Source organism: Dipodomys merriami, unplaced genomic scaffold (genome assembly GCF_024711535.1).
Source record: "Dipodomys merriami isolate MVZ:Mamm:240054 unplaced genomic scaffold, mDipMer1.0.p SCAF_28, whole genome shotgun sequence".
NCBI classification, from domain to species: domain Eukaryota; kingdom Metazoa; phylum Chordata; class Mammalia; order Rodentia; family Heteromyidae; genus Dipodomys; species Dipodomys merriami.
In genome coordinates this window covers 7174345-7445206 of record NW_027204270.1, presented here as the reverse complement: position 1 = coordinate 7445206, position 270862 = coordinate 7174345, and the positions used below count along the sequence as shown (strand labels likewise).

The 270862-nt window shown below is 50.2% G+C and overlaps 4 protein-coding genes across 4 annotated transcripts; 2 read left to right on the top strand and 2 right to left on the bottom strand.

Moving 5' to 3' along the window:
• Positions 1 to 108169: 108169 nt before the first annotated feature.
• Ubiad1 (UbiA prenyltransferase domain containing 1) lies at positions 108170 to 118552 on the bottom strand. Its single transcript, XM_070037356.1, has 2 exons — positions 117729 to 118552; positions 108170 to 111493 (listed from the first exon to the last, which is right to left on the bottom strand). The coding sequence occupies exons 1-2, from the start codon at positions 118255 to 118257 to the stop codon at positions 111006 to 111008; spliced, it is 1017 nt and encodes a 338-aa protein (XP_069893457.1). The 5' UTR covers positions 118258 to 118552; the 3' UTR covers positions 108170 to 111005.
• A 1727-nt stretch (positions 118553 to 120279) lies between these two features.
• Mtor (mechanistic target of rapamycin kinase) lies at positions 120280 to 244867 on the top strand. Its single transcript, XM_070037349.1, has 58 exons — positions 120280 to 120364; positions 123507 to 123674; positions 124475 to 124583; positions 125476 to 125708; positions 126495 to 126695; positions 126972 to 127106; positions 131350 to 131625; positions 131712 to 131820; positions 136360 to 136546; positions 137966 to 138094; positions 138720 to 138964; positions 140389 to 140604; positions 141197 to 141402; positions 143488 to 143610; positions 145401 to 145490; positions 145611 to 145703; positions 146555 to 146689; positions 146925 to 147054; positions 149099 to 149349; positions 152764 to 152850; positions 156157 to 156324; positions 157691 to 157803; positions 158069 to 158231; positions 159246 to 159338; positions 160004 to 160150; positions 166395 to 166537; positions 169648 to 169810; positions 169921 to 170066; positions 196924 to 196999; positions 199822 to 199961; positions 204883 to 204983; positions 207978 to 208093; positions 209181 to 209258; positions 209456 to 209563; positions 212685 to 212810; positions 212888 to 213019; positions 216038 to 216153; positions 216879 to 216996; positions 219485 to 219733; positions 220328 to 220428; positions 221006 to 221102; positions 221869 to 221967; positions 222259 to 222381; positions 222593 to 222775; positions 223379 to 223513; positions 224154 to 224328; positions 227729 to 227864; positions 228579 to 228726; positions 229633 to 229755; positions 232088 to 232170; positions 234820 to 234892; positions 235495 to 235569; positions 235897 to 236032; positions 237460 to 237525; positions 241594 to 241674; positions 242058 to 242138; positions 242776 to 242881; positions 244039 to 244867. The coding sequence occupies exons 2-58, from the start codon at positions 123513 to 123515 to the stop codon at positions 244052 to 244054; spliced, it is 7650 nt and encodes a 2549-aa protein (XP_069893450.1). The 5' UTR covers positions 120280 to 120364; positions 123507 to 123512; the 3' UTR covers positions 244055 to 244867.
• On the bottom strand, positions 175324 to 181443 carry Angptl7 (angiopoietin like 7). Its single transcript, XM_070036946.1, has 5 exons — positions 180682 to 181443; positions 178275 to 178375; positions 177616 to 177810; positions 176593 to 176791; positions 175324 to 176382 (listed from the first exon to the last, which is right to left on the bottom strand). The coding sequence occupies exons 1-5, from the start codon at positions 181049 to 181051 to the stop codon at positions 176213 to 176215; spliced, it is 1035 nt and encodes a 344-aa protein (XP_069893047.1). The 5' UTR covers positions 181052 to 181443; the 3' UTR covers positions 175324 to 176212.
• A 2153-nt stretch (positions 244868 to 247020) lies between the features above and the next one.
• Exosc10 (exosome component 10) lies at positions 247021 to 270565 on the top strand. Its single transcript, XM_070037347.1, has 25 exons — positions 247021 to 247146; positions 247886 to 248022; positions 249960 to 250083; positions 251254 to 251358; positions 251645 to 251810; positions 251964 to 252078; positions 252717 to 252792; positions 253012 to 253122; positions 253713 to 253856; positions 254245 to 254435; positions 255437 to 255593; positions 255853 to 256001; positions 256155 to 256205; positions 256998 to 257109; positions 260699 to 260749; positions 260861 to 260939; positions 261029 to 261126; positions 263946 to 264041; positions 264222 to 264296; positions 265968 to 266055; positions 266882 to 266955; positions 268836 to 269004; positions 269453 to 269514; positions 270030 to 270106; positions 270436 to 270565. Exons 1-25 carry the CDS (start codon positions 247036 to 247038, stop codon positions 270464 to 270466), a joined length of 2649 nt encoding a protein of 882 aa, XP_069893448.1. The 5' UTR covers positions 247021 to 247035; the 3' UTR covers positions 270467 to 270565.
• Positions 270566 to 270862: the final 297 nt, after the last annotated feature.

Here is a 270862-nt window from a genome sequence, read left to right as displayed (position 1 = left end):
GCGGGGTCCCTGGGCTCCGGGCCGCGCTGGGCTCCTCGCTGCCCATCTCCCCGCCTTGGCAGGCCACCAGCCTTCTGGACGCCCGCGGGCATCCCCGGAGCACTCCGGAGGGAGCCAAGCCCAGCCTCCTGGCGCCGTCCCTCCCTCCTCCACAGCCCGGCGCCCTGCCAGCCCCTGGGACCCGGCCTGCCTCCAGCCAGAGGACGCCATCTGCCCGACAGGCTGGCCCGAGGGCCCCGGGGAGAAGGCGCCCGGACGCCGAAGCCACTGGCCAGGCCGCTTTCCCTGCATCGGGGCGCAGGGGGCAGGCATCGCGTGCCACCCCAAGAGCCTCCAGCTCGGGGATGCAGAGCTGCTGCTGGTGGCGGCCAGAAGAGCCACTGCGGGGTGAGGCCAGCCAGGAGCTCCCACACCTGCTCAGAGTGTGTGCTGCCCCCAAACCCGGAGAGACCGGGGAGAGCCAATCCCTGCCTCCAGGAAGCTTCTGGTCATGGGGAGATAAGAACATGCCTTACCCCAGCTTCTCAGTCCGCTACAGCCCCCAGCAGCTGTGTGTATGTGTGTGTGTGTGTGTCCATACCAGGGTTTGAACCCAGGGCCCTCAAGCTCTCACGCGCCTTTTATGCTCACAGCTGGTGCTCTACCCTTTGAGCCACACCTCCAGTCTGGCTTTTTGTTGATTATCTTGTGTGCTTGGGCTGGCTTTGCACCAAGAGGTTCAGATCTCAGCCTCCTGAGTAGCTAGGATTGCAGCTGGGAGGTGCCAGTCTCCGGCACATCCTTGTTTTTGAAAGGAGAAAACCAAAGTGAGGGGTATGTTGTGTGTGGAGCTTTATCTCCTGTTCTGTCACTCTGGTGCACGCATTGTCCCTGCAAGCTGTACCCACGGACTGGCTGACAGGTGGATAACTTGGTGTTTATGACCCTTAGCGTCCTTTGAGCTCCTCTATGCAGGAGCAAGTAACCCAAGCCAGTATTCCTGCGTGGACATGCAGGCCTAAGGCTTAGGATCATCAGGGCCAAGTCTGGAAGCTACAGTGGTTCCGGACATGAAGCATGTCAACACAGAGAGAGAGAGAGAGAGAGAGAGAGAGACAGAGACAGAGAGAGAGAGAGACAGAGACAGAGAGAGAGAGAGAGACAGAGAGAGAGAGAGAGAGAGAGAGAGAGAGAGATTGCCCCAAGCAGAAGCTATGAATGCTACTGGTCCAGAACAGAGGCCAAAGCTTTTATAGCATTAGAGGAAACACAGACCAGCGGTCCCAATCACCCTGTGGGGAGGGGGGTCAGAAAAAGAGGTGCCACGGGGGAGGGGGGAGGAGGGAGAACAGGAACAGAATTGTTGTCCTCATTGTTGTTTTTTTTAAGGGAGCATTGGGAGACACAAAGAATGCTCCCAAGCCCAGCTGAGGAGCCATGGCTGTGCTCGGCTGGGGAAAGGCTTGTTCTTTGTGGTTTGCTGTGGTGACACCGCTTCCCTGAAAGTTCCCCAGGCCTCCCTTGTGGTTCCTTGCCCAAATCGCCAGAGCGCCCCATTTCTGGCCCCCTCCCCCCAGAGCTTTGCCACTCACCCACAACACCCACTTTCCTGGGAAGTGTTTCTAGAGGGTTCGATAAGGAGTCTGATGAGTCTCACCCTGGCTTCCTAGCTTCCATTGGCCACAGGCCCTTTGAAACCCTCCCAGGACTGCCAGAGGGGCCTCGCTGCGGAGCCTGGCTTGCTCTCCCTTCTTCAAAGGGAGAGTGCAGAGGCCAGGGCCCAGAGGTGGGAGCGGGAGGTGGGAAGGGAGGTACTCAGCGGCGCACTGGAAGGACGCGATTTTCCCAGGCCATCAGCTGGGTTTTAAAAATGCAAATGGAAGCAGGCTTTTGAAATATGTCTGCTGTAAAGTGGAGCCGGTGGTGGCGGTGGCGGCGGCCGTGGCAGCAGAGCGGGGAGCGGGTGTGGAAAGTCATGAGAACGGTCCTCTCCTCCTGGGACTCCTCCTCCAGCTCGCCAGCCCTCCCTGGCCATTCTGCCTGCAGGAAACCTGGGAATGCCTGACTCAACGAGCCCTGCCGGGACCCAAAGCACCTTCCCGCTGCCCTGCTCACCTCCATACTTGGGAGAGGACCCCGGGTCTCTGTCTGGTGGAAAGTGCTTCTTAAGTCTGATTTAAATGCCTCTTGGTGCCAATAAGCTGCGGCTGTCCTTCTCTGCCGTCACAGCTAATTGAAAAGCCTTTCTGTCGTCTCCCCTTTCTTTCTCCTTCTGTCCTCACTCCAACGATGGCAGAACAGGGCCTCGGAGCTTGTTGCTGATTCCTCCCAGGAAAGCCATCTTTCTGTCCCACTCCATGCCTGCGCGTGACCTTGGGGAGATCACCTGGCTTTGCTCAACCCCAGTTGTCTGATCTTCAAAATGGGGCTAGTGAAAGTACCTTTTTGAGCCGGGCGTGGTGGCTCACGCCTGTAATCCTAGCTATCCAGGAGGCTGAGATTTGAGGATCAGATCAAAGCCAGCTCGGGCAGGAAAGGCTGTGAAATTCTTCCGTCCAATAAACCACTCAGAAAACCGGAAGTGATGCTGTGGCTCAAGTGGTAGAGCACTCACCTTGGGCTGAAGAGCTGAGGGACAGTGCCCAGGCCCAGAGTTCAGGCCCCACAACCAACAATAAAATAAAATAAGGTTTCACATGTTTTGCCCAAGGTAGTCTCTGGACACTTCTCTTATTTACATTTCTTGCCATACCTGGGTTGAAAGATGTGAACCATCACGCTTTGCTATTGGTTGAGATGGGGTGGGGGGGAGGGGCTTGCTAACTTTTTAACTGGGCTAGCAATCTCTGCATCCTCACAAGCCAAGATTATAGCCATGAGCCACTGTGCTTGGTAATCGGTTAAGGAGGGGTCTTGCTAACTTTTGTGGGGACACCAGTACTGGGGGCCTCACACTTTCCAGCCAGGTGCTCTACTATTCAGCCATGCCTCCAGCCCTACTTTTCACCAAATTTTTTTTTGTCGGTTGTGGGGCTTGAACTCTGGGCCTGAGCTCTTCAGCTCAAGGTGAGCACTCTATCACTTGAGCCACAGTCCCACTTCCGGTTTTCTGAGTGGTTTATTGGAGAAAAGAGTCTCACGGTCTTTCCTGCCCAGGCTGGTTTTGAACCTCGATCCTCAGATCTCAGCCTCCTGAGTAGCTAGGATGACAGGCGTGAGCCACCGGCGCCCGGCACTGATTATTTTTGAGATAGGTTCTTACTTCCTACCCTGGTGCACCGGAACCTTGATCCACCTATTTTAGGAAGCCTCAAATAGTCGCACAGAGGTCAGGCATGTGCTGCACCACCCTGCTTCCCTCTGTTGAGATGGAGTCTGAAGAACTTTCCTGCCTAAGCCGGCTTAGAATCTCAGTCCAGCCCTTCTCAGGTTCCCACAGGGTCTGTGCCTACGAGCTCACTTCACTGAGCCTAGCTACTGGCTGACAAGGGGTCTTAAAAGCTCTTCTGCCCAGGCTGGCCTCAAACCAGGATCCCTCTATCATCATCAGCCTCTAAATGGTTAAGCTTATCAATGTAAGCCATTTGTGCTAAGGGTCTTGCTAACTTTTTGCCAAGGCTGGGCTTGGAACACAGCAATCCTCCCAATCTCTACCTCCTGAGTAGCTGGGATTACAGGTAGGAGCTACCAGGCTTGGCAAAAGAATCAATGTAATAGGTTGCACTTGCAAGGAGGTTATTAAATGAGATGGTCTGTGTGGGAAAAGTAGCATTTTAATACACCGCACAGCACACATGAAGCTTTGAATAGACACTAGCAATTTCTTTGTATCACCACCTGCTGGGCAGGCTCTGGCCATTCTACCTCTCTCTTCTTTGCCCCTCTGGTGAAAAGGGGGGGGGGATTGTGTGCAAACCAAGTTCTCCCACCAGATGGCTGAGCAGCTGAGGGCTGAGCATATGGGGAGGGTTGGAGTGTTTATCTTTAAAAATACGGTAGATGAAGACATTGTCCCAGCATTGTGGAATGGAGGAATGGAATAAATACATGTGTAAGTAGTTCCCTCCTCAATCTGCTGAAACTCTGTCTTTTAGGAGTCTGAGCTTGATGTGTGAGTGTGTGTGTGTGTGTGTGTGTGTGTGTGTGTGTGTGTGTGTGTGTGTGTTATTATCTGTATTATCTTGGGGGAGCCATTTTGGTCCCCTGAACCTCAGTTTCCTCTTGTAGAAGTTGCAGTTTGAAAACTAGGTCTATAAAGAGTTATAATTACATGTGGTCAGATATATGGGAAGATGGCAAATTCTGCGTCTGTGATTTTTTAGGATGCTTGCACTTCATGAGACATTAAGCGTGTAAAAGAGCTCAAGAAATATATACAAATTCATAGCGGATGCATTGCTAACTTGAAGCTGGGCACCACTGCCTCACTCCTGTAATCCTAGCTACTCAGGAGGCTGAGATCTGAGGATCATGATTCAAAGCCAGCCTGGGCAGGAAAGTCTGTGAGACTCTTAGCTCCAATGAATCACCTGAAAACCAGAAGTGGTGCTATAGCTCAAGTGGTAGAGCACTTGCCTTGAGCTGAAGAGCCAAGGGACAACGCCCAGGCCCAGAGTTCAAGCCCCATGACTGACAAAAAAGAAAGAGGAAGAGGAGGAGGAGGAGGAGGAGGAGGAGGAGGAGGAGGAGGAGGAGGAGGAGGGGGAGGAGGAGGAGGAGGAGGAGGAGAGTGTCTAGGAGAGGAGCAGAGTGAGAGGTGTCAGAGACGGCCGGGCTGGGGTACAGTGTTTCAGACAGGACCTGCAGGAGGCTTAGCAGATGGACAGCTCTCCCTCCCACCCTGCCTCCCCCAGAACTTCGCAAGCAGCCGTGCCTAGCACTCCTTTCCCAGCCTTGCCTGCCTCCTCCGAGGAAGCAGGCAGCCGGTGCCAGGGCGAATGTGATCCAAGTTATTAATTGCCTGCAACAATTAGCCCCAGCGCCTGGGCCTGCAGACGCCCAGGCTCGGAAAGTAGAAGCCAATTACAGTCTCATCAATATTCACGTGTCTGTATAATCTCCCAACAAGATGGCCCCTGGCCCCATCCATGTTTCTAGCAGCCTTTGTTCCCACCCTGACACCTGCGGAAGATCAAATCTCGCTGAGGTCTTCAGACCCAGGGGCCAGTTCACGGCCCTGGCCGGGGAGGCCAGGACAATGTGGCCTGGGCCAAGCAAGGGCTGTGCCTTGCGGGGCAGAGCTCATTGCCTCCAGCTGAGGATATACCAGGATTCCTGCAGGGTTCTGACTGCGATGACTGGCTTGAAAGGAGGGGTCAGAAACGACCCTAAAAGTTCTAGTTTTGGTTTGGTTTTTGGTCAGTTGTGGGGCTTGAACTCAGGGCCTGGGCATCGTCTCTGAGCTGCTTTTACTCAAGGCTTGCACTCTCCCATTCTGAGCCATAGCACCAGTTCCAGTTTTCTGGTGGTTCATTGGAGATAAGAGTCTCACAGATTTTTCTGCCCAAGCTGGCTTTGAACCGTGATCCTCAGATCTCAACCTCCGGAGTAGCTAGGATGACAGGCATGAGCCACTGGTGCCTGGCTCAAAGTTCTAGTTTTAATTCCAGCTTTGTGGTTCTGAGAAAATGGCATCTCTGGTCTCCTTTCTCTTTCTACTCTTTTCCTCTCCCCTTTCCTCCCCTTTCCTTTCCTCTCCTTTTTTCTTTCTCCTCCCCTCCCCTTCCCTTCCCTCCCCTTCCCTTCCCTTCCCTTCCCTTCCCTTCCCTTCCCTTCCCTTCCCTTCCCTTCCCTTCCCTTCCCTTCCCTTCCCTTCCCTTCCCTTCCCTTCCCTTCCCCTCCCCTCTCCTGCCCCTGATCTCTTGTCCCTTTCTTCTTGTTGGCAGGGGCTCTGCCACTTGAGATGAACTCCCAAACCTTTGCTTTTGCTTTTCCAGTAGTGTCTTATGTTTATGCGTCAATCCTCTTTGACTGGTCTCCTCCTCTTTATGTGTCCCACATAACTAGAATGGCAGGTGTAAACCATCATGCCTGGCTTGTTGGTTGCCACAGGGTTTAGATACACCTTTTGCCTGGGCTCACCTCAAGCCATGAACCTCCTGATCTAAACTTCCCAAGTAGCTGGGATTACAGGCGTGGACCACCAGGCCCAAATCTGGGCTTGTTTCTTTACCTGTAAACTTGGAACCACGCCCCCTCCCCCGGGAGGAGCATGCCAAGAGATGCAGCTGGTGATGTCCTTAGAACAAGAAGCCAGAACAACCCTGCTTGTGTTTTGTCCAGAGAACAAAAAAGAGATCTGAATGGCATCCATGCCTTTGAGAGAAGTGTGGGGCGATGGGGAAGGAGATGCAGTTAGATCTGGATGTTGGCCCTGGATTTGTTTTAACTTGCTCTGTGACCCTAGCGCCTTTCTCTCTCTGGCCTCTCCTTCCTATTTGTCATTTGAAGACAGCATAGATGGACTCAGAGCCCAGCGGCTGGGATTTCTCTGGAGACAGCGAGATGATGAGTTTAGAACGAGGCAGAGGCCACGGTGACTGCAAAGGAATACGTGGCAGAGGTGGCTGAAGGAACAGAGCACCACGGGACCGGCACAGAAGCAGTTAAGCCACAGCCATGCATCTGTTGGCTCTGCAGCAGAAAAAAGAAAGCGCATAGCTTTTCTCAAGACAGAAAAGAAATCATCTCCTGCTCCCAGCTCCTGGGAGAGGCTGGGAGAGTGCGGGCAGCTTCTGCTTCCCTCTGGATTCTTCAGGACCCTGGACAGCGGCCAGTGCTGGCTGTGGGTAGGCGAGGGCTGGGGCTAGGCCAGGGCTCCTAGGCTCCTTGGGGGTGGTGTGTGATATTGGGGCGAATGATACTGTGCAGGGACCATGTTCAGGAGCTGCAATTCTGTCAAGCACCAGGGGCTCACGCCTGTCATCCTATCCACACAGGAGGCTGAGATCTGAGGCTCCCGGTTCAAAGTCAGTCCAGACAGGAAAACCTGTGACACTCTTATCGCCAATGAACCAGCAAAAAGTTGGAAGTGGTGGTGTGGCTCAAGTGGTAGGGTGCTAGCCTTGAGTGAAAAAAAAAGCGTTTCTTGAAAAAAAAAAAAAAGGATCTGGTACAGTGCCCATCTCCTCTCCCCTTCCTCAGGGATCCCCAGGGAGCCTGACACATCATGTGTACAAACTCCCCCACCCCCAGTCCTGTCCCCCCCACCCCGCTCTGACCCTGCCTTGCCCTTTTGTTCCCTCTGGGCTCCGCTTCCTGGCACACGTCGGCCAGCGATCTCATAGCCGAGTCAGCCTGGCGGGCCTAGTGGCACCAGGAACCCAGCCTGCTTTAACCCTGACCCAGCCAGGCCCATCCTGGGCTTCTGCAGTGACAGCAAGCAAGAGCTTTCCTGGCATTTCCCCAATTAAGAATCTCTGGCTTGGATGGGCTGTGCGGTGCCGGCTCCGGCTCCTGAACCTCTTGTGTGGGCAGAGGGAGAGCGTCCCATGTCAAGCACAGCCAGGGCTCCTGAGCGGAACAGAGGCCTGGCGGGCAGATATTAGGGCTTTGGCACTTCAAATTCCTTTCAGGCAGCGAAGATGCTATGGACAATGCCTGCCACCATCGTTAATGGCTATCCAGAGTCAGGCCCGAGCTGACAGACCACCCCATTTCAACTCACAGCCTTCCATGAAGGGAGTTTCCTTCTCTTCCTCCTCCTCATTTCCAGAGGGGGAGATGAGGCTCAGAGAGTACCAAGTTGCTTCAGGTCACCCCACAGGCCAACCCAGGCCGTTTGATTCTACTGCCTATGTTCCGCATTGCATGTTCACCCCCATTTGACAGATGGCAGTCCTGGGTGAGAGAGCTTAGGAGTCATGGAGATTGCCGGTGACGGGGCGGATTTGAACCCAGGGCTGCCTGCTACTCGGCGAGCATGGTCCCCTTGCTGGGTGTCCCCTCCCAGGGCTCCTGACAGTGGTGGCACTCAGGGACCATCCAAAGTCATACCCACGATGACCTGAGTTCAGATTCGGGCTTGGAAGGACTACATCAATCATACCCTGCAGCTCGAGGTGTGGGGCCAGGGCAGCTCAGACATCCCACCGCAGGGACACGCCCCTGGTGCGTATTTCCACTCATTCCTCACCTCCCTTTTCACAGACAGTGAGGGATGGCGAGGCTCTGGGAAGGTGACTGGGTTGGTGCTCATCGGCCATTCTTCTCCTCCCACCCCCTCCACCAGCCTCATTCTGTATCTGGGCACGTCGGGGGACAGCTGCTCTTCCTGGCAAGCAAAGCCACATCTGGCAGATGTGCAGGCGGGATGCAGAGGAATGCGTGAGTGGTCTTAATGAAGGCATGGAGGAGCCGCCCAGGCCTGCAGGCCTGGCTTTGCTTTGGATGGCTGGGCTAGTGGTCCATCCTCTTCCTCCCCTTCTTCATCTTCATCTCTTTCCTCATCCACCTCATCCCACTTTCCCCCCTTTCTCCTCGTCTTCTCCCTCTTCCCTCTCCTCTTCCAACCCTCTTATTTTTTTTTTCTTTGTGCCAGCTTGAACTCAGGGCCTGGGCGCTGTCCCTGAGCTTCTTTTGCTCCAGGCTAGCACTCTACCACTTGAGCCACAGCACCACTTCTGGCCTTTTCTATTTATGGGGTACTGAGGAATTGAACCCAGAGCTTCATGCATGCTAGGCAAGCACTCTACCATCAAGCCACCTTCCCAGCCCCTCCTATAGTTTTCTTTACTCAAGGCTAGCATTCTACCGTGTGAGCCACAGCTCCACTTCAGGCTTTTTGATGGTTAACTGCAGCTAGGAGTCTCACAGACTCTCCTTCCCAGGCTGGCTTTGATCCCAGATCTTGGCCTCTTGAATAGCTAGGATTATAGGCAAGAGCCACCAGTGCCTGGCTTCCAACCCCCTTCTTGTTTTCTTTCTGCCTCTCTCTGACTCCTGAACTCCTTGATTCACTTCCTTTTCAGCTTTCTCTTCTCTCCATGATGAAGACCACAGTAAACATTTATTGAGCACTTACTATGAGATAAGCCTCATGCCAGACATTTTACATGTGTCATCTTCTTTAATTTTCACAACCACCCTTGGAGAATAATCCTGATTATTGTGACAGGCAGGGAAAACGAATGTCAGAGAGATCAGAGTGTGCAGTGCCTAGCAGCCTTGGAGCCCACCCTCACCATATGAGGTGAGCAAAGCCAGGGGTAGTGCCATCCATTCCCTTTGGTGTTGATACTAGGGCTCTAATTCAGGGCCTGAATACTGTCTCTTACCCTTGTTTTGCTCACGGCTTTATCACTTAAGCCACACCTCCAGCTTTTTGCTGGTTAATTGGAGATAGAGTCTCTCAAACCTTCCTGACTAGACTGGCTTTGAACTCGATCCTCTGATCTCAGCCTCCTTAGTAGCTAGGATTACAGGCGGGAGCCACTAACACCTGGCTCTACCAGCATTTTCAACCCACGAACCACTAAGGCGTGTGCAGGGCATGTGGTTAAGAGCGTGGGGCTTGGCGCAGGCAGCCTGAAGCAAATTTATGGCTATTGCTTCTTGACCGGGTGATGTTGGTCAGCCAAGTTGCTTGGCTGCCTCTGAGCCTGTGTCGCTCCCCTGCAAAGTGGAAAGCAGCTCTGCCTGAGGACATGGCTGCCGCTGGAGGCAGTGGCCAGTCCTGTAATCCCGACACTTGGAGGGCTGAGGCAGGAGGCTCGTGAGTTCAAAGACAGCCTGAGCCATATAATGAGAGCCTTGGTCTAAACAGATAAGAGGGGTTGTGAAGGCTGAATAAGAGCCTGTGTGGTGTAGCTGGGGTGTGACAGTGGTTTTAGTCACATTTGGGGGGTCCACCCTCTATTCCCAGGGGTGTTCATCCTCTCTAGTCATCTTGGGTAGGATTTACCCAGCAAGACAATAGCTGACATATTTTAATGGACCCATGTCTGACATATGACTTGCCCTTATAACTATGTATCAAGATGCGCTGTCAGAGACAATCCTGGCCTAGCCATGTGACCAGGAGAAAGCCACCCAAGTCTCCTCACAGCAGGTCCCTCATCTGTAAAATGGGTTCAGAGCAGCTGCTGCTTCCTGAGGCTGAGGCGTGGGGGGCGGTGTGCACGGAGAGAAGAGGGATGTCAGCTGTTACTCCACTTAGTCCCCCCAGGACCTCATAGAGAGGGCGCTGTGGCCCTTGTTTTCTAGGAGAGAGGACCGAGAGGTTAAGTCTCCAGTCCAAGGTCACACAGCCAATAAATAGCAGAGCCATTCGAACCCAGGATTTGAATCCAGCTCTGATGGATCCCAGACCTGTGTGTTTCCCACACAGGTAAGGTAGGAGGAGGGGAGGCGGGAGGAGGAAGGGGTTCCTGGGCCCCTCAGCGACTCAAGAGAGCCCATCTTTGCATCCTCTTGCTCTTGTCTGGACGCTCACCCTTTCCTGCTGTGCTGTTTGTTTCAGGAATCCTCTTTGCTGACCTCCAGGGGTCCCTGGGGGCTTCCAGGCCCACAGCTCACCACTCTGTGGGTCCCAGGGCACAGGGGCCTACAGAGGCCCTGAACCTAGGCACTGCCCCCCTCAATAGGCCTGGGACAGAGACTTGTGGGGGAGGGGAGATATCCAGGAGAGCTGCTAGGACAGCCCCCTCCCCCCACACCATCCTGTACCCAGGGAAGGGCCTGCTGCTCCAGGGGTGTCATGTGTTCAACCCCCCCCCCCCCGCAGCAGGACATGGCCCCACTACTTGGGACACAATACACACTCCCTCCCCCACCACCTCCCAACCCCCCACCCCTGCCCCAGCATCCCGCCTAAATCTCCGGCCTTGCACATGCCCACCCCCAGCCCTCCCCCCCCCCCCCAGCCTGGAGCACCTTCCCCTTCTGCTCCACAGCAGATAAGATCCCATCTTCTGTGGAGATTCCCCCATCCTGCACCCCAGCCTTCATTGCGCTCTCTCTCTCTCTCTCTCCTCCTGGCCCCTGACAATTTCACACATCTATTTCTGTGCCTGCCACAGCCTGGCTGGCGCTCTGCGTGGAGGCTGCGGTGTGAGCGTGAGTGAGTGTGAAGGCACGCCAGGGCTCCCCAGGGACCACTTCCCCGGCGAGGGTGCACATGCACGGCAGGGACTGACTGACAGACAGCCGGGATGCCTCGGCTGCCCCAGGCCTGAGGTCAAGGCCAGGCCTTGTTTTCTAGCAGCAGGACAATGGAAGCTGGTTGGTTGTTGTTCCCCGCCTGGGTTTGTGGGGCTTGAACTTGGTTAGAGTTTCCTGCCCCCCAGCTTCCTCCCCTCAGGGTGGCGCTCTACCATTTTCAGCCACGGCACCACTTCCAGTTTCTGAGTGGTTTATTGGAGATAAGAGTCTCATGGACTTTCCTGCCTGGGCTGGCTTTGAACCCCGATCCTCAGATCTCAGCCTCCTGAGTAGCTAGGATTACAGGTGTGAGCACTAGCACCCAAGTTACAATGGAAGATTTTTTTTTTTTTTTGGTGGTGGTGGTTCTGGGGCTTGAACTCAGGGTTTGGGTGCTGTCTGTGCATTCTTTTGCTCAAGGTTAGCACTCTACCACTTGTGCCACAGTGCCACTTCCGGTTTTCTGGTGGTTAATTGGAGATAAGAGTCTCATGGACTTTCCTGCCTGGGCTGGCTTTGAACCTCTATCCTCAGATCTCAGCCTTCTGAGTAGCTAGGATTACAGGTGTGAGCCACCAGTGCCCTGCTCATAATGGAAGTTTTTTAAGGAATAACTTTCACATGGTCACATGGTCCTTGAGGACACCGCAGGACCTGGGGTCCTGATCCCCACCCTGTGACACCCCAATGCCCCCGGTGAAGAGCTGGGAAGACACATATTGGAACCTCTTCCATCCATAGTGTCGGGCACCGACCCACTTCAAACCCTCCCTTCCCTCCGCTGTCCTCTCAGCACCCCGATTCCTTCCAGCCACGCCAGGCAGTGCCCGGCTCTACTCTCCACCATCCCCATCTGAAAGTTAGCCAGGGCTGGGTTCCAGAAATCAGAGCCGAGAAGAAAGGTGGGTGAAGCCTCTGCGTGAGGGGAACACTTCAGGGGGCGCGGCGTGTGGGCTGTGTGAGCGGGGAGGCTTGCCATCAGCCTCACTTGCTTCTAGTTGTGACAGTTGCCACAAGTCTGCACATTTGGGGGGTCTTCAGAGCTCAACAGTTCTCTGATTCAGAGAGAAGCACACGGGACTCAGCCTAAGCCAACCTGACTGTTTTCTTAGCTCCTTGGCTGCAGCAAGCAATAGGTTCAATGTTGGCCTCTTGGCAAATAGACGGCACTAATTCAGCCCTCCAGGTTTTGTCAAATTGCTGTGAGAGAGACCATTTTTCCTGCTGGACTTGACCTGAGCGGATGTAGGCTTTTTATGAGCAGCAAATCGACCATCAGGGTATAACATTAGTTTCCAGAATGAAATCACTGCGGACTGAGGAACAGAGCGAGACAGCAACCCATTGCTCCTGGATCTAGCTATGCCTGAAGGCTCAATTTACTTTTGAACTTTTCTATGGCAACGAGGCCAGGCAGAATACATTTTCTGTCACTCACAATAGAAAGGGTCCTAATTAAAGAAACTTAAAAAATCCTATGTGCCACCAGGAGCAACGGCAGTAAATAAGCTAGGCCACCCACACAAGGATGCCCTGAGGGAAAGGTGGGCAGTGAGTTTGCCCCTTGAAGGGCTGCACTGGGCTGGCTAGGAAAGGCTGGTCCAGACTAGACTCTGCCAAGCCAGGTACCTGGCCCAGCACGCCAGCCTGCAGGTTGGCATCAGTGCTGCTCTTGCTTGCTGACTTTTCAGAGCAGATATTCAGGATGGACAATGGAGGCTCACACCTCCTCTGGCTTCCCTACCTGCGGTCTTCAGAGGTGTCAGGCTGACCTGGCTCCCGAGCCACTTCTTCGTGCCAAAGCCGGGGCTGCCGCTGGCTCAGCTCCTTCTAAACTCCTGCCAGGCCTCCCCTTTCCCATCAGCCTTCACGTTGCTGCTGGCCTTACTGCTGTTTCTCAGAGGACAAATAATTCCAGTCCTGAATGGAAGCTCCCCGATGTAAGAGACCTGAGTCCCGCTGCCTCTCGGCCTACCTTGGCCTATCTTGGTCTCTGTTCATCTATTTAGAAACTGGAGGCTGGGTGTCAGTAGCTCACGCCTGTAATCCTAGTTACTCAGAAGGCTGAGATTTGAGGGTCAGTTTGAAGCCAGAGGAGGCAGAAAAGCCCATGGACTTATCTCCAAGGAACCACCGAAAAGCTGGAGGTGGAGCTAGAGGTCAAGTGGACTGCCAGCCTTGAGTGAAAAAGCTAAAAGATAAAAAGCACCAGCCCTGAGTTCAAGCCCCAGTACCAGCAACACACACATGCACACACCTTAAAAAATAAACTGGATATAGCTCTCTCTATATATACTGATATAGCTCTCTATCCGTCTTGAGACAGGCCTCTCCACCTCCATTCCATGGGTAAATAAACCAAGGCTCTGGGCAGTCAGAACTCTAGCCATCCTGCAGCCTCCTTTTAATCAACACCAGCGGAGAGCTTTTACCTCTTGCCAGGCACTGAGCTAGGCCGGGAGGACATTGGGGATTAAAACAAGGCCCGAGACTCCCAAGGTCACCCCCTTGCACACAGTAGGTACTCAATCAATGCATGGATTTCTCTTAGTAGAAATCATGGGCCAAAGGACGAGAGATTTCGAGGGAGACAACAGGAGAGAGGGAGGTGTCCGTTTCCAGTCTCCAGGCTGAGTTTGCAGACCAACAAGCAAACAAAAATATCTATCTTATGTGACGGTGTTTGCTAAAGACTAGAATGGAGATGAAGGGAATGAGCGCCAGGGCTGGTGTGCCTGGCTCCTGGAGCCTGCAGGGAGGGCGGTGAGTGGGCAGTGAGCTCCAGAGTGATCTCTGCATCCCCCAATCAGGGCCCAGAGCGGGCGGGACCTCCACCTTCAATACCGGGTACTGGGGCTGGGGACCAATTGTGAGTTCCCTGCATGGAGAACCAGTGCCAGTCGTGCCAGTGCCAATGGTGAGACAGCACCACCTTTTCTCTGGAGCTGGCTTCTCAAAGAGTGACGTGCGGCCCAGCAGCCTGGGCAGCACCCGGACATTTGCTTTTCAGTGCAGCCTTCTGGGCCCATTGAGGGTCTGTTGAGTATGAATCTGTATTTTTAGATAGATTTCTCCCCTCTCTCAACCCTGTTAGAATCAGCCAGGGAGGGTTAGAAAGCACAGGAAGGCGCCAGGCACGGGTACCTCACGCCTGTGATTCTAGCTATCTCCTGTGATCCTTGCATTTGTTGGCATTTCTTTTTTGTTGGCATTTGTTTTTTGTTTGTTTATTTTTGCCAGTCCTGAGGCTTGAACTCAGGGGCTGGGCACAGTCCCTGAGCTTCTTTTGCTCAAGGCTAGCACTCTACTACTTGAGCCACAGCACCACTTCTAGCTTTTTCTGTGTATGTGGTACTGAGGGATTGAACGAACCTAGGGCTTCTTTTCTTTTTGGTTGGTCATGGGCCTTGAACTCTGGGCCTGAGTGCTGTCCCTCAGCTCTTCAGCTCAAGGCGAGCGCTCTACCACTTGAGCTACAGCGCCACTTTCCGGTTTTCTAGGTGGTTTATTGGAGATAAGAGTTTCACGGACTTCCTTGCCAGGGCTGGTTTTGAACTGCGATCCTTAGATCTCAGCCTCCTGAGTAGCTAGGATTACAGGTGTGAGCCAGGGTGCCCAGCTCGGACCCCAGGGCTTCATGCATGCTAGGCAAGCACTCTACCACTAAGCCACCTTCCCAGCCCCGAGGAAATGGAGCTACAGCTCAAAATGATAGAGCTCTAGCCTTGAGAGAAAGAGCTCAGGAATAGAGGCTCTGAGTTCAAGCCCATGACCGACAAAACAAACGAACATTCAGATGCTTGATTTCCCCATGAGATTCTTTTGTAGTTCTACAGCTCCCTCTTACCGTGCAGTCCGGAGCCTTCTCTCTTCTCTTATCCTCTAAGGAGTGGGGAGAAGCTGATTCCACTCCAGAGAAATGTCAGGGGGCAGGTGGTTTCCCCCCCAAATCTCTGCACCGAACCCCCCCCCCTTGATGTGACCTTGTCCCTCCTCTAACGGGGTCATCAAAGCCAGCAGATGGGGATGCCCCAGGCACCTTGCGGGAGGGGCCACTTCCAGCCCGCCCCAGCGGTTGTCACAGGACACCCAGCCAGCCAGCGGGACTGTGATCCTGGGAACCAAGAATCATCCAGTCTCAAGCCGCAAGCTCTGAGCAAGGCAGATGTTCAAGACAAACGGACTAATCTGAATGATCAAATGAAGTGTGTGTCAAGTGGTGCCCCCGCTCCGCAGCCCAATGGCGCACTGGCTGGCTTCTCTCTTGTCTATCTGCCTTGAGAGCCTGGCCCCGGCCCTCGCATGGACTGAAAGCTGCCAGGGTGGCCTGCACGGCTTGTCCATCCTGGCCCCTTCCCAGGGAAGCGGTGCGGAGGCGATGGGGGCAGCTGCAGAGGGCAGCCGACCAGTGGCCACCAGCGCCCAGTAAACAAGCAGGTTAGAGAGGTGGTAATTGCGGTGGATGACTGATCCGCTCCCTGGGGCCAGGATTAGCGGTTTGCAGGCTGATAATTGTGTGCAGACATCAGATCAAGTTCAAGGGCAAGGAGAGGTAGCCTCTCCGAACTTGCCTGCTTGCTCCCTTTTGGTTTTGTTCAGCCCAGCAAGGGAGGAGGGCCGAGCTCCTTCCATCCGTATTGGCTATGCACCTACTGTGCGTGCACATGCACCTACTGTGTGCACAGCCTCAGGGGAGATGCAGGGAGACCCTGCAGATCCTGCTCTTGGGGGAAGGAAAGGGAGAGATGTACTGGGGTACACTGGACCCGGCTGTACACCACCAGGCCAGTGTTTGAGCCATGTGCCTGGTAGGTTGCATAGTGGGCTCCTGAAAGGGTTGAACAGGGATGGAATGCAGCGTGGTGAGCCTACCTGAGTGAGCCCTCCAGCTCACTCCTCCGGCAGCTCTAGCTTCAGCCTTTGCTTCCCTCTGGAGTCCCAGGGTCTCCTCCTCCAGCAAGTCCAGCCCCAGTGTGTCTAGCGATCATGTCCTATGCAGGTAAAGCCTTGCGTCCCACCCCCTCCCACTGACCCACACTGGCTGGCATTTCTGGGGACAGAAGAGCAATTGGAGGAGGGGGGGCTTCCACCATCCTCTGGGAATTCGCATGCACATTTACCCTTCAGATCTCCTTCCCACTTGGCAAAATAATGACCTAAACAGATTGCACGGGAAGGAGAGCTCCTGGATGATGGAGCCCTGATTCTAAATGGCTGTTTATCCGTGGTTTCTCTCCGTTCTTTTTTTTTTTTTTTTAAGTTTGGATTTCAATGAGTTCCATGCAAAGGAAGTGAACGGTGTGCACCTCCCGCTTGGAGGACAGCACCGAGCAGCGGGAGGGAGGAGGCCTCCGACTAGTCTTCCCTATCACATACAGGAGGAGGAATGAACTCAGAGAGCTCGAGTAAGCAGGCCAATGTCTCGCAGCTGATGGGTTGGCTGTCCATCCAAAGCCCCGTCCTCTGTGGAGTTCATCCTCTTGTACAACCTCCCTGGGAGCCTTGCTAAGTGGCTGTCCAAGAGACACTCTTCTCTCCAACTGACCACTAAAAAGCTGTAAGTGGAGCTGTGGCTCAAGTGGGAGAGCACCAGCCTCCCGCAAAAAACTAAGGGACAGCACATAGGCCCTGAGCTGAAACCCCAGTACTGAAAAAAAGAGTGACATAGGACCCGGAGAGAATGATGCCTTCAATATCACACAGCTGTAGACAGTAGATCCAGGGTTAGCGGCCACGCCTGGAGACACCAGACGCCGCCAGGCATTCAGGCACAAAGAAGCTCTGAGTAAAGGGAGGGGGCTGGGAAGGTGGCTGAGCGGTGGAATGCTTGCCTGGCATGTAGTGAAGCCCTGGGTTCCATTCCTTAGCACCACATACACAGAAAAAGTCAGAAGAGGTGCTGTGGTTCAAGTGGTAGAGTGCTAGCCTTGAGCACAGAGATGCTCAGGGACAGCACCCAGGCCCTGAGTTCAAGCCCCAAGATTGGTTAAAAAAAAAAGGAAGGAAGGAAGGAAGAAAGAGAGAGAGAGAGAGAGGGAGGGAGGGAGGGAGGGAGGGAGGGAAGAAGGAAGGAAGGAAGGAAGGAAGGAAGGAAGGAAGGAAGGAAGGAAGGAAGGAAGGAAGGAAGGAAGAAAGCTAGGAGTTGACTGCTGTCTGCTCCAAGGCTAGGGGCATGAGCCGGAAGGGTCTGGCCAGTGAGTTCTCGAAGGCTCCACATCACCCCGTGCTCAGGGCACCTCTGGGACCACCCTGCCACCTGCCTGGGACAGGCCACGCCACTTCCTGCCAGACCCTCCCTCCTGCCCCCACACCAGGCTCCAGCTTTGCTTCACAGCCAAGATATACAACTGGCCTTGGGCAGGTGACAGGTCTGGCTGATCCGGCATGAATCATGTTGATCACAAACAGGAAACAAAAAAGAAAAAAAAGAAAAGGAAGAGGGAACAAGGCCCAGGAAGAGGAGGTAGCCGGGGGTGGATGGGGGTGGGGGGGGCACCCAGGCAGTGCCCACTGAAAGACTATTAATTTCCTGATGCTTGCTCCAACACACAGCAGCCCGGCGCTCGGCGAGGTTTATCTACACGGCTCAGCTGGAAAGCAGGCTGTGTGCCAGCTGCTTGGGGGTGTCGGAGACTTGCCAACCCCAGGATGGGGGCAGAGGGGGTGCTCATAACAGCTTCCGGCCCATCCATTCCTCCAGCGAACGTCTGGCGTTCAGTGCTGTCCATGGGTGAAATTGGGTTCCATTCTGGCTTCCTGCCCAGGACACGTCACCCCTGTTCCTCCCCCCCCCCAGCCAAGGAGCTGGGGGCAGGGCAGATGATGGAAGCCCAGGTTGAGCTTTGTGAGCACTCCTGTATGGCCAGCACTGTGTTAGAGGTAACCTGTTCTCTAGAAGTGTCTCCGTTTCCTGAGGCTGCTACTGCCCGTTCACACCCGCCAAGACTTTATTCTATTACCTTCTGGAGGCTGCCATTCTCAAGTCAAGGTGTTGACAGGGTTGGTTCCTTCGGGAGGCTCGGGGTGGAATCTGCAGCTTCTGCCCGTGACGTCCTCCTTATCCCCTGGCTGGATCCTTTGTCTCACAGCACGCTCTCTGTGCGTCTGTGCTTCGACATTCCTCTCTTCTACGGCCTCCAGTTCACTGAATCAGGGCCATCCTACTGGGTAAGTCCGTCTTAATTTGATCACATCCACAAAGATCCGATTTGCAAACCCAGCCCTGTTCACAGGTCTGGGAGCGTGGCCTAGAACTCCCATGCATCTTTCTAGGGAGACGAAATTCAGCCCCCCCAATCAACAGTTCATTATGGCTGACCAACAGCCCAGTGATGCCCAGAACTCGGTTACATGCTGCGTGGAGCTCTCTGATTAGGTGTTCACGACCAATAGTCTCTGCTAGGTCCCCATTTGATTGAATTTACACAGACCTGTAGCTCAAATCCAGGCCCAGACTCAGGAAGACCTTCCACACGGTCAGCCTCACCGTGGGAGCGCTGGAGAGCATTCAGTGGGCACCTTGATGTAAAGGGAGAGATGGGGGGCTTCTTGGAGGTGCTGTAACAGGAGGAGAGGTGAGATCTGGAAGGCGACTGTGTAAGGAGAGACAGAAGCTCAGAGAAGAGCAGGGCCGAGGTTGCGGTGTTAAAGGCCGGTGTGTGTGAGCCAGCCCGGGCTCCCTAAAGTGACACTTAGAAAAATGAAGGACCAGAGCTGCAGGTGTTGCCCGGCCCCTCTTCCTCCCCCCAGCCCACCAAAAGTCCTGGATGTGGGGGTCACTCCAACCAGGATGGGGCTCGACTTTCACATTTCCTAGCTGTGCAGCCTCAGGCACTTTCTTCACCTCTCTGAGCCACTCATTGCCACTAAACAGGATCAGCTTAAGATGACCCAAGGCAAGATGGTTTGAAAGCTAGAAGACCCTTAGGAAATGCAACCACCCCTTCTATATAACAGGAGACGCCATCAAACCCGCCTTCCCCAATTCCCACCGCCCCCCTCGTGTCCCACCTTCTCCAGCCCAACCTAGCTGCACCAGCTGCAGTGCTTTTCTGAATGAGCCAAGTTCCTTTGCACCCCTGGGCCTTCCCAGCGCATGTGTAGAAGGGAGGAGCTTGGGGAGGAGAGCCAATCATCAGAGCTAACTTCAGAGCCAGGATCAGGGTCCCTGCCTCTCAAAAACACCAACCGTTTGACTTCCCAGGGGCATGTGGGGCCGCGGGACGCGGCCAGTCCTGTGTCCTGCTCCCCTCTGTCCTTGTGCCTCCAGCGGCGTGCTGGGGGTCTGCCAGCACCCACTCTCTAGGTCCCACTGTGGTCACCCCTCTTTTAGCAGGCGTTCTGACCTCTGTCCTTCCCTCTCCATGTCCTTCTTTTGTGATCAGCCTCTGGGCCTGAGCTCCTACAAGGCAGCAGAGGCCCTTTGTGTTTTAACCTGTGTTTTAACGCTGGGTCCCACCTGAGATCAAACATTTGTCAATGAGGCCAGGCCCGGAGTGAGCGAGTGGAGGGTGTGGAGCATCTCCAGCCACTCCTCAGGGCCGTGGGGCAGGCCTGGGGGACAGGGACGGAGGAGGGGGAGAAGGAGGCCCCATACCTGCGGTGTGGGGGGGGGCCAGCTCGGTCAGCTCAGAGCGCTACAATCCTACGGTCACTTCCCACCTCCTCTGGCAGCCAACATGGGGGGAGACAGACCGGCCATTGCTGGAAGGGGACCTGCGTGATCCTGGGGGGGCCTTACCAAGCGAAGGGGATTAGCAAGGCCCCCTGGTCTCCATCCCAGACACCCCCACTGGGCAGTCCTCCATCTTTCACTGTCTGATATTTAAGGAAATTAAGGTCAGGTCTGGCGGCTAAATATTTGTCTAAGCTGAACCGAAAATGGTGCCGAAGAAGAAGGAGGCCTTCAATTTTATGAGCAAATAACTCATCTGAGGGAGAGTGGGCGGGAGCGGAGGAGGAGGCTGGGGAGGGCTGGGGAGAGGGGGCGGAGTTGTTTAGAGGAGAAAATGCCTACCAAAGGCGGAGAGGGGGGTCCTACCCCCCCCTTAAAAATAAATCTTTTTGTTAGCATAAATTAACTGTACACAGGACGATATTTTCACGCACAGGACACATTGATTAAGTCCACCCCAACTATAAAATCCCCACCTTCCCCTTTCTGTCTGGTTATCTATCTATCTATCTATCTATCTATCTATCTATCTATCTATCTATCTATCTATCTATCTATCTATCTATCTATCCGTGGAGTCCTGGGGCTTGAATTCGGGGCCTAGGCGCTGTCCTTGAACTTTTTCACTCAAGGCTAGCTCTCTACCACTTGAGCCACAGCTCTACTTCCAGCTTTTTGCTAGCTCATGATCCTTAAATCTCACCTTCCTTAGAAGCTAGGATTACAGGCTGAGCCACTGGCTCACTCCCCTTCTCTTGCAGGTGTGGTCTCCGCCCCTTGCTCTAGAGGTGGAAGCTCAGGGCTGATCTCTGGTAACCTTCTGCCCTTCTCTCCTGGATTCTGAGCAGGCAGCTCACCTCAGGACCCCAGCCCCGCAGCTTGGCCGTTGCACTCAACTGGCCCCAAGTCTGTGTCTGGCGAAGGTGCATGCAGCTGTGTGGCTTTGGAGTCTCTGTTTTCTGGTCTGTATAATGGGTTGAGCTCTGCAGTGCTTTGCAGTGTAGTCCGCATGCATGGAGGTGTGTGTGGCCAGGGTGTCACAATCCCGCAGCAGAGGAATTGCTCCACAGACTGTGGTCCTCAACGCTGCCCACAGCTTAATTTCTGGAACCCGTGAACGGTGCTTGATGTGGTTAGGAGTGGAGTCAAGGTTGTGCCTGGAATTGAGGTGTTGGCCTTGAGTCGGGGAGGGGATCCAGGTGAGCCAATGTGTCCACAAGGGGCCAGGCTGTGAGGGAGGAGGCGTGGTGTCCAATGTGAGGTAGACTGGACCGGCACTGGTGGCTCTGAACGTGGAAGAGGCCACAAGCCAACGCCTGCAGGCAGCCTCTAGAAGTTGGGAAAGGCACAGAGATGGCTTTTCCCTAAGAGCAGCCAGGCGACATCACTGCTTGGCCCTTGATATTAGCCTAACCAGACAGACTTCAGACTTCTGAAGTCCAGAGCCCGCAAAGTAATCATTTGTTATTGCTATAACAGAGGAATCTAATACAGTACCCAGCAGACAATAGACACCATCCCCCTGTAGCTGTTACTCAAGAAGAATGCTGCCCAGCCCTGGTGGCTCATGCCTATAATCCTAGCTACTCAGGAAGCTGAGATCTGAGGATCACAGTTCAAAGCCAACCTGGGCAGGAAAGTCCGTGAGACTCTTATCTCCAATGAACCACCAGAAAACCAGAAGTGGTGCTGTGGCTCAAGTGGTTGAGCGCTGGCCTTGAGTTGGAGAGTTGAGGGACAGCACCCAGGTCCAGAGTTCCAGCCCCATGACCGACAAAAAAAAGAAAAGAAAAGAAGAATGCTGGCTGGAAATCTGGTGTTGTGGACTCCAGGTCTTCCCTGCCCCTGCCATCTGGGCCGTGCAGCCCCCTGCCCCCACCTTTTGACCACAGGCATCTGTACCTGTAATTGGAAGAGCAGGGGGTACAAATGATCTTCAGGTCTCCTGCCTCCTGCCTCTGGAAGTTTCCTTGCTCTCACTGTTCCCAGAAAGCTCCTCGAGCTTCCTCTAGCTCCCTCCCCCCCACACCCCCTTCTATCTGCAATCTGCTCTCTGCTCCTGGGCAGGATCCTGGCTGGGACTGGCAAAGCCTGGTCCCTGGAGGAGACAGTTAATAAAGGCGGGTGGAGGAGAATCAATGGGCGCGGGCACCGTGATGACAGATTGGCCAGGGCGACAGATTTAATATCCTGCCGTCTTCCTTCCCCAGCCTGGGGGCTGGAATTGATTAAATAAATTAAAGCTCTGGGTAAGGTCGCATGGTCCTCCGGCTGTCACTGTCCGGTCGCATGACTCACCCCATCCCGGGACTGCCCCACCCCCAGGCCTGAGATTCCGGTGGGGGATCCAATCCTTGAGCAGGAGGAGAGGGGGAAACAAGATAGGGTGGGATAGGATGGGCGTGGGGCTGGGCAGGGCGGAGCAGAGCCAAGATGGGCCAGGACCCTCCTGTGAGCCCAGGGAAGGGATGGTGGCTGGGATCCGGCCAGGGGTGGAGCCTGTTCTGTGCACAAGGCTGGGGGAAGGGGGAGGGGGAAGGCGAGGCGGGGAGGGGATCCTTGGTGGAGGCCCTGGACCAGAGAGGGCAGGACTAGCTCAAACAAGTAGGCCACACAGGAGCTGAGACCCACATTCCTGCCTCTCACCACACCGCGCCCCTCCTTGCACCCCAGGTCCGTGTGCACACGTTGATGACTCCCCCCGCCCGCTCTGGTCTGCTGTTCAGTCCTTGCCATGACCAGCTCCAGGAAGGCAGGTAAGTCAGAGGTTAAAGATGGCAGTGGGCTGGGTGTTGGTGGCTCACGCTTGTCATCCTAGCTACTCGGGAGGCTGAGATCTGAGGATCACAGTTTGAAGCCAGCCCAGTCACAGTTTGAAGTCCCCATGAGACTCAGATCCAGTTAGCCACTCAAAAACCAAAAGTGGGCGCTGTGGTGCAAAGTGGCAGAGCACTAGACTTGAGCAAAAGAGCTCAGGGACAGCGCCCAGGCCCTGAGTTCAAACCCCACAACTGACAAAAATAAAAATCAAAAATTAATAGAAAGAAGACTATAGGACCCATTTTCAGCCAAAGTGGTTGGCTCTCTGGGGGAGAGCCCAGGTGCAGGTTCCCCTCCATGAAAGGAGAAAGGGGGGGAGGGGGCGCAGAAACACTGCCTCCTCCTAACCAGCCTTGACTTTAACCTTCTCAGGCGGACTGAACTGCTCATTTTCCTTCCCAAGGGCCCAAGGTTATCATCCTATGTGAGGTGAAGGAAACTGAGGCAGAAAGTGGGCAGGGCTTGTGCCACACTGCAGTTCATCCTATGTGGGCTAGTAGCAAAGCTGCTGGGAGCTGGGGCAGGGCTGGGCCAGCCTGGCCGGGGCTCTGTGAGAGCTTGGAGCCTGGGCGGGCGGAGTCAGAGCCACGGACTTAGGGGACCCTCCCCTTCCCCCAGTTTCAGGACTGGGCCCTGCGATTGCCAACAGAGCCCCTTCTGGTGTCAGTTCAAGTTCAGCCTTCCCAGGACCTGGGATAAGCCATTAGCATCCCAATGCCTCCAGCCTGACATTTCCTCCTTCATCCCCCCCCACCCCCCCCCAGGGCATTTTCAAACCAGTAAACGGCGGCAAGGCTCTGCAGCCAGGTACCAGGCTCCAGATCTCGCCCCTTTGGCAGGAAGTTCTCTTGAAGTTACTTCTTCTGGAAGGCTCTTGGGGAGGAAAGCATGTTTCCCCCTCTTCTTCCTGCAGCGTGAGGCGTCTTTCCCGTCTTCTTACATGGCCCGTCCTAGCTGTCTGCTTCTCTGGAGGGAGTGCCGAGGTGCTGCGCTGGTCCTCTGGCCTCTCCCACCCCGCGCTGTGGAGCCGGACCACCGGGAACAAGTGGCTCGCCCTCAGAGCCCTCACATCCTCTCTGCTGGGGGGGAGGTGCAGGGCCCCCCACCGCAGTACCATGGCCACAGGAAGTGCCTGCTGCTCCCGCTTTCCTGTGTGTGTGGGGGGGGAGTGGGGGTGGGCAGGGGAGGAATGGCCCTGACCAGCCCTGAGAAGTGACCAGAGGGCTAAAAGTGACAGTGCCGACTTTGGAAAGCCGAACTTGCTTGCGGGGACAGGGGGGCCCTGGCAGGAGGGAAGGCCGGGCCCGCTTGCCGGAGGGAGTCCTGGTAGCGGCCGCAGCCACAGCTCAGGCCATTTCCTGCTCATCAGCGCAGCCGCTGGAGCCCCTGCCGACCCCAGATGGAGCTCACGCACTCCCCGCCCTGCCAGACTGCTGCCTGTTGGCCCAGGTCCTGGCCGAGCCCTGGCAGCCGCCAGCCAAGGTCAGGGAGTCAGAGAGTGAGGTGAGTGTGGGTGAGAGACACTGGACACTACCTCCTCTTGGTGCAGATTGGACTTTGAAGCTGAGGGGAGGGGGGCCATCAGAGACTCCCCAGATCTCCCTCAGATTACACAGCAAGTGTTTTGAGAGACAGGGACATCAGCCACGTGCCAGATCCACTCCTGGAACACCAGCATTCCAGAACCTTCTAACACACAGCCCAAGGAGGAGCAAGCTGAGGGTGGCCAGTGCGGGCAAAAGAGAGAAGAGGGGTCTCCAGGGTACAGCTGTTGTAAAAATACGTTCTGTAATACATGTGTAACTTAAGAGATTCCCTGTCCCCCCTGCCTTTCTATTGTGCCAAACTATGAGTTACCATTTTATCCTCGCTTTCTCTCTCCCTCTCCCCCAGTGCTGATGCTTCAAGTCAGGGCCTCTTGTCTGCTCAGCTGGTGTCCTACCACTTGAGCCACTCTCCTGGCCTAGCCTTTTGCTAGTTCACTGGAGGTGTGAGTCTTGAGGACTTTTCTTCCCTGATCTGCCTTTGAACCAAGATTCTCCAGCTCTCCACCTCCGGAGTAGCTAGGATGACAGGTGTGAGCCTCCAGCACCTGGCTATTTTAACTATTTCTAAGTATCCAGTGCAGCGACCGTAAGCAAATTCATGTTCCAAGGCCAGAACCACTGGATGGAACCCAGGACGTTCTCTTCTCCCTTGTTGGGTCTTCGTCCATCCCACAAAAGATGGACGGGGTCCGAGGAAAGGTAAGTGCGGCGCTTGCCCGTTCCCCAGCCTCCCTCAGCCCAGGAGACAATCAGACACAGCAGGGAGCCAAATCCAGCAGGTAGAAAAACTCTTTTATTAACAGAGAGCAGCCCCTTTTAAAGACAAAAAGGGTGGGTGGTATGGTAAGGGAGGAAGAAGAACCAATCACTGTCAAGGTCACACCCTATCATTCACCTGAGCCTTCACGGGCTGGTTAGGTACTGATCGGCAGGTCAATTAGGGTCTGCCCACTCTACTCTCTCCCAGAGCCATCTTGGCTGGCCATATGCTCTTCAGTAAATTAGGCTCTGCCCACTCAACCCCCTCCCAGCGCCATCTTTGCTGCCCATGTGCTCCACACTCCCTAGACGGAAAACACCAGCACCCCCTCCCTTCCCCCACTCCCACGACCACGGATCTGCCCTGTCCCCAAATCTGGTGCTGTGGGAGAAGACAGTGTCTGTTCCGCCACCGCTCAGGGTGCCCAGGCACAGTGTGTCTCTGTGCCTGCCCCACCATGGTGGAGGCTGCTTCCGGGGCAGGGAGATGACCTCAGAATGGAGTCAGCAGAAGGCCAGGGAACTGAGGCAGCATGGCTTTCCCCACGCCATGCGTTCACTCCTCCCAGGCTGAGCATGGGGGAGCAGCCTGCTGTCTCCCTGGAGACGCGCTCTTCCTCTCACACACCAGGCCGGCATGAAGCTCAGCCCTATGGCTGCAGCCCAGGGCCCGCGACGGCTGTGGAGCCTGAGTGATGCTCTATTTGTTCCTCTAGCGGATACGTCCAAGGTAGTTAGGTTCAGCCTTCCTTTCCCTGAGATAAATGGAGAAAATTCACAACCTGAAGCTCTCCTGCAGCAAGCTGGGGGCAGGAAGCACTGGGGAAGGGCCTGGGGAGGCAGTAAGGGCCTGGCCCTGGCCGGGCTGTGTGCTGTAGGGGGGGTGGGGTAGGGTGCAGGGCCCAGAGTGAGGGGCCCCAGTCCATTTGCTCTGCCTACGCCAAAGCACCCATGACCAGCTTGTGGGCCCCCAGGAAGCAGCAAAGGCAGCAACACAAGAATAGCTGCTGTTAGTCAGACACCAGTGGCTCACACCTATAATCCCAGCTACTCTGGAGGCTGGGATCTGAGAATCGAAGTTAGAAAGCAGGCTAGTAGGCAGGAAAGCCCATAAGACTCCTAATCCAACCAGCAAAAACAAAAGCAAACAAAAATCCCCACAAAAGTGGAGCCTGTGGCTCAAATGGTAGAAGGCCAGCTTTGACCAAGAAAGTCAAGTGCGTACATGAGGCCCTGAGTTCAAGCCCCAGGACCAGCATAAAATTTTTTAAAAAGCCAGCACTGGTGGCTCAAGCCTGTCTTCCTAGCTACTCAGGAGGCTGACATCTGAGGATCCTGGTTCAAAGCCAGCCTGGGCAGGAAAGTCTATGAGACTCTTATCTCCAATAAACCATTCAGAAAAACAGAAGTAGCCCTGTGGCTCAAGTGGTAGAGTGCTCACCTTGAGCTGAAGAGCTCAGGGACAGCGCCCAGGCCCAGAGTTCAAGGCCCACGACCGATCAAAAAAAAAACCCCAAAACAAAAACAGGTGCCATTGCTCATGAAACTCTCAAGTCACAGAGCTGATGAGGAAGTAGAAGTGGACTCAAACCCAGGGCACTCTGGCTGCAAGCTCCATCCCACGTGGAAGAGAGACCCCTTTCTCCAGTCTACACCCAGCTATTGATGCAGATGGAAGCTTCTAGACTGTTTCTGGCTGGTCTCCTTTGCTCAGCCCAGTCTCATGGCCATGAGCTGCAGTTTCACCTGCAAACCAGAACTGGTAAGCCTGGTACCACCCATCAAACCAGCAGAAGCTGGAGATCATAGAAGCTTCTAGAAATCAGTCTTTGGGAAGCCACTGTCAGCCTTCTCTGCCCACCATATAGCCGCTATACACATCTATTCTCTCCTTTTCAGACAAGCACAAAATAGACATTTTTCACTTGCAGTCTCTCCTAAGAGGGGTATGGGGAGGGGGCTCTCCTGTGAGCCTGGCCAAAGGTCAAAGGTCAGAGGCTGCTATGAACACCCCTAGGTCTCAAGTGGGCAGCATCCCTGGTTACAGGGATGGCTCCTTCAGACCTCTCCATGGCCTGCGTGCCCACGGGGCTGGACCGGGCTGGCCTTAGGCCTGCCTGTGTCCCCGCCCGGTACGCCTCCAGCTGCAGCCCTGGCCTAGCCCTTCCATCCTCCCGGATTCATTGCGGACGATAATTAGGTCTCACAAGGATGAAACTCAATGAGCCCAGAGCCTTCGGGGATGGCATTAGCACGCTGACGCTGTTTGTGGTTTAAATATTAATGTCAGGGTATAATTACGATCCCTCTGTCAAAGGCAGTGGTTTGGAAACAGTCTCAATCCAGCAACTGGGATCCATCCATTATGGATGGCAATGTTCAAGGGGAAAGAGCTGGCTTTCTGGAGAGTTCTGTAGCTTTTAGAACTCAGGCCATTTAGAGCAATGACTACAAATGGACCGTCTATGGGTCCGATCTGGCCTGCAAACCTGTTTTAAAATGTCGGCCTGTCACGTGTTGAAACACCAGGAATTTATCGGTCTGATAAAATCTACCATTTGTCTTAAGCAATGAGGAAGTATGGCCAAACTCAGAGTTGGAGAGTTTGTCACAGTCCTTACGGCTCGCTATTGGCCAAACCCAGCAGCCACTGCTGGTTTGCTTCACTTGTCCAGGCCCTGTATGGGGCAGCTAGAAAGGGGGAGGAGGGGAGAGGCGGGGCAGACAGAGAGGAAAGAAGAAGGTGGAGGAGGAAGAGGAGAAGAAGAGGAGGAGGAAGGAGGAGGAGAGGGAGAAGAGGAGGAGGAGGGAGGAAGAGGGGGAGAAGAGGAGGAGGAAGAAGAGGCAGAGGAGAAGAGGAGTTGAGAAGGAGAACAAGGAGGGACTAGAGACAAGATACAACTCCCAAGGACCCAGGGCCTTTACCCCGGTGGGACCCTCTGAGTCCCCATTGCCCCCAAGTCCATCCAATTAGGAATTCACAGAGGACGCTGCCCATGGGTGGGGTCAGAGTCCTCATGATCCCAGCATGTCCCAAAGCCCCTTCTCCCAGCCCTGCTGTCACAAGGACCAGGCCTTCGACCCCCCCCCAACCCCCGACCCCCCAACTACAGCAGCTGGTGAGTACAAGGTCGAGTTTTTTGAGATGAAATCTCACTGTGTTGCCTGGGCTGGCCTCGAACTCCTGGGCCAGTCCCTTCTCAGGCTTACAAGTCGCCAGGACTCCAAACACACACCACCATGCTCAGCACGGAGTCACAGATTTTAATGGAACAAAGAGAGAGGGAAGAAGGGAAGCAGAGCCTGAAAGGCCTGGGTGAAGGACCACGGAGCAGAGAGAGGGTAGGGAGGGCCCGGGGAGAACCAAGGAGGCTGGGGAGGAGAAGGAAGGGAGAGCTTGTAATTCATTTCACTTCATCTCTGTTCATTTTGGACAAATAGAGCAGAAACTGCAGGCCAAGGAGGGAGGAAACAGGGCATGAAATTGCACTGTGCCTTCTAATAGGTCTGCCAGCCTGGCGGTGGAGGCTAATAACCCACCGGCTTAGGCCTGGACCACCTCACCCCACTACCAAAGGGTGGGTGCCAATGGTGGCCCCCTAATTCCTGTCCAGGAAAACGTCCTTCAAGCTCGCCCACCTCCCATGACCCCAGCAGCCCAGGGCCAGGCTCCGGGAAGCGCTGGAAGGGATTTCCACTAGACAGCATCTCCGTCCCCACACCCTCCCCCCCCAAAAAAATCTCCTGGGAATTTAAGGGAATTGGTGAATTAACACAACCAAGATCCAGTGATCAAAGGCATGGAAGCCTCCAGAGGCTTCTGGCTGGACCTGGCAGCAAGGAAACCTTTCCCTCTCGCTGGTGAGATGAGAGAAGGCAAGAAAGAAAGGGGCAAGCTCACTACAGCTGTGCCCATTCTGGAAAGGGTATGGAGAATAAGACACATTCTCTGCCGAACACTGGGGCCCCGGCTCCCCTGAGCAGGATGGAGGAGTGATAGGAGGGGAAGACTCTGAGCACCTCTCTTTTCTCTGAGCACCTCACCTTTTCCTTTCTTTGCACCTAGGCCAATGGTCCACTGGGCCCCCAATCTGTCCCCTCTGATCCCATTTATGGGCTCTCAAGGCAGGTGAACCTGGTACTTAAGACCCCAGACACTGCCTGGGCAGCCCAATCCTTCCAAATAACTGCGTGCGACTACCACCCCTCACCCCAGAGACAGGACCTCTGAGTCAAACAGATGTGAAGATCTACACAGAGCTATGCGGTAGGAAGTAGGTGAGCCAGGAACAGAGCCTGGGTCACCTGCTACAGAGTGAATGCTCACAACCTGGGCTGTGGGCTGTGTGGGACTTGGAGAGCTGGCTTGGGTTAATGAGGTGAATGGGTGGGTGGGTGGATGAGTGGGTGGGTATATGAATAGATGGGTGTGGGGATGGATAGGTGGGTGGGTGGATGCATAGATAGGTTGGTGGACAGATGGATAGGTAGATTGGCCGATAGGTGGGTAGATGAAAGGGTAGGTGGGTGGATAGATGGATGAGTCAATGGGTGGGTAGATGAATGGACAGGTGGGTAGATGGATGGATAGATGAATAGGTAGATGGATGGATGGATAGATGAATAGGTAGATGGATGGATGGATAGATGGGTGGATAGATGGATAGTGGTGGGTGGGTGTATGAATGGATAAGTGGGTGGATGGATACAGAGGTGGATGGATGAATGATAGGTGTATGTATGGGTGGATGGATAAATGGATCAGTGGATGAATGGGTGGATGAATGGATACGGGGTTGTTGGCATGCTCCCCAGGTCCCCAGCCACTTCCACTACATTTCCAGGTATCTTGTAGCTCCTAGCTCCACCCAAACCTGATCTGCTCCCTGCCCCAGAGCTCCTGCCCCCCTAGCTGACCGGGTGTGTGGACTGGAGCTCAGTCTTGGGTTGTTGGACAGGATGGACAGGTGCTAGACTTAGGGCCTCTAGCCCACAGCACACATCTTACCACCTCCACATCTCCCCTTTGCCATTCAGAACTCACGCCTTTCCCTTTCCCTTCCCCTAGGACCCCCTCCAGGCCTGCCCCTCCCCTCTTTCCTCACTCCGGATTCTCCTCCATAAAGCATCTTTGGCCACGTGGCTCCAAGCTGCAGCACTGGCCGCTGCTGTGGTGGATTCCCTGGCTACCCAGACTGTTCAGATCAGCGCACAGCAGGGACACAGCCAGGGCAAGCCACCAGCAGACGAGGGGCTGCTCCAAGAACCACTGCTGGAGACCAGGGTGGCAGGCAGGGCGGACGGGTTCTAGGCCAGGGTCTGGCAGCTTTCCAGCACACTTCAGGTCACCCTTTCCAGGCCAGCCAAGCCGGCCTCCTCCCCTGCTGCTGTCCTCTCTTTCCTGCTGAGAGAGGCAGGGAGGCCGCCTGGGAGGAGAGCCGGCCTCCCCACCCCCACCCGGGGAAATCCCCCCCCCCTGCAGATTTGCACGGCAAATCCTGGCAAACAGGCATTGTGTGCTTGCTCTAAGGGTAATGATACTTGATGTTGTCACTTATTACAACCATAATCACCAGTTTCCTGCCTTCCAAGCTCCCAATCATGCTGCCACCCAAAATAACCCTGGGGGGGGGCAGCGAGGTCCCAAGCTGAGGAGGCTGAAAACATTCACCCCGTGATGATGCAAGTGCTCTCCTTCCTTCTCTTCCTTCCTTCCCCTTCTCCTAGCTCCCTATAGCCTTCCTCCCCTCCCCTCCCCGCCCCTCTCCTCTCCCCTCTCCTCCCCTCTCCTCTCTTCTCCTCTCTTCTCTCCCTTCCCCTCCCCTCCTCTTCCTTCCCTTCCCTCTCTCCCCTTCCTCTTCTCTTCTTTTCCCTCCTCTCCCCTTCCCTCTCCTCCCTTCTCCTCTCCTCCCCTCTCTTCCCCTCTCCTCTCCTTCCCCTTCTCTTCCCCTCTCCTCTCCTCCCACTCTTCTCCCCTGCTCTCCCCTCCTCTCTCTTCCCCTCTCCTCTCCTCCCCTGGATCATTCTCCCTCACACTCACCTCTGCTCCTGCAAGCTCTCACTTTGTAAAATCTTATTCTCAAGGGAAGCAGGACGACAGAGTTGGTTTCCATAGCAAAAAAAAAAGAAAAACAACTCCCGCAGTGGGGTAAACATCTAATTGGCCAGTGCTTGCTTCTGGGAGCCCACAGGGCTCCCTCACTGAAGAGATTTCAGAGGGATAATGTCTATGCAACCGTGTGCTGCGCTCACTTTGGACTCCACTCCAAGGAAAGCCAAGCGGGGCCCCAGGAAGCCAGACCTCCCTGCCTGGCTTTCAGACTCCAGCAGCACAGCCTGCGCGTGCTTCTCCAAGCGTGGAAGTTACGAACTGGCAGACATGTAGAATGTTTCTTGGAAGTCAGGGGAGATAGTTCGTGCCTCTCATCCCAGCACTGAGAGGTAGAAGCAGGAAGATGGAGAGTTTGAGGCCAGCTTGGGCTACGTAGAGAGATCTTGTGGGAGGGGGGAGGGAGGGAGAATGAGTTTGTTGTTTGTTTTATTTGCAGCCCAGGCCGGTCTCCACCTCTGGAGTGCTAGGATTATAGGTATATGCCACTACACCTGACTGAGAGGATTTTTTTTTTTGTTGGTTGTGGGGCTTGAACTCTGCGCCTGGCCCTGCCCCTCAGCTCTTCAGCTCATGGCGCTAGCTTTAGAGCTAGGAAAAGCTGGTAGAACACGCCCTACCACTTGAGCCATAATGCCACTTCCGGTTTCCTGGTGGTTTATTGGAGTTGAGTCTCATGGTTTTTCCTGCCCAGGCTGGCTTTGAACCGTGATCCTCAGATCTCAGCCTCCTGAATAGCTAGGATTACAGGCGTGAGCCACTGGCACCCGGTGAGAAGATGAATTTTCACAGTAACGTTAGGATCAGCATCATCTCCAAAAACTGAGGCAGAGAGAGGTTGGATACCCTGCCAGGGCTACTGGGTGGCACCCTCTCCCCATGTCAGGCCTGTCTGCTTGTTCCCAGAGTCACATTCTTCTGTGCCCATCAGTGTCCAGGAGTGACAGCGTGGGCCTCACCTGGCTTGTGTGGCTAGGATGGAGAACCCTCCCTCCACATCCCCCTCCCGACACTGGGTCTCCCCTGCAGTGCCCATTAGCTGCATGACCCGGGGTCAGACTGGGTGTGAATCCACGCTTGCCACTCTATACTGAGTGCCTCTGAGCAGCTACAAGGCCCCAGCCTGCCTCAGTTTACTCTTCCACGAAATGGTACCTTCTAGAGGTGGGGGGCAGCGCCTGCATGGGAAAGAGCTGGGGCGCTGCTGGCAGTGAAGGTGCTTCGGGGTGCTCTGTGCTCTGTGGCGGAGCCAGCGCTGGGCATCCCGTTGGTGGTGCTAGCAGGCCAGATGCTGGACCTGAGGTGCTGGCCCTGGGGCCAGCTGGCCAGCCGGCCCCTCATCACCCAGCCCGGACGAACCCCGGGGATTCCACTGTGATGATTCACCCCAAGTCCCCAAGGTGCACGGGCTTTGCTTCTGGTCACACGCTTTGTTATCATTCTGAAGCCAGACTGCACCCACTGGGGACCGGATGGATCCCAGAACACGTGTGGGCCAGGCAGTGCAAGGTGGGGTCCTGAGTCACTGAGTCAGGACTCCCCCCAAAGCTGAGGAGATGGAATCAGACCCAGCTGCCTCTTCCTTCCCATGGCCGGGCCTGTGTGCTCCCCTCGACCTGGAGATGTTCAGACAAGAGCCCATTCTTGGGGGGATGGAGAGAGCATGCGTGTGTGTGTGTGTGCGTGTGTGTATGTGTGTGCGTGTGTGTGTGCGTGCGTGTGTGTGTGCGTGCGTGCGTGTGTGTGTGTGCGTGTGTGTGTGTGTGTGTGCGTGCGTGTGTGTGTGCGTGCGTGTGTGTGTGCGTGCGTGCGTGTGTGCGTGTGTGTGTGTGTGCGTGCGTGTGTGTGTGCGCGTGTGCGTGTGTGTGTGCGAAGCACACTCAAGCTTCCACCCAAAGGATACTCCTGTCACTCGTCCCAGGGGACCTGATCAGTGGGACCTGATCACCGGGAGCTGATCCTCCCCTGGGTCCCGCCCACCCCAGGCGCTGCTCTGCTTGGGGTCCCCACCGACACGGCCTTGTGCCAGCTGGCACCCCTCCTCCACAGGAAGTCAATACCCGCATTAAAATTTTTTTTTTCTTTTTCTGGCTTCTAAGCGGCTAAGGAAGCCGGTCATTAAATACTCATGTAGTAATGCAACACATTACGGCCTTTGCAGCGGAGCAGACCGGGGCCACGCGCCCAGCCTAGCCGGTGCCGGAGAGATTCGTCCAGCTGCCTGACAAATCACCTTTAGCTTCGCAGGGGAGAAGGCGGGAACAGCCTTTGAAGGAGGGGCGGGGTGGGGAGGGGGGGCGGGGCAAGGGGAGGAGGTCAGTTCTGAACCAATGAATTAAACATTCACTGAGCTCTTTCCTGTAGCAGCTGCCTCTAAAAGGGAAATGCTTCAATGAATAAAGCACAGACAGGGAGAGATGGTTGTTTCCTGATGGGGGAGGGGCGCTCCCAGAACAAGCTAAACAGAGCTGTAGCCCCTCCCTCCTGCCCCCCCAACCTCTGCAGGCTAGGACCAGGAGGGGAGCACCCTCTTACGAAGTCTGGGTGAGGTGGCTACTCAGCTTCCCCCCAGTTTCAAGGAGGCGATGGGTGGTGATGGTCTTTCATGGCCTGAGCAAGGTGGCCTGTGTCATGGGGGCCCCAGTAATGTAGCAGAATAGCCCTAAGTGGGGAGCCAGGGGCTGGCGCTCTGCTCCACTGTTAATGGCTGTGTGACCTTGGGTGAGTCATGTCTCCTCTCTGAACCGTAGGTTCCCAGGAGCCACCAGCTTCCTTGTCAGCATCCCCTGATGCTTTTGGTAAAGGGTAAGCAGGTGGGGCCCTGGGCCCCCAAGCCCAGCTTCTTTGGCCAGAGCAGCGAGCTAAGCTTTCATCTGCAAATATGCCAGGCTTCAAGTAAGATGTCCTTTGAAGAAAGAACGCTGCGGGTTTTTCTGAAAAATTGAAACCCGTTGGCTTAGATGTTTTTCTCCGATCTCGTCAGGAGACTGGGCCTCAAAGTTGAGCCATCCTCGTTTGGTGGGTTCGTCCACCTCGGTCTGACTGAGCACCTAGCCTGCGCCAGCTGCCAGGGCCTCTACAAAGCATCAGAAGCCCCGATCTGATTTCCAAGGGGTTCCCAGTCCAATCCGGTGTGGCAGATCCAAGGCACACACACTGTGATTTCCACAGCATGATATGCCCACAGCAGACATTACTAATCGACCGTCTATCCTAGGGAGGTCATCTGTGCCCTCGTACCTTTCTGCACCTAGTGCTTCCCTAAGAAGCCATTACCAATCAGCCAGCCCTGAGTCACAGCATGAACGACCTCCCTGCCATTCCTGTGTGTGCTAACAAACAGAACTTTCCTGAGGTACAACGGGCTGTATGTATTACAGGAGAGCGATTTACCGAGCGGTTTTACTGAGGACCTGCTTCGTGCCAGGCTCTGAACATGGGATATTCTGATAGTAGTGAAAGAGAGAAATGATCAACAGCAGAGGTCTAGAGGATTGGCTGGCTCGGGCGGCTGGGGCAGGTCTCTTCCGGGCGGTGGCCTGGGGAGAGAGATCTGGGCTGTGCCCGTGTCCTGCTTCCTTGACCATCCAGCTGACTCCTCTGTGTGTGTGTCCGCAGAGGTGTGCTGCAAGAGGTTGGCCAATGGTCTGCCTGCCCCTGGTCATGCATGGGTGGACAGGGAGTTCTGAGAGAAACTTCAAGAACCACTTTAATCTGAGGAAGTGACTCTAGTCATGAGACAGGGAATTCGGACCCTGACACAGCAAGTCACAGCCAACATTGCAGGTGGCCCATTTAATATGTGGGGCATGCTGTGGTCCAAACCCACCCCTCCTGGAACACACATCTCTCCCTAGGACAAACAACCGATTAGTAATGTCTGCTGTGGGCATAGTCAGAAATAACAGTGTGTGTGTGCCTTGGGTCTACCACACTGGATTGGATTGGAAACCCCTGGAATAAGATGGGGGCTCTGATCCTCTTTGCAGAGCCCTAGCAGCTGGCAGAAGGCTGGGTGCTCAGTCGGCCTGAGGACAGCCGGCTGTTCTCAATCTAGCCACAGACCCCATGAGCTCTCCAGTAGATTCCGTGGGGCCCATGTGCTGAAGACTCAGTGGTGCCTTTTGCACCAGACTGTTTCTGAGAGTCTAAAGATGTTGTGCTGATTCACAAAAGACAAGTGTATGTGTATGAGGTGGCTGGATTCACACACAGTCCCTGCCGTCTAGGAACAAGAAAGCTCAGCTATGGCTGTGTGGGACCCTCGCAGACCAGCGAGGCCCCCAGGCGATGGTGCTGTGGGAGCCCAGGTTTGTAGATAGGGGAGGGGAAGGAATGGGAAACCACAGCATGCGGTGAAAGGCAGGCAGAACCTGGAGTCAGGAATGGGAAACCACAGCATGCGGTGAAAGGCAGGCAGAACCTGGAGTCTCTGTTCTTTGTTTTTGTCCCTTCTCTTGGCGTTCTCCCAGGAGCCTTATAACCTAGGTCAGGCACTATAAAAGAAGGGCTGGGGTGTGGCTCAGAAGAGGAGCACTTGCCCAACACTTGCAAGGTACTGGGTTCAATCCCCAGCACTGCAAGGAAACAAATTTCTATGAAAGGAGAGATGGGAAAGCTGGGAAAAGACAAGGGTCCAGCAGAGTGACCCATCTATCCATCTACCCATGCATCCACCCATCCACCCATCCATCCACCCACCCATCCATCCATCCATCCATCCATCCACCCATCCATCCACCCACCCACCCACCCATCCATCCATCTATCCATCCATCCATCCATCCATCCACCCATCCACCCATCCATCCATCCATCCATCCATCCATCCATCCATCCATCCATCCACCCATCCATCTTCCCTCGTGCTGGTGACCTTGGCCTTGGGGCCCCTGGCTCTGCATCTGGGTGGACGAGGACACACGTGGGGAAGGGTGGATGGGGGTGGGGGTGGGTTGGGAAGCTCTGGGTGGCACGATCGCTCAGAAGGTCGTCCTTAGAGGCAGCCAGGAGGACAGAGCCTTGAGCCCTTGGGGCTGTGAACAGCCAGCCTCCCTCCCTCTCCCTCCCCTCCCTCCCCATCTCTCCCCACTTTCCCACCTCTCACAGTGCAGAAACCTTGGCCATAAAGGCTTTCGCTCAGATGACAAGCAATTGCCTCTGTGTTCTTGTTCCAATGTGGAGAATGAAAATCTATATAAAACAGCTTCTTATCGGCAGCGCCGACTCTACCTTCAAGGCTCTTTATTTCACTCTGCAAGCGAGCTTCTCCTGAGAATGTCTGCCTGGGCTGAGCCTGCAGAGCCGGGGTGGGCAGGCAGCGCAGGTGGGGCTGGCAGGTGTCCCTCACGTGCTGCTCAGGAGCCTGGCCTCCTTCAGGGACTGGACCAGACCCTGGTGACTGGCGGTGTGTCCCAGCTAGCTGAGATTTGACTTTCTCTTCGCAGACACACCCTGGCCCCAGGGTATGTGAGGAGAGGAAGTTCTCTGGGCTCCCTGCCCTGGGTCTGTAGGAGTGGGTGTCCACTTGACTCTCAAATCCTGGGCCTGCCTCAGTTTCCTTGAGCTCCAGCAGCCTGCTGGCTTCCCCCAGAGGCCCTGGGAGCTGCTGGAGATGACTTGGGGAGCCGGGGTGACACTGCAGGTGTCCACACTCTGTGATCTGCGTGCTCCCGAGCGGAGGCTCCATCCGTGCGGCCTCCCATTTCCCATCCTGCACCTTGGGCAAGGGGCTCTCCAGGGACCCCGGGACCTCTTCACCCAGTCACACTGGGGTTACAGATCAAAGCCTTGCGGCCAGGTGAGGCTGGCTCACGCCTGTCATCCTAGCTACTCAGGAAGCTGAGCTCTGAGGATCCAGGTTCAAAGCCAGCCTGGGCAGAAAAGCCCAAGAGGCACATAGCCACTTAGCCAGCCACGTGTCTGCAGCCAGTTGTCACTTTATCCTGTGAGCCTTGGTGGCTTCACATGCACCCCGAAATGGGACCAAAGGATGGTTCCTAGTGATCTGTCTTTTACACCAGCTTCCAGCAGCTGCACTTGACTACATCTGTCGGGACGGAGGCGGGCTGCAGAGCGAAGGCTGGGTGGCTGGGCAGTCATCGCGTGTGGACCTGGGGGAGGAGGACGACAGAGGGGACGGGATGCCCCCGCTGGGGAGGGGGGAGGACTGGCCCCCACCCTCGCACCCTGCGATGGCCCTGCGGCCAGCGCCCACACCGTGTGATCGCCATCGTGTCTGACATTTCTGGAACTCTCACCCTGCTATATGCTTGATGCCTCTCTTAATGACCGAAGGTAGGCGCTGTTGTGCCCACGGTGTAGACAGAAAAAGCAAGGCTGGCTCGAGATCCTAGAGCTGGTGAGGACAGAGCTGGAATTGGAAGCAGCTCCATCTGAGGCTAAGGCTGAGACTAGGAAGAACGGAGGTCGGACCAAGGTCACCCAGACAATGGGAGGCCGAGCTCGGACTCGAACCCAGGACCTCCATGGTTTGTGAAGACTGGTATGTGCATGAAGTCCGTTGGCCCAGCAGGACAAACCAGAGGGGATTAGAAGGAAAGGAGTGGATGAAGGGTGGGCAGGGGCTGCCCTCCACTCACGTGGGGCTCGGCCAGACCTAGCTGACCCAGTGCCCATGCCCAGCCCCACCCGACCCTGCTAATGGATCCCCAGGGTCCCCAAGGCACCTCTGCCAGCACCAGGCCTGGGCCCCAGGGGTCTATGGATGGCTGCCAGTCATGCAGTCACTTGAATATGGGGTCAGAGATGCCCGGACAAGGACCAGCGTCAGCAGCAGAGCCATCCGGGCCTTGCTGATGCCCCTGGCCTCCCTCCCCTCCCCCTCCTCTGGGTTATGATCATCAAACAAACGCATTACGTACTGGTTCTTTATTTTTTTGTCGGTCGTAGGGTTTGAACTAGGGGCCTGGGCGTTGTCCATCAACTCTTCAGCTCAAGGCGAGTGCTCTACCACTTGAGCCACAGCGCCACTTCCGGCTTTTTCTGCTTATGTGGTGCTGAGGAATCGAACCCAGGGCCTCATGCATGCGAGGCAAGCACTCTACCACTGAGCCACCTTCCCAGCCCCGGTTCTTTATTTGTAATTGCTTCCAAACCCACATCCTCCTAGATGGGACATGATGGCAGGTTCGGGGGCTTGCCCGGGTGACAGGGGGAATGAGGGCTGACGCGTCCTCAGCAGCTGCGGGGGGCGGGGGGGGAGGTGGCCCACCTTCTCCCCCGTAATTTGTCTCTTCCTGTAGCTCTTCCTAATAACGACATGAGGCTGGAGAGTGGCGCCGAGCTGACGGCTCCGTAAAGCAATGGCGAGGGCTGAAGGGCCCTGGGGAAGCTGCTGACAGGGGAAGAGAAATAGGACGTGACGTGGGACTGGTGGCACACGGAGCACATGTGTGTGCCCGGCTGGCTGGTATGGAAGGGGTGTGGGGGTGGGGAGCTCCAGGAAGACGTGAGAGTCAGCAACCTCCAACACCCTCCGGCCCAGCTCACCCCCACGCACACATGTGCACACACCTGCACACACACATGTACACACAGGTGCTAATGCACATGTGATAACATGCACACTGCGACATGCCACACCTATACATGTTAGTGTGCACAAATGCACAGTGCAGCACACATCTGTGTGCACAAAAAATGTACACATATGCATATGCACGTGCAGAGGTGTGCAAGACACATTCACATGCACATGTATATTACCATGCATGTGGGAACAGTGCATGCACACACTCATGCACACACATGTTGACAGGCATACAATGTGTACACTCACATGCACATCCACATGCATGCACAAATGCATGCAGGCTCAACACACTTGCATGCCTGTATACATGGTTGCATGCATGAACACGTGTGTGCTCACGCATGCATGCATAATAGACACACTCACGCACATACACACAGATACATGTGCACACATGCATACGCCTAGTCTTATGTGCTTTTTCAGAGGAGCACCTCATTACATGAATAAATCAAATAGTATAAGTAAATATTTAACTTCTTTTTCCAAAGGGAAGGGGACGCCCAGAGCCCAGCCTTGCTGGGCAGGTGCGGAGTCCTCGGAGTTCTGGGCTGTCCTGGTCAGCTTCCCGTCGCTGGGTGGACAGTCTGGGAGCATGAAGCGCTCACAGAGGGAGGACTGGACGGGAGCGTCGCAGGGTTCAGCCCATCCTTGCATTGGGAAGGAGGAGCAGAGGGGCTGGCCTGATGGCGGCAGGAAGCAGAGACAGCCAGGATGGCAATGCCATGGGACTGTGAGTCCACTGGTGGGTTAATCCAAGTCGCTGGCAGAGCCTTGGGAGAGGGAGGTCAAAAGCCTCTGCATGAATAAACCACATGCATATTGTGTTAGTGGCAAATGCTCAGAGAAAGCTGGGGCACACAGATGGGGCAGCAGGAAAGGACGGGTGTTAGGAAGCCAGGGACTGAAGACAGCTACTGAGTAAAGATCCAAAGAAAGGGTGGGCGCTCCGTTGATGGAGATTTCTAGGGAAAGAGAACAGTAGGCAGGGAGAGCTGTGTGTGCAAAGGCCCTGGGGCAGAAGCATGCCTACAGCATCTGCCGAACATCCAGGCAGCAGGTAAGAGGAAAGTAGGAGATATGGCCAAGGATAATAGAGAAGCCAGTGTAAATGAAGCCTCACAGACCTGAGCACAACTTGCATGGGATGAGAGGGCATCTGAGGGTTTCTAGGGAAGAAATCACATGACTTATGATTGACAGGATCCCTCTGGCTAGCTGTCAGGCAGAGCCCAGTGACGGGGGGGAGGGAGTGGGGGGACAGAAGTGGAGGAGGCAGAAGGGAGCCATGGAGCCTGGGGGCCTTGGCTGGTGGATGCGCAGGTGGCTGTGACACCAGGTTTGCCGGGATGTGCTGGGGACGCGGCTGGGAAGGCAAGGGAGAAGTGGGGTCTGACCCTGAGACTCGTGGGGGCAAGCAGAGGGATGCAGCCCCCCGTCACTGGGCTGGGGATGAAGGCAGCGTGGTTGGAGAGGGTCGTCCTAGGCTGGGTTTGGAGTGTGGGATCTGAGACAGCTCAGAGCCAGAGTCAGGTCATGGACACCAGGGAGGAAAGGGCGGGTCGATTCTGCTTGGTTTCCCCAGCAGTAGGAGAACCTGGGGTCTTTGGAGCATCTGGTAGGCAGGTGCTCTACCAGCTGAAGCCACCTCAGCCCTTTGTGCTTGAGTTATTTTTCAGTCTCTAGGGTTTTGTTTTTTTTTTTGTCGGTCGTGGGGCTTGAACTCTGGGCTTGGGCGCTGTCCCTCAGCTCTTCAGCTCAAGGCGAGCACTCTACCACTTGAGCTACAGCGCCACTTCCGGTTTTCTGGTGGTTTATTGGAGATAGGAGTCTCACGGTCTCTCCTGCCCGGGCTGGCTTTGAACCGAGATCCTCAGATCTAAGCCTCCTGAGTAGCTAGGATTACAGGCGTGAGCCACCAGCGCCCGGCAGTCTCTAGGGTTTTGCCTACTTGTGCCTGAAAGGATACCACCACACTCAACCTATCCGCTGAGACGGGGTCTCATTGACTTTTTATCCATGCTGGCCTCGAATCTCGATCTTCTATATCTTTGCCTCCAAAGTCCTAGCATACAGGCATGAACTACCATGCTCAGCCAGCATAGTTCTGAGGAGGAAGGATAGGCCAGAAGTCATGGAACGGAGCAATGACGAGGTATCCACTGAATTTTGCGCGCACAGTTTTGATAGAGATATTGGAATCAGAGCCTGACCGGGTGGATTCAAGAAGAGGTGGGCAGGGTATCACACAGAAGGAGTGCAAGTTCCAGAGAGACACGGTTTCAAAAACCAAAGTGTGAGTGCAAGGGAATTGGAGACAAGCAGACAGCCACGCAAGTGGCCAGCTGTCCACCGAGAGCAACACCACGGTGCAGAGGAGAGACACCAGGTTGAGATTCCCCGCCCCCCCCCCCCAACAATGAGGAAACACTTGGATGAGCATGGGAACACAGGCCTGTAATCCCAGCTAATCAAGCCAAGAGATAGGAAGATCACGGTCTGAGTCTAGGCCTGGGGAAAAATTGCAAGACTCTAATAACCCCAATATAACAAAATAGAAAAGGGTGAGGGGTGTGGCTCAAGTGATAAGAGTGTCTGCCCAGCAAGTGGGAGACCCTGAGTTCAAATCTCAGTATTGAGAAAGGAAAACCAAAAGGAATCTGCTCAAGCAGCTCCGTATCCGCTGCACCATCCACCGCTCTGCTATCTTAGCAGCTGGATGACCAAAGTTTCTGTACATCTCTGAGCCTGGCTTTCTCTTCTCCGATCTCGGTACTGGGGGCTCTGAGGGGTTAACTCTCCTCATGATTAGCAGCTCAGAAATTGCCCCTGCCACGCTCACCCAGAGTTTAATGGAATCCGGGGTGACTCCAACTCGCTGGGCACTCCCTGCCATCACTCAGAATTTCCCTGGGCCGTTTATGACCCTCGGTCACCACGGAGATGAGACATCTCTGGAGACTGCCATTCCCAGACAGAGCCTCCCCCTCCCTCCCCAGGAGGGGCGGCAGGGGCCTTGTTAGAGACAGAACATTGAACCTGCTTCACTTGGCCTTTGTTGTTGTTGTTTTGTTTTTGTCGTTGCTGTTGGAGCAAATTGCTCACAAGGCCGGGTATATGGCCCACGGCTGAGGACCACCACGCTGGTCTTCTGTGATGCTACTTAAGAAAAGCCAAATAAACCAACCCAAATCCCAGCCTGAGCTGGGCAGCCCAGGAGGGTTTCCTGCCAGAGGCATCGCCTCCCCCTCCAAGTGTGACCGCTGGAAAGCTGTGGCCAGGCAGAGGGGAAGGCCACATGGCCTTAGGAAATAACTCTGAGAAGCCGGAGCTGGTGGCTCACACCGGTCATCTTAGCTACTCGGGAGGCGGAGACCTGAGGATCGCCGTTCAAAGCCAGCCTGGGCAGGAAAGTCTGTGAGACTCTTATCTCCAATTCGCCACCAAAAGACCAGAGGTGGAGCTGTAACTCAAGTGGTAGAGCACTAGCCTACCCAGCACCCAGGCCCTGAGTCCAAGCCCCAGGACTGGCACACACCTGCGTGCATGCATACACATACGCATACACGCACACACGCATGCACACACACTCACACCTTCTACTGTGTTTGAATGGCACAGGCCGCACGTTGGAAACCCTGTCAGCTTTCCATGGCCATGACCCAAAAGCCTGAGATAAACAACTTAAAGGTAGAAACCACGTACCTCGGCTGGGGGTTCACAGGCCTGGGCCCAGCCCTGCACTTTGGCCTGGGGTATGGCCCTGGTGGGAGCCCAGGGGGAGGCGGAACCGCCCACCTCCTGGTGGCCGGGAAGCAGAAGGGAAGAGCCCATGTCCTGATATACCCCCTCGAGGCCACGCCCCAAGTGACCTTGCCTCCTCCCACCAGGCCCCGCCTCTTAAAGGCACCCCTATCTCCCAGCAGGGCCCCTGGTGAAGCCCAAGCCTGCAACACTCAGGCCTTTCAAGGATAGCAAAGATGCACCCCTGGCACTATACCTCTCAGATCCTGCCAGCTTAATTAGACTGACCACTGATACTCAGTCCGTGTGACCATACAACATGCTACAAGCTGCCCCAAGTGGCAGGAAGGGCCACTCCTCTTTCCTAGGAACCAAAAACAGAGCCTGGCAGGTCTTGGGGAAAAACCAGGGGTGCCCGAGACGGGCAGCCTAGGGAAGGTACAAGCCTAAACCACACAGACAACCTGGGCTTTAATCCTGCCTCTATCTCCTCCTGGCTGTGTGACTTTGGGCCAGTTACTTAATCTCTCTGTGCCTCTGTAAACTGAGAGTAATATTATCGGTACTGACTTTGTATCTTTGGGAGAAGATCCTGGATGTAAAACACTGAGAAACACCTAATGAGTGCGGGTGGCTCACACCTGTAATCCTAGCTACTCAGAGGCTAAGACCTGAGAATCCCAGTTCAAAGCCAGCCTGAGCAGGAAGATAAGACTCTTATTTTCCGTGAACCAGAAGTGGAGCTATGGTTCAAGTGGTTCAAGGGGTGAAGCACTAGCCTTGAGCAGAAAAGGTAAAGGACCAAGCCCCAGGACCAGCACACCACACACACACACACACACACACACACACACACACACACACACACACACACACACACACACTCACACACTTTGGATATCACAGTGACCGGGACATGGGAAGACCAGAGACTGGAAGTGCCACCTGTGAGCTGGGCTGTGGGGCGCAGTGAGCGGCTGAGCCAGCTCATGCTGTGTGGGGCTATGGGAAGGGCGGAGGCCTCCCCCTCCCACTGCTGGGACAGGTCCTGGGGCATCAGGCAAGGGCTCTGGGGACAGTAGGACCGGTCTGAGGTGACACTGACCCATGATTCATCTGTAGCCAAGACCTGGGTTGTGCTGGACCTGGACCAGCCTGGTACTGAGGTCCCTGGGGGATGTGAAGGGCAGGCTTTTCTGAGTACACATCTGTCTGTCACTGGCAAGAGGTGGGGGGAAGCTGGGTGCTGGTGGTCATGCCTGTAATCCCAGCTACTCAGGAGGCTGAGATCTGAGGATCTCGGTTCAAAGCCAGCCTAGGCAGGAAAGTCCATGAGACTCTTTTATTTATTTATTTTTTTGGGGGGTCTGGTCGTGGGGCCTGAACTCTGGGCCTGGGCGCTGTCCCTCAGCTCTTCAGCTCAAGGCTAGCGCTCTACCACTTGAGCCACAACACCACTTCCGGTGTTTTTCTTTTTGCTATGTGGTGCTGAGGAATCGAACCCTCATGCATGCAGGGCAAATTCTCTACCACTGAGCCATCTTCCCAGCCATGAGACTCTTATCTCTAATGAACCACCAGAAAACTGGAAGTGGCACTGTGGCTCAACCGATAGAGCACTCACCTTGAGCTGAAGAACTGAGGGACAGTGCTCAGGCCCAGAGTTCAAGCCCCACAACCAACAAAAAACAAAAGAGATGGGGGAAGAGGGGCTGTGATGGGGTAGCTCACCATCCCAGCACTGGGGAGGGGGGTGCGTGGGGCCCAAAGAGGAGACATCGGAGGGCACCGTGGTGCCCACTAACTCCACTGAAGACCTTGAAGAAGCCCTGGATTTCAGGATCCCCACAGAGAAAGATAACATCATGGCTCTAGTGGCGAGCAGAATCATGCTCCCCAAAGCTGTCCAGTTCTTGTTCCTGGATCCTGGGGTTCCATTACCTGACCTGGGAAAGGGAGTGTCTGTAGGTGGGGTTGAGTTGAGGTGCTGGAGGCGGGGTCTTGCTGGTCTCCAATGGCCATCTTCCCAACTGGATCTCCCAAGTCGCTGGGATTACAGGCTGGCCTCCCAGCGCGCAGCTGCTGTGCAAGACTTCTGAGTGCCTGAACTACGGGACAATAGATCTGTGTCATGTTTAATCGCCAGGTTTATTTATGGCCCTATGTGATGGCAGCCTGGGCAAACAGACACTGGTTGTTCAGAGCTGTTAGCACAGGGCGGGGCTGGACCGGGCTCCAGGCACTTGGACCCTGGACCTGCATTGTCCACTAGAATTTTCTAAATGATGAAAATATCTCCATCTGCGTCATCCAATATGCAAGCTACGGCTGTGTGGAACTGTGGAGCACCTGAAATGGGCTCTTAAAGCTTTTTCTCAGCCACCTGAGGTGGCTGAGATCTGAGGATCACGGTTTGAAGCCAGCCCCAGGCAGGAAAGTCCTTGAGACTCTTATCTCCAATGAACCGCCAGAAAACCGGAAGTGGCGCTGTGGCTCAAGCGGTAGAGCGCTTGCCTTGAGCTGAAGAGCTGAGGGACAGCACCCAGGCCCAGAGTTCAAGCCCCACAGCTGACAGAAAAGAAAAGCCTTCTCTCTCTACATTCCTCTCCCCACCTCCCTGCCAGCAGGACCGGGGTCTCTGCCTGCTAGCAGGACTGACTGACCGGTGGCCCTGCTCTCCCCCATCCTGTGGCTCATCCCTGAGACGCCGAAGGCCAGACATCTGCTGTGCTTCTTGGGGAAGACAAGGCAGGGCAAGGAGGGACGCGCGCGTGCAAACAGACTCATCTCTAGAAAGGAATTATGCGAATTACAATTGATTTTCCACTGTTAATGAAGCATGAACCCGTGTGATTGCATCTTGAAAAGATTTATAATTATTCATTGAATCTGGGAAGATAATTAAACTTCATTAAACGCAGACATGACAAGCTTTCAGAGCACGCCGAGACCTCCATGTGGGGGCTCGTGTGGGGCTCCTGACCGAGTGAAAGACATCTCCATGTGGGGGCTCGTGTGGGGCTCCTCACTGAGTGAAGGAGAGGGAGGAGGAGGAGGAGGAGGAGGAGGAGGAGCTGGGGAACCTCACAGCCACTCCCAGCTCTGTTTATGTCTACCCTCTGGGAACTCCACCTCATCCCCTCCCCGTCTCACCTAACAGAGGAGGATGGGGGATGGGTGTCACCTGTGTCCCATCCAGAGACCCTAAAAGGGGTTCAGGGAGGGGAGACAGCCCCTCCTACAGACCTGTGTGGGTTAAAGCAAGGATAGTGGGGAGAGCCTCTCCCCTGACCCGTGGTGTGTGTGTGCACAGGTGTGCAAGTATATGTTATGCATGTGTACACGTGCAGTGCGTGCTTATATGTGCGTGAGTATGCGCACACGCACCTGGGCGGTGGAGATGTTTGCAGGTAGCGTGTGGTGCAGGTGATGGCCGACTCATTCATTTCAATAAATATTTCCTGATCAGAGGCACATAGGCATTGCGTCTCTGCGTTCTCTGGAAGGAGGTTCTTCTGAGGAGGGTGAGCAGGGCTGGAGGTTGGAAATGGGCTGGGGAGGGGGAGGGGAGGCTGGATGAGGGAGGGCTGTCTTCAATCAGGAAGGGAAGGTGGGAGCCGTCCCTCAGTGCACATCTCTATTCATGCACCTGGTACCCTGAAACCCTGAGGCCCAGGGCAAAAGACTCAGCCTCTCTGTGCCCCCCCTTCCTCCCCAGTGGGTTAATAAGACTGCTTCCTCAGGGGTTAGGGAGAATTGGTAATGAGAGCTTGGCACTGCAGAGCAACTCACTGACAGACAGTGGTTCTGTATTTGTAGAATCTGAGTTAATTTACCCTGCCACCTTTTGAGGACTTGGATCTTGCGGCAGCGCCCAGGAGCAGGGGTTGTGGCTTATGGATCTCCGACTCTATCAGCCCTACCCAGGAAGTAGCACCCAAGTGTGACCAAGGAATGAAGAATAAATAAAAAACTGGGTGCCAGTAATAAAACACTCACGCCTATAATCCTAGCTATTTAGGAGGCTGAGATCTGAGGATCATGTCTTGAGGCCAGCCCAGTCAGGAAAGTCTATGCGACTCTTATCTCCAATGCAGCAGAAAAAAACAGAAGTGGAGTCATAGCTCAAATGGCAGAGTGCCAGCCTTGAGCCCAAAAAATGTCTCAAGGAGAGTGCCCAAATCCAGAATTCAAGCTCTAGGACAGGTACACACCCACACCCACACCCCACCCCACACAGCTGAAATTGCTGGATGAACTATTTCCAATATTCCTAAATGTGTAGCCAGGCTGGAGGGAAAGTAAAGGAAATCATTGGAGGTCAAAAAATACAGGACAAAACCCACAATTCCTGAGCCAGAGATAAACTTACTCTAAAGCCAATGTTTCACTGAGACATCTGGTCAACCCACAACTACAGCTATAAAACACTGTTAGAAGTGGAAAGGAGCCAGGCGCTGGTGGCTCACTCCTGTAACCCTAGCTACTCAGGAGGTTGAGACTTGAAGATCGTGGTTCAAAGCCAGCCCAGGCAGACTGTAAGACTCTTTTTTTTTGGGGGGGGGGTGTCTGGTCGTGGGGCCTAAACTCTAGGCCTGGGCGCTGTCCCTCAGCTCTTCAGCTCAAGGCTAGCGCTCTACCACTTGAGCCACAGCGCCACTTCTGGCTTTTTTCTGCTTATGTGGTGCTGAGGAATCGAACTCAGGGCCTCATGCATGCAAGGCAAGCGCTCTACCACTGAGCCACCTTCCCAGCCCCTGTGAGACTCTTATCTCCAATTAACCACCAGAAAACCAGAAGTGGTGCTGTGGCTCAAAATGGTAAAGTGTTAGCCTTGAGTGAAAGAGCTCAGGGACAGCATCCAGGCCCTGAGTTCAAGTCCCACAACTAACAACAACAAAAAAATAAAGGAAAGGGACTGAGACTCAACAAGGCAGAGATTGAAATGGCCAGGCCTCTGCAAAGAGAGAGCTGCAAACCCGAGCTGGAGAAGCTTGCTGGGCTCAGGTAGGGGAGGGAAGACAACAGGAAAAGAAAATAAATCACCCAGCAAGAAAATCTTACCCACATGCTGTTGTTCAAGTGGGTCTCAGGTCAGAAAGTATTCTACTCTTGTGGCCCAAAAAACTACAAGCAGGAAATTGGCCCCTGACTGGTAGAGGTACCTGGGTGAAACCACACAAGTTTCCAAAGAGACACGCTCAAGTCCCACGCTGCAGATAATTCCTGCGGGAATGTACCGTGCATCTCAGGAACCCAGAAGAAAGGACTGTGGAAGGTCAAGGGGCAGGCAGGCGCTCTAATGGCTTGAGCTATGCCCAGACTTTTTTGGTTGTTTTTCCAATAGACTCTTGCTGCTTTCTCCAGGGCTAGCCTAGACTCTGGTCTTCTTATGCATGCATCTCACGTAGCAGGCATGTACAACCATGCTTATCTTTTTATTGCTTGAGATGAGGTGTCACTAACTTCTTGCCAAGGCTGGCCTCATACCACAATTCTCCTGATCGTAGCTTCCTCAGTTGCTAGGATTTTTGGTATAAGCTACCAAATCCAGATTCTAAGGGGTTGTGTTGTTATTAATGTTGGCCATGGAGCTTGAACTCAGAGCCCTGGCACTGCCCTGCTCAAGACTAGCACTCTACCATTTTGAGCCACAGTGCCACTTTCTTTCTTTCTTTTTTTTTCGTCAGTCATGGGGCTTGAACTCTGGGCCTGGGTGCTGTCCCTCTGTTCAAGGCAAGCACTCTACCACTTGAGCCACAGCACTACTTCCGGCTTTTTCTGTGTATGTGCAGCTGAGGAATTGAACCCAGGGCCTCATGCATGCGAGGCAAGCACTCTACCACTGAGCCACCTTCCCAGTCCCCATCCCCCCCTGCTTCTTTTTTTAAAGGAAGTGGTGACATTGTCCAAAAAATGAAATGTATTCATCACCTGACTTATGAAATGGTAATACCTCTGTACAACACCTTAATAATAACAATAAAATTATATTTAATAATATTTTTAAAAACTATGTCCTATAGGACATTTGCATTTCTATTGAGCAATGAATCTTAGAAGATCTATTAAAATACTTGAGAAATTGGAAAAAACAATAAAAGAGTCCCTTCAGAAAAGAACTTGTAAGAAACACGAGTGTGAGGCCCGGTGTGGCTGGGTCCTCCTACCGTTCCGGCACTCAGGAGCTGAGGCTGGAGTATTGAAATTTCAAAGCTAGCCTGGGCTAGAGCAAAGTCCTATCTCAAAAACAAACCTAGCACCTAGGTAATAAGGTATTCTGAGCAGGAGTTTTGACAGAAACAATAACTACAAACTGAACTGTGAAAGACAGCAAATGTTGGATTTTTTCAAATCTGGAATCTCAAATAAGTATGTAAATATTTTAAAATGTAAAGTATGACAGGAAAAAAAGGAGATGATGGTGAAAAAAGAAAAATACCAGGCTGATTGACAGGGCGGGGGAAGGGGTGGAGGGGGGGGGGAGGATCAAATGAAATATCTAGCAAGGAGAAATTAGAAATGTAATATTAACTAATTAGGATCAGACAGAAGAAGAGACACAGCTTCAGAGAGAATTAGTAAACTGGAAACAAAACACAGTGAAGAGAGGCAAAGCATGGGGATCGGAAGGTGGCTCAGTGGCAGAGCGCTTGCCTTGCATGCATGAGGCCCTGGGTTCGATTCCTCAGCACCACATAAGCAAAAAGAAAAAAGCCCAAAGTGGTGCTGTGGCTCAAGTGGTAGAGCGCTAGCCTTGAGCTGAAGACCCGAGGGACAGTGCCCAGGCCCAGAGTTCAGGCCCCACGACCGGACCCCCCCCCCCAAAAAAAGAGAGAGGCAAAGCAATGGGTTAACATACAAGAAGGATTAAGAAGCCGAGCGCTGGTGGCTCACACCTGTAACCCTAGCTACTCAAGAAGCTGAGATCTGAGGATCGAGGTTCAAAGCCAGCCTGGACAGGAAAGTCTGTGAGACTCTTATCTCCAATAAACCACTAGAAAACCGGAAGTGGCTCTGCGGCTCAAGCGGTAGAGCGCTGGCCTTGAGCTGAAGAGTGCAGGGACAGCGCCTAGGCCCAGAGTTCAAACCCCACAACCGACCAAAAAGAAAAAAGAAAAAAAAAAAAAAAAGAAGGATTAAGAGAGATCAGGGATACAATTCAGAGTTTGGGGGGAGGGGTGGGAGTTATAACAGTGGAGAGTCAGGTCCAAGAACAGAATTGCTCAGAATTCTCCAGAACTGCCTGAAAAACCTCCAACTTTGCAGCTCAGAAAACTCAATGAATCCTAAGCAAGATTTAAAAAAAAAAAAAAAAGTGATTTCTACCCAAACAAACTATGGTCAAACTACAGAGTATCATAGACAAAGAGAAAAATCTTAAAAGCAGTCAGAGATGAAAGAGAGCTCACCTAAAAAGAAATGTCAAAATGGCTGATAGACCAGTTCTCCGAGAAACTGGGGGCACCAGAAGACACCTCAATACCGTAACACTTCCCCAAAGCTGAGAGACAGTACCTGTCACCGGAGAATTCTATCACTGCTGAAATGAATTTTCAAGAATGAAAGCAAAATAAAGACGTTTTCAGACAAACAAAAACGGTCAGAGTTTACAACCAAGTCTCTCACTAAAGGAAGCCTTAAAAACAAATCAACTTCAGGGGGAAAGCAAAGAATATGAGTAGGAAGGTCTCAGACTGAGGGAAGGATATTAAAAGAAAGGAAAGAGTAACTATGTGGATAAATGTCAACACACATTGACTACTTTAAATGTTTAATTCATGGCTTGGAAACAAATGAATAAGAGAAATAACTGATGCCAGAAGCCAGTGGCTCACACCTGTCATCCTAGCTACTCAGGAGGCAGAGATCTGAGGATCACAGTTTGAAGCCAGTCCCAGAGCAGAAAAGTCTGAAAGAGACTAATCTCCAATTAACCACCAAAAAGCCAGAAGTGAAGCTGTGGCTCAAGTGGTCGAGTGCTAGCCTTAAGCAAAAGAGAGCTCAGGGACAGTGCCCAGGCCCTGAGTTCAAGCCCCAGTACAACACACACACACACACACACACACACACACACACACACACACACACACACACACACACACACACAGCAATATTTGCACATAAATTGGAAAGGATGTGAACGGGGAAAGTGAATTTTAAGGTCCTGGAATTGTGAGGGAGGAGAAGATGGTGAAAAATCACAGCTAACAACTATAACCTACATAGGCATGTCAAATTGTCTATGCTAAATATAGAATTGGAATAGTTTATACCGTTACTTTTACATTAATAGGAAAAATAAAATTAGAAAATAAAAAACAACCTGTCAAGCACGGCATTTAAAAGAAGGGGGGGTCTTGTATCTGCCCAGCACCCCCATGTACGACAACACAGGAGTCCTCACAGAAACCCTACAGAGCCGGTGACTGCCACCCGACCCTTTTGGAAACATGGTACCCCAGACACAGCAAGGACAAGAAAGCTCCTGAAGTCACCTGGCTGGGAAGAGTCAGTGCAGGGATTTGAGCCCAGGCAGCCTGGGCAGCCTGAGCCCAGCCCCTCGGCTGCAGCTCTCCAAGCCTCCCTGCCGCCCTGCTGTGGGCTGGATGCTGGGCTGAGCCCAGAACTGGCTCAGGAAGGAGGAAGGAGACGGTGTCCTGGAATGATTCTAATTAGAGCTCTGAAGACTGGGGATGGGGGAATTGGAATACGGACTGGATGTCAGATGATGTTATTGTTAACATCGCCCGTGCCTGCGTGCCATGCTGATATCGCAGTTATATAAGGCCGTGTCCTCAGGAGACTGGGCAGCTCAGGTTCTAAACTCTGGCTAGCTCTTTCCTCCCTTGGCCATCCCTTAAAGAACAGAGAGGCCGGACACCAGTGGCTCATGCTGTCATCCTAGCCACTCAGAAGGCTGAGATCTGAGGATCACAGTTTGAAGCCAACCTAGGCGGGAAAGTCTGTGAGACTCTTACCTCCAATGAACTACCAAAAAGCGAGAAGGGGAGCTGTGGTTCAAGGGCGTAGAGCCCCAACTGAGCAAAACAAGCTCAGGGACAGTACTTAGGTTCTGAGTTCAGACTCAGGATGAGAGGGGGGAAAAGAGGCTTTTGCTGGGCCCGGTGAATGAGCTCAACTTCAATCTGTGCTCTTTGATCTGAGCGATTCTCTGCTGCCTCCAGCCAACTCTGCCATGGCCGTGGGCTCCAGGAAAGACGGGGTCCACAGTGGGGTGCAGGCACACCGCGCACACACCGGCCATGCCTTCTTCTTGTCATCTTAATGCAAACGGCCAAAAACTCCAGCGACACCTTGCTCCTGTTCTGTTTCAGTTAAGAAAGTGAGAAGAAGCCGGGCACTGGTGCTCACGCCTGTAATACTAGCTACTCGGGAGGCTGAGATCTGAGGATTGCGGTTCAAAGCCAGCCTGGGCAGGAAAATCTGTGACTCTTATCTCCAATAAACCACTAGAAAACCAGAAGTGGCACTGTGGCGCAAGTGGTAGAGTGCTCACCTTGAGCTGATGAGCTGAGGGACGGTGCTCAGGCCCAGAGTTCAAGCCCCACGATTGACCAAAAAAAGAAAAAGAAAGTAAAAAGAATTCTCCAGTACGCCTCCAAGGACAAAGGCTGAGCTGAAGGTCACCCCAGCCTCCCCTGTGACCTGGGGCTGTTGTAACTCTGCAGACCTCCCTCCTCCTCTGCCCACCCCTCCCCCCTACTTCATTTCTCCCTGTTTAACCTAAGCCAGTGTCCTCACCCTGAACACAGCTCAAGATGGCCAGCTCCCCTGGCTGCCGTGGACTAAATAAATCTCCCCTCTCTGCCCTTCACCATGTTTCTTTATTCAATGGCGGGGGGCCAGTGGCTGGATCTAATTTGGGACTCCTGGACCCCCAGCCCCCTGGGGTCAGATCAGTGGCACTCTGGTCCCTTCCCGGTCGCCTTGGTCACCCTCCCCATGGCCCGGGGTGGGAGTGGGGTCCCCTCCCCACACCCAACTACAACCCATCTCCCAGCCTGGTGCTTTACCGCCATTGTCAAACATAACGATCCTTACCCTGGAGAGAAACTGGGTTCCATTTTATGTTTTATTGCCTGAAAAAGGACATTTTTTACCTTCCCACAGGCAGCAGGCGGCAGGAACAGGACGATAAATCTCAGCAAAGGCTTCCGCTGAGATAGATGGTCCAGCCAGGAGACCACGGTGCTCCAAGCCCGGAAGGAGAGGATAAACAAGCAGTCCATCGGCTCTGCCGGCCCTGACGGATGCCCGCCCGTCCCCACGCCACTGGCTCCGTGGTGGAGAGGGGCTGCTGCTCCAGGCCCCAAGGGAAGGAAGGGCAGCGGAAAGAGAAAACCCTGAGCCTCTGACTGGCCTCTCCTCCAGCCCTGCTTGTATGACCCCCCCCCGCCCGCCCCCCAGTAGAGCACACAGCTTGTCAGAGTACCTACTGTGATGCCCACGCCAGGCTTTCTTATGTCTATGTACTGGTTCTTGAATTCAGATCCTGGGCAAACAAAGCCGGTGGTGCTCTACCATTTGAGCCACAGCTCCACTTCCAGCTTTTTGGTGGTTACTTGGAGATAAGAACCTCAAAGACTTCCCTTCCTTGGGCTGGCTTTGAACTGAGATCCTTAGATCACAGCCTCCTGAGTAGCCTGGATTATAGGTGTGAGCCACAGCATCCTACCCAACCCAGGCATTTAGTTTTCCACAGCCCCATGATGCAGCTGTGTCCTCCTATTGTCCAGGTGAGCAAGGCTCATTATGGAGGTCGGCTGGGAAGGAGGGATCCGGAAAGGGAACGTGGAACTTTCTGGAACTCATCCCTGTTCCTGCCCTCCTCTCACTTGCTGAGGAGCTGGCTAAAGAGACTTTGGGGAAGATGGCAGTGGAAGTCTCGGGGCCATGCGGGGCTGGCCCTCGGCCTGAGCTCCTCCAGCAGCCACTCTGTGACCGGCGTCCACAGCAGCCCGAGAGCGCACTGCGGGTGTGCGCATCCAGGAAAAGACAGAAGCAGCAGGATCAGACATCCGAGCGGGTCATGACCCCCCCCACACACACCTTCCCAGATCTCACCCCAGCCCTAACAATCTTCTAGATATTTATGAGTGTTTGTTTCATTTGTATTGATTGACTGGTCTCATTTATGAAGCCCAGCTGGCCTCAAATTCAAATCCTCCTGTCTCAGCTTCCACATACAGCTAGGGTACAGCCATGCAGCAGCATATCTGGCTCTTTTTCTCCCTCCCTCCCTTCCTTCCTCCCTCCTTTCTTTCCTCTCTCCCTCCTTCCCTCCTCCCCCTTCCTTCCTTCCTTCCTTCTTTCCTTCCTTCCTTCCTTCCTTCCTTCCTTCCTTCCTTCTTTCCTTCCTTCCTTCCTTCCTTTCTTCCTTCCTTCCCTCCCTCCCCCCTCCCTCCCTTCCTCCCTCCCCCCTCCCTCCCTTCCTCCCTTCCTCCCTTTCTCCCTTCCTATTCTGGGGTTTGAACTCAGGACCTTCTGCTTTCTCAGCTTGCTCTTCTTGACTAGAGCTCCACCATTTGACCTATGCCTCTGGGTTTGCTGGTTATTTGGAGTCTTATACATACTCTTCTGCCCTGACTGGCCTCAAACCAAAATCCTCTGGACGTCAGCCTCCTGTGTCACTAGGATTACATATCATTCCGTGTGTGTGTGTGTGTGTGTGTGTGTGTGTGTGTGTGTGTGTCCATCCCAGGGTTTGAACTCAGGGTCTGGGCACTGTTGCTGAGCTTTTTTGCTCAAGGCCAATGCTACAACACTTGAGCCACACCTCCACTTTCGTCTTTTAGGAGGTTAATTGGAGATAAGAGTCCCACAGACTTTGCTGCCTGGGCTGGGGATCCTCAGCTCTCAGCCTCTTGAGGAACAGGGATTACCGTGTGAGCCACCGGAGCCCAGCTCGTATCATTCCATTTTAATACACTTGAAAATGTGCCTTTTCACCATTGGCTATTTAATAACAAGATCATGAAGTTGTAAAACGTAGCACCTGTGAAATAAACCAGGCACACAATACCACAGATTGTGTGATTTCCATATATATGAAATATCCAGACAGGAAAATCCACAGAGACACAAAGCAGATTAGAGGTTGCCTGAGGCAGGGGATGGAGGCCGGGAGGGATGGGGAGGGGGGGGGGGAGGGGGGGAGGGAAGGGGGGCACTGACTGCCGTGGGGGAGGGGAGTGAGCACATTCTCAAACTGGCTGTGCTGTTGGTTGCACAAGTCTGGGAAGGTACTAAAGTCAAGCTGCACACTTCAACATAATAGCCATTATACGCTATGGCTTCTCTCTTAGGAAAGCTGTTTGGTTTGGTTTGGTTTTGTGTTTAGGCGAGTGGGCTTTGAATTCATACCTCCCACTCTCCCACCGTGTGGCAGCCAGAGAGGGAATGGAGCCCTGAAGATCCCCATGGACGACGAGGCCCCTCTCTCCAGTGCGCCTCGCGATTCCATTTCACAGTGTTCTCTTCCTCCACCCTCCAAAAGGGCAGGCAGGCAGGGCTTCTGAAATGGGAGTCAAAAATCCCATCCTTGGGCTGGGAAGGTGGCTCAGTGGTAGAGCGCTTGCCTTGCATACCCAAGGCCTTGGGTTCGATTCCTCAGCACCACATAAGCAAAAAGAAAAAAGCCGGAAGTGGTGCTGTGGCTCAAGTGGTAGAGCGCTAGCCTTGAGCTGAAGAGCTGAGGGACAGCGCCCAGGCCCAGAGTTCAGGCCCCATGACTGGACCCAAAAAAAGTTCTGGATCTCAGGTGCAGCATCCCAAGAGTAGCTCTGTGTGTGTGTGTGAATGTGTGTGTGTGTGTGTGTGTGTGTGTGCGCGTGTGTGTGTGTGTGTGTGTGTGTGTGTGTGTGTGTGTGTAAGTGCGTGGACCGGCCTAGGTGCTATACCTGATCTTAAGCTCAAGGGTGGCACTTTACCACTTGAGCCACAGCTCCACTTCTGGCTTTGTGGTAATTTATTGGAGATAAGAGTCTCACAGAGTTTCCTGCCTGGCAGGCTTCAAACCATGAGCCTCAGATCTCAACCTCCTGAGTAGCTAGGATTTATAGGTATAAGCCACAGTGTCCAACAGTAACTCTTTATCTCTTTCCTCTCTGTCATATTTGAGCCTCTTTGCTCCTCCTAGGAAATGTCTTCCAGGCTCTCTGGACAGAACTAAGCTGTTCTTACAACCTGCCCAGCTGTCTCAGCGGCTGTGGGGAGCGCAGCCCGGGTTCTGACTTGATAACCAGAACTTTCTGGTGATGGAGGAGAGTTGAGCTTTGATTGTGTCTTCATTCCCTTCTCTCCCAGTGATCTATCTGTCCCTCCTGAAGGTCCCGTGAGGTTCTTCACTGGACATTACCCCTGGTCTTTGCTAGAATAAACCCCCTTCTAGAAACACATGAGAAGAACCAGGAGTGCTTGCCGTACACCAAGACGAGGTCAGAGAACTCACGTGCTTGCTCTGTGTCAACCCCGAGTTCCTTCTCTTATCTGAAGACCCAGGGGAGAAATAACACCTCTTCTAGAAAAAGAACCAAATCAGTGAGAAGGGAGAAGTTGTTCCCTGTTCCGGCCATCCAGAAGTACTACAGATATGAGCTGGGAAGAGCAGGTGAGCACTAACATTTCTAGACCTGCCAGATAGGGCTGGCCGTTGGGAATTAACACCCTGCTGGGTCCTAGCGTTCAGGTCCCTCCCTCTTCTTGAAGGCTAGCCAATGAGAATCACTCTAGAAATGGGTTTATGTGGCCAAGGGTAGAGCTGGGCCCTGCCATGCCGGCATTTGTTGTGGCTTTGGATATGAAGGCTCCCCGCCACCCACCTCCACTCCCGTCCCCCTCAACAAGAAGGTCGGGTCTGTGTGGAAGTTCTGGTCCCCAGACCACGGTGCCATCCAGAAAGAGCTGGAAATAAAGTCAGTGTTGGTCCATTGACTAGGGTAGGGGAAATCTGACCAGAGTGGACAGTGACAGATGCTTGCTGACTCCCTGGCGTAACCGCCGGCCGATGGGGCCGTCGCATAGTCCGTGCATCTGGAAGGTTCCCCAGGCGAACAAAGTGGGCAAAGAGATCTCTGCAAGGGGAAGGGTGGACCAGGACTGCGCATGCCCACACCCCCCAAAGGCCTTCTCCACCACCATAGACCAAGGGAGGGTGTATCAATCAAAGCCCACACCCCGAATGCTGCACCAGAAACTAACGGAACTAGGCAACATCCAGGATGAGGAAGGATGGGAGGAGGGAGGGGGAGGGACGTGCATGTTGGGGAATGAAGGGCCTGCTGTAACTTCTCAGGATGTGTCTGGCCATCAGCCTGCAAGACAGTCATGAAAGTATTAACCCTCAGTCCAATTCCTGTGAATGAGTTCCTGAAACACACAAGCGTTTATAACGTGCGCACAAAGCCCAGGTGTAGAAAATACATGGGGTCGTGAAGAACCCAGTCTCGTTGGGCACCGTAGCACACTCCTGTAACCCTAACTATTCAGGAGGCTGAGATCTGAGCATGGCAGTGTGAAGCCAGCCTGGGCAGAACAGTCCAGGAGCCTTATCTCCAATGAACTACCCAAAAGAGCTGGAAGTGAAGCTGTGGCTCAAGTGGTAGAGTGCTATCCTTGAGCTCAGAGATGGCACCCGGGTCCTGAGTTCAAGCCCCAGGATGGGCAGCACACACACAAAAAGAATCAAGTGTCTGTTTCTGCCATGCCATCCTCACAATCACCTCTTAGTACAAGATGGCTGCTGGTGTTCCGTCCATCATCACAACATTCTCGCCAGCAGGAAGAAGGAAGGGGAGCACAGCCAGAAGGGAAGGAACAGCCTCTCTCTTAGTAAAAGACTTCCTGGATGTTCACTATGTCACTTGCTTGCACGTCCTTGGCCGGCATTTAGACAAGACTCGGCCCTCGCTGGGGACTTGTGGTGACCGTTTTCCTTGAACACTTTGAGTGCACTGAGAGCACGGAACATCTGAACTCGAACATCTGACAGCAAATCCTGGGGCCTGGTAAAGGCCCAGCCCCTGCCCTCGGTGAGCCTTTCCCTGTGCTCCAAACACCCCTAGCTAGTAAGTGAAAGAAGCAAGCTTTGAAACCAGCCTGCTGGGCTTCATAGCTCACGCCACGCTGTGTTCCTTGAGTTCTTGGTTCTGGCTTCACCCTGGATGGTTTTGGCAAAGGCCTCTGAGCCTCCGTTCCTAGAGCCATAGGAGCAAATGTAGGAGCCCCCACCTCCCGTGGCTGGTTACGAAGATAAACAGACAGTCCAGATCGTGCATGGAGCAGATCAAGGCTCCGAGTCTGTTTAAGTTGATCCCACGCGGAACAGGAGGTGCTGGGCCCAGGCTGAACAGGAGGTGCTGGGCCCAGGCTGCAGGCTTCACGTTGTCAGGCCTGCTGTGGGAGAGTCCATTCTGCGGTAAATGCGGGGACGGCTTCCTTGGGACAGTCCATTCTCATTCTCCAGCACTCACCCAACGTGCTCATTTCCAAGCTCTCCACGGATGGATCAACCAACGCTCTGGTGCTTCTCCTCCTCTCCCAGCTATTCAGTGCAGGCCTGGCGAAGCCCCTCCCCAGCTCCCCTCTCTGGCCCAAAGCCCCCTGGCCCTGTCTCTGTCAGCTGGTCCAGAGAGGAGCGGACTGCAAGGAGGTTGCCCATTGCCATGGAAACCAAGGCCGGAGCCCAGCACCCTGGCGTTCTGGAGCTCACGGCAGATGTGCTGTCTCTGAGTCCTAGGTCTCTAGATGTTCCTCCACCCAGCAGGTGCACACGTGCACGCGCACATGCGCACACCCACTCACCCACTCACACTCAATCCCAGCAACCATCTGGCTCACTTCGTGGTTGAGCCATTGTTCCATGTGCTGTTCCTGGGGCCCACGGCTGTCCAGAGTCACGGGTCCCTGTGGTGGGTGATGGCACGGGCCGCGGAGAGCCCGGCACAACCAGGCGTGCCAACCACATGGCAGCTGAAGAGATAAAAGCCTTGTAAGAGATAAAAGAATTGCGCAACTCCCAGAGTTCTCTGGGGTCCAGAGGAGAGGGCAGGGTCTCCCAAAAGCTAGTACTCATTGCCAAAGGAGAAATCCAGCACATGTCAGCAGTCACAAGTGTAAGCATAGGGCTGGGAAGGTGGCTTACTGGTAGAGCGCTTGCCTTGCGTGCATGAGGCCCTGGGTTCAATTCCTCTGTACCACATAAGCAGAAAAAGCCGGAAGTGGTGCTGTGGCTCAAGTGGTAGAGCCCTAGCCTTGAGCTGAAGAGCTGAGGGACAGCGCCCAGGCCCAGAGTTCAGATCCCACAACCGACAAAAAAAAAAAAAGTAAACCACAGGACAAAGTGCCTTGGCATGCCTCCGTGGATCCTATAATTAATATTATTATTATTAATAATAGTAATAATGACGTTTCTCATTTTGATGTTCTCACCAAAAAAAAAAAATGTTTGAGTCGAATCAAATCTCAAGGAGACAATTAGACATATTCAAGCGGTGGAGAATTCTACAAGCTATCTGATATTTTTGGAGACAAAAATGTCAGTTACAAGAAGTACCAAAAGACTTAGATCAAAAGGAGACTGCAGGAGAGTGACAATTCAATGCCGGGCTGGATCCTTCAGGGATCCCAAATGGGATAAAACAGCCCGAACAGGCATTTGCAGAACAATTGGGAAATCTGAATGTGAGCGGTGCAGGAGATAACATTATTGGATCTGTGTTAGCGTCCTTGGCTAGGATAATTGCATCATTGTGCTTCTGTGGGAGGGAGATGGTCTTCATACCGGGAGAGGAGCACTAATTGTTTAGGGTAGGAGAGTCACGTGGCTGTCATTTCTTTTCAAATGATCAGAAGAAAAAGAGAGAGCGAGCAAGGAAAAGAGGGTGAGAGAGTGAATGCACAAGTTGGCCCTGTGTCAAAGGGATGTGAAGGACAGACAGATGCCGGAGCGGCTGTACTTTCAACATTTATTTCCAAATACTTAAACTCGGAGCCAGATGCTGGTGGCTCACACCTGTCATCCTAGCTACTCAGGTGGCTGAGATCTGAGGATCATGGTTCAAAGCCAGCCTGGGCAGGAATCTCCGTGAGACTTATGGCCAATAAACCCCCAGAAAACTGGAAATGGTGCTGTGGCTCAAAGTGGTAGTGTGCCAGCCTTGAGCAAAGGAGCTCAGGGGCGGCGCCCAGGGAGGAGTTTTGGGGTCACCTCTCCACGGCTAGTGAATTCGTGGTCCATCTCACTGGCCCCCGGAGCGCTTCCTTGCAGCAGGAGAGGCTTTGCTTACATTCCTAAGAGGAAGAGTGAAACCTTTGTAAACCTTTCTGTTTTGATTTGTTTTGGTGCCAGTACAGGGGTTTGAACTCAGTGCCTGACCGCTGTCCCTTCCCTCCCCTCCCCTCCCCTCCCCTTCCCTTCCCTCTCCTTCCCTCCCCTCCCCTTTCCTTCCCTTCCCTTCCCTTTCCTTTCCTTTCCTTTTTTTGCTTCAAGGCCAGCTCTCTGCCACTTGAGCCATGGCTCCACTTCTAGCTTATTTTTAGTGGTTCATTGGAGACAAGAGTTTCATGCACTTTCTTGCCTGTATATGCTTTGAACTGTGATCCTCAGATCTCAACCTCCTGAGTAGCTAGGATTACAGGTGTGAGCCACCTACCTGTGCTCAGTCCTTTTTTGGGGGGGGTCGGTCATGGGGCTTGAACTCTGGGAAATTCGAGGTGCACATCTGGCTCCACTGAGGCACCCGCTCGTTGTTTAAAGATGCGGTCTGGCTATCATAGCCAACCTGGCTTCAAACTCGAGATCGGCCCGCAGCATTCACGGAAGCTTGTACTCCTAGACACAGCCGTTTTGTTCCTGTGGAAGTGTTGGGAGCAAACTCCCTAGTGTCTTGAACCAGGGGTAAACAAAAGCTTCCACCTGTACATCTTGGTTCTTTAAATATGACACTCACTCCTGTGGTTCCCTGGCATGAGACATCAAAATGTTTGCTCCTAGCGTGGGTGTGTGTGTGTACCAAGACGAACTCAGTGCCTGGCCACTATCCCTTATTCACTCAAGGCTAGGGATCTACCCCTTGAGCCACAGCTCTGCTTCTGGCTTTTGCTGGTGAGTTGGAGATAAGCGTCTCCACAGACTTTGTGCTTGGGCTGGCTTTGAATTGTGATCCTCAGATCTCAGCCTCCTGCGTCGCCAGGATGACAGGCAGCTGTGAGCCATGGCGCTCGGCTTGGATCCTAAATCACATCCCAGCCTTTGCGGCTTCCCTGAGCTGAGACCACCACGCCACATTTCCAGAACTCTCTGAAGGCTTACCTGCCCCCCTGACCTTGCTCATTACAATAATTGGCCGGCCTCACTTCCAATGCTCAAATTCAAATCCTCCAGGCTGAATCCCGGCCTCTTCCCCATGGCTGCTGGAGAGACGGCGTCCAGCACAGTGACTCTCCCTGCCGGCCTTGGCTTACCGAGGCCGCGCTCATGGCGCCCCTCAGCCCTCTGGTCAGGGCATGATAGATAGGCTGTCCCCAGACCGCGCCATGGGACACGGTTGGCAGGTGGGGTTTTCCACATCTAGTTCAGCAGCACTGGAGCCCTGGCTTATGCTAAGCTTGCAAAAGCCGTAGTAACAGCGGCTGAGCATCATTTCCAGGGAACGGAGGGACCTGGGCCAGGAATCTGGAATGTGGAATCATCGATGAATTCTTCCTCTCCAGCTTTCTATTCCCAAGGTCCCGGGTCCTAATCCATCGCCATCCAGCCCCACAGACATTCACTCCTCTGCTCCCTGCACCCTGCCAGCTTCTCGCTGTCCTGTCCCTTTCTTCCCTCCGCATCCAGGTGTACGTTTGTCCCCCATTGGATGGACAGAATGGAGGACAAAGACCATCCTCAGAAGGGCTGGGCATTGGCTCGTACCCAGACCCCGCTCTGCCTCACTCAGCAAGTTCCCGAGCCTGCCTGAACCCAGAGCAGGTCACGTGGGCAGACGCGGAGGGTCTGGAGTTTCCAGGGACTGACTCACGATTTTCGTGCCCGCATCAGCCATTTCTCGGCGTCCCACTCTTTTCCAATCCAGGCTCTTGACTCTGGAGTGAGCAGATTGAGAATCTGGCTTTCTCTGTAACTCTGCTTCTAATTAAGTTCTGGGCCTCATGCTCAGCGGTTCTTTTTTGTTGTTGTCGCTCGTGGGACTTGAACTTGTGGGTCTGTCCCTCAGCTCTTCAGCTCCAGGCGAGTGCTCTACCACTTGGGCCACAGCGCCACTTCCGGTTTTCTGGTGGTTCATTGGAGATAAGAGGCTCACGGACTTTTCCTGCCCGGGGTTGGCTTTGAACCTTGATCCTCAGATCTCAGCCTCCCGAGTAGCTAGGATGACAGGCGTGAGCCACCGGTGCCCGGCTCAGCTGTGCTTTTTGTTCTCTAGCTGTAGGAGATGAGATTTTCCTGCTGGAAGCAGCCAGGGAGGCCCCTGCATGTCACCCTTCGCTGGTGATGGGTCGCCATCTTTCTCCAGCAACTGGGAGCCCCTGCTAGCAGCGTCTGACTTTGTAAGTGTTTCTAGAATTACATCCCAAAGCTCCCAAACACCTCCGTAGTGTGCCAGCCGATGCACTCCTTTCCACAAATTCTCCATCCCAGTTCACCAGAGGGAGTTCGAACCCCTGTAGCCACTGCACAGCCCCCTCCATGAGTGACCTAATGACCAGCAAGTCCGGTACTAAGGGCTTAAACACAGGGTCTCATACGCTCACTTAACTTTTTCTGTTCAAGCTGGTGCTCTACCACTTGAGCCACAGCTCCACTTCCAGCTTTTTGCTGCTAAATGGGAGATCTCTTAGCTGGGCACCGGTGGCTCACACCTATCATCCTAGCTGCTCAGGAGGCTGAGATCTGAGAATCAAGGTTCAAAGCCAGCCCGGGCAGGAAAGGCCGTGAGACTCCTATCTCCAATAAACCACTCAGAAGGTCAGAAGTAGTAGCACTGTGGCTCAAGTGATAAAGCACCAGCCTTGAGCTGAAGAGCTGAGGGACAGCGCCCTGGCCTAGAGTTCAAACCCCACCACCAAAAAAAAAAATCTCTTGAATTTGTCGTCTGGGCTGGCTTTGAATGGCAATCCTTGGATCTCAGACTGCACAGTAGTTGGGATTACAGGTATGAGCCACCAGCCCTGATCAAAGTCTATTTTCTTTTTTTTTTGTTGGGGGGGGAAGGAGGTCTGGTCGTGGGGCCTGAACTCTGGGCCTGGGCGCTGTCCCTCGGCTCTTCAGCTCAAGGCTAGCGCTCTACCACTTGAGCCACAGTGCCATCTCCAGCCTTTTTGCTTATGTGGTACTGAAGAACCAAACCGGGGCCTCAGGCCTGCAAGGCAAGCGCTCTACCACTGAGCCACCTTCTCATCCCACAAAGTCTATTTTCAAGGTGAGTTTCCTGTGATGATTACTAGCTTCCATCAGAACTCAGAGGTGTGTGAGTGTGTCTGTGTGTGTGAGTGTGTGTGTGTGAGTGTGTGTGCGAGTGTGTGTGAGTGTGTGAGTGTGTGAGTGTCTGTGTGTGTCTGTGTGTGTAGGAGAAGAACAGAGTTAGAGCAGTGGCTGTGTGGCAGTGGCTGTAGAGGCTCTGCTGACACTACAGGGAGCCCTAGGGTACCAGCAGTCCTTCAGAGGTGTCTCAGGTAGAAGAAATGCATTTAATTCTCAAAACAACTCTCTAAGGAAGGAAACTGAGCTCCGGGACGCAGGCGACGTGGCCACAATCACACAGCTGCATTTCCACCGGCTCCCTCTTGTCCCTCTAATGGCTCCTTCCAGGTTGTCCTCCACCATCCCGAGGGCCTGGGGTTCTCTTCCAGATTCTCTGAAGCCCACAGAAAAGAATCCACCCCCACCCCCACCCCTAAAAATGCCCTGCAGCCTGCAGGCTTCTATCAACTGAAACAGCTTCTCCTAGGCTTAATACAACCGGGTAACCGGTGGCTCACGCCCATCATCCTAGCTACTCGGGAGACTGAGATCTGAGGCTCGAAGTACAAGGCCAGCCTGGGCAGGGAAGTCCGTGAGAGCCTTATCTCCAATGAACCAGAGAACCAGAAGTGGTGCTGTGTCTCAAATGTGGTAGAGCGCTAGCCTTGAGCCGAAGAGCTCAGGGACAGTGCCCAGGCCCTGAGTTTAAGCCCCACAACAGACAAAAACAAGATCAACAAGAAAATTACCTTTAAGTAGTTCTACAAAGGCGTTCCTATTCAACAAATCAGTTTATAAGCACAATGCATCTTGATTCATGCCCCCTTTTCCATCATGTCCCTCATCTCTCCCAACTCAACCCTTCCCCTCGATTTTCCTGGTTTCATAGGCCATGCATTGAATATTACAGCTGCCTTCTCCCAGCATCCTCTCTTCATCCGTCTACCCCCTCAGTCGTCCCCCTGAGCTCTTATCTCCAACTAACCAGCAAAAAGCCAAAAGGGAATGTATGACTCAAGTGGTAAAGCATCACTTCTGAGCAAAAGAAAGCCAAGCAAGAGCATGAGGCCTTGAATTCAAGCACCAGAACCAATACACTCGAAAGGGAAAGCTTGCCGGGCACTGGTGGCTCATGCCTGGAATCTTAGCTACTCAGGAGGCTGAGATCTGAGGATCACGGTTCAAAGCCAGCCCAGGCAGGAACGTCTGTGAGACTCCTATCTCCAATAAACCACCAGAAAACAGGAAGTGGCACTGTGGTTCAAGTAGTAGAGAGCTTTCCTTGAGCTGAAGAGCTGAGGGACAGCGCCCAGGCCCAGAGTTCAAGCCCCATGAAGGACCAAAAAATAAATTGAAATAAAGCTTACCCCGGGCAGTGCTGCCGACAGCATTCTGAGGGAGCTGGGGCAGAGACCCTCTGTGTATCCTGAACCCAGAGCCCAGCTGTCACCCACCGGCTCCGGCCTGCTCCATCAGCTCCCATGCCTGGCCTCTCCTACATCCCCAGCGCTGCATCTGGAAGCTTGGCTCGCTGCTTCTCCACGCTCCAGGCCCGATGGGGACAGCTGCGGGTGACAGCCTGCTGACAGACGACGGCCAGTCCTTCAGAGCCAGCTTCCTTACAAACATGATTTACAGCCAAAGTACAGGGAACTCCAGGCGGGAAAACTGGGGTTCCAGCGGCCCCTTCCAAGACTGGCTTGAACTAGCTGTGAGCCCTGGAGCTTAGCTCGCCCCTATAGAACGGGAACAAAAGGAGCTGATACAGGTGTCTCCCACCTGTTAATCCTAGCTACAAGAAGGCTGAGATCTGAGGATCACAGTGTGAAGCCAGCCTGGGCAGGAAAGTCCATGAGAATCTTGTCTCCAATTAAAAAGTAAAAACTGAAGCCAGGCACCCGTGGCTCACGCCTGTCAGCCTAGCTATTCAGGAGGCTGAGATCCGAGGATTGAGGTTCAAAGCCAGCCTGGGCAGGAAAGTCCATGAGACTCCTATATACAATTAACCACCAGAACACCAGAAGTGGAGCTGAAACTCAAGTGATAGAGCGCTCTCCTTGAGCTGAGCTCGGGGACAGCGCCCAAGCCCAGAGCTCAAAGCCCCATGACCCACACACAAAGAAATTAAAAACCAGAGTTGAAGCTGTGGCTCAAGTGGTAGCATGCCAGCCTTGAACTAAAAAGCTAAACAAAGAGTATAAGGCCCTGAGTTCAAGCCCTGGCACACACACACACACACACACACACACACACACACACTCAGAGAAAATACCATAGTCAACCCATGTCCCACGCTCCATCAATGGTGCTGCCTCACTGGGTACCCCCTGGAGCTCAGGCCAGCTTCCCCGTTGTCCCCTACTCCCCCCTCCCCCTCTCTTCCCCTCCCCTTGCTCCAATCAGAGGGCCCTCTAGAATAAAAACAAGCCAGGCTGGAAACTCATCAAGCGTGGAGTCCCCTGCTCGGAGCCAAGTCTTGTCAGCCCAGCAGTTAGGTCCAGACCTATGAGGGCACAGCCCCGCCACCTCTGTCGGAGGGCCACAAGCACCCGTGACTCTGGCCCATCCTGGAGCTCCAGCTCCTGGCGCAGCCGGCATGGGACCAGGCAGGGCCGCCCTGGCACTGACGAGTGTGTTTGCAGGGTGAAATGTCTTCAGAGCTGGGGCAAAGGCGGCCTGTGGAGCACAGCATAGAAGTGAATGCCCGGGCCCGCCCCGAGGCCCTGGCCTGGGTCCTGGTTGGCAGAGGAGCTGTGGGCTCCCCACTGGGGAGGGGCAGGGGGCCAGGACGCCCCCAGGTAGGGCCTGGGCATCTTGTCAAAGCTGTGTGTAGGGACCCCAGGGTTGGGAAGGGGGATGCGGTGCGGAGGGCAGAGGGCAGAGGGCAGAGGGCGCCCAGACATCCCGTGTTGGCCTGGCTCTTTTTTTTTTTTTGATGAATTGTAGGGCTTGAACTCTGGGCCTGGGCGCTGTCCCTCAGCTCTTCAGCTCAAGGTAAGCACTCCACCACTTGAGCCACAGTGCCACTTCTGGTTTTCTGGTGGTTCATTGGTGATAAGAGTCTCACGGAGTTTCCTGCTCGAGCTGGCTTTGAGCCATGATCCTCAGATCTGAGCCTCCTGAGTAGCTAGGATGACAGGCGTGAGCCACCAGCACCCAGCTCAGCCTGGTTTTGAAGCAAAATGAAAAGGTATGAAAGATACAAGGTTAAAAATAAAATTCCAAAAAGCAGAAACAACTGAATGAAAGTCACACCAAACAACAACAACACAATTATCCAGCCTTCTCCCTGCTAAGATGCACCCCGAAGAGGGGGAAAAGGGGCTCCGGCAGTCACTTGCACATGAAATTCAAAAGGTAATCATAGCAGCAGTAGCCCTTGCCACAGAATCGAAAGGTGGAAGCGACCAAGGGTTCCCTCGGCAGCTGACCGGCAAGCCGAACGTGCTGTGGGCACGAATCCCAAGGCATGCCGCTCTGCCCCGGCCGCAGAGAGCTGATTAACCCAGCGACCACCATAACGATCTCATTTCACTGTAATCGCCTCCTTTCAGGATCCGTTGGCCGTCAGAGCTTGAATATATGAATTTCGGGAGGACACAGCGCTGTCCACAGTGGACAGGAAAATGCAATCGCCACACTGGAGAGCAATCGCTCGCCAAGCCACACAGTAAGGGTGCTGGGTACAGTTATCTCCTGGGGGTGAAGGAGCAGGATGTGTGACCTGCCCTGGGCTGTTAGAAGGGAGAAATAGCCTCGCCACAGTGTCTTGATTATTTGTTATTTCGTGGTGCTGCTAAAAATACATGCCGTGAGATGGATTCTCAGGTAGATCTCTATGTGCCAAATTGATCAAAATGTGTATTTTATGTGTGGAGTTCACTGGATGCCAATTATACTTCAATAAAGCTGTCCTATAAATAGATAAATGACTCAAAAGTAGATTGATCAATTTACCTATATTAAAAATAAATAAGCTGGGCGCCAGTGGCTCACACCTGTACTCCTAGCTACTCAAGAGGCTGAGATCTGAGGATTATAGTTCAAAGCCAGCCTGGACAGGAAAGTCCCTGAGACTCCTATATCCAATTAACCACCAGAAAACTGGAAGCGTCGCTCTGGCTCAAGAGGTAGAGCACTTGCCTTGAGCTGAAGAGCTGAGGGACAGTGTCCAGGCCCAGAGTTCAAGACCCATGACCAACAAAAAATAATAAATAAATAAATAAATAACTCATGGGCTGGAAAGGTGGCTCAGTGGTAGAGTACTTGCCTTGCATGCATGAAGCCCTGGGTTTGATTCCTCTGAATCACATAAGCAGAAAAAAGCCAGAAGTGGCGCTGTGGCTCAAGTGGTAGAGTGCTAGCTTTGAGCTAAAGAGCTGAGGGACAGCCCCCAGGCCCAGAGTTCAGGCCCCATGACCAATCAATCAATCAAAAGTTTAGCCCTGGTGGTTCACACCTGTAAACCTAACTACACAGGAGGCTGAAATCTGAGGATCATAGTTCAAAGCCAGCCCAAGCAGGCAAATCCATGAGACTCTTATCTCCAATTAACCACCTGAAAACTGGAAGTGGAGCTGTAGCTCAACGTGGTAGAGCTCTGGCCTTGAACAAAAGAGCTCAGGGACAGCACTCAGGCCCCAAGTTCAAACCCCAGAACCTACTTTCCTCCCTTCCTCAAATAAAACTAAGTAAGTGAGTAAATAAATAAATAAGTGAAAGTAAACAACACCAAAGGGGTGGGGCATGGTTTAAGAGTTAGAACTGGGGCTGGGAATGTGGCTTAGTGGTAGAGTGCTTGCCTAGCATGCATGAAGCTCCGGATTTGATTCCTCAGAGCCACATACACAGAAAAGGCCAGAGTGGTGTTGTGGCTCAAGTGGTAGAGTGCTAGCCTTGAGTGAAAGAAACTCAGGGACAGTGCCCAGGCCCTGAGTTCAAAGCTCCAGAACCGGCAAAAAACAAACAAACATAAAAAAACCAACCAAAACCCACAAAGATCCTAAAAGCAATGTGATACTAGATTTAGTTCAGAAACTGAAAAAAGGACAGTGTAGAAAACAGATGAAACCAGACTGAAGTGTGGAGCTTAGTTCATAGCACGACGCCGATGTTCAGGTCTTGGTTTTGACAAATGGGCGCTAGTTAAGAAACTATTACAGTACAGGAAACTAGATGGCGGGAAGTCTGTGCTATCTTTATAACTTCTCTCTGAGTCCATAATTATTCCACTGAAGTGGAAAACACCCTTTGCCTGCCAAGGGGGCTCAGGAGCCCTGGCTTCTGCCTTGGGGCTGACGCTCAAATCCGTCTCAGATCTGAGCTATGACGCGCCTGGTGCTGGCTAGTGGAAACGAGGGGCTGAGCTGAGTGGGAGAGGCCAACTCCGCCAGGTTTGTGAAGGCTACACGCTGCTTCTGGTACCACGTGAGGGCCTGGCAAAGCCTGCTCATCCATATAGTCCCTGAGACCTGGAGATGCAGGGGTTTGAACTGAGCGGGGCTGTAGAGGAAAGGACTTAGGACAGAAAAAACAGAATAGAGAAATACATATACTCTCTCTCGCCTCTCCCCCTCCATATATATACAGAGAGAGAGAGAGAGAGAAAGAGAGAGAGAGAGAGAGAGAGAGAGTGTACTGGGGCTTGAACTTAGGATCTGAACACTGTTCCTTAGCTTTTTCAATCAAGGCTGGCACTCTACCACTTGAGCCACACCTCTACTTTGGGATTTTTGCTGACTTCCCTGTCCTGGGCTGTCTTCAAACCTCAGTGCTCAGATCTCAGCTAGGGTTATAAAGGTGAGCTACCCAGCTCCTTGGTGTGTGAGTTAAAATCACTGATTTTAAACTCGTCTGTTGACCCACCTTGGCTGGAATGGAGCCTGTCTTTAATTGCAGTACTCCAAATAACCCCTCTGGTGACATTCCTTAGCCTTGGTGGGCCTCCAGGGCAGGCCATCTGTGGGCTGGAAACTTTCATTACATCTCTCGGAATCTTTGTGATTTTTAACTCCATTCTACATTCTCTTCGCGTTTCACCATTGTTTTTTATCCTGAACTCTAAGGCTCAGCCAGGAGCATCGTGAGTTCAGTGCTAACTTGAAGGCCAGGCTGAAAACAAGAATCACCTTTTGTGCATTCCAAGGTCAAAGGGGAGGAGGGTGCATTCCCAGAGAAGGATTCTGATTGGTCCATCTTTTGTGTTCCGCTCACTCTTGGGCCCATCACTGTGGTTGTGGTTGATTGGGGTCACTCAGTTATACGATAATGTGATTAACAATGAATCCAGAAACAGTCAAGTGTGAGGGAGAGGGGGGAAAAAAAAGAATTCTCCAAAATAGGAGAGGGCAATGTGCTGGTGATGGTAGGAGAGGAGGAAGACGCAAAAGCAAACCCACAGCCTCCCTGTCCTCTTCCTAGGGGCTCCTCTGTGAGGCCAGCTGCAGATGCAAAGCTGTCCCAGGGGACCCTGGCCACCTCCGTCCTCCAGGCCCTGCTGGTCAGCACAGTTTAGAAGTCCAGGGTGTTAGCCCAGGAAGTGTGAGACAGCTGACACTTCCTGTCCTTCACAGGGCATGCTGGGTAAAGCAGTACCTGTGCCCATGGTGCCACTTCAAGGGGACCTCTGTATGATTTGTCCCTCCCTGACCCCCCCTCACCCCTCAACTTCCTACTCAAACCACCCGCGCCCCGAGTCCTTGCCATAGGCTCTTCTTAGCGTGAGGGGGAACCCCAATTGGAATGTCCAGTTATGTGCTGGCTGGTAACTTGAGGGTCAATAGACAAAACCTACCACTCCAGCCTTGAGAACACCAGGTGTGGCTGGCCCCGGGTGCTTCCAGAGGTTTCCAGGGAAGTCCCAGGAGACCGCGTACCTCAAGTTCACCGCAGGGCCTCTGTCCCCCCTCGATCTCAGTGTCCAGGACAGCTCCCTGATTGCAGCTACACAGCCTGGTGCCCGCCCACCTGCCCCCCCCAGCCCCCTCCCAAAACCCCGAGGGAAGCCAAACAGGGAGATAGTGATTTTCCTTTCTCCGTTAATTGCTTTCCACAGTCTGCTGGTCCCTCCTCCTCCTCCTCCTCCTCCCCCTCCTCCCCCTCCCCCTCCTCCTCCTACCCTCCTCCTCCTCCTTCCTCCTCCTCCTCCCCCTCCTCCTCCTCCCCTCCCTCTCCTCCTCCTTCTCCTCCTCTTCTTCCCCTCTCCTCCCCCTTCTCCTCCTCCCCCTCCCCCTCCCCCTCCTCCTCCTCTTCCTCCTCTTCCTCCTCCTCCCTTCTCCTTCCTTGGTCTCTGGAGGGCAAGGACACAGATATGCTCTCCTGGGCCCAGCCTGTCTCTCTGGAGATGAATTCCTGAAATGCAAGCCCAGAAGCGAGGGCGGGACAGCCCCAGGGGAGGGCTGAGTCCACCCTGCTGTGGGGACCCTGGACCCGGCCTGGCCAGAGTGGGAGCTGGGGAAGGCGCCCCATGCCCACTCAGGCTTCCCTTCCTCTGCCCCTGGCCCGCCTGGGTGCCCGGACCACTCAGGGCCTGGGTGAGGTGGATTCTAGAATGTGACTCGGGCAGCAGAGAGCCAGGGGGATCCTTCCCTGTCTCCCCGCTGCTGGGGCAGCCAGGGAAACCTCATCTCCACCAGCTGCGCCCACAGAGGAGGGGGCCCCTGCAGCTGGGGCTTTGGCTCTGGAGTTACTGTGCTGGGCAGAGAAGCCTCTGCTCGCCACACTGGGCATAGGGTACCAGAAATGAGTCATTGCACTCACACCTGTAATCCCAGCTACTCAGGAGCCTGAGAAGTGAAGATGGAAGTTCAAGCCAGCCATGAGACTTTTAGTTCTAATTAACCAGCAAAAAGCCAGACAGCGGAGATATGGCTCAAGTGGTAGAGCACCGTGCAAAAGCTAAGAGACAGCACCCAGAACCTGAGTTCAAGCCCCAGGACCAGCACAAAACTACAAAAAAGAAAGGAGTCATTGTTGGGTCACCCCGTTGCCCAGTTGTGTCCTTGGCAGCGCCTCTGGCCGGTCCACTTACTGATGCCAGGGCATCCCTGGGCCCCTCCCTTCCTCCCTTCTCCACCTGGCTGGGTCTGTGAAAGCCCAGATTCTTCCACCAGGCCAAGCTGGCTGATAGATGCTGATGGCTTCTACCATGCCTGTAGGATGCACAGACTGAGGGTGGAGGCTGGGCACACAGCACGGGCAAGCAGGACGGCCATCCCTAAGCGTACTCAGGGGCCCAGCTGCCCACATAGAGTTATTGGAGGCCAAGGAGAGAAACAGAGCATCACCAGGTTTGACCCCATGAGAGCGGGGTGGAGGTGCGGGCTGCTGCTGATCTTCTCACACCAAAGGGCCTCCCAAGCCACCTGGTACCTACTGCCCCGCCCTGCCCAGCCCCGCCCCACCCTGCCCCACCCCGCCCCACTCCGCCCCATCCTGTCCCGCCCCACCCCGCCCTACCCCATATAGGAGGGAACTTGGGCCCAAAGATCTCAGGTGTAGCTGAGCTCCTGTGACCCCACTACCGTCTCCTACCTCGGGGGTCACTTTGAGGCTTGGCGTCTTCGATCTAGAGGATGTTTCTTTGGGGCAGCGTGAGTGCCAAAGGCAGATATTCTAGAAACCTGAGTTCCCAAGTCGGGTCTCAGCAAAGACATCCTTCATTAAGTCCTTTCTATGTGCGGAGCCTGAAAGAGCTGTTTTAATAAAAACAGAAGAAGCCCAAGACCCAGCTCCTGTTCAGGGAGCTAACCAGCCGGCAGAAGGGAAATGAAGACAGATACTCCGGAGGAGGAGGGACGAGGAGGAAGCAGCCCCAGCCCTCCCAGCAGGCCTGATCTATGGCTCTGTGCCAGGCTTTCTGTGGCTGCTTCCCCCCAGGTTCATTTCCCCCCTTTTTTTTTATTTCCTTCCAGTTTTGAGGCTTGAACCCTGCACCCTACATGTGATCTCTACCACTGAGCTCCATCCCCATCCTTTTTTTTTTTTTTAAAAAAATAAAGTCTCTCTTCCTTTGTCCCACAATCCCCCTTGGCTCCGCCTCCTGAGTAGCTGAGATTACAGGCGTGTGCTGCCAGGCCCAACCCCTTTTCTTCTTCTGGCTGAAACCCAAGGAACTGCGCTCCAAGCCCCTCCAGCTCCTACCTCCCCCCTCCTGCTGCCAGGGCTTGGGGCTCCCCCAGGCCCTCCCAGCCTCACCTCCACAAACTCCGCAGAGTTTTGTGGCACCCACACACGGCAGTAGCGCCGGTTGGCAGCTATGTGCCACGGGCACCCGAGAGTACCTTTCCCAGGCCTCCCCTCGGGCTGAACGCTCCTTTCTCTGTGGGCATGAGCTGTGTACAGAGGAGTCTGTGACATTGCAGGAGCTAAGTGGGCTGAGGCAGAGTCAGGGAGACAGAGACCGAGAGAGACATAGAGAGACAGACACAAAGAGAGAGAGAGACAGAGACAGACACAGGGCGGGGCGCTGGGAAGGTGGCTCAGTGGTAGAGCGCTTGCCTTGCATGCCTGAGGCCCTGGGTTTGATTCCTCAGCACCACATAAGCAAAAAGAAAAAAGCCAGAAGTGGCGCTGTGGCTCAAGTGGTAGAGCACTAGCCTTGAGCTGAAGAGCTGAGGGACAGCGCCCAGGCCCAGAGTTCAGGCCTCACAACCGGACCCAAAACAACAAGAACAAGAACAAGAGAGAGACAAAGAGACTCACACACAGAGAGACAGACACAGAGAGAGACACACACAGAGATACAGACACACAGAGAGAGGGGAGGGACAGAGGGAGACAGAGAGAGAGAGAGAGAGAGGGACAGAGGGACAGAGGGACAGAGGGAGACAGAGAAAGAAATCTGGGCATTGGTGGCTCACATTTGTAATCCAGGCTACTTAGGAGGCTGAGATCTGAGGATCCTGGTTGGAAGCCAACCTGAGCAGGAAAGTCTATGAGACATTATTATTATTATTATTACTGTTATTATTATTTACCAGTCCTGGGGCTTGAACTCAGTGCCTGGGGTGCTGTCCCTGAGCCTCTTTGTGCTCAAGGCTAGTGCTCTACTGCTTAAGCCAACTCTACTGGCTTTTTTCTGAGTAGCTTATTGGAGATGTGAGTCTCATGGATGTTCCTGCCCAGGCTGGCTTCAAACCGTGATCCTCAGATCTCAGCCCCCTGAGAAACTAGGATTACAGGCCTGAGCCACCGGCTTCCCTGTACTTCTTCCCTCTAATGAATCACCAAAAAGCCAGAAGTGGAGCCAGTGGCTCAAGGGATAGAGTGCTAGCCTTGAACAAAAAAGCTCAGGGACAGTGCCCAGGCCTAGAGATCAAGCCCCAGAACCAGCAGGGGTACACACACACACACCACACACACACACACACACACACACACGCACACACACAGCCTAGAGATCAAGCCCCAGAACCAGCAGGGGTACACACACACACACCACACACACACACACACACACACACACACACACACACCACACCCCTGGCTTCCAGCTTCCCTATGTGACAGGAAACCAGTGAAGCATCAAAGCCACGTGTGTCCTGCTCGGCACAGGGCAGAGGAACCTTGCTTTTCTGAGGGAGATGCAGATCTCGCACCCGCCCCTACTGCAGCAGGGATCCGAGGGCCTGGCAGCCAGGCCCAGGTGCCCCGGTTCCTGCAAGCAAACCCCAAAGCCCCCAGTACTGCAGCCCAAATTCCACCTGTCTGGCTCTCTGGGGGGTGTAAATGGGATCCCAGAACATTCCCAGGATGCATGGTGAAGAGAGATTCTGTGGTGGACAGGAAAGGAGGTAGGGCTGGTGCTGGGGTTCCTGCCTGTAATCCCAGCTGCCCAGGAGGCTGAGATCTGTGGATCACGATTTGAAGTCAGTCAGCCTGAGTCCATCATGGACAGAAAATCTGTAAGACTTTTTTTTTTTTTGGGGGGGGGGGTTAGTTATGGGTCTTGAACTCTGGGCCTGGGCGCTGTCCCTCAGCCCTTCAGCTCAAGGCGAGCGCTCTACCGCTTGAGCCATCAGCGCCACTTCCGGTTTTCTGAGTGGTTTATTGGAGATAAGAGTCTCTTGGCCTTTCCTGCCCAGGCTGACTTTGAACCTTGGTCCTTAGCCTCCTGGGTAGCTAGGATGACAGGTGTGAGCCACTGGTGCCTGGCTCTGTGAGACTCTTATCTCCAGTTAACCAGTACACACTGGGAGGGGAGGCGTGGCTCACGGGGTAAAGCACCAGTCTTGTGAGCTAAAGCTCAGAGGACAACATCCAGGTCCCGAATTCAAGACTCAGCAGGACACAAGTTCAAAAAGATGAAGAAGGAGATGGGGAGGAAGGGAGGGGGAGTCTGGCAGGATGCAGGGAGGCCGTGGGAGGGGGAAGGGGCCGCAGACTTGAGTGGTCTCCAGCTGATAGGACCATGGACAGACAGACGGAAGGACAGGCTGGGGCAGGAGGGAGGAGGAAGCTCAGAGGCTGCGGGTGGGGCTCAGGATGATGTTCCGGCCAGAAAGCAGCAGCCCAGCCGGCAGAATGGACGGCCTTGCTAATTGGCCGTTTTGTTTTTTTATGTGTTTTCATTAGCAGGATACAATAACAGCTCCTCGCTCGGCTGTCTCCTGGTTCGGGAAATGAGCGCTCATAAACCACCTGAGTGTTTTTCCGTGGCTGAAATGAAGCACCGTGGAGCTGTGGCTCAAGTGGTCGAGCGCCAGCTTTGAGCAAAGAAAAAAAGCGAAGGGACAGGCCCTGAGTTCAAGCCCCAGGAGCAGCACCCCACCCCACCCCCAATAAAACCCCTCCGCTAGAGCGCGGGGCTCCTCCCCAGACCCCCTGACAGCCACAGGGAGGCAGGTGCTCCAGAAAGGGGGTCCGGGGAGGGGAGCGGGTCTCCATGGTGACCAGGGAGGAAGTTGCCCAGGCAACTCCTGGAGGTCCAGGCCATGGGCTCTGCTCCCACGAGTGGGGGCTGGCGTTGTCATGGAAACCCCTGGCAGCTTTGCCAAGCGGGACGCCCTCCCAGGCCCCCCCCCCCCGCCCTCAAGGATGGGGCCCAGAAGGTGAAGGCTCAACCGCCAGTCAGCATAGAGTGACAGCTTGTGGGGAGGGAGGAGTGGAGAAGTTCTAGAACACAGTGTCCTCACCCCCCCCTCTGCTGTCCTCTCCCCATCCACCCCCCAGCCTCCCCCCACCCTGTTCCTGACCTACCAGGCACAGTCTGTGGAGGGTGGTCTAGCTCTCCACCTCTCTGCCCTTCTTCCTCCATGAGCTGTTCATCAGGCAGAGTCTGCTCAAGGGTCACCATGACAACCAAACCAAGCCTTCCGTCTCCATGGTGACAAGCCCTCAAAGTTATTTTTATTTATTTATTGAGAATTTCAAAGGACTTTCCATCCCCTTGGCTGGGCCTGGCATTGGGCAGATGGGGAGGGGGGGTGGAGGGGGATAGAACTGTCAGGAACAAAGCCGGTCGCTGGTGGCTCACGCCGGTAATCCCAGCTACTCAGGAGGCTGAGAACTGAGGATCATGGTTCAAAGCCAGCCCGGGCAGGAAAGTCCATGGGACTCCTATCTCCAATAAACCACTCAAAGATCAGAAGTGGAGCTGTAGCTGGAAGTGGTAGAATGCTAGCCTTGAGCAAAAGAGCTTAGGGACAGTGTACAGGCCCTGAGTTCAAATCCTACAACCATCAAAACAATAATAACATTTATAATAATATTTATAATAATATTTACAATAATAATATTTATTGAAATGGACTCCAGGAAATGGAAACAAGAGCCTTTGTTTTCTTTGTTGCTGTTTTTGGTTTCTTTTCTTTTTGTCTTGTCTGTGTATTTCTCTGTCTTTGGGAGGGTAAGGGAGGGGTACAGAAATGGAGGGACAAAGTGTAGACAAACGCAGCAGTAGGGCTCGCTGGACACTATGTTCAGAAAATGAACGATACAATTTGTGGGTGGGGACAAGGGAGAAAAACTGGGAGAGAGCAAAGGAAGGGGGAGCATTGTCCAAAAAGAAATGTACTCTTGGAAGTGGTGCTGTGGCTCAAGTGGTAGAGCGCTAGCCTTGCATGCATGAGGCCCTGGGTTCGATTTCCTCAGCACCACATAAGCAAAAGGAAAAAAGCCAGAAGTGGCGCTGTGGCTCAAGTGGTAGAGCGCTAGCCTTGAGCTGAAGAGCTGAGGGACAGCGCCCAGGCCCAGAGTTCAAGCCCTGGGACTAACCAAAAAAAAGAAAAAAGAAAAAGAAATATACTCTTTACCTGACTTGTATAACTGTAACCTCTCTGTATATCATCTTTATAATAACAATAAATTGTTTTAAAATGCCAGCCTGGAGGTGTGGCTCAAGTGGTAGAGCAAGCACCAAGTGAAAGTGCCAGGTCTTGAGTTCAAGCCCAGCACCACCAAAAATTAAAACCCGGCCAGCTGCCAGTGCCTCTCACCTGGAATTCTAACTACTCAGGAGGCTAAGATCGGAGGGCAGCAGGTCAAAGCCAACCTGGTAGAGAAGTCTGTGGGAACCTCGTCTCCAATAAGCTACTAAAAAAGCTGGAGGTAGTGCTGTGGCTCAAACGGTACAGCGCGAGGCTTGAGTAAAAAAGTCTAAGCTCCGAGTTCAAAGCCTAAGGACTGCAATAAATAAATAAATGAAGCCGGGTGCTGGTGGCTCACGCCTGTAACCCTAGCTGCTCAGGAGGCTGAGATCTGAGGATCATGGTTCAAAGCCAGCCAGGCAGGAAAGTCTGTGAGACTCTTATCTCCAATGAACCACCAGAAAACTGAAAGTGGCACTGTGGCTCAAGTGGTAGAGCACCAGCCTTGAGCTGAAGAGCTGAGGGACAGTGCCCAGGCTGAATTCAAGCCCCACAACAAAATTCATACATACATACACACACACACACACATACATACATACATACATACATACATACATACATACATACGTAAGTAACCAGTGACTATACAGAAACATACAGATCCCAACAGAAGAAAAGCAGGGCGATGATGACAACAAACCTGGAGCAAAGGGGAAGCAAGGTAAAGCGGGCGGTCAGTGCACAAGCCCGCACGCTGGAGGACTGAGAGGAAGGAAGAAGTGGGGGGTGAGCAGTCACAGCCCGCCACGAGGGGCCTGGGAGGAGGGGCTGGGGGCGTGGCTTCCTGGTGGCTGCGTGGGCCTGGGTTCCAATCCTGCTATTAAAAAAAGAAAGAAAGAAAAGAAAAGGAGGAAGAAGCAAATAAAGAGAAGGGAAGGGGAGGGGAGGGAAGGGGAGGGGAGGGGAGGGAAAGTAAGGAAAGCAGAAAGGAGAGTAGGAAGGGGAAGGGAAGGGCGTCCTCATCCTCTTCCTAGGATGGTCCTGACGTGAGAAGGTGATTTCGGCTGCTGTGCAGTGTCCTGCAGTACCTGCTCCTCAGCTGGGCCAGGAGGGAGGGAAGAGAAAGGGAAGGGGAGAGGAGGGGAGGGGGGAGAAGGGAGGGGAGGGAAGAGAAGGGATTAGAAGAGGGGAAGAGAAGGGAAGAAAGGGAAGGGGAGGGGAGGGGAGGGAAGGGGAGGAAGGGAAGGAGAGGGAAGGGAAAAGGAGGGGAGGGGAGGGGAGGGGAGGGAAGAGGGGACGTTTGTTACTGCAGCATAACCTATCACACGCATCTTGATGGACATGGACCCTATCCGTAGCTCCTGAGTGAAGGCTGCAGAGAGAAACGCAGAAGGAAGGGGCCTGTGCTCCCCACATGACTGGGGTGCGGGGAGCAGCCCTGCAGGCCCAGGGGGGAGGAGGCTCTTCCCTTCCCTTCCTGCAGGAAGAATTCGCTGTGAATGCGTGGGGACTAGCGGAGGCTTTATCTCCTTGGGGTGCGGGGCAGGGTCGGCCAGGCCGGGAGGAAGTGCGCCGAGCTTGGCTTGAGCATCATTCATTCCTCCTGGCTGTCAGGCTGCAGCCTCTGACGCCTTCACTCACCAGGCTTGAAGAAACTCCCGCCTTGGTCTGGAGAGGGGAGGGGGGTAGGGTGGGGGGCTCCTTCCCTTCCCCAGGGGGGTCAGAAAGAAGCCAGCAAGGAAGGAAGCAGGGCCTGGCCTCAGGGAGCAGGGGAGGGGAGAGCGGGGGAGGGGGAGCAGGGGAGGGGGAACAGGGGAGGGGGGAGTGGGGGAGGGGGAGCGGGGGAGGGGGGAGTGAGGGAGGGGGAGCGGGGGAAGGGGGAGTGGGGTAGGGGGAGAACAGGGGAGGGGGAGCGGGGGAGGGGGAGCAGAGGAGGGGGGAGCGGGGGAGGGGGGAGCGAGGGAGGGGGAGCGGGGGAGGGGGGAGTGGGGTAGGGGGAGCGGGGTAGGGGGAGAACAGGGGAGGGGGAGCAGAGGAGGGGGGAGCAGGGGAGGGGGGAGCAGGGGAGGGGGGAGAGCGGGGAGAGGAAGCGCTGGGGAGGAGGTGAGGGGCCCTGTGCACTCAGTAGTTTACCAGATTGTCCTTTCCTTTTCCCTTTGCCCTTCCTTCCTTCCTTCCTTCCTTCCTTCCTTCCTTCCTTCCTTCCTTCCCTCCTCCTTCCTCTTTTCTTTCTCCTTCCTATTTTGTGTTTATGTGGTGCTGAGGAATCGAACCCAGGGCTTCATGCATGCTAGGCAAGCGCTCTACCACTGAGCCACCTTCCCAATCCCTCCCTCCCTTCCTCCTCTCTCTGTCTCTCTGTCTCTGTCTGTCTCTATCTGTCTCTTCTTTTTTTTTTGTCCGGAGCTTGAACTCAGGGCCTGGGCACTATCCCTAAGATTTTTGTGCTCAAGGCCAGCGCTCGACCATTTGAGCCACTGCTCCACTTCTGTTTTTTGGGGTTTTATTTTGTTGTTGGTCATGAGGTTTGAACTCTGGGCCTGGGCGCTGCCCCTGAGCATTTCAGCTCAAGGCGAGCGCTCTACCACTTGAGCCACAGCGCCACTTCCAGTTTTCTAGTGGTTTATTGGAGATAAGAGTCTCACAGACTTTCCTGCCCAGGCTGGCTTTGCATCGTGATCCTCATATCTCAGCCTCCTGAGTAGCTAGGATGACAGGCGTGAGCCATGGGCGTCCAGCTCCACTTCTAGTTTTCTGCTGGTTAATTGGAGATGAGTCTCACAGACTCGGCGCTGAACTGTGATCCTCAGATCTCAGCCTCCTGAGTATCTGGGATGTCCGGCGTGAGCCGCTGTCCGTGTCTCTGGAAGTCCTGCTTCGTGTGTACGTGGTGACTCGGGGAGACACAGTGTGGCTCCGTCATGGGACACAGGTGTCCTGCAGGTCCACGGCCCCTGTGGGCAGGTGCGCGCACGCACACGCACACACTGACCCCCCATTCTCCCTAGCGTGGCCGTGGTGGGAGGGGCTGCTCACCTGGGGGGCGCAGCCGGGCGGCCGGCTGGTTCATTATTTATGGCGCGTTCCTTATTTCACACATAAATAATCGATGACTGGATGTGTGGCGGGCACCGCTGTGGAATATTCATGAGCCGATGGGGGGGTGTCTACAGCCGCCCGGGCCCCACACGTGCTCCCGTTCCCACACACACCCCTAAATTAAAACCCCTCCTAGATGAAGATTTCAGCTGTCAGGCCTGGCCTCGGCTCTGCGTCAGAGGTAGCTCGTGCTTTCTAGCCGCCCAGAGGTTCTGCACATCTGGGCAGCTGGGCCTCAGACCCAGCCCAGCCCCACCAGCCCTGGTCCCAGCCACAGACCAGGGACCCCTTCTGAGACCCCTGCCAGCCTGCTGGCGCCTGCCCAGTGCCCACTCAGCCCTCAGATGTCTCCTCCTCCAAGCCAGGTTAGACCCTTCCTCCCGGCCCCTGTCTGTTCCTGCTCAGGCTCTTGTACTGTGTGACGGTGCCAGGCTTCAGTACTGCTGTGTGTCCTTGGGCAAGTTACTTAACCTCTCTGTGCATGGTGGTCCTCCTTCGTAAAGTTGGAATAACAAAAATCGATTGGACGGCGTAAGGTGGTGAGGAGGAGCTACTGAGTTCACCCCGTGAAAGCACTGCCCAGCAGCGGACAGCCCCCACCCCCCTCTTCACAACGCCCGCCGCCCGGAGGATCCCAAGACCAAGTTGCTCTCTTCAAAACGCATATGGCAGCCAGCCCAGAGCTGCTCCTGCCTTCGTGGTTCTGTGGCCCTTATTTATCCCGCTTGCTAGGACTGGTCAGCTTAGAGTGGCTCAGAGAGGCCCGGGACATTGTGTGCAATCCCAAGAGGTCTGTGATGGACAACCTATTCATGCTGAGTGCCTAGCCGGGTATGGTGGCACACACCTGCAATCCCAGCCCTGGGTAGCTGAGGACGGAGACCTCAAGGGTGAGACCTGCCCGCTGAGACCCTGCCTGAAAAAGGAAGGAGGGAGGGGGGAGGGGAGAGGAGGGGGAGGGAGAGGAGAGGGGGAGGGGGAGGGGAGGGGGAGGGGGAGGGGAGGGGAGGGGGAGGGGAAGGCAGGGGAGGGAGAGGAGAGGGGAGGGGAGGGGAGGGGGAGGGGGAGGGGGAGGCAGGGGGAGGGGAGAGGAGGGGGAGGGGAAGGCAGGGGGAGGGGGAGGGGAAGGCAGGGGAGGGAGAGGAGAGGGGAGGGGAGGGGAGGGGGAGGCAGGGGGAGGGGAGAGGAGGGGGAGGGGAAGGGGAGGGGGAGGGGAAGGCAGGGGAGGGAGAGGAGAGGGGAGGGGAGGGGAGGGGGAGGCAGGGGGAGGGGAGAGGAGGGGGAGGGGAGGGGGAGGGGAAGGCAGGGGAGGGAGAGGAGGGGGAGGGGAAGGGGAGGGGGAGGGGGAGGGGGAGGGAGAGGAGGGGGAGGGGAAGGGGAGGGGGAGGGGAGAGGAGGGGGAGGGGGAGGGGAGGGGGAGGGGAAGGCAGGGGGGAGGGGAGAGGAGGGGGAGGGGGAGGGGGAGGGGAGAGGAGGGGGAGGGGAAGGGGAGGGGGAGGGGGAGGGGAGGGGGAGGGGGAGGGGAAGGCAGGGGAGGGAGAGGAGAGGGGAGGGGAGGGGAGGGGGAGGGGGAGGGGGAGGCAGGGGAGGGGAGAGGAGGGGGAGGGGAGAGGAGGGGGAGGGGAAGGCAGGGGAGGGAGAGGAGAGGGGAGGGGAGGGGAGGGGGAGGGGAGAGGAGGGGGAGGGAGAGGAGGGGGAGGGAGAGGAGGGGGAGGGAGAGGAGGGGGAGGGGAGGGGGAGGGGAGAGGAGGGGGAGGGGAAGGCAGGGGAGGGAGAGGAGAGGGGAGGGGAGGGGAGGGGGAGGGGGAGGGGGAGGGAGAGGAGGGGGAGGGGAAGGGGAGGGGAGAGGAGGGGGAGGGGGAGGGGGAGGGGAGAGGAGGGGGAGGGGAAGGGGAGGGGGAGGGGGAGGGGAGGGGGAGGGGGAGGGGAAGGCAGGGGAGGGAGAGGAGAGGGGAGGGGAGGGGAGGGGGAGGGGGAGGGGGAGGCAGGGGGAGGGGAGAGGAGGGGGAGGGGAGAGGAGGGGGAGGGGAAGGCAGGGGAGGGAGAGGAGAGGGGAGGGGAGGGGAGGGGGAGGGGAGAGGAGGGGGAGGGAGAGGAGGGGGAGGGGAAGGCAGGGGAGGGAGAGGAGAGGGGAGGGGAGGGGGAGGGGGAGGGGGGAAGTGGTTCAGCCCTGGCTAAAAGCTGAAGATAAACCAGCAGGAGGCTGGGAAGGCCAGAGTGGAACTTCCTCCCCACCCACAGCACAGCACAGGGATTCGAACCCAGGTCTGTCGGCGTCGGGACCCACGCAGGTGGACTCCTAGCCCTGCCCGGGGGCTGGGCCCGGCCACCCCGGCCGGCACCCAGGGCTGCGGCCTTCAAGGCCGCCCCTGCCAGCGGTGCCCGGCAGGCCACTCGCGAACAGGCCCAGGAAGCCGCTGGAGTCTGGAGATAGAATTCCAAGTCCTCCTCCCCTCCTCCCAGCCCAGGAGATACCCCAGGACATCTCAGTCCTGCAGACATCTGCTGTCTGCAGAGCTGAAGCCAGCCTGGAGTGGGCTTTCTAGAACCCTGAGGTTGCACAGGGGCCCAGAGTGGAGGAGCTCTGAGATGGATGAAGGATGTCTGCCACAGTGGGGGCCCAGAGTGGAGGAGCTCTGAGATGGATGAAGGATGTCTGCCATGGGAGGGGCCTGAGAGAATGTGGTGTGTGTGCCATGTGTCCATCTGTCCATCTCATCCTAGTGGTGGCCTTTGGGAAAAGACCCTGAGTTGTAGCATTCTGGGGATGGTGTCTTCCCTCCCTCCCTCCCCTCCTGTCCTCTCTCTCTCTCTCTCTCTCTCTCTCTCTCTGATCTCAGAAGAAGCCCACAAAGCTCATAAAGCCAATGGTCAACCGCCCTCCTCCCTGTCCTTCACACCATCTGTCCGGCATGTCTGCAGCAAGCGCAGAACTTCCCGGAGCCCTGTGGCCACAGTTATAAAACAAAGCTAAAGCCGCCAGGCTGGGCCGAGGCTGCTTGCATGAAACTTCTCTCCGTGTATGGCAATAAAGAATTTTTTTAAATTAAAAAGTCATGGCTGCCTGCTGTGAATCAGAGACCAGCAGACGCAGGCGGCCATCACGCGGAGGACGCCGCCCCAGGTTTGCTGATCTCAGGTCCTGAACAGGGAGGCACAGAGAGACACTTGCGTCATCCAGCACCTTGGAACAAATGGCACAGGTGAACTGCACCATCAAAAATGGGCCAGAAAGGATGGAATCCCTGCAACAAGTTCCACACCTCCTCCTCAACGGCCTCTCCTGCTCGCCTCCCTCCCTGTGGCTCCAACCTCTCCACTCTGGCAGTTCCTCAGGTTCACCAAGCACGCGCCTGCCTCAGGACCTTTGCACGTGCTGTTCTCACTGCCTCTTGCTTCTTCCTGTTAGCTGTGCAGCTTACCCCCGTCCTTCCCTCCCCAGGGTCTCTGTTCTGATATTACTGCATCAGGACAGCCTGTCCCTGCGCACCTAACCTGTGCTACCACTGTTTACTTGGTTTATTCTGCAGTATTAGCTCACAGCATGTCTGTAGAATTCAGGGGTCCGGCCTGCTGGGGGGGGGGTCCTCACACCTGTAATCCCAGCTACACAGGAGGCTGAGATCTGAGGATTGTAGTTCAAAGCCAGCCTGGGCAGGAAAGTTCATGAGACTCTGATCTCCAATGAACCAGCAGAAAACCGCAAGTGGCACTGTGGCTCAAGCGGTAGAGCGCTCGGCTTGGGCACCAGCCCCAGGACTGGCACTACGGAAGAACGAAGGCGGGACAGCCCGGGCTTCAGGTAGAGAGCAGCGGGGCTGAGGACGCGGCCGCCCCCACGCCGCAGGGCAGAGCACCTGCTTCACCCCCAAGCCCCTCGGCGCCCCTCAAGCTAAACAGAGGCTCCGCGCCGGGCGGGACATTGGATCCGGCCAGCGCTGTTCCCAAACTGCCAGTGGGGGCCATGCACGCTTTCTATCCACCCCTTCCCAGGGTTCCCGTGCCCTGTGCCCGCTTTCCAACGTGAGTCCGCATCCAGCCCTTCCTTCCAGCCCACCTAAACCCCAGCTGCTAAGCAGTCAGCTCATTCTCTACCCCCACGGCCCAGGGAGCGCGGGGCCCATGGGACCCCAGAGGCCTTGAGATGGGGGCATCCCTCCACGCCCCAGTGAGTCCCCACCAAGCCCAGCACCCTGGCCCTGCGTGGGCACCCTGGCCCTGCGTGGGCACCCTGGGGCTGCGTGGGCACCCTGGGGCTGCGTGGGCACCCTGGGGCTGCGTGGCACCCTGGCCCTGCGTGGGCACCCTGGCCCTGCGTGGCACCCTGGCCCTGCGTGGCACCCTGGCCCTGCGTGGCACCCTGGCCCTGCGTGGGCACCCTGGCCCTGCGTGGGCACCCTGGGGCTGCATGGGCACCCTGGCCCTGCGTGGGCACCCTGGGGCTGCATGGGCACCCTGGGGCTGCATGGGCACCCTGGCCCTGCGTGGGCACCCTGGGGCTGCGTGGGCACCCTGGCCCTGCGTGGGCACCCTGGCCCTGCGTGGGCACCCTGGGGCTGCGTGGCACCCTGGCCCTGCGTGGGCACCCTGGCCCTGCGTGGGCACCCTGGCCCTGCGTGGGCACCCTGGGGCTGCGTGGCACCCTGGCCCTGCGTGGGCACCCTGGCCCTGCGTGGGCACCCTGGGGCTGCGTGGCACCCTGGCCCTGCGTGGGCACCCTGGCCCTGCGTGGGCACCCTGGGGCTGCGTGGGCACCCTGGCCCTGCGTGGGCACCCTGGGGCTGCGTGGGCACCCTGGCCCTGCGTGGGCACCCTGGGGCTGCGTGGGCACCCTGGGGCTGCGTGGGCACCCTGGCCCTGCGTGGGCACCCTGGGGCTGCGTGGGCACCCTGGCCCTGCGTGGGCACCCTGGGGCTGCGTGGGCACCCTGGGGCTGCGTGGGCACCCTGGCCCTGCGTGGGCACCCTGGGGCTGCGTGGGCACCCTGGGGCTGCGTGGGCACCCTGGGGCTGCGTGGGCACCCTGGCCCTGCGTGGGCACCCTGGCCCTGCGTGGGCACCCTGGCCCTGCGTGGGCACCCTGGGGCTGCGTGGGCACCCTGGCCCTGCGTGGGCACCCTGGGGCTGCGTGGGCACCCTGGGGCTGCGTGGCACCCTGGCCCTGCGTGGGCACCCTGGCCCTGCGTGGGCACCCTGGGGCTGCGTGGGCACCCTGGCCCTGCGTGGGCACCCTGGCCCCGGGCCCGCCCTGCGCAGTGATTTATGACCCTGTCAATCTGCAGGCTGAGACGTTAACACCGCGGGAGCACAGGATGCCAGCCTGCCGGAGCACGGGGAGTGACCTGGGGGTGACAGGGCCACACACACACACACACACACATGCACACGCACACGTGTGCACGCACACACACACGCACGCACACACACACGCACGCACACGCGCACACACGCACGCACACACGTGCGCACACACGTGCGCACACACGCATACACACACGCGCGCACACACACACGCACACGCGCGCACACACACACACGCACACACGCGCGCGCGCACACACACGCACAAGTCCTGATCGGCTCTGAGATGGTCTTACAACCAGGCTCCAGTCCCCCCCTCACACACGCACGCACACACACACACACACACACACACACACACACACACACACACACACACACACACACACACACACACACGCCCTTCCCAGCCCATCTGTTTCCTGGCTGGCTGTGATTTCTTTGTCTCCCCCTTTCTTTGTCTGCCCCTTGATTTATGACATGGAGACTGAAGATCTTTTCTCATTTAACTTACCGTTCTAGTTGTTTCGATCATAAATCAGTCTCAATAAAGAGCAAACTTTCCCCTGCTCTCCTGGGGTCTGGCCGCCGGCTGCCGTGGGAGCCCTGGGGCGGGAGGGGGCAGAGCGCCCCCTGGGGGCCGGAGGAGATGGCAGTACCCGCCTGGGGAGCCGGCCGAGGGGTCCTGGGGTCCTGGGGTCAGGTGTAGTCCTTAGGGGAATCTCCTTCAGCTGGAATCAATATGGCACCATGCATGGCTGAATCGCCCCACCATCTACCTGCGACCCATATCCAACTTCATGTCTGTACCCCAGCATTCCATGACTGTACCCCTCATCCAGGCTCTGCCTCTAGAAATGCCCGCCCAGAGTTCTGCCTTCAGATAGGGGGCAACTTCACACACACCCCCACCCCCCAACCCCCTCCACACACCCCCGAGGAATCCAGAGAGGAGCCACTCAGACCCATACCCTAATCACAGCATTGCCGGGGTTCTGCTGTGTGATGTCTGGCCAGTAGCTTGACATCTCTGAGCCTCCAAGCTTGTAACAAGCAGAAATGCCATGGCTCAGCGCAGGGCCTGGCGGGGGACATGCTCAAGAAGCTGTCCCCGTGTGCCCGAGGTCCCGTATGGGGAACAGGGTGGAGAAATCTCAGCTGAGGCAGGGCTGAGACAGGGTGAGACCTGTCCCCAGTCCCCCCAGAGTGAGAGCTGGGTGCGAATCTGCCCAGGGTGTGAGCCGTGCTCACCGCCAGCAAAGGTGGCTCCAGTAGGAAGCTGTGAATGGCGTCCAGGCCTCAGCCCACCCGCAGCCCGAGCCGGAGGGGGGCTGCACCCGGGTGGGGGCCGGAAGCCCTGCCTGCAGTGGAAGCAGGCTGGTCTCCTTCCAGAATGAAAGACCTGCCGTCACCGTTCTTTCTTTTTGGTGGGTCCTGGGGCTTGAACTCTGGGCCTGGGCGCTGTCCCTGCGCTCTCCAGCTCAAGGCTAATGCTCTACTGCTTGAGCCACAGCGCCACTTCTGGTTTTCTGGTGGTTTATTGGAGGTAAGAGTCTCATGGACTTACCTGCCCAGGCTGGCTTTGAACCGCGATCCTCAGATCTCAGCCTCCTGAGCAGCTAGGATGACAGGCGTGAGCCACCAGCGATGCCCAGTCCAGCCTTCACTGTACCATTGACGCATCCATTGACGTCACGTAAATGATACACCAGACAACGAGTGCATTGCCAAATGCACCGATGCACCAGGCACCCCTCCCTACTCCCCCTCCCCCAGCTCTCAGCCCTGGCCGCCAGGCCCCTCCCCCCAGCAGGTGGTGGCATGGGAGGGGCATCTCCACCGCGCCCAGCCAGGCGGGGGACAGGGTTGGACTGGGCGGGCAGAGCAGCGGGAAACGTTACGCCCCCTCTGGTCTGGCGGCCTTCGTGTAAGAAGTTCATAAAACCGCAGCCTGGATGGCCCGGAGGACATGATTTACGCAGGCCCGGGAAGCGCTCTCAATAAGGTCCCGCCATCAAAGGCCATTAAGGGAGTGCAGTAACCACGGGCGAAGGGGCAAGTGCTATGGATTCCAGAGAGGCTTAAGCAGAGGAATTAAATAGGCATTTGGAGCCGAGAGACGTTATTAATAACTGGAGCCCTTGAATCTCATCTGGCCTTGAGGCCCCGTTCTCTGCTCCGGGGCGTCCGAGGAGATGGAAGGGCGTGTGGAAGGGAGGGCCGGTGTCCTAGAGCTCAGAGGTCCCAGAACTAGCTGGTGACACACGGGAAGAGGGGACTGCTTCGGGGGAGGAGGCCAAGGCAGAAAGCCAGCCCCATCCAGCCTCCAGCTGCCTTCCGCCTTGTGGCCAGCCAGGACTCACCACTGTGGACCTGTGGGAGCCCTGGGTCCCCTTCTTGCTCCTCAGGACTCGGATGGAAACCAGACAGACACTGGTAGCAGGGAGCCCGGGGCTCCCCCCACCCCATGAAAAGTTCCACGGCGGCCACTCAACTCCTTCCCACGTAATACTCCAAGGCCGTTCAAGCAACGCCTCTTCCGTGAAGCCCCTCGGAGCTGCAGCCCCTGTTCTGCACAACACGAATCACCATGGCACTTCTAGAAGGTTCCAAGTCAGGCTAGACCTAAAGCTAGACCCCAGAGCCCTCCATCCTGCCCGTTTCTGCTTGGGGCTTCCCACAGGTCTGTGCCCAGCTGTCACGCCGGGCTTGGAGCCCTGAGCTGGGAGCCAGGACTCAGCCACCAGGCCCACCTCCTCCTCCCAGCCCCACCCAGCTCCCCCGTCCTTCTGGCAAGTTCTCCTTCTCACAATTTATCTCTCCGGCTGAAATTAGCATTCCTTTTAAATGTTTTCGCACCCTCCAACCGTTCCTTAAATGTGCATATTAACTGGCGAAATGACTTGCCTTAGCTTCTTCTGCGGCCTCCCATTAATCTCCATACAACCCCATTACACTTAATAGGGCGCGTCCTCTCCAGCCCGGCCTCATAAACGCGCGGGGGAACTTGGGAACATCCCCGGGGCCCAGGCCTGCAGCTGCCAAGGCCAAGGGCAGGGAGGGCGCCCCCTGCAGGTGGAGGCTGGGTGGCCCTGGGGCTCGCAGGAACAGCGGCTTCGTCCTGGGCCCACGACGTTCTCTTCTCACAAGCAGAGAAGGTGGAAGTGGGATTCGAACTCCAGACATTCTGGACCAAAGCCCAAGCTTCTGGCTCCCCCCTGACCCTCCCCGCCATGGGATGGGCTGCAGAAAGAGGTGACAGAGGTGATCGCCTACAAACGGGCTGAACTTGGGTAAGGGCAAGTGGGAGATGAGAAGGGACCTTGTGTTTTTGTTTGTTGTTTAGTGCCCGTATTGGGGCTTGAACTCGGGCCCTAGGTGCTGTCTCTCTTTGCTTTGTTGCTCAAGGGTGACATTCTGGTAGCGTGTCAAGTGGCACTTGAGACACAGCTCTATTTCCATTAGTTAATTGGCGATAAGAGTCTCAGGGACTTTCCTGCCCTGGCTGGCTTTGAACCGCAATCCTCAGCTCTCAGCCTCCTGAGTAGCCAGGATGACAGGCGTGAGCCACCAGCACGCAGCCTCTTTGGCCAGAATTCTTGATCACAATTGTGTTTGCTTTTCTCCTGCCGGCTAGTCAGGACACCCCGCGTGGTTTGGCCTGCACGTAGCTGGTTCAGAATCCATGCTTCCATGTTTCCTAGGCAAATGTGAACAGCTCAGGGGACCCAGAAATGTCGCCCACCCCCAGTCTTCTGCTCTGCTGAGTCAATACTCTCAAGACTTGCTGTCAGGGGCGGGGAAGGTGGCTCAGTGGTAGAGTGCTTGCCTTGCATGCATGAGGCCCTGGGTTCAACTCCTCAGCACCATATAAGCAGAAAAAGCCGGAAGTGGCGCGGTGGCTCAAGTGGTAGAGCAATTGGCTTGAGCTGAAGAGCTGAGGGACAGCGCCCAGGCCCAGAGTTCAGGCCCCACGACTGACAAAAAACAAAAACAAAAACAAAAACAAATCTAGCAGAGGCCTCCAACTTCTGAAATCTGCATGGTCCTAGCTCAGTCCCAGTGAGGGTCCTCAGGCTGTGTGTGTGTGCGTGTGCGTGTGTGTGTGTGTGTGTGTGTGTGTGTGTGTGTGTGTCGGCACGCGCACGCGCACACACGCGCCAGTCCTCGGGCTTGAACTCAGAGTCTGAGCACTTTCCCTGGGCTCTTTCACGCGTGACCAGCACCCTGTCCATCGAACCACACCACCTCTGGCTTCTTTGGTGGCTCATTGGAGATCCGAGCCTCACGCAGTATTCTTCCCAGGTTGGCTTCCAGCCACCATCTTTATATCTCAGCCTCCTGAGGAGCTAGGATTAGAAGAATGAGCCACTATGCTGGGCCCCCGGCAGGTTTTAGATGGCAAGGGCAGGTGTCTGGAGCTGGCTCTGCAGGCGCTGTCTTACCAGCCTCGGCGGCTGGGAGGAAGCTACGTTCCACGGGCGGGGAGGCAGGCAGCAGGCAGGGCCGGGCTGCGGGTCAGGATGGGGGTCCCCACTCCCGTGCTGGAACGCTGCAGTCCCAGGGCCTCCCTCCTATGACTTACTAGGCAATGACAACCTTTCATGTCTGCTGTGTTCTAATCTCCTTTATCTTAATACAGTCTTCCCCTGGTGAACTCTCTGGAGCCCCAACTGCTATTTTCAACGGAGGGGATTTTTCTTATTATTGTTGTTATTACGACTTGATACTGTGATTGCTGTCGACTTCAGTCACTGTGGAAGGGGAAATTAATCAGTTTTTCCTAAGCACCCAGGACCCACTTTGCTCCTGCTCCCCCTGCAGGAGTCAATTACCAACCTGGCCTCTTGTCTGCCAAGGCCCAGCGGTTCGTTCCTGAGTCTCGGGGTGGCTGTCCCAGCCTCCCCACGAGAGGCCCCGGGTCCACCTGCTCCATTCTTGGCTGCACGTTAGGGTGGGATTGCACGGTTCGATCCTCCCTCCTGCACCGCAGGAAGAACCGATCCCAGCGAGCTGTGACCTGCTGGCCCTCCTGGTGCCTGGGAGGACTTCCCGGCTCCCTCCCTCACTCCCGGTCTGCCCTCGCTGCTGGCCTGTCCTGACGGAGTGGAAGGATTGACAGGCAGAGGCAGAGAGAGCCAGAGACCAAAAATAGCCCAATCCCACTGCACCTGCCCCCGGCCCTGTACCAGTCGTGCTTGGCTGGGTTGAAGGAAGGGCTCTAGGGCCCCCCCTGCCACCAGCTGCCTGCGGGGCACACACGGAATCGCCACCCCCTTCTCTGAGCCCGGGACACGGCCCAGCTGGGCCTGGCCCACGGGGCAGCGCTTCTGAGATGCTGCCCACGCTCCAGCCCAGGATGACAGAGGGGCACAGAGGAGGTTCGAGGAGACTGCGCAGGCCTCCAGGAAGGCGGAGCCCTTTGGAAATAACCAGGAAGACGCCAGCAGTGCGAGGCAGCGCCCAGGAGAGGACAGAAGCCATCTTGGAAGTTAAGGTTCAGTCTCCGCCCACAAAGCCAGCAGGGGCTGGGCTGGGCACCCTTGTTCTGTGGGGCCCCTCAATGGATTCGGGGGACCAGGCTTTGGCTCCTCTGCTCGGCCCATGCTGGGTGACCTTGGCATGTCTCTGGTTGTAGAATGAAGACACCTGTCACCTGTGGATGCCTGCAAGGAGTGCTGAGGAGGACACAAGCACGAGGTCCCAGGCCATCTGCCACGAGGACCCGGAAAGCCCATCTTTCCTCATGACTCTGACCTCACCGCCCTCACAGCAATTGGGACAGATAGGAGACTGGCCCAGCCAGGCTAAGCAGTGCACGCCTGTAATCCCAGCTACTCTGGAGGCAGAAACAGGAGGATGGCAAATTTGAGGCCAGCCGGGGCAAAGGCAGTAAAAACCCTATCTAGAAAACAAAATCAAGGCTGGGTGCCGGTGGCTCACGCCTGTCATCCTAGCTACTCAGGAGGCTGAGATCTGAGGATCAAGATGTGAAGCCAGCCTGGGCAGAAAAGTCCTTGAGACTCTGACCATCAATAAACGACTCAGAAAATGCCAGAAGTGGCGCTGTGGCTCAAGTGGCAGAGTGCCAGCCTTTTGCTCAGGTCCTGAGTACAAGTCTCAGGACTGGCATAAAATGAAAGAAAGGAAGGGGGGAGGGAAGGAGGGAGAGAAAAAGAAAAGAAAAGGGGAAATGAAAAGGAAAAGGAAAGAGTGTGTCTCTCTCCTGGTTAACTTTCCTATCACTTTCACTTCATTTCACATCTTGGCTGAATCCTCAAGCTAGGATGCAGGCTCTCCGTCCGGTACCATGAGGTGCCTGAGGAAATGATCCTCACACCTATTATTCCTGAGTAAAAGTTCTCTTGGGGCTTTGGCTAGGGAGCCTCTCCTTGTGCAGCCGGTGCCCAGCACAGCACAGAGCGGCTCACCCTGCAGCGGCCCACCGCTGTGCCGCCCCCGCCCCCCCCCCCCCCCCCCCGCCCGCTGGCTGGCTGCTCTCCCCTCTGGGGCCAGAGAAAGTGAGAGAGAAGGAAATGGAAAAGCCCAGCGCTGGAGAAGATCCCCGGGTCCTGAGCCTGCCCCATCGCCTGCTGGGTCCCTGCCAGTCCTCTGCTGCCCCTAGTAATTGGCCTGAGCCTTGGAACAGCCCTGGGGCACCAGGCAGCACTCAGGCTGGTCAGCCAAGAAGGGAGCCCCCACTGAACGGAGTCCTGCCCCCCAACAGCAAAGGACTGCAGGAATCAGGAGCTGGTAGCTCACATCCATGCTCCTGGCCACTTAGGAGGCTGAGGTCTGAGGATTGTGGTTCCAAGCCAGCTCAGGGAAGAAAAGTCTGAGAGACGCTAATTTCCAATTAACCGGCAAAAAGCCAGAAGCAGAGCTGTGGCTCAAGTGGTAGAGTGCCAGCCTTGAACAACAACTAAAAAAGCCAATCAAGAGTGCATGACTGGGCTGGGAAGGTGGCTCAGTGGTAGAGTGCTTGCCTTGCATGCATGAGGCCCTGGGTTCCATTCCTCAGCACCACATAAACAGGGAAAAAAAGTCAGAAATGGTGCTTTGGCTCAAGAAGTAGAGCACTAGCCTTGAGCTGAAGAGGTGAGGGACAGCGCCCAGGCCCAGAGTTCAAGCCCCACAACCAACCAAAAAAAAAAAAAAAAAAAAGAGTGCATGGCCCTGAGTTCAAGCACCAGTACCAGCACAAATGAAAAAAAGAAAAGAATAGAAAAGAGAGAAAGGCGGAAGGAAGGAAGGAAGGAAGGAAGGAAAGAGAAGAAAAGGAAGAGGGAGAGGGAGGGAGGTTTTCAGGAGACACGGACCCCATTTGTGGCTCCAAATGGAGCCACTGCTCCATTTCCAGCCTTTTAGTAATTAATCGGAGGTAGAGGCTCACAGACTTTCTTGCCTGGGTTGACTTCAAACTTCGATCTTCTGATCCGATCTCATCTCCTGAGTGTCTAGGACGACAGGCGCAAGCCACAGCCCACAGGGCCTGCCTCAGTTTCCTTACCTGTACAATGGGAGGGTAATGCGAAGCAGGAATGAAGCTCGTGGCACACGAGGAACATTCAAAACCGGTGATTCCTGGCACTCGCCTTCCCTCTTGCCCGTCTTGTGTGGGAGAGCTGCGTTAACGTTTTGCCTGTACACCGGCTGCTGCCCAGCCTTCCATTTCTTTGCTTCACACAACATCTTCTAGAAAGCTCTTTTCAGCTTGCCATGAGGGTCAAAGAAGACCATGGAAGCAGCCTGTGCTTGGCGGCGCCCTGGAAGAGCCCTGGTCCCTCCGTCTCCCACGGCAGCTTCAGAGCACTCAGATCAGAACCCAGCAGCAGCTCGGTCCCCCCCCCCCAGGAAGCCAGCAGCTGGGGAGGCCCCACAGACGCTCCCTCCACATCCCCCCAATTTTCTGAGATGGTTTATGGCGAGATACATCTTCCAGCCTAAATCTACTTGCCAGGACTTGAGCCGCCATGGATGTAAAACTAATGAAAGGGTTTAAGAGTTCCAAGCTCCGGGTCCTGTGGATAAATTCCCTTTCATGCCTGTCCTCCGCGGAGCTGCTGTGGGTCTTTGAAGCAGAGAGGAAACCTCAAAGGTGGATCATTTGCACACCTCCCCTGGAGGAGGAGGGAAGTGGGCAGAGGCCCTCAGCTACTCTCTTCCTCCTGACACCTGCCGGCCTGCCCCTGCCTCGGAGGAGATGAGAGCCACAGGCCGGCAGGAGTCCTCAGAGCCAGCAGACACCTCCAGAAAGACCACACACAAAGGAGCTTTGGAATCCTGACTACTCAGGAGGCTGAGATCTGAGGATCGCAGTTCAAAGGCAGCCCAGGCAGGGAAGTTCATGAGACTCTTATCTCCAATAAACCAGCATAAAAACAAACAAACAAAACTGGAAGTGAGCTGGGTGCAGTGGCTCACGCCTGTCATCCTAGCTACTCAGGAGGCTGAGATCTGAGGATCATGGTTCCAGCCAGCCTGGGCAGGAACAGCCCATGAACCACCAGAAAACCGGAAGTAGCACTGTGGCTCAAGGGGTAGAACACTCACCTTGAGCTGAAGAGCTGAGGGACAGTGCCCAGGCCCTGTGTTCAAGTCCCAGGACTGGTGTGTGTGTGTGTGTGTGTGCACGCACGTGCGCGCGCATGTATACACACACACACACACACACACACACGTGCTGGACATGCCGATGGTGTTGGACCAGTGCTCGCCCGCCCATCGCCTCCTGTGCCGTGTCAGCTGCTGCTCTCCCAGCAGCTCGGCCCTGTGGCACCTGCAGCCCGGGCGCCTGTCCTGCTGTCTAATAGAGATCGCACCGCCACTGCCATAGAGGCTCAGCCAGCGTGGGCGCCCTGCAGATTCCAATCCTTCCCCTCTTTAATCTTCCTTTCTCCTCCTTCCGTTTGCAGGTCTCATGCACGCTCGGAGTTTCAGAAGATAAAGGCCCACAAGCACAGCCAGCAGGCCACTCCTCCTCCACCTCTGACAGGTGAAAAATTCAGTTAGCAGCAAAGCGCCCGGCCTCGGATTGGCTTCTGTGAGCCGAGGACCCTGTGTGTGTGCGTCAGGAAACCAAGGACCTCAGCCCCAGGCTCTTCTTTCTTTGCCTCTTGGAGCAGTCGTGGTGAAATCTCACGAGACTTGTGGGTGAGCAAGAGGCCAGGGACCTCATTACCCTGGAAGCAGCCAGGCCAGAGCCTCATCAGGCTAAGGCAGGGTGGCCTACTGGGCCAGACTGACCCGGAAGTAATCCTTGTGGTGGGATCACAAACAGCTTGGTGTCTCTGAGCCTGTGAAGCAGTCAACAAATGGGCAATGCAGCTGGAGGGCTGTATCTTCAGGAGACCCCGCTGACCTTGGTGCTCAGCCCCCTCAGCCTTCCTCCCAGAACGCAGGCAGGCAAGGCAGCTCTCGGGCTCTGAGCTCTGGCCATATGAGGCAGCAGGGCCACACGGGGACATGCGCTCAGGTTTCAGGGCCAAAGGAGCCCCATAGAAGAGACTCACTCCTGTGTAGTAGGCTGCGTGCACGCTTGCTCCCGGCATTTGAAATCTGAATTGCTGTCTTGGTACTTTGGAGGCATGGAAAGAAGAAATGAGCTCAGGGTCTCTGGGAAAAGACCTTTAAACCTGTTTTAGAAATCAGCTTTGTCTGACTGCTGTTCATCTGCCCTCCAGGCGTAGAATGAAGGGCAGAGACCCTGGAGGGCTGTCTGGTGGACACAGGAAACTGTGGGTAAGGACGGGCAAGGTTCAGAGAAAGGGGGTGACGGGGGCACCCTGACACAGAGATCTCCTAGGAGAGAACCGGATGCAAAGATGAAGCTGACAACACGGACCAATCAAGGGCCTGCCTGCTCGCCTGCGCCCCGCCCTCCTCCCCTGCCAGTGGCTGCACCTGCCTCTGCTCATCCTAAGGCTGCCTTTGCTGCTTGCTCATTCATTCATCCACTCATCTACTCCTCCATTCATTCCATGTCTTCTGGGTGTCAGGGAACTGGGAAGAAGGACAGATCTGAAACTCTGATAGCTTTTTCTTCCCTTAGCCCTCCAGTAAAGAACAGATAGGCCCAGTGCTGGTGGCTCACACCTGCAATCCTAGCTACTCATGAGGCTGTGGTCTGAGGATCACAGTTCAAAGCCAGCCCAAGCAGGAAAGTCTGTGAGACTCTTATCTTCAATGAATCACCATAAAAAAGCCGTAAGTAGAGCTGTGGCTCAAGTGGTAGTGCTCTCGCCTTGAGCAAAAGCAGCTCAGGGACAGCACTGAGGCCTTGAGTTCAAACCTCAGGACTGGTGCACGTGCGTGTATGTGTGTACACACACACACACACACACACACACACTCACACACACATGAATAGAGGATTGTGCAGATACTGAAGAATGTGACAAAGACCTCCCAAGAGCCTTCACGAAGAGCCTTCACCAAGGAGGACACAATGAGCTGAGTCTTAAAGGCTGGATAGGAGTTCTTCTCAAGAAGAGAGAGGGGAGGAGTGGGAAGGCCATTCCAGCAGAGAACGCAGCTGGCACAGACACGGAGGTGGCAGGGCAGGTGTGCTCAGGGAGGGGCAGAACAGGGGGGAGTCCACCGGAACAGAGGGGGGTGGAAGTCCTCCCAGACGCCACCTGGACTTGGTCCCCTCCCCCTCCCCCTGTATTAGTTAACTACTGCTGCATAACAAACAGCCCCCACAGGTAGCAGTTGAAAACAGCATCTCTGCCCTTGCCAGTCTGTGTAGGAGGGAAACTGAGGCACGGCTTAGTTCCAGGCCTGGCTGGGGTTGTGGGAGCTTCCTCTTGATGGTTTAGTTCTACTGGCTGTAGAAAGAGGGACTTAGTCCCCGACACAGACCTCCCCAGTGTGAGTGGCACAGATGGAGCAAGGCTGAGCTGCACAAGTACTTTATGACCCAGCCTCGGACACACAGTTCTGTCTCTGATCTCCTCTGCTCAGAGGAGGCCACAGAAGGGGTGGGGAGTGGAGAGGCTGGGGGCTGCTGCAGCATCTGCTGCCCGGGCTGGGGATGTTCACAGAAGCAGCTCTCAGAGCCGGAAGCAGGCTCCTCCGGCAACTCCCAGGATGCTTTGCAAGTGAGCCTTCCCATAGCCACCTGCCTGGCGGACATGCTGGGTGAGGCAGGTGCAGACCTTCTCTTGGGGGTGTGGGGGGGGGTGGGGAGCATGGACTCTGCCAGCACAGATGATCCAGCCCTCCCTGGCCAACTGTCCTCATGGCCTCCAGATGGTCACCCCCCAAACAGATCCAGCCAGTCCCTCATTCCCTGCCAGCCAAATGCCCACCCTTGACAAAACCCAGCCAGGGCAGCGAGAGCCTGAGGTTGGCTCAGAAGTTAGCGTGGAAGCCAAAGGCGCTGGGAGAGGCTGCCAAGGTCCAGCCTGGGCCCTGGCTGCGGGAGCCGCCCGCCCCTCAGGCCGCGCCGGCCTGGTGTCATTGGAAGGCCAGGCGGCACCTGCAGACAATTTTATCACACTCGGTAAAATGTGTAAATACTATTACGTTAGACAGATTTTCTCATTAATTCTCGGGCCCAGTGACAGACCAGGAATTAACACAATTGATTTTTCCAGTCCCCACTCATTATCCATCATCCCCTGCCCCCAGAACTTAGTCACATTTCATCTGCTCCACCTGGGCCGCCATCCACCCGGAGGCTTCAACATACATTAAACTAATAAAGAGCGGCCGGCGCCCGCCTGTCACCCCCGGAATGGGTGGGGACGCTGCCACCGGCTCGGTGCCCATCACTGATCCACACTGCGTCTCCTGTCCACTTCCACTGCGTGACAATCTCCCAAGAGGGTGAGGATGGAAACGGCGAGGCCTGGGTTGGAACGTTTTAGAGCAGGGCCAGGCACCACATCCACAGGTCAGTGTGAATCCAATAATGATGTGAAAGCTCACACCTAGAATCCCAGCTGCTCTGGAGCCTGAGATCTGAGAATCACAGTTTGAAACCAGCCTGGGCAGACAAATCCAAGAGACTCTTCTCCAATTAACCAGCAAAAAGTGGGTCGGTCGCTCACACCTACAGCCCTAGCTACGCTAGAGGCTGACATTTGAGGATCAAAGTTCAAAGCCAGCCTGGGCAGGAAAATCTGTGAGGATTTTATCCTCAATGAACCACCAAAAAAAAAAAAAAAAAAAAAAAAAGCTAGAAGTAAAGGTGTGGCTCAAGTAGTACAGCAGCAGGCTTGAGTGAGAAAACTAAGGGAGAGTAGCCAGGCCTCAAGTTCCAGTACCGACGCATGCGCATGTGATGGGAGGGGGGTGTCAGAGTGCACCTGCTGGGGTCTCCATTTCTGCCCCACTGAGAGAAGCAGGGAGGTGCCTCTCAGGGTGGAAGGGGATTCATTTCTGAGCTGCTCGGCTTGAGGGTCAGTAGATCCTAGAAATGTATCTCCCCCCATCCCATTCCCATCAGGGCCAGAGAGGCTGAGCTCATTCTTTGGGGTCTGCGCTCACCCTGCCAGTCTCAGAGCTGTAGTGATGGAGTCAGGCCCCCACTGTATCCCTAATTCTCTCAGGGGAACCCTCGGCTTCTCCCTCCCAGGGCAGCAGCCCCAGCGCTGGGTGTCTCTCATCTCGCATTGCATCTGTGCTCTCCACAGTGACAGATAGATTGTTCCACGGCAAGTGTCTCCTCAGCCATGCGCCAGTACTTTAGCGAGCACCTTTGGGGAATACGATGCCTGCCTTCCTTTCGCAGGGCTGACTAGTGGCGGAGCTCCAGGCACCGTGGCAGGTGGATGCAGAGCTACTTAGGGGTAAGAAAGCCTCTGAGCTTGCATTAAATCATGGTCATGGGCAAGGTGTGAGGTGGCAGAATGTTCTTTCTAGGACAAGGTTTTACCAGCAAGCCTGAGGCTGCTGTCACAGGTCACAGGAGATCGGCAAATGAATGGATGGATGGATGAATGGATGGGTAAGTGGATGGATGGATGAATGGATGGATGGGTAGGTGGATGGATGGATGAATGGATGGATGGGTAGGTGGATGGATGGATGAATGAGTAGGTGGATGGATGGATGGATGAATGGATGGATGAGTAAGTGGATGGATGGATGAATGGATGGATGGGTAGGTAGATGGATGGATGAATGGATGGATGGGTAGGTAGATGGATGGATGAATGGATAGTTACATACATAGATGGTTGGATGGATGGATGGGAAGATGGGTGGATGGATGGATGGCTTGGAGGCTAAATGGGTGGACAGATGGATGATGGGTAGATGAATGTATAGATAGGAAGATGGATGGATGAGTGGGTCGGTGGATAGTTGGGTGGATGGATGGGTGGGAAGGTGGGTGAGTAAGCAGATGGATGTATAGATGGGAAGATGGATAGATGGATGGATGGATGGATGGATGGATAAGTGGGTGGATAGATGGTTGGGTGGATGGGTGGGTAGATAGCTACATACATGGATGGTTGGATGGATGGGCAGATGGGTGGGTAAGTAGATGGATGGATGGATGGGTAGATGGTTGGACAGGTGAGTGGGTGGATGGATGGATGGATGGATGGGTAGCTAAATGATGGATAGATGAGTGATGGGTGAATGGACAGATGGGAAGATTGGATGGATGGATGGAGCCCAAATAAGAATGAAACAGAAGCTCCTGACTTTGTCAGCCCTTGACCCCCTTCTGGTCCCCCAGACTCCAGGGGTCCAGGCAGAAGGCCAGAGATCCCAGCATCCCTTCCCTGGAACCCTAGCTTTGGGCCAAAGCAAGTGATACACTGTAGGCAGTTCCTCCAGCAACGGCCCTGCATCACCACGCGGCTTCTCCCTGGACTGTCTGGCAGCAGTTCAGAGCAGGGGTGGCCCTGTACCCACTCATCCTTCCTGGGCCCCAAGCCCTGCAGTGGGGTGCGCTTTCAGAAAGAGCCTGAGATAATCACGAGATTCTGTCTCCATGTCTTGCTCCGCCTCCTGAGCTTAAGTGCCTGTGAGGGACAAAGGGACAGGCACCGAGGACAATAACAGCTGTGTTTCCAACAAGCCAGTGACAATGCGGATCTGGGGGCGGAGCCCATGTCAGCACCAGGCCTGACGCAGCCCTGAGCTGCAGCAGCAACTGTCGCTGGCTGGCTCGTTTCTCAGGCTCCTTCCTTGCCTGCGCTTATCTCCACCCGGGGTCATCCTGGGCTTGGCTGCTGGAGGAGACAGACCAAGATGGGTCCCTACCCCTGGTGGGACCCCTCACTGTTTTCCCTGTGCCCCCAGAAGCCAGGGCCACCAGCCTGCAAAGTGAACCACTTGCAGGAGGCGCTGAGGGGAGCTAGGGGGAAGGGGGGAGATGCAAAGTGGGGAGCAAATGGGAGAAAAGTCAATGGCAGGAGAGGCAATGGCGGCTCTCTCAGCATTTTAAGAGATGCAAGCTGGCTGGGAATGCAGCTCAGTGGTACAGTGCTTGCTTAGCATGCATAAAGCCCTTCAATTCCTTGCTACCACATACACAGAAAAAGTCAGAAGTGATGTTGTGGCTCAAGTGGTAGAGTGCTAGCCTTCAGCGAAAGAAGCTCATGGACAGTGCCCAGACCCTGAGTTCAAGCCCCAGGATAGGACACACACACACACACACACACACACACACACACACACACACACACGCGCGCGCGCGCGCGCACGCACACACACACACACACACACACACACACACACACACACACGGGCCAGGTGCCAGTGGCTCACACCTGTAATCCTAGCTACTCAGGAGGCTGAGATCTGATGATCTTAGTTCAAAGACAGCCCCTCGGAAGGAAAGTCTGTGAGACTCTTATCTCCAATGAACCACTCAGAAAACGAGAAGTGGGACTGTGGCTCAAGTGGTAGAGCGCTCGCCTTGAGCTAAAGAGCTGAGGGACAGTGCCCAGGCCCAGAGTTCAGGCCCCATGACAGACTAACTAACTAACTAAATAACCCACTGTTTCTCTCCCTCCACCTTTCCAAAGAAAGTAGGAGCATCAGACAGAGGGAATTTTAATGCAGGCAGTGCTACATTTCGAGACAGAAGAAAGTGGGGTTGTATGACTTCCAATGAGCCATCGACCCCCTCAGCCTGTGACACACAGACACCCCAAGTGTCCTTGTGGACCCCGAGTTGGATGGCTGCCAATGCGGTTGTGGTTGAGGATGGGCAGCGGAGGTCCAGGGCAGGGCCTGGCCTCTTCTAGAAGAGCGTGGCCCTCACGGGGAAGCAGCACCCCTCCCCCCCAGCTCTGGACAGACCCCGCCGTGTGGCAGCCTCTGCCGAGGCCCGAGGCATGGATTATAGATGCTTCGCCTCACTTGAGGGCTTCGCTTATCTGCCCACTTCATTCCGCTCCGCTCCTGGAAAGGATCTCCAGAGAGCAGTGGGGCGCTCCCGCACCCCGCCTCTGCTCTGAGCTGGCGGGATAATGAGTGGCCTCCTCCTGTTCTGCCTGGCGCGGCTCTGGCTATCACGGCCCCGGCCCGGCCCCCGGCGGTGTCCTCTCATCCTCCCAATTGCACTGAGATTGTAATCTGGCAGCTGAGATTGTGTTTACAAACCTGCACTCACCGCTTTCCATTCCATTGATCTGGGTCCTGGCTGGGGGGGGGGGGAGGGGAGGCGCGCAACCTACATGTCCGTATGCGTTGCACATATGTGCACACACAAGATGTGAGCTTATTTGTGAGGGGTAGTACTATGGTTTTGAACTCAGGGCCTCACGCCTGCTAAGCAGGTTTTCTACTATATGAGCTACATCTCCGGCTCTTTGATGCTTCGGCAGTCTTTCCCATCTTTTGCCCAGATTGAGCTCCTCCTGCAGGTAAGGCCTGCAGCTGGGATGATGGGCGCATGTCACCAGGCCTTTTGGTTAAGATGACATCTAAATAACTTTTTTTCGCAGGCTGGACTCAAACCTCCATCCTACCTCTGCCTGTATCCTGCTAACAACTTTGTGTGTGTGTGCATGTGTGCGCCTGCACAGGTACGCCAGTCTTGGAACTTGAATTCAAGGCCTGAACAGTGTCTCTTAGCCTTTTACTCAAGGCTGGTGCTCTACCACTTGAGCCACAGCTCCACTTGTGAAGATACCGTACAGAGGGGTTACAATTACATGGACGAGGTAATGAGTACATTTCTTATTGAGCATTGTTGCCTCTTTCTTTGTTTTCCCTTACCATCACTTCCCATCTCCCCGGCTTGCGGCTTTTTGAGTCTCACAGACTTTCCTGCCTAAGCTGGCTTTGAACTGTGATCCTTGGATCTCAGCCTCCTGAGTAGCTAGGATGACAGGTGTGAGCCTCTGGCATCCAGCCCTTGTTTATATTTTTTCCCATGCAGCATGAATGTTTATTGCATGAATAAATGAATGTACCTGGCCCCGTGCTGGGCACTGGGAAGAATGGTCATGTCTGCCCTGTGTCCTCGCTTTCTGGCAGACCCATCTGGGGTTATGTAAAAGCAGGCACATCTTAACCTACCCATCAACAAGACAAGAAGGAGGACTTACTTTATGAAGTGCCTCACAGGTACTAAGCACCATGCTAAGTACATTCAGCACCATTTGGGAAGGTTTGAATTCAAGGCCTTCCAAGGCAGGCATTTGCCACTTGAGCCACACACCCCAGTCCTGCATGTGCTATTTCACGCGAACCTCAGAACGACCTGTGAGGCAAACCAGAGGAGCCGCAAGCCCATGGAGGTCAGCTCACTTGACTGGGAGCACCTGCCCGCAGCGTCCAGGACTTATACAAGCTCTTTGCTGATTAGTCAAGCTCCATGTGTGTCTGTCTATACCCCAAGACTGTAAGTTTCCTGGGGGATGGGCAGCAGATCTTAATGACGATACACCCCCACAGCCTGACGCAGGGTGTATAACATAATACTTGCTCAATAAAGTGTATGTGGTCTTGCATCCACCTGTAGATGGCGCCAGAGGCCCACTTGAAGGAGTCTGTGTTAGTTCTCTCGTTCTCTTATCCCTGTCCCTTGTGCCCATGCTGGGGCACATGGGACACAGAGGGTGTACTCATGTGTGAGGCCGCTCTACCCGCTCAGTGTGGGTCAGGCCTGGTTTACCTCCAGTCCCCCAGTGATACAGCAGCGCTTGAAAAGGGGAGTGGCCAGGGCAAGTGTCAGCCAATCACATACTTGAGGATAAGTGATGCTCTTGGTGACCTCCGACCTCTGGACAGCATCCCTCCCCCTGCACCCCGTGAAGACCGGGGCTTCAGTGCACCCCAGAACTGAGGGACCATTCTGATGCACTGGAGACATGGGCCTAGCGCCCTGTTTCCCATGATGTTTTGCTCACAATGAATGGCTCAAGGCCATTCGTCTTGATTAGGTATTGATTAGATACTGGCACCCCTGGCTGATCCCTGTTTGTTCCTCAGCGAGGAGGTGCCAGTGTCATCAGGAGGCTTTGACCTTGGCAGCGGTGAGCCCCGCCCCCCGGCTGCCTCAACATACCGGTTGTCTGATCGCACGGCCAGATGCTGATGGAGGAGTTTGCCAACACACCCAGTGACCGTCAGGGGCTTTCTCCAGCTGCAGAAGTGTGTGTGGGGGGTAGGGGAACCCCTGTCCACCGGTACTTTTTCCTGGAAACCTCCATCCCTCCCTGCTCACCGTCACCTCCTCCTGGGAGCCGCCCTGGGTAGCTCCTCCAGCGGCCGCCTCTCCTTTCGCTTGCAGCTGGTTTGTGGGGCTCTCACCCCTCAGGGGGTGACCCGTTTCCTCCAAGTCCCTGTGGCTGCCACCTGATGGTGGTAGCGGCTCTCTAGTCCCCTCCGTGGCCAGTCCAGAGGCATTGAGGATGCAGGCCACTGGGCAGTGACAAGAAGTGTGGGTCTTTGGATTGGCAGCTGGGCGGGGGGATAGGGAGAGCAGAGAAAACTGAAGATGGCAGATGGGGAAATGAGTGGCAGAGTCCTTCTTCGCTTTTCCCATCCGCCTCCCTTCTGTGTAGCCCAGACTGCCCTTAAATTCTTCATTGTTTCTGCTTCCTGGGTGCTGGGATTACAGGCATGTACTACCATGCCCGACTGTGGACTTACTTCTTATCTCCGTGAATCTGGCATCTTGGGCGGTTGGAAGGCACAGGGCAGAGCCTGAGGGGACTTCCAGTAGAAGAGCGGAGAGTAGCAACCAGGGTGAAGGCTGACAGCAGCCTCCTTTCTCTTCCTCCACCTGCTCATCTCTTCCACCAGGTCCCAGGCTTTCTCCTGCCCCTAGAAAAGCCCACAGCTGAGAAGCAGCTAGCCCACCCTGAGGAGAATGATCTCCCAGGGCTGGAGCTGGCCAGCCACCACTCCGCATTCAGGCTCCTGCGGGAGGGTTTTGGTCTTAAGTAACTGGCATGGCTGTGCTGGACTTTTGATCCTTCCATGCCCCCTCTCAGGTGCCTAACACCACCAGCATGGTCCCCCTCCCACCTCCCAAGGACCCACTCACTCATGGATCGAGTCCCATGTGCAAGGCAGTATAGGGCCTGCAAAGACAAAAGGCCTAGGAGCAGACTTACACTGACTCGGATAAAGATTTGCATATGAATTCCATTAATAGCTTGGCGGGCAAGTTTGATAAGCACCCTGAACCTCAGCTTTCCATCTTACGGAAAAGAGACCTGAAGGGTCAGGTATGGTGACACCTGCCGGTAACCCATCTACTTGGGAGATGGAGGTAAGATCAAGGGCTGAGGCTGATCCTGGCAAAAGGGTGAAACCTTATCTGAAACACAAACTAGAAGGGCTGGGAAGGTGGCTCAGCAGTAGTAGAGCGCTTGCCTTGCAGGCCTGAGGCCCCGGTTTGGTTCTTCAGTACCACATAAGCAAAAAGGCTGGAAGTGGTGCTGTGGCTCAAGTGGTAGAGCGTTAGCCTTGAGCTGAAGAGCTGAGGGACAGCGCCCAGGCCCAGAGTTCAGGCCTACGACCGACAAACAACAACAGCAACAAACAAACAAACTAGAAGACTGCAGTGGTTGAGAGCCTAGATAGCAATTTTGAAGCCCCGAGTTCAATCCCAAGTACTAGGAAAAAAAAAAAGAGAGAGAATGAAAAGGCGATCTTAAAATCTTATTCATGGGATTATGAGCACTAAGAGAATGTGCCTGAGCTGTAGAACAGGGCCGGGCACATAGTGAGCATACAATGAAGGAGAGCTTTATTATGGCATTGTCTCAGCCCATCGCCCAACACTTAATTATTTACAGGCTTTCAGGTATTAGGAACATGAGATCTTAAGAGCCCAGTGCCAGTGGCTCACATCTAGGCTAGCGCTCTACCTCTTGAGCCACAACGCCACTTCCGGCTTTTTTCTTTTTGCTTATGTGGTGCTGAGGAATCGAACCCAGGGCCTCAGTCATGCAAGGCAAGCGCTCTACCACTGAGCCACCTTCCCAGCCCCCATACACACATATCTTAAGAGTTTCTGCTATATTTCCTCCCACTCCCAACCCACATTCTCCAACTTCCTATTATCCTCTCTCACCCTCATCTGGTTGGGAGTTTATGACCAAGATTCTCACCATTCTTCCAGAATTGTCTGCTCTGGACAGTTACAGCCTTTCTCTACTCTTCTGATGAGTCCCAGCTTGCCCTCACCTGCCCCAGGCCAGGGCCTCAACCAGGGATCGCTACTTTTAGAGGCCTGGCTCAGTGGCTCACCACGGGAGGGTTGTCCCAATTTGAAGAAGAGCAAATCACAAATGTCAACTGGCCGGGACCCAAGTACAGGTTGGTGCGGGCGGCACTGGCTTTCCCCCAGCCGGCAGGGTATGGAGCGAGCAGTGCAAGAGAGCCAGACAGCCATCAGCGGCAGCAGCTGGCGGGCTGGGAAGAGGGGGCCGCTAGCCACGTGGCTCCAGAGATGGGGGAGTGAAGCAAGCTGTGTGGACACATGGCTCAGTATCTATCTGCAATCTTCCTTCAGAAAACAAGACAGGGCATCAGTCACAGCTGTGCCTGCTGACACAGGAAAGCAACGTCCGTGTGTCTCTCCCTGCTGCCCCCGCCCCCCCCCCCCCCCCCCCGGGCTGGCCTGGGACGCAATCCCCTAACAGAACAATTGTGTCTCAGGATAAAACACCCTGGAAAGTCTCCTCCAAGCCCTGTGAGTGTATGCAAGGTTCCTGACAAGGCATTGTGTGTGCATGTGTCCAGTTACAAAGACTCGCCATCCCCCGGGGCATTTCCCAAGTCCTACACGCTGACCTAAGAGCTTAAATGGGGCCACCAAAGGTCTTTTTGTTGTTCCTGGATTTACCCCTGGGAAGTCTCCTCCTCCCTCCTTTCCTTCCCTCTTCCTTCCTTCCCTTTCTCCTTTTCCTTTCTCCCTTCCTTTCCTCCCCCCCCCCCCCCCCCACAGCCTGATCCTTCTCCCGCCAGCCCTCTTGCTGTTCTCCTTTCCACGCTGACATGGTTTTATGGGCCCTCACCAATCAGCCAACTGCTTTTCTGGACAAGATCCAATTTGTTAATAACATCTTCAAAATGTGATTCCCACACTTAGATACATAAAATCTGCTGCAGCTGTTACCAGTACAAAAGCACACATATGGGCTGGGAAGGTGGCTCAGTGGTAGAGCGCTTGCCTTGCATGCTTGAGGCCCTGGGTTCGATTCCTCAGCACCACATAAGCAAAAAAGAAAAAAGCCGGAAGTGGCACTGTGGCTCAAGTGGTAGAGCGCTAGCCTTGAGCTGAAGAGCTGAGGGACAGCGCCCAGGCCCAGAGTTCAGGCCCCACAACCGGACCAAAAAAAAAAAAAAAACAAATCAAAAGCACACATATGTGCACACACATGTGGGAGGAGACAGGCGCTTCTATTTTCTTATTTCCTAGCAAATTGCCCCCATTCTCCTGACATCCAAGAATATTATACCCATAGCACATGGAGTCTAACTGGAAGAAAGGGAGAAAGATGCTCAGAGCCGGCCTGGCCCAGCTGAGGGCACTGAGTGCCGAGTGCAGGATGCCTGCGGCCCTTGCTCTGGACAGTGAGCGATCTCCTCGTCAATCCTGGATTACATCCACCTGCCTGGAGGCCAGGGCCCACTCAAACCCAGCTTCAGGCAAGGTCATGGGCACAGAAGAGTTAGGACAGTGAGTGATGTGTTTATAATTCTTTTCCCTCCCAACCCCAGAAGATGCCAGCCCAGAGGTGTCCAGGTCCTCTGGGAAGAATGCTGAGCTGAGCTTCAGCACAGGGGAGGGGCGTCAGGCTGGTCAATAGTGGAGCTCACAGAAAGCTGTTTTGATGGGTCAGGAAGAGCAGGAGTAGATATGAAGTGATCTGCTTGTGCTTGCTCCCCTGACGTACAGCCACTCTGCTATCTGAGGCTGGGCAGCCTCCCCTGCACTTGGCCACTGTTGGTCTAGAGTGCCTGTTGACAAACATGGACCTGCTGGGCACTTGTCCCTGCCCCTCCTTTTTCTGCGGAGCCTCAGACAGCAGAGTGGTGACTGTGTGCATGGTATGCCAACACAGCAGTGTGTGGCTCCAATCCCTGACTTCTGGAGCCATTGGCTTGGGGGTCCTAGGACCCCAAGAGGAGCCCAAGAGGTGATTAAAGTTGCAATGCCCTGAGGGAGCAGAATGAATGTGACCCAAAGAAATAAAAGGTATATGATGCACCTTGGGGTGCCTGGTGCGAGGCAGGTCCGCCCCATCCCTCACCTTGGATTGCTTCCTTCTTGACACAGTGCTGTTCTGTCAGAGAAGCAAACGCGAGCAGATCGCTCAGCCTCTACGCCTGCTCTTCCTGACCCATCAAGGCAGCTTTCTGATTTATGAGCATCCTGATTGTCAGTTATTTGATAAGCTCTTCCTGCAATTTGGGCTGCCTCATTCCAGGCCTTAATAACAGGTATTAAATCTAGCAGGGCAGGGGGCAGAGGGCAGAGGGCAGAGGGCAGGGGCAGCATGTCTCCCAAAGCTTCCTTCCCAGCTGCTGACGCCGCACGGATCTGTCAGCCCTCCCCCGACTCCTTCATTCTCCAGAATTTATCTAACGACAGCATTATCCATCTCACAGATCTCTGCCTTGTTCATAAGGATATATTGTCAAATGCCTAGCTGAAACCCAAACATACTCAATCTAGTACATGTTCTCAATTTATCAGCAGGGCAACCCAATCAGAAGAAAAGAAAGCAAGTAGGAGAGGCTAGATGGGAACGAGGTTAATGTGGCCTGACCACTAACTGGCTCTTAAGTGGTCCCAACAGGCTTCCGTGGGGGCTTGCCAAGGCTGGCCAAACCCTGCCCAGACCCACCCCAGACCAGGCGTCCTCCTACCCTGCCCAGCATCACTATTCCCGCTTCCTGAGACTGATGCGCAAGCCAGCAATAAAAGTTGGAGGAGAAATACAGAAAACAGTCCAAAAATTCATATGGAACAACAAAAGACCTAGAATAGCCAAAACAATTCTAGGGGATAAAGACAATATGGGAGGGCTATCCATGCTGAACTTCAAACTCTACTACAGAGCTATAATAACAAAGACAGCATGGTACTGGCACAAAAACAGACCCGAAGGGGCTGGGAAGGTGGCTCAGTGGTAGAGCGCTTGCCTTGCAGGCCTGAGGCCCTGAGTTCGATTCCTCAGCACCACATAAGCAAAAACAAAAAAGCCGGAAGTGGCGCTGTGGCTCAAGTGGTAGAGCGCTAGCCTTGAGCTGAAGAGCTGAGGGACAGCGCCCAGGCCCAGAGTTCAGGCCCCACGACTGGACCCAAAAAAAAAAAAACAAAAAACAAAAAAAACAGACCCGAAGACCAATGGAACAGAATAGAAGATCCAGAAATAAATCCACAGGCCTACAGCCAGCTGATATTCGACAAAGGAGCCAAAGACATACAATGGAAGAAACACAGCCTCTTCAACCGCTGGTGCTGGGAAAACTGGGCAGCCACATGCAGAAAACTAAAAGTGGACCCCAGCCTATCACCATGCACCAACATCAACTCAAAATGGATTAAAGACCTTAACATTAAACCTGAATCTCTGAAACTACTGCAGGACAGAGTAGGAGAGACACTTGAACTAATAGGCACAGGAAGGAACTTCCTGAACAGAGTCCCAGGGTCACAACAATCTGCACAGATAAAGCTATCGCAACCAAGCTAGAAAGACAACCAACTAATTGGGAAAAAATATTTACCAGCAATATATCAGACAAGGGGTTAACATCCTGTATATACAGGGAACTCAAGAAACTAATCCCTCCCAAACCTAACAAACCAATTACTAAATGGGCAAGGGAACTAAAGAGGGACTTCTCAAATGAAGAAATAAAAATGGCAAAGAAACACATGAGGAAATGTTCATCATCCCTGGTGGTGAAGGAAACACAAATAAAGACAACCCTGAGATACCACCTTACCCCAGTCAGAATGTCCCACATCCACAAATCAGCAATGACAAATGCTGGAGGGGATGTGGAGAACAAGGAACGCTATTACACTGCTGGTGGGAATGTACACTCATACAACCACTTTGGAAAGCAGTCTGGAGGGTCCTTAGAAAGCTAAAGATTGACCTCCCTTATGACCCAGTCATACCACTTCTAGGCATCTACTCTGAACAACAGGAACCAATATACAAGGACACATGCACCTCCATGTTTATTGCAGCACTGTTCACAATAGCTAGGATATGGAAACAACCTAGATGCCCCACCACAGATGAATGGATCCAAAAATTGTGGTATCTATACACAATGGAATATTATGCAGCCATTAGAAATGACAAAATAATGGCATTTGCAGGGAAATGGATGGAGCTAGAAGGAATCATGTTGAGCGAGGTAAGCCAAGAACGAAGAGACAAACAGTACATGGTCTCCCTGATAAGTGGATGCTAAATCCAAAATGTTAGGTGATAATGATAAAACTAACAGGACTTAAGAAACAAAGAACTCCCACTCATCTGGTTGAACCACTACCAAATATCCCCATGCTGCTGATCACATATATGGTATATAACATGTGAGCACCGTTATATATTACAGACTGTGATAGACAATTTGCTCCAGGAAAGTTAGAACGAACTTGTGACTTTAAATGAGCATCATTATTCCACAATACTGTGAATTTCCGGAAATTATGTAATCACTTAATCACAATCAAAAAAAAAAAAAAAAAAAGAACCTTGGGGAAGGGAGGGAGGGAGGGGATGGTAGGGGGAAAACAATGGAGGGGGTAACAATGTTCAAGAGGAAGTGTACTCATTACCTCACTCTTGTAACTGTAACCCTCTGTATAGTATCTTTACAATAAAAAAAAAAAAAGTTAGAGGAAAGAGAAGAAAAACTGGAAGGCAGATGACTGAACACTTTCTCTTTTTTTTTTTAATTAACAAATCTACAGAAAACCTTCATTGAATCAGGGGACATAATACAAATTATAGTGATTTGCATATAAAACATGGCACTAAATCTGGCCTTTGGGGAATATATATATATATATTGCATGAAAATCTGCACCAAGCAGCTAGCTGACAACGGTCTGTGGACTCCAGGTGTACAGGTGGTCACAGGAGCATCTCCACTCCCCCCTCCTCCCTGCTCCCCCTCCCTCCCTCCCTCTTTCCTTTCTAGAGGCAGGTTCTTACTATGCAACCCAGGTTAACCTTGAACTCACAATCCTCCTGCCTCTGGCTCCTGAGTGCTGGGACTACAGGCATGCAGTCACTACATCCGCTTCAGAGGAGCTTCTTTGAAGGCAGGACTCCTGTAAACACTTAGATGTTACAAGCCTGGCATGAAACAGAAATGGTGCTGGGGTAAGGGGCGGGGAGAAGGGTCGTCCTTCTTGTTCTTGTCTCTGGGTTCCAACTCAAGTTCAAGGGTCCTGGCCACCGGGTTCATAAGCCACCTTAACTTCAGAGAAACTTACGCGATTTCCACACACAGCCTTCCTAAGGAAGTGGGCCAATTCTAACTCAAGGAGTCAGATTATAATCAGCCAGACCTAAAGGATTGAGAACAACTTCTTACATCATTTGCTGCAGGTCAAGACTTTAGCTAAACTGCTGATCACAACAGAGAAGTGCAACACTGACAGTACCAGTGCCTCGGCCTGGCTCAGCCCCAGCTCGTATGCATCTGAGCGACCCTAGTCTGAAAGTCACAGCTCCAAGCACTGCGGTCCCCTTGGGCCTGACCTCACTGAAGCCAATGGAAGCTTAGGGAGGGCGGGTCCATGACAGACAGCTCCTTGCGGGCCAGGCCTGCCACTGGCTGCCGAGGCAGGACTGCTGTCGTTGTCCTGTACATTCATTGGGTCTCCTCTGCGTCCTGTGGCTCTGGAGAAAGCGGCACTGTCCCTGACTGAGCTGCTAAGCTGCAGCTTGGGTCTGGGCCCACGGGGGCGATGCACACCTAGGAACCAGGCTGAGGGACAGAGGTGCAGGGCAGGCAGCATTAGAAGCGATGGCCAGGAGGGGAGAAGCCCTGTGGGGTTTTAAGTAGCCCCTAAGGATGGTGTACCACTACAATTTCTGGCTAGGAGTTGGTTCTCACATTCTAGCAGATTCTATCAAGAGAAATGAAATTCCTTTTATGTATTTATTTATTTATTGTGCTGGTACTGGGGCTGGAACTCAAGGGCCTCAAACTCTCACTCAGGTTTTCTGCTCAAGGCTGGCATTCTACCACTTGAGCTGCACTTTTACTTCTGGCTTTTTGCTAGTTAACTGGTGATGAAAGTCTCTAGAATTTGCCTGGGCTGGCTTTGAATTGAGATCCTCAGATCTTGGCCTCCTGAGTAGATAGGATGACAGGTGTGAGCCACCAGCACCCAACTAATTGTACCCCAGAGCAGAGTGCCCTTCTCAGTTGCCTCCAGGGTGGGTTTTCCTTCCCCAGGCCCTGCTTGCGGTCGGCGGGCAAGGCAGATCTGACACTTTCCTCCACGGTGTCAATAAGGGAATGGAGAGATGAAGGACCGAAGTGTCCTTCAGGCAGAAAGCTGAGTGCTACACGGGCTGCTAATGAGGGGACATTCTCTTGCCAGCAGCCATCAGGAGACCAGCGCTGAGAACAACTAGGTGCACTCATATTAATGGCACCTGACACCAATTACTGACATTTCCTATGTGACCAAGATAACAGGACTGCATGGCACTTAGCTACCAGGGTTCTTTGGGTATAAGAGGCCAGCCCAGGCTGCCCTTTGGAGAAGTTTAGGACAGTGAAATGTAGCGGAACTTGCTCCATTCTGTTCTAAAGTGGCCTGACAACACCCTCTAGTGGAAACTATAAATAAAACAAGGACCAGAGCAGCCAGTTACCCTTTGGACATCCCGGGTGCTTACGCGATTCCCAGAACATGGAAAAACAGATCAAACAGAATGCAATCCTAACACAAAGGGCGGAGCTTACAGTCCCCATTATTAGGACCACGTTGCCAGCTGTCTCTTCTCTCTGACTTCAGTATGGCGTAAGAAAGGGTGTATGTGTGGAGCTGCTGGTGCCCTCAGAGTCTGGGCAGACTGCCGGCTGGCGCCAGGATGATGCCAAAGACGTAGAAGAGCCCCAGCAGGAGGTTGAGCTTGGCCGTCCTCTGGGGCAGCTTGTTGAAGGCCTGGCTGCGGAACTGCCTCTCGAGGGAGAAGGCCACAGGCATGGTGAGCAGGGGCAGCGCCAGGCTGATGCTATAGTGCGTGGCCAGGATGCTGAAGCTCAGGTAGGGCAGGAAGAGCAGCATGGTGTAGAGCACGTATGAGAAGGTGGGGCCGATGAGGATGGCCAGCGTGACGATGCCTGCCTCCCGGTCGGACTCCATGTCCCGGGTGTTGTTGGAGTGGAGAATGGCCTCGGTGCTGAGGGCCAGGGGGATGGCGTAGAGCAGAGGGAAGACCGCCAGCGAGCCCACCTGGACAGCATAGGCGAACATCACAGCCAGCGGGCCGAATGTAATTAGGATCACCAGGTCACCCAGGGCCACGTACTTGAATCCAATTCCTGCGGCCAGAAGAGCCAGAGAGAGGTGGTGTGAGAGCTAGGGCTGGATGCTGAGGGGGCTGAGCAGCAGGAGGGGGTGGTGGGGGTGGTCCTCAGCTGGCCGGAGTGCCAGCTTTTAGCTGGGAGGGGAAGGTCTCATTTGGGATCTCTACAGCAAAATCTGATTTCATCTCCAACTACTACCCCAGGTTTCAGAAGCCTCCAGCCCTGACCACGCTGCAGGGCTCAGCCTTAGGGTCAGAAAGCAATTGAGTCTTACTGTTGTAAAAGGTAAGTCTGCAAGGGACCCCGAACCCCAGGAGCCAAGACCAGGATTCAGCCAAGCTCACCTAGAGCATAGCAGCACCTTGGTCCTATATTTTATTTATTGCCAGTCCTGGGGCTTGAACTCAGAGTCTGGGTGCTGTCCCTGCGCTTTTTCTACTTGAGGCTAGCATTCTACCACTTGAGCCACAGTGCCACTTCCGACCTTTTTCTGAGTAATTTATTGAAGATGAGAGTCTCGAGGACTTTCTTTGCTTGGGCTGGCTTCAAACTGCAATCCTCAGATCTCAGGCTCCTGAACAGCTAGGATTACAGGCGTGAGCCAAGGGTGCTCCTTGGTCTTTTAGAATGCAGCATCCCCAGAAGACACCAGCAAGCTACTTACTGCTATTATTATTACTATTACTACTACTGTTATTATTGTTGCAGTACAGAGCTTGAAAGCTCTGAGCTCATAGCTACTAGGCAAGTGCTCTACCACTTGAGCCATGCCCCTTTTTGTTTTAGTTATTTTTCAGACGAGGTTTTGCTTTTGCCCATGTCTGGCCTAGAACTTAGAGCCACCTAACTCTGTCTCCCAAGTACTGGGATTTCAGATGTGTACCACCATGCCCAGTGTGTTTGTTGTGATGGGATCTTGCTAATTTTGGCTCTGGGTGGCCTCCAAGGGTGATCCTCCTGGTCTCTGGGATTACAGATGTGAGACACTATACACACATACCCTTTCCTAACAAGCTAATGCTGCACCCCAAGACATGTGTTGATAAATAACTTGGTTGTCTGAGGACCCCCAAGTTCCCTCAGGAACAGAACAGTTTACTAAGTCAACACCAGCCCTGAATGAGTAGATCTGGCCACCAGCTGTCCACTCTTCTTGCTTATTCTCCCAGATTCTCAAACTGACATCAGAACTCTGGCTGGGAAAAAAATGTACCAGTACCACAGCCTCAACCTAAATCAGCAGCAGGAATTTGAGGAGCTTGAGCAGGAACCTGTGGCCCACCTTAAGTAGGTCCTACTTAAAAATCAAGCGCAAACTCATCTGATCTGACACTAGAAAAGGCCAGAGCCGTTGGGAAGTGTCAGATACAAGGCCTAGGGCTTGTGCGGTATTGTGCCACTGGATTTACAGAGAGTTGCCCTTCAGGCATTCCTACTCCTCCCAGCCCATTTGCTGAATGGACCAGCACAGTAAAATATTAGGTCAGTTCTCTACACAGCAGCCAGAATTCATCTGTAAGACATAAATCAAAAAGCTGGCAAGGTGGAATTGGAAGTGTGGCTCCAGGGTTGAGAGCGCCAGCCTAATAAACAGGTCCAAGTATAGGGAATCCCCAGCATCACTAAAAAGGAGAGGGCGAGAAAGGAAGGGGAGGGGAGAAAGAAAGGAAACAAAGATTAGATAGATAGGCAGATAGAGATAGATATGGGTTGAAGGCTGGATAGAGAGAGAGAGATATCTGATGCCTGTAATCCCAGCAAGGAAGTCCCAGCAGGATGATAGAGAGTTCCAGGCCAGCCTGGGCTATACAATGAGACTCTGTCTCAAAATCAAGTCAAATCAAGTGCAAATGCTGGCAAGGCTGTGGAGCCCCTGGAACTCCCACCTCCAGAGGTGGGAGGGTAAGGAGGGGAACCATTCTGAAAGCTGGGAAGTGTCTGGGGAAACCAATCACCAAGGCGGCCACCACTCCATTCCCAGGCATTCTCCAAGAGACATGGGGACAAATACTCAGAGAGAGACTAGAGCAGGACTGTTGGCCACCATGCCCAGGGCTTGAGCGGGGCACGTGAACAAACTGTGATACGTGAATCATGGATGAAGGGGTTACTGAGAGACAACAACACCCAGACTGTGCTGAGCCAGCGAGGCCAGGCAGAAGGGTTCACACTGCCAGAGACCAACAGTCCACAAACACAGAGTTCTACACCTGGCAAAATGAACCTATGTGAAAGAGTAGGGTGCGGGTGTGCGGTGTGCAGTGTGCGGTGTGTGTGTGTGCGGTGTGTGTGTGTGCGTGTGAGCATGCCTTTCATTCTAGACACTCAGTCTAGAGAGTGCAGTCTGGAGGGTGCAGTTCAAAGCCAGCTTGGACAGAAAAGCTTATGAGATGCTATCTCCACTGAACTAGCAAAATGCCAGACTGGGAGCAGCCCAAGTGGTAAAGCGCCAGCTGGAAGGAGTGGATTGAGAGCATGAGGTCATGCAAGAGTATTGGCACAGAAAATGAAAACCAGAAACCTAATCTAGGAGAAAGAAACCAGACCAATGACTGCCTCTGATAGGGGTGTGCAGGGGGACAGAGCTTTGGTGTCTGCACGGGGCTGGGGGTCCATTACACAGCTATTTTGCATTAAGCAGAATTCACCAAGGATAAAGGGTAACAGTAAAGACCTATGCATTTTACTGTATATCATTTGTGCATCAGTAAAGTGAATGCTTTTAAAAAGGTTAAATCAGAGTACATCCCTGTTCTACATCTCAGTGTCTTCCTGTTCATTTAATGAGTTATTTTTCAATAACCAGTATATGCCAGGTACTGGACTGGGCACCAGGGTCAGGCAAAACAGCAGACTGCAGGGAGTGACTGTAAGGTCCGCTCCTGGATGGCTAGTAGACTCCACCCTCCTGGCAGCAAAGTCTCCACCCAGTACCTGCGTTACCTAGGCAACTGGGATACCTGGAAGAGGTCACATCTGCATCCGCTGAGGTCACATCTGAATTTGATGTGGCCACACCTTTCCCCACCCATACCCTACATAAGGCCTAACCCAGGCCCAGACGCTCTCTTGCTCTTGCTCTTGCTCTTGCTCTTGCTCTTGCTGCTCTCTTCTTGCTCTCTCTGTTCTATTCTAGCTCTCTCTCTGTTCTTTTCTTGCTCTCTCTCTTTCCCAGCCACGTGGAGTGCCAACCTTGCCTGGTCCCAGCAGGTCTACCCCTTACCTGAATACCACGTGAGTGCTACTGTTCTTACCCCTCTCTCTGCTCTTTTCTGGCTCTTTTCTCTCTCTTTCCTCTCTTCCCAGCTCTCTCTCATTCCCAGGCCTTTCCCAGCCACGTGGAGTGCCAACCTTGCCTGGTCCCAGCAGGTCTACTGAATAAACCTACCCCTTACCTGAATACCACGTGCGTGCTGGTGCAGTTCTTACTCGTCTACCTCTTTTTAAAAACCTAACAGTGACAAGTTTCAAGGCTAAGATAAATAGCCAAGCAAATGCTTTACAGGGTATGTTAGAAGGTGCCTGTGTTATGCAAAAGAACAATGCAGCAAACTGTGACCAGGAAGGTAAGGGAGGTGAAAGGAGGGTGTGTGGTTGTTTTGTTTTGTTTTTGTTGAGACAGGTCTTTCTATCTAGTTCTGCTAGCCTCCAACTCAAGATCTTCCTGTCCAGTCTTCCAAGTATTGGGATTACAGGCATGTGCTGTCATGGCCAGCTAGATATGTAACATTAAGGTAGAAAGTTAAGATTCACTAAGCTGATGTGGTGAAGGTTAGAAAGTGTATCACCTGGATAGCTGAGGGAACAGCATTCCAACATAGGAAATAGCACCTGCAAAGGACCTGAGGCAGGTGTGTGCAGGTCCTGAGAATTGTGTGACCAGCTCAGGGTGAGCAGGTGGGAAGGAAGAGGGCAGGGCGGGTGAGAGCTGGGGGAGGGCTGAGGGTGTTCAGGGGCTTGCGGGAGGGGGGTGGTTAATGCAAAGACCTATGATTTACTCTGCACAAGATGGGAGCTGCAGTGGACTGAGAGCTGCCTTAGTGAAAACAGCACAGAAGGACCAGGCAGATGCTTGGATAATCCAGGCAGGAAATGTTGGAGGTAGGCCATGGTTGAGGGTGGCTGGATCCCAAATGCACTGGAATGAAAACAGGGTTTGCTGCTGATAAGCTGGATGGAGAAGAACCAGGAGGCGAGGCTGCCCAGGGTTTTAGGCCTAAAGAAATAGAAGGATGAAGTTGCCACTGAATGAGGTGAGGGTGTAGCTCAGTGGTAGAACACTTGCCTAGCATGTGTGAGGCCCTGGGTTTAAACCCCAGCACTGCCAAAAACGAAAAAACAAACCCCAAAACCAAAAACAAAACAATTCCATTTAGTAAAATGAGAAAGACTGAGTAGAGCAGGTATCTTTGGGGAGATCAGGAATTTGATTTTGGACATATTAAACCAAATTTGAGATGTCTCTGACACCTGTAGAAGTTACTGAGAAGTAAGATGCCGGATAGGGAGTGTGCAGCTCAGTATGTGCAAGGATCTTCACCCCATGTTCAATCCCTGGCACCTTATTGATCCACTCTACACCCCTTTATCTATTCCCAGTATACATTAGCCTGCAGAAAAAAAGTTGGCTAGAAATCTGGGTTTGAGAGATACCAGCTTAATGATGGTATCCAATGACAAGAGATGGGCCAAAACCACCCCAAATCACCGAATCAGTAAATGAAGAAAGGTGAAAAAGGCCTGGACTGAGCCCTGGAGACCAGAGTGAGGAGAGGAGGAGGCAGTGGAGAAGGAAGAGCCCTCTAAGATCAAGGCAAGGATTTTGTTATAGTTATAGAAGGCTGACAAATATAGAGAGTCTCTACCTTGCATCGCCATTATCTTATCTCTTCTATTCCAGTACTCAACTGATATCTTTCTTTTTTCTTTTTTTGTTGCTGGTGGGGCTTGAACTCTGGGCCTCAGTGCTCTCTCAGCTCTTCAGCTCAAGGCTAGCACTTTACCACTTGAGCCACAGCGCCACTTCTGGGTTTTCTGAGTGTTTACTGGAGATAAGAGTCTCATGGACTTTCCTGCCCATCTGGCTTTGAACTGTGATCCTCAGATCTCAACCTCCTGAGTAGCTAGGATTACAGGCGTGAGCCACCAAAGCCCCTCTCTTTCTTTCTTTCTTTCTTTTTTTTTTGAAGAGAGTCTATGTAAACCAATCTGTCCTCAAAAGAACAATCATGCCTCAGTCTCCCTAGTACTGGAATTACAGGCAGGAATTACCATGCTCAGCCTCTAGAGAGAGAGAGAGAGAGAGAGAGAGAGAGAGAGAGAGAGAGAGAGAGAGAGAGAGAGTGTGTGTGTGTGTGTGTGTGCGTGCGCGCGCGTGTGTGCATATGCGCGCGTGTGTGCATATGCGCGCACGCGCCATCCTGGGCACTGTCCCTGAGCTCAAAGCTAGCACTCTACCACTTAAGCCACATCTGCAATTTTGACTTTTTGGTGCTTAACTGGAGAAAAAGTCTTACAGATTTTCTTGTCGGTCATGGGGCTTGAACTCTGGGCCTGGGTGCTGTCTCTGGGCTCTTCAGCTCAAGGAGAGGACTCTACCACTTGAGCCACAGTGCCACTTCCAGTTTTCTGGTTAACTGCAGATAAGAGTCCCATGGACTTACCTGCCTGGGCTGGCTTTGAACCATGATCCTCAGATCTCAGCCTCTTGAGTAGCTAGGATTACAGGCTTGAGCTGCCGGTACCCAGCTGTCATACAGATTTTCTAAAGCAAGATTGAGCTGGGTACTGGTGGCTCACACTTGTAATCCTAGCTACTTAGGAGATCTAAGGATCATGGTTCAAAGCCAGGTCAGGCAGAAAAGTCTAAGAGACTCTCATTTCCAGTAAACCAGAAAAAGACAGAAATGGAGGTGTGGCTGAAGTGATAGAGCATCAGTTTTGAGTAAAAAAGCCACGGGAAAGCATGAAGTCCTGAGTTCAAGAAGCTCCAGTAACTGCACATAAATAAACAAAAGTATGATCAACAGGGCTGGTGGCATGGCTCAGCTCCACAAGCTAAGCCAGTATGTTCCCAACTTAACTGATCTTAAAACACTCATGACCCACACATTATAGATTTCAGGTAAAATGAACATGACTTAGGAAAGGACTTCTGACTTTGTCTACAATTCCTATGCAACGCATTTTCCAGTACAGAAAAGGGAGACACCCCTCGTCGCCCAGGACGGGAGACAGGGCCGATCCTTACCTCCTGTGTACAGAAAGGAGCCAGAGAGACCTCCGAAGTAGATGAGAGCCAGGTGCTCCAGTTTCAGAGAGGACAGGTAGTACAGGCAGGCGGCACAGACACAGCCAAGGGTGTAGAGGAAGACTCCGAACCGAACAACGTCCTGAGGCTCCAAGATACGATCCACCAAAGTCCTGTCGTCACTCTTTTTGTGATCGATGCCCTTGGAAAAGTCATAGTAAGTGTTGACCAAATTGCCGGCCCCGTGCACAGCCAGAACAGCCACGGCGCAGCCCACCAGCAACCTGGGGTCCAGGACGCCCTGGGATCTGTACGCCAGGGCACTGCCCAGGGCCACCGGCGTGAGAGAGGCACTGAAGCTCCAGGGCCTCAGGGCCAGCACGTACGAGGCACACTTCTGCCTCCAGGAGCGCTGGGGAGGCCTGTCCTGCTCCGGCCCGCCGGGGCCCAGCGGCTCCCGCTCCCCGGCCTGGACGGTGTCTCCAGCTTGGATGTTGATCTTCGGTCCCGAGGCCGGCAAGGCAGCCATGAAGGATGCACGTGGCTGATGTCAACTCGGAAAGCGCGGCGCTCGCGGTGACCGCCGGGGCCCGAGGCGCGCGGGGCGGCCGGGCCTGACCTTCCCTTCCGGGCCCACCCCAGGGCAGGGCTGGGACGGCCCCAGGGTCACTCACACCTTCGCCCAGAGGCCCAGCGGGGCCACCACGTCCTCCGGGCACCCGCGCGCGGCCTGTCTCCAACCCCCAAGTCCCGACGCGTCAACTCAAGGACCAGCCTTAGCGGCCGGCCGCCCGCGGGCCGCCGGCGCCGCCATCTTGTGCGTCGGCCTCAAGGGGCCGGCCGGGAAACAGCGGCCCCGGCGCGGGTAGGGCCGGGGGAGCGCCGCCCGAGGGCGGGGCGGAGGCTGGGCGTGTCCCGAGGCGTGTCTCTGGGCGTGTCCCGAGGGCGGGGCCTGAAGGGCCGGAGGCCGGGACAGGCCTGTAGCCGAGTCCCAGGCGCCTCCGCCGTTTTGCCATTTAGAGGACCTTTCACTCACAGAAAAAGGATTTACTGATGGGCGCAATGTAGTGTCAGACTTTTCTCTCCATTTGGCCAGCGAACAAGCCAGAAGTTGAGATGTGATTCAAGTAGTAAAGCGCTAACTTTGGGCATAAAAGCTGAGGGTGGGTGCCCAGGCCTTGAGTTCAAGTCTCAGATCTCTCTCTCTCTCTCTCTCTCTCTCTCTCTCTCTCTCTCACACACACACACACACAAATTATGTGATTCTAAAAATCACATAATTTAGGGTTATTGCCGTTGTTTTATAACTTTTTATGTGTGTGTGCCTGTACTGCAGCTTGAACTCAGGTGTTTAATTGGAGGTAGGACTTGAAGACTTTCCTGCCTGGGCTGGCTTTGGACTGTGATGCTCAGATCTCAGCCTCCTGAGTAGCTAGGATTACAGGCGTGAGCCACCACTGTCCGGCATGCACCGTTATTTTTTAAATTAAAAAGCAAAAACGAATTGGGAGCCTTTTTCCTTCACAATGTATATTATCATCATTAGTGGTTACCTAAGTTTCCTTATTATGAAGGCATTGTATTTCATTCAGTGAGATTCCGCATATGAAATGTTTTAGGAATTATCAATGTTTATTACAACAGCGCTGTGATTAAAAGAATAAAGATGCAAATTAAAATTTTAGCTATTGGCTTTTCTTTTTCAAAGAACTTTCTAAAATGATGTTTTTGTTTTTTATTGTTTTTTTGCCAGTCCTGGGGCTTGAACTCAGGGCCTAGGCTCTGTCCCTGAGCGTCTTTTGCTCAAGGCTAGCCCTCTACTACTAGAGCCACAGCACCAACCACTTCCGGCCTTTTCTGTTTGTGTGGTGCTGAGGAATCGAACCCAGGGCCTCAGGCATGCTAGGCAAGTACTCTACCACTGAGCCACCTACCCAGCCCCTGGAAAAAAAAAATATTTGCAACAAGTTCTTGGCAAAGGATTCTCAAAAACGGCCTTGTGGGCTCAATCATTTTCGAAAATCGAGAACATTTAATAAAAAGATTTTCAAATGCATATGAAGTTTCACAGAGAAAGCACAGGCCCCAAAGCACAGCTAGCCCCAAGATTTCACGTTTTCTGCAGCAGTCACTGGTGGTGACGGTGACTCACAGTCTCTTCACAGAATCGGGCCGGGCGAGGTCTCGAACCTTACTCACCGCTCCTGGTTCCTCCCTGTGGAACCACAGAGCGGACCCGCCACAGCATCCACGCAGAAGGGGGAATCTTGTTAGCGAGGCACCGGATGTGTGCGTGGAAGTGACTGAAGTAAACTCACGCCCGATTGGTTCTTCCAAGCGGACCTAAACGTGTTTTCGCCTGCTACTGGCCGCCTGGTTTGTCTATTTGAACAGTCCCCGCCCCCTAGGGAAGCCGGGTCCTGAAGCTTCACTTCTCCTTCATTGTTATTGGTCTATGTTCCAGTCTATTTTATCTGTAAGACTTCTGATTGGTTGTCAGGACCAGGAGCCCGCCTTGCTCCCTCCCTCCTAGTTTAGAGGACGGCCGGGAAGGCGGGTGGTGGGGCCGGGGGGGGTCCTGAAGCGGCGGTACCGGTGCTCGGGGAGGCAGCTGAGGCCTCGGCCCAAGCCGTTCGGTGAGTCTGGGGCCGGCCAGCCCGGCCTGCGGACGGGGGTGGGGGCGGGAAGCCGCCCGTCTGGAGCGTGGAGTCCCCTCAGCTCGGCTCGGCGACCTGGGCGCAGCCTCGACCCGCACCCCGCGAGGCGACCCCCCACCCGCTCAGGACCCCCGGGGAGACCCGCAGGCCCCGAGGGCCGCCGGCACCCGCGCCGCCTCGGAGGTCGGCTCGTCAGCTCGCGCACTGCCGAGCTGCCGGTGGCCCGAAGCCCCTTCCTCCCGGCCGCCTACGAGTGCGGGGCTTGCCTTGGGGAGAGGCAGCCTCGGGGACCCCGTCCCCCCTCCCTGAGGCCCGCCATCCAACGTGAACTTAAGTCCTTCCCAAGGAAGCCTGTGAGGAGGAGACGCACGCACGCACACGCGCACACACGCGCGGATTTAAGAATTGTGAGAAACTGGCATCATTGCCATGCTGAAGATCGGTGTATGCTGCTCTCCTGGCAGCGTGTGCCACTTTATATTGTTGCTGCGTGCTTGTTAGTGTTTCGCACCGCAAAGCTCATTGAGGAACGGATTAGTACGTCCTGGAGTAGTGACTGATCTCAGGAAGTACTTAGTTTCGTTCAATTCACATTTGAAGTCACACTTGGTGTCGGGGGCGGGTGTGGGGGGGATTGTTCCATTTCCCCCCACTCCCACCCCAAACTGAAACCTGTGGCAGCTCAGATCCTTCGTATAAAATGGCATAGTATTTGCATATAGGCTATGCAGTTCTTTTGCTTCCTTTAAAGCATCTCAAGATTTGAATTTATATTGCTAACTACTATGTAAATGCTGTAAACTATTGTTATATTGTTTAGCAAATAAAAATAAGGAAAAAAAAGTTATGTATAGTTAGTAATGGGGGGCTGTCTCTCCCCCCCCCCCATAGTTTCTCTCTGAGATTGATTGAGTCCACAGGCCTGGGTTGGCCCCATTTATACACAAGCCTACTACTATATCCTCAGATTCTTTTTGTTTTGTTTTGTTTTGTTTTGTTGGTCATGTGGCTTGAATTCTGGGACTGGGCTTTGTCCCTGAGCTCTTCAGCTCAAGGCTAGCATTCTACCACTGGAGCCACAGCACTTCTTGTTTTCTGTTGGTTGATTGGAGATAAGAGTCTGATGGACTCTCCTGCCTAGGCTGGCTTTGAACCACCATCCTCAGATCTCAGCCTCCTGAATAGCTAGGATTACAGGCGTGAGCCACCAGCGCCCAGCCTGTATCCTCAAGTTCTATAGAATTGTTCTGGGCAGCACAATAAAGAGCAGCCACAGCTCTATAAAGCATGTGTATGTAGTGAGACCAGTCCAACTTGATATTTCTTTCCTGTTTATTTATTTATTGGTTGGTCATGGGACTTGAACTCAGTGCCTGGGGGCTGTCCCTGAGCTCTTTTGCTCAAAACTCGCACTGGACCACTTGATGAGCCACAGTGCCACTTCCAGTTCTTGAGTGGTTAATTGGGGAGAAGAGTTTTACTGGGACTTTACTGCTTGTGCTGGCTTTGAACTGCGATCCTCAGATCTCAGCCTCCTGAGTTCAGCCCCCCCCCCAAAAAAAGATAAAAGATAAAGAAATGTTTGCTAGAAGCCAGGAACCAGTGGCTCATGGCAGTAGCTACTCAGGAGGCTGAGATCTGAAGTTCACGGTTCAAAGCCAGCCCCGGCAGGAAAGGTTGTGAGACTCATCTCCAATAAACCACTAGAAAACCGGAAGTGGCATTATGGCTCATGTGGTAGAGCTCTTGCCTTGAGCTGAAGAGTGCAGGGAACAGTGCCGAAGCCCATAGTTCAAGCCCCACAACTGACAAAAACAAACAAAAATAAGAAACATTTGCTAGATTTTGGGAGCTTTACTTAAAAAAAAAAAAAAGAGCCAGTCACTGATGACTACACCTGTAATCCTAGCTACTCAGAAAGCTGAGATCTGAGGATCCTGGTTCAAAGCCAGCAAACACAGGAAAGGCTAAGACACTCCCCCCCCCTTTTTTTTTTCCAGTCCTAGGGCTTGAACTCAGGGCCTGGGTACTGCCCCTGAGCCTCTCTGTGCTCAAAGCTAGCACTCTACCACTTGAGCCACAGCTCCACTTCTGGCTTTTTCTGTTTATGTGGTACTGAGGAATCGAACCCAGGGCTTCATACATGCTAGGCAAACACTTATCGCTAAGCCACATTCCCAGCCCTATGTGATTCTTAGCTCCATTTAACCACCAGAAAACCAGAAGTAGCTCTGTAGCTCAAAGTGGTAGAGCACTAGCCTTTAGCAAAAAAGCTCAGGGGCAGCTCCAGGCCATGAGTTCAAGCCCCAGGACCATCATATTCAGTGCTACTGTAGAATAGTAATAATTTTCTTCTTAGATCGTACTGAGGAAAGGGGCAATTCAAATCATTTTAAATTCTTTTCCCACCTCCCTACCCTAGCACTATGTCATATAATGGTAGTTACAGTAATAAGAACAAACAATTACTTTAAGAACTTGCCAGGTGCCCAGCACTGTTTTAAACATGATCGTTTTGTGTGTTGTTATTGCTTATTTGACATGTGTCTTGCTGTCAAGCCCAGATTGGTTTTCTGCTCCTGGGCTCAGTCTTCTGGCTTTAAACTCCTGAGGACCTGAGACAACATGGGCACCTCTGCGCTCTTAATTTTTTTGAGACAATGTTTCATTCTTGTCATCCAGGGTGGCCTCATACTTCACAGTCTTTCTGTCCCCACCTCCTGAGTGCTAAGATTAGAGGGGTGCGCCATCATGCCTGGCATCTTTAAGCACTCTCTCTGATATGTGTTAACTTCACTGTTTTAATTTTTCACCTGAACCCATGAGTGAGATGCTGTGATCCTCCTGGTGTCCTGGGGACACTAAGGAATTTTAAGTGTGTTCTTCTGGATATATATAAAACTTTGGAACAACTCCACAGGCCTCTCTAGTACATGGCCTCTTTCCATGTCAGTCCTTATTAATGGATGTAGGCTTTCTGAGAGTTCCTTGAGAAGTTCTGACCTTTTCAGAATCCCCTGCCTGACATGAGCTGGTGGTCTGTATGCAGCCGGGGTTGTAAGATTTGTTGCCATTGCTCAGCTGGCATATTGAAGGAAACTTCTCTCCAATAAAATCTTAGGGCAAGATGCTTGGAACCGGACCTGCCGCCGCCACCGCCACCACCACTACATCTAGCAATGTGAGCGTTCTGCAGCAGTTTGCCAGTGGCCTGAAGAGCCGTAATGAGGAGACCAGGGCAAAGGCGGCAAAGGAGCTCCAACACTACGTCACCATGGAGCTTCGAGAGGTTGGGCTTCTGTGATTGGGGCCATCTTGTGGGGATGCTTGGGCTGTGTGTGCCATCTCTGGTGTAGATACCTTTTGACAGCTCTTGGGGAATTCTGTCTTGGGAAGGCACCCAGCTTCACATCCACATGTTTCCCATTGGTGTGTACAAATATAGCAGTGAGCATAGATAGATTCAGCTGCCCTTTAAATTTGTTTTCCTGCCTCCCCCACTATTTACAGTTGGAATGGGATTAGAAAGTTGATAGCTTGGGGTTTTCTTTTTCTTTTCTTTTCTTTTTTTTTTTTTTTTTGGTGCCAGTTCTGGGGCTTGAACTCAGGGCCTGGGCACTGTCCTCAAGCTTCTTTTGCTCAAGACTAGTGCTATACCACTTGAGCCATAGCTCCACTTCTGGCTTTTTCTGTGTATGTGGTACTGAGGAATTGAACCCAAGGCTTCATGCATGCTAGGCAAGCACTCTACCACTGAGCCACCTTCCCAGCCCAGCTTGGGGTTTTCTAAATAGAGACTAGACTTGAAGTCAGAGACAGTGGCCTATTCATCCTTGTACCCTGAGTACTAGGAGGAATGCACATGGCCTTGCTAGCTATGGAGACTCAGAAGTAGTGTTAAATAAGCAGATGGATCATGAGTTAAATTGCTTTACACTTCCAGAGTAAGGAAATGGACAATTGCTCTGTCTTCTGTGGTTTGAATTACATCTTGGTTTCTAGACTTAAAATGCCAGCCCTACCCATCCTCCCCCTACCCCACCATCAGGGAGATTCTAGAAGTTGTTCTGAGTGCATCTTCCTTTGCAGATGAGTCAAGAGGAGTCAACTCGCTTCTATGACCAGCTGAACCATCACATCTTTGAATTGGTTTCCAGCTCAGATGCCAACGAGAGGAAAGGTGGCATTTTAGCTATTGGTAAGGACAGCCTCTGTTAACAATACCAGCTAGAAAAATGGAGGCAGCTGCCTTTTGTGTTTGTTTTGCCACGAGATATGTTAGAGATGCCGTTCATCTTTGTTTAAAGAACTTTAAGATATAGGTGTTCTAATAGAGTTACTGGGACAAAACAAAGCAGGTATTTTTAGATGTGGAAACAGAGTCATGGAACCATCAAGTGACATTTTTGTTTAGGGAGTTTTTCAGACCTGAGACTAGAAGCTAGCTTTTCACTACCTCATGTTGCCTTCTATAGGTTCTGAGTTTGCAGTCAAGCAAGATCTGGCATAGGGAGCCTTACCAGAAGAAGTAGAATTGGGTATGGCTAATAAAAGGCAGATCATGGCCAGGCAACGGTGGCTCACACTTGTAATCCTAGCTACTCTGGAGACTGAGATCTGAGGATTGTGGTTTAAAGCCAGCTCAAGCAGGAAAGTCTACGAGACTCTTTATTTCCAGTTAAATCACCAAAAAAGCCAGAAGTGGCTATGTGGCTCAAGTGGTAGACTGCTAGCCTTGAGCAAAAGATGTTCAGGAACAGTGCTTAGGCCCAGAGTTCAAGCTTCTGGACTGGCAAAAAAAACCAAAAAGAGGGACTTTTTTTTTTTTTTAATTTCTCAAGGGCTCATCATTAATCTTGTGAATTACTACTCAGTCCCTGTTTGTTTTTCCAGTTTTTCTTGGAAAAATAAATTACCTATGTGTTGCTTTATGTATGCAGTTCTGGCACCAACGTCAAATCAGGTTGTCTCCATGCTTGGCATGTGGAAATGTACTCAAAGTAAAAAGATCAATGCTGCGAAGTTTAAGTCTTTGTGCATTCCTGGCCAGCACAGGCAGCGTCTTCACATTTTGCCTTCTTCTCTTCCAGCCAGCCTCATAGGAGTAGAAGGTGGGAATGCTACCCGAATTGGCCGATTTGCAAACTATCTTCGGAACCTTCTCCCCTCCAATGACCCGGTTGTCATGGAAATGGCATCCAAGGCCATTGGCCGCCTTGCTATGGCAGGGGACACTTTCACTGCTGAGTACGTGGAGTTTGAGGTGAAGCGAGCCCTGGAATGGCTGGGTGCTGACCGAAATGAGGGCCGGAGACATGCAGCTGTGAGTGCCTCCAGGGAGAAGCCTGCGGGACGGCAGGGAGAGCCCCTTTGCTTCCGTCCAAGGCCTTCCCTGAAAATGCTGGTTTGATTGGGCCATGATTCCTCCTTATGAGAGAGGATCCAAGGGTAGATGGAGTAGAGATGGGACTCTGGTTCCTTTCCTCTCAGCTCCCTTAAAGAGGCAGTACCACCAGGAAGGAGCACAGACACGGGCACTGATTTGAGTCATGGCTTTGTCACTAACTCTCTTCACTTTCTTCCTCTGTGAGATGAAAATAAGACTACATTAAAACCACATTCCGTATGTATTTACTGACTGTGTCATATGTCAAGCACAGTTGTAGGCTGTTGGTATAGGGGTATAGAAAGCATCAAACACTGGCTGGGAATGTGGCTCAGTGGTAGAGTGCTTGTCTTGCATGCATGAAGCCCTGGGTTCGATTCCTTAATACCACATAAACAGAAAAAGCTGGAAGTGGCACTGTGACTCAAGTGGTAGAGTGCCAGCCTTGAGCAAAGGAAACTCAGGGACAGTGCCCCAAGACCTGAGTTCAAGCACCAGGACTGGAAAGAAAAACAAAGACAGCATCAAACACGTTGTCCTTTCCGAGCATCTGTTTAAACATGGCAGGCATTCGCTTGTAAACAGCCAAGGGTACTGAGCATGGAGGTGTTGATCAGTTTCACTCAGCCTCTTCTGGCCCCAAAGAGTAAGACTCATGTTTTCCTTGGGTGTTGCTGCTGTAGGAAGTCATCAGACTATTCTCAGCTTGTCCTTCTCTCCCAGGTCCTGGTTCTCCGTGAGCTGGCCATCAGCGTCCCCACCTTCTTCTTCCAGCAAGTGCAGCCCTTCTTTGACAACATTTTTGTGGCTGTATGGGACCCCAAGCAGGCCATCCGTGAGGGGGCGGTGGCTGCCCTTCGTGCCTGTCTGATTCTCACCACCCAGCGAGAGCCGAAGGAGATGCAGAAACCTCAGTGGTACAGGGTGAGGAGATGGTTCTGTTGAGGCCACTAGCGCAGCCCATTTGCCTAGACGGCCTGTTTTATTTAGCTACTAAATAGAGATGATAATAGTATTTGCTTCAGAGACTTACTGTGAGCATTGAAGCTCCATTAGAGAGCTGATAAGCTAGTATTGTTGATAATGTTTGCACAAGCCACCAACCAGCCCCCTAACACCTCAGTCCCTCTGGAGAGAAGGCTTGGGCCTCTGTTCTGTCTAACTTGGGACACTAGGTAATCAAGCATTTTGTCTCCATAGCACACATTCGAAGAAGCAGAGAAAGGGTTTGATGAGACCTTGGCCAAAGAGAAGGGCATGAATCGAGATGATCGCATCCATGGGGCCTTGCTGATCCTCAACGAGCTGGTCCGAATCAGCAGCATGGAAGGAGAGGTGAGAGGCTGCAGCTGGGGAGACCGGAAGTCCGGGCGGGACTGTGAGCAGGCAACACGAGTCCTTCCCCTCACGGAACTGACAGTTTACTATAGGGGAAGTAGACAACCAGGGAGTAAAAAAATTATTTCAGATAGTAAGCAGTCCCATGAAGAGAACAAAACCGGGTAAGGTAGCAGGGCAGAGGGAGTGATGGGTCCAGGAATGCCCTGCCTGAGGGGTATAAAGGAGTCCCCTTGCAACTCAGGATTGAGTGGGAGAGTTGGATGCATTGATGAGCCAGAAAGAAGGGAAGTGTACCTGATGCAGTATGAGCGAGGGAGAAGGAGGAAGATGGGGACAGAGAGAGAACAAGGGCTTAAGTGAATAGGCCTCATCATTCCCAGCAAACATTAGCTCCTATGTGTACTGGAGACTTGCACATCTGAGAATGATGTGGCATTATGCCTTTCTGATGGCCATGGCTGCTTGTGGGAACAAGCGAGTGGAGAGGCAGCCACGAAAGCAGGGAGTTAGCATGAGAAGATGGATTTACAAGTACAGGGAATTCACTAGGAAAATACTTGTGAGAAAGTGAGAGAGAGAGCTGAGCTCACAATGCGGGTCTGACCCTGAATGCACACGAGAAGGAAGAACCATTGGATGGAAGCCTCCTAGTCTCCATGCAAGACCGCTGTGGGTCCCAAGCCAGAGTCAGCCTTAGCACAGGCCTACGTGCACTATGGGCAGGCCTGCCGCCATCGGTTGTGCCTCAGTGCAGGCCTGCCACTGTAGGTACTCTGTGTTCCGTTGTGGGCCTCACTACCTCCTGAGAAGTGTATCCTCATATACACCTGGTAATGACACAGCCAGGCCCTGGAGTTTAAGACTCCTTGTACCTGGAGATCCCATCTGCACAGCTGCCCTGGGAGCCTCAGCCAGCCCAGCGGTGCCTTGTACCAGCTGTGAGAGCTCAGATCCCAAGGAGATGGGATTTGGAGTATTTGGGGTTGAGCTCCATCTGTGAGACTTCATGAGGATCTGTTGGTATGGGATTTCACCTCGGGGCTTCACCGCTGTTGTTGGGTAGTGTCTAGATGTGGAGCAGCACGTGCAGCCGGAGGAGGCTTTGGGCTTTGAGGCGCCCCCCCCTTCCCGTGTGCTCCATGACTCAGGCACATGACACCCCCTCCTGTCTCACTTTCCTCAGCTGCCTCACTGGACCATGGGAGGTTTCTAGATATGTGGGGAGTACCAAGCCCAGCACCAGACTCAGATATCCTGCAAATGGAAGCCAGTGGAGATTTCCCCTCCTAGCATGACACAGGGCTTTCCATGGTAGCCCTAGGTCAGATTTCTATGAAATAGTTCTTAGGGGTGGCAAAGAGGGCTAAAGGGTGGCAAAGGGGGCTAAAAGAGGGCAAATGAGGATGAATATGATACACGTCATAAATTTGCATAAATGAGAGTAGAATAGCTGGTGCCTATGGCTCACGCCTGTAATCCCAGCTACTCAGGAGGCTGAATGCTGAGGATTACAGTTTGAAGCTAGCCGGGGCTGAAAAGTCCCTGTGAGACTCTTATCTCTGACTAACCACTCAAAAGACAGAAGTGGTGCTGTGGCTCAAAGTGGCAGAGCACTAGCCTTGAGCAAAAAGTTCACGGACAGCACCTAGGCCCTGAGTTCAAACCCCACAACCAACAAAACTGAAAAGAGAGAACATTGAAACCTATTGAAATTGTTGTAAGAAGGAGGAGTTAGAAAAAGAAACCAGATTTTTTTAAAGAAAGGAAAAAAGTGAAATAATTAAGCGAGTATTAAGAGTACTTGGTGTATCCCACAATACTGTGAAATTTATGTAATCACTTAATCACAATTAAAAAAATTGCAAAAAAAAAAAAAGTACCTAGTGTGTACTGACAACATTGTACCCTAAGAGCTAAAATAACAGCAGCAAACCAAACAGAATGACAGTACTCCAAGTAGCAAAAATACACTATAATAAGTGATGCTGTGATGGGTCCTTGGAGATCAGGACAGCAAAGCTGAACAGCATGCGCAGGAAGCAAGGCATGTTTGGAGGGTCATGAAGGAGGAAACAGAGCCACACAGCCTTGGGAGAAAAGCATTCTGGGAGGCTCCAAGGCAGGACTGTGTGGTGCATGTGGCTGAGCAGAGTGGACAGAGATGCAATGGGAGATGTGTCAGGAATGCCTGGGGCAGGTGGGAGTGCATCACAGAGGGCCTAGGCCTGGGAGGCCTCTAGTAGACTTGGTGAGTGCAGTAGGAGGTCATTTGTGGCTAGAGCAGCACTGTTTGACTCCTGTTTTGAAGGAACACTTGAGCCCACTCTGCTGAGAATGGATTGTCAGAAGGCCAAGAGTGCTGAAGCCCCAAGCTAAGTTAGAGAACTATATCAGTTCTAGCAGGGGTCTTAAAGTTCAGATCCCAGTGGGAGCTTTGGAGGTCCAAGAAGCAACTGGACTCTGAACTTGGAATTTGCTGATAGGTTGAGGTTGGTGAAAAGAAGAAAAGTTAAGGTGTTCGGCTTGCACAAGTGGAAGGACAAAGCTCTTCTATACTGTGATAAGAGGATGGAAATGGGGGAGCAGGTGGGCAGGAATGACAGGTGTTTGTGTTTAAGTTTGAAGATGACTGCTGGGTCAATGTCTGAGCGACATCCGAGTGATTCTGGGGAGGGAAGTGGATTTGGGGAGGCATCAGCATATAGGTACTGTTCCAAGTCACAAGCTAGATGAAAACTGCACAGAGAGGCTAGTGAACTTGGGGAAGAGATAGGGCCCATGAGCCTGAGATTGGGAGGTGAGGGGAACCAAGGGAGACAAAGCAGCCAGAGGGGCAGGAGCCTGGAGAGTGTGTGGTCCAAGGAGCCATGTGGAGAAAGAGCCTCAAAGAAGAAGAAACAGCTGAGGACTAGGATTAGATGTTAAATTCAGGAGCACGAGAGCCATTGGTGAATTTTGATAAGAGTACTAGACAGAATTTTTGCGGGGGGGGGGGGAGGGGTGGGAGAGAGATATATTGAAGAAAGTTTAGAAATGTGGAAAATTAAGCCAGGCACTGGTGTCTCCCACCTGTAATTCTAGCTACTCAGGAGGCTGAGATCTAAGGATCACAGTTCAAAGCCAGCCTGGGCAGGAAAGTCCCTGAGACTCTTATCTCCAATTAACCACTAGAAAAAAACAGTAATGATTCTTTGGCTCAAAGTAGTAGAGTGCTAGCCCTGAACAAAAAATCTCAGAGCACCAATTGTGAGTTCAAAAGAAAAGAAATTTTAAAAATTATTACATGTTTTTCTCAATTTTTTCTTTTCTTTTTCTTTTTTTTTGTCAGTTGTGGGGCCTGAACTCTGGGCCTGGGTGCTGTCCCTCAGCTCTTCAGCTCAAGGCTAGTGCTCTACCACTTGAGCCACAGCACCACTTCCAGCTTTTTCTGCCTATGTGGTGCTGAGGAATCAAACCAAAGGCCTCATGCATGCAAGGCAAGCATTCTACCACGGATCCACCTTCCCAGCCCGTTTTTCTCAATTTGATCTGTTGAAGGATTAATTTTTAAAACAGCTTCAGACAGGGCCTGGGAAGATGGCTCCGTGGTAAAGTGCTTGCCTTGCATGCATGAGGCCTTCGGTTCAATTCCTCAGCACCACATAAACAGAAAAAGCCGGAAGTGGCACTGTCGCTCAAGTGATAGAGCGCTAGCCTTGAGCTGAAGAGCTGAGGAACAGCTCCCCGGCCAAGTTCAGGCCCCATGACCGGCAAAAAACCAAAAAACAAAAACAAACTAAAACAGCTTCAGAAATGGACACATGAGCACACTCAGCCAGCGAAGTCCATATCTGTAGACTAGGATTCTGAGACAATGACTCACCTAAAGTTTCAACATCAGAAACTTCAGGGTAGAAGAAGGACACCAGAATATCCTTAGGATGGTGCCAGCATGGGGCTTCCCTCTCCTTTCCAAGAGGCTCATAGACCCTGCAGTTTGCAAATGAGTCTCTCTAAACCTTCCTGGGGTCTGCTTGGAGGTAGGAGCCATCCCCATAGCATCTTCACTGTTCAGTAGGCAGTGCTCTTCAGCTCACATCAGAACAAAATCAGATCCCCACAGTACTCGGGGGAGACAAAGTACAGCTCCTCCACTGCAGAGCTTGGGCAGGTATGTTTCTGGTAGGCTGCATGCATCCACATGCAAAGCTGCCCATTAGTAAAGGCAGTTCTTCTCTTTCCCTCTGCATGTGCACAGCGTCTAAGAGAAGAAATGGAAGAAATCACCCAGCAGCAGCTTGTCCATGACAAGTACTGCAAAGATCTCATGGGCTTTGGGACGAAGCCTCGGCACATCACCCCTTTCACCAGTTTCCAGGCTGTACAACCCCAGCAGTCCAACGCCTTGGTGGGGCTGTTGGGGTACAGCTCTCACCAAGGCCTCATGGGATTTGGGGCTTCCCCCAGCCCTGCCAAGTCCACCCTGGTGGAGAGCCGATGTTGCAGAGACTTGATGGAAGAGAAATTCGATCAGGTAAATGGTGTGAGGCCCTCTCCCACTTCTCCCAAGCACCCTCTGCCTCCCTTCCCCCTGCCAACCCTTTATCCTTCCTCTCTCAGGTGTGCCAGTGGGTGCTGAAATGCAGGAATAGCAAGAACTCGCTGATCCAAATGACAATCCTTAATTTGTTGCCCCGCTTGGCTGCCTTCCGACCTTCCGCCTTCACAGGTGAGGATGTCCGTAGAAGACAGCATTGCCCACCTAGATCATTAAACTGGGACAAGGTGATTGCAGAAAAGCGTGTCTGAGCCTCAGAAACAACAGGACATAGGGGCTACTCTGTGGGTTCTTCACCCCACAGCTAATTTTCTGTTAAGAGAAGGAACAATCAATGCATAGGCAGAAGAGCAGTTTTAAGCCAAGCAAGGTCTCATGTGGAAGTTAACACATTTCTGGATGGACTTAAAAGATACCAAAATAAGGGCAGCTTTGGGTAGGTACTGTGCAGTAGCAGCCTGTGAGTGGCAGGGAAGGTTTGATGACCTTCCTGCTTCTGCCCTGGAAGCAGTTACTACACTGCTTCACTCTGTGTAGGAAGGAAGGGCTGGATGTTTCAGACAGGTTCCATGGATGGTAGAGAGGAAGTTTCCATCTCCCTGCCCTGTCCTATGTAGGCAGTGTGAATTCCTCCTGGCTATGACATCTGGCCCATCTAAGGTTTTGACGTCTCCAGGAAGCCTTCCTGAATTGCTCTAGCCAGAAATGTTCTCCATTCTAGGAAAGCTTTGTCATCAGACCCTCAGTCCTTCACTGTGAAGTTTTGGACAGGTTATTTCACCTTCCTGGCTTACAAAATTGCAATAACAGGAAGGGATAGTGAGACAACAAAGGAAGTAATGTACTCATTGCCTTATTACTGTAACTGTAACCCCTCTGTACAGCATCTTTACAATAAAATATAATTTAAGAAATTACAGGGGGCTGGGAAGATGGCTCAGTGGTAAAGTGCTTGCCTTGCATGCCTGAGGCCCTGGGTTTGATTCCTCAGCACCACATGAGCAAAAAAAGAAAAAAGCTGGAAGTGGCGCTGTGGCTCAAGTGGTAGAGCGCTAGCCTTGAGCTGAAGAGCTGAGGGACAGCGCCCAGGCCCAGAGTTCAGGCCCCACAACCGGACCCCCCCCCAAAAAAAAAAAAAAAAGACAATAACAATCCCAGCCTCCCAAGATAAATGGCGTGAGTGCCTAAGTAGCTCTGTAGTGCCCAGCAAGAGTTGGCCCCAACAGATGGAAACTATTATTATTATTATTATTATTGTCTCCATAAGCTACTCGGGTCCATTTTGGTAATAAGGTGGGACTCTATGTTATAATAACTCTCCAGGTGCTTGTTCATACTGTTCCCCACACCTCTGCCTCCTACTTGGTGAGAGTGAGACCTCATCTCAACATCTCTTTGTGCACTGGGATGCACATTGCCTGTGCTTATTAGCAAGCATGCAGGACCAAATGGACATCAGGTGTGGGAGGAGAAGGCCAGCCCAATCTCAGCAGTTGCCATTCCCAGTACAGATAGATTCGCACTGCTAAGCCCAGACTGCAGGAGAAGTGTGGCTGGTGAGTGTTAAAACAGGCCAGGCTGTGGATAGCTAGAACTTGCTGCATAAGAACAAGACAAGCCGGGCGCTGGTGGCTCACGCCTGTAATCCTAGCTACTCAGGAGGCTGAGATATGATGATCGCGGTTCAAAGCCAGCCGGGGCAGGAGAGACCGTGAGACTCCTATCTCCAATAAACCACCAGAAAACCGGAAGTGGCGCTGTAGCTCAAGTGGTAGAGCGCTAGCCTTGAGCTGAAGAGCTGAAGGACAGCGCCCAGGCCCAGAGTTCAAGCCCCACGGCCGACCAAAAAAAAAAAAAAAGAACAAGACAATTAGTTACCATGAAATCACTGAACCAGAGAGAAATGTGAATGAAAATTTCACATTCTCTTTTCAGTCTTCCATTCTGCCTGTCTGGCATCCAGAGTTCTTCTCTTTCTTAGTGACCAGACATGCTGCTGATCAGTAGAGCTCTAAATGATCTTGGGTTGAAAGTCTGTAGTTCAAAAGAAATTAATAACGAGGGCAAATTTGATCAAAGTCTGGCATGTTGTAGAGGCAGTTATGCTGCTCTGTTCAAAAGGCTGCCACGCAGCAGGATACAAAGACTGAGGGCTCCTGGGTTTATTCTTTTGATGTAGGTTTGTTGTTGCTAAATGCCACACTAAAATGTATCAGTGAAATTCAGTCTGAGCAGTCCCTGCAAGGGTACACCTAAGTGTTTAAGAGCCTCTTGTTCAAAGCTCTTAAGTTTGGAAGTCATTACTTAAACTTTCCAGTGGTATATGCTTTGGGATTATGATAAATACTGCAAAAACAAATAGAAATATACTCTAAGACCAGCCAGCTGTTGGTGGCTCACGCCTGTAATCCTGGCTGCTCAGGAGGCTGAGATCTGAGGATCAAAGCTCAAAGCCAGCCCAGGCAAGAATGTCCTTGAGACTCTTGTCTCCAGTTAACTACCAGAAAAGCTGGAAGTGGCATTGTGGCTCAAATGGTAGAGCGCTAGCCTTGAGCAAAAAGTTCAGGCCAGTTGGGTGCTGGTGGCTCATGCCTGTAATCCTAGCTACTCAGGAGGCTGAGATCTGAGGATCATGGTTCAAAGCCAGCCCGAGCAGGAAAGTCCATGAGACATCTCCAATAAACCACCAGAAAACCGGAAGTGGTGCTGTGGCTCAAGTGGTAGAGCGCTAGCCTTGAGCTGAATAGCTGAGGGAAAGTGCCCAGGCCCAGGGTTCAAGCTCCATGACCAGAAACAAAAGTTCAAGCCCTGAGTTCAAGCTCCAGGACTGGCAACAAAACAGTCTCTGTCTCTGTCTCTCTGTCTGTCTTTCTCTCAGAACTCTCTCTCTCTCTCTCTCTCTCTCTCTCTCTCTCTCTCTCTCTCTCTCTCTCTCTCAAGACCAGATTGGAATCTATACACCTGATTTAGCCTCGTTTTCCTGCGGAAATGCCCCTATGTGGAAAAGATTAGTTCCTTTGTTGGTTCACTTTAAACTTAGGGTTATGTCACTTTGTTCTGCCTATTTTCAACTTTTATGTGCTCTTTGAGTATCTGGTTCATGGTGTGCATATGGCTCTGGTATCCACAGTGGATGTGGGGGCCTGCCTTGTCTGTTGTCATAAATGTGCTCCTAGGGCACAGACTCAGGGTCAGCATCAGTGGGGAGAGAAGAAACAGAAGAGAGACAAGAACTGGGGAATTCTAGCTCTCGGAGGAGAAACAGCTCTTCAGGTTAAATTGCCCAAGAATCACCTGTCTTGCATATTGGCCTGTGTAAACTTAATGAAAACGCACATGGGGCTTTCCAAACTACAGACTAAGTATTAGCCTATTAAATATAACTATAGTAAAAAATCTGTAGGAAATAGTAAAGTGATTTCTAGACCTAACCTGAGTAGAATGGCCTGTTAATTGTAAAGAGCATTTGATATTATTCTAGTTGCAATATAATGTAAAGTAGATGCAATTATCTTTTTGTTTTTAAACAAGAGCATGTCATCATCCCTCAAAACAACACAGATGCTCTTAATCCCAGTGCTGTCTTCTTGGATACTCTGTCCCATGTGAGCCCAGTAGAAGGAAAAGTGGTGCCCAGGCTGCAGCAAAGAACGCCGAAACAGATTATTACAGGATGCTCTCTCAAGACTCCTCTTTTTTTTTTTTTTTTTTGGTTGGTCATGGGGCTTGAACTCTGGGCCTGGGCGCTGTCCCTCAGCTCTTCAGCTCAAGGCTAGCACTCTACCACTTGAGCCACAGTGCCACTTCCGGTTTTCTGGTGGTTAACTGGAGATAAGCGTCTCACAGACTTTCCTGTCTCACAGACTTTCCTCAGATCTCAGCCTCCTGAGTAGCTAGGATTGTAGGCGTGAGCCACCAGCACCTGGCTTCCTCTTTTTTTTTTTTTTTTTTTAAGTAGAGGTAAAAATGTCTATTTCTAATATTTCCAAAAGATGTGTCTGAGGAATGATGATGGAACATAAGGTGTCTTGGCCAGGAGTGGTGGCTCCTACCTGTAATCCTTACTACTCTCGAGTCTGAGATCAGAAGTATCACATATGCAGCCAACCTGGGCAAAAGATACTCTGAGAACACAACTGGTAAAAAGGAAAGCTGGGCACAGTGGTGTGTGCCTGTTATCCCAGCTACATGTAAATAGGAGAAGTTTGGTCTAGTCTGGCCTGGGCCATAAATGGGAAACCTTATTTGAAAAATAATGAAAGCATTTGGATGTGGCTCATGTGGTAGATACAACACCTGCCTGACAAGCATAGTCTTGCCAGGTACTGCCAAAAATTATCCTCCTGGCTGGGAATGTGGTTTAGTGGTAGAGTACTTGCCTAGCATGTATGAAGCCCTGGATTCAATTCCTCAGTACCACATAAATGGAAAGCTAGAAGTAACACTCTGGCTCAAGTGGTGGAGTGTTGTTAGCCTTGAGCAAAAGAAGCTCAGAGACAGTGCTCAGACCCTGAGTGCAAGTCCCAGGACTGGCAAAAAAAAAAAAAAAAAAAAAAAAAAAAAAAAAAAAAAAAAAAAACCTCTAAATTCTTACCATCTTTCTAACAGGTCTTCTTAATTTATATTTAAACTTGAAGATTTTCTGTAGGACCTTTGATATATAACCTGACTCTGACCTTGAGCCATACACTTTATCTTTTCTGTGCCCAGATACCCAGTACCTTCAGGATACCATGAACCATGTCTTGAGCTGCGTCAAGAAGGAGAAGGAACGAACAGCCGCCTTCCAGGCCCTGGGGCTGCTTTCTGTGGCTGTGAGGTCCGAGTTTAAGGTCTACTTGCCCCGTGTGCTGGACATCATCCGAGCAGCCCTGCCGCCAAAGGACTTTGCCCACAAGTAAGCATTTCTGTTAGCATTTCTCCTCACACCCAGTTTACCTGGACAGCAAGCACATTCCATTCCAGTTCCATGGACCCTAAACTCATTCTGCCAATCTCTACTGGAGTGTAGAGATTGACAGAATGGAACGTGCTACTGTTAGAGATTGGCAGAATGAGTTTAGGGTCCATTCCAGATGGTCCTTCCTCTATTGAGTTCTAGCTTTTCTAAATGAAATGGCATACATAGAAATTCATGAGGTAACTAGGCATTGTTGCTGCACACCTGTAATCCTAGCTACTCAAGAGGTTGAGATTTAAGGATTCTGGTTCAAAGCCAGTCCTGGCAGGAAAGTCTCTGACATTCTTTTTTTTTTTTTTTGGGGGGGGTCCGGTCTTGGGGCCTGAACTTTGGGCCTGGGAGCTGTCCCTCAGCTCTTCAGCTCAAGGCTAGCGCTCTACCACTTGAGCCACAGTGCCACTTCCGGCTTTTTTCTTTTTGCTTATGTGGTACTGAGGAATTGAACCCAGGGCCTCAGGCATGTAAGGCAAGCGCTCTACCACTGAGCCAACTTCCCAGTCCAAGTCTGTGACATTCTTATCTCCAATTAACCACCAGAAAACTGGGAGTGGTGCTGTGGCTTAAAGTGGTAGAGCTCTAGCCTTGAACAAAAGAGTTTAGGGGCAGTGCCCAGACTCTGAGTTCAAGCCCCATGACTGACCCCCCCAAAACAAACAAACAAACAAAAAATCAGTGAGGTAGAATGTCTTGAGAACACATTTGATATCAGCTGTTTTGGGTGTCATTATTTAGGAGGCATCTAGTTTTGTTTTTCTGTCTGTCATGCATAGGCTTTATGCTGATAGGGAAAGGAATCCAGACCAAAATTTAAGGGTTCTAGCAATTGTCTTTTCCCTCATCTTTAAAGTTGAATAAGTTCTTCTACCTCTTTGAAGTATGAGAAAAAACCAACAACAAAGAAAAAAAGAACCTTGAGTACAAAAACTCTTTAGACTGCCAGATGGATAAGTCAGGGTGTTTTGACTAAGACTGGAGGGGCCGTGTAATAGAGTTACATTCTTCTATTTTCCTGTAGTATTAGCAAGTAGTCCCTGGTGGATTAACAAGGCCCACCCATCCTAAAGCTGGACATTCTCATCTCAGCCACACAATAATCATGGACTGCCTCTCCTGAAAGGGAAAGGTCTCCTTCTTCCTTATGGCACATGGCTGCCATCTGCTGGATGGTCATCCTAAATACACACAGTGATGTGTATGACAGCCCCCTAGAAATGTGCAGCAGCTACCCTGCATGGGGGGGGAATGGGGGAGGATGGGGATAGGGGAGGTGTTCCTGAGGAACCTGCCCCTTTTGCCACAGGCAGCTCTGAGGTAGGACAAGACGTCTGTATGAATTCACCACTGTTTTCTCCGCAGGAGGCAGAAGGCCATGCAGGTGGATGCCACAGTGTTCACGTGTATCAGCATGCTGGCAAGAGCCATGGGGCCTGGCATCCAGCAGGACATCAAGGAGCTCCTGGAGCCCATGCTGGCGGTGGGGCTGAGGTGTGTGACGAGGCCCTTCACCTGCTCTGCCTCAGTCAGGGAGGGGCCTGGTGCATACCTTAAAAGACAGAGGAGTGGTTGTGCGCACATTAAATTGGATAGGCAGGATAGCTCGCACTATACATAGGCTTGTCTTGAGTCCTATGAGATGCTGGCTGAGTTTCTTCTCTGAGCCTATTTTCTCATCCGAAAAATGGTGCATCGTGGCTCCTGTTGTCCAGGACTGTGGTAGGGAGGTCTTCAGGAGCCACTGTCTGGCTCAGGCAGTTATTTATATTATTATTAGACAAACTAGTTAAACTCCCTACACTTGAGTTCTCTTCAACCAATGAGATGAAGTTCTTGCTGTGTTTCCTGATTGGTGTACTGAGCCCTGGTCTGCTGTGGTGGTTGTATTAGTGTAAACAAATGCTCTTGCAGTGAAAACCAGACTCAAATTGTCCTGAAATCTGAGAGCAAGCCAAGAGATTTGAGCACGTTTAAGCCGTCTGATTCCACCTTTTCTACTTTGGAGCCCAGCAGTGATGGGTCTGACCCCTCACTGGGCAAGGAGGCCTGTTTCTTCCCAGGAACAGGTGGAGTATCCTTGGCCCAGCCCATGGTGACTTAGTTTCCTTCTCCTCAGCCCTGCCCTCACGGCTGTGCTCTACGACCTGAGCCGCCAGATTCCACAGCTGAAGAAGGACATCCAGGATGGACTCCTGAAGATGCTTTCGCTGGTCCTCATGCACAAACCCCTCCGCCACCCAGGCATGCCCAAGGGCCTGGCCCACCAGCTGGCTTCCCCTGGTCTCACCACCCTCCCCGAGGCCAGTGACGTGGGCAGCATCACCCTTGCCCTCCGGACCCTTGGGAGCTTTGAGTTTGAAGGTAAGAAATTGTATCACTCTTGCCAGAATGGTGAGCGATGCCGGGAACCTTGAGAAAGGTGTTAGGGGTTCTAGAATTTCTGGGTCTCTCTGGGGTCCTCGGCAGGCCATGGGTTGCAAAACTGTTCCTCCTTTTTCCCAGGCTCTCTCCATACATACTTGATTCCTACTCTGTGCTTTGTTCCATACCATACTATGTTTGGGGATAGATAATGTAGATTCAAAGAAATCATGCCTGGTGATACCTCTCTCCCCTTCTCCTTCTCATTTCCTTGTAGCTGAGAGGATATTTTGTGTGTGCATGCCTGTACTAGGGCTTGGAATCAGGGATTTGTACTCTTGCTTAGCTTTTTTACTCAAGACTAGTGCTCTACCACTTGAGCCACGCCTCCACTTCCAGCATTTTGCTGGTTTAATTGGAAATAAGAGTCTCATGATCTTTACTGCTTGAGCTGGCTTTGACCCAAGATCCTCAGATCTCAGCCTCCTGAGTAGTTGGGATTATAGGCATAAGCTACCAGCACCCAGACTGAAAGGGTACTTAATGCTTTAAAATATATAAGCCCTCCACACAAGTTCTCTTCACTAATGATGATGCTCCCGATCCACTTCCTAGGCTGTTTATTGAGACTCAGTCTTCTACAGTGGTTGAATTATATTAAACCAGTTGTGCTGATTAACAGCACAAATTGTAATTTATTTCTAGTTTATAGAATATAGCTGTGTTTAAACCTATCTTACATCAAACTTTCTAAGAACTAAAATAGACAAGGTAAACCTTGGTCAAGAATGTTACCTTCTATGCCAGGCACTGGTGGCTCACCCCTGTAATCTTAGCTACTCAGAAGGCTGAGATCTGAGGATCATGGTTCAAAGCCAGCCTGAGCAGGAAAGTCCATGAGACTCTGATCTCCAGTAAACCACTAGAAAACCAGAAGTAGTGCTGTGGCTCAAGTGGTAGAGCATTCACCTGGAGCTGAAGAGCACAGGGACAGTGCCCAAGCCTAGAGTTCCAGCCCCACAACCAACAACAACAACAAAAAACCCTCCCTTCTACCCTTCTGCTGTTTGGAAGCTCGTGTGCTTTCCTTTAAGAGAAAAATTCTAAGGTTTGGTGCACGTGGCTATAATCATAGCTACTCAGGAGGCTGAGATCAGGAAGATCATGGTCTGAGGTCAGCCTGGACAGAAAAGTTTGTGAGAGTCTCTTGCCAAAACACTCAGCAAAAAGCAGGGCTGGTGGTAGAGAGCTAGCACAAGGCCTTGACTTCACACTCTGGTACCTGCAAGAGAGAAAGAGTTCTGAATCAGTATCTTGTTGTTGAGTACCTGTTGAAAATGGAATGAGAAGCCCTTAGCAAACTTTGGATCTTCTTGTCCAGAACAGCAGTGTTTATTCTGCTTTGTCTCTGCCTTTGTATTCAGGCCACTCCCTGACCCAGTTTGTCCGACACTGTGCGGATCACTTCCTGAACAGTGAGCACAAGGAGATCCGAATGGAAGCTGCCCGCACCTGCTCCCGCCTCCTTACACCCTCCATCCACCTCATCAGCGGCCACGCCCACGTGGTTAGCCAGACCGCCGTGCAGGTGGTGGCAGATGTGCTCAGCAAACTGCTCGTGGTTGGGATAACAGATCCTGGTAAAATTTCTAGACAGAAGCAGCCTGTGGGATTCAGGAACTTGGGGCCAGGTGGAAGTAGCCAATTTCATTACATGGCATCTGTCAACTCTTTCCTGCCATGGGTTTCTCCAGCCCATTAGTGTAAAATAATCTGCTTTAATTCTTCTCCCTTTGCTCCTCTGAGTAGAGAAAAGAATGACAGAGGTGAGATTAAAAAATATATATATAGCCGGGCGCTGGTGGCTCACGCCTGTAATCCTAGCTACTCAGGAGGCTGAGATCTGAGGATCGCGGTTCAAAGCCAGCCCGGGCAGGAAAGACCGTGAGACTCCTATCTCCAATAAACCACCAGAAAACCGGATGTGGCGCTGTAGCTCAAGTGGTAGAGCGCTCGCCTTGAGCTGAAGAGCTGAGGGACAACGTCCAGGCCCAGAGTTCAAGCCCCACGACCGACAAAAAAAAAAAAAAAAAAAAAAAAAAAAATATATATATATATATATATATATATATCTGGAGTCACCCAATGTAGACTGATGGCAGGGAGCTAGAGTGGGAAAGGGTGGAGAGAGGGGTCATTAAGAAGACTTCAAAGGCTCAATTGCTCTTGCAGACCCTGACATCCGCTACTGTGTCTTGGCGTCCCTGGATGAGCGCTTTGATGCACACCTGGCCCAGGCAGAGAGTTTGCAGGCCCTGTTTGTGGCCCTGAATGACCAGGTGTTTGAGATCCGGGAGCTGGCCATCTGCACTGTGGGCCGGCTGAGTAGCATGAACCCTGCCTTTGTCATGCCTTTCCTGCGCAAGATGCTCATCCAGGTAATGGGCTGACAGGCCTGCAGTGAGCTTAAGCATCAAATTCTCCAACTGTGTAACATACTTTCACAAAATGACATTTATTCTTAAGTTGTCATAGCTAAAAACTGGCCATAAATGGTATTCATCAGTCAACAAATTAGGAAATTGTACTTGTGTTGGCATTTCGTAAGTTAGGCAACGAGTACATTTCTCTTTTTTTGGACAATCACACCCCTCCTTGGTTTTCCCAAAGGTTCCCTCTCCAGTTCCTGCCCATAGTTTATTATTTGCATAGTTCATTTTCCACTTAGTGTCTATTGAATACCATGCCTGCATTTGTTCACCCTTCCTCCCTCCATTTCTGCAGAAACAAAATTGTCACTGAGCCTGCCAGCTCTATTGTACTGAGTCTGTTTGGTGTGGAGATATCTCCTAATGTGAATGCCAGTTTGTGCATTCATTTGAGGCTTTAGAAGACTTGCTATGCTGTGAATGCTGGCAGGTGCTGGCAGTGTATCAGCAAGCAACCACACACAGCTCCTGTCCTCTTAAAGCTGACGTTCATTCACTTACCAGGTCATCTCAGTTTTCTGATATTGGAGAATATAAATTCCATTGAATGAACTTACCACGTGCTGGATTAGCCTTTGACACTCCAAAAAGATTTTATCCATGTAAAGAATCAAACCTAGAGCCTTATGCATGATAGGAAATCACTCCACCCCCCAAGCTTCACCCTAGCCCTGAAAATTCCAAAATTAGTTACAAAGAAATTTTAATTCAACCTTGATTTCCTCAAATGAGCTTGTACTTGCTCATGTGTTTGGCTTCTCTCTGAGGCTGAGGTCATAGAGTGAAGCATTGGTCCTTGGGGCAGTGGGGCTCCCCAGCTCAGATTTGGCCTGGGCTGCTGCTGCCTTCTAGAGTTGAGTTGTGTTCCCTACAACACATTTCCTGCCAACCAGCCAACTCTCTCTCTGTCTGTCTGTCTCTGTCTCTGTCTCTGTCTCTGTCTCTGTCTCTGTCTCTGTCTCTGTCTCTGTCTCTCTCTCTGTCTCTCTCTCTCTCTCTCTCTCTCTCTCTCTCTCTCTCTCTCTCTCGTGTCTGTCCTGAGCCTTGAACTTAGGTCCTCAGGGTTTTTTGTTTCTTGGTTTTTTTTTTTTTTTGTTTGTTTGTTTTTGCTCAAGGTGGGTGCTCTACCACTTGAGCCCAGCTCCATTTATGGCTTTTTTGGTGCTTAATTGGAGATAAGAGCTTAAGTACTTTCCTGCTCTGGCTGGCTTCAAATCTTGATCTGCAGATCTCAGCCTCCTGAGTAGCTAGGACTACAGGTGTGAGCCACTAGCACCCGGCCCCAGCCATCACCTTTTGCTGTTGCAGATCTATTCTTGGTATCTCTCTCCATCTTGTTTTACTGTTGTATGCTGTGACTATGAGAAAACAGTCTGTCAAAGGGATACAGAAAAATCATGGTTATTCAATCAGTAGCTTAAGACAAAATATAGTCCTTTCCCCAGGGTAGTTGAGACATTCATTTCCCTCACTTTAGAATTCCTCTGACAACTTTATTCAGAAGTCTATTTTATGTTGTCTAACTCTGTCTCATCATGAGCATAATGTCCCCCTGTGCTAGTATTTTAGGAATGTCAATTAAACAAATATGTAACTTCTGCTCAGTGAAGCCCCAGGGGATCCTGGGGCTGTCATTGCTAATATTTTAGGTTTATTTAGACAAGCTCTGGAGTGTCAGCATTTCCCTCGGTGCTAGGTGTTCTACAGTTTGTTACTTCCTTTGTTGTTGCTTATAAGCCCTCTTATTGCTTAGTGTTTTTTTTTTTTTTTTTCCCAAAAGCCCTAATATCAGCTGTCCATGGTTGAGCTACATTGTTATGGTCCTGGCTTTTGTGAGGACTGCAGAACACTGGAATGCTGTGACAGAATGAGATAGGGCTGGTTCCAGTCTCTTCTTGTCCTACATGCTTAGCTGCAGGGATCTCCTTTGGTGGGCATCTTGCATGGGGGTCTGGTTGCTTCCTCTGGGTCCCTGCCAGCTGTTCCCTTTCCATACACAGCTGTCTCTACTGTAATGACCTTTCTTCCTCACAGATTTTGACAGAGCTGGAACACAGTGGCATCGGGAGAATCAAAGAACAGAGTGCTCGAATGCTGGGACACCTGGTGTCCAACGCCCCCCGACTCATCCGCCCCTACATGGAGCCTATCCTGAAGGTAACACACAACTGAGGCCGCACCGTACTTTCTTTCCTGACAGTCTGATCTGAGTGTGTTTCAGGGATGGAATATTTTAGTCCTTTTTGTTACATTGAACAAAGTAGATCATTTCTCTGGTTCCAGGCTTAGAACAAGAGTTACATCAAGCCTCTTCAGTTAAAGAGTACCAAGAATCTCACCAGTTGCAAGAAGGTGCTCTCCTGATGAGATAAGATGCTTTAGGCATTACTAAATTTACTCAGAAAGGAGAAGTAGGTAGAGAGCATAAAATCCATGAGTTGCCAGGTGTGCTGGTGGCTCACGCCTGTAATCCTAGCTACTCAGGAAGCTAAGATCTGAGGATCTTGGTTCAAAGCCAGCCCGGGCAAGGAAAGTCCATGAGACTCTTTTTTGTTGTTGTTGTTGTTGTTGGTCGTGGGGCTTGAACTGGGGCCTGAGCGCTGTCCCTTAGCTCTTCAGCTCAAGGCTAGTGCTCTACCACTTGAGCCACAGCACCATTTCCTGTGAGACTCATCAATAAAGGACCAGAAAAACTGGAAGTGGCACTGTGGCTCAAGTTGTAGAATGCTAGCCTTGAGCTAAAGAGCTCAGGGACAGTGCCCAGGCCCAGAGTTGAAGCTCTACAACTGACAAAAAAAAAGAAAAGAAAAGAAAATACATTTGTCATTTGAAGTCCTGGATAAAATGAAATCAGACAGATGATCATAGAGAAAAATTGAAAGGAGACAAAGGAAATGCCTTTAAATCATGGTGCTTGCCAGCTCCCTCAAATGCTAGACGTGTACTTGGTATGGAGGAAAGTTTGTCATGGTTTCTTGGATTTTTTGGGGAGGGGGAGGCAGGATGGGCTAAAGGATTATTTTTCGTTATTTTTTATTAGCTTAATTAGTTATACAGGGCGAGATTTCATGTTTTGGTTATATTTTTGCTTTCATCCTTTTGCAGTACTAGGGATCAAACCCTAGCACCTTGGCAGTGTGCTACTGCTGACCTGTACCCACAACACTCTTGAGCAATTTTATTTTTTTGGCCAGTCCTTGAACTGCCAGGGCTTGAACTCAGGGCCTGGGCACTGCCCCTGAGCTTCTTTTGCTTAAGGCTACCACTTGAACCATAGTATCAGTTCTGGTTTTTTCTGTTCATGTGGATCTGAGGAATCGAACCCAGGGCTTCATGCATGTTAGGCAAGCCACTCTATCACTAAGCCACATTCCCAGCCCTCTTGAGCAAATTTTACTTACGTTAAAGAAAGATTTCTATGGAACTAGAGACATGGCTGAAGTGGTAGAGTACCAGCTGTGAGCAAAAAAGCTGAGTGAGAGCCTGAGGCCCTGTGTTTAAGCCCAAATACCTGTATAGAGAGAGAAAGAGAGACAGAGATTTTAAAAATATTGGGCTGGGAAGGTGGCTCAGTGGTAGAGCGCTTGCCTTGCATGCATGAGGTCCTGAGTTCAATTCCTCAGCACCACATACGCAGAAAAAAAAAGCCGGAAGTGGCGCTGTGGCTCAAGTGGTAGAGCACTAGCCTTGAAGAGCTGAGGGACAGCTCCCAGGCCCAGAGTTCAGGCCCATGACCGGACCCAAAACAAACAAACAAAAAAAATATTGCTCAAATAGACTCTCTGGAGTTGGGAAAAAATAGAGAACTTATTACTAGAGAATTATTTGTTATAATTAAGTAAAGAAACCTGATTTGGGAAATTAAGCTATAAAGCTAAGTACACAAAAGAAAAAGATTTCTAGTATATACTAATCTGCATTCATTTTCTCATGCCTTATTTCTATAGGCTTTAATTTTGAAACTGAAAGATCCAGACCCTGATCCAAACCCAGGTGTGATCAATAATGTCTTGGCCACAATTGGAGAACTAGCTCAGGTAAGGTGACAATTGCTTTCTCCATAAGTGGAAAGAAACAATTTAACCTCTAAGAAGTCAGGAAACTTCTCACCGCTCATTTCTAATTCCATTTGCTCTTGTTTTCACTTCGTTTTGCAGGTTAGTGGCTTAGAAATGAGGAAATGGGTGGATGAACTCTTTATCATCATCATGGACATGCTCCAGGACTCCTCTCTGTTGGCCAAAAGGCAGGTGAGTACCACTGTTCCCTGACTGAGGGACGGACTCATAGGTCCAGGGACCTTGTTTTTCTTTGTTCACTTCACTGGCCATAATTCTCCACACTATAAAAAGAAGAAACATTGGGATTGAGAATTAGCTGTCTTGATGTAGTGTCACTTTTAATAAGTGTCGGTGCTAAGCAGTACCATTTCCTCTATTCTGAGAAAATGCTCTTGAGAGCCTCGGCTCTTTTTTTTTGTTTTCCCCCTAGTCCTGGGGCTTGAACTCAAGGCCTGGGCTCTGTCCCTGAGCTTCTTTTGCACAAGGCTAGCACTCTATCACTTGAGTCACAGTGCCACTTCCAGCTCTTTCTGTTTATGTGGTATTGAGGAATCGAACCCAGGGCTTCATGCCTGCTAGGCAAGCATTCTACCACTAAGCCACCTTATCAGCCCAAGCCTCAGCTCTTGGAAAAAAAAAAAAATAAGAAGAAAGCCTTGGACACAGCGTGGTGGTATAGCTTCCATTCACCCTGGTCATTGTAGATCGGTTATTAGATGACTTGTCTGAAATTCAGCACCATGTTACGTTTCTGTTGAATCACCTGGTAGTCATTTGGGATACAGAAGAAATACGTATTTCCTTGGAAAATGTGGGAATACTTTTTTATCTGTTGAACCAGTGGTTGTTGCAGGTTTGTATTTGATCAGCAATGTTATTTCCTTGCCCTCAGAGTGTCTGCTCATGTTTAGTGTCTTTGCTGGAAATTTCTCTTATAATAGCTTCTGACACTTTATTATAATCCTGACACAAAGAGTAAGACTGTGCTTTCTTTTCTCTTACACTCACTCAATGAACCATGTGGTCTTCTGTCTATCCAGGTGGCCCTGTGGACCTTGGGGCAGTTGGTGGCCAGTACTGGCTATGTGGTGGAACCCTACAGGAAGTACCCTACCTTGCTTGAGGTGCTACTGAATTTTCTGAAGACAGAGCAGAACCAGGGCACACGGAGAGAGGTAGCGAGCCTGGGAACTTGGTCTTCAAAGACTACTAGGACAATAGAGGGGAGTGGTGACAGCATTCATGTACTCCTCAGCACTGACCATACTTCCTGCTCCTCTCCATTTTGTTCATGGAGCTAGGTTTGGGGTATGAATTGGGGACCGTGGAGCTTGAGAGGAATCAGCAATCCATTGTCATCCGATGTTGTGATGATTGTTTTTCTTTTTCTCTTCCACTCCCCCGCCCCAGGCTATCCGGGTGTTAGGACTCTTGGGGGCTTTGGATCCCTACAAGCACAAAGTGAACATCGGCATGATTGACCAGTCCCGAGATGCTTCTGCTGTCAGCCTGTCAGAATCCAAGTCCAGCCAGGATTCCTGTAAGCCAGACTTGCCACACTCTGACTCCAAAGCCCTTGCTGAACTGATTTAGTAAGAATGTTAGTACAGACAACTGAAATGACAAGCTACTTGCTGAAGCCAGGAGTTGGTGGCTCATGCCTGTAGTCCTCCCCCAGAAGGCTGAGATCTGAGAATCACAGTTCAAAGCCATCTCAGCCAGGAAATTCTGTGAGACTTCTCTCTATTAACTACTAAAAAGCTAGAAGTGGGGCTGTGGTTCAAGTGGTAGATCACTGGCCTTGGGCACAAAATCTCAGAGACAGTGCCTAGGCCCTGAATTCAAGCCCTAGGGCCAGAAGGTATACACACATGCTCACACACAAGTATACTGGCTCATTTAGCAACTTTTGAATGAAAAACCCATTATTTCCTCTTGAATCTAAGCAAGGATGCTATTCCTGGTGTCGCCAGAGTCCTCGTGGCTGCCCAGATTCTTTGTCAAGGGTGAACAGGCCGAGTCTGTACTCTGATGCCAGTGAGGGGGCATAGGAATCATCCCCATTTCCCTCCCCTCTCCCCCCCCCTCGTTTCCTCTATCCATCACTCATTGTTAGTGTCTCTGATGTCTTTTGTTCCCATAGCACCCAAGGAGAAAAAAGGATAGAACTTACTTTGTTTTAATTGAGGGAAATCAGAGACAAGGGTTAGGGCATAGAAAAACTAGTAGCCAGCCAGGTGCCAGTGGCTCACGCCTATAATCCTAGCTACTCGAGGCTGAGATCTGAGGATTGCGGTTCAAAGCCAGCTCAGGCTGGAAAGTTCGTGAGACTCTTATCTCCAATAAACCACTCAGAAAACCAGAAGTGGTACAGTAGTTCAAGTGGTAGAGTGCTCACCTTGAGCTGAAGAGCTGTTCAGGCCCAGAGTTCAAGCCTCATGACTGACATAAAAGAAAGAAAGAAACACTAGTAGCCATCAAACCTGGGCCCTTTTTTCTACTTAGAGTCTGGCCTTAGAGTCTGATTGCCTCTTGACAAGTAGCTTGAGGGTATGATGCAGAGATGGCTCCTAGACTTGACCTACTGTCCACCAGCGCAGGCCTGCTCCTGAACATACAGGTTCCACAGTGTCTCTCCAGCTGTTCCAGCATGTTCTTTTCCCCAAAGGAAATGCTTTCAGCTATAGGGGAGATCATATTGGTTAAACTCCTACTTCCTCCTGGGTATTAGAATAGTATGCTGTCCTGTCCAACAGGGACATCAGAAGCAGAGTCTGAGCCTGGTTCTTCTGGATGCTCTTCCTCAGCAGTACCAGCCCAGGTCTTGGTGCACTCTGGTTCTTGTCCTCCTCACTGCATGTCATATTCCTGGACAGAGTCCTCCAGGTCCCTGCTGCTTGGATTGGAGCTTTTGCCTGCTAACTTGTCTGAATTCCCTGGGGGAACCAGGCACCTGTGGAACAGATGTTTGCCTAATTTAATTCCCTTTCATTTGGAGGAATAATTATTTTTAATAATGGTTTCAGCTGAGAAGTTGTGAGCTGTAATAGTAAGAAGCTAACTTAAACATAGCAATTTAAGCTGGGTGCTCCTGGCTCACACTTCCTAGCTATTTAGGTGGCTGAGATCTGAGGATCACAGTTCAAAGCCAGCCCAGGCAGGAAAGTCCGTGAGACTCTTATCTCCAATAAACCACCAGAAAACCAGAAGTGGCACTGTGGCTCAAGTGATAAAGTCTTGAGCTTAAGAGCTTAGGGTCAACATCCAGGCTGAATTCAAAACCCCCACAATTTACCTCCCCCGCAAAAAAAATAATTGCAATTTAAAGAAAACTTATCATGGTACTGTTTTAGTCTTTGATGGTTTGGGTAATGAAAACCAAAACCTGATTAATCCCTGATGGAGAGAGCGTATTTATCAGTTGCTAATAGACCCTTGATTCTCAACTGTGAGAGAATCTATTAGGGAAGATGATATGACTGCCAATGTCCAGGAGGGAGTTTTTGTTTGCTATTAACCATGCTTTGCCTAGCACCAGAGTCATGTCATCAACTCTTAGTACTTCCTTTGTTGCTTTGTCCTAGCTGACTACAGCACCAGTGAGATGCTGGTCAACATGGGAAATCTGCCGTTGGATGAGTTCTACCCAGCTGTGTCTATGGTGGCCTTGATGCGCATCTTCCGAGACCAGTCTCTCTCCCATCATCACACCATGGTGGTCCAGGCCATCACCTTCATCTTCAAGTCCCTGGGGCTCAAGTGTGTGCAGTTTCTGCCCCAGGTCATGCCCACATTCCTGAATGTCATTCGGGTCTGTGATGGTGCCATCCGGGAAGTAAGTCCATAAACTCCCCATTCTTGTTCCTCTCTGCTTCACCCCACTTATGCACAGAAGATCCATAGGCACTTAAAACTACCCTAACGCCTCCACCTTCTTGCTGCTGAGAATCAAAGCTTCACTTCCCCTTAACTCTGGAGACCTAAGTGGACAGTCAGCTCACTCTAATTTCTTGGTTCAGCCCCACAGCTTGGCTAAAAGGGGAACAGATTTCTGATTTTTCTCTCCTGTATCTTTGTTTCTTTATTTCATTAATCTACTTGTTTATCATTACTTTCCACTTTTTTTATTTTTATTTTTACTGTCCTGGGGCTTGAACTCAATGCCTGGGCTCTGTCCCTGAACCTCTCTGTGCTCAAGGCTAGCGCTCTACCACTAGAGCTATAGCACTACTTGCAGTTTTTTCTGTGTATGTGGTACTGAGGAATCGAATCAGGGTTTCATGCATGCTAGGCAAGCAGTCTACCACTAAGCCACATTCTCAGCCCCCATATTTTTTTTTCTGCTTAATTTTTTTTTGGGGGGGGTATTAGAATAGTACCTCATTAATTGCTCTTCTTTCTTCTTTTCCAACACAATTTGTTGTGTTGAAATTTTTACTCCAAGTTATCACTTAGTAATATTCTAAAAATTTTAAAACTTCAAGATAAAATTTAGGCACCATAGATTTTATCCTTTTTTTTTTTTTTTTTTTTTTGTCGGTCTTGGGGCTTGAACTCTGGGCCTGGGCGCTATCCCTCAGCTCTTCAGCTCAAGGCGAGCGCTCTACCACTTGAGCTACAGCGCCACTTCCTGTTTTCTGGTGGTTTATTGGAGATAGGAGTCTCACGGTCTCTCCTGCCCGGGCTGGCTTTGAACCGCGATCCTCAGATCTCAGCCTCCTGAGTAGCTAGGATTACAGGCGTGAGCCACCAGCGCCCGGCTAGATTTTATCCTTAAATACAATTTTTTTAATGTTTTTGCAAAGTTGTCCAGTCACCACTCACAGTCTAACTTTAGACAGTTTCTGTCACTGTTGCCAGAAACCTCCTGCCCTTCTGCAGTGGTTTCTGTTCCCATTCCAGCCTTGGGCAACCACTGATCTTTTTGTCTCTAGACACTTGCCTTTTCTGAATGGCTTATGCAGTTGAGAGCGTAGCATATGGATCTTTTGCATCTAGCTTCTTTCATATAACATAATACTTAAAAAAAAAAAAATCTTCCCAGTCATGGGGCTTGAACTCTGGGCCTGGGCGCTGTCCCTCAGCTCTTCAGCTCAAGGCTGGTGGTCTGCCACCTTGAGCCATAGTGCCACTTCCAGTTTTCTAGTGGTTAACTGGAGATCAGAGTCTCACAGACTTTCCTGCCCAGGCTGGCTTTAAACTGTGATCCTCAGATCTCAGCCTCCTGAGTAGGAGTACAGGTATGAGCCACTGGTGTCTGGCTTAACATAATACTTTTGAGGTTTTCCCGTGTTGAAATGTAAATCTGTTTCACTCTATTTATTGCTGAGTAATATTTTCATTGTGAAGAATTTTCACTGGCTCAACTGGCTCATGATTGTCATCCTATCTACTCAGGCAGCTGAGATCCAAGGATTGCAGTTCAAGCCAGCCAAGGCCCAATTAACTAGTCAAAAGCAGGAAGTATAACTGTAACTGGCTCAAGTGGTAGAGCACTATCGCTCCCCCCCCCCCCCCCCCCCCCGGTCCGGTCGTGAGCCTGAACTCTGGGCCTGGGTGCTGTCCCTCAGCTCTTCAGCTCAAGGCTAGTGCTCTACCACTTGAGCCACAGCACCACTTCCGGTGCTTTTTTTTCTGCTTATGTGGTGCTGAGGAATTGAACCCAGGGCCTCATGCATGCAAGGCAAGCGCTCTACCACTGAGCCACCTTCCCAGCCACTAGAGCACTATCCTTGAACAAAAAAGTTTAGGGACAGTGTCCAGCCTCTGAGTTCAAGCCCTAGGACTGGCACAAAAATGAAGTATTTTTTTCTAAGGTTGTTAATGTTTATTTTCTTTCACCTTGAAGTTTTTTAGAAGTGGGTATTTTATTTACAAGTTTACATAGTTTAAAATTTCTCTCTTTGATGCTAAGTTAATTGATCTCTTTGATTTCTAAGTTAATTCTGTTGTATTTATGATTTTTTTGATGTTTGATGAGACTGCCCATCAGTTATTGTCCTAAGTTTTTTGTATTCTTGGAAACAGTGTGCACTTGCTAATGTTATGCACAGGATTCTTCATATATCATTAGATTGAACTAGCTACTATGTTCAAATCTTTTTAATAATTCCTTATTTGCTTAATAATAGCACTTAAGATTATAGCTGCATATCTATACATATCTATACCAACTCTGGAGGTATGTGTCTATTCCCATTACCCATCATTTTTTTCTTTTTTCTTTTTTTTTTTTATGGTACTGGGGATCAAATCCATGGCCTTATGCAAAATTAGCAAGTGTTCTACCATCGAGCCATATCACAGCCCTTTTCCTATTCTTTCATTTTTAACTGATGTGATTTTGTTTGGATGGCTTTCTTGTAATGTAACTAGATTAACATTTTAATACAACTTAAAAAATTCTGTCTTTAAATTGGTGCATCTTTTATAATGTTGATGTACTTATTTATTTCCATCATTTCCATGGTTCTTCTTGTCCTGCTTTGTCTGTCTTTATTTTTTTGATATAATTTTGTTGGTATTATTAAGAGGTTGTACAAGAGGGGTTACCATTTCATAAATCAGGTAATAAGAACATTACTTTTTTTGGATAATTATACCCCTTCCTTCACTTTCCCCCAGTTTCCTTCTTTTCTTTCTTTTTTTAACTTGAGTTTTTCTTCATCTCTTTCTTTCTATTCTTAGGCATATTTAATTTTAAAAAATATTTTATAATGGAATAAAGGCAAAAGTAGCTTCTGCAGTTAATAACATTTTGTCAATTTGGTTTCATCTGTTACCTTTATGCACAAAATTTGTTTGCTTTCTGATTTAGGATCTTGCTATGTTGCCCAGGCTGGTCTTGAATTTATGGACTCTAGTGATCCTTCTACTTCAGCCTCATGAACAGCTGAAACTATAGACCTGCCACTTTTTTGTGTGTATATGTGCCAGTCCTGAGGCTTGAACTTATGACTCGGGTGCTGTCCCTGAGCTTTTGTGTTCAAGGCTAGCACTCTACTACATGAGCCCAAAGCTCCATTTCCAGCTTTTTTGATGGGTAATTGGAGATAATTGGACTTTCCTGCCTGAGCTGGTTTAAACTGTGATCCTCAGATCTCAGCCTCCCCAAGTAGCTAGGATGACAGGCATGAGCCTCCGATGCTAGGCTCCAAAGTTGTTCTTTATTCACTTGTGCAGATGGAGGTTAAGCCCAAGGGTTCTGTATTGTTCATAGCATCAGCTTGCTGACCTCTTTCTCTTTCAGTTTCTGTTCCAGCAGCTGGGGATGTTGGTGTCCTTTGTGAAGAGCCACATTAGACCTTACATGGACGAAATAGTCACCCTCATGAGAGTGAGTAGAAGTTCAAGCCTTTACTTGTTCATCTGTGTTTGAGTCAAGGTACACTCAGAGGATAATGCGGACATTTTCTTCATGGGTCATTGTGGAGCAGTTAACAGTCCAAGTATAAAAGGTAGAACAGAGTAACCCACTTGTTTGGGAGGAGGAGGTGGAGAGGAGTACTTGCTCCATGCTTCCTGGTCAGGAGTTCATGATAGGAAATCTGCGGAGGCATCTGGGAGTAATTGTGCTGACTTATTTGTCTCACATACAACAAAGCCCTTGTACTTTTTTGTGGTTGTTGTTGTTGTTGTTGTAGTCTTGGAGCTTGAACTCAGGGCCTCAGTTCAAGGGCACTGAACTGAATTGAATTGAGTTGAACTGAACTGAAGTTGAATTGAATTGAATTGAACCGAGCTCAGGACACTGAACTGAAGGGAACTGAACTCAGGGCATGGTGTCCCTGAGCTTTTTCCCTCTAGGCTGGCACTCTACCATTTGAGCCACACCTCAAGTGGTTAATTGGAGATAAAAGTCTCATGGACTTTTCTGCCTGGGCTGGCTTTGAACTTTGATCTTTAATCTCTGCCTCATTAGTAGCTAGGAGGATTACAACAGTGAGCCACCAGCTCCCAGCAGCAATTTTGCTTTGATGTTGATTTGTACAAAGCCTCTTCCATACTGCCCATAAAACTAGCCTGAGGGGCTGGGAAGGTGGCTCAGTGGTAGAGTGCTTGCCTTGCATGCATGAGGCTCTGGGTTCGATTCTTCAGCACCACATAAGCAGAAAGAGCCAGAATTGGCGCTGTGGCTCAAGTGGTAGAGTGCTATCCTTGAGCTGAGGAGCTGAGGGACAGTGCCCAGGCCCAGAGTTCAGGCCCCATAACCAACAAAAACAAAAACAAAAACCAAACAAAAAAAAAACTGGCCTGAGAAGAGGAATTGGGAATCAGGGGTTCCAGCTCAGTGAAGTACCATGGTCTCCTGACAGGCACTAAGGACCAAGATGCTTTGCCCTGTGACCTCCAAAATGTCACCTTCTGACCACAGTGGCATCTTGAGAATGGCCTAGACCTCAGGATTTTATAACATGTAGTGAGCAGTGTCTGGAAGATGCTGGATTGATGGCAGTATTGTTTTCCTATTGTTGTGTATGATTTAAATGATTGTTTTGGGCAAGAGTTTTTTGCAGACATCGTTTTATTTTCCTCAGAGATGTTTTCTGTTTTTCCATCCCAGACCTCTGCAGTCAGCTTGCAGGAAGCAGCATAGCCAAAATCAAAATGGCTAGCTTTCCAAATGGAACTTTCTAACACTTGAAAGCATTAGAAAAACTTCTACATGTATAAATCATTAAAAGCGGCTTTTTTCCTCCACTGCTACCACAGAGGCCTCTGTATAAGGAAGATTTAGGCCAAATTCTAAACCACCTGGTAGATGGTCTTTGGGGTGAGGAGAAACAAGGAGGAAAGTAATATACTCAGGAAACTAAAGTAACCTCTAACTCATTTGCCCACAAAAGACGTAGGCCCACGCCACAGTGTGCAGCAGGGAGCCTGGCCTGCAGAGCACAGCTTTCCTTTCATCCCAGATGAAGAAGGTGCATGGAGCTCTTTCTTTGGCTGTTGATCTGGGCTTTTTAATGAGTTCCCTGGAGCTCAGGAGGAGAATAGTCTGTGAGTCATGATCCAACTCATGTCCCCAGGCAGGCTGCTGGCTTCTTTGAGCAGAGAAAACCCTGCGAGAAGCCTGGGCTGATGCAGTTGGAAGGCAAGTGGGTTTACTCTGAAGATGGCAGAGTGCAGTCCAAGTGAATGAGCATCAGACACACTGGGGGGGGGGCCTCAAAAAAACAGTGGTGTTTTTATCTAATGGGAACTTAGGTTTTTCAGAGAGAATATTTCTCTCCCAGCAGAGAGAGAAAGTAAATTTTACAAACTTTTTCTAGGCTGGTTTTTACATTCTAAATTGTTAGTGCTTATATACATATACACACACATATATACACACACACACACACACATATATATATATATATGTATATTTGTTTAACAATAATGTTTTATTCTATAAAATCTTTCATCTGAGAAGTTATCCTTGTTTTTGTTGATTTCTGGTATAAATTATTGAGAGGCACCAGGAGTGTTAATATTTGTGTGTTGCCATCATTAGTGAGATTTCTATTATCAATACATCTCCTGCTCTGGAATTTAGAGAAGGCAGGAATTTCTGGTCTTTCTGAGAAGATTTGAAATGACAGCTTTCCCTAGAGGGAGACCCTTGGGCCAGATCCCTGTAGTGTTCTGAGGCAGGATCTAGAAGATCATTGGCCAGGCTGTTGTTTTAGTAACTCCTATGAATTACAGTTATGCAGAAAAGTTATGTGAAAAGTGCTTGCTGTGTGGCACCTGCCCAGGCCTGATGGATAGATTTTTTTTTTTTTTTTTTTTGTCGGTCGTGGGCTTGAACTCTGGGCCTGAGCGCTGTCCCTCAGCTCTTCAGCTCAAGGCGAGCGCTCTACCACTTGAGCTACAGCGCCACTTCCTGTTTTCTGGTGGTTTATTGGAGATAGGAGTTTCATGGTCTCTCCTGCCTGGGCTGCCTTTGAACCGCGATCCTCAGATCTCAGCCTCCTGAGTAGCTAGGATTACAGGTGTGAGCCACCAGCGCCCGGCTTGATGGATAGATTTTTGAGGACTGTATCAGATGCCTTCTAGCAAATCCAGAAAGGGCAGTCTGGGTAATGCTGGAATTGCTCTTTGGTAGAGATAAAAGTATTCACTCTGTACTACTTCAGAGCTCTTATGTGGCTTAAATTTAGCTATCTGTTTTGTTCTGTGGACATGTGTTTGAGTAGCTAGAGTAGTTAAGATGCTCTGATAGAGTCTAGAAATACAGAGAAGTATCAGAACGATTTCTTCCCCCTATACAGTCTCGTAGGGGAGGTTGCAAAATGAATTAAATAGTACAGGTGCTAGGAACAGGAGAAGTGAAAAGTGAGTTTTGATCCAGGGCTAGGTGGAGATATAGGACTGTGGTGTTGTGTTACCATCTAGAGTGAATAGATTTTCACTGTGTTAGCGTAGCAGAACACATGGGTTTGCAGGCAAAGGGCACAGCAGGGGAAGTGCAGTATAACTTGTCCAGTGTGTCTGTGGTTGACAGTAGGGCCCCATGGTGGGGGGAGTTTATTTGGGGTGGGGAGGAGGAGATTATGCTCACTGCACTTTTGCTTCTGTTTTGGCCATCTCTGTTCTTGGGTTCACTTTTCAGTAGAGGAGTACCTAACTCTGCCCTGCCCTCTCTTTCCTTTTGTAGGAATTCTGGGTCATGAACACCTCAATCCAGAGCACAATCATTCTTCTCATTGAGCAGATTGTGGTAGCTCTTGGGGGTGAATTTAAGCTCTACCTGCCCCAGCTAATCCCACACATGTTACGTGTCTTCATGCATGACAACAGTCCAGGCCGCATCGTCTCTATCAAGGTAAGGGAGATTTCCACCTTCCTCTAAGCCCCTAGAAGTGAGACCCTTTTCTGAGCGACAAGCCAGTGTCTACTTCAGAACACCAAACTCCAGGCACATGGACACCTGAGGCGTGTGGGCTTAGAGAACACTTAACAGTTCTCCTTGATTATCCTGACGTTTTTGTCTCCTATACTGGCTTAGTCTTGGTAACTGTTTAGTTCAATGCCAGTTTTTTTATATTTTCCAGCAACAGAATCCTTATCAATTATTGAAATAATAAGCAGAGAAAAAAACATAATATATAGTCAAATGAAATAAGGGGAAACACCAAAAGAATGCTGTTTAGCTGGAAGCTGGGAGCTCTCTCCTGTAATTCTAGCTATTCAGGGGGCTAAAACCTGAGGATCATGGTTCAAAGCCAGGCTGAGTAGGAAAGTCCATGAGACTCTTTTTTTTTTTTTTTTTTTTTTTTTTTTGCCTGTCATGGAGCCTGAACTCTGGGCCTGGGCGCTGTCCCTCAGCTCTTCAGCTCAAGGCTAGTGCTCTACCACTTGAGCCACAGCGCCAGTTCCAGCTTTTTCTGTTTATGTGGTGCTGAGGAATTGAACCCAGGGCCTCATGCATGCAAGGCAAGCCTTCTACCACTGAGCCACCTTCCCAGCCCAAGAGACTCTTATCTCCAGTTAACCACCAATAAAAAGGAATGTAATTCAAAGCCTCTTGATAAAGAAGGCTTTTCCAAGTCCTCACATCATTGCCTGTGTTGCATGTTGTAGGTTTTTTTTTTTTTAGGTGATAGTACTGGGGATTGAACTTGGGGACTCACCTTTGTTAGGAAAGTGTTCTACCACTTGAACTGCTTTGCTAGGCCTTTGTGGCTTTAGTTTTTTGGATAGGGTCTCTTCTTTTACCTGGCTGGTCTCCTATTCAACCTCCCAGATAACTGAGTTTACAGGCATGGACCACTATTCCTAGCTGGCTATTTTTTTTTTTTTTTTTGGTTGGTCCAAATAGGGCTTGAACTCAGGGCTTGGGTGCTGTCCCTAGGCTCTTTTACTCAAGGTTAGTGCTCTACCACTTTGAGCCACAGCTCCACTTCCAGTTTTCTGGTGGCTAATTAGAGATGAGAATCTCACAGAATTTCCTGCCTGAGATGGATTGAACCGTGATCCTCAGATCTCAACTTCCTGGGTAGCTAGGATTACAGGTGTGAACCACCAAGCACCCTGGCCTGGCTGGCTTTTGAGAATAGGATTTTGCTAACATTAGTCCAGGGTGGCCTCAAATTAGGATCCTCCTATCTCTGTCTCCCAGGTAGCTGGGATTGTTGGCCTAGCCCACCAAGCTCAACTACTTTTTATTGTGCTCTTGCTCCCTTTCACAGTTGCTGGCAGCAATCCAGTTGTTTGGTGCCAACCTGGATGACTACCTGCATTTGTTGTTGCCTCCAATCGTGAAGCTGTTTGATGCCCCTGAAGTGCCACTGCCATCCCGGAAGTAAGCATGCTGCCCTTAGGAGCCAACAGTCATTGAACTGTTAGCATTTCTTAAGTTTCTGGGCCATCATTTTGGTCATTTCAACTGCCATTTGTTTGAGTCTAGAAATATCCCTGACTTATGGAAATCCTACTTGTCCCCACCCCATTCTAGTTGTCCCACTGGAGTTTATATTGGATCCATGTCACCCATAATATCTCTGAAGCCCTTTCCCCCCTTCCCTCCTTGCTGATTGTAAGGTAGCTTCAGCTCACGCTCATTGTAGGGCAGCATTAGAGACAGTGGACCGCCTGACAGAGTCTCTGGACTTCACTGACTATGCCTCTCGGATCATTCACCCAATTGTTCGAACACTGGACCAGAGCCCGGAGCTGCGTTCCACAGCCATGGACACACTGTCTTCCCTGGTCTTTCAGCTGGGGAAGAAGGTAAGACAGTTCTTAACCAATGGCATTCTGCCTTGTTCAGACAGAAGACTTTGTGAACCTCTCTGTTTGTTAGTCTGTAGGTCTCATACCACCATTGGAGAACGTAGAATGATCTGCTTTTTATGATCTGCTTTGTCTGTTCAGTAAATATTTGTTGAGCCACCTGGTGGGGCAAGGGCTGTTCTAGAGGCAAGAAAGTCAGAGTGAAGTCTTTGCTCTCATAGTCCTCGATTCCAATGAAGCAAGGCAAGTAAACCCAGTATGTCTCATATGCCTGGTGCAGGCAGGAATGATAAACAGCACAATGAGACAGAAACTTAGCTTGGCTTTAGGAGAGAAAGAAATGTAGAGATGAGCTGGACCAAGTGGGAGAGAGATGAGAAGCCAGAGGGTGTCAAAGGTGATCCTGTGAGCAGCAGCATACCTATCTTTGTGCCTGGAGCTCAGCAGTCTCTGGCTTCATCGCCGTCCCACTGTTGTGCAAATCACTGTGGCAGGCTGAGCAAGGGTGGAAGGCTTTGGGGGATTTTATATTATTTATTTATTTTTTTGCTTTGGGGGATTTTTGAACACAGGAAAAATGGGATTGACTTAACATTTTATTTTTTTTATTTTGGGGGGGGGGGGTCCAATCCTGAGGCCTGAACTCTGGGCCCTAACACCACTTCCAGCTTTTTTTTTCTGCTTATGTGGTGCTGAGAATCGAACCCAGGGCCTCATGCATGCAAGGCAAGCACTCTACCACTGAGCCACCTTCCCAGCCCTGACTTAACATTTTAAAGTAGTTATTCTCAATGCTATAGGGGCACGGATAGCAGCAAGGGCCTGGGAGGAGCCAAGCAGGAAGCCAGGTGGCAGGAGGAGGGGTCTTTGTTTGGCACTTATCGGTGGATGAGAATTCCAGAGCTACCTCAGCAGAATGACTAGCTATATAGTAATTAGGGTACTAATTCTTTTCTCTGCTTTTCCCTCTCTGTTACGATGCTTTCTCATGTTTCTCCCTTCCTGTCATAGTACCAAATTTTCATCCCGATGGTGAATAAAGTCCTGGTGCGGCACCGAATCAACCATCAGCGCTACGATGTGCTCATCTGCAGAATTGTCAAGGTGGGCCACGCCCCTGCCCAAGTCTTCAGTGTTTGTCCCCCTAGGTGTTCCTGCCCTCTAGCTACAGCGGATGTTTACTCTTCCACTCTGAACTAGGATTGGCAAGCTTTTTCAGTGAAGATGTTTTTTTCAGCACAATAGGCCAGGTGCTTTCTGTTGGAGCTGCTCCGTTCGGCCATGGTCTGCAAGTGGCTATCTTCAGCACATAAGCCAGTGGGCTGACTGTGTACCAGCCAAACTTTATGGATGCAGAAATTTGAGTCTCGCACAGTCCTCATGTATTGCAAAGTATTAATTTTCTTTGGGTTTTACTTTTGCAACCATTCAATATTGAAAACCCATTCTTCACTCTTGGGCTTTACAAGGGCAGGCAACAGGTCGTAGGCCGCCTGGGCTTTAAACACTTGATTGTGCTTGTTCTTGCTCATAGTTCATCTTTACCATTTGTACAATTGGATACCTGTACTACTGAGTGAGTGCTTGTCAGTGACCAGGAAAGATGGATCTACAGTGGGGAATTCAGCCTGCCTACAGTTTATTTTGTGCATATATACAGTTTTTTGCTGCTTGTAGAAGCCCTGGTGTAAATCTCCCAAGATTTATGTATTAACTAAACTAGAAGCATCTAGTAGTGTTGCGGCTGTTTCCTCTGACTCTGCCTGCAGGGATATACTCTTGCTGATGAAGAAGAGGACCCCTTGATTTACCAGCATCGAATGCTGCGGAGCGGCCAGGGGGACGCGCTGGCCAGTGGACCGGTAGAAACAGGACCCATGAAGAAACTGCACGTCAGCACCATCAACCTCCAAAAGGCAGGTCCATTGTTTCCTGAAGACTGAGCAAGGGGAGCCCTTCCTAATCCAAGTGTAAACCAACCAGAAGCCAGCCTAGGCAGGTTCCTGGAAGTCTAGATATCATGAACTCTTTTTTTTTGGTCAGTGGTGGGCCTTGAATGCTGGGCCTGGGTGCTGTCCCTGAGCTCTGCAGCTCAAGGCTAGTGCTCTACTTCTTGAGTCACAGTGCCACTTCCGGCTTTCTGGTAGTTAATTGGAGATAAGAGTCTCATGGACTTTTCCTGCCCAGGCTGAACTGTGATCCTCAGATCTCAGCCTTCTGAGTAGGTAGGATTACAGGCGTGAGCCACCGGCGCCCAACTGAACTTAGGCTTTTATCAGCCAGGTGTCAACTTATCTTCTATTTTCTTTTTATAGTACAGGAGTTTGAATTCAAGTCCTCATGCTTACTTGGCAGATGCTCTACTAAAGCCATACTATCAGCTATTTTGCCTTAGTTATCTTTCAAATAGGGTCTCCACCTTTCCCCAGGCCAACCTGCATCACAGACACCCTACTTATGGCTTGCTGAATAACCAAGACTATAGGCACATACCACCACACTAACTTTTTGACTCAAACTGTGGGCCTCCCATTCTACACCTCTTGAATAGCTGGGATTATAGGGATGAACAGCTACGTTAGCCCCATAATATTTTTTCTTTTTCATTTTTTTGGGGGGGTCCAGTTGTGGGGCCTGAACTCTGGGCCTGGGTGCTGTCCCTCAGTTCTTCAGCTCAAGGTTAGCACTCTACCACTTGAGCCATAGCGCCACTTCCGGCTTTTTTTTTCTGCTTATGTGGTGCTGAGGCATCAAACCCAGGGCCTCACGCATGCAAGGCTAAGCGATCTACCACTGAGCCACCTTCCCAGCCCCCATAATATTTTTTCTAATGGAGGAAAAGTAGAGAACAAAGTATCCTTTTGTGTTCTCTTAGTATTTCAGTAACAAGACATTTTGTTGCAAATAGCATTGCTGTGTTTTTTGTTTTTTAACAATTAATTGCCATTTTTTAATGTGAGCAGAAATAGTGAGCCAGCACTAATGCTAGCAGGATCTTTAAAGAGTTGATTTTCCAACTTCCTCTCATTGTACTCACCAGTTAACTAGGGCTTTTAAAATGCTTATTCTGGTACAGGCGGTCTGAGGGCAGCCTGCATTCCAAGGAGATCCCAGGGACTGTCAACCACACTTTGAGTAGCCAGGTTTTAGATCTTTGTGTTTAACTATTGAACCAGCTACCTAAAAATAGGCTGTTTGCAAGCTCTTCCAGTAAATTTAGAATAATCAGTTACTTCACCAACTTTTAAGTAATAGACCAGGTTGCTTGTTTTCCACATTTTGTATTAGTCAGTGCCACTGGAGACTCCTAAGCAGCTCCCAGTTTGGATTTCAACACGGTGTTTTTCTTCATCATTAGCAGCTGACTCACAGCAGCTGCCCTTCATGTGATGCCACAGAAAGAAGTCCAGACGAGGCAGGCCTGCCAGCAGCAGCGGCTCATACCTGTCATCCTAGCAACTCAAGAGGTTAAGAAGCGGAGGATGGTGATTTGAAGCCATTCTGGACAGAAGAGTCCACAAGCCTTTATCTCTAACCAGCAAAAATCAAGAGTGGAGGCATGGCTCAAGTAGTAGAGAACTTGCTGAACAAGCAAGCCAAGCAAGTGAGAGGCTCTGAGTTCAAACTCTGATACTGGCCCAAGGAAAAGGGAATGGGGCAGGCCTATGTCCTAGCTGACTCATTCTCTTCATTTGGCCAACCCTATGAAGATCTGAATGTAGTCCCTGGAGGAAGGGCATGCTCATACACGCTCATACCCGCATTCAGAACACTGAAGGTTTATTAGTGTCTTTGTCCCCACAGATAGGTGATCCTACTAACACATGCTTAGTGATTTAAGCTGGGCATGGTTGTTCACTCCTATAATCCCAGCTACTTGGGAGTTAGAGACAGGAGAATTGTAAGTTCAAAGGCAATCTGGGCAAAGTTAGCCTCTGTCTTCAGAAATAGGAAAAAGACTGAATAAAGCGCTTGCCTAGCAAACTCAAGGTACTGGGTTCAATCACCAGTATCATTAAAAAAAAAAAATTCTTGCTGATTTCAGATGAAAGTATAAAACATCCCTGGGTCAAGAGGAATGAGACTTCAGGGAAAGAACAAGGACCTCAGCACATGGCATTCCCATGTTATTGAAGTTATTGAGGCCACCTGCCAAAGCCTCGCATCGAGAGAGGCCAGAACACATTCGCACACAGATGTCTCCAGCCAGCTGGGGTTCAGAATGTCTTTCCAGGCAGCTGTTGACCCTGCTTTAGAGATTTCTTCTATTTTAGGAACTACTGCTAGTAGTCTAGTTTGCTCCCAGGAAGCTCTGTTTTCTACCAATGATTTGGAAAATAGGTTTAAACTTTGCTAGTCATGCAACAAACAATCTCTGGTTTATCTTACCTGAGAGAACAGATCAAGTTCAAAAATTCTAAGCAAAATCACCCACGGCTGACTCCTGGGCCATTTCATTGAAAAACAAATTGTATTTCCATATAACCATGTAATGACAGTTCGGGATTGTGTTTAATCACCCCTCTTTTTCTTTTTTTTTTTTTGTTGGTCATGGGGCTTGAACTCTGGGCCTGGGCGCTGTCCCTCAGCTCTTCAGCTCAAGGGAAGCACTCTACCACTTGCCACAGCACCACTTCCAGTTTTCTGGTAGTTTATTAGAGATAAGAGTCTCACACTTTCCTGCCCAGGCTGGCTTTGAACTGCGATCATCAAATCTCAGCCTTTTGAGTAGCTACCATTACAGGTCTGAGCCATCAACTCCCGGCTCTCTTTTTTAAAGTCTCTAATATTTGCTTTTTGGGCAGTCCTGGTGTTTGAACTTAGGGCTTCATGCTTGTTAGGCAAGGTATTCTTCTACTTGAGCCATGCTCACAACCCTTTTTGCTTTAGTTACGTTTTGCATAGGTTCTTATAGTTTATGCCTGGGCCAACCTGGACTACTGTCCTCCTATTTGCACTTCCTACCTAACTGGAATGACAGGTATACCTCCCCTATGCCTAGCTTATTAGTTGGGGATCTCAAAAATGTCTTGCTTAGACTGGCCTCAAACCACACTCCTACCAATCTCTACTTCCTAAATAGCTAGGATTACAAGTATGAACTACCACTCCCACCTTAAAGTTTCTAATGTTATTTTTATCTCTTTGCAGTGTTAAGGGGTGGGCTTGTGCATGCTAGGCAAGTGTTCTATCACTGAGCTATGTCCTCAGCTCCTGTAGTCTCTAATCTTTTTTTTGGGGGGGGGCGTGTAGGGAATGGAATCTCATTATGTTGTCTGGGCTAGTCTCAAACTTTTGTCTCAGCCTCTCCAGTAACTAGCATTATGGGTATATACCATTGTCCCTAGTTTAATATTGCTCTGTTTTTGAAAGATGGTCTCACTGTGGCCCAGGCTGGCCTTAAACTCAGTCCTTCTACCTCAGCTTTCTAAATGCTGGGATTACAAGCATGCATCACTACATTTGGCAGTGTTGTGAGCATTTTGTCTTTAATGATCTATTCTTCATCATTTTAAGAATTCTTTTTTTTGGGGGGGGGCAGTTGTGGGGCCTGAACGCTGGGCCTGGGCGCTGTCCCTCAGCTCTTCAGCTCAAGGCTAGCACTCTACCACTTGAGCCACAGCGCCACTTGCAGCTTATGTGGTGCTGAGCAGTCGAACCCAGGGCCTCATGCATGCAAGGCAAGCACTCTACCACTGAGCCATCTTCCTAGCTCCCATTTTAAGAATTCTTTTTTTTTTTTTTTGGGGGGGGTCCGGTCATGGGGCCTGAACTCTGGGTCTGGGCACTGTCCCTCAGTTCTTCAGCTCAAGGCTAGCACTCTACCACTTGAGCCACAGCGCCACTTCCGGCTTTTTTCTTTTTGTTTATATGGTGCTGAGGAATCGAACCCAGGGCCTCATGCATGCAAGGCAAGCGCTCTACCACTGAGCCATCTTCCCAGCCCCCCCATTTTAAGAATTCTTGAGGTTAGCGTTAATCACTGCTGTCTCTGTAGATGAGGACTTTGACGCAGGAAGATGAAGCAATTTGACAATTTATCAAGTAGTAATGGTGCAGCCAGGATTTGATGTCAGTACAAATCTAGAGCTCACTCTCTTAATACTATGCTGAATTATCTCTGCCTTACCTAGGTGCAGTCTTACCTTAGAGGGAGAAACAGTTCTTTGTTTACATCTAACTTTTTTTTGGCGGGTCCAGTCATGGGGCCTGAACTCTGGGCCTGGGCACTGTCCCTCAGCTCTTCAGCTCAAGGCTAGCGCCCTACCACTTGAGCCACAGCGCCACTCCTGGCTTTTTTCTTTTTGCTTATGTGGTGCTGAGGAATCGAACCCAGGGCCTCAGGCATGCAAGGCAAGCGCTCTACAACTGAGCCACCTTCCCAGCCCTACATCTAACTTTTAAAGTGATACACAATGCTGTAATGTACAGATCTGTTGTGTGATTAGGAAGCCAGAAGCTGTGCACAAAAAAGGACTCGATGTTCCCATTTCATGCAGCAGAACCATGCCTAGAAGTCAGGTCTTTTGTAATCAGTCTCACTCTTCCTTCTCTTCACTTCTTAAAAATTCTCATCAGAAAGCTAAGCACTTGTGGCTCACGCCTGTTAATCCTAGCTGCTCAGAGGCTGAGATCTGAGATCATGGTTTGAAGCCAGCCTAGGCAGACAAATCTGCAAAAGATTTCATCTCCGTTAACCAGCAAAAAGCTGTTCTGGAGGTATGTGGCTTGCTCAAGTGGTAAGCTTCATGAAGCTGTGAGTAAGAAGGTCAAGCAAGAGCTCAAGGCCCTAAGTTATACTAGAAAAAGAAATTATAGATTGGTTCTGGTATATAATAACAGTTTGAGCAATTTCCCTTGTTGGTAGATTATCAGAACAGCAAGTCTCTGGTTTGTCCCAGGGAGATGATGGTTCACTGACGGATGGGTGGTGTAGCACACAGGCACACCGAGGTCCTTTCATTCCCTGATCTCTTCACCAGTCCAAGTTTGAAAACTGCCATAACTTAATGATTTCCTCAATTTAAGGGGATTAACATGCCTGGTCCAGGAAGTGAAGGATCTTGGGGTTGGAGGTGTGTGTGACTCATTTGGTAGAGTGCTAGCCAATGAGTGAAAGTGTCAGGTACCAAACTTGAGTCTTGGTCACAGAACTGAAAAAAAAAGAAAAAGATTTAGTAGTTAGGGCTAGGCAAGTTCAAGCAAATGTCACTTTGACAATGGTAAAACTCATTGTTCTTAGAACGCTGAAGTCTGAGGCTTTGAATGGCCAGGATTTCAGCCAAGTGTTTCTAATTTCAGAGAAATAGGTGCTCACACACAGAACTAACATTGTGCTGAGCACTATTCTAAATTCGTTACACTTATTAGTAAATCCTCAACACACCTTCATTTTTCAGATAAGCAAGCTGAGGCACAGTTGACCATCAGCCAGTAAATTACCTAATAGCTTTGAACTCTGGAGTGTGGCTTTGGCCACTGTACTAGACGCTGGTCCTCTCCAGAACCCAGTCTTTCCGTCTATCAGCCTGTGCTGCCCAAATATGACAGGTGTGTGTTTACCCTTGAGCCAAACTCCCAGCCCCACAGTGATGCACTTAATTCCTGTAGAATTCAGAGTTTTGAGGAAAGGTAGAGAGGATAAACTAGAGAGTAGTGATTAAATCTGTTGGATTCAGAGCTGTGGCTTTGAGCTCACATTTCATCTGGCTGTGGTATGACTCATGAACGAGTGAACCTATCTTTCCTCTTCCTGTGTTGGACTCTCTGCTCTCGGCATCCTGGGTTCTAGCCTCAGGCAGGGTACTCTGTTCCTGTCATGCCTTGCTGGAGACCATTAGGCTTTGTTGAATGTCCTCTTGAGTGTGACAGGCCCTGTCCATTCTGATTCTCCAGCACTCTGCTTTGCTGATGGTTAAAGACCAGCCAAGTGAGTTGTGAGATAGGCCTTTTCTAAATGGTGGTATGTTCTACCAATTACAACTTTTGCTTTATACCCTTTAATTAAATGTTCTTTTGTATTTGTGTCTTGGAGGCATTTTATCATGGGAATTTAGGTGATTTTATAAATCCAAATAGTATAATCATCAACAAAATGGTGGCCCTTTGCAACTGGCTCATAAAATTGGTGGTTTTCTCTTGTCACTGGTGGGATCACAGGCCTGGGGAGCAGCCAGGAGGGTCTCCAAAGATGACTGGCTGGAATGGCTGAGACGGCTGAGCCTAGAGCTGCTGAAGGACTCCTCATCGCCCTCCCTGCGCTCATGCTGGGCCCTGGCACAAGCCTACAACCCAATGGCCAGGTATGGTGGGTCAGGCCTCCCTTCCACCCAGCTTTCTCTCCCTGGTGACAAAAGATTTTTCTGTGATGAACATTTATTGTTTATAATGACTCATACCATGGTGATACAGTTAACAAGCTACCATTAGTAAGAAGCAAAAGGCAAGAATTTCATTTCACTTTTATCAGCACAGTTGTTTTACTGTATGTATTTACCTGGCATGGTAACCATTCTTAGGACTTTCCTATTTCCCCAGTGTGTGATGGCATATGCTCAGCTGTCGCACTACACCTTCTTCTGCCCCAGGCACCTCTGAGCCCAGCGGCATCCCAGGGGTTGTGGTAAACACACACACAGCGTTTTCACATAGTCACAAATACATTAACTGAGGAGCCTATGTGGACTCTGACCTAGATTAAGAACAATTCTTTCTTAATTTGCACAGGACATCTCTTAGTCTTTATGTTATCCTTTGTATTTCACATTGTGCTTTTTCCATCAGATTCCAACATGTTATGTACACACACATATATTATGGGTTTATCAGAGTGTACAAGTCTTCTTCCCCAATATTTACCAAAAAAAAAAAAAGTGGGGAAAAGAGTTATAGTTAAATGCCAGGTATGGCAAATTGTCCATCTATGTGATAATTTCAAGTTGTTGTAGTGGTTTTAGAAATGGTACTTGTTGGGCTGGGAAGGTGGCTCAGTGGTAGAGCGCTTGCCTTGCATGCATGAGGCCCTGGGTTCGATTCCTCAGTACCACATAAGCAGAAAAAGCCAGAAGTGGCGCTGTGGCTCAAGTGGTAGAATGCTAGCCTTGAGCTGAAGAGCTGAGGGACAGCGCCCAGGCTGAGTTCAGGCTCCATGACCGGACCGCCCCCCCTCCAAAAAAAAAAAGAAAGAAAGAAAAGAAATGGTACTTGTTAGCCGGGCACCAGTGGCTCATGCCTATAATCCTAACTACTAAGAAGGCTGAGATCTGAGGATTGTGATTTGAAGTCAGCCCAGGCAGGACAGTCTGTGAGACTCTCCAATAAACTACTCAGAAAAGGCTGAAAGTGATGCTGTGATTCTTGGAAGTGATAGAGCACTAGCCTTGAGCAGAAGAAGCTCAGGGAAGTGCTTAGGCCCTGAGTTCAAGCCCCAGAAATGGCAACCAAAAAGAAAAGAAATGGCACCTCTTGTTCCAGATGTTTGTAAGACTCTAGCTGTTACAGGATCTTTTTTTTTTTTTTTTTTTTTTGTTGGTCGTGGGTCTTGAACTCTGGGCCTGGGCGCTGTCCCTCAGCTCTTCAGCTCAAGGCAAGCGCTCTACCATTTGAGCTACAGCGCCACTTCCGGTTTTCTGGTGGTTTATTGGAGATAGGAGTCTCACGGTCTTTCCTGCCCGGACTGGCTTTGAACCGTGATCCTCAGATCTCAGCCTCCTGAGTAGCTAGGATTACAGGCGTGAGCCACCAGCGCCCAGCTTGTTACAGGATCTTTTAAGACTTCTAGATATGATTCTTTTGGCTAATGCTTCTAGTTTCTCCTTTTCTTTTTTTTTTTTTTTGTTTTGTTTGTGGTTTTGGCCTGTTTCAGGGCTTGGATTCAGGCCCTTGCACTCTTGCTCAGCTTTTTTGCTCATGGCTGGCATTCTACCACTTGAGCCACACCTCTAATCTGACATTTTGCTGGTGAACTGGAGATAGAGTTAACTTTGACTTTTTGCCTGGACTGGCTTTTAACTGTGATCCTCCAGGTCTCAGTCTCTTGAGTAGCTAGGGTTATAGGTGTGAGCCACTGACACCTCACTTCTAGTTTCTTCTAGTTGTCTGTTTCTCTCTCTCTCTCTCTCTCTCTCTCTTTCTCTCTCTCTCCCTCTCTCTCTTTCTCTTTCTCTCTCTCTTTTTTTCTTTCTTTTTTCGAACTAGGGGTTCTGGTTGTATATGGAAAGAAATAGCAGGTGCTGTCTTTGCCAATTCTGATCGTAGAAATTAGGACATTGCAGCTGGGCGCTGGGCAGCTACTCAGGAGGCTGAGATCTGAGGATCGCGGTTCAAAGCTAGCCCAGGCAGGAAAGATCATGAGACTCCTATCTCCAATAAGCCACTAGAAAACCAGAAGTGGTGCTGTAGCTCAAGTGGTAGAGCGCTCGCCTTGAGCTGAAGAGCTGAGGGACAGTGGCCAGGCCCAGAGTTCAAGCCCTACAACCAACCAAAAAAAAGGGAATTAGGACATTGCCTAAGAAACATCTCTAGAATCATTTGAAGGTTTTCTAGTTTTTTTTTGTTTTGTTTTTGTCAGTAGTGGGACCTGAACTCTGGGCCTTAGCGTTGTCCCTCAGCTCTTCAGTTCAAGGCTAGTGCTCTACCACTTGAGCCACAGCTCACTTCTGGCTTTTTTCTGCTTATGTGGTACTGAGGAATCGAACCCAGGGCCTCATGCATGCAAGGCAAACACTACCACTGAACCACCTTCCCAGCCCAAGGTTATTATTTTTTAACTTTTAACGCTAGCTACTTCTGTATTAGAAGTCCCCTTACTGTCCCATCCCCTCTAGTGAAGAGGAATGATGCAGAAGGTGCCAAGTAATGCGCCTGTGGAGAAAAACTACTTTGTGTGTTCTTCTTCCCCTCTCATGTTTTCAGTCCTCTGGAGGTTGCAGTGTCTATACCTGCACCGTGTGATAAGGTAGTCAGTAGCCATATGTGGTTATTATAACTTAATGTTTAAAATTACCTTTAAGTAGTATAAAGGGGTTGCAATTCACCTTATCCATTTATGAGATATGTGATATATATATATATGTGAAAATAGAATCAGGGTAAATTGAGGGGATGGGTGATATTGGGAGAGATGGGGGAGAACAATGAAAGGAATAACATTGATGAAGGTGTATTGTACTCGCAATGTCAGTAAATTTAAATAAAACCTAGAACTCGCTTTTTTAGGTATACTTTGCCACAGTTCAAGTGCTTAATGACCAGTGATTACCATATTGTTCAGTGAAGATTTAGATAGTTTCCAACAAGTTCTATTGGACAGTTCTAGTCTGTGTAACTGAAGTCACATAAACCAGAAGCAAATTGATTGACTTGATGGTGTCAGTCATGGGAAGATTTCCACTTCTTTCTCTCCTCCCTTCAGAGATCTCTTCAATGCTGCGTTTGTGTCATGCTGGTCTGAACTGAATGAAGACCAGCAGGATGAGCTCATCAGAAGTATTGAGCTGGCCCTTACCTCTCAAGACATTGCTGAAGTCACACAAACACTCCTAAATTTGGCTGAATTCATGGAACACAGCGACAAGGTAAGACTTTTCTCCATTGTCCAGATGGAGGATGACAGAGGACCTGCTGGTGGGAGGGGAGACATCCCATCTACCATTTTCCCATGCTATGGGGGTCTGATCTCCTTCAGGGCCCCCTGCCACTGAGAGACGACAATGGCATTGTTCTGCTGGGCGAGAGAGCTGCCAAGTGCCGCGCATATGCCAAAGCACTGCACTACAAAGAACTGGAGTTCCAGAAAGGTCCCACGCCTGCCATCCTTGAGTCCCTCATCAGGTAGGCCATCAGTACTTTTCATCTGCTGCTCCATCCACTTCTGCTCTTGTCTCCTGCTGCCTGGTGCCATACACTGGAGTCACTTGGAGATTGTGTCACCTGGTCTGGCCAGCACATTTAAGGACATGTGCTTGCAGTTGTCTAGCTATGATTATCCTATCTGCTGACCCTTCCCACCCAAACTCCCATTGTTTTCCATCCTGTGCTTTCTCATCCCAGAAAAAATAGTCCCAAGGCAATTCCATGGTCACACCAGCGTGGAAGCACAGATTTGGAACACAGATTTTGGTTAGATAGTGTGCTCTTGACAGGTTTAGGATTCACTGGGTCCTGGACCTTAGTGGACACCCAAAGCAGGGTGAGGTATTAGTGTCTGAATCTACTGGGGCTTGAGTCTTCCCCCTTTGACATTCTGTGATTACAAAAGTCAGAACAACGTATGGGATCCAATGGTCTTTTTCCTTTGATTTTGGTTACTTTTTCTCCTCTACTAAGATGGTTTTGATCTCCTGGGCATGGACAGAAGAGGTTGTTTAATAAATTTTGTGCTGTTATAATACTGCAAGCAGCCAGAAACTTGAGCTTCAATTCCCAGAGAACTGCTTACATCCATTAAGATTATCAGATAATATTAACTCTGGAACCAATCATCCTGGAATGCTAACACCGGTCATCTTTTCATTGCCAATAGTTAAGGGAAATTCAGTGCCTGAGAAGTTTCTCTCCTGGCTGATAGAGCCTGCTCAGCTTGGGGCTGCCTTCATTTCACTAGATTTTTACATAGCTGAGTACTCTGCTGTTAGTAGCTATCTATTAGAATAGCTAGCGCTCTGTCTTTGAGCAGATGCTGAAAAGCATTCCCGTCACATCACATGGAATTCTATTTCTGCCCAAACCTGGAGGATGTTGATTTGTGGCCTAGGGACAGTTGTAAACATGAGACCCAGGAGGAATGTTTGCACATCAAGTAAGCTTAGTAAGTGTGAACACCTGTGACTCTTCCCTTCCTCCTCTACCTGCCTGCCTTAGGTAACACAATCTCATGTAATAACTAGTAGAAAATATGTTTACTGAATACCTTAACATCAATGACAGTAACAAGTTTCATCCATTAATGTCCTTGTTGACTTTTCTATTTGAGATCTGTGTGTGGCCTCGTCATCCCTCCCTCTATTTGAGAGAATCATAGAGTATCTTTAAGACAGTCAGGGCACTGAAAGTGTTCAAGGAGGTTGTTTCACTTTTTAAGCCAATGCAATAGAAAATAACTTCTCTGAATTCCCTGCAAATTGGCCTTGGCTATTTTATTTTTATTTTTTTATTTTTATTTTTTTTTGTCGGTCATGGGGCTTGAACTCTGGGCCTAGGCGCTGTCCCTCAGCTCTTCAGCTCAAGGCGAGCACTATAGCACTTGAGCTACAGCGCCACTTCCGGTTTTCTGGTGGTTTATTGGAGATAGGAGTCTCACGGTCTCTCCTGCCCGGGCTGGCTTTGAACCGCGATCCTCAGATCTCAGCCTCCTGAATAGCTAGGATTACAGGCGTGAGCCACCAGCGCCCGGCGGGCTATTTTATTTTTAAACTCTGTACTAAAAAAGAGCCATGCTTCTTTGCTCCTCAGGCCTCTTAGCCTACTCAGCTTGCCTCACAGTTTTGCTTCCTTCAGATGGTCTCCTGGGCCTCCCAGTACCTTTCTTTGATGTTTCTGTTGCAGCTTTCACTCTGATGCTGCAGTACTGCTTTTCCTAAGCACCATTGTGGTGGTACGCTGTCATCTTTACCAGGGAACATTATAGAACTAACCAGAGGCAAAGTTGTTTGGACAAACTGCCCACATACAGTCCTAGTCCTCTGGATGGGAGCCTGGAGACAGACTCCTCCCAGGGATCTCACCACTGCTGCATGTGTGTGTGGCCCATATCTGCCTCTTTCTTTTTCTTTTTTTTTTTTCTGGCCATGGGGCCTGAACTCTGGCCTGGGCGCTGTCCCTCAGCTCTTCAGCTCAAGGCTAGCACTCTACCACTTGAGCCATAGCACCACTTCTGACCTTTTCTGCTTATGTGGTGTTAAGGAATCAAACCCAGGACCTCATGCATGCAAGACAAGCACTCTATCACTGAGCCACCTTCCCAGCCCAGCTGCCTCTTTCTTGTGCCTGGTCTTGGGCAGGTGTCTCTAAAGTCATAGATTGAGTTCTTCTCTAGTGGCTACTGGAGACTTCATAGTGAAATTCCTTTCCCTATCCCAGCCTCAATAAATTACACACATTGTACCTGTTTTGACTGTGAATACACTCCTCCCTGCCAAATCAAACTACTTTATTCTATTCTTACATTCCCTTTGGCAATTTGTCTCCTTTTTGTTTGGAGACAGGGGCCTTGGCTTAAATAGTGTATCTGTTTCTCCTATTAGTTTTTTTTTTTGTTTGTTTGTTTTTTGGGGTCCGGTCATGGGGCCTGAACTCTGGGCCTGGGCGCTGTCCCTCAGCTCTTCAGCTGAAAGCTAGAGCTCTACCATTTGAGCCACAGTGCCACTTCCGGCTATTTTCTTTTTGCTTATGTGGTGCTGAGGAATAGAACCCAGGGCCTTGAGCATGCAAGGCAAGCGCTCTACCACTGAGCCACCTTCCCAGCCCTAGCTTTTTTCTTTTTTAACTGTATTCTGTTGACTGTTGTTGTCTTACTGCTGAGTTCAGCTACCTGTCTGTGAACCTATTGGCTTTTTTACATATCTATTCCAGGATAAAGTAACAAACCAAATCAGGCTAACATCTAGACAGCATATAGGGCAGCTATCTCCTCAAAGCTCCCATCTGTTAGTAAATACAATTGCTTCTTGGCGGAGAGTAAATGTGAGGATGTTAGATTTCTAGCTGTGGGGCTCTTGCTTAGCTAGCATGCTGCCTGCCTTTCTTCTTCTCCCTTAGAGGCTAGAATCTGATCCTAGCTGGATGCTTTCACTGCCCAGACTTGGCATGTACCCCTTTTTAATAAAAATATTTCTGACTGAGAAATCTTCAAAAAGAAAAACAAAAATGTCCAGGGCTTACCAGATGGCTGAGCCTGTCAGGCTGTTTTGTCTGTGTCCTTTGCATAGTCCTGTTCATTTGTGTCCCTTCTCACATTTCATAGAGGACCTGGTCAGAAAAATGTAGTCCTGGATTTCAGAAGCAACACCAGGCTCTGTTCCTGGCGATTCTGCCCTCTTTCAAGTTGGAGACTGTGCTAGGCCACCGCTTTGGCATCCATAGTTAATCTACACTAGAGCAGTTTGGGAAATGCCATGAAGAGTCTGCTCACCCCCCCCCCCATGGGGTCGGGAAAGTAGTGTCTCCCTATACCCTCTGCCTGCCTCTCTCAAAGAAGTTTCTCTCAAACCACAGAAGCTAATTTAAATTAAAGGTCGAAAGAGAGAGAGAGAGAGAGAGAGAGAGAGAGAGAGAGAGAGAGAGATAGCTTTGGGGGTGTTTACAGGCATCCCTTAGGTGGTACAGTGCCAACCCATGAACAAAAGCATCAGATACCAAGTTCCAGTCCTGGTCTTTGGGGAAGAAAAATAAATAATAAAAGCCTCATGGAATTTTTAGTCATGAGATATAAAGGAAATGGGGATGGGGTTGGGGTGGAGAATCATCAGTTACCTCTCTTCACCCTGTAAGCTTTGTTCTTTCTGTCTGTGTCTTGTAGCAGCCTGCTGCCAAGCATCCCAGATTCTTTGGCTTGCCTGAAGAAGTTTCTTTTGAATATCTGTCCCTAGGAAGCCTTACTCTGGAGTAGCTGCTAACTTATTTCTTGGAAAATCCCCATGGTTCTTTTTTGTTTTTTGTTCGTCATGGGGCTTGAACACTGGGCCTGGGCACTGTCCCTCAGCTCTTCAGCTCAAGGCTAGCGCTCTGCCACTTGAGCCACAGCTCCACTTCCAGTTTTCTGGTGTTTTTCTTTTTTTTTTTTAGGGTCCTGGGCGCTGTCCTTCAGCTCTTCAGCTCAAGGCTAGCACTCTACCACTTGAGCCACAGCGCCACTTCTGGCTTTTTTTCTTTTTGCTTATGTGGTGCTGAGGAATCGAACCCAGGGCCTCAGGCATGCAAGGCAAGCACTCTACCACTGAGCCACTTCCCAGCCCCTTTCTGGTGGTTTTTTGGAGATAAGAGTCTCACAGACTTTCCTGCCCAGGCTAGCTTTGAACCACAATCCTCAGCTCTCAGCCTCCTGAGTAGCTAGAATTACAGGCTTGAGCCATCAGCGCCCGGCTCCTGGTTCTTGTGTTGTTTTTGGCAGTACTGGGATTTGAACTGAAGCCTTACACTTGCTAAGCAGGTACTCTACCACTTGCATCACTCTGCCAGTTCCTTTTTGCATTGGTGATTTTCAAGGTAGGCTCCTGCTTTACGCCTGGGCCGGCCTGGACAGTGACCCAGCTCTTCGTGCTTCGGATGACAGGTGTGTGCCCCATACCCAGTTATTGGTTGAGAAAAACTTGTGAGCTCTTGTGCCTGGATTGGCCTCAAATTTTGATTCCTCAATCTTTACTTCTCTATGTCTAGCTTCCAAGGTAGAGTTCATTCCGAACAATCAACCACAGGTACAATAGAAAATACTTAGCATTAAGCTTCCCCACTCAGGGGGATTGGTTCTCTTTGGAAAGGAGAAGGACTTCCCACAAGTCAAGAGTGACTTGACACTCTTGATGGGTACAGATGATTTTCTTCTCTGTATCAAGTACAAAGTAGGCGTGTTTGAATGTGATACATTTTGAAGTCAAGTGGTGGCAGTGGCTCCCATAGGGGCTGGGGGTCTCATCTCAACAGTGTAGCGACCTGTGCCCTTGCCTTTTTGTTTGTGACTTCCTCCTCCTCCTCTGGTATCCCCAAATTCTTTTTTTTTTTGGGTCCGGTCATGGGGCCTGAACTCTGGGCCTGGGCGCTGTCCCTCAGCTCTTCAGCTCAAGGCTAGCGCTCCACCACTTGAGCCACAGCGCCACTTCCGGCTTTTTTCTTTTTGCTTATGTGGTGCTGGGGAATCGAACCCAGGGCCTCAGGCATGCAAGGCAAGCGCTCTACCACTGAACCACCTTCCAAGCCCCGGTATCCCCAAATTCTGAAGCTAACTCAGAGACCCTTTTTCACTGTTCATGCTCTTAAGTTTTTGTTTTTAATTTTTGATCATACTCTTAAATAGTAAAGGTTAAAACAAAAACCTTAGAAAATACTCATTTTAAAAGTGTTTATTGTAGAAGGAAATGACACTTGAAATGTTTAAACACCAACTGTAATATTTTAGTTTTACAAAGCCAGGTGCTTATGTACAGCACAGATTGTTAACCATAGCGCCATCTACCTTCATTTTTCAGCCACTTCTTACAAAATAGAAAAGGGAGCTCTTTGAATCCATAAATATGTTGACTGGGAATGTTTTAAGTCAGTTTTGTGCAAATATTGAGGGACTTTGTCCACCTCCCACTCTGCCATATCCAGGTGGCAACTTTCAGTGCTAGTCTCTGACCCAGGTGAGCAGGAAGAGGCCCAGATTCTGCCTGCAAGGCCCAGGGCCCGAGAGCCTCCTCTAAGGAGGACCAGCCTAGACTAACTCATCGCCAGCCCAACAAGGTTTGAGATTTTTTTAAGCATATAAACCAAAGATAATGTCACTGGGTTTAAAAATTGCCCTCCTCCACCACCAACTTCTGGTCCTTTTTGTAATATTCAAAGTCTCTCTTTTGACAAGAAAATCATAGTTCTTTTTTATAGCAAAGGGGGTTTGCTGTTTTTTTCATATGCAGAAAATGGGCAAAGTGTCCTCACCATTTTATTTCCCCACAGATAAATCATGTGGAAAAAAGGAGCTGCCACTCTGTGGGCAGATCAGGGGCAGAGGGAGCCACTCAGCCCTGCACCCTGAGAATTCTGCGAGTCTGTGGCAGGGCTCACTGGGCTTAAATGCTTCATCCATTTGCCGTAACAGCCTTGGTACTTACAATTTTAGCATGCCCATGTGCTCACTTCGCAGCCCGCATACTAGTTCTGCCATACTCCTCAGAGAATGACTCCCACCAGAGGTGGTGGGCCGGTCCTCATCTTTACCCATTCTGTACCCTCCTCCCAGCCTACCTGCCCTCACTTCTGCAGCCCTGCGCCCCAGAGGCCTCCTTTCAGGGCTTGAAGGCTTCGGGGCGGATCTTCATCTCCACCCGTTTGAGGGAGTAGGTGGCCCCATGCCAGCCATACCAGGTGATGCCATCCAGGTGCTTCCTGTGCTCCCCTAGGCGGTAGTATACCCCGTTGAGATTGGAGTCAGTGCAGCAGTTGTACCAGTATCCTCCTGGCACGAGAAAGGATCAGGCTGTATCTCAGCACACTCTCCCTTGAGATTACAGAATAGACTGACCAAGCAGCAGGGAAGCAGACAGAGCCAATAACAATGAAGTCACCAGGGCCACAGCGGCAGCAGCACAGCTGGACATTCTCTCCGTCCTCAAGTGAGACCCCTGGGCTTATACCCACACCTCTCCTCCCTCACCCCAAATCTCACCTTTGCGGAGCTGGGCACAGTTGTCCAAGCAGTTGTCGTTGTCCTTGTCCTTGGTACTGAAGACGGTGTTGTTGTGGTAGAGGAGGGCGTCCTTGCCCACATTGCCACTGTAGTTCCCCAGGAAGAGGCGGTAGCTATTGAATTCATTGCTCAGAGCAAAATGGCTGTACTCTGCGAAGCGCATGTTGCCCTCCCAGTCCTGGTAGGGAGAGCAGAGCCTTAGAGAAACGGCAGAGGGCTTCATAGCATCCCGTGCCTCTCCTCACTCTCTAGCCCTGTAGCCAGATAGCTTTTCATAGGTGTGACTCTGGTGAGATTTTTTTTTTTTTTTTGGTCAGTTGTGGGGCCTGAACTCTGGGCCTGGGCGCTGTCCCTCAGCCCTTCAGCTCAAGGCTAGCGCTCTACCACTTGAACCACAGCACCACTTCTGGCTTTTTCTGCTTATGTGGTGCTGAGGAATCGAACCCAGGGCCTCAGGCTTGCAAGGCAAGCGCTCTACCACTGAGCCACCTTCCCAGCCCAAGATTTTATAGCTTGTTACATCTAGTTAGCGAGAGTTTTGAGTCAGATGGACCACATAGACTTAAGTGGTCTTTCTGTGCCCTTTGCCCTGTCTAAAGCTGTAGACCTGTTTCTTCTAGATTGCACTAAGGGATGTGATAAGAGCAATGTGAAGAGAAAGTGAGTGCCTTGAGACCAACCAGCATCCTGCCCCAGGCCCAAGCAATGACGGTGGTGTTGTGGCCCCATTGACACTTGAGCTTGCCCTGTCTGGTCTGAGTCAGCCTTGTCCTGAGCCAACTGCAGCCCTGTTTTACTGAGAAATAGGGAAGAAGAGAAAAAGAGAGAAACTTCCTCAACTGTACTGCAGCCTGTCGGGAAGCCATCGCAGCTCTGTGCCATCTGTGCAGCTCTGTAATGGGTGTGATGTGATATGTTGATGTAATATGAGGCCTCCAGAGTCGGGCATGGATATGTGTGATGGACGTGGGCCCATCCTGGGACCTCGAGCCTTGTGCTTACCTCCATGTCCACACGAAGCCGTGTTGGCTGTCTGGTGAGCCGGTGGATGTGCTCATTCCCCAGCCAGAAGTCCCCCCTGATGCTGCCAAAGCCCTGCTTGTATTGCTTCCAGTTTTGGTAGAAGGAGACAAGGCCACTCTTGCGTCTCTGGATGATAGTCCAGCCTCCACCTGCAGTCTCCATATCACAGAACACCTGGAGCAGAGGAGGATGCTCTGGTTAGGGCCTTGCAGGGGAAGAGAGCGGGAGCTGGAGGGTGTGTGCTTCACCAGAGCCCCTACAATGGGGAGCTGAGGCAGGGTTGGTGACATTATCCTCAGCTAGCTCAGGAAGAACTGAGAACTTCCCATCTCCCCTTCACTTCTCTCTCCCAACACCCCTGAGGAAGAGCTGTTCGAGGGCATGTTGAGATGAAACTAATGACATGATGGCTATAGTTATCGAATCTTTTTTTAGAAGACTTGATGTTTAGTTGATAATGATTTGAAGGGACCAGACAGATGCCTGGATTTAGAGAATAGAGGACCCATAAATTGAGTGCTTGCACAGCTCTCCAGTCATCATGTGTTTTTGCCTTGTGACAAGCCCTGCTGTCTGCATGTCTTTGGGGGTGGAGAACCAGCCATGGGAAACGGGTAAGTGGGCTGTAGTAACCTCACCTCTAGCTCAGGGCTGCCCAGGAATTCATCGGGAGGAAGCTTGTACACTCCAGAGATGCGGTAGTTCTTCTGGTACAGGGACGAGCAGTCATAGATAGCATCTGTGAAGGGGCATATGTAGGATGAGTGGAGGCTCGGGCTCTGGGTGGGCAGGTGTGCCTGCTGCACCAGAACTGTCTCCATTTCTATCTCACATGCCATGGTAATCCCCAAACACTGTCCATTTGGAAAGGTGGCCATCAGGAGACTGGGCTTTGCTAGTGGTGAGAGGTATCAATGGGACAATGAAACAAGTTGTTTCAGGTTACGCCTGAGGAAAGTGATCCTGCTGTAGTTGTAGCCATGATTCTAGAAATGGTACAGCGTATGAGGGCTGCTTAATAGATGTCCCTGTGAGAAGCATCAGACTTCTTGGACAGCCACCTCTACTAGAGAATGAGGCATGAATATGTCAGAAGGTCTGGTCTGTTTTTCTTAATTTGTTTTTGCTACTGTTTTGCAGCAAAAACTCAGGGACTCAAACTTGCTGGGCAGGCACTCTACCACTTGAGCCATGTCCCTAGCCCATTTGCTTTTGTTGTTTCTTGGAGTAATAGCTACTGTCACCTGGGTCCTAATTAAAGGAGATGGATTTTACAATTTTCTCTCTCCCCAGTCTTAACCATTTTAGGTGCTTAAATGAACATCAGGGCTCCAAGGAACCCTTTGAGGACTCCCCAGAAAGTTTTGTTAAAACAAGGAAATGAGATTGTCCAGTTCTTTCTTCCGGGGTTGATGTAAATACTTTCTTGCTGAGCTTGGGGCTAACTTCTCTGTGCTGCTGGGTTTGGTCTTCATGTTCCAAATAGCAAAGTGGGTTTTGAAAGAAGCAGCAGCTTCTGATAGGAATTAGAGAGCAGGCTCTTGCTATCAGGAGACGCTTTCTGCTTTCCATCTGAACTGGGATCTTTAAAAAAGCACAAGTATGGCAAATGGCGATGCTGCCATCACGGGAATTGTCCAGGGTGCTCCAGTCCCATCTGATAGAGCAGCTGGAAGAAGGGAGGAGGAGGAGGTCTACTCTCAGAAAGTCCCAACTTAACTTGGTCCAGAGCCTACATATTTAGAGTATAGAAATGACCCACTCCTAGCTCACAGAAAAGAAAAAGATTGTGTCCTGTGCAAGAATAAGAGGCCTGGCAGGGGAGCTGCATTGGCTTCCCAGAGACCCTGCCTTGGGATGAGGAAAGAGCCCTAATCTAGACCTGCAGGAAGTGATATGATCAGATTCCCCGGTCTAGCCTGGCCTTCCACCTGTCTGCTTTCATCTCACAGACAAGACTCACCTGTCTCAAAAATGTCCTAAGGGTACCTTTTTAATCCCACAGTGTCAGGAAGTGATGTATACACATTTGTTTAGAGAGTAGAATTTTCAAGCTTAACTTCATGTTAAAACTTTTCCATTGTTTGCACTGAGGGCATCCAGGGACTTCCTCATCGAAAAGTAGGCATGTCTTCCCCTTTGTCTTTCTTTATAACGCAACCAGCAGCCTTTCATATTAGTAAGAAATGATGTGCCAAGTAGGATATGCTCTAATATTGCAACTAATATTTTCTGATAATTTTAGAAAACCACACTTACCTCAAACAGTAAATCTATGCCAGGCTAACAGCAGCTGAAAGTTATTTTTCAAAAGAAAACATTAAATAGACTTTATTTTTGGCCACTAAAAGAGGCCACGTTTCACCATTGCATTTACTTTTTACATTATTTGGGAGAACTTTATTTGAAACTAAGGAGGAAAAAAAATTGAAGACTAGGATTAGGGAAACCCAAAGAGCCTGTCCTTTACTGAGCATCAAGGGCTTCTTCAAAAAGTCTCTGGACAATGTGTCTACTTTTAATTCTGAGCCCTGAGGGGAGATGGATTTGCAGGAAGAGGAAATAAAATTACATAAATGCCCATTTCCAGGAACTCTTCCAGACCCTTGTATTGAATAATACTCATGTAGTAATGAATGGAATTCCTTCTTGTCTCTGAGATTGAGTACAACGTGTCAGCTCTTGGTAAGGAAGTGGCATAGCTGTGTCACCCAACGCGAAGTTAACTTTGCCTCCAGCACTTGCTGTGTGACTTTGGGCCAACCAGGTCATGGCTCAGTGCCTCCAGGCGAGAATTCATACCTTCTCACTTGCTGAGACACTGTATGATTAAAGCAACCTGTGAACACACTAGCCAACACAGAGCACTAGATCCAAAAGAACTACTCCATAAGCCTTCACTGGGGGGAAAGTGCAGGCTACCAGAGCACCCGCTGCCCTGCAGTTATGCTGGTGAGTGTTTACCTAGCACCCTTCTGTGACTGGGGAGCCCCCCAGCTGCTTGGCTGGGAGGCGGGGCCCAGTGTGAGGACCCGCCCCCCTTACCTGCGGAGGTCTGTGTGATGGTCTGCGCCGCCTGCAGCTGCATGATGTCGATCTGGTTGTTCATCTCGGAGTACTTGCTCTCAGCATCTGTGAGCCGCGACTCCATGCGCTTGCCGTTGCTCTCCAGCTCCATCACCTGCATGACCACACTGACCCAGTCACTCTCCTGCTTCTTGCTCAAGTCAGCCAGCAGGCTGCTTAGGTTGGCCACCTGGGCTCTGAGCTCCTTCATCTCCTCGCAGCAGGCGGCTGCTTTCAGCTGTGCAGGTGTCTTGCGCTTCGGGGGCTTCTGCAGCCACACTGGGTGACTGACAAAGGCCACGAGGAAGACGCAGAGCCAGGTCACAGCTGAGAGGTGATTTTTCAGCATCTTTCAAAGCCCTGAATGTGCCCTCTGGAAATCCTGCAGAGTGAGAGCGGGTCTTAACGTTTCTCTCTGGATGGTCTTCCACTTGGCGTTTTTCTCTCTTTGCTCTTTCTTAGTGTTTCTCAAAGCTCAAAGTCTCTGAAGGTGGAGCCTAATGGATATCTTACTGCGTTCTTCCCAGGCCTGAATACTCCACCAAGTCAGCATCTTAAATATTGTTTGTGCCTGTACCTCCACCCCACCATGGCCCTGTGAGGGCCTTTCGCCCCGCCCACCACATCTGGGAGGGTCAGGTGCTTGTTGGGTGAAGTCAGTGTAGGCTTAGGCCAGAGGAGGGGAGGAAGGAGACAGGGCGAGTCTTTCTTTCCTTGCTTGCACAGTGTCTGGGCTCAGAAGAGGACTTGCATGTTTTCCAGTTTTGCCTATTAGATTATGCCCCTGCCAGCCACTGGCTCAGCTCTAACGCAGGCAGGCTAGATCAGAGGAATTTCCAAATTCCATCCTGAAGGTTATATAACCATGGGGTGAGGGTGAGGTAGGCGAGAGAGAATTGGGAATAAGAGTCCGCTCATCCAGGGAGGCCTGCTAATGTAATCCATGCTGTTTACATGAGGCTCTGGTGCATCTTGGCATCTACTGAAGGTGCTTTTAACAAGGCTGGATGTTCCTTTCTCTGGCCTTGTGGAACCTGAATCGAACTTAGGAAAGTTCTAGAAATAGGAGGCTAAAATAAGTATCTTAGGAAGCAAAGACTGCCATTTGTATCCATGAGATGGTCTTTCTTTTTACACATTCTGTCTTTCCATAAAAGAGTGGGCCAGTATTCGCTTCTCTCACTGTTTTGCAAGGAGGTGTCAGACGCCTATAGCAGAGATGAAAATGCAGCCACGCAGGCGTGGTTCTGGGATTGGCTACCCACGTTTGGGTCCATCTTCAGGCACAGCGAACAGGCCCACCCTTAGCCTGTGGTTCAAAACGTGAAACGTATTAAAGTGTGGAGAATAACACCCCTTTATCCTGGTGAATCCATACCAAGAGTCTCATTTCCCTCCTATACAGTGTGATTTGTAATTTTTTGAAGCATAGAAATAGCTGTATTTTCCAGTGTGTACACAGTGAGTTCCTCATACCGAGATGGAAATGTTTTCTCTCCTGATTATCAACTCTTTTTTCTTTCTGGTTTTTGTTGTTGTTGTTGTTTGGTTGGGGCTTTTGGTTTTTGGTTTTTTATTGCCAGTCCTGGAGCTTGAACTCAGGGCCTGGGCACTATCCTTGAGCCGCTTTTGCTCAAGGCTAGCACCCTACCACTTGAGACACGGTGCCACTTCTAGCTTTTTCTGTTATGTGGTACTAAAGAGTCAAACCCAGCACCTCATGCATGTAAGGCAAGCATTTTACCACTAAGTCACATTCCCAGCTCAGTACCAACTCTTTTATGTGATGTATAATTAGAAATTAATCTCCTTTACTGATAGATGATTTTGTATCTGAAAAATAGGGTCATTGTCATTTTTATTGTTTGTTTGTTTGTTTTTGTCGGTCTTGGGGCTTGAACCCTGGGCCTGGGCTCTGTCCCTCAGCTCTTCAGCTCAAGGCTAGCACCCTACCACTTGAGCTGCAGCGCCACTTCCTGCTTTTTTCTGCTTATGTGGTGCTGAGGAATTGAATCCAGGGCCTCATGCATGCAAGGCAAGCACTCTACCACTGAGCCACCTTCCCAGCCCCTCATTGTCATTTTTATATGCTATACTTGAAGGACACTGCTCATCTGCAAATGTGCAAACATCCTAAAATAAGTTTTTCACTGAGACTATGTACAAAGGTCCCTCTGTCCTTGAAACAGTAGCTCTGCCTTTGGAACATATGCTTGTTGTTTTTCTGTGAGGGACCCACTGAGGCCATACTTGACTGTTACTACTCGGTTCCTCCTCATAAACACCTGACGCTGGCTGCTCTTCCTGCCACTGTTCCCCAGAGCCCGTCTCCTTCAGGGTTTCTAGCTCCTCAGGAAGTGCTTTCTACTCAAGCAGCTGGAGTTACCAACCTGTTTTGGGTTTTTTGTTTGTTTGTTTGTTTTTATTTTCCCTAAGTCAGTAAGGAGCTGGACACTGGTGTCTCCTGCCTATAATCCTAGCTACTCTGGAGGCTGAGATCTGAGGATCGCAGTTCAAAGCCAGCCCTGGCAGGAAAGTCTGTGAGACTCTTATGTTGAATTAACCACCAGAAAAACCAGAACAGTTGCTGTGGCTCAAAGTGGTAAAGCGCTGGCCCTGAGCTTTTGCACTCAGGGACAGTGCCCAGACCCTGAGTTCAGGCCCCACAACTGGCACAGAAAAAAGAAAAAAAAAAAAGAAAAAGAGGGCTGGGAAGGTTGCTTAGTGGCAGAGTGTTTGCCTTGCATGCATGAGGCCCTGGGTTCAATTCCTCAGCATCACATAAACAGAAAAAGCCAGAAGTGGTGCTGTGGCTCAAGTAGTAGAGCGCTAGCCTTGAGCTGAAGAGCTAAGGGATAGTGCTCAGGCCCAGAGTTCAAGCCCCATGACCGACCAAAAAAAAAAAAAGAAAGAAAAGAAAAGAAAAAAAATTCAATAGGGACTCAGATGGACCAGGGTTTGCATATGCATCCTTGGGAGAGTGCTGCTAGTACCCTTAGAAGCTTTGTATTCTGTGTCCAGAAGAAATTCTCTGCTGGTCCCTGCTGTCTGGCTCAGCTGGGCTCTACTGCATTTGTGGGGTCCAAGGAATTCACTGATGGTTAGCATCCTCTCAGGTTTACTAAACTCCAGAGAGCTCTTCAGAGAGATATAGCCATCAATAGCATGTTGCTTATTAGCAAGCCACATGCTGCAGAAATGCCACATACCATGATCGGATACAACATCCAGCATGACCTGCTGCCCCGGGACCCCCTGAAAGCAGAAGGACATGAGATTTTGTGGATTATCAGTCAACTTTTGGCGTTAGATTTTGTTTTTGAGTTCAGGGACTTTGCCAAGGGATCATTCTATAGTTTTTATTTATTTATATCAGACCCTGTTCCAAAAAGGGTCTTAACTTGGCTTATTCTACAGTTAGATATAAAGAGGAGGGAGAGAAACTAGGGAGAGACAGGCTCAGTGGCCGCCCAAGTACACATATATCTCAGTGTAGCAGTTACATTAATCCAAGTCCGCCCACATACCACTGAGAGGTGCTAGTGAGCACACTTCAGCCTCACAGATTTCTGCCTCCTCAGCGGCTACCTCCTGTAACCATCTGGAGAGATGGCTTAATGGAGTACTTCCACATAAAAATAAAATTCCCTTACAGTGGGTACCAAGGCTCCCTCAGGTGACCTTAGATGATTTACTTGCACACATTTATTTGAAAGGTCTTTTGCCGTTACAGCTCCTGTCCTGTTACCTGTGATGAGAATATATCCACCTTTATGTTGCACAGATGAATAAGTTCCTCTGTGAAAGCACAAAAGGCTTCTACCTCCCCGCTGATTTTTTTGAAGCTGAATTCCATTATGATTCAGCTTAGTCCACACTCTGCCCAGGCTAGGTCAGACCAGCAAAATAGATGAAACCTCCTTACAGTAAGCTGAGAGAAAAGCCTGGGGAAGTTGCTAGTGCCTGCCTGGCTGTGCCACCCACTGGATTTATATAATCATCCAAGCCCCAGCCAGAGACGAGAGAAAGTCAAACTAGAGTTACTTTGAGTTACTTTCAATGATTGAATCGAGAAGCCCCCTCCCTCCCTTGGGGGAAGCTTAAGCATAGGCAACTAAGGAGAGATAACAAGCAACAGTTAGCTTGGGACGAGCTGAAGTTGTTTAAATATTAGCAAACTGGGAGGGGTTATTGGGAGACAGAAGACTAAGCCAGGGGCCAGTGGCTCACACTTATAATCCTAGCCTCTCAGGAGGCTGACACCTAGAGGATCTTGGTTCAGAGACAGTCTAGGCAGAAAAGTCTGTGACTCCCATCTCCAGTTAATGAGCAAAAAGCCCCACTGGAGGGGGGCTCAAGAAAGCCAGCCATGAGCAAGCAAGCCAAGTGAGCACAAGGACCCTGAGTTTAAGCCCCAGCCTCTTGCTCTCGCTTGGCTTTTTCACCCGCGGCTGGTGCTCTACTACTGAAGCCACTCATATAGTTCCATTTGACCAACATTTCAACCCCAGCTACCAGCCGTCTGACTCCCCCCTCCCAACTCCAGTAACTATTGTTCTACTCTAATTCTGTGATTTCACTTGTTTAGATTCCACATATGAATGAAATCATGCAGTATTTGTCTGTATCTCACATATTTCACTGGATAGTAATCTCCAGATTTGCCCACATTGTTGCAAAATATGCTGATTTTTAATGAGAAAATTTAAAAGGAAGAATTATACTACTAGATATGGAGATTTATCATAAAGCTGTAACAAGGCAGTGTTTTTCACACAAAAATAGACTAGGGAAATGGAACAAAATGAAATGTCCAGAAACACACATGGACATGCAGTTTGTGAGAAGGTAGCACAGTCATTATGACGAGCGCAAGGGGCGGCCATCAAGCCTTCCTCAGAAAAACCTCCGTACCTCACATCCCAAGCCACACAGCTTCTAGAGGGTAGCCCAGAAGATGGGATTTTCTTTAGCAACTGGCGATCTTCCAAGATTTCTTAGATACCAGAAGTCTTAAGAACAAAGGAAAACATCAAGAGGTGCTAGAAAAATAGTCATTACTTTCCAGTAGAAGGCACTACAGAGTATTAATTTCTTTTTTTGTTTTTTTGGGGTTTTTTGTTGGTCATGGGCTTGAACTCTGGGTCTAGGCACTGTCCCTCAGCTCCTCAGTTCAAAGCTAGCACTCTACCATTTGAGCGACAGTCCCACTTGTGGTTTTCTGGTGGTTAATTGGAGATAAGAATCTCACAGACGGGGCTGGGAAAGTGGCTCAGTGGTACAGCGCTTGCCTTGCATGCATGAGGCCCTGTGTTTGATTCCTCAGTACCACATAAGCAAAAAGAAAAAAGCCGGAAGTGGTGCTGTGGCTCAAGTGGTAGAGCGCTAGCCTTGAGCTGAAGAGCTGAGGGACAGCGCCCAGGCCCAAAGTTCAGGCCCAGACTGGCAAAAAAAAAAAAAAAAAAAAGAATCTCACTGACTTTCCTGCCCAGGTTGGCTTTGAACTGAGATCTAGGTCTTTTTTTTTTTTTTTAACTCTTCCCAGGACTTGAGTTTGAACTCAGGGCCTCATGTTTGCTAAGAAGGCCTATCATCACCTAAGTCACCCTCCTAGCTCTTTTTTTTTTTTTTTGGTCGGCTGTGGGGCTTGAACTCTGGGCCTGGCGCTGTCCCTCAGCTCTTCAGTTCAAGGCGAGCGCTCTACCACTTGAGCTATAGCGCCACTTCCTGTTTTCTGGTAGTGTATTGGAGATAGGAGTCTCACGGTCTCTCCTGCCCAGGCTGGCTTTGAACCGCGATCCTCAGATATCAGCCTCCTGAGTAGCTAGGATTACAGGCGTGAGCCACCAGTGCCTGGCTTCTTCTTTTTTTTTTTTTTTTAACTTTAGTTTTGCTTCAGTTATTTTTTTGATTAAGGCCTTAAGCATTTTCCTCAGGCCTGCCTGATCTGTGATCATCCTACTTTTGTCTTCTGTGTAGCTGAGACTATAGACATGAGCTACTGTACTCAACTCCTCTTCCTTAGTCATAAAATCAAAGCTGTAAGAATTGGAAGAGTTGGGCTGGGAAGGTGGCTCAGTGGTAGAGCGCTTGCCTTGCATGCATGAGGCCCTGGGTTCGATTCCTTAGCACCACATAAGCAGAAAAAGCCAGAAGTGGCGCTGTGGCTGAAGTGGTAGAGCACTTACCTTGAGCTGAAGAGCTGTGGGACAGCACCCAGGCCCAGAGTTCAGGCCCCACGACCAGATCAAAAAAAAAAAAAAGAAAAAGAAAAGAAAAGAATTGGAAGAGTTGCCAGGCATTGGTGGCTCATGCCTGTAATCCTAGCTACTCAGGAGGCTGAGATCTGAGGATCTCAGTTCAAAGCCAGCCCAGGCAGGAAAAGCTATGAAACTCTTATCTCCAATAAACCACCTGAAAACTGGAAATGGCGCTGTGTTTCAAGTGGTAGAGTACTCACCTTGAGCTGAAGAGCTGAGGGTCAGTGCCCAGGTCCAGAGTTCAAGCACCACAACCGATTTAAAAAAAAGGGAAAAAATTTTTTGAAGAGTTGAGATCATTTGTTTGAAGCTTCCGTTTTATACTAGTTGTATAAAGGAGGTTTTACTGTGACATTTCCACACATATACACAATAGATCCTGATTAGTTTCAACCCCTTTCACTCTCCTTTATCCCACTTCCTCCCTTCTTAAAACAACTTCCAACAGTTGAACACTCTTCTTTAATTAGTGACTTGAGCTAGCATCCTTAACATATCATTTCTCTGGACACCAGGAGTTCCAGTCTCACCCTTCTTTCTTTTGAGGATGAACACAAAGAGGGCCGCAGAGCAATTGGAGGAAGTTCAATCCCACTCCTGTATGCTTGGGTGGCCTGTATCCATGGCATATCTGGTTGTCTCAGCCTACATCATCCTGAGGGGTCACATGTAGCAGCTAGTGTTGATGGGGGGGGGTGGCATTTCCCCATAAAACCAGCGTTATGCTCTGGGCAGCCTTATTCCCCATACTTTGTCCAGGAACCAAACATTATCCTGTCTATACAGAGGGAAGCTGATGCCCATTACATTGTGATTTAAGTTAGTCAGTGAATCCAAAATGAGATCCTGTGAGCAATAGCAAGCCAGTACCACAGGGCCATGCCCTACCTTAGCTGCCACCTGAACTGCAGAACTTCTCTTTGGGCTAGACTCTCTTTACCCTGGAAAACAAGCCTGTCATTCTTTAAGAATGTCAGAGGTCTTTGCCAGTTGAGCCTGAGCAACCAGCTTATGACAAGAGTGACTAGGTTTTATAGTGTTCGGGCTCCAGGCTGGATGGGTGAACAAAGCTTACTCTGTGCCTTAATTGTAAACAGATGTTTCGAGGTGTCACTATGGGGCCTCTTGGAAGTATGAGCCCTGCTTTTTGAGTTGTTTCCTGGCTTCTAGAACACGTTTGCATTCCTGTTGTTTTCCCATACCCCTGCTGGAAGAAATGCACCCGGTCCCAGAAATGAGGAGTTCCTCCCATCAAAACAACATGTCCAAGCCAGTTGTCTGTCAGGAGGCTGAGATCTGAAGATTGTGGTTCAGAGCCAGCCCAGGCAGAAGAAGTCTCCTATTAGCCAGCAAAGTGCCAGCCTAGAGTATTGACTCAAGTGCTAGAGCACCCGCTAGGAGCAAAAAAAACCCTAGTACAAAACAGACAACTCTGGAAAGGAGCCATGTGCCTCCTCCAGTGAGGGCTAGGGCGAGCCGAGTGGATGAGCATGCCCCACGTTCACCCCAAACACCATAAAAAACTACACCTAGCCCAAGTAGCATGACGGTCATTAGCTGTGTAGTGAGAGCACAAGCCCAAGTTGTATCTTTCAGGGTCCTTCTTTTAGAACTCATTTAGGTTCATCCTCGCCCAACAGATGCTGTCTCAGCAGTCACCAGGAGAGCACACACTGACTTCCCACTGCTCTAAAGACTTCCCAAAGTCTTTAGACTTCACCTCATAGCTTCTTGCCTTCTTAGAGTATCTTACAAGCCCCAGGGGCAGGTAGCTGACATCAGTGGAGAGTTATACAAAGGGAAAGGTTCTGAGGTTTCTGATGAAGCCAGAGGGCTTTGATTGCAGTGTGAGACTTTGCAAAGGGAGAAGCCTGCTGTCTTGCACGAGTCGCCTTCAGGAATAGGAGTGCCTGAGATCTGATGGCCCTGCTCACCTGGGGAGTTGGAGAATCTGCTTCTGATCTGTGTGGATGCTGTGGAGAGAACATTCAACAGTGCCAGAGTGCTCCACCTCCTGCACCTTGTAGCTCTTGACTCAGAAAAGAAGTGTGGAAAAGTGTGCATCTGAGAATCGAGGAAATGCAGTGAGCACTGGGCTGTCTTGTGGCCGCCTCTGACACTAGGCGCAGTCACAGTGGAAGGTAGTGCTGGCACTTCCACTCTCCAAATTCTTTTGGATAGTTTATTGTCCATGAGTCTTGGTAATCCAGTTGTAGGCAGGGGTCATACTACTCTTCCATTAGCATTTTTCCTTACCAAAAAGTAGAGGCATGGCTTATGTGGTAAAGCCACACCAGCAAGCCAAGTAGGCACAAGGCCCTGGGTCCAAAGTCTGGTATTGGGAGGAAAAAAGAGTAGGTATAGCTTTTCAGATCCCAGAATGGGCATCATTATTCCTACAGCGTGGCCCAGTTCTAGCTCACATCTACTTGTATGTTTAAATCTAGAGCATCGGAAGCTTCTAGATAACTAGGCGCCAGTTCATTTTATTTGTGTTTCGTAACTTCATCCATATGATAGACCAATTCGGAGTTCTTGGACATCCAGAAATCAAGCAATCGGGACTTTACCCGAAGTATCCACTGGGTTCTGTCTCAACCCTGCCCCATGCCCCTGCCAGCTCCTTCCTAATAGTCTCTCCAGAGCTCTTCCTTCCACTCTGGAAATGAAGATGCAGAAAGGGGGAGCAAACCTCTGGCATCGCCAGAAAAGGAGCATATTGTACAATCAAAAGATAATGGCCAATTTGTCAAGAAGTGTTGACAAAGAAGATAAAGTTGGAAGAAATTAACTGGCTGACATGCTGGGAGCGATGTGCCTGCCAGTAGCTCCCTAAATCAGCCAGAGCTTTGGGAGTGCGACAGCCATTCATCATTCTCACAACACACCTCCAACAGGCCCTCAGTGAGGAACCCAGCTAGCACAAATCTGTGCTTCCACACCCCAAAGCTTGTATCACTCTATGCTTCCTGCTAGGTGGTACCAAAACCACAAGGGCCTGAGACCAGCCAGGAGATGCCTCCTCTCCCAGGAGCGCAGAACGGATCTCTGCGCAAAGAGAACATGGTGCACGAGCTCATGAGCAGCATTTCCTGGTGTCCTGGGCCTAGCAGATGCTCTTCTTGGCCAGCTGGGGTACTACCAGTGGGTGACCCCATTACACCGCCATTTAAAGGGATTATGAAGAGCCTGAGTAAAGTGGAGAGTGCCTGTGTTGTGACCCCAAAATGACTTTTTTGAGACGGAGTCTCTCCGTAGTCCATGCTACCCTCGAACTCCTGATCTTCCTCCTGCCGCCCCTGGAGTGCTGAGATTATAGTGTATGCTGCCAAGAGTACTAAATGTCCCAGCTTTAAAACACCATAATGGGACCAACCTTCTCTTCCTTAATGTGCAAAAAAGGACTAACGTTACTTTTTCTAAGTTCTGACCCTGCCAGGCCTGTGCTCTTTTCATCCCCGGACTCTGGCTTTTGGATGTCAGTCTCCTCCATCTTTCTTCCTGCCCACATTCAAGCACCCTATCCCTCCTTCCTCCACGCCACATTTCAAGTGGTCTCTCTTTGCCTTCACTCTTTTCTGCTGTCATTCTGCTTGAAGTTAACGCTATTCAAAATGGGGCATCTACACTTCAGTGCCACGGACCACCTCCTATTCCCAGAGCTGACTGATGAAGATCAGGGGCCACACAACCCAGCTCGCCCCACCTGCGTGCGGGCATCCAAGTGTTCTGGTTCTGATCAGATGTTGGACCCAGAGCTAAGCCTCAGTACTGAGAGGAGTGACAGGGGATCTGAAGTGATCCCTACTCTATTAAAATACAAAACAAAAACAAAAAAAACACACGCAGGGTCCAGCGTGGCTCATCATGACTGATCAGAACGCCCCCCCCTCCCCCCAGACCAGCTGCAGAGCACGTGTCACCAACCAGGTGCCAAGGGAATTCAGAGAATTCTTCCCTGACAGAAAACCAAATGAAACACAGACAGTCTGAACTAGCAAGAAGGTCCAGAGCCATACGGGAAGCCAACGGGCACTGTGCTCATAAATTCCTGCCGGGAGCGCCGGGGAATCCCAAGCATTCCCCCAGATGTGCCCCGTGTGCCCAGCTGCACCTTCCCCCTGTTCTGGCACACGTGGATGAGCTGCCAGGCCTGTTCCTGTCATTCACTCTCCGTCCTGAGCCCTCGGGGCCGAGACCCAGGAAGCCCCTCAGGGACAGTAGTGTTCTTCAGCTGGCAGAAACAGAGTCGGGATTGCTTTGCTGTGGGTAAGCACTGAGAGCTTTGAGCAGATAACACCTGACTCAATGTGCCACGAAGAAGGCCAAGGGCATGGCTCAATGGGGGTAAGCCAAGGTCCTGAATTCAGAGTCTTATCTCCAACCCCCACAAAAGAAAAACCACCTGGGAACAGCAGGGGGCACGGGTCACAGCTTCTCTGCCTCCAGTCCACAGGGCACCTGGCAGGCAATGAGCCACCCACCCGGGGCAACAGACTTCCAGGAGAGGGGAGGTCCTCATGTAATCTGCTTTGTTAAAGCATCAAGGCAGCAACCTACCTTGCTCATCAGTTCACTCAGCTTCAGAAAGAACTTTCCTCAGCTGCTCAACAGAATCTTCCTGCTTGCTAGCCCTGTAATCCCCCCTCCTTTAGAAAAAATTTAGTATTGGAGTGGGGAATGGAGCAAAACGAGTACAACAATTCCTCCACTGAATCTCAACCCCCCCCCCCCCCCTCCAGTTTGCTCCGGTCTTTCCCTCTTCATTGCTTCCTAACATCAAGTTTGTCCCTGCGTTCTGGGCTTTATTTTGCAGACAGAATTTATTTTTTGAGCTCTGTGTGCACAACTGGGTATTCTCACTGGAAAATGGAGAATAGAAACACGCTCCTCCAGGGGTGAAGAGGGCGTTTGGCATCAGCACCTCCTAGTTTTTGCAAAGTCTTGTCTTAACATCGTCATTGCCTCTTTTCCTTCTTGCCTCAGTGCACTTATCAGTCATCATGGAATCCTGTGGTCTCAGCACTTGGTTGCTGTCCGATCTTCATGGGCCCACCATTGGTAGGGTAGGGTGTGGATGATTAGACCTCCTCTGCTGTTAGGCTGGGCCTTGGAGCAGTTTGTCCTTTGGGTTAATAGAGAAAGACTGAGGGACACACGGGAATGATGCTACACTTGATTTTAGACAAAAGGCAGGCTGGGAAGTGATGCAGGGAGTATTTATACCACAGGCTTTACTGACACCTGCAGCTGCTCCATGGGAGAAGAGCACCTCAAGGGGCTTGAGAGCAAAGGAGACTTCTTCCAGGAGCCGCACCTCCTCTCTCTCCAGGCTCCTAAACCACTGCCAAGGTTAAAGGGGAATTTTTTTTTTTTTTTTTTTTTTTTTTTGTCGGTTGTGGGGCTTGAACTCTGGGCTTGGGTGCTGTCCTTGTGCTCTTCAGCTCAAGGCGAGCGCTCTACCGCTTGAGCCACAGCGCCACTTCCGGTTTTCTAGTGGTTTATTGGAGATAAGAGTCTCACAGACTTTCCTGCCCAGGCTGGCTTTGAACCGAGATCCTCAGATCTCAGCCTCCTGAGTATGAGGCTGAGTATACAGGCATGAGCCACCGGCACCCGGCTAAATGGGAACTATTTCTAAGAATAGTCTGTGTTACCCAGATAAGCAAGAGTGCAGACCTTGAGTAGGCCCTTATTTCTCCTGAACCTTGCAGCCTTAACCCAAGGAACCTGACAGCCTTTAGCAAGCTGCCCTGGCAGGCGAGCTATGGTAGCATGCTGACTGATGTTGGAAGCTTCGCAGTAAAGATTTCTGAAGGGCCGGGGGAATTGTGGGATGGGAGCCAGAGAACCACGTGTGAGTGTTAGCCAGTGTCAGTGAGGAAGTCATTGCCCAGACCAAGTAAGCTCTCTTCTTGTTGGCTTTTGTGGTTATAACTCATAGCCTTGCATGATGGTGAGCCAGATGTCATGGAGGAAGAAGGCAACATTAAAGTCTCAAACAGGATGACCCTTGATCAGCAAGAATTGTCTTCTTCAGGTCCAAATCTAAGATGAGGAAATTTAATTCCTCACACTGAGCTCACTTGCTTTTCATGAGGATGTTCTAGTCTGTTTAGTCAAAGTTGGCTTCTTGTTGTTGTTATTGTTCTTTTTGTTTTGCAGAGCTGAGGCCTGAACTCAGGGCCTTGTGCTTGCCAGGCAAGTGCTCTTCCACTGAGCTAAATCCCAATCCCCACAGTTGGCATTATTCACCAAGTATTTTTACTGCTAGACAAGTTTCTCGTGAGTCTCAAAGTACAACTCCAAGTCTCATGGCAGTGTTAAAGATTTGGTCACCCCCGCCACGCCTCCCCCCACCCCCTGTAGAACCCCTACTGCTTAGTCTTCCCCAACCCTGCTCAGCCTCCCCGCTTTGGTACACTGAGTGGGAAGCATTGCAAAGATGACTTATTTGGACTTTCTCCTACGGGAGTTAGGGGCATATGAGGAAATTTCATTTTTAATTTGCAGTGCTTTGCTGGTCTGTCCTTAGAGGAAGAATTTCAAAGGCATCGCAATATTAAAGTAAAATTTGAATTTCTGCTATGAGGTCTCTAATCACTACTTCCTGATTTTGATTACTTGTTGTTAAACTCTCTCACTTTTTTAAAAAATATAATTAGTGGCAGAGAAGATTAGAAAGAGGCTTTTATTTGGTTTTGATTGTTTAACTACAGTGTCAGCGAGCCCCCAAAATGAGCCAAGCCTTAGTTATGTTTATAATTTGTTCTTAAAAATAGACTTTGTTCCAGAACACAACATTGGAACTCCTGGATCAAGTTGTTGGAACTCCTGGATCTTTATGCTTACTTCTTAGAGTTAGATTGTTTCTAATTAGATAAAGAGTACTTTTATCTTTCTCATCAAAACAGTTTTGTTCTACCAGGAATAGTATATGCCTACCAAGGCCATCCCAAGAATCCACTGAATAGAGTTCAGACAGTATGTAATTGCATGTTATATACCATACCATCCTGGTTTTCAGACAAATCTATACCTCATCATGTTAATTATAAATACAAGAGCTCATGGTGTGCACTTGGGGAGCTGAGGCAGGAGAATGGAGAATCAAAGCCAACCTAGGCTATGTACCGAGACCTTGTCTCAAAATAAAAGCAATTATTATTGCTGAACATCAATGGCTTACACCTGCAATCCTAGCTATTCAGAAGACTGAATTCTGAGGATTGTCATTCAAAGCCAGCCTGGGCAAAAAAGTCTGTGAGTTGGCTTTTTTTTTTTTTTTTTCTGCCTGTCTTTCCAGCTTTTTCTGAGTGGTTTTTTGGAAATAAGAGTCTCACAGACTTTCCTGCCCAGGCTGGCTTTGAATTGTGATTCTCAGATCTCAGCCTCCTGAATAGCTAGGATTATAGGCAGGGGCCACTAGCACCCAGGCTTGCTGGCAAGTTTTATCCTTATGCAATGTCTGGCCTACATTTAGAACCTGCTAAGAAGCTTTCTATCCATTGTGTCATGTAATTCTCTGATGACTGAAGAAGATAGTATGAACTGTATTTTTTAAATGAGGAATTTAAAACTCAGAAAAGGTGACCTGTTATAAATGGCAGAATTAGAGTTCCAGCAATGTAAACCCAAGTCTCTTGACTCCACATAGAAACACAAGAGCACTCCAGATACTGTGGGGACCCCACCCTCCAGATTCACTGTGATTTACAGTGGGGGGGCCCCTTCCCATTGTGAGGCACTTTTCCCATAGTAAGATAGGCTCCTGGGGCTGGGAAAGTAGCTCAGTGGTAGATTGCTTGCCTTGCATGCATGAGGCCTGGGTTTGATTTCTCAGCACCACATAAGCAGAAAAAAACCGAAGTGGTGCTGTGGCTCAAGTGGTAGAGCGCTAGCCTTGAGCTGAAGAGCTGAGGGACAGCGCCCAGGCCCAGAGTTCAGGCCCCATGACCGACCAAATAAAAAAGACAGGCTCCCCTTGCCTTCCCCTTCCTGTTCTCAGGGATGCAGGAGGCGGCCAGGAGGTAACAGATGGAAAGACTGAAGTGTGCTTTGTAAACACAAACTATTAGATTATTACTTTCACAAATGTTAACTTCTTTAGTTCATCAGAGTTCTGGGCAGGTCCTTCTCAGTGTTATTAAAAGAAATGAAATGTGGTGGAATTTTTAAAAAATTAATAACATTTGTAACAGTATTACCACATTGAACCCGAATTCTGGCATTTCCCCCAAAACCACTAAAAATTAGAAGAAGACAGTTTGTCCCCATGGCAGTGAGTGGACAGTAGTACTCATGGCAAACTAGATTCTTGCTTATTAAATCAGTCTAGATTCCCAAGTTGGTATGTCACATTTTTTATGTAGCCCTACCAATAAACAAATCTAATCATTGTGATCCTGTGATCCTCCTCCTTCTCTGTCCTTCCACAACTCAAGCTGTGTTTAGTTCCTATTAGAACAAGGGTCTAAGTCCCACAGCCTTCCTGTTTCATGACTTCCTTCTAGCCTTTCCGACTAAACAACGCCAGGGGCCAGGCCTTCCAGGGGCAGTGGCCAACAGCCCTCATATGGTGACTGTCCTCTAGCCCCCTGGGCCCCACCAGCCTGCAGATGACACTGCACTTTCACACTAGGGCCAGCCCAAGGGACTCTCTATAAGAGTTCCTTCACGCCTTCCTCAGACCGACTGGAGGTCCCTGAAGAGGGACCAAGGAGGCTTCTGAATTGGAAGTATGCTTTGTAATCATGAGGCATGAGATTATTATTTCACCAATGTTTTGATCCTGGGAGGGGGACAGTCAGCATGACTGCAGTCTTGGCTCCAGGGTTATGGCTTGTGTCATTGGCGTGCATGGCTAGCCTCAGTGACACCTGTGTGGGCATAAATGCTTTAAAAAAAAAAAAAAAAAAAACAACATTTAATCCTAATACCAGCAGTTGAACTCAGTCTTGGTGCTCTCAGCTTTAGTCTACCTCTCGAGCCACAGATCCAGTCCTCTTTTGTAAGCTTAGAATCCAACCATTTTGATTAATTTTGTTTATTCCTATTACTGAAAACAACTGATGAGAACTAAAGTTTAAGAGTTCAGATGGATCCATAGGGTCATGCACGACAACACAGAGAATCTGGGATCGAAGCTTTCTGATTTTAAAAAAATGGGCATGTGGGGTATGGCTCAATGGTACAGCGTTTGTCTGGCTCTTAAAAGGCTCTGGATTTCAGCCCCAGCACCAAAAGAAAAAAGACAAGAAGAGAGGGAAAGAAAAGAGGGGGAAGGGAAGAAAAGGGAGGGGAAAGCAGAGGAAGGGAGTGGAAGGAAGGGAAAGGAAAAGGAAAGATGTGTTGTCTGATTAAGAACATCTGAGAGAAAGCAGTGCTGGGTGAGGGACAAGGCCCAGAGCATCAAATAGTAGCATTCTTTTTGCTGCTCTGAAATCAGGAATGGGGGATCAAAAGTCTTTGATTAAGTCTAGTACAGTGGCTCAAGCCACTAATCCTGGCTAATTGGGAGGTGGAAGGTAAGAGATCATGATTCGAAGCTAGCTCAGGCAAAACGTTTTGGAGACTATCTCAACCAATCACCAGGCACAGTAGCACACCCATCTCTTTTACACCCAGCAACACCTGGAAGCACAGGTTCAGAGGATTGCAGCCTATGCTAGCCCAATATAAAGTGAGACCTGAGCTCAAAAATAACCAACAGGAAAAGGGGCAAGAGATGTAGCTCAAGTGGTAGCACGCCTGCTTAGCAAACTAGAGGCCTTGAGTGCAATCTCCTGTGCTGCCCCAAAATATTCTCAGATGAAACCATGCAGAGTGAGCTTAGTGGGTAGTTAACAGATGATCACTGCTCACCTTGCATCTGTAAAACCTTGTCAACCCCATGTCCCCACACCTTCCACCCTTAGTCTAGTCTTGCTAGTGTAACCACCTCTTCCTTTTGTTTCCTCAGCATTAATAATAAGCTGCAGCAGCCCGAGGCAGCAGCCGGGGTGTTAGACTATGCCATGAAACACTTTGGAGAGCTGGTAAGTGCCTCATTCCTTTTGGGAAATCAAGAGGTAGAGACATGGCTAAGCAGCCACTCATCTGCCCCTTAAGAAAATTAGTTGGCAATTCTATTGTTTTTCCCTTTTTGTAACAGTCTAACTCAGGCTTAAGGGTGAAAGAGACAGCCGCTGTCAGGACTGCATCCTTACTGAGCATCATCAGAACGCTGTGAATAGCTCTAACACATGCCTCACCCTCTTCAGTGCTCCGTGTACCTTATCTGATTCAGTCCTCACCAGGACACTCTGAAGGACCTACCATTGTTAAACCATTTGGCAGATGAGGAATCTGTGCACCCAACAGGGTCAAGACCTGTCTGACCTAACAGAACAAATAAATAGAAGAAACAGGACTTGAACCAGGCTGGATTGGTGCCAGAGCTGGTATTTAACCTGATCAAAGTTGTCCTTGTAAGCTGTGGCTGATTGCATTGTGTCTGGAACACAGTGAAGACTGCAGAAGAATCTGTAGCCAGTTCTCCCAGAAAGAAAAAAAAAATGCATTTTCTAATTAGACCTGATATTAAGGCACTTTCTGTTCCATTATTGCTTAGATAGCTGCTGCTTCATTGCTGTCTTTGCCCTGCTAATATTAAAACATTCCCCTTACTCCTTGGGGTTTTGAGAGGGTATTTTGATAATCCCAGAATTATAAAGCACTAACTTAATCAATTTAGCCTTGAATTCCTTAAAGACCAAGAAACTCTGAGGCCATATGTTTGATGAGGAGCCTTTTATTAATCGTGTGGATTACTTACATTGATTTGCCTTAATCAAGAGCCAAGGGGTGAGAATGAAGAAAATTACGAATTCTTCACAGGTTTGGGTTTTTTTTTATTAGATTGTCTAGGATTTTGTCTTGTACTGTGCTAGTAATTTGGACTGAAACTTTTAAGGTAATCCTTGAGCACATATTATTTGTCACTAGACTAACACAGTATCTTCGCAGATGACAAAATGGAAGGAAAAATGTTCCATCTATCTTTGCCATAGTACTTGTTCCCAGAGGGCAGAAAGTACCCTCAGAAGTAGTGTATACCATATTCCATCCGGGCCAGCCTGTACTCAGCTGTCATGTCCCCAGAGCTTAGACCCCAGTACGTGCTAATGGAAATACAGGCTACAGCACATGCTGGGCCGTAGGTGCTCTGCCAACAGAATGCCTATAGTCCAGTGCTCAGAATGCCAGCCATAAGGAAAGTGTCTCCATCTCGAGTTCTAAGGTGGCCATTAGCCCTGGGATTATTGCTAAACTGTGGTGGATTTTCTGTTCTATTTAGGTAGCTGAATCATATTAAGCTTGACAATGGTTGGCTTTTTCTTGGCAGAGCCTGTGCTTTCTCAGCACAATTTATGCAACAGGAATTTCATTAGAATTTTATGTGATTCATTGCCTAAACCTTATAGTTTTCTGCAATCCATTGCAATTCACAATATCCTGCCCCCTGCTTGACCTGTTCCATATGCTGCTCCCTCTACTTTCTTATGGTTCACGGAGTATGTGCCACCCATTAGTCACCTGCTCCTTGTGCAGAAATCTAACATGGGAAATTTACCCGGGCTCCATTTTATCTTAAGATTTTACACTTTCTCTGTCAGTCACTCTTCTGTCCCTAAGTTCTGTCTTTTACATTTAGCCTAGGAGAGAGGCATTAGTCTCGGCAGGCTAAGGAGGTAGATCTTCGATAGTTTATCTTGCACAGAGCCATTATAGAAATGCATGTCAAGACTAGTATTGGAGAAAGGCAGTCGGAAGCAGGGGCAGCAGAGGGCATTGGCACTGCCAGTCCTCACTAGGAGGACGTATAGGTAGCAATATGTAGTAGAAATGACCTTCCTTCCCCAGATCAGGCAGCTCAGCAGAGTGGTCATTAGTGTACAGACCACATGGACATCAATTTTATTTAGAAAGAGGAAGGTAATGGGAGAAACTAATATGGGCCCTGCATTCTGTCCTGCACATTCATATCATTGTTAAAGAACTCCCTGGAGAGCCACTACCCTGGTCTAGTGGAGAAATAATCAATTACTGAGCTGATTAAGGCCAGAAGACAAACAGAAGGCAGGCATGGAAAACACATGGAACGGAGTCCCGGTCAAACGCTTGAAGCCCGTAGAGTGTCTTGCTCAAGAGCACAATCCCGTCGGCGTGGCACTCCGTCTGCCAGGGCAGTGGAATCCTGCCTTTGGCCCTGACACTGGAAGGGTAGCCAAGCACCACACAGGAGGGAACGCTGGACGGGAGACTTGCTGGGGGAGGGGACGGTTGCCCAAAGAATTTTAAAAGTGGTAGAATTCTATTGTATTTTAAGTTATTTCCTGAACGCTTAAAAAAAAATGCATGAAGAATTCAGAGAATCAGGAACTTTTAACAGTGAGTTGTTTGTCTCAAAGAAGTGCACATGTGTCTGTCATGTGAGCTGACCTTCCTGGCCTCAGGAAAGCAGCTGCCATCCCTGCCAGGCAGCCCGACATTCCCACCTTTACAGAAGCTCAGGTTGAAGCCCACTGTCCCTGTCCTCCTGGGGTTCCAGTGACCCCCTAGTCAGGACAGGAAGTGGGGCAGGGGGTGGAGCATGGCCTGACACGTGCTCTGAGTTTAATCTGAGGATCTGAACTAGGCTTTCCACCTCCACACAGCAGCCCACCTCCAGATACCCAGAAATGTTCCTCAGATCAAGCCCAGACCTACCGTGATGGCCACATGTCATGTGTGCACCACAGACCACCTGAGGAAAGAAGCTGTGCGCGTGGCGTCTTGTTCTCTGTGATTCACGGGCATCTTCCTTTCCAATTTGCAGGAGATCCAGGCTACCTGGTATGAGAAACTGCATGAGTGGGAGGACGCACTCGTGGCCTATGATAAGAAGATGGACACCAACAAGGATGACCCGGAGCTGATGCTGGGCCGTATGCGCTGCCTTGAGGCCTTGGGGGAATGGTGAGCCATGTCCAGAGATGGCCTTGGTGGCCATGGGAAACTTGGTTTTGTTTGTTTTTTGGGGGGTTGATACTGGGGTTTGAACTCAGGGCCATGTACAAGCTTACCTTGCTTGCTCGGCTAGCACTCCACCACTTGAGTCACACCTCTACCTCTACTTTTTGCCAGTTATTTGGAAGGCAGTGACTTTCCTGTCCCAGCTGGCTTTAAAATTCTCCCTTCCAGATCTCAGCCTCCTGAATAGCTAGCTGGGCTTACAAGTGTGAGCACTACTCTTGGCTGAGAGACTGATGAGTCTTCCTCAGTCAGTTCTCCCTTCAGGTTATTGCTTTTATTCACTTGATATTTGTCTAGGAATCATCTGTCACTGTAGTCTTTTGAATATCTATTCTGTTTCAGCTGCCAAATAGAAAAGCAGAATGATTTTTCCGAACTGGCATTTGAACTCAGGGCCTCTAACTTGCTTTACCACTTGAGCCATGACCTTCCCCTCCCTCCCCCCCCCCGCCCCCCAACAGGATTAGCTGTGGGTGTACTCCTTGTTGCTGCAACTACTTTACTGCTTTCAGACCTTGTCTGAACTAAACTAGTGAAGATCTCATGTTCTTTATCTACAATCTTGGTTTTTCTTTTTCTTTTCTTTCTGTTTTTGGTTTTGGTTTTGGTTTTGGTTGGTTGTGGGTCTTGAACTCTGAGCCTGGGCACTGTCCCTCAGCTCTTCAGCTCAAGCCCTCTACTACTTGAGCCACAGCACCACTGCTAGTTTTCTGGTGGTTTATTGGAAAGAAGAGTCTCATGGACTTTCCTGCCTCTGGGCTGGCTTTTGGTTTTTCTTTTTCTTAGGTCCTGGGGCTTGAATTCACCTGTACAATGTCCCTGGACTAATTTGCTCAAGGCTCCACCACTTTGAGCCACAGCACCCCTTCCGGTTTTCTGGTAGTTAATTGGAAATGAGTGTCACAGACTTTTCTGCCTGGGTTGGCTTTGAACTACAATCTTCAGATCTCAGACTCCTGAGTTGCTAGGATTACAGGCATGAGCCCTGCTTTTCTTCTTGTTATAATGACCTCTTGCTAATAACACTTTTAGAAACAGGAATAGACTGTCCTCTGTGAGCACTTTGCCTTTATAGGCTATTGCTTACTTCGTGTATAGCGCTATGCCAGGATAAAGGATATCAAGAGAGAGAAAATCTAGTCTCTTCTGTGAAGGTAATGAGCCAAGTTACTAAGGCTAAGAAGTCATCTTGCTACACCTACTTTACATGTACTTTTTTGGAAAAATAATCATTTTTATTCCTCAATCTAAAGGTTTTGTGTTGTTGTTGTTGCTGTTTTTCAGTCCTGGGGCTTGAACTCAGGGACTGGGCACTGTCCCTGAGCTGCTTTTGCTCAAGACTAGCACTCTACACTTGAGCACAGCGCCACTTCTGGCTTTTTCTATTTATGTGGTACTGAAGAATGGAACCTAGGGTTTCATGCATACTAGGCAAGCCCTCTACCACTAAGCCACATTTGTAGCCCCAAAATAAAGTCTTTAATATGCCAGACACCAATGGTTCATGCCTAGAGTACACTGAGATCTGAGATAATGGTTGAGCACCAGCCTGAGGCAGATAAATCCACAAGACTGTTATCTCCAATTAACAAAAAAAAAAAAAAAAAAAGCTGGAAGTGGGAGGTATGACTTGAGTGTTAGAGCGCTACAGACAGTGAGAGCACAAGGCCTGGGTTCAAACCCAGTCACACACACTCACACACACTCACACACACTCACACACACTCTCACATACAAACACACAAACACACAGACAATCTCACACACACAGAGTTTTTACTGAATCCCAACAGAAGATAATTGGGATGTTTGTATGACTTTCCTGCCTGCCCCCAGAACCAGAGCTTTAACTCATGGCTTTATGCTCACTTGGCTTTCTTGTTCAATGCTGGTTTTCTACCACTTGAGCCTTGCCCCCAGCACCCGTATGAAAATTCAATATCAGAGAATTCAGCTGTAGGCATTGGATTATTCAAAGACAGAAAGAGAGATGTGTAAAATTTTCTAGGCTAAGCATTATTAGGCAGATTCAAAAGTGTTGTAGACTTACTTGCATAAACAGTTCATAATTCATTCCTATCCAGTCTGCTTCCTGAGTTTATACACAAAAGCTGTTTTAAGTCTGCCGGGTATCATAAACAGTCCTAACTAGCACATGGAGCTATTTAAATACAATTTAAAATGCATTTCTCAGTCACACTTAGGATCATGAGATGGCTGCTGCCCTGGACAGTGCACGCTGACCATCTCCTCCCCAAACTCTGCTATACAGCGCCACTGGAGGCTAAAGACAGTGTGTTTAGAGTTAACCATGTTATTTCAAACACAGTTTTTTCTCCTTTCAAATCTGCTTTCCTTTAGCCATGTCTTCTTCAAAGAAAGATGGAACAAGATAAAAGTTGTTAGAATTTAGCTCTAACCAATTCCTGAAATGTTTAAGTGTTTCCCCGTGGCTGTTTGGTATACATATGGATATCACAGCCTGGCTTTCAAAGTCTCGCTTTTTTGTTGTTTTGGTTTGGGGTTTGGTTTTTGAGGCAGTGTCTTATTATATACTCTTTTTGCCTTCAGCTCTCAATCTTCCTGCTTCAGCCTCTGAGTGCTAGGATTACAGGCCCAGCTTCAAAGCCTTTGTCTTTTTTATTGTGGCTTCAACCCAATTCTCCATTCCATTTCTGTATAGACTCTGTCTCAGATCTGACTTCTGGCCAAATTATTTGCTCTTCTCCAAACCCTGCATTTATTTGTCTAGTTCCTGGCACCACTGTCCTCTTCTGCTCCTTTTCTACTTTTTGAAAACCTCCCTACCCTACTTCCTTCTCAAAGTATTTTTTGGCCTTTCCCTTCCAAATACCCTTTCTTTCCAACTTAGAAATGACACCCTCGCTGGCTAGGATCTCTCGCTGCATTGGAAGCAAGCTGAGATGTGATTACTGGAGGTGGGATTTCATCCAGCCCCCTCATCATACTTGAGGAGACAGTATCTCAGAGTTGACACAGTGGCCTGAGGTCTCCCAACACTGCACTTCTCAGTCCCTCATACCTTTGCTCTCTTGGGCTCTTTCCAGTTTTATAATTACCTATAAAGTATAAGTGGCTAGTGGTGCTGACCAAGGGATTTAAGAATGCGGGAGACTAAATAGATTTAAAAAGAGATGAAAGAAGCAGAATTTTTTTCCTGATCATATGCAGGTTTTTTATATTCTTCATTCTGTCAGGTCTGTTTAGAGTGCAATTTCTGAATTTCTTTTGCTTTAAGCATATCTATATTCTGAACCTGCCTGAGACAGGTGCTCGCCTGAAGTCGTCTCAGGAATAGTCTGGAATTGCCAGTGAGTTAGGACTTCCCCTTTTCCCATATTCATCTGCCTCCAAGAAGCTGATCCCAGGGTCTTGCTAGGCAAATTCTGTATCAGTGAACCACACCCCACCCCCTAAGAATTATACCGTTTTTGTTTGATTTTGATACTGGGGTTTGAACTCCGGGTCTTGCATTCTACCATTTGCATTCTATCTATCTTTGAATGATCCAATACCTACAGCTCCCCATCCTTTTTGCTTTTGTTACATTTTTAATAGGATCTTGCTTTTTGCCCTGGATGGTCTGGACCCACCATTCTCCTTTTATGTTTCCAGCATAGCTGGGCTGGCAGGTGCTTGCCACCACACCCAGCTTTTTATTGGTTGAGATGGTGGTCTCATGAACTTTTTGTCTAGGCTGGCCGTAAGTCTGGATCCACTCTATATCTCTGCCTCCAGAGTAGCTGGTATTTTAGCTATGAGCCAATATGCCCAACCTGGAGAGTACAGTTTTAACCATCAGTAGAAAATCCCTTTCCGCTTGTGTGTGTGTGTGTGTGTGTGTGTGTGTGTGTGTGTGTGTGTGTGTGTGTGTGTGTGTGTGTGTGTGTGTGTGTGTGTGTGTGTGTGTGTGTGTGTGTGCGTGTGTGTGCGCGTGCACGTGTCCGTGTGCGTGTGTGTGTGTGTGTGTGTGTGTGTGCGCGCGTGAGTGTACGCCAGCGCACTAGTCCTGGGCTTTTGAACTCAGGGCTTGGACACTATCCGTAGGTTTTTCTGCTCATAGCTAATGCTCTTACTGTTTGAACCACAATTCTGCTTCTGGCTTTTTGTTCATTAATTAGAAAAAAAAATCTCGTGGACTTTCCTGACCTGGCTGGCTTCAAATCTCCAACCTCAGATCTCAACCCCCTGAGTAGCTAGGATTACAGGCATTAGTCACTGGCGCCTGGCTGAAATTCCCTATTCTTGACAAAGCTTCTGCTCTGTGTACTGGGATCTCTTAAGTACCATTTATATGTCAATATGTCATGGTCCTTATCCACACACTCAGATATTGCGTAACACTGAGAATAAGCAGCATATATATTTCCAGTTGATGGACTATTGTCTTTCTTTTGTTCAGATTGACTTCATATGGGCCTCATCTCAGACTGAATCCATTTGTCCAATACTGTTTTTAAGAGCCAGCTCTCACTATAGCTTTGAGCCCAAAATGAATGCCCAGATGTGTCTCTTTTGATTGCTTTCTCTGTAGATTTGCCAAAAGGAAAGAGCCCAGCCTGTACTAGCAGAAGAGACAAGTTATTTAATATTTATGAAGGAGTCAGATGTTCAGGATATTTTACATCACACAGTTAGATATGGTCCTTCAATCCACAAGGAACACAAATAGCCCATCCATTTCTCTGTTATTTGACTGGGGAGGAAGTGCTTTGTAAAGGCTCCCAGTTTGAGGCAGGCTCCATCATGCTTATGCTTTCAGATAATCCCCAAGCAGGAGAGAAGGGCTGGTGGCTGTGGAGGGAATTTTGGGTAACCTGACTTCATGTTTCTTTGCCTTCAGGGGGCAGCTCCACCAGCAGTGCTGTGAAAAGTGGACGCTGGTGAATGATGAGACTCAAGCCAAGATGGCCCGGATGGCTGCTGCAGCCGCATGGGGCTTAGGTAAGGCTCTGCCCAGGTACTCAGCCAAGATGGGGCAAGAGAAACTTGAGCTCTGTCAGAATTAGGTGTTGTGGTTGCAAGAAGGATGTCAGTCAGTCCAAATGTAAATCCAACAATGCCCATCCACTTCTAAATTTCACATTTGCCCTTTTTACTCTGTGGTTTCAACTAGCTTGTAAGACATGAGTAAAAATGGATCCTCATGGGGAGGCTAAGGAAAGCAGCAGACAGACATCAGAATGAGACTTGGTAGGTGAGGACCATATCCCTGCACTCCAGTGAGATACTTCTGACATCAGAAGTGTTGGATTTCTACCACACACCAACTTCCCTGGCAGACCTCAGCTGGGCATCCTGTGATCCAGTTCAGTTCCATTACTGTCTACCTGGAAATCGGGGTCAGACCCAAGAGCCTCTACCCACTTCAGATACCAGGTGCTAGTGCCAGGCTGTCTCGCATTTCTAATTGAGCTACTGTAAATCAGGATTCCCTAACCTCTTCCTCAGGTTTAATGATCTGTTAAGGTACCACACAGGACTCCAGGAATCACTTTACTTGTTTCATTCTGTTTTGTTGTGGTACTGGAGATTGAACTTGGACCTCAGGCCTGCTAGGTAACTGCTTTACCATTTGAACACCACCAGCCCTGTTTACCAGCATCTTGTGAAGAATGCAGGTGAACAGCTACAGCAGGGGAGGTCCAGAAGGGCCTTTAGCACAAAAGCTTCTCCCCCTGTGGAGTTGGGGTGCAACTCTTTGAATCTCTTTGTTTGAGACATTCTTTTTTTTTGTGTGTCCCTTTCATGGGGCTTGAATCAAGGACATGAGCACTGTCCCTGAATTTTTGTGCTCAAGGTTAGCACTCTACCACTTAAGCCACAGATCTACTTCCAGATTTCTAGTGGTTAATTGGAGATAAGAATCTCATGGACTTTCCTGGTCAAACTGGCTTTTGAACCGTGATCCTCAGATCTCAGCCTCCTAAATAGCTAGAATTACAGATGTGAGCCACTGGTGCCCAGCATGTTTGAGAGCATTCTTACCACAAAGGAAATTCTAGAGTTTTGGGAACTGTATGCCAGGGAACAGAGACAAAGACCAAATATATTTCTTATACCACAGGGAATTTGTTTTTGTCCTCAACAAGATACTGGTTTATTTTTGTCTTTTAAGTGTGAAGACTAGAGATAGGCAGTCCTGGACTGGCATTTCAGTCTCCATCATCAGTAGTCTTTTTTCCATTGGTCCGAAATGCATACTTAGTCCATGCCATGATCCAATATGGTTATTGGAATTCCACCCATACTGTCTTTATTTCACACTGGACTGAAAGGAGAAGGTGGATGAGTATCTGCTTCTTTCTTTTCTTTTTTTTGTCGGTCGTGGGGCTTGAACTCTGGGCCTGGGCGCTGTCCCTCAGCTCTTCAGCTCAAGGCGAGCGCTCTACCACTTGAGCTACAGCGCCACTTCCGGTTTTCTGGTGGTTTATTGGAGATAGGAGTCTCGCGGTCTTTCCTGCCCGGGCTGGCTTTGAACCGCGATCCTCAGATCTCAGCCTCCTGAGTAGCTAGGATTACAGGCGTGAGCCACCAGCGCCCGGCTCTGCTTCTTTCTTATTGTGGAGCTTCCCCAGCATATGGAAGTAAAGAGAATAGTAGTTAGACCCCCATTTGCCCTTCACCTCCAACAATTCCAAACATTTTGACCATTTTAATTTCCTCTGCTTTCCATGCTGCCAGGCCCTTGCCCACCTCAATTCTTATCTTAGAGAATTGTAAAGCAGAGACTGTCCTTGAATCCCTATAGACATGTTGATTTTTTTTTTTTTTTGGTCAGTTGTGGGTCCTGAACTCTGGGCCTGGCTCTGTCCCTCAGCTCAAAGCTAGCACTCTACCACTTGAGCCACAGCACCACTTCCAGCCTTTTCTGCTTTATGTAGTGCTGAGGAATTGAACCCAGGGCCTCATGCATGCATGTAAGGCAAGCACTCTACCACTGAGCCACCTTCCCAGCTCCAGACATGTTGATTCTGACCCCAGCTGAGGGCTTGGCAAACGCAGGCTTCTCCTGAGAGGATGGGCAAGGACAGATAGGAATTCAAGGCTGCAAAACTCCTCCTGTGGAGTCTGGAGTACAGGGACACAACCGCCCACCTCCATTCTGTCCCTTCTGAGTAATAGAGCTAGCTTCTATCCTTTCCTGTCCTGACCCCTGGACTGGATCCAGAGCATCTTTAAAAACAAATTACTTCCTGAGGAGTCATCCTTTGCTATCTGCCTTTGCCCAGAGGCATTGGGAGTGGATGAGGCAATGGTCTGGAGAGGCAGAAAAACACCTTGTAAAATCTACAGCCTTACAGTTGACAGCAAATGAAGCTGATACTGTATGCAGATGGTGTGGGCAGTCCTGGCATTTGATACCTGTTCCCCCTACAGGGAGGCCGGGGAAGGGGAATGCCTCCCCTCAGATTCAGCCATTTCCCTAATCTAAGATGGTACAAAGGCCTCTGCCTTAACCCAAACCATCTTTCTGTTCTAACAGAACCTCTTAAAATATTTACCTCTTCCCTCCCGAGGCTAAGATATTGACAGAGTGAAAAGGTCAAATTGTTGAATCCCATTCCCTATCTGTATAATGGCATACTCAGGTACAGGAACCTGTCTTTTTCAGTGTCCCACTAAACAGAGGTACTTGTCCTGTAGGGTCTGCAGGGTTTTCTAGGTTGGTTAGGGGCAGCATTAAGCCCATCTGATGTGGCTGTGCTGCTTCCTCTCATCTTCTGGGATGCTCTGGGGTAACAGTGGAGTCCTGTGTGTTGAAGACAGATGTGGCTTTGTTAATTGGCCCATACAATAGATAAGAGATCTGTGGGATTTGACACATCAGGCTCCCATTCATTCGTTGTAACGCTAAATGAAAGTAAGCAATGGCACGCTCACGTGAGATGCTGCTCTAGCCCATGCAATGCTTCCATGCTTGTGTTTGTGAACCAGGTCAGTGGGACAGCATGGAAGAGTACACCTGCATGATCCCTCGGGACACCCACGACGGGGCGTTTTATCGAGCTGTGCTGGCGTTACATCAGGACCTCTTCTCCTTGGCACAACAGGTAAAAACCTACATGTGTTCTTTCAGGCCTTCCAGCAAAGAAAAAGTTGCAGTCATGACCTGTTATCTCCTAAGTACATGAACCTGTGTAAATATGCTCCTGAACCTCAGCTCTGCAGCTTCGATGCACAGTACTCACTGACAAGGCTGACTGCCAGACAGCAGGAGCTGATGTGTTCTGAGTATACAAGGCAGAAGCTATTGTGGCACTAGCATCTCTGATCATTACACCTTTTTGTCACCTTGCCTTAGCACTTGTAGTGACAGAGGCTGTTAAGTGTACCAAAGGAGGATTCAGAGAGCCATTGATCGCCACTGTATAGCAGAAGTCAGAGACGGGTCTGGCCACTCAGGGGCGCACACATTGATTACCTTCAAGGAAGCACAACCTGTGCTGACGTGCAGAATGAAATAGTGAAGTGATACGTTCACCTTGTCAGGCACCGGGCCCTTGGATGAGGCGCTGTTGTAAACCATCCAAGCCCTTCAAGGTTGGGAACACAGTAATTAACCTTAAACATTCAGCAAAGGAAAAGCTCCATAGGATGGGTTTTAATTGATGGAGCAGAAAAGACTCGAAGTCTTATGGCATCCCTGGGCTGACGTACAAGATCTAGGTCTTCTGGGCCAGAGACCCAAGAGCCCCATCCCCTGGGACGGTCCAGGAGGCACCTCTTCATGAGGACCGGGTGACTGGATGCCAGATGACCCCCTAGAGCCATCCAAGTATGCACAATCTGTTTTCACAATGTGCTTAGCAAAGAAAAAAACATAAGAAGGTGTCCTCCTGAGATGCAAGAACGCAGATTCCGTTTCCCAGTTATTTTTTTTCTTTCTCTCCACACGAGGTTGCGTGTGTTACCTTACACTTTTCAGATGCCACATACTTCTGTCATTAATAAAAAATTGGATCATGTCCTCAATACATTCAGATCTGGGGAAAGGTTTCTTGCTGTCTTTGGTGAATTTTTCTCTTCACTGGGATTTAAGCAAAACAGCTAGTTTCTGAAACTAGTTAGGAATCCTAGTGTGACCTTAAGTTTTCTAGTGCAGAGCCCAGTTCTAGAGGTTCTTTCTTTGTCTCTTAGTGCATTGACAAGGCCAGGGACCTTCTGGATGCTGAATTAACAGCAATGGCAGGAGAGAGCTACAGCCGGGCATATGGGGTAAGTACACATTGTCACTTTTGAGATTCACTTTAGTTCTGTTTTCAGAGTAGATAATTGAGAATTCAAAGTGCTGAGAACAGGTGTGTTTTCTGAAGTTAGCAAATAACCTAACATCAGAAGGGATGATTAAAATGAATTGTGGCTTTTGGGTTGTTCATGCAGTAATTATATTGGAATGGATTTGCTTCCATCAGGCCATGGTTTCTTGCCACATGCTGTCCGAACTGGAGGAGGTGATCCAGTACAAACTTGTCCCCGAGCGGCGAGAGATCATCCGCCAGATTTGGTGGGAGAGACTTCAGGTGAGCAGTAGGCGTCTCTGGTTCCTTGCCTGGGGACCCCGCCCACCTGCTCTTTCTCGCTGTTCCCACCTTCTCTATTGAGCAGAACCCTCATCCCAGCTTGAGCTGTGAGAGAACCGCCAATTGTGCAGCCCCCTCTTACCCTTCTCTAAGAGGAAAAGAAAATCCGGTAGCATGGTAGAACACTTGTCTAGCAAGTGAATGGCTCTTAGTTCAAACTCAAGGGTACTGTCAAAAAAAGAAGAAGAAAGTGTACTTAGAACCAGCCAGTCATTACTCCTAACCTCGCAATCATGTGGAGAGCCACTCTCCACTTTCAAAAGCAGTTCTCAACTACCAGCTATGGCCAGTAACAGTTCCTTAGGTCAGAGGCCTCCCAGCTCCTCTGTTCAGACTTCCTTCCACTGCAGTTTTCCTTTGTAGAAACCTTTGGCCTTTCAGGGTAGTGTTCTGATCATCGTAGTTTGAGGAGCTGCCAACCCAATGACCTAGGAGGGTCTCCAGTGCTCTTGGGCAGGACTCCCAGCCCTCCCGCCCCTTGGATACTTTGGAGAGGAAGATCATCAGCAAGAGAGAAAGTAAACTGAGGGCTAATTCAATGATAGAGCACTTGCTTAGCACACCTGAGGCCCTGAGTTCTATCCCAAGCACCAAAAGAGAGAAAAGAGCCCCCTTTAGCCACTCCAAGAACCACTGGTCTCTCTCTCTTTCTGCTTCTCACAGTGGATCTCTTCCATTAATAAAACCATTTCCTTTTAACTAGCTCTACCCCTCATTCTAAATTCTATCTCTGGATCAGTTGAACTTTGTGTTTCCAAGCTTTTCGGTAGCCTGTGACAGACCTTTTGACTCCAAGCTACATTCCTGTCTAGGAAGCTCAGGGCACATTCCTCTGGCCAGGAAAGAGCAGCAGGCAGAGGAACGCCTGTGAATCCACCGTTTATGGCTCTGATATGAGCACATACAGTTCTTCCCCTTGTTTTATTAGTAATTATGAAATGCCCAGTAAATGTTTTGATGGAAAATTGTCTCCTGGGCACCAGAAGTAATTCCACAAAGCAAGCATTTCCCACTTGGCTTGTCCACACCCTGGTGTCTTTAAGTGTGATGGGCTGAGGAGTTTCTGAATCAGAGATGCAGTGATTCTTCAGACTTTTTTTTTCAAATGGGATTTATAAATATAGAGTTGGAGGAGGATAGATGAATGAGTTCTGACTCTGCCCAGAACACCATGATTGCCTTAAGCCTTCATGACTTACTCCGGGAAAGTCATGCAGGGAGCAACATGCTTTGTGGCCCACAAAATTCTTTCTACATCGGGGAGAAAGCTGCCACTGATGAGACATAATCAAAACTACCACTCCATGTGCTTTTTTTTTCTGATTTTCTAACTTTTCAAATCATTGTTGTCATACTTTATGGAATGAAAAGCTTTTATCCAAGGCTAAAATTAAAGCATTGCTCTGTGGTGGAAACTTGGCTCTCGTGGCTGGCTGGCTGTCAGAATGGGCTGCCTGGGCTGGAAAGCCGCCATCTTGTGGTCAAGTCATTAAGATTAAAATCTCCAGCCAGTATCTGCCACGGAGCAAATTAAGAGGCCAGCCTTGGCTGCACTGGGTGCCTCAGGCGCTCAGTCAGGTTCAGGTTGCCCCTGTCACGTGGGAAACCCAGGGAATTCTGCTGCTAGACTGGCTGTTTCTATTGAGGACAGCTCCATGGGTTCCTGGCATTTGGCTGTGAAGCAGCAGATCTTAGGAACCCATCTCCCATCCCAAATCCGACTTCACAGAAAAGGAAAAAAAAGAAGCTTACTTCTAACAAGCATTTGGTATAAAATTAGCTTAGTCCTTTGATATTGATTAATTTTCTGTGTTTTTCCATTGAGGCCTTTCTCTTTCCATATGTAAGGATTTCTCTTTTTTCATTTTTGTGCCAATACTGGGGCTTAAACTTGGGGCCTGGCACTATCCTTGAGCTTTTTCGCTCAAGGCTAATGCTTTACCACTTGAGCCATAGCTCCACTTCTAGCTTTTGGGGGGGGGAGGTTAACTGGAGATAAAAGTCTCACAGAAGCTGGGTGCTGGTGGTTCACGCCTATGCTTCTAACTACTCAGAAGGCTGAAATTTGAGGCTCCCAGTTCAAAGCCGGTCCAGGCAGGAAAGATCATGAGACTCTTACATCTCCAATTAACCACCAGAAAACTAGAAGTGGTGCTGTGGCTCAAAGTGGTAGAGCACTAGTCTTGAACAAAAGGGCTCAGGGACAGTATCTAGGCCCAAGTTCAAGCTTTATGACTAACTGGAAAAAAAAAAAAAAAAAAAAAGAATCTCAGAGACTTTCATGCTTACCGGCTGGCTTTGAACCATGAACCTCAGATCTTAGCCTCCTGAGTAGCTAGGATTATAAGGTGTGATCTCCAGCGCCCAGCCTGTTTCAACATCTTATACATTTAATTCATATTTAGATTTTGAATGGTAGATTTTAAGTTTAATTTCTTTGTCAGTGATAGTCATCTTCAACCAGACTAAAAGCAAAATAGTTAAGAATGTATTATTAGCACAAAAGTACTTGATTATAGGCTCATACCTATAATCCTAGCTACCCAGGAGGCTGAGATCTGAGGTTTTCAGTTTAGAACTAGCCTGGGCTGGAAGGTACATGAGACTTATCTTCAGTTAACCACAAAAGGGAAAAAAAAAAAAAAGAGCTCAAGGACAGTGCCCAAGCCCTGAGTTCAAGCCCAGGACTGGCAATAATAATAATAGTAATAATAATAATAGCTTGAATTAATTTAATTCATTTAATCCTCACCATAACCCTGTGAAGTTGTTACTAGTTTGACTACAGATCATTCACCAAAGAGGGTAAGTAATGCCCAAAGGGACACAGTGGCAGAGTCAGGCTTCAAGTTCTTTGCCCCATTTCCAACTGCCTCTCAAACTGTTGTGAAATCCCTACGATATATTTCATTTCATTCACAGTATCTCTAACTTGAGAAAGTTCACATTGTATCAGTGAATTCCCTTTTTGGTTCCAAGTAGATTTCCTTGGTGGTTGTAGAAGGGTAAGGTAGAAAGACAGGCCTAACCCTCCTTTCTGAATGTTCCCTGAATGTTCCAGGGCTGCCAACGTATTGTGGAGGACTGGCAGAAAATCCTCATGGTTCGGTCCCTTGTGGTCAACCCTCATGAGGACATGAGAACCTGGCTCAAATATGCAAGCCTGTGTGGCAAAAGTGGCAGGCTGGTGAGTAACCCCACCACCTAGCAGGGTGCTGCTCCTGGCCCAGGTCTGTTTATAACTTGTCCTTTCTTGCTTTGAAGGCTCTTGCTCATAAAACTTTAGTATTGCTTCTGGGAGTCGATCCATCTCGGCAGCTTGACCATCCTCTGCCCACAGTTCACCCCCAGGTGACCTACGCCTACATGAAAAATATGTGGAAGAGTGCTCGGAAGGTAGGTACCCAAATCAACCCAGCAGAGAACACCCTGTCCAGAATGCCCGCCTGATCTGCCTCACATTGCCAGAGAGGAGCCAGAATCCTCACCACCTCTCCACAGGATCAGGGGTTCTTCCTGGTTCCACAGAGGGGATCATAGGCAAGGATCTGCGCAAGTGTCATTGGCCAAAGCAATGAGGGCAGTCATGATTTCCAGAAAGGGCTACGACATAAAAAAATAAAAGACATAATTTTTAAAAAGAAAGCAGGCTCTTCATGAAAAAATACAGACTAAGTTGGTCTTTTGTAAGACCAATTTGATTTTCTCAGACTTCTCGGCTCCTTTCCTGTCATCAATTTGGATTCCAAAGCAACAACCTTTGGGGTACAATGCTGAAAGGAAGAGGGAAAATTATCTCAAAGCCAATGTAAAATTCCTTTTTATTTACAGACTAGCCACTGGGAAACAGATGTGGCTCTTGGTGTTTGTTTTTGTTTTTGTTTTTTAAACAATCTCCCTGGGTGATGGAGGTGATTACAAAAAAGTAAGCCCTAGAGGCAAATCCCACCTGTTTTGGCTCCCCCTCACCATGTCTTTACCAAAAGAGAGAGGGAGCTTCAGCCTTCTCTTGTCCTTGTCCCCCACTAGTGCCCCTAATGAGAAAGGAATGAAACCTCAGCGTGGGCCCACGCTGTAGAAAGAGCTGATAGCATTGTAGTTGTATCTGCAAAGGAGACTAAAAGGTCCTTGGACTGATTTAGGACCTAACTTCTTTTATAGATGGCTGACTCCATGTGACTTTGAACGCCACCTAATTAAGATCAGCAGCCCTGCACCCAGGTACCTGGTCTTTAGTGCCAGGTCACCTGGTCATTACTAATGACCCATTTTCTTCTCCAGGCATGCAATTGGATGATTTTGTGGTTTTGAGTTTTTGTTTGTGTTTGTGTTTTTGTTTAGTCCTGTGGTTTTTGTTTTTGTTTGATCCTGGGGCTTCAACTTAAGACCTAGGCTCTGTCCCTGAACTTTCCATTCCTGGCTTTTTGGTGGTTAGAGATAAGAGTCTCACAGACTGTCTTGCCTGGGCTGCCTTTGAATCCCAATCCTCAGATCTCAGCCTCCTAAGTAGCTAGGGTTACAGGCATGAGCCACCTGTGCATATATTTTTATTTTTTTGTTTTTTTGTTTGTTTTTGTATGAATCTTGAACTCTGGGCCTGGGTGCTACTCCTCAGCTCTTCAACTCAAGGCTAACACTCTACCCACTTGAGCCACAGCACCACTTCTGGCTTTTTCCGTTCATGTAGTGCTGAGGAATCAAACCCAGGGCAAGGCAAGCACGCTACCCCTGGGCCACCTTCCCAGCCCCATATATTTTTATTTTTTAGTTTCTGACCCTCCCAAACCATAGCATTTCTAACTTAAAGCTTGACATCTAGGCAGTGAGACAGAAGGCGCTGGGTTTGACTCCCTCTGCCTCCTTTCTACACATGGCCTCAAGTCTTTGCCTATCTTCCTGAAGGCAGCATGATCTTGACCAAAGAGTGTCTTCTCCCAACACGACCAAAGCATGAATTCGCCACAAAATGTTGCTTAGTAGCTCAAACTATCACGTTCTTTTGGCTCTTGACACCAATTAATTCCTTACATTAAAAGTTGTGGATTTGGTCCTGACCTCCAAGCCAGAGATCTTCATTTCCCTTCCAGGCCACCTTCACCTCATGACATGTAAAAAAAAAACCAAAAAAACTTTTTAGGCAAGGTAGGGTAGCTCATGCCTTTTATCCTAGCTACTTGTCAAATAGAGATCAGGAGGATTGTCCTTTGAGGCCTCTGAGGCAAGAAGTTAGCGAGAACCCATCTCCAGCAATAAGTCAGATGTGGCTCACATTCTTGGTCTCACCTACATGGGAAGTTGTATAACTAAATAAGCAAATTTTGCATGGTGGTATTTTTTTCTTTCCCTCCTACAGCAAAGAGCACATAGCTTCTTTCACATGCTGTTTCCCTTCCCTGAGTTAGTGAATACAGAGGTTGGCGTTTTCCCCTCAAGCTTTAGAATTTTGTGCCTTCAATCGCCATGGGTGTCCTTTAGAAAATAGTGTTGGACCCTATTTATTAAAATGCTGTGTGCATTAGATGCAGCAGGCCTTCCCCAGTGCAGCTGCCTGCTCTTAACTCAGTGCCTCCTGCTTGAGTTGGGTGAAAGATGCTCTACAGATTTTTGTTCTGCCAGGTGCTCTGGCCTGTAATCTTAGCTACTCAGGAGGCTGTGATCTAAGGATCACCTTTCTAATCCAACCTAGTCAGGAAAGTCCATGAGACACTTTAATCAATAAAAGCCAGAAGTGGAGCTGTAGCTCAAGTGGTAGAGTTCCAGCCTTGAGGGGAAATCCTGAAAGATAGCATTCTGAGCCTGAGTTCAAGCCCCAGTACCTGCCCCCCTACCGGCCTCTCCACCAAAAAGGATTTTTGTTCCCAAGCCACCCTGTTCACCTAGATGTCTGCCTCGCTAGTATCTTGTCCATCTTGTGCTTAAACACGAGGGCCTTCTTGGTTCTTAAGTGGGTTCTGAGAGTTCTTCCTGATTTTTAGTTCTGCAGTTTTTGCTATGCTGGAGCAGCCAAAGGGCATAGTTTATAAACAGATGCTAATACTTTCTCAGCCTGAAACAATTCCCCAGGAGCCTAATTTCCCCTGGGGTCCCATTATACTATAGTGAAGTAAGCACTTGTTTCAGATTACTTCATAGGACTTTCATTTGGGATAGCCAGGCATGGCACTTTTCCCAGACTCATAAAACTGCTAATTACAGTTGGCAAAGGAGAGCTAAGATTTGACTTGAATAAACTACGAATGCCCTGGCACAGCCCTCTCGCGCCGCCCCCACCACCACCACCACCACCACCCCACCCCAGCAGCAAGCCCTGGTCCTCTGTCCCATGAGGTCCTCACCTTGTACTAGGGTGTGTTGTTGACCTGTGCACCTGACTGATCAGATCACATGACCCTTCCTGCCTTTGTCCTGCCACAGATCGATGCCTTCCAGCACATGCAGCACTTTGTGCAGACCATGCAGCAGCAGGCCCAGCACGCCATCGCCACCGAGGACCAGCAGCACAAGCAGGAGCTGCACAAGCTCATGGCCCGGTGAGCACCCCAGCCTCCTCAGCGGCTTCTGCAGCAAGGGACCAGTCCTGCTCCTTGAGTGGCTTGCTCTTGAGGCCTTCAATCTTTTATCAAATGGAACTGCTCCACAGACCCCTCCCACTTACACATTCCTAGGGGTCAGCACCAAGAACACCCATGTGCTAGCTTCATACTAGAGTTGGGGTTAGTATTAGACTTCTCATTTCCAAATAGCAGAGCTGCTGCTAATTTAATGTTTAGATAAGTTCGACTTTACATGAGGTAGGCAATCTCAGTTTTCTCACTGCAGACGTCTGAGAGTTCCTATCTGGGGTGTCTAAAATGTGTGAGGCATTATGGGCAGAGCCTGCCACGCATGGAGGACTGTATCTGGAGTTCAGCAGTCAATATTGCCACCGGCCAGTAGAAGCAGAAGAAGAAGGGAGAAGATATATGGCAGTCCATATGACAAGTAACTTGATAACAGTCCGCACAAAACTTCAGTTTGGGGTAGATAGGGCTATGCAGACTCACCTGTACCAGGGGCCTGTCTTATGCTGGCATTGGAAGACGAAGGCTACGAAGATGAAATCTCCATTAAAGCCTACCTACAGACCCCAGACCCTTCAGTCCACATAGCTGAACATTCTACTGGTCCCAGATACCAGAAGGGCTTTAGGGTACCCTGAAGTCCCTTGGTCTCCTTGGAGGAGCGATGACATGGGTGCTTGGTTCTATGTTTTCAGGTGTTTCCTGAAACTTGGGGAGTGGCAGCTGAACCTCCAGGGCATCAATGAGAGCACCATCCCCAAAGTGCTGCAGTACTACAGCGCTGCCACCGAGCACGACCGCAGCTGGTACAAGGTAAGAAGGGCAGAGCTGGGCTCCAGACCTCCCCCTTCTCCACGCAGAGAGCCCCGGGCCCAGTGGCTCAGCCAGCCCTGCCTGAGTTCTCCAGCTCTTCCAGGAGCTAGTCTGAGCGATGACTTTGCTCCTGAAATACCTGGAGCCTATGTGTCAGAGACTCAGAAAGTCTCTTAGAAGTTGAAGAGAAGCAGAGAGATTGATCATTCTTTCATTTGAGAAAATATTTGTAGGGCTAGAGGTATGACTAAAGTGGTAGAACACCTAGTAAGCATAATGTCCTGAAATCAAACCCCAAGGCTGAGGGGAGTAGAAAGAGATTTTTTATGGCTGGGATGTAGCACTAGTGGCAGGGCACTTGCCTCACGTGTTTAAGCCCCATCCTTAGTACTAGAGAGGGAAGGAAGAAGGGAGCCAAGGTACTTATTATTCCACCCTCGTTCTGTGTGTGGCACTGGAAGTGCTCAGAAGCATCTGGACACACAATTGATCTCTGCAACTTTATTTCCCTTGGGTCATCTATTCCTTCCCAGATTCTTCCCTGTCTTCTCCTCAGCTAAGAACTGAACTTTTTGTTTTGTTTTGTTTTGTTTTTATTGGAAAGAGCTTGGTAACATTCTGTTATATTATCGGAAGCCTTTCAAAAAGACAAATAAAATGTACAAAAGATGTAGCTGGCTGCTGCAGGCCTGGCTCTTGGAAATACACATCTTTGGAGAAAGCACACATTCTGCTTTTTCATTCTTTTTTTTCAGGGGCCTTGGTAATAGCCATTTGGTATAGCAGATGTCATCAGTTTCTTTCCGCAACCTCCTTAACTCACTAATACTTTAATTAATCCCTCTGGGATCTTACTTGCATTTGAAAACCACAGAAGCATTTACAATAAAATCTTATCCTCTAAGCATGCTTCATGCTGATCTCAAAAATGCCTATTGATGCTGAGGATGTAGCTCACATACTACAAGACCCTGGGTTCAAACCTTAGTAAAGGAAGGAAAAAGTGCTCATTTTATCATAGGAGCACTAGTTGCCCTTTCTGAGACAGCTGTGTGTCCAAATCTGCAGAACCCAATCTCATGGTTAGCAGGACCTTCCTAATCAGAACCACACCCTAATCTAAAGTTACTTTCTTCACTCAGCTTTTAGAAAAGTAAATTACAAGAAAAACTTTCACTCAAGGTTGTTTTTTATTGGGGGGGGGGGGGGAGCTTGTTGGTTTTGCCACTCCTAGGACTTGAACTCAGGGCCTGGGCACTGTCCCTGAGCTGCTTTGTGCTTAAAGCTAAGTAGTTTATTGGAGGTGTGAGTGTTATAATCTTTCCTGCCTAGGCTGGCTTCTAACCATAGTCCTCAGATCTTAGCCTCCTGAGTGGCTAGTATTACAGGCATGAGCCACTGGCACCCAGCTCTCAGAATTAATTTTTTTTTTTTTTTTTTTTTTTGGTCAGTTGTGGGGTTTAAACTCTGGGCCTGGGCACTGTCCCTCAGCTCTTCAGCTCAAGGCTAGTGCTCTACCACTTGAGCCACAGTGCCACTTCTGGCTCTTTCTGCTTATGTGGTGCTGAGGAATTGAACCCAGGGCCTCATGCATGCAAGACAAGCACAATACCACTGAGCCACCTTCCCAGCCCCTCAGTATTAATTTTTAAAAGCATTTTCTGCTGTGTGCATCTCCTTGGTTTTGCGTGCCTTCTACTATTCCCCTCATGGCACTGCATAAAATGCCAGCACAGTTGGTCTTATTTACCTTGACCCAGACTTGTGCCCGGTGCTGAGTGGGCATATAAGAGGTATTGTTACCTAAATAAAGGCATGGGGAAACTGAATGGAGGTCTTGTATAGAACCCTTTCCAACCAGCTATTTTCCCATAGATCAAGTGTGGCCATCATGCCCACTCCTCCACTGTCTGCCCAGCACGTTGCCAGCCTTCCTCACTCCTCTCCTGTGAGCACCCCTAGCTGCAGGCAGATCTGTCTCCTGTGGATGCTCTGTGCTGGCCTCCAAGTATCCTTTTCTTCCCCTCGCAGGAAGTCCTCCCTGTTGTCCTCCCCCTTATCCCTCCATATCCAACTATAGCTGCCTATCTCAAGTCCGCCTCTTGAAGCTCCTCAGATCCACAACCCCGTCACTCATTGTTACCTCTTCCGGCCCTGGTCACAACTGCCTTACAGAGTCCCTAAGTCTTCCAGTTTGTGAGGTTCAAAGGTCCCTTGAAGCAAGGCCTGCACTCTGCCCCTCTTTCTGTGACCCACTGGCCCTAGGGTGCTTCATGTCATAAGTGCAGGCAAGATGAGTAAGGCACACTAGATTCAGTAAGCCACCTCCTTCCTGTGACTGTAGCAGTAGGGTCTTTACTCTCCTCACCCCGAGGCCCCATCCTCATGCGGAGGCCATCACAGCCCTGCTACAGCACCAGCCTCGTGCCCCTCCATGCTCTGCTGTCATTCACAGCCCCTTATCTGCCCTTGACTCTTGCCCCACCAGGCCTGGCATGCATGGGCAGTGATGAACTTTGAAGCTGTGCTACACTACAAGCATCAGAACCAAGCCCGCGATGAGAAGAAGAAGCTGCGTCATGCCAGCGGGGCGAACATCACCAATGCCACCACTGCCGCCACCACCGCTGCCACCGCCGCTGCCGCCGCCAGCACAGAGGGCAGCAACAGCGAGAGCGAGGCGGAGAGCACGGAGAACAGCCCCACACCCTCCCCGCTGCAGAAGAAGGTCACTGAGGTAGGGCCTCCTGGGTCCTGGTGGGCACAGCCCTGGAAAGTGGATGGGTGTGAGGTTGTGGAGCCTGGGGTTTTCTCTGTGGCACAGGACACGCGGCCTGTCCGCCTTGGCCGTGTGTGCATGCGTTCATGCACCTGGGCTGGGAACAGCTCCCCGTGGTCCTTCCCACATGATGAGCTCATACTCTCCGCCGTACTGTGTGGGTGGCCACCACAGCTGCAGCTCCACGCTGAGGGCAGGGCCTGGAGGAACAGTCCAGAATGGACCAGGGCAGCCGCAGGCTCAGAGAGCAGCGTGCACAGAGTCTCAGCTACTCTGAGGCAGTCACCTTTTTGTGGCACTCTCCAGTAAGCCACTGTTAGCAGTAGTTAAGGGGGGAAATGCCATTTACTGACTACTTGGTCTGTGCCAGGTTCTAATAAAGTTTTTTTGTGCTTAACTGGCTTAATACCCGTAACTATCCTCTGAGGCCAGGACTGTTACCGTGAGATTACACCCATGGCATAGATGAGAAAGCTGAAGCCAGGGGTGTGCCCATGTTATAGATGAGAAAGCTGAGGCAAGAGTGTCACTGACACATGTGTCTTCCACCAGGACCTGTCCAAAACCTTGTTGATGTACACCGTTCCTGCCGTCCAGGGCTTCTTCCGCTCTATCTCCTTGTCCCGAGGCAACAACCTCCAGGATACGCTCAGGTACAGGGAATGTGGGGTGGAGTTCTGGGAGACCATGTTAATGGCAGGACACAAGTTCCTCCAGAGTCTGCAGCATGGGCTCATGGGCCTTTCTCTACCTGCACCTTGAGGAATGAGAGCTGACCAGGCCCCACCTATGAGGGAGAAAACTGCAAAGAATAAGGGGGTGAAGTGAAGTGAAGCCACAGTACCTTACATGTACCTGCTGCATTTAGGGGTCTGCACAAATGGTCCAAACCAATCAATCCACAGGCCTGAGGCGACAGCTTCTTCCTCCATCCGGCACCTGCAGCCAGCTACGCTTCCATTGTCCCTTTCCTCCTCCATCCAGGCTGAGCTCCCGTTGCCCTTTCCAGTGGGCATTTCCTTCCCCGCACGCACACTGCAGTTCTCTTGTGTTACTCTGCTGGGCTCATCCGCTCCATGTCAGAGTTCATGCCACAGTCACCCCCAACATGATCTGGGATGGTAGTCACAAATCAGCCAAGAGCTCTGCCAGTCGTCACAGATCCTGAAAGAAAACAGCCGAACGCTGAGAGCCACAGCAGCTGGTGACTCTCTCACTTGTCTTTTCCAGAGTCCTCACCTTGTGGTTTGATTATGGTCACTGGCCAGATGTCAATGAAGCTCTAGTGGAAGGGGTGAAAGCCATCCAGATTGATACTTGGTTGCAGGTAAAGAAACTCAGTGAGGGCTGGGAAGGTGGCTCAGTGGTAGAGCGCTTGCCTTGCATGCCTGAGGCCCTGGGTTCGATTCCTCAGCACCACATAAGCAAAAAGAAAAAAGCCGGAAGTGGTGCTGTGGCTCAACTGGTAGAGCACTGGCCTTGAGCTGAAGAGCTGAGGGACAGCGCCCAGGCCCAGAGTTCAGGCCCCACAACTGGACCTCCCCCCCAAAAAAAATAAATAAATAAAAAAGAAACTCAGTGAGCTGGGTAGCAGTGACTCACGCCTGTAATCCTAGCTACTCAGGAGGCTGAGATCTGAGGATCACAGTTCAAAGCCAGCCCATGCGGGAAAGTCCATTATCTCCAATTAACCACCAAAACACCAGAAGTGGTGCTGTAGCTCCAGTGGTAGAGTACTCGCCTTGAGCTGAAGCACTCAGGGATACCGTCCAGGCACCTACAACCGACAAACAAACAAACAAAAAAGAAGCTCAGTGAGGGTGGGTCAGCTTCTCTCCTGTGAGTCTCCTTGGAGCCATGCAGTGGTTGAGAAACAAGGCAGTACTTGTTAGTATTAAGGAAATAAAGCTTAGTCCCCAAGCCCAGACTCCATGGTTCTCCTTAGTTTTTGCTAGACAATGGAAAGAACAAACCATTTTAGAATCTTACAGACCAGACAAAACAAGTTGCAAGAGTAGATCTTCTGATCATTGGTCAGAAGAATAACTAGAGTTGTTTCCTTTGCCGCATAGTGTGTCTTTTTTGAATGCCAGGTTATACCTCAGCTCATTGCAAGAATCGATACTCCCAGACCCCTGGTGGGACGGCTCATCCACCAGCTTCTCACCGACATTGGTCGCTACCACCCCCAGGTTTGTGGAAAACCCTGGCTTCTGCTGGGGCAGCCAGCCTTTGCTAAAGCTGCTCGAGAGACCCAAATGCAGATTCTGGAAGGCAGGTCCTCTCTCTCCTGCCTTTGGAGGGTCTGTCCAGCTAGTGGGGTTCTTGCCTTCAGTGACTCAGGGGCCTTCCTGAAAAGAAAGAGTCCCCTCCAAGTTGGAGTGGCTCCTTCCTGGTAGACTTACATGGTGTTATTTCACCACTTTTTTGTTACCTTAAAGTTCACATCAGGTTCTTTGCACATGTCCCTCTGTCTGCTTCAGGCCCTCATCTACCCCCTGACAGTGGCTTCCAAGTCCACCACGACAGCCCGTCACAATGCAGCCAACAAGATTCTGAAGAACATGTGTGAGCACAGCAACACTCTGGTCCAGCAGGCCATGATGGTGAGTCTGGAGCCAGCATGGCCTCCACTGGCCTGGCCTCCACTGGTCTTGCCACCTAGAGCCAGAGTGGCCTCTGCTGATGTGGCCACCAGCCAGGGACTCCTGGGGCCTGCCTCCTCCTCACAGGAGTGATGCACGTTCCCCGTGGCTGTCCAGTCAGCCTTCCCATGTGTGGCTTATCCCTGTGCCCCCCTCCCCCCTCTGTGTGCAGGTGAGTGAAGAGCTGATCCGTGTGGCCATCCTCTGGCATGAAATGTGGCACGAAGGCCTGGAAGAGGCCTCTCGTCTCTACTTTGGGGAGAGAAATGTGAAAGGCATGTTTGAGGTGCTGGAACCCCTGCATGCTATGATGGAACGGGGCCCCCAGACTCTGAAGGAAACATCCTTTAATCAGGTATGTACTGAGAAAGCACAGGAGGGCGTCACCCACAGCTTTTCCCAGATGCCTGCCCTCCATAGCCTTTCTACCACCTTCAATCACATACTCAAACCAAGGCCAACGGATCTAAAAACATCAGAAATGAGCAGTCCTAGCACTCAAGAGGTTGAATCAGGAGGACTGTGAGTTCAAGGCCAGCCTAGACACAGATTGTCAAAACATAAAAAACACCAGAAATGTACTTGTTAAGTTACAGGAACCCTCCTCTTATTGTTTTGTTTTTGTTTTTGTTATGCTGGGGCTGGAACTCGGGGTTTTACCCATGTCAGCCAACCGCACCACCCCTGAGCCACACCCTCAGTTCCCTCCTACAACTTAATTGGAAAATCACAAGTTTCCTCCAGAAGTCCTCTCATCTCCCTAACTGGCTCTTTACTAACAAGTCAGCCTCATGACCCAGAAGTGCACGTTGGGACGTGCGTAGCTACCAGCTCCCACCCAGCACCTTTCAGCCACTGTAGGCTTGGTGGGGAGGGGGCCTGGGCGAGGTTCTGCAGTCTGCTCGGGGCTTCTGAAAAGCTTGCCAACCTGGAAATGCCCCCTTGCTTTCCCTCTCAGGCGTACGGTCGAGATTTAATGGAGGCCCAAGAGTGGTGCCGAAAGTACATGAAGTCAGGGAACGTCAAAGACCTCACGCAAGCCTGGGACCTCTATTACCATGTGTTCAGACGGATCTCCAAGCAGCTGCCCCAGGTAGAGTCCTTCCTTTCACCCCTGGGAACCTGATTCTCTTTCACCTCCACCTGAAGACTTGGGATGAGTAATTGTCTATAGAAATCCACTGACAAAAATACTTGACTTGTGGGGGGCGAGGGGGAGGTGAGGTGGGAAGGGATGGGAAGGGGAAACAAAGGAGGAGGCAACAATGCTTGATAAGAAATGTACTCATAGCCGGGCGCTGGTGGCTCACGCCTGTAATCCTAGCTACTCAGGAGGCTGAGATCTGAGGATCGCGGTTCAAAGCCAGCCCGGGCAGGAGAGACCGTGAGACTCCTATCTCAAATAAACCACCAGAAAACCAGAAGTGGTGCTGTAGCTCAAGTGGTAGAGCGCTCGCCTTGAGCTGAAGAGCTGAGGGACAGCGCCCAGGCCCAGAGTTCAAGCCCCACGACCGACAAAAAAGAAATGTACTCATTACCTTGCCCATGTAATTGTAACCCCTCTGTACGGTATTTTCACAATAAAAATTTTTAAAAATATTGCCATCAAATGATAATATATATATATATATATATACACACACACACACACACACACACACACACACACACACACTTACATTTAAAATCTCTGCCTGAAGGCCGCAAAGTAAAACTTTGGTAATTATTCACAGCTCACATCCCTGGAGCTGCAGTATGTCTCCCCCAAACTTCTGATGTGCCGGGACCTTGAATTGGCTGTGCCAGGAACATATGACCCCAACCAGCCGATTATCCGTATTCAGTCTATAGCCCCATCTTTACAAGTCATCACGTCGAAGCAGAGGCCACGCAAGCTGACCCTCATGGGTAAGGACTGCTGTGAACCCCTCCCCTCTCTGACATCATCCCTGGCAGGCTGACGCTGCCCTGTGTTGGCTAGGACAGGAATGGAGGATAGTCCTCCCCCTTGGCTCATCCCCTCAGGACTCCTCCCTCCCTCATAGCGGTGCTTGTTGAAGCTTGTAGTCACTTGTGTGGAGAACTGATTGTGGAGTCAGGGTTGGGGGGGAATGGGGCCATCAAAGAGACATCGGATGTCTGGGATGTCTGTCTCTGTGGGAAGTGACAAGCTACTTTGAAGGAGCTTCTGGGCTCCTGAATTTGTGTGTGTGCGTGTGCATGTGCGTGTGCGTGCGTGTGTGTGTGTGCGTGTGTTGATGCCAGTCCTGGGGCTTGAACTCAGGGCCTGGGCTCTGTCTCTGAGCTTTTATTGCTGAAGGCTAGCATGCTACCACTTGAGCCACAGCACTTCTGGCTTGTTCTGACTAGTTAATTGGAGATAGGAGTCTCACAGACTTTCCTGCCCAGGCTGGCTTCAAACCAAGATCCTCAGGTCTCAGTCTCCTGAGTGGCTGGGATGACAGGCCAGAGCCTGTTGTTTATTTACTGTCAGATGTCCCTTTCAGGAGATGATGGTGTCAGATGAACTGAATTCGAATTTCCCCCCAGGGGTAGCACGATACCTAGTTGGCCATTGAGGGAGGCCTGACTACTCCAGTGACACCATGAGGCATCTCACTCTTTTTTTCTGTCAGTTGTGGGGCTTGAACTCTGGGCCTGGGCACTGTCCCTCAGCTCTTCAGCTGAAGGCAGGTTCTCTAACACTTGAGCCACAGTACCACTTCTGGTGGTTAATTGGAGATAAGAGTTTCACAGACTACTTTCCTGCCCAGGCTGGTTTTGATTTCAGCCTCCTGAGTTGCAAGGATTACAGGCATGAGCCACCGGCGCCCAGCTGCATCTCACTCTTAATATCACTTGTTTCTCAAGTGCAGTGATTACTGACCAACACTGTTAATCATGGTGCATAGGTGATGGTCTCTCCAGAGGCCAGTGTCTACTCAAACAAAAACATGGGTCATGGGGCTAGGAAGCTGGCTCAGTGGTAGAGCGCTTGCCTTGCATGCATGAGGCCCTGGGTTCAATTCCTCAGCACCACATAAGCAGAGTTTAAAAAAAAAAAAGCCAGAAGTGGCACTGTGGCTCTAGTGGTAGAGTGCTAGCCTTGAGCTGAAGAGCTAAGGGACAGCACCCAGGCCCAGAGTTCAGGCCCCATGACCGAACCAAAAAAAAAAAAAACATGGATCAGCCAGGCACCAATGGCTCACACCTCTAATCCTAGCTGCTCAGAAAACTAAGATCTGAAGATTGCAGTTTGAAACCAACCTGGGCAGGAAAGTCCCCATGAGACTTTTACCTCCAATTAACCATTTAAAAACCAGAAGTGGAGCTATGGCTCAAGTGGTAGAGTACTAGCCTTGAGTGAAAAACCTCAGGGACAATGCCCAGGCCCTGAGCTCAGCCCCAGGATCAGTACTGAAAATAACAAACCATGGACCAAATTCTAAATTAAAGCAGCTCTGGAGTTTTTGTTGTTGGTTTTGATTTTTGTGTTTTGTTGTTGGTTGGTTGGTTTGGATTTTGTTTTGCTTTTGGCTGATACTGGGGCTTGAACTCTGAGCCTCTTGCTCACCTGGCTTTTTTGCTCATAGCTGGCGCCCTACTAAAGTTTAAGTTAAAATGTGTAGGGAACTGGTAGCTCACACATGTAATCCTAGCAACTCAGGAAAAAAAACTCATGTCCATTTCTTCCTTCAAGGAACAGTAGGAGCACTTAGCATATACCATTCAAAGCCAGCGCAGGCAGGAACTTCTGCTAGTCTCCAAAATAACTAGCAAAAAAGCAGAGATAGAGGTATGATCCAAATGGTAGAGCACCAGCCAAGCAACCATGCAGCCCTGAGTTCAAACCCTGGTATAATGTAGTACAGCACTTGCCAGACAAGTATGAGTCCCTGAGTTCAAACCTCATTGCCTCTAATAAAAAGAGTTTAATGAAGATGCTGCTCCCAGAGATGTGAGGAAAGTCAAGAACACAGAGGACACGCACAAAAACAACCACCTGAGAAGCTCCTGCTCTCCCCCCCCCCACCTGCAAGGCAAGGAGCCTGGCAAGAACTGCCCTGAGGGAGAGGCCACCCACGGAGCTGGAGCTAGAGCCGGATAAAGGGCCACGGCCATGGTAGAACTGCGGGCCAGCCACATGTGGGGCATAGATGCCTTCACCTCTCCCTCTTCCTGGCCCCTGACCTGCCGGCTCTCTCACTGACCTCACCCCACCCGGCCCCCAGGTGCTATGGACCTTTCAGGCCAGTAAGTCAGGGGAACGAAAGATACATAGAATCATTCCCGATCCACATACAGGGATTGTTTAAATTTGAACCACTCTTGGTTATTAGAGGAACCTTGACAACAGAGCTACTTAACTCAGTCGTGGGGTATGTGTTTCTGCGTGTGGGGAAAGCCTGATAAAGTTGGTAAAGTATATGTAGCCTGTAGGATTGAAAACGAGTTTTTAGGCCAGACCCAAAGTCCAGGAGTCCCAGGTCAGGTCCACCCATTTCCCATATGCCACATAGCAGAGACATGGTGAAGGGCAGAGAGAGGAGATTCATTCCATGGCGGCCATGGAGAGGCAGCACTTCGGGACATCTTCAGTGTCTTCAGGGTACAGACGTTGGCTTCGGATTAGGTAGGGAGAATTAGGGGCAGAGAGTGGGAGAGGTCTGCAGAGTTCCAACACTCAAGTTACCGGTGTGGTCTATTTGACCATCTGAGTCTGGCCTTTGTCTCTGGAGGAATTCTGGAGAAGTTACTGGTTTCTAACTGGGACAAAGTGATCTCCTGAGTTTAGAGTTGCTTTCTTTTTTTTTTTTTTTTTTGGGGGTCCAGTCATGGGCCTGAACTCTGGGCCTGGGCGCTGTCCCTCAGCTCTTCAGCTCAAGGCTAGCGCTCAACCACTTTAGCCACAGCGCCACTTCCAGCTTTTATCTTTTTGCTTATGTGGTGCTGAGGAATCGAACCCAGGGCCTCAGGCATGCAAGGCAAGCGCTCTACCACTGAGCCACCTTCCCAGCCCTAGAGTTGCTTTCTTTAGAATGATAAGAAGACATTGCTTATTTGAGGGGCATTTTTGCTTTCCACATAAGATGTTTGTCCCGGTTATTTTTCCTCCTACAAACAAGGTGACTGCCACAGAGAATAGTCATATCAAAGAGCACAAAGTTGGGGGACTTTTCGTTAATTCACAGGAATGGCAAAGGATCTTTTAAGTTGCCTCTTCAGGATCTTTGGTATATGCTGGTGGTCTCAGTGTATGGGTAGGAGAACCTCTAGCTAGGCTAACTGCTTCTGCCTGTCCTTACAGGCAGCAATGGGCATGAGTTCGTTTTCCTCCTGAAAGGCCATGAAGATCTGCGGCAGGATGAGCGAGTGATGCAGCTCTTCGGCCTGGTCAACACCCTGCTGGCCAATGACCCAACGTCTCTGCGGAAAAACCTCAGGTGCTCAGAACACCGCGCAAATGGCAGTTTCCTCCTACCTCGGTGCATATTACCATGTGCCTTGGTAAAATAAGTGTGCAGCTAGATACCTGACAAGAAGCCATACATAGCCAAGGTGCCAAACACAAGAAGATTCTCCAGAATTGTTAGGGTGCCCTCACTGGGAAATGCCTTCAGTGAAACTCAGAATGAGATTAGACTGGAGATTCTGTAGTCTCTGAGTTGTTTTGACCTCTTCTGCCTTGGACCATGGCTAGGAAGCTATTGTCCTTTAGTCTTAGAATAGTCTCTCCCCCACATAGAGACACAGTGAGGAAGCAGCCATCTTGATTCTGGACTTATCCTCCACAACTGTTGGTTATGCTGGCATTTTGTTATAGTCAGCCCCAGCTCCTATGTGAGTCTGAATCAGGCACCAGGGAGAAAAGTAGTGGCTTGATGCTTACTCCAGAAATGACTTCATTAGGCGAGTGGAGAGGACTGCTGTGGCTCCCATCATCGGTCCACTATTCTTCACAGATGGTCCCTCACTACACAGCCAGGCAGAGGGCTCATTAAAGATAGTTTGCATATCTTGGCCTAGAAGTTTGTGGCAGCATGGCTCAAGTAGTAAAACCCCTGTCTAGCAAACTCAAGACCCAAGTACCTCAACAAAAAGAAAAAAAGGTGCACTTTGTTTACTGTACAATGACCCTGCTTTCCTGTGGGTGCTAGCATCCAGAGATACGCCGTCATCCCTTTGTCCACCAACTCTGGCCTCATTGGCTGGGTCCCACATTGTGACACACTGCACGCCCTCATCCGGGACTACAGGGAGAAGAAGAAGATCCTTCTCAACATCGAACATCGCATCATGCTTCGGGTAGGTGGTGAGGCCAGACCAGCCCCGCACCTTCAGCCTCAGCAGACTCACATGCAGGACCATACAGAGCTGCTTCTTAGAAATCTATTTACCAAAAGAATGATTTTAGAAGAAAACTTAATGAAGTAAGTCCTAAAGCATTCGACCTCTAAGAAACTGAAGAGTGTCAGATGCTGGTGACTCATGCCTGTAATCCTCCCTACTCAGAAGGCTGAGATGTGAGGATCGCAGTTCAAAGCCAGCCCAGGCTGGAAAGTCCATGAGACTCTTATGTCCAATTAATCACAGAAAAAGCCAGAAGTGGACTGTGGCTCATGTGGTAGAGTGCTAGCCTTGAGCAAAAGGAACTCAGGGATAGCACCTAAGCCCAGAGTTCAAGGCCCAGGACAAGCAAAAAAAAAAAAAGAAAGAAAAAAGAAGAGAAAGAAACTGAAGGGTAGAGGTATAGCCCATTGGTGCACAAACTTGGCATGCATCAGGCCCAAAGTTCTATCCTTCTATCCCCATATGGGGGAGAAAAAAATGACCAAGAGAAAAACTGATAGATCTAAAGCCCAGAAACTTAATTTTTATCACATCATGCATAAATGTGTTTACGAATGTATAGAAAGCAGTAGAGAAGCCATGGTGAGTAGATGTGGAGAAGAGGCATTTAGCACCCTCTCCTACTTTCATCCAGTTAGGCTTGTGCTGAAGTGAAGCCTGCTGTTCCTCCTTCAGGCTCCAGGCCTTCCTGTGGACAGCAGGTCAGAGTAGAGAAGCCATCCTATTTTTCCATTTGTTCTCCTTTTGGTTGTGGTGGTAAAATTAGGACCCAGTTCTTCCTGGCCTCTCGGGCTTGTTTCGTCCTGGATTTACACTGCTTGCTGAGTTGTTCTCTTATTGATTGCTTGTGTCCTGATTCAGATGGCTCCAGACTATGACCATTTGACGCTGATGCAGAAGGTGGAGGTGTTTGAGCATGCTGTCAACAACACAGCTGGGGATGACCTGGCCAAGCTGCTGTGGCTGAAAAGCCCCAGCTCCGAGGTACAGCCACAAGGCCCTACAGGCACTGCACCCCCTTGCCCAACAATTGAGCAGGTTTAGATGAAGTAGTTTGTTGTTTTCCCTAGTTACTTACAATAAGATGTGACTTCTATATAGTATTTTTTATATATGCTATAACTTTCCTATTTATTTGCTTTTTGTTAATTTTGTTACTGTTTTAGGGTTTGTGATTTTTATTTGCTTGTGTCAATACTAGGGCTCGAACTGAAGGCTTTGTGTTCTACCGTAGCTTTTTTGCTCAAAGCTAGCACTCTACCACTTGAGCCACACTGCTACCTCTGGCTTTCTAGTGGTTAGTTGGAGATTAATTGGACTCCTGTGGATTTCTGCCTGGGTTAGCTTCAAACCAGGCTCCCACATTGAGATACCACTGCACACCCACTTGGATCTCAGCCTCCGGACTAGCTAGGTTTATGGGCATGATCCACCAGCACAGCTACCTTGATTTTCTTACTCTAATGTTAAGACTCCCTGTTTACATTTAAATCCTAACTCAATTTGGAATTTTTTTTAGTTTAAGACTTAAGTCTAATTTTTTGCTTTTTCTTTTTGGTGCCGGTCCTGACGCTTGAACTAAGGGCCTGGCTACTGTACACAAGGTTACTGCTCTACCACTTGATCCACAGCTCTACCTCTGGCTTTTGGGTGGATAATTGGAGATAAGAGTCTCATGGACTTGGGCTGGGAAGGTGGCTCAGTGCTAGAGTGCTTGCCTTGCATGCATGAGGCCCTGGGTTCGATTCCTCAGCACCACATAAGCAGAAAAAGTCAGAAGTGGCACTGTGGCTCAAGTGGTAGAATGCCAGCCTTGAGCTGAAGAGCTGAGGGACAGCGCCCAGGCCCAGAGTTCAGGGCCCATGACCAACAAAAAAAAGAAAAGACAGGTGCTGGTGGCTCACATTTGTAATCCTAGCTGAGATCTCAGGAGGATGAGACCTGAGGATCACAGTTCAAAACCAGCTTGGGCAGGAAACTCCATGAGACTCTTATTTCCAATAAACTGCCAAAAAGCAAGAAATAGAAGCTCAAGTGGTAGAGCACTAACCTTGAGTGAAAATAAGCTCAGGAACAGCACTTAGGTCCTGAGTTCAAGCCCTAGGACTGGCACAAGGAAAAAGAAAGAAAAGCCGGGCACCAGTGGCTCATGCCTATAATCCTAGCTATTCAGGAGGCTGAGATCTGAAGATCACAGTTCAAAGCCAGCCTGGGCAGGAAAGTCCATGAGACCCTTATCTCCAACTAACCATCAGAAAATCAGAAGTGGCTCAAGTGGTAGAGCACTAGCTGAAGAGCTCAGGGACAGTGCCCAGGCCCAGAGTTCAGCCCTATGACCAACCCTCCCCACCCACCCCCCCAAAAAAAAGAAAGAATAAAGAAAAAGCAGCCAGGTATGATGGTTAGTGTATACATGTATTCTCAGCTAGAGGACTTAGTCAAAACCAAAATGCCAAGAAAAGAACTGGGGCATGATTCAAGTGTTAGAGTATATATCTTGCACCCACTAGACTCTGGGTTCAACAGGAGGAAAGGGAAGGGGAGGGGAGGAAAAGAGGGAGGGGAAAAGAAAAGGGAAAAATATTTTTTTGAATTTTTCTTGGAATTATATTTAATGTTTCACAAGATTTTGAAGGAGTTTCATCTTTATAATCTTAAATGGATGTCCTAAATGGATATTTTCACTTATTCGAGTTTTTATGTGCCTAAGACAAGTTTATTCACCTAAGCCCAACAAATTTGTAATTAACTTTAATCGGAAGCATAGTCTATTTATTTATTTTTTTGACCGGTCATGGGGCTTGAACTCTGGGCTTGGGTGCTGTCCCTGCGCTCTTTAGCTCCAGGTGAGTGCTCTACTGCTTAAGCCACAGTGCCACTTCCAATTTTCTAGTGGTTTATTGGAGATAAGAGTCTCACGGACTTTCCTGCCCGGGCTGGCTTTGAACCATGATCCTCAGATCTCAGCCTCCTGAGTAGCTAGGATTAAAGGTGTGAGCCACCAGTGCTCCGCAGCATAGTTTATGATTATAAATGGAATCTTTATTCTACTATATGTTCCTTTTTATTATACTTTGATTATCTTTAAGGAGTTGCACAAAGGGATTTCAATTCAAGTCAGTTTATGAGTACAATGCATCTTGATCAATGTCACCCCTTTCATCATTCTCCATCTCTCCCAACCCCACTCATCCCCTCTCCATTCTACATTCTGAGTATTGGTGGACTATAAGGAAACAACTGATTGGGGTATAATTATGTTGAAATTATGTCTGTAACATCCACAACTTTAGTTCTCATGTGCTCCATATTGTAGGTATGGTTTGACCGAAGAACCAATTACACCCGCTCTTTAGCAGTCATGTCAATGGTCGGATATATTTTAGGTCTGGGAGACCGGTGAGTAAGTTCAATTTGTTTCTTTTAGTCATCTTCCTACTTTGTTTTCCAATGAGATTTATGACCCTTTAGTAAGTAGCTTTGTATTTTGTACTTTAGACCTCCTTTCCAGCATCAACCCTAAGTCTCTAGTCTATACCAACAATAATTCCAACACAGGGGAGACAAGCAAAACTATAGTTCCAGAGTACCACTTTCCCCATAGGTTATTTTGGTATAAAAGCCAGGAGCCAGTTGCTCAGGTCTGTAATCTTAACTGCTCAGGTGGCTGAGAGCTGGAGAATCATGGTTCAGAGCAAATCCAAACAGAAAAGCCTGTGAGATGCCATCTCCACTTAACCAGCAGAAAGCCATGCTGAAGGCATGACTTAAATGATAGAGTACCAGCTGTAAGCTAAACAAGATAGTGTAGAGAGTCTGTGAATCCTGAAGTCAAGTCCTGGTACCAGAAAAAGGCCATATTGCATCAATTCATTTTATTTATATATATATATATATATATAATATATATCAAATCACCACTATGCTAGCAAATAATTCTTTCTCTATAACTGGAACCAACCAAAGTAGATACTTAGACTTTTTTTGGGGGGTGGGGGTAGGGGGTGCAGTTAGTCATGATGGGGCTTGAACTCGGGGCCTGGGTGCTGTCCTGAGCTCTTTCACTCAAGGTGAGCACTCTACCACTTGAACCACAGTGCCACTTCTGGTTTTCTGGTACTTAATTGGAGATAAGAGTCTCACAGGGACTATTCTGCCTGGCCTAGCTTTGAATTGTAGATCCTCAGATCTCAGCCTCCCGAGTAGTTAGGATTAAAGGTGTGAGCCACCAGCACCTAGCTGTGTATAAATTTTATCCAAATGTACCTACTGAAAAAAAGCAACTAGGGAGAAGTTGTAGGCATGTAGCTCACTAGTCCAGCCCTTTCCCAGTGTACAGAAGGTCCTGGATTATTCAGTCCCCAGCAAGGTAGGTGGGGGCAGGGGAGAGTCATATTCAGAAATTGACTTAAGCTGAGTGCCAGTAAAAAAAAAACCCAGGGACAGTGTCCAGGCTCTGAGTTCAAGCCCCAGGACTGGCACCAAAAAAAAAAGAAAGAAATGACTCATGAGAATCTTAGGGAAACTGTTTCTCATTGGAGTCCAGTGGCTCACACCTATCTGTCATCATAACTGCTCAGGAGGCTGAGATCTGAAGAATGAGCTTTGAAGCCAGAACTTGCGCAATCAATCAGTCATCACTGTCAGCTGAAGGGCTCAGGACAGCACCCAAGACCAGAGTTCCAGCCCCACAACGGACCCAAAAAAAAAAAAAAAAAAATGGAGAGAGAGAATGGATTCTCTTTGTCTACTGTCTTTCTTTTTCTTTTTGTCGGTCATGGGGCTTGAACTCAGGGCCTGAGGGCTATCTCTGAGCTTTTTCACTCAAGGCTAGCACTCTATCACTTTGAGCCACAGAGCCACTACCAGTTTTCTGGTGGTTAATTAAAGATAAAAGTTTCACAGACTTTCCAGTTTGGGCTCACTTCAAACCACAGTCCTCAGATCTCAGCCTCCTAAGTACTATTCTCTTTTAGAATCATGTTTTGTGCAGTTATTTGAGAGTGAAATTGCCTCTGTACCCCGACCCAGTAATTCTTGTTTTTAAAAAACTAGGCTAGGGGCTGGGAAGGTGGCTCAGTGGTAGAGTGCTTGTCTTGCATGCACAAGGCTCTGGATTTGATTCCTCAGCACCACAGCAGAAAAAGCCAGAAATGTAGCTTAAGTGGTAGCGCACTAGCCTTGAGCTGAAAAGCTGAGGGACAGTGCCCAGACCCAGAGTTCAGGACCCACGACCAGCAAAAATAAAATTAAAAAAATACTAGGCTAGACACAACAGTGCATACCTAAGTCCAAGACTTTGAAACCAGCTTGAATGATACAGTGAGATCCCATCGCAAAAAAAAAAAAAAAGCAGCAGACCGCTAGATAACCCTGTGTGAAGTGGCTCAGGGTTCAAGCAGCCCAGCCCCTACAACAGCTGTGCATTAGGAATGACAGCCAGGCCACCCTGAGAGGCCATCACTGTCAGAATCAACTCATCATGGGGCCCAAGATCCCAGCAAAGCAAATTTCTTTTAAATAAATCTTCATTTTGGCTTGTAAGCCCTTTCCTAGAGAAAGCTAGATAATAAGTATTTGAGGCTTTGAAGGCCTCTGGTCACAAGCGTTCGCCTGGGCCATTTTAGCACAGAGGCCACTTGAAAGGGTTACAGAAACCAGGGAGCAAGGGCAACCTGACTTATTACAAGGCAGGCAGGGACCAGACTTACCTGGAGACTAGACTGTGATTTGACAACCCCAGCATAGACTTTCACATTCTTTTTTTTTTTTTTGGGTCCAGTTGTGGGGCCCGAACTCTGGGCCTGGGCGCTGTCCCCCAGCTCTTCAGCTCAAGGCTAGCGCTCTACCACTTGAGCCACAGCGCCACTTCCAGCTTTTTTCTTTTTGCTTATGTGGTGCTGAGGAATCAAACCCAGGGCCTCATGCATGTGCAAGGCAAGCGCTCTACCACTGAGCCAATTTCCCAGCCCTAGACTTTCACATTCTTGTTGATTCATTCATCAGTGCTTGTCTGTTGATTCCTGCTCTCATTTGTGTTTCTCACAGACACCCATCCAACCTGATGCTGGACCGTCTGAGTGGAAAGATCCTACACATTGACTTTGGGGACTGCTTTGAGGTAAGTACATGTTCCAGAATCCTGTAGAAATCTTGCCCTGCTCACAGTTCATCAAACATAACCCAAAGGCCCCTGTCACGCTCCTTATCCCCTTCCTGCCAACATGATTGAGAAGTCAGTGTCAGTCCCTACTGAGTAGAGGAATCGCCCCTTGTCCATTCTGCCTCCCAGCAGTTCACACAGTCTTCATCTTTTCGCTCGCGCGTGTGTGTGTGTGTGTGTGTGTGTGTGTGTGTGTCAGTCACAGTCTTCGTCTTTCACACAGTCTTCGTCTTTTCGTGTGTGTGTGTGTGTGTGTGTGTGTGTGTCAGTCACAGTCTTCGTCTTTCACACAGTCTTCGTCTTTTCGTGTGTGTGTGTGTGTGTGTGTCACAGTCTTCGTCTTTTCGTGTGTGTGTGTGTGTGTGTGTGTGTGTGTGTGTGATCTTTCAAATCCTTATGATAAATGTCCTCCTTGAATCCAGTTCCTTTCTGTGCTGTATTTCCTATGCTCTAATGAGATGGATGTAGGCAATGCAGGGGAAAGCCACCTGCTTCACCTTGCATTAGCTGAAGGCAACCATCTAACCATGGATTCCCGTTCTCCTCTGATTACCCTATAGGTTGCTATGACCAGAGAAAAATTTCCAGAGAAGATTCCATTTAGACTAACAAGGATGCTGACCAATGCCATGGAGGTGAGGATATGCTGCTAACAAGCTGGTAGGAAAGGGGGCCGGTGCACTTACACAACATCCTCTGACCAGACCTCCTTGTTAGTGCTCCCTGGGTCCTGAGTGTCCCTGTGGTGGCTTGGTAGGCCCCTCTTACTTCCCATTGTGTTAGGAATGGCCTTTGAAAGCCTTAGCCCTGCACATAAGACCTGGTCCCGTGTGTCTTCCCTGAAGATGCAGCCAGTGCATGAGCTGCTTCCTCAATGAAGACGGCAGGATCTCTCTCTGGCTTTTGATCGTGAAGCACCAGTGAGTCACGCTTAGTAATGCCTAGGCTGTGTGGCTTCCCAGGTTACGGGTCTGGATGGCAACTACAGAATCACGTGCCACACGGTGATGGAAGTGCTTCGGGAACACAAGGACAGCGTCATGGCTGTGCTGGAAGCCTTTGTCTATGACCCCTTGCTGAACTGGAGACTGATGGACAGTGAGTATTATCCACGGCTGGGTCTGGGGTTGGGACCCTCCTAAAATAGAATGTCTGACACATAACACTTCAATACCTTGTTCCCCGGAGCTCAGGTGTATTGGTGAACTTCACTTTCTCCTTTACAGGATTTAAGTATTTTTACTATCTAGAACAGAAAACTGTCATTAACTTATATAGTCATTACATATTTTTTGGTTTTGTTTTTTTTTGTGTGTGTTGTTTTGTTTTGGTTTTGGTTTTTTTTTTTGGTCATTCGTGGGACTTGAACTCAGGGCCTAAGCACTGTCCCTGAACTTTTACCGTGCAAGGCTAATGCTCTACACTTTGAGCCATAGCACCACTTCCAGTTTTCTGGTGGTTAACTAGAGATCAGAGTTTCTCATGTACTTTCCTGCCCAGGCTGGCTTTGAACTGCAGTCCTCAGATCTCAGCGTCTTAAGTAGCTAGGATTATAGGCGTGAGCTGATGGCACCTGTTTCACTACATTGTTGTTGTTGTTGTTTTTTGGCTTAACCTCTGGGCACTGTCCTCAGCAATTCAGCTCAAGGCCAGTGGCCTACCACTTGAGTCACAGCACTACTTCCGGTTTTTCAGTGGTTAATTGGAGATGAGTCTCATGGACTTTCCTGCCCAGGTTGGCTCTGAACCATGATCCTCAGATCTCAGCCTCCTGAGTAGCTAGGATTATAGGCGTGAGCCACTAGTGCCCACACATTATTCTTTAAGATAGGCTATGTACCCTAGCGATTTTTTATTTGGGCTATTGAGCTGGAATTTTAATAAGAAGTGCAAACAGTTGTGATTTGAAGCAGCAATATTTTTGTCTATCTTTTGATTCTTTTACTAGACATTTACTAACAAGAGCCTTGTAATCCACTGCAGTTAAATCAGACTTCCTTTCAGCTTAGATTGCCTGTATTATGTCATCATTACATAATTACTTATATTATATCATCAGGTCTAAATCCATGGCCTGAGGCATCTGTGGCCTGATTACAAGTCCCACACTAGCACCTCATACCCTCTTACTCCTAAGGATTGGGTTTTTGTTCATTCTTCAGCATTAGAGCTTTTTTTGGGGGGGAGGGGGGACCTACTTTTATGATTGAGACTGTAACAGCCAGGCACTGGTGGCTCATGCCTGTAATCCTTACTACTCAGGAGGCTGGGATCTGAGGATGGAGGCTCAAAGCCAGCCTGGACAGGAAAGTCTGTGAGATTCCTATCTCCAATAAACTACCAGAAAACCAGAAGTAGAGCTGTAGCTCAAAGTGGTAGAGTGCTAGCCTTAAGCAAAAGAACTCAGGGATAGCAGCACCCAGGCCCTGAGTGCAAGCCCCATGACCAACAAAAAAGAAAATAGCCTATCAACCAAGTTTCCTACAAGCCAAAGTTTAGAGCATTTTTACCCTTTCTTTTTCTAGCAAATACCAAAGGCAACAAACGATCCCGAACGAGGACGGATTCCTACTCTGCGGGCCAGTCAGTAGGTGAGTGCATGCCAGGGGAGGCAACAGATTCAGTCCTGGGGCCCAGTGCATCTCGTGTGAGGGAGGTTGTGGCCATATTAGCAGGCAAGATGTAAAATGGTCATGGCTGCTGAATTGAAGGTCAATGAGTTTTCCTGGAGGCCCTGGACGGTGATAGTCTGGCAGAGATGCTATACTTCTACAGGTATTTATTGAACTTTCAGGATGAGGTCTAAAATGTACTAAGTGCTAAGTGGCTAGTACATGTTTTTCTTACTGGATGGAACTGATACATCAAACTCTGAAATTTTTATGACTATCTGATCTTAATCTGGCTATAAAAATTCAGTTATTTCAGGTATGGCACTACCTGTAATCCTATCACTTGGTGGCAGGATTGTGATGGTGAATTTGAGGTCATTGTGGGCTAAATAGTGAGACCCTATCTCAATAAATGTGAAGGCTAATTGCCATTGACTCACACCTGTAATCCTAGCTACTCAAGAAGCCAAGATCTGAGGATCGAAGTTCAAAGCCAAACTAGGAGCCGGGCGCTGGTGGCTCACGCCTGTAATCCTAGCTACTCAGGAGGCTGAGATCTGAGGATCACAGTTCAAAGCCAGCCCGGGCAGTAAAGACTGTGAGACTCCTATCTCCAATAAACCACCAGAAAACCAGAAGTGGCACTGTAGCTCAAGTGGTAGAGCGCTAGCCTTGAGCTGAAGAGCTGAAGGACAGTGCCCAGGCCCAGAGTTCAAGCCCCACGACAGACAAAAAAAAAAAAAAAAAAAGCCAAGCTAGGCAGGAAAGTCCATGAGACTTTTCTCCAGAAGTGTGTGGTAGGAAAGTCTGTGAGACTCTTATCTCCAATTAATCACCAGAAAACCAGAAGTGGCGCTGTGGCTCAAGTGGCAGAGCTCTAGCCTTGAGCTGAAGCCTCGGGGACAGCGCCCAGGCCCAGAGCTCAAGCCCCACGAAAGACAAAAAAAACAACAACAAAGTGTGTGTGTGTGTGTGTGTGTGTGTGTGTGTGTGTGTGTGTGTGTGTGTGTGTGTGTGTGTGTGTGTGTGTGTGTGTGTGTGTGTGTGTGTGTGTGTGTGTGTGTGTGTGTGTGTGTGTGTGTGTGTGTGTGTTGTATCTGGACCACAAATGTGCCTTTGTTTGTCTTGTTTTTCTGTACTGAGGATAGAGCCAAGAGCCTGTTGCATGCTAGACAGGTGTTCATCACTGAGCTCCATCCCAACCCTTCAAGCCTATTAATAGCTCAGAAATAGGAAGATGGAAGCAGCAGAAATTTGCTTACATTGCTGGGAGAAGCCCATGAAATACTATCTCCAGAAATATCCTTGGTAGGACGGGTCCCTCCAAAAGCCAGAGTACTTCAGTGTATTGAAACCCTTGGGGAGTGACGCAGTGAAGCTGTTTGGCTCTCTGCTCTCCTCTTTCCTCAACTCCTTTTTTCTCTCATAGAATCTTACATAGTTCACACTTAGGGAAATATTGTTGTTTGCAAAAAAGTAAATATTCCCTACAAATTCTTGCAATTAGTGACTTAACTAATCCAAATAATGACTGAGGTGTGAAGAGAATGTCACGGTACATAAGGCACCTGCACAAGTGCAGCCTTCAGTTATAGAAGTGACTGCAATAGATGTGAAATAATAAGAGAAGGGGGAGTGGAGCCAGCAGCAGTAGCACACTCACCTACGCCCTCCTCATAAGGAGGCCCTGGGTTTGATCCCTGATGTTGAAAAGAGAGAGAAAATAACACACCCTGTTATGTCCTCAAGTCCCCATGCATGCTGTTTTGGGAGAGGACAACCATGGTGTGTCAGGCAGGGGCGTCATTTTGGACTGGCAGTTAAGAGAACATGGGAGACACCACTGACGATCACTGACGGAGACATTCATCCTCGCAATGGAATCTGGGTGGGTAGCTAGAAAGATGAAGAATGTTTCTTGGACGTATGTGGTGTCACACATGGACAGGTTAGACTGTGCCCTGGACAAAGTAGCCAGATTTGTGAGGTCTTCCTCTGTGCTGAGGATTGGACCAGGGCCTGGTAAATTCTAGGCAAATACTCAAACATTGATCTTAGACCTTGTTCAGATGTCTGGTTTCATCTACAGTGTGCTGTGACTTAATTGGTTCTATTATCAGGGCCACCTCATGAGTACATTTGTGAGTGTGTATGTGTGCTAGTACTGGAGCTTGAACTTAAGGCTTCATGCTTTTGCTTAGCATTTCCACTCAAGGAAGGCTAGTGTGCTACCACTCAAGCCAACATACACTTCCAGCTTTTTGCTGGTTCATTATTGATAAGAGTCTAACAGACTTTTCCTATACAGGTTGGCTTTGAACCACGTGATCCTCAGATCTCACTCCTGAGTAGCTAGGTATGAGCCACCAATACCTGGCTATGAATGCATTGAGTGACTTTTTTTTTTTTTTGGTCCATCGTGGGGCTAACTCTAGCCTTGGGTGCTGTCCCTGCGCTCTTCAGCTCAAGGTGAGCACTCTACCACTTGAGCCACGGCAACACTTCCAGTTTTCTAGTGGTTTATTGGAGATAAGAGTCTCACGGGGGGGGGGGGGGGGGCTGGGAAGGTGGCTCAGTGGTAGAGCGCTTGCCTTGCATGCTTGAGGCCCTGGTTTCGATTCCTCAGCACCACATAAGAAAAAAGAAAAAAGCCGGAATTGGTGCTGTGGCTCAAGTGGTAGAGCGCTAGCCTTGAGCTGAAGAGCTGAGGGACAGCGCCCAGGCCCAGAGTTCAGGCCCCATGACCGGACCCAAAAAAAAAAAAAAAAAAAGAGTCTCACGGATTTTCCTGCCCGGCTGGCTTTGAACCATGATCCTCAGATCTCAGCCTTGTGAGTAGCTAGGATTATAGGCTCGAGCCACCGGCGCCCGGCTCATTGAGTGACTCTTATATGCTGCCCACAAGTGCAGATGCAGTCAGGATGTGTGGTTCTGGTTGCACCAAATGTAGTAGACCTGATTGTTTATATATAGCTTTAAAATCAAGTCACATGGACTGGGGTGTGGCTCAAGTGGTGGGCCACTTGAAAGCACTGGGTCCTGAATTCATTCCCCAGTACTTCCAAAAATGTTATGTGTGTGTTGGACTGGGAAGGTGGCTCAGTGGTAGAGCACTTGCCTTGCATGCTCGAGGCCCTGGGTTCGATTCCTCAGCACCACATAAGAAAAAAGCTGGAAGTGGCACTGTGGCTCAAGTGTAGAGTGCTAGCCTTGAGCTGAAGAGCTGAGGGACAGTGCCCAGGCCCAGAGTTCAGACCCCATGACCAGACCCAAAAAAAAAAAACATTGTTATGTGTGGGGATCACTAATAAAAGTATTGTCACAAACTTCATTTGGAAATGGCAGTCTTTGTATAACCATGACTTTTTTTTTGGCCAGTCCAAGAGCTTGAACCCAGGGCCTAGGCACTGTCCCTGAGGTTCTTTTGCTCAAGGCTAGCACGCTACCACTTGAGCCATAGCACCACTTTCGGCTTTTTTTTTTTTTTTCTGTGTATGTGGTACTGAGGAATCGAACCCAGGGCTTCCTGCATGCTAGGCAAGCATCCTACCATTAAGCCACATTCCCAGCCTAACCAAGACTCTTGATGCCAGAATCTTCTCTGCTAAAGACCATATCAGGCTTTTTCTACCCACAAATGATAATGTACATTTTCTGAGGAATAACTCTTCAGACATATGTGAACCATTTCAAAGATAGCGTTCTTATATTATCGTCCATTTTTGTCCAAACATGTTTTATCTCCAGGGTTTTGATTTATGTTCCTGTTCTCCACATCAGAACATTGAATTCCTACTGTTAGCTTGAAAATATATGTTTCCATTCTGATAAGCACCATATTCTTTAGTAATAACTCACACCTGAAATGTCTTTATAGATGTAACAACTTACAAATGAATAAAGAGTAACACAAAGCTTTCTCCTCTCCCACTGAGGTCCTTAGGACAGGTGTTAAAGGGGCACAGTATGTGAAAAATCAAAAGCTCACACCGACAGTGACTTCTAAGTTGTTTGAATTTTTCTGCTAATTGATTTTTTTCGCTCTAGAAATTTTGGACAGTGTGGAACTTGGGGAACCAGCCCATAAGAAAACAGGGACCACGGTGCCAGAGTCTATTCACTCATTCAGTAAGTTCACCCTCTGAGGAACTGCACCAATGACTGAATTTATTAAGAAAATAGCTGCTAGCTTTGAGCACAAAGAGGCTCAGGACAGTGCGCCCAAACCCCGAGTTCAAGCTCTAAGACCAACAACAACAACAACAAAAGAACAGAGAGAGAGGAGCTGCTGTGTTGAAATAGGGAAGGGGAGGGTTCAACGAGATGAGGTAACAAATCTGCCTGTGAGAAGAGAGGTTCCATGAATTTCTCCTTGTATTCTGAGGACAAAGATGGGCACAAAGGAGGACTGGTCAACATCCATGAAAATGATGGATAAGACAAACAGGGGCCCCATAGAACCTGTGGTGGTGAGCTAATCCTGCTGCTATTTCTGCTCTTGTGCATTCCAGTTGGAGACGGTTTGGTGAAACCCGAAGCCCTTAATAAGAAAGCTATTCAGATTATTAATAGGGTTCGAGACAAGCTCACGGGTATGTATGTTTGTTCAGGTGCACTTCTGGTACAGGACATCTGAGGGGAGCTGCTCTCCCCTGGAGTGGGTGGTCAGCCCCATCTCCGGTGGTGCAGTGTCCGGGGTGGTGTCTGGGCTTCAGCCTCCTATGGCTCATGGAGTGTCTCAGGCTCCCCCTCTGCTTCTCCTGCTGGTGACCAATTTTACATGGAGTTCTTTACTTTTTTTTTTGTTTTTGGTCACTCACAGGGCCTGAACTCTGGGCCTGGGCACTGCCCCTCAGCTCTTCAGCTCAAGGCTAGCGCTCTACCACTTGAGCCACAGCGCCACTTCTGACTTTTTCTGTTTATGTGGTGCTGAGAAATCGAACCCAGGGCTTCATACATGCTAGGCAAGCACTCTGCCAGTAAGCCACCTTCCCAGCCATGCCTTTAGTTTTTCAGTCAAGTGACATTGATAAGCACCTATACCGCTATATGCTCAGAAACTATCCTGGAAAAAGGACCTCCATTTCAGAGCTGCCCTTCAACACAAGACCTCCCCGACCAGGCGCACGCAGGTGATAGAGTACCAACCTAGCCAGGACAGAAAGTTGACCAGAAGAAACTAGGAATGTGTTGATAGCAGGTGCAGGTGCTTACACTTCTCTTCTCCAGGTCGAGACTTCTCTCATGATGACACCTTGGATGTTCCAACACAAGTAGAGCTGCTCATTAAACAAGCCACATCCCATGAAAACCTCTGCCAGTGCTACATTGGCTGGTGAGTGCATCAGCAGTGAGGATCCAACCCTGCTCCCAACCTTGGAGCCAAAGCTGACCCGAGTAGCCCCAGGACAGTTAGAGCTGCAGAGCTCATGCTCACCAGCTGTGCTTCTTGTTTCTTTTTTTTTTTTTTTTTTTTTGGGTCTGGTTGTGGGGCCTGAACTCTGGGCCTGGGGGCTGTCCCTCAGCTCTTCAGCTCAATGTGCTTCTTGTTTTCTTGTTTCACAGGGGAGGAAATAGAAATTTGGAGGGCAAACACAAAACTCAGTTAACACTGCATCAAGAAGCAGGATGCTGGTGGTTCACACCTGTCCTCCTAGCTACTCATTAGGCTGAGATCTGAGAGTCACCATAGGAAGCCAGCACAGGGAGCAAAATACTCAGAAATGGAGCAATGGCTCAAGTGGTAGAACTCCAGCCTTGAGCAAAAAAAAGCTCAAGGACAGCATCCAGGCCCTGAGTTCAAGCCCCAGAAATGGCACCCCCCAAAAAAATTGCATTAAAAACAATGGCTTAGAATAGACTGCCTGTTAGTTTGTGAGGTTTCATCAAGATTTTTATTTATTTTTTTTTTTTTGTCGGTCAAGGGGCTTGAACTCTGGGCCTGGGCGCTGTCTCAGCTCTTCAGCTCAAGGCAAGCGCTCCACCACTTGAGCTACAGCGCCACTTCCGGTTTTCTAGTGGCTTATTGGAGATAGGAGTCTCACGGTCTTTCCTGCCCGGGCTGGCTTTGAACTGCGATTCTCAGATCTCAGCCTCCTGAGTAGCTAGGATTACAGGCGTGAGCCACTGGCGCCCGGCTCATCAAGATTTTTGTTATACTTCAGAGACAAAAAGGACATAGGAAAAGACCCCAGATCAGTGACAGAGAGAGGAAGATGAAAAGACAGATGATCTGAGAGTCTAGCCTTCAGGACCCCAGGCATCCCATAACTGATTGCTGCGGCATGTTTAGAGGCAGAAACTTTAGAGAGGAGATGCAGAAAGTGTCCTTGAGGGATCTCATCAGTGCCAGCCCTCCACAGGAGATGTCACATTGAATGCTGGGAAGCTCAGGGAAGAAGTCTCAGGGCTGTCAGATAGACGGTGGGATGTAGGCAGAGCTGTGAAGAGGCTCAGCTTGCTAAACTGTTCCTTTGCTGTCTGTCCTCCTAGGTGTCCCTTCTGGTAGCGGGAGCCCCAGCATGCCACAGCGTCTCCTATGAGGCTTTCATACTTTGGTCTGTGCTTCCACTAAACTGAAACTGGTCAGAAAGTTCAACCTAATTAAACATTTTGAAATGTAAATGAAAAGAACTACTGTATACTCCAAGTTGGTTTGAACCAACTTTCTAGCTGCTGTTGAAGAAGATAAGGTCAGAAACACAAGGCTTGATTATGTTCCCAGACAGTGAAACACAATAATACTACATACATCAAGCCATTGATTTGGGGGGAACAGAAGATCCATAACTTAGAAATACGGGTTTTGACTTAACTCAAGAGAGCTCATTGTAAGCACTTACTGACAGCCCAGCCTGGTCATCCCTGTCAGCGGGGCACAGCAGACTCAGCACAGTTGATCCTGGACTGTAAAGAAGAGAAGCGGCCTTCAGTGCTCCGCCCACCCTCTTACCTCAGTGTCCCTGGACAGCAGCAGCATTTGGAGGATGGGCCAAAATGGGTGACAACTGACTGAGAGATGCTGCGACTCCCTTCAGTGCAGGATCTCCCCACCAAAATGGGCACAGGGGCTCATAGCACAGTGGAGCCCACTCCGGTCCTACGCTCAGCAAGAGCTGAGCACTATGCCCGGAGCAGGGACTCTGAGCACAAGGTCCGCCCTGGAGGAGCTGAACTCGGAGGGAGATTTACTGGAACAGGTGAGGCCCGTGAGGAAGTAAGTACTCAACTACATGCACAAAGTATAGGGGCAGTGTCGTCTAGACATCACGTTGTATCAGAATCGTTTTTGTGCCAATAAATGACATCAGAATTTTAAAAACATGCACATGACTGAGTTTTAATTCATAGTTTTTAATGAATTCTAAAAGGGAAACTGGGTACTGGTGGCTCACACCTGTAATCCCAGCTACTCAGGAGGCTGAGATCTGAGGATCATAATTTGAAACCAGCCTGGGCCAAAAAGGTCCCATGAGACTATCTCCAATTAACCACTCAAAAACTGGAAATGGTGCTATGGTTCAAGAGGTAGAGTGCTAGCCTTGAGCAAAAGAGTTCAGGGACAGTGATCAGGCCTTGAGTTCAAGCCCCCCTCTTACCCCCTCCCCCCACCCCAAACTGACAAAAATTCTAAATGGGACAGTAGACTACTTGCCTGATAGCCACAAGGTCTTGGGTTTTGTTCCCAGCACTATACTGTGCGTACACGCACACCTTTCCGTGTTATTGATATTTACTACTAGGGACTACAGAGAAGACAAGGACAGTGTAGTGGAGATGGCCTACTGCAGAGAGAACAGAGGCCACCAACCCCAAAGTACTGAAAGGAGAGCAAGCCCACAGGTAGAAGTGATAATTCCCTGGCACCCCAGGAGAACCTCAAGGAAAGAGGCCACTTGGGATGAATCTTAAGGAATGGCACATGAAGCAACTGGGGACATTCCTGGCAAGAAAGGAATCACCCAGCACCAAGATTTAAAAGTCTGAGACCTGCAGCACACAAGCATGCAAGAAACCCACCCACCCACCCACCAAATCTTATGGATGGGCCTCATGGCTCAGCATGTATGGCTTGGTGGTCAATGGAGAATAAAGGGAACAACAAGGAAATCCAGGACTTAAAACTATACACATCTTGCCAGGCATCCATTCAAAACTAGCTGGGGCAGCAGAAAAACAGGCAAACTCCACCTCCAATTAACAATCAAAAAGCAAGACTGGCTGGGGACCAGTGCTTCATACCTGTAATCCTAGATACCCAGGAGGCTGAGATCTGAGAATCATAGTTCAAAGCCAGTCCAGGCAAGAAAGTGTGAGACCAAAAAGCCAGAAATGGAGCTATGGCTCAAGTGGTATGGTAGAAAACTAATCTTGAGCAAAAAAACTCAGTGCCCCAGGCCCTGGGGGAAAACAAAAAAAAAGACTACCTAGGCACTAGTGGCTTAAGCCTGTCATCTAAAGCCAGTCCAGGCAGGAGAGTGCCAGCCCTGACAAGCTAAGGGATAACACATAGGCCCTGAATTCAAGCCCCAGTACTAGCATGCACATGCACACTCATATGGGTAGGTAGATAGATCAATGTACTAATAGCCATGCACCACTCTCCTATGTTTCTTTACCCACTGTTATATTTTTCTTTCACTAGCTTTTATTAGGATGTTAATATACAGGATCTTGTGCTAATTCTATGCATCTATGGATGTACACAGTACTTTGTACAAGGTCATCTTTCATATTGTATTTCCTCCTCTTACATCTTAACTACTACCTGAGTTTCATCCCCAGCAGTGCCCCCCCAAAAAAATTATTTTAAATCCTAATGGCAATACTAACAATGATTTTAATATACCTGGAAGGTCTCATACAGCCTATATTATCACCTATTGCCTATCCTGAAAAAAGAAAAGGATCAACATAATATCCTTGGTTCCAGATGAAATGCCTGCAGTGATGTTATCTTTACGGAAGATAACGCCAAGAGAATGATTACACTGAGAGGGAAAAAATGGTGACTATCAGGTCGTTCAGATTCCTTAGCAGGACAAATTTTAAGTTTTGTCTAAGCCAAGTGTAGCTTTGTGGTGATGAAATACCAAAGGCAGAGGAGCAGCGACGGAGGTCCTTCAGAACAGTCTGACCCTCCAGTCCTGAGTGGTTTCGGTAACCTGTGTGAAGGAAGGATGCGTGGATGACTGGGAGACCGTGTGGAGTCGCCGGCTCCAAGCCAGCACTCCCACACCTCCGACCGGCCATGGGAGTCCTCCTCCAGACCTCAGCCCCAGAAGTAGCAGGGCTTACCGGCGTGAACCACCCGGCCCGCCCAGCGGCACGCCGGTAATCCCAGCTAATCCCGCAGCGCCCTGGGTGGGGAAGAGCGCTCAGCTCCCCGCGCTCCCACCCCTTCCCGCGGCGCCCCAGGACGCCCAGCGCGCATGCGTGCTGCGCGGGACCCGGCGCGCTCTCGCGAGACGAACTCTGCGGACTGGAAAGATGGCGCCTCCCAGCCCTCGGGATCCCCAAGCTTCGTCGGCGACCAGTGCGACAGATTCCGACGGGGAGATGGTGCTGCCCGGCTTCCCGGACGCAGACAGCTTCGTGAAGGTGAGTTTGCGGGGACCCAGCGGGCTCCGGGGGCCGCCCGTCCTGGCCGGAAGCCGGCCCGGGGCCTCGCGGGGTCGGCCGCAGCGCCACCACCAGGCCGGGGCTTCCGGGGCTCGCGGGGCCCGGCCGCCCAGGCTCCTCCCCGGCCTCGGCCCCGGGGCCCCGCACCCTGGCCCGACCGCCACCCCGGCTCCCGCCCAGCGTTCTCCCGTACCCGCTCGAAGAAACCGGGTTCTGTTCTTCAGCTTTAACCATGGACACACGTAGATCCAGGTCTTAACCTCGTGCATAAATAACCCTTACAAAGCTCCGGAGCCAGCCCGGGCAGGAAAGCCCTCCTAAGAGTCTTATCTCCAGTTTACCGGCAAAAAAAAAAAAGCTGGAAGTGGAGCTATGTCTCAAATGGTAGAGCACCAGCCTTGAGCAGAAAAGCTAACAGATAGCCCTCAGGCCTTGAGTTCAAGCCCCAGTACTTGCATAAAAAGCCGGGGGGTGAAGGGGAGAAAGAGAATTTTAGCTCCAAACTTTGTGTTCACCATTGAACCCTCGGGGCCCGGAATGGAACTTGGGTGGACTCACTCTGAATGTTTGTTGGATGGATGTAGATTGGATATATTTAGCACTTGATGTAACCAACAATATACGCAAATAGATTCCCCCCCCCACCCTTAAAAAATCAATTTGCTGAATGAATGAGATCCATGTTTAAATATGTGCCTTCTTTTCTGGATTTTGACAGTTTGCTCTTAGCTCTGTGGTGGCGGTCACTAAGGCCTCTGGAGGCCTACCACAGTTTGGTGATGAATATGACTTTTACCGAAGTTTTCCTGGCTTCCAGGCATTTTGTGAAACACAGGGAGACAGGTTGCTCCAGTGGTAAGTACTGTAGATCATTGCCCCATATTAGTGAAAGAAGTGAACATACATAAAAAGGAAGCTAATTTGACCTAAATTTGCTCTCCTGAAACGTGAAAATGATATAAAAGATTTTCATTAAAGAAATGCTACTTAGTACAATTTTAGTTTAACTTTTAAAAAGTGTACTCTCTTTTTGAGTGAAAAACTGGGAAAGAGTGACATTGTCCAGAAAGGAATATACTTATTACCTTATTATGAAACTATAACTCCTCTATACATCACTTTTTTTTTTTTTGGTCGGTTGTGGGGCTTGAACTCTGGGCTTGGGCACTATCCCTGCACTCTTCAGCTCAAGGCCACTGCTCTACCACTTGAGCCACAGCGCCACTTCCGGTTTTCTAGTGGTTAATTGGAGATGAGTCTCATGGACTTTTCTGCCTGGGCTGGCTTTGAACTGTGATCCTCAGATCTCAGCCTCCTCAGTAGCTAGCATTACAGGTGTGAACCACCGGCGCCCAGCATACATCACCTTTATAATAACCAAAAAGAATTTTTTTTAAGTGTATGAGGTCACTGGTGGCTCACGTTTGTAATTCTAGCTACTCCAGAGGCTGGGATCTGAGGATCTCAACCACCAAAAAGCCAGAAATGGAACTGTGGCTTTGAGCAAAAAAACTCAGGGACAGTGGCCAGACCCTGAGATCAAGCCACTAGACCAGCACACAAAAAAAAAGAAAGTGTATTAGGACAGATAATACACAACAGATTTTAACTGTTATGTGGTAACTAATTAGAAAAGCTCCCAGAGTTGAAACATTAAAACAACGAAGGCAGCATATATTGTGTTTATATACTATCATATTTTTTTAATATTTAAAGAAGCCTTGTCAGGGTTGAAGGCATGGCTCAGTTGGTAGAGCGCTCAAGCACTAGCCATTGAGCTAAAGCATCACATACCAAGTTTAAGTCCTGGACTCCAACCTATAAAAAAAAGAAAAGAGCCGGCACCAGAGTGGCTTACATCTGTAATCCTAGCTACTCCGGAGGCTGAGATCTGAGGATCATGGTTCAAAGCCAATCCAGGCAAGAAAGTCCCTGAGACTCTTATCTCCAATAAACCACTCAGAAAACTGGAAGTGGCCCTGTGGCTCAAGTAGGTAGAGTGCTAGCCTTGATCTGAAGAGCTGAGGGACAGTGTCCAAGCCCAGAGTTCAAGCCCCACAACCAACCAAAGAAAAAGAAAGAAAGAAAGGAAAGTTTTTACTTGGATAATTTCTTTCTACAATTAACAGATAAAGAAAACAAGTCTGGGTAAGACTAGTGAATTGTTCAAGGCCACACAACTGGGTGTGTATGGAGGGGATGTATGTGTTGTTTTTACATTTTAAAATCATAACTCAGATTTACATTCAACCTTGCCATTAACATACAGGCCATGGTTTTTTTGTTTGTTTTTGCTTTTGCTTTTTGTAAACTCTGGGTCTCATGCTCAAGGCTGGTGCTTTACCACTTGAGCCACACCTCTATTTCCAGTTTTTACATGCTTAATTGGAGAAAAGAGGCATGAGGATTTGTCTGCCCAGGATGGTTTCAAACCTCAGTTCTCAGATCTCAACCTCCTAAGTAGCTAGGATTATAGGCATGAGCTCCTAGGATACCACTCAGACTGTATTTATTTATTGGGTGGGTTGGTCATTTGATTCTGGAGATGGAACCCTAAACCTTGTTCATGCTACACATATACTCTGCTACTGAGCTGCACCCTCATCCCCTCCCCCCCAAGTGTTGTTTCTCGAAGGTTGGTATAAGTCTGTAAATTTCTTTAGTTTCATCAAAGAATGTGAGAAATCAACTGAGTCAACTCATTTGAGTATTCTCCCAGCCTGTAAGCAGGTGAAATAAGGTATACAATCTGACCTTGCGTTTTTTTGTTTTGTTTTGTTTTTTCCCCTCAGCATGAGTAGGGTAATGCAGTACCATGGGTGTCGCAGTAACATTAAGGATCGAAGTAAAGTGACTGAATTGGAGGACAAATTTGACTTACTAGTGGATACCAATGATGTGATTCTGGAGAGAGTGGTGAGTATTCTACCACATACCCAACTAATAAGTGAAGAGCCACGGATCAGTGCATAAAGAGAAACCCAGGCACTTTAGAAAATGAAACGAGTTTAGCATTTCCCACCAGAAAGAATATTCTCCTGGTGAGTTAACGTTTTCTTACTCAAAACAACTACAGTTGTCCAAAATATAATGGGGTTGTAGATGTTACTCAAGTGGTAGAGCACTTGTTTCATAATTTCAAGGCCCTGAGTTCAAGTCCCAGTACCACTAAAGAAAAGAGAAAAATCCCCCCCTGTGGAAGCCTGTTTTTCATGAGTTTGATTATACATTTTATCTTCTAGATATACAGATCTTGTTTGTATTGCAAGAAAAGAGGCCTGGGCTGGGAATGTGGCTTAGTGATAGAGTGCTTGCCTAGCATGCATGAAGCCCTGGGTTTGATTCCTCAATACCACATAAACAGAAAAAGCCAGAAGTGGCACTGTGGCTCAAGTGGTAGAGCACTAGCCTCGAGCACAGAGAAGCTCAGGGACAGAGCCTAGGCCCTGAGTTCAAGTCCCAGGACGAGAGACAGAGAGACAGAGAGAGAGAGAGGAGGACTCTGCTGCTTTTACTATTCACACTGTCAACAAGCACATGAACCTACAGGAATAGTAGGAAACTATATATTATTCTGCCTAGCATACTATCCCTTTAGGCCTAATTCTATACCAAAACATGGAAATACACAGAGGTCATCCAAAATAAACCTGACCTGCAGCCTGTGACAGTCTTTGGGACACTGAAATCTTGCCTGACCCATGAGGTCTTCTCTATGGACCTGTATGCCAGTCAGCTTTAACCTGGCTATGCTGCTGCTACTAGTAGTGTTCAGACTCATGTTCTAAATCTGCCTTGCCAGGGCTTCTTGAATGCTAGGCAAACACTATTACTAAACTCTGCTCCCAACCCTGCACACCTATATCTAAAAGGCTTCTAAGTCATTTTGGATTTTCAGTCCAATTTAGAGCTAACAAGAGAGTCAGTCAAGGGTCGGGAGGAACTGATAAAAACTATGTATGTTTATAGTGTATATTATATTTTGATATGTACATTACTCCTGTAGTCATAATTCTGTGATCACAGTGTCAGGTAATTAACTTTTTTTAACCTGGAAAAGATTCTTATTGCTTCTTTCATCGTTAGGGTATTTTGCTGGATGAAGCATCAGGCGTGAATAAGCATCAGCAGCCTGTCCTTCCTGCAGGCTTGCAAGTGCCTAAAACCATAGTGTCCAGCTGGAACCGGAAGGTGAGGCCTTGGTAAACTAGAGCCCCTGCTTGTCAGTTTGATGGCTGGGCTTTTGTTCATTCTAATTGTAGCTTGATGAACACAGAACTGGCCACTGTCCCTTTTGAGTTGTTGTTGGGAACAGACACACTCTAATTCCACCTTCTTTTTCCACATTGCACTCATTACCCTTACATTGTATGGCTGATGGAATGTTCTTGTCTCCTCTGAAGACACGAGTTGGAGTTTATTTTTCTAATTCACCAAGCTGCTGTGTGCTAAAGCATGTATTATGCATTGATCTTAGGCAGGAGAATATGGCAAAAAAACAAAATCTGAAACGTTCCGACTGCTTCATGCAAAAAACATCATCCGACCTCAGCTCAAGTTTCGAGAGAAAATTGACAATTCCAACACACCGTTTCTTCCTAAAATTTTCATCAAGCCTAATGCTCAGAAGCCCCTTCCTCAGGGTGAGTAAACATTTGAGCCTTCCCTTCAATCCAAGGGAATTCTGCTCCCTACCAGCAAAGGGCAGGGACCTCTTGGATACCTTCCCCCTCCAGAACTAGAAAAGACACAGAGGTCCCAGTCCCTGTGTGATGGTGTCTTGTTTGGGTCTCCAGCTCTCTCAAAAGAAAGGCGGGAACGGCCCCAGGATCGTCCTGAGGACTTGGATGTACCCCCAGCCCTGGCAGATTTCATCCATCAGCAGCGAACCCAGCAAGTTGAGCAGGACATGTAAGTGTTGCTTGAGTTCAAGCCCCTACATACTGGCACCAAAACAGAGACATATGTTATTCCAACCCACAAGGGATTATATGTTCATTATCCAATTAACTACCAAAAAGCTGGAGAGCAAAGAAAGCTCAGGGCCAATGCTCAGGCCCTAAGTTCAAGCCCCAGGACTGGTACCTCCCCCACCCCCCCAAAAAAAATGAAAGACTAGAGTTTTGTTGTTGTTGTTGGGGGGCTTCAACTCGGGTTGGGCACTGTCCCTGAGCTCTTCAACTCAAAGCCAGTGCTCTACCACTTGAGCCACAGCACCACTTCTGGTTTTCTGGTGGTATATTGAAGATAAGAGTCTCACGGACTTTCCTGCCTGGGCTGGCTTTGAACCTTGACCCTCAGATCTCAGCCTTCTGAGCAGTTAGAATTACCAGCATGAGCCACCGGAGCCTGGCTATGACTAGCGTTTTAATGATCATATTATAAGGATGATCAAGATCCTCTGATTTATTTGTAGTTACCATGCTTTTATCAAGGGAAGATAGTCACAGTGGTCTTTTCCCACTTGTTTTTACTTTATATTAGAGTAGTTGGTTTCTTTTGGGAATTACAGGATTCATCAAGTTTTTGTTTTGTTTCATTTTATGCAGGTTTGCACACCCTTATCAGTATGAACTGGACCACTTCACTCCACCAGACTCTGTGCTTCAGAAGCCACAGCCACAGGTGAGTTCCCCACCTTAGTTACACTGGGTCTTGAGTGGCATGGAAAGAAGAATCAGTCACACCATGCCCTCATGTAATTTTGATGTCCCTCAGACGATTTTGGGGGCTGGGGAGGGGTGTGACTTTGGGTCATTCCCTGGACTCATGATTTACTTTGTATTTTAGTGGGAATCATTTTTAATGTTCCTCTCTCTTTCTTGATACCCTTTTCTGATTCAGTTATATAGACCTGTAGAAGAAACACCCTGCTGCTTTGTTTCTTCCCTGGACCAGCTCGTGGAGCTCAATGAGAAGCTCCTAAATTGTCAGGAATTTGCTGTAGACTTGGAGGTATGTTCTAATTAATTAAATTTTTATATTTTCTGTGAGCTCACCTACTGAAGAAGTGTAAAATTAGCAATAATTTAAATCTCTCTCATCATGTAGTTTTGCTCTGTAGTTGGCTTTTTGAAATCAGTAAAGGAAGGGCTAGGGTAGTTCCGCAGTAGGGTATGTGTTTACCATGTACAAGGTCCATTCATACCCCAGACGAGAAGAAGAAAAGGAAAGCCTAAAGAATCGTTTTTCCACTCTTGCCTCTTTCTGTGTACTTTAGCACCATACTTTTGTTTATTTAATTTTTGTTGTGGGTCATGAGGCCTGAACTCTGAACCCAGGCATTGTCCCTGAGCTCTTTTTGCACAAGGCTAATGCTCTACCACAGAGACTTCTCCTGGGCTGGCTTCAAACCATGATTCTCCGATCTCGGCCTCCTGAGTAGCTAGGATTACAGGCCTGAGCCACCAACGCACTTTTTTTTTTTTAACCTCTTGTTTTCGTTTCTTGAAATTCATTTCAATAAGTACTATTTCATATGACCAGAGGCATTGTGCCTTTGGGTTCCACCTATAACAGAATCTTCCTTTGGTCTCCCTGTGTAGCATCACTCTTACCGGAGCTTCCTAGGACTGACCTGCCTGATGCAAATTTCCACCCGAACGGAGGACTTCATCATAGACACGCTGGAGCTCCGCAGTGACATGTACATTCTCAACGAAAGCCTCACGGACCCAGCTATTGTGAAGGTGAGCCAGCACCAATGGCTCCCACCTGTGAGGCAGGACTGCAGTGCTTCCTGCTGGGCAGTTCCAACTCGGAGGAATTGCCTCAGCTCCTACCTTAAGGTTTCATGTGCTAAGCTGCTTTGTTCTCATACCTGCTACAAGAGCCTACAACATCAGAATTGCTTAAACTAAAGACACTCAAGCTAGAAGAGTGTGTTTGTCAGTGGCTGGAAGCAGCTTCAGCCTTACCGCTATGCAAGTGAGATTATAAACTAAGGCTGCATCCCAGATTAATAGTAACATGTAAAACTATGCACATCTTAGTCCCACTGGCTTCTGGTTTCAGTGTCTGATAACAGAGCTATAAGTTGTGCTGGTGTGAGGTGCATGCACGGCTTTTTGTGTGTAGGTCTTCCACGGTGCCGACTCTGACATCGAGTGGCTGCAGAAAGACTTCGGGTTGTATGTGGTGAACATGTTTGACACTCACCAGGCAGCACGCCTTCTCAACCTAGGCCGACACTCACTTGATCACCTGCTGCGGCTCTACTGTGGTGTGGAGGCCAACAAGCAGTACCAGCTAGCCGACTGGAGGATCCGGTCAGTCTGTGCATGATAAGGAATGGTGGGTGGCAGAGGAAAGCTGCAGGCTTATTGGCCTCATTCCTGGAGACACGTGTTCAGGCTTCAGCTGTGTTTGAACTGGACTCCAATGGCGTTGGGCCCCCAGGTGTGTTCTGTGGTACAGAACAATGGGATATTATAGGATGCTAGTGGGGAATTTGCAGTAGACTCTGCCTCTTAGAGATAGGCATGCCCAGTTGATATGAGCCTGCAGCTGGGGGGTGGTTGTGTGAGATGTCTTCCCAGAGGTGTGAGAGGAGGCTAAGGTGCAAGGACTTGGCTGTGCTTGCTGGCAGCCCGCTTCCTCCTCAGCACTGCAGCTGACACAGGAAAGTCCTCTGAGCTTTCTTCCCTTCCCCTCACACCAGAACTTGTAAGTAGGAAAACGAATAAAGCCCAAATACAAGAAGGAAGTTTGTACTCTGAAAACCACTTCCTGTGACTGGGCCCTGGGTCCATGCCATGCACAGGCGGTGTGCTGAGGGATGCTGTCCTCTGCCACACCACATTGCTGCGCCCATCCCCAGTTCACAGATGAGACAGGTATGCCCAAGAGGTGAAGGTTTGTCGTACTGAGGTACAGGGAGTGCTGATGTATCCCTGGTATTGGCTAGAGAAGAATGTTTGGGGGAGCAGTAAGAATCTTTGTACTGGGTGCTGGTGGCTCACGCCTGTAATCCTAGCTACACAGGAGGCTGAGATCTGAGGATTGTGGTTCAAAGCCGGTCCGGGCAGGAAAGTCCGTAAGACTCTTATCTCCAATAAACCACTAGAAAACCAGAAGTGGCGCTGTGGCTCAAGCGGTAGAGCGCTTGCCTTGAGCTGAAGAGCTGAGGGACAGCGCCCAAGCCCAGAGTTCAAGCCCCATACCGACCAAAAAAAAAGAATCTTTGAAATCAGAATGCACTCCCTGAGTAGACAGGAGGGTCGCTGCAAAGGAGCAGTCATGGAAGCTATGTCCTCTGTTGGAACTCTAGCCCCCTGCCAGAAGAAATGCTCAACTATGCCCGGGACGACACTCATTACCTGCTTTACATTTACGACAAAATGAGGCTGGAACTGTGGGAGCGAGGCAACGACCAGCCCACCCAGCTGCAAATGGTGTGGCAGCGGAGCAGGGACCTGTGCCTCAAGGTATGATGTTGTCAGCCGCACAGACCCAACACTCAGGGTACAGTGTGGTCAGAGCCACACGGACCCCAGCCTGATTCTAGTTCTTACTTTATGCAAGAGCCAAACATTTTGAAGCGCTCAGGGCACAATTTTGGTTACGTTGTTTTTGTATTTGTTTAGTGCTGAGACTCTACCTGAGCCTCATGCATGCTAGGCAAGCACCCTGCACTAGACTGCGAACCCAGCCACATGGCTCTTGATATTTCCTAACATTTTGCAGAAATTTGTCAAACCCCTCTTCACGGATGAGTCCTACCTTGAGCTATACCGGAAGCAGAAGAAGCATCTGAACTCACAGCAGTTGGCCGCCTTTCAGCTGCTGTTTTCCTGGAGGGACAAAACTGCTCGTAGGGAGGATGAGAGCTACGGGTAAGGCTTCTGGATTGAGCCACCCTGCTAAGGGGAAATAGGGCCTTTTTTCTTTTCTCTTTTCTTGTGGTGAAGGCTGTTTATCTGCTGCATTTAGTGGAACTGGTTAGCTAGATCTGATACGATGCTGTTGTGTATTTTTTTTTCTTTCAGATATGTGTTGCCAAACCATATGATGCTAAAGATAGCTGAAGAACTGCCTAAGTAAGTGTGGGAGCCGAGTGGTGTGCTCTGCTTCATCAGTAGAGGCGTCCCGTTCACTCGGAGGACTAGTGCTCCATCTTGGAAGGTAGCAAGTTCAGGGAATCCAGCATCCTTGCCAAGGGCTGCCACATAAGAAGGAAAATGTCTGAATGGGATGTTTTAGGGGTTTTGCCTCGTGTCCAGGTCAGGGTAAGTCTGAACCTGTAAAAATGTCAGCCAGGTGCCAATGGCTCACACCTGTAATCCTAGTGCTCAGTTGGCTGAGATCTGAGGATCGTGGTTCAAAGCCAGCCCAGACAGGAAAGTCCGTAAGACTCTTATCTCTAGTAAACCACCAGAAAACCAGAAGTGGCACTGTGGCTCAAGTGGTAGAGCATTTGCCTTCAGCTGAAGAGCTCAGGGACAATGCCCAGGCCCAGAGTTCAAGCACCATGACTGACCAAAAAAGAAAATGTCTGTTTCTTTCATCTGCAGTTCTTCTCTTTTACAGTCTCATGATTCTCAGCATAATGTTAATTAAGTATAAGCAGAAATACAAATCCACAGCTTGATGTTAATTCCCTGCAGAATTGAGGCTCAGCAATGTTAGGGGCTTATCTCTACCTCTTTCCACTTGCAAATCAGGAATCCTTGTGGAGCTTGCTACAGCAAGGAGCATGCATGCACATAGCTGGCCGGGCTGCCCTGACACAATCTGATTTTATGGTCCTCAGCTTGGCCATGGCCCTCTGGCTTTGCTCAGTCCCTACACTGCTTTTTTGATAAGTTATGTGTGTTCTTCCTTGTCCTCAGGGAACCTCAGGGCATCATAGCTTGCTGCAACCCAGTTCCACCCCTTGTCCGACAGCAGATCAATGAGATGCATCTCTTAGTCCAGCAGGCGCGGGAGATGCCCCTGCTCAAGGTGAGAAATTGACAATTTCTTCAAGGGCTGCCACCCAACTCAACAGGCCTGTTCTTTGTTGGCTAGCACCTGGCCACTGGGGCTCATGTCTTCCTTTCTAAAGGAAGGGAGCCGGGCACTGGTGGCTCACGCCTGTAATCCTAGCAACTCAGGAGGCTGAGATCTGAGGATCACAGTTCAAAGCCAGCCCGGGCAGGAAAGATCGTGAGACTCCTATCTCAAATAAACCACCAGAAAACTGGAAGTGGCGTTGTAGCTCATGTGATAGAGCGCTTGCCTTGAGCTGAAGAGCTAAGGGACAGCACCCAAGCCCAGAGTTCAAGCCCCACAACTGACTAAATAAATAAATAAATAAAATGAAGGGAGTCCTGAGACTTGAAATTTTGTGGGTGGGTCTTCCTGGATTTAGCTGCTGTTACGCTGCTGCTTGTTGCTGTCATTGCTTTATAGGGCTTGGGTTTGAAGTCAGCCTCCACATGGCAGACGCACTCTACCACTAAGTTATAACCCCAGCCCCTGCAATTCTGTACGATAGTCAAGAAGTAAAATTTGGCAGCACCAGTGACTCACACCTATATTTTTAGCTATTCAGGAGGCTGGGATCTGAATATCATAGTTTGAAGCCAGCTTGGTCAGTTAAGTATGCAAAAATCAAAAGTGGAGGTGTGGCTCAAGTGTTAGGATACTAGCCTTGGGTGAAAAAGTCAACTGAGAGCACGAGGCCCAGAAGTCAAGCTCCACTACCAGCACAAAAAATAGTGTAGGGAGGAACTAGAATATATCCTTCTTATTTTATGATCTTTACTTGAGCAGGTAACATCTAGTGGCCAAGCCAGTTGTTGGGCTCAGTTCACCCAGTGGATTGAGTTGGAGTAGGGATCCAGGGATAGAGAGTTCACCCTGGAAACCAGCAGTGATCTGGCATAAACTGATCACACTGTCCACACCTCCTCCCAGAGGGTTGAGGCAAGCACAGAAAGAATCAGAAGAAAAGGCCAGTGAGGCCAGGTGCTGGTGGCTCATGCCTGTTATCCCAGCTACTCAGGAGTCTGAGATCTGTACATCATGGTTCAAATCCAGCCTATGCAGGAAAATCCAGGAGAGTCTTATCTCTAATAAACTACCAAAAAAAAAAAAAAAAGCAGAAGTGGAGCTGTGGCAAGTGGTAGAGCACTAGCCTTGAGCCCCAGACCACACACACACACACACACACACACACACACACACACACACACACACACACACACACACACACACACACACACACACACACACACACACACACACACACACACACACACACACACACACACACACACACACACACACACACACACACACACACACACACACACACACACACACACACACACACAGCTTAGGAATGGGAGATAGGAAGCTGTGTCAAGGTGAGCCGGACTGTAGAGGCATCACCTGAACAGCAGCTACTGTGGAGGTGGGATGCAAGGCCACTCACCCAAATGCAAACCTTAGAGGAAAGAGAAGGAAGGAGAGGCCTGCAAGAGAAGAGAAGTTGAGAAAGGCTGATCTGGGTGGGAGGCGCTGAGGCTTAGACAAATGTAGGTGGAGGTGGGAATCCCTTGGGGATTTTCCCTTTTATTTAAAGATCTTCACTGACTTTACTTTGCATTATGTCATTGAGCAAACACTTCATTCCATAAAATAAAGGAAGTGTTTTCTTGATTTGTGATTTTTTTTTAATTTTTTGAAAATATTTTAATATTTACCATTTTGTTGTCTGTGCTATTAATATACACATTTGGGGGGGGGCAGGTCCAGTTGTGGGGCCTGAACTCTGGGCCTGGGTGCTGTCCCTCAGCTCTTCAAGGCTAGCACTCTACCACAGTGCCACTTCCAGCTTTTTTCTTTTTTGCTTATGTGGAACCCAGGGCCTCATGCATGCAAGGCAAGCGCTCTACCACTGAGCCACCTACCCAGCCCCAACATACACATTTAGTAATAAATATACTACTATTACATAGAATGCAACATGTTGTTTTTAGTATTTATAGCTGATTAAAATTACTGCTGCTATTACCTCAAGAGAGATACAAATAAATATCATGTCCAGATTCCAAACTAAAGCTTATAGGTTGTGCATTTTATTGTTTTTGTATTTTAGACTAAGTCCCACAAGGTAGCCCAGACTGGCCTCAAACTCGTGTGTGCCAGACTGGCCTTCTAACTCATACTCCTCTGCCTCCACCTCCCAAGTCCTGGGATAGTGGTGTGAACCATCATACTGGCCTTGGTTTGTTTGTTTGTTTTTGTTTGTTTTTTGTAGTCGTGGGGCCTGAACTTGGCCTGGGTGCTGTCTCTCAGCTCTTCAGCTCAAGGTTAGCACTCCACCACTTGAGCCACAGCACCACTTACGGCTTTTTCTGCTTGTATGGTGCTGAGGAATTGAATCCAGAGCCTCATGCAAACAAGACAAGCACTGTACCACTGGGCCACCTTCCCAGCCCCTGGGCTTGGTTTTATGTTTTATTACAATATTTCAAATGTGTTGGTTTAGCAGTGATATATCAATATATGGTCAATCATATTCATAATTTTTGGAAGATTTTTGGCCCAGAAAGAATTGAAAAGGAAGCTGGGCGCTGGTCACATGCAATCCTAGCCACTCAGGAGGCTGAGATCTGAGGATCACAGTTCAAAGCCAGCCCAGCCTGGGCAGGAAAAATCATAAGATTTATCTCCAATTAACCACTTGCAAACTAAAAGTGGAGCTCTGGCTCAAAGTAGAAGAGCACTGGCTCAAAGTAGAAGAGCACTAGCCTTGAGAAAAAGAACTCAGGGACAGTGCCCAGGCCCTGAGTTCAAGCCCTGCAACTGACAAAAAGCAAAATAATTGAAAATGAAGTAGGAATAAAAACCTTTGCAGTTGTATTTCAAAATGAATGTCGGGGTTGGAGGCATAGGTCAGTTGGTATAGCAGGAGCCAGTTAGTGAAAGTATCAGATACCAAGTTCAACTCCTAGACCGGGAAAGAAGGAAGGAGGGAGGGAGGGAGGGAGTAACATCTGAGCTCCTTGGAAACCCTCAGGTCACTCTGTCCTCATAAAGAGCTCTGCTCTTATACACCAAGTGGTTTGGTTTTGGTGGTACTGGAATTTGAACTTGCAGTCACTCTACCACTTTAGCCACGCCCCCAGTGTGCTTTGCTTTAGTGAGTGTTCAGCTAGCAGATCTATCGCTTTTTGCTGGGGGCCGACTTCTGACTGCAATGCTTCTGCCACAGCCTCCCAGTAGAGCTGGAATTAGAGGCGTGCCCCCATACGCAGCGTGTGTTTTTTTGAGGTAGAATCTTACTGACGTTTGCCCTGCTGGCCTGAACTGCTATCCTCCCAATCTCTGCCTCCCAAGTAGCTGGGATTACAGGCGTGAGGCACCGTGTTCGGCCACCAAGGAATTCTTGAGCACCACAAAATGGCAGTGCCAGGCACTGAAGGGATGTGAGGATGGAAAGACATCTGGGTCCCTGCGAGCCTTGTGGAGGAGTCTGCCGGGGAGCACGTGCCACCGAGTTCACACAGCTTTCCTGCATTGCCCCTTCCTTCCTCCTTAGTCTGAAGCCGCAGCTGGGATGAAGAAGAGTGGAGCACTGCCCAGTGCTGAGGTACGGCATCGCCTCTGCTCTCGCACCTGTGGGAGGGGCATCACGCTGGAGCACACAAACCTGACGGCCTGCATACGAAGTTCACATGTGCCCTTCTGCTTCTCCTTGCAGAGATTGGAGAATGTTCTTTTTGGACCTCATGACTGCTCCCACGCCCCCCCAGAAAACTACCTGGTCCTCCCATGTGGCGGTAAGTGGGGCCCTCTGGACTGGCGGGCAGGGCCAGCTGCTGCACTCAGAGCCCTCAGGGTTTGACTCTGCTTCCTTCTGTGCCTCTAGGTTCTGGGCCGGCTCAGAAACAGGCGAGCCTCTTTGCCGAGGAGACCTTGCTGGACACCAAATGCCTGCTTGCTACAGCCGTGATCTCCTTGTTCAGTGTGAGTAGCAGGAAAGCCACGAGAGCACCACAGTGGCCTAGGGCAGGGGGCTCTGGCAGACAGCCTGCCTGGAGTGTCCGTGTGGAGAGATGAGCTCCTGGTCATGCATGTGCACACATGGCAGGGGCTTCTGTTCAGCGTTATGTGAAGAAACCCTGTGGGACAAGTTGCCCAGCAAAGGTGCCCGACGGGCAGAATGTACAACATGTCCACTGAGCTTCACGACCACACACGCTGGCCACACATACACTTTTAGGTGATAAGCTTTCTGTGCTGTGGCTGCTTAGAGTGAGGAACACGGGCAGGCTCTAAGGGCAGATCCTTGGTGCTCGACCTGGGAGAGGCTGCAGTGGTCCCAGTTGAGGCTGTATGTGTCCTTTCTTTTTTTTTTTTTTTTTTTTTGCTGGTCATGGGGCCTGAACTCTGGGCTGGGTGCTGTCCCTCAGCTCTTCAGCTCAATGCTAGAGCTCTACCACTTGAGCCACAGCGCCACTTCCGGCTTTTTCTGCTTATGAGGTGCTGAGGAATCGAACCCAGGGCCTCATGCATGCAGGGCAAGCACTCTACCACTGAGCTACCTTCCCAGCCCCTGTATGTCCATTCTTGATCCCCACCCAAGGAGCTTTCCTGAGCTGAGCCACATTCCTGGAAAGCATGTTGGCCGTAACCCAGCCTTTTGTGACAGCAGTGGCCACTCGAGCCATTCTGTGTATGCGTGCACTGGTGGGTCAGCGCAGGTAAATACTAAAATACCAAGGGAAAGGAAAGCGCACAGATAAAGTTTTGACTATGCAGACCAGTGTGGGGAGAAGGAAAAAGTGTAGTAATTGTCAGAACTGAGAAAGAGAAGCAAGAACACTATCCATGTTGGATCAAAGGTACCATGCTCAGTAAATATTCAGATGGTGCAAACAGCAGTTGGTTAGAGGATCTCTCCATACCAGAATGTTAGGACAACATAGTGGAGATGATACATCACTGTCGTTTTAACTTTTTTTGTTTTGTTTTGGTGCTGGTCCTGGGTTTTAATTCAGAGCCTAGGTGCTAATCCTGAACTCTTGTGCTCAAGGCTAGAGTTCTACCATTTGAACCATGGCTCCATCTAACATTTTGGTGGTTAATTGGAGTTAAAAGTTTCATGGAGGGGCTGGGAAGTTGGCTCAGTGGTAGAGCGCTTGCCTTGCATGCCTGAGGCCCTGGGTTCGATTCCTCAGCACCACATAAGCAAAAAGAAAAAAGCCGGAAGTGGCGCTGTGGCTCAAGTGGTAGAGCACTGGCCTTGAGCTGAAGAGCTGAGGGACAGTGCTCAGGCCCAGAGTTCAGGCCCCACGACCGGACCAAAAAAAAAAAAAAAAAAAAAAGTTTCATGGAGCTGGGTGCCAGTGGCTCACACCTGTAATCCTAGCTACTCAGGAGGCTGAGATCTGAGAATCATGGTTCAAAGCAGCCTGGGCAGGAAAGTCCCTGAGACTCTTCAATAAACCGTCAGAAAACCGCAAGTGGCGCCATGGCTCAAGTGGTGGAGTGCTCGCCTTGAGCTGAAGAGCTGAGGGACAGCGCCCAGGCCCAGAGTTCAAGGCCATTACTGACAAAACAAGTCTCATGAACTTTCCTACCTACCTGGCTGGTTTTGAACCATTGTCCTCAGATCTCAGCCTCTTGAGTAGCTAAGATTACAGGTTTGAGCCACTTGCACTCAGCATTTTTTGGGGGGGAGGAGGGAGGTACATGGATGCATTGGTTGCTACTCTTTATCACCTTAGTCTCGCCTCCAATCCCATAACTTTCTTTTCCTTTTTTTGTTTTTGTGTTTGTCGGTTGTGGGGCCTGAACTCTGGGCCTGGGTGCTGTCCCTCAGCTCTTCAGCTCAAGGCTGGCGCTCTACTACTTGAGCCATAGCATCACTTCTGGTTTTTCCTGCTTATGTAGTGCTGAGGAATTGAACCCAGGGCCTCATGCATGCAAGACGAGCACTCTACCACTGAGCCACCTTCCTAGCCCCCCTATTACTTTCTTTTTAAACTGAATTACATAAATCTGATGGGGTCATGCTTTGGCAATTCATGAGAAAACAGTCTAGGAAGCTCACCTGACCTCAGGGTTAGCAGAAGCCGTGAAGGTGACTGCAGTTGCAGCCAGTGTAGACTTCAGGCTGCCTTGAGGGGAGGGCAGTTCAGTCTGAAGGAGACTGTAGTTTCCCTCTCCTCTGTTGCAGGCAAACTTGGGTGCAGAGTAAAAAGATAACACAGGTTTATGAAGCAGCTTTGTTGCATCATTTTTTTGATTGTCCATAATTCTGATATCAGGCTCTTGTGGCAGAGTGGACCAGGGTTTAAGTCCTTGTTCTCCTGTAGCCATGAGACATATGACCTTTCAAGCCTCAGTAAGAGGCTGCAGGATGATGAGAACATAGTGAGAATTCCTTAATTAAATTTTGTTTAAAAAAAGAAAATGTTGGGCCAGGTGTCAGTGGCTCACGCCTGTAATCCTAGCTACTCAGGAGGCTGAGATCCGTCTTAAGAAGGTTCATGAGACTCATCAATTAGCCCCAGAAAATTGGCAGTGGTGCTGTAGCTCAAAGTGGTAAAGCACTAGTCTTGAGCAGACAAGCTCAGGAACCGTGCTCAGGCCCTGAGTTCAAGCCCCACAACCAACAACAACAAAAGTTGTTTTACTACTACTGAATTGTTTAAGCCCAGGAGAGCTTGAGAAACAGAGCCACTGTTATTGAAGTCCCACTACTGTCTTGCTTGCATTCTGATGTCATATTGTCCATGGTAATAATTTTACAAATAAGGGGCTTTCATCTGTCCCTGCAGGAACCTAATGCTGAGGAAAATGGAAAGACTCCATTGACAGTTGCCCAGAAAAAGGCACAGAACATAATGGAATCCTTTGAAAACCCGTTTAGGATGGTGAGTAGTCTGCACGAGGCTGGGGGGCTGCGGTGTTTCAGGAAGAGGAGCTGGAGGCCAGTGTGACCTTCATCTCGAGCCATGTGGGCCCACACCAGCCTCAGTACCCACCCAGGCCCATGTGCTTGCCCCCGCCTGGGTCCAGGTGCCATCTCTCTGCATTTGCTGTTTCCTCCGCAGTTCCTGCCATCACTGGAACACCGGGCCCACATCTCCCAGACCGCCAAGTTTGACCCATCCTCAAAAATCTATGAAGTAAGTGGATTTGCCACCTGTCCCAAGACTGGCTTTTTAAGGGAAGGGTGCTGAAAGATTGGACCAGGTTTCCGTCCTCAGCAGGCTCTGAGTGGTGGGCTTCAGATCCTTACAGACCCGCAAAAGTGGACACAAAGGCCCCTTCCTTCTAAGCATTGCTTCTAGACTAGGAACCTCTGAGAAAGAGGCTTTATTAAGGCTGGGGCAGGGCTCAGGATGTGCGGGGTACTTGTCTAGCATGTATAAGGACCTGGGTTCAAATCCAGAACCACAAAAATAGTTTGCTTTTTATTTGCTTAAGCTTAATTTATATGTGATACAGGACAGAGATAATGGTTTGATGTCTCTTTAAAGCTCTTAAAACGACAGCTCAAGTTTGGAAACAGTCTTACATTCCTTGCTAAGTTGTTAGTGGCACAACAACTAAGACCTGCTCTCCCCTGGTGCGGGCCCTGTGCCAGGCCCTGTGCCAGGCTGTGTGCCAGGGGGGCAGCTTGCCTGGAAGCTTCCCTCCACCCAGCAGCATGGTCCTGCCATGGCGATACGATACCTTGACAGGCCTTGGCTCCGTGCTGATTTGAGAAGTGTGGTTTGGCTTTGCCTGCCGGTTGTGGTGTGCGGAACAATCTGTCCATCCTTTACTGTGCTTGCTTACCACGGTGGCTACAAAGAAAAGCATGGGAGCTGGGGACGTGGCTCAAGTGGCAGTGCTTCTGCTTAGCAAGCATGATCACCCCCCAACCCCCCCAAAAGTAAAAGGCAAACAAGACTGGAGAAGAGGCCTGCCCTGAGTCCCTGGTTACCAGCCCTGTCACTTGGGCAAGTTATTGGACCTTCTCTACTTGTCTCCTTCCCTCTAAGGGCAAGGTGATGGTGATACCTTTTTTTATTTTTTCCTTCAGTCATGGGGCCTGAACTCTGGGCCTGGGCGCTGTCTCTCAGCTCTTCAGCTCAAGGCTAGCGCTCTAGCACTTGAGCCACAGCACCACCTCCGGCTTTTTCTGCTTATGTGGTGCTAGGAATCGAATCCAGGGCCTCATGCATGCATGCAAGGCAAGCGCTCTACCACTGAGCCACCTTCCTGGCCCCCCCCCTTTTTTTTTTGTCAGTCCTGGGCTTGAACTCTGGGCCTTCATCTTAAGGCGAGCACTCTACTACTTGAGCCACAGCACCACTTCCAGTTTTCTGGTGGTTAATTGGAGATAAGAGTCTCTCGGACTTTCCTTCCCGGGCTGGCTTTGAATTGAGATCCTCAGATCTCAGCCTCTGAGTAGCTAAGGATTACAGGCATGAGTCACCAGCTCGGGCTGATGGTGACACCTTTGTCCCAGGGTCCAGAGGGGGTTGGATGAGATACTACATGTGGAAGCCTTCACCCATGGCCTGGGCACCTTGGTACTGTATCCTTCTCTACAAGCACTTACAAACCAAACCAGCCAGAAGCTGGAACTGAGGGCTTGCGCGTGTATGCACACGGGCGTGGTGTGTGTGTGTGTGTGTGTGTGTGTGTGTGTGTGTGTGTGTGTGTGTGTGTGTGTGTGTGTGTGTGTGTGTGTGTGTGTGTGTGTGTGTGTGTGTGTGTGTGTGTGTGTGTGTGTAAGTGTATAAGTTGTTTCCCACCACCATGCCCAGCAGCTATGGAGGACCTGCTCCTGTGCTTTCTAATTTTAGATCAGCAACCGTTGGAAGCTGGCCAAGCAGGCCCAGGTCCGAAAAGAATCTAAAGACACTGCCAAGAAGAAGGCAGCTGAGCAGACAGGTAATGTGCCATTCCTGCGTGTGTGCAGGAGGGCGGCCTGGCGCATGTTGTTGATTGAGCCATTCAGCAGTGCCAGACACAGCAGTACGCAGCACAGCCCACCCTAGCCCTGGGGAGCTTGCCTTCTGGGGAATGGCAGGCAGAGCCCAGACGCAGGCGGTAGTACTTGGAAAGAGGGGTGGGGCGTGCTTAAGCGCGCTCTGGTGAAGACTGGCATGGGTGGGAGTGACGGTCTTACAAACGACATTGGACAGAGACACAGCCAGCTACCTGAAGACATCTGCACTGGTGGCTGAGGCTCAAGGCCCTAGGTGGGGTCCCATGATGTGGCAAGGTGGCCTAGGGACTGAATGGAAAGGGGGTGGGGAAAAGAGCAGGCCAGGCCTGTGTGAGGACTGCCTTTACTGAGTTGGGGACCTGAACTCGTTACCTCCAGGCCATCTCTCTGACTGTTGTGTAGAGAACTGATGAATTACAAGGGCGAGAGCCTGGTCTGGAGATAGGACCAGAGCCCAGGGGAACACACTGGAGGGCAGCATAGAGCTGGCTGCACACGGCCTGTCCTGAGCAGCGGGAGGATGGGGTATCCGCATCCCAGGAGGTGGTCTGGGAGCTGGTTGGGTGGGGAGGGGACTTGGGTCCTGGTCCCTGACACAGGGCTGGGACACCTGCCCGCCATCCTCAGAGTGGTGGCAGGGAGGCTGAGCTGGACCTGGTGTGGCTCCCAGATTGAGGACAGGCAGGACAGAGCCCCTGAAGCATGCATGTCAATATGGGGTGCCAGGGGTGAGTGCAGCAGCAACTCCACAAACCCTGTGTCTTGCAGCGGCCCAGGAACAGGTGAAAGAAGAGTACAAAGCCACAGCAGAGCAGGCCATCTCTGTGCGACAGCAGACTGTGGTATGTATGGATGCTGGGTCCTGGCCAAGAGTCCCCTTGGCTGGCTCAGAAGGGTCTGCCCTGTCCCTGACATTGTCCTTGGCCTTGCTCCAGTTTGCCCTGGCTTGTCCCTCAGTGCTCGCCTCATTTCCCCTGGCAGTTCCCCCCAGAGGACGTCTCTTCTGTGTGTGGTGAACCCACCAACACTTGACTGCCACACAACAGGAACAGGCATTGAAGCAACACTTAGTTCTTGTTGCCCTCAGCCTCTGGAATTCTCTCCTTAACCCCTGCCCCTCTTAAGTTGTCCATTGTCCAGTTAGAAACCTGCTTCAGAGCCGGGTGCCAGTGGCTCACACCTGGAATCCTAGCGACTCTGGAGGCTGAGATTTGAGGATTGTGGTTTGAATCCAGCCTGGGCAGGGAAGTCCGTGAGACTCCTCTCCAATAAACCACTCAGAAAAAGCCAGGAATGGCACTGTGGCTAACATGGTAGCATGCTATCCTTGAGCAAAAGAACCTCAGGGACAGTGCCCAGGCCCAGAGTTCAAGCCCTAGCACCAGCCAAAAAAAAAAAAAAAGGGAAAAAGAAAAATATCTACTCCAGGTACGGCTCAAGTGGCAGAGTGCCAGCCATGAGCAAGAAAGCTGAGCACGAGCAGGAGGCCCTGAGTTCAAGCTCAGAAAAAAAGACAAACCTGCTCCAGCTGGCGCAGGCCATGGCTCCGCCCCATCTCCACCTTCAAAATGTTTTTTTTTTTTTTCTTTTTTGCCAATACTGCTTTTAAACTCAGGGCCATGCTTTTTTGGCTTGTTTGCTAGGTTGGTGTTCTACCACTTGAGCCACATCTTGTCTAGCTTTATGCTGCTGGGGGGGTTTTGGTGGCCACAGGTGCTGGGCTTGCTGGTTCTTTTTAGAAAGTTAAAACATTTTTCTGTCCAGGTTGGCTTTGAATGGCAATCCTCCGGATCTCAGCCTTCCCAGTAGCTAGAATTGCAGCTGGCAGCCACTGGCAGCCAGCTCATCTCCCTACATCTGAAGCAGCTAGGCCCCAGGCAGTCAAGGTTGGACCTCCATTTAAGGTCTTGATAGCCAAAAGCCTAAGTGCTCCAACATCCCAACACTTTGTGAGCACTGACACAAGTAGAAAACTCCACACTTTGAAACCTTATTTCATGCACAAAATTACTTTTAAAAAATACTGTATAGGCCAGGCGCTGGTGGCTCACACCTGTAATCCTAGCTACTCAGGAGGCTGAGATCTGAGGATCGCGGTTCAAAGCCAGCCCGGGCAGGAAAGACCATGAGACTCCTATCTCCAATAAACCACCAGAAAACCGGAAGTGGCGCTGTAGCTCAAGTGGTAGAGCGCTCGCCTTGAGATGAAGAGCTGAGGGACAGCGCCCAGGCCCAGAGTTCAAGCCCCACGACCGACCAAAAAAAAAAAAAATACTGTATAGGACTGGGAATGTGGCTTAGTGGTAGAGTGCTTGCCTAGCATGCATGAAGCCCTGGGTTCAATTCCTCAGCACCACATAAACAGAAAAGGCCAGAAGTGGCACTGTAGCTCAAATGGTAGTGTGATCGCCTTAAGCACAGAGAGGCTCAGGAACTGCACCCAGGCCAGAATTCAAGTCCCAGGACTGATGAATAAGAAAAAATGCTGAATAGACACAGCTTAGGCTTTGTGGCTTAGATGTAGCTGAAGCATAAGTGATTTGTGATTTAGAATGGGGTCCTTTCCTAAGATACCTCATGTATATACAAAGCCCCTAAAATACAGAAGGAGCTGAAATCATCGCCTCCACGCTGTGGATGAGCTGTTTATCTGGAGGTGTGGCCTCCCCGCTTCACTCACATGGTGTCCCTGCCTCCCTCCTTGCATATCCTCCCCCTGCAGCTGGAAAACGCCAAGAAGAGGGAGAGAACCACAGGTGACACCAGGACCACAGAGCAGAGACAGGAGAAGAAACGACTCAAAACCGCCAAGAAGCTCAAGGGCCCAGACCCAGCACCCAGCACCTTCACTCCCTACGACTACAGCCAGTCGGACTTCAAGGCTTTTGCTGGTGAGGCCTGGCCCCTAGGCTGAGACCCTGGCTGTGCCGGCTGCTGCAGGCTCACTCGCAGACACTGTGCCAGTCAGAGGCAGGCACAGAAGCCCACAGTGCCCCAGAACTAGCTCTGGCTTAGCAGGATGCCCCTGCCCCCCCGCAGAGAAGGGAGAATGGCGTGGGTGCTGCAGGGGCTGTACATGGTGCCCCAGACTGCAGACGCTTCTGGACCCAGGCAGCCTAGGAGGCTTGGGAAGCAAGGTGGGGCCATGCCACTGGAGCTCTGTACGGAGCCCATCGCGTGTTGCCAGCACCCCCCTGCTGGTTGCACAAGTATACCCCTGCTCCTGATGACCAGGGCACAACTGTGTTCAGAGCCTGCCCCCTGCACAGCCCCCTGGCCTGCACCCAGGGAGATTTGTCAGCTCAGTGATTGATCACCGCCTCTTGGCTCTTCCTGCAGGAGACAGCAAATGCAAGCCTTCCTCCCAGTTTGACCCAAACAAGCCCGCGGGGTCTGGCAAGGTAAGGAAGGTCTGCAGCATCTAGCTGGGCTTGGAAGGTTTTTTTTGTTTGTTTCTTGGCAGGAAAAAAAAAAAAGAAAAAAAAAGAGGTTGAACTCAGGTCCTTGGCATCTACCACTTGATCTACTTCTCCACCTAGGTTGCTTTAGATCCCTTCCTTGGCTGAGAAGCTGGGTCTAGGAATCCTTCTCCTTTGTGACTCTTTCCTCTCACTCATTTCCTCCCAGGTGTAGACAGCGCATTGGCCACCCAGCAGTCCAGAAAAGCCGTCTTAAAGGCCACTTTTCTGTTTGCTGCTTGGAAATTCTGGCCAGAGGCTGAAAGCAGTTCTCCTAGCGCTGGCGTGGCCTGGGTCTTCCCCCTGGCACCTGGCCAGACAGGGCTGATGGGGCCTCTGGTCCTCATCGCACCCTTGCCTTTCCACATGCCCAGATGCCTGGCTGCAGGAGCTCAGCGCTGCTTTTCCATGTGTCCAGACAGTGTCATACAGTTTAAATGGTTCTGCTTGCTTTTCAGAAATGTATTGCAGCCAAGAAAGTTAAGCAATCAATGGGAAACAAAAGCATGTCCTTTCCAACTGGAAAATCAGACAGGTATTTGATGGTAGCCGGGGCACCCCATGGGAAAGCCCGCCCTGCTCTGCGCCCTGGTAGACTGCAGCTGAGTGCAGCTTTGGGACTGTGAGAAAAACCAGTAGGCATGCGTGGTCGCCATTGTTGAAGAATGAATGTTCATGAACAGTATGAAATCCTCATGCTAGAACAGTGTGAAGGGGGGGGGTAATGGCATGGTTTAGGGGATCGCTGCCTTCAGACTCAGTCTGCTCAGCCCTCCCAGAGCCTTGAGCAAACTCCTCTGTTCTGCTTTCCTGAGCTCTGTACAGCAGCCTGCAGAGGTGACTGACTCCCCACTGTCTCTGCAGAGGCTTCCGGTACAACTGGCCAAAGAGATAGTGACGGAGGAGCCCCGAGCCCCAGGACAGCTCTGCCCACCGCTGCCATTTTGTACAGACTTGTTTTTAAACCAGTAAAACTAATGCCTACCAGAAGAAAGGTGTCCTGACTTTGCTTTGCTGCCACCGCAGCAGTCCTGCCCTGTGTCTGAGGTGCTTGCACCGTGGGGTGCGGGGTGCTAGAGAGAGCCCGGGCCTGCTCAAGGAGGTGCAAGGGGGAACGTCCTGTGGCCCACAGTGTGTGGGCCGTGGGGTAACGGGGCTGCTGGGAAGAGGAACTGCATGCCCGGGGCACAGCCATCGTCCCTGAGGGCTTGTCTCTACTCCTTCATCTCAATATATCCCAGGCTGGCCTTGAAATCTGAATCCTCCTGCCTTTATCTCCTGCCGCTGGAAT

Bases quoted from the DNA above. Each gene is read 5' to 3' on its own strand.
- Ubiad1 (XM_070037356.1), bottom strand. From the start codon at position 118,257: ATGGCTGCCTTGCCGGCCTCGGGACCGAAGATCAACATCCAAGCTGGA. The intron at 111,494-117,728 runs GTAAGGATCGGC...TTCTGGCCGCAG, and splicing joins CTCCTTTCTGTACACAGGAG to GAATTGGATTCAAGTACGTG.
- Mtor (XM_070037349.1), top strand. From the start codon at position 123,513: ATGCTTGGAACCGGACCTGCCGCCGCCACCGCCACCACCACTACATCT. The intron at 224,329-227,728 runs GTAAGGACTGCT...CTGTCCTTACAG, and splicing joins ACGCAAGCTGACCCTCATGG to GCAGCAATGGGCATGAGTTC. The intron at 234,893-235,494 runs GTAAGTACATGT...ATTACCCTATAG, and splicing joins ACTTTGGGGACTGCTTTGAG to GTTGCTATGACCAGAGAAAA.
- Angptl7 (XM_070036946.1), bottom strand. From the start codon at position 181,051: ATGCTGAAAAATCACCTCTCAGCTGTGACCTGGCTCTGCGTCTTCCTC. The intron at 177,811-178,274 runs GTGAGGTTACTA...CCTCTGCTCCAG, and splicing joins TGGGCAGCCCTGAGCTAGAG to GTGTTCTGTGATATGGAGAC. The intron at 176,792-177,615 runs GTAAGCACAAGG...TCTCCCTACCAG, and splicing joins GGCTTCGTGTGGACATGGAG to GACTGGGAGGGCAACATGCG.
- Exosc10 (XM_070037347.1), top strand. From the start codon at position 247,036: ATGGCGCCTCCCAGCCCTCGGGATCCCCAAGCTTCGTCGGCGACCAGT. The intron at 247,147-247,885 runs GTGAGTTTGCGG...GGATTTTGACAG, and splicing joins ACGCAGACAGCTTCGTGAAG to TTTGCTCTTAGCTCTGTGGT. The intron at 260,940-261,028 runs GTAAGTGGGGCC...CTGTGCCTCTAG, and splicing joins CCTGGTCCTCCCATGTGGCG to GTTCTGGGCCGGCTCAGAAA.